The sequence below is a fragment of the Neolamprologus multifasciatus genome, chromosome 6, assembly GCF_963576455.1.
Source record: "Neolamprologus multifasciatus chromosome 6, fNeoMul1.2, whole genome shotgun sequence".
In the NCBI taxonomy this organism is placed as follows: domain Eukaryota; kingdom Metazoa; phylum Chordata; class Actinopteri; order Cichliformes; family Cichlidae; genus Neolamprologus; species Neolamprologus multifasciatus.
In genome coordinates, this window is record NC_140444.1 from 7,942,975 (window position 1) to 8,186,618 (window position 243,644).

General features: G+C 40.6%; 10 protein-coding genes, 1 long non-coding RNA gene and 1 other non-coding gene across 32 annotated transcripts in view; 7 read left to right on the forward strand and 5 right to left on the reverse strand.

Annotated features, from left to right (window-relative positions):
* The window catches only part of rgs12b (regulator of G protein signaling 12b), a 51,457-nt gene extending 380 nt beyond the window's left edge, over positions 1-51,077 (reverse strand). Inside the window, exons 1-20 of one of the 7 annotated variants that reach the window (XM_085161902.1) lie at positions 50,638-51,077; positions 48,307-49,602; positions 47,948-48,187; positions 46,727-47,701; positions 41,134-41,253; positions 21,970-21,991; positions 16,452-16,621; positions 15,786-15,878; positions 15,324-15,467; positions 14,298-14,480; positions 13,747-13,897; positions 13,320-13,414; positions 12,971-13,183; positions 11,833-11,906; positions 11,601-11,727; positions 11,424-11,520; positions 11,248-11,315; positions 9,476-9,647; positions 8,528-9,121; positions 1-3,905 (exon numbers count right to left, since the gene is read on the reverse strand). The exon at positions 1-3,905 is cut by the window's left edge and continues 380 nt beyond it. In XM_085161902.1, the coding sequence (XP_085018028.1) occupies positions 3,457-3,905; positions 8,528-9,121; positions 9,476-9,647; positions 11,248-11,315; positions 11,424-11,520; positions 11,601-11,727; positions 11,833-11,906; positions 12,971-13,183; positions 13,320-13,414; positions 13,747-13,897; positions 14,298-14,480; positions 15,324-15,467; positions 15,786-15,878; positions 16,452-16,621; positions 21,970-21,991; positions 41,134-41,253; positions 46,727-47,701; positions 47,948-48,187; positions 48,307-49,368 (5,049 nt within the window). In that variant the 5' untranslated portion in view covers positions 49,369-49,602; positions 50,638-51,077 and the 3' untranslated portion in view covers positions 1-3,456. Of the gene's footprint in view, positions 3,906-4,493; positions 9,122-9,475; positions 9,648-11,247; positions 11,319-11,423; positions 11,521-11,600; positions 11,728-11,832; positions 11,907-12,970; positions 13,184-13,319; positions 13,415-13,746; positions 13,898-14,297; positions 14,481-15,323; positions 15,468-15,785; positions 15,879-16,451; positions 16,622-21,969; positions 21,992-41,133; positions 41,254-46,726; positions 47,702-47,947; positions 48,188-48,306; positions 49,603-49,951; positions 50,589-50,637 lie in introns of those variants that run through there. The other 6 variants (XM_085161896.1, XM_085161899.1, XM_085161897.1 and 3 more) reach the window with 6 other exon arrangements.
* A 939-nt stretch (positions 51,078-52,016) lies between these two features.
* Positions 52,017-85,081, reverse strand: htt (huntingtin). Of its 9 annotated transcripts, none has more exons than XM_085161891.1 (68): positions 84,946-85,081; positions 84,124-84,207; positions 83,596-83,716; positions 83,421-83,480; positions 83,174-83,253; positions 82,851-82,989; positions 82,611-82,752; positions 82,297-82,475; positions 82,013-82,217; positions 81,612-81,659; positions 81,269-81,346; positions 80,746-81,149; positions 78,161-78,355; positions 77,097-77,223; positions 76,890-77,005; positions 76,692-76,803; positions 76,370-76,507; positions 75,380-75,538; positions 75,199-75,296; positions 74,912-75,051; positions 74,703-74,766; positions 74,493-74,593; positions 74,241-74,387; positions 73,854-73,974; positions 73,614-73,759; positions 73,333-73,514; positions 73,004-73,221; positions 72,727-72,853; positions 72,522-72,646; positions 72,321-72,431; positions 72,097-72,174; positions 71,273-71,496; positions 70,681-70,759; positions 70,415-70,576; positions 70,271-70,326; positions 70,004-70,152; positions 69,778-69,914; positions 69,561-69,677; positions 69,306-69,428; positions 68,915-69,174; positions 68,632-68,774; positions 68,292-68,514; positions 68,003-68,144; positions 67,593-67,772; positions 67,253-67,429; positions 67,000-67,076; positions 66,467-66,602; positions 66,256-66,378; positions 65,231-65,438; positions 64,918-65,063; positions 64,520-64,697; positions 64,339-64,437; positions 64,011-64,195; positions 63,769-63,895; positions 63,521-63,624; positions 62,093-62,247; positions 61,860-61,999; positions 61,684-61,766; positions 61,403-61,533; positions 61,154-61,286; positions 60,766-60,921; positions 60,461-60,651; positions 59,598-59,712; positions 58,926-59,139; positions 56,988-57,096; positions 56,578-56,740; positions 55,979-56,139; positions 52,017-55,106 (listed from the first exon to the last, which is right to left on the reverse strand). In XM_085161891.1, the coding sequence occupies exons 1-68, from the start codon at positions 85,041-85,043 to the stop codon at positions 54,893-54,895; spliced, it is 9,663 nt and encodes a 3,220-aa protein (XP_085018017.1). In that variant the 5' UTR covers positions 85,044-85,081; the 3' UTR covers positions 52,017-54,892. The 9 variants fall into 9 exon arrangements, with proteins under 9 accessions (XP_085018017.1, XP_085018014.1, XP_085018016.1 ...); XM_085161888.1 differs by having other exon boundaries at positions 56,988-57,201; XM_085161890.1 differs by having other exon boundaries at positions 61,684-61,769.
* LOC146516297 (small Cajal body-specific RNA 14) lies at positions 71,911-72,040 on the reverse strand. Its single transcript, XR_014874797.1, has one exon.
* grk4 (G protein-coupled receptor kinase 4) lies at positions 84,946-138,978 on the reverse strand. 3 transcript variants are annotated; one of them, XM_085161909.1, is made up of 16 exons: positions 138,646-138,978; positions 125,772-125,867; positions 115,632-115,744; positions 114,556-114,633; positions 113,893-113,993; positions 107,363-107,455; positions 106,828-106,891; positions 106,423-106,563; positions 102,198-102,388; positions 99,078-99,115; positions 98,471-98,560; positions 97,642-97,850; positions 94,053-94,190; positions 93,324-93,461; positions 91,940-92,071; positions 84,946-90,675 (listed from the first exon to the last, which is right to left on the reverse strand). In XM_085161909.1, the coding sequence occupies exons 1-16, from the start codon at positions 138,695-138,697 to the stop codon at positions 90,619-90,621; spliced, it is 1,731 nt and encodes a 576-aa protein (XP_085018035.1). In that variant the 5' UTR covers positions 138,698-138,978; the 3' UTR covers positions 84,946-90,618. The 3 variants fall into 3 exon arrangements, with proteins under 3 accessions (XP_085018035.1, XP_085018036.1, XP_085018037.1); XM_085161910.1 differs by having other exon boundaries at positions 91,894-92,071; XM_085161911.1 differs by lacking the exons at positions 125,772-125,867; positions 138,646-138,978 and adding an exon at positions 117,712-125,761.
* A 5,723-nt stretch (positions 138,979-144,701) lies between these two features.
* LOC146516299 (target of Myb1 membrane trafficking protein) lies at positions 144,702-158,950 on the forward strand. Its single transcript, XM_085161912.1, has 15 exons — positions 144,702-144,902; positions 147,259-147,343; positions 149,121-149,199; positions 149,483-149,632; positions 150,501-150,635; positions 150,722-150,871; positions 151,015-151,131; positions 153,412-153,545; positions 153,628-153,670; positions 153,784-153,910; positions 155,913-155,979; positions 157,933-158,023; positions 158,112-158,171; positions 158,265-158,307; positions 158,394-158,950. The coding sequence occupies exons 1-15, from the start codon at positions 144,830-144,832 to the stop codon at positions 158,537-158,539; spliced, it is 1,500 nt and encodes a 499-aa protein (XP_085018038.1). The 5' UTR covers positions 144,702-144,829; the 3' UTR covers positions 158,540-158,950.
* On the forward strand, positions 151,138-152,617 carry LOC146516300 (uncharacterized). The gene is made up of 2 exons (XR_014874423.1): positions 151,138-151,280; positions 152,334-152,617. It is a non-coding gene; the product is annotated as an uncharacterized LOC146516300 (long non-coding RNA).
* Positions 158,951-159,079: 129 nt separating the features above from the next.
* On the forward strand, positions 159,080-160,890 carry LOC146516301 (noggin-2-like). The gene has a single exon (XM_085161917.1). The coding sequence runs from the start codon at positions 159,383-159,385 to the stop codon at positions 160,232-160,234; it is 852 nt and encodes a 283-aa protein (XP_085018043.1). The 5' UTR covers positions 159,080-159,382; the 3' UTR covers positions 160,235-160,890.
* Positions 160,891-160,975: 85 nt separating this feature from the next.
* Positions 160,976-165,979, forward strand: get3 (guided entry of tail-anchored proteins factor 3, ATPase). Its single transcript, XM_085161914.1, has 7 exons — positions 160,976-161,155; positions 162,068-162,215; positions 162,651-162,799; positions 162,895-163,045; positions 163,215-163,322; positions 164,231-164,428; positions 164,519-165,979. Exons 1-7 carry the CDS (start codon positions 161,013-161,015, stop codon positions 164,645-164,647), a joined length of 1,026 nt encoding a protein of 341 aa, XP_085018040.1. The 5' UTR covers positions 160,976-161,012; the 3' UTR covers positions 164,648-165,979.
* Positions 165,980-166,095: 116 nt separating this feature from the next.
* Positions 166,096-180,485, forward strand: best2 (bestrophin 2). Of its 2 annotated transcripts, none has more exons than XM_085161907.1 (10): positions 166,096-166,948; positions 167,073-167,270; positions 167,354-167,448; positions 169,483-169,716; positions 170,054-170,208; positions 170,301-170,378; positions 171,822-171,974; positions 172,081-172,161; positions 172,455-172,609; positions 172,854-180,485. In XM_085161907.1, the coding sequence occupies exons 2-10, from the start codon at positions 167,119-167,121 to the stop codon at positions 173,632-173,634; spliced, it is 1,884 nt and encodes a 627-aa protein (XP_085018033.1). In that variant the 5' UTR covers positions 166,096-166,948; positions 167,073-167,118; the 3' UTR covers positions 173,635-180,485. The 2 variants fall into 2 exon arrangements, with proteins under 2 accessions (XP_085018033.1, XP_085018034.1); XM_085161908.1 differs by having other exon boundaries at positions 167,097-167,270.
* A 25,585-nt stretch (positions 180,486-206,070) lies between these two features.
* LOC146516304 (transcription factor JunB-like) lies at positions 206,071-209,268 on the forward strand. Of its 2 annotated transcripts, XM_085161916.1 has the most exons (2): positions 206,072-206,553; positions 206,814-209,268. In XM_085161916.1, exon 2 carries the CDS (start codon positions 206,852-206,854, stop codon positions 207,740-207,742), a length of 891 nt encoding a protein of 296 aa, XP_085018042.1. In that variant the 5' UTR covers positions 206,072-206,553; positions 206,814-206,851; the 3' UTR covers positions 207,743-209,268. The 2 variants fall into 2 exon arrangements, with proteins under 2 accessions (XP_085018041.1, XP_085018042.1); XM_085161915.1 differs by having other exon boundaries at positions 206,071-209,268.
* prdx2 (peroxiredoxin 2) lies at positions 209,111-213,654 on the reverse strand. Of its 2 annotated transcripts, none has more exons than XM_085161918.1 (6): positions 213,506-213,654; positions 212,470-212,590; positions 212,195-212,348; positions 210,099-210,221; positions 209,843-209,973; positions 209,111-209,494 (listed from the first exon to the last, which is right to left on the reverse strand). In XM_085161918.1, the coding sequence occupies exons 2-6, from the start codon at positions 212,570-212,572 to the stop codon at positions 209,412-209,414; spliced, it is 594 nt and encodes a 197-aa protein (XP_085018044.1). In that variant the 5' UTR covers positions 212,573-212,590; positions 213,506-213,654; the 3' UTR covers positions 209,111-209,411. The 2 variants fall into 2 exon arrangements, with proteins under 2 accessions (XP_085018044.1, XP_085018045.1); XM_085161919.1 differs by lacking the exon at positions 213,506-213,654 and adding an exon at positions 212,801-212,820.
* A 4,471-nt stretch (positions 213,655-218,125) lies between these two features.
* LOC146516306 (protein Wiz-like) lies at positions 218,126-226,442 on the forward strand. Of its 2 annotated transcripts, none has more exons than XM_085163701.1 (9): positions 218,126-218,207; positions 218,732-218,825; positions 218,981-219,469; positions 220,074-220,883; positions 221,055-221,411; positions 222,950-223,164; positions 223,243-223,384; positions 223,483-223,642; positions 225,334-226,442. In XM_085163701.1, the coding sequence occupies exons 2-9, from the start codon at positions 218,813-218,815 to the stop codon at positions 225,488-225,490; spliced, it is 2,343 nt and encodes a 780-aa protein (XP_085019827.1). In that variant the 5' UTR covers positions 218,126-218,207; positions 218,732-218,812; the 3' UTR covers positions 225,491-226,442. The 2 variants fall into 2 exon arrangements, with proteins under 2 accessions (XP_085019827.1, XP_085019828.1); XM_085163702.1 differs by lacking the exon at positions 218,126-218,207 and adding an exon at positions 218,232-218,568.
* Positions 226,443-243,644: the final 17,202 nt, after the last annotated feature.

Below are 243,644 nucleotides of genomic sequence, written 5' to 3' on the forward strand. Positions count from 1 at the left end.
GTTTATTACTGCCACTGATTGTATTGAAAACTGAGTAAAAGGAATAATATAGTCTCACGTTACTGATGTTACTAAATCTTATGTTACTTTGGACCTCAAAGAAGAGCTCAAACTTTCATAAAATGTTTTCTATCTTTATCACTATTCTCAGTGTTGTACTGCCTTTGTTTGTATCAGCAGCATTTAGGAAATTATACTGGGTATATTTTAGTATGCATCTAAATTTAGCACATTTAACATCTGACCCCATTTATTTATTACACATGTGCATTTTTCTCATGTCCACCCCAAAATGCATTATTTTTACAGCACTGTACATTTTTTAAAGAGTGTTTTAAAAGAACAAAGAACTAAAGTAATATATATAAAACACAATACTATTCCCTTTATAACTGCCTTGGTGGAGACTTGTTCTCTCTGAGTGCTTTTTGTGATGTTAGGGTTTTCTCTATTTTTTATTTTTTTTTAATGGCACCCAATTTATTTATTTTTTAAATTATACACATGAAGACGATTACTCACCGTGGTTAGTCTGTCATCTGTAAAGTGTTTTTTTCTCTGGAGCTCTGGAGGAGCTTGGTGAAGTCTGAGTAAATAATTGGATGATGTTATCTAAAGCTGCATTGTAGGAAATGTAGTCTGAAATGTTTGCAGACTGTGACTCACTGGGGACTAAAGGTCAGAATACATTTCAACATGTGCCGCCCTTCAGCCCTATCATGAGTTTTCTTTAGATAGCATCAAAGAAATCAGGAAGTCATCACATTAGCCAAACTCTCACTTTAGAATGTTGACTTTTTCTGAGATTTACCCACAAGTAATGGATCAGTGTGAGAGATGTCATGCCACACCATGTGACCTAGGCCATATGTTCTTTCTGTGCCCAAGACTCCATGGCTTCTGGAGTCAGTATTCAGTTATTCTTTCCAAGGCTCTTGGGACCCAAATCTGCATGGACCCTTTTCTAGCTGTTTTTGGGCTTCCAGTCAACACTGGTCTAACCGACCCTACACACTTCAAAATATTAGCCTTTACATCACTTTTGGCTAGACGTTGCATCTTACTCCTTTGGAAATCTTCAAAGCCACCTTCAGTTTCTTTTTGGTTTAGAGATGTGATGTCATTTCTTAAATTGCAAAAGATAGGCCTTGTGGCGAAGGGCAAATACAGAGAATTTTATCGTATCTGGGGCCCCTTCGTAAACTATTGCAAGTCATTAAACGCTCTACCAGCTGATTAATATCATATCCCCCCCCCCCTTTTTTTTTGTGTGTGTGTGTGTTTTGGGGTTTGTTGTTTGTGTTTGTTTTGGGTTTCTTCTTAGGTTTTGTTTTGTTTGTTTGTTTGTTTTTTCAATTTTATTTAAGCGCGTGTGTGGTTGTGCCTGTGTGTGTGTGTATTATCGTATCTGTTCATGTAAGAAAAACTAAAAAATATGTGAGGGGAACAAATGGTAAATGGCCTGTATTTGTATAGCGCTTTACTAGTCCCTAAGGACCCCAAAGCGCTTTACATATCCAGTCATCCACCCATTCACACACACAGGTGATGGTAAGCTACATTGCAGCCACAGCCACCCTGGGGCGCACTGACAGAGGCGAAGCTGCCGGACACTGGCGCCACCGGGCCCTCTGACCACCACCAGTAGGCAACGGGTGAAGTGTCTTGCCCAAGGTCACAACGACCAAGACTGTCCAAGCCGGGGCTCGAACCGGCAACCTTGCGATTACAAGGCGAACTCCCAACTCTTGAGCCACGATCGCCGAACAGATTGTATTGTCATTGTAAACTAATGTACACTTGTCTCTCAATAAAAATATGAAGAAAAAAAAAGAATGTCAACTTTTAAACTCTACGAAACAGCATATTTCTGACACTTGAATAATTATTGTTGTTGGAACGGATTCATTGCTCAGCTTTATCATTTATGTTTTTGTTTTATTTTTGTACATACAGTGTAAAACGATTGTGAAATGATCATACTAATGTTTAAAAGAAGATTTTTTGTCTATTGTTGATTTTTTTGTTTATTATCTTGTTATTCATCTGTCCTGTTGGAGAGATCCCAAAATCCTGATTATAAAAAAAGAAAGCCGTTTTTCAGCTCTTTATCAAACCAAAGTTTACCTAGCAAACTATTATGTGGCAACACAGTAAATAGATGTAGCCACTATGGAGGCTCACAATGGTTTGTTAACTTCCATTTGTATTTGGACCTGTGCCATCAGTTTTTATTTATTTTTCATTTTTTTAGGAGATGCAGTGAGCAAGTGGTTCTGACTAAGAGGCAAGGACACTGCAGTTCATATCATGAGGTAGCCTGGAGGATACTCTGCCTTAATTCTCTATTTATCTCTATTTGGAACCCCAATTTCAAGTTATTGTGTAACTAACTGTGTAAAATGTAAATAAAAACAGAATACAACGATCTGCAAATCTCATAAATCATAATTTTTTTCCACAGCAGAGCATCAAATCATTAAACTGAGAAAAAGTACAATTGTAAGAAACTCAGGTCTGTAAAGTATCAGTGCTCTTTTCATCAAATTCAAAATGAGCTAATATTTTCTGACTATAAATATAAATAAATATTGATATATTTTTATCTTCTACTGTGAATAAAATATGGGTTTATGAAATTTGCAAATCAAATCAAAAAAGTGTTTGACGCCATAAATTCAGTGAGCTATAGGATCATTTTCTGTTACATACATTATATACAACTGGGCTTCTTTTGCATCCCCCTGCTGGCCGTTAGAAAGAATGCAAATGGAAGACACATCTGCACTGGTTTCTCTTTTGAGACGCAGAAGCTAAATCCATCTTTTAAATACAGTCTGTTTGGCATAATAGCTAAATTATGACCACTGCCAATAGTAAGTGTCATCTAGAGCCTGTAGGGTGATATTAGTATCAATGTTCAGCCCATGTAGCTGTTAAGTATTCATACTTTTTTTGTACTGCACACTGAGATAACCGTGTATTAATGAGTCAGCAATAATTTTAAATTGCAACTTCTTTATATTCAACAATGCATTGTCATTAAAACGATCAAAAGCTTTATGTGAATACTTGTAATCAAACCACAACCAAAAGCTGCCAGTGGAAAGAAATATTGGCATTTGATATGTGGGGAAAAAAGTGTGAAATAAGTATTTGTGCTTTAGTACATCTGCAGTTTGAGCATATAGCCACCACTGTGCTGTAAATGCTGTGTATGAGCACACAGTATAGAATTGGGACACAGCTTTGATTAATCTCAGGCTGCCATCCACTAATAGCAGCCCTCAGTAGGGAGGTCTGAGAGCAGCTGCACAGTTGTTGACACTGGGCCCTTAGCCTCCACTTTCAAACTGAGACAATATTTCAGCTGCTGTAGAGAACATCCGCACGGTGTGAGTCACAGACAATGACCGCAGGCCAGACAGTCTGTGAACCAGCCAAACGCTGGGCTCCTTAAACAAAAGTTGCTTTCAGTTTGCTCCGGTCTATCTGCCCTTTGCCCTCACTCTGCTCCACCTGTCTCTTGGCTTTGTACATGGAGGGCAGCTCTGAAGTCTGGTACACTGCTGACCTCGTCCTGCTGCCTCGGCACCGCAGCTCTGAAGCCACACCTTCCCATTTCCTGTCTAGCTCTGAACCATGATGGCCTCGCAGGTCAAGGGACCCTCTGCAGGTTGGCCTGGTGTCTTCTGCGTCACAGCTGTGCTCAATTTTGTCCAAATCCAAGGCTCGTTTTGGAGTTTTGTGGTTAGAACGAGAGGAAGGCGATTTGGATTTGCGACGTGAACGAAGAGGTGGTCTCGGTGGAGGCGGAGGTGGAAGAGGAGGTGATGGAGCGATGGGTGGGTTGGAAGTTGTCCTTCTGTTGGGCATTTTAAAATCCCCTCCACCTCTTTCCCTTCCTCTTCCCCTATGTCTGTCTTTACCTGAGGAGGAAGAGGCTGCTTTTAAAAGACAAATGGATAGAGGGAGAGATGGAGGAGAAATGGCCAAGCACTCACTGCCACTGCAAACACTCCACGTGCAGGAAACACTCAGAGGAAACTCATAAAAGCAAAATGCCACGAGTTTCTTGGAAAGAGTGTGCAGCAGAGAGAAGGCGAGAGAGATAGAGAGAGCTGGGAGGCAATAGGAAACAAAGTGAATGTGACAAATATTCCCATGCTGGCTGTTGGCTCTGACATCATGGGAAAGATGGTTAGATGGCAAATACTCTGTGTGCATCTTTGTGAGTGTAAAGACCCCGACTTTAATGCGGGCTGCTGCCATCTACTGGCCACGAGAAGGAGGGACACACGTTCTCATTTGTTAAAGGTGGCTAATTTGATGGGTCGAACTTTCTGTTTAGCACCAGTTAGCAAAAAAAAGAATATCTAAAGACAAGCATGGGAAGTTTAAAAACTTGCTTTTGAGTCTTTAGGATTCATTTTACAACAAAAGCAGGCTGCACCTCTTTGCAACTCCACACCACCCCTTGATTTTCTTTTAAGTCAAATTACTTGAAGCATTTGATCCAGCTTCAAACATCAGCCGAGGAAACTTTTTTCACGCTGTACTCAAGAGTTTGCCGACACAGCTGATTTCACTTATTGCCTGATTAGACCCGTTCTCAGTCCCATGTGATTCATGTGACAGCCCACTCCCTCTGCTGTCAGCTTCTCTGTACTCGTTAGGGAGAAACTGCACCTTTGCCATTTTACTCCTATATGCAGCTGTGATGTATAATTCTCAAGAGCGCTGGCTGAATTAAACCTGAATAGAGTCTAATCAGTGAGAGTGACTGAAAATACCTGCGTGAAAGACCTTGATTGATTGTGGGCTGTTTTGAATACTATTCCACTGAATTACTTATTAATACCGTAATAAAGCAAATACATGAAACACTCCAGGACTCGGGAGCTCTGTAACTAGGACCAAGACCTGCATTAATATAGCAGAGTCCTTGTTGTCCCAGCTCTATTAAAAAACAACTGTTTTTCTCTCTTCATCTCGCTGCCAGTCTACATTTATTTACCTTTATTTAAACTGAAAATCCCACTGAGATCCAGTTTCCCTTACAGGGGAGACCTGACCAAGGTAGCAGCCATACAAACTCAACAAATGCAACAAAAACAACATAAAATGAAGGTTTTACAACATAATATACAACAAAAACACTACTGGGACTCTCAGAAAAATGTCCGTGTGTCCTTCACCGTGTTCCTTAAGATGCTTTTAAATTCAGGCCTAGATATAAGTGTGTTTAAGATGATTATATTCATTTAAGAAGCGGAATGAGGAGCAAATATTTTGCCATATGGACATGGACCCACCATGAGCCGTTGAATTTAAACACATTTATATACCAGCTTCTGTAACCAAACATTTCCCAGTTAGCGTGACAAAAGAGGACTCACCGGTTCCTGTGCTATGAAAACAAGAATTACAGCCACAGATTGGTTTGCTCAGAGAACTAGATTATCCCCATGTTCACAGACACAGATGCTTGTTTTTATCCCTTTCATCAACGTCTACTCTATCAGCAGAGGCCTCTGGTAACTACTTTAGAAAACCAGAACTCCTCTGCCTCATACGTCTCACTTGGACGGTAACTTGATTTAGAGTGGGCATAAAGTGAAACAGGCAATTGCAGTTCATCTCTCTGTTTCAATATAGACATGTTTTTCTAAATTACCGTGACTGGTTAAATAAAAATCAGTCTCTGCTGTCGTCACATGTTAACCCCGGAGGAAACGCGAACACAGCGAACAACAATGGAGAATTATTCTAACGATAACCACGACAGAATAAGATCCTCATGTGATGTGAGAGATGCACAGATATAGACGATCTTTCTGAGTAAGCGCATGCATGTGTGAAGTGTGTAAAATGAGCATCGGTGTGTGTGTGTGTACGAGGATGAGGAAGAAACAGGACCTGGTTTTGTTTGGTGACTACCAAATAGCCCAGCATGATAAAGCTTGCTTAACAAGGCATTGAGCAGAGGGGAACCCATGCATAGCTAATAACCCAGTCCTCCAAAAATCCTTTGTACCCCAAAACAAAAGCCCTGTCCTTTTACACACACACACACACACACACACACACACACACACACACACACACACACACACACACACACACACACACACACGGCAACAGAGAGAGGAGAGGAATATCAAGTACGATAGGAGAGAAATTATACAGATGGAGCGAAGTAGACAGAGGTCAACTAAACCAGCGGTCTCCAACCTTTTTTGCGCCACGGACCGGTTTATGCCCGACAATATTTTCATGGACCGGCCTTTAAGGTGACGCGGATAAATACAACAAAATAAAACTAGTACCGGTACCGAAAAAAAGAAAATTTATCCATAACACACGTGAAAAGACCCAGGAAAACCGAGTAAATGATAAAAACGATAACAAAATAACGCTGAAAACCGATAAAAACCCTGAAAACTACATTTCACACCTGAGCCGGTACCAAACGACTCACGGACCGGTACCGGTCCGAGGCCCGGAGGTTGGGGACCGCTGAACTAAAGGATCTGTTGTATTTTCTTAGCTGTAATAGAAAAGAATTTGAATAGAGTAGCTGTCAGCTATTTCATGAATTTAAAAACTTTAAGTCTAATAACCTGAAATACAAACAGAACTTCTTTCCTGGGCGTGGAAGAAGTGCTCAGATCTTTCACTAAAGTTAAACTATTAATTCAACTATATAAAACGCTAGTAAAAGACTAATTACAAAATTAAAATATGCTATCATTAAATGTTTCTTAACTGTGAAAATAAAGCCAGAATTGCAATAGTGAAGAGCCAATAGACGACTGAATTTGTAATAATGACTTTTCTCACCTTTACGTCACACATTAGTTCTCATGTCAGATTTAAACAAACTCAAAAGGTTGCTTGAGTTATAACACTATTTTGATGGCATTCCCAAAAATTCCCTCTTCCGGGATTTTTTTTTAACACTGTCCCAATTTTTGTGCCTTCTAGCAGGAAAACCTCCGAGGCGCACACTCGAAATACATCCAACAAATCGGATATTATTGAAACTCTGAGAAAAGAAAGGAGGTCGCTCACGTAAGAGTTCAACACAGAGTTTAACCTCTAAAACATTTATTTGATCTATTTACAGACAGTACAGTTCGCCGAACAGAACAGAGGAGAATTGATTCTTATTGTGACACAACTGAAGAAACAGTATTGCAATTCAACAATGACTACAGCAATATGGTGGCTTCACAAAGTAGACTATATACAAATTAATACTTTTAACTGATAGAAGGTCATTTTGAAGAGGAGGAGAGATGAAGTGATATACTCTCGATGATACAGAAGCCATATTAAAACCTTCGGTGGTTTTTACGGTTTTGACTCATTTGTACAATTCTACTTTCTACCACAGCCTCTGCACAGAAGCGACAGCTTAACGATCTGTTGACTGAACATGAAATGACGAAGAAGAAGAGTGAATTGTTCTACCACAGAAGCTTCTGGAGCGTTTGGTCAGAATGCAAGACTGGATGCGCGAGCACTCGCGTCCTGTTTTTATATTCGGTGAGAAATGCCTGAGGTGAGAGAATAGGTGTGGAAACCCAGAAGTTGCTGTGCTTTAAAGAGAGTCTGAGTAAATCTTACTTCTGCATACTCTACCCATAATGAGATCAGGCCTGCTGCATGCTCAAAAGCTTGTAATAAGTTCAAATATCACATGGCTCACTTGTAAATCTGAAATATGCAGCAGCTGGATCTGAATGTGGAACATCCTACTGACTCTTAATAGATATGAACGGTTTTCTGGAAAGATGGCAGTCACAGTGGCTGCTTGAAAAGTTAAAGAGAAGAAGTGAGAGTAAAATTATTTTTTAAAAAAAGTGGAGAGTCTTGTTTATAATTGGCTAAAGTGCATTGTTAGAATCTGTACATTGAGGGGCTAGAGGATGAAGTCTGGCACCGGCTATAACCATTTCATCCTCAACCTGCCCTCAAGTTTTCGTCTCCAGAAAGAAATCCACAGCAAGTCTGCTCAAAAGTTCACACAGATGCACACCATGCAGACAAAGTTCTAGGGACAAGTTCTGTTCAAGCTTAATGCATCCGTTCTTCCTCACTTTGTGTGCCTGACATATTTTATCTTAGATCTGTTGTTGACTCACGGTGGATTGCTGGACGCAAAGTAGGGATGTAGCACACACGGCACTTAATCGAGTCAACGTATTTACTTTGACTAAATGAACTAATTGTTGATCTATGCTATATTTTGTTTATATTAGTTGTGTGCATTTTTACACAGATCTGAGCGAAAATGCTGTGATGTGTAATCAACTGTAGAAAGTGATCTTTATAACTGAAAGTCACTGGATTATTTGGTTAAATGGGAGGAGCTCTAGATGCATTTTGGACTGTTCAACAACAGACAAACAGCGGTCAAGTTCATACTGACTCCGGCAGGACTCCAGTCCCGCTTACAGTCAGGTGAAAAGAAAAAGGAGGTGAAACTTTAAAGTTTAAAGAGTTCACACTGGGGGTGTACCTGAGCTAGGCCGACCATCCTGTGCTTGTGATTTGGGACGGGGGTGGGGTTTGCTGGGAAGGGAAGAGGGAGTGACGTAGTTGAGGCTGGGGCTGTTAATGTCCCCCTCGCCCACTAGAGTCAGATCGGAAAGAGTGTCCTCCTCCAGCATCTGGACTGATTCTCCCCTGCCAGAGTCCTGGAGGAGACCTTGCTGGGCTCCCTGACTTGGGTGGATGGGGGAGACTGTGCCAGGAAATGGAGGAGGTGGTCTGCTTCTCTCCCCTCTTCCACTCTCAGTGCCCATTCCAGAGTCCAAGCTCTGGGACTGATGGCTTGCATTAAGCAAGTGGGTGCCGCCTCCTCCTCCTCCCCTGTCGCCGCCATTTGCCTTATTGCCCCGGTGACCGCTCCGAGGGAAGCTGCCGTTGTTGGAGTGATGAGAATTAGGGGTGGAGCAACTTGGTTCAGAGTTGTAGGGAGCAGGTGGAGTCTGGTTTGTTGCCACTGGCGACAGGCGCAGAAAGTCTGGGAGCTGCAGGTCGTTTTTGTTTAGCAGGCCTCGCTGGTCGTCTGCTCGGTTGCTCTGAGCTTTGGATATGAGGTCGAAGAACTCTGCAGGAACACACGCACACACAGAGCACAGCGCGCGTACACACGCAAACACGTGAAAGTGTGTACAAGTGTATTCATTTACACAAATCTTACATACACACGCATACACAGATCTTCAAAAAACAGTAAACACTTTCATTTTCATTCAGTAAACATGCAGCATTGTGTGTTAATCAATTAGACAGGTCAAAGCTACATTCAGTATAAGCAGAGGTGACTGTGCTACATATAGCTAGCTTTGAAAGCATTTGGTGCTTCTGTAATATCGCAGACAGGCAAAAGGGTTAATGTAATCACAGCCACACAGCTACAGAAACAAAGGAGAGAGATAGAGGGAGGTTGTTCAGTCTTTACCTTCAGCTTCGTCTATATTAATCTTTTTCTGCTTTCTTTTCTCCGGAGCCTTATGGAGAGAGAGAGAGTGGTTGGGCAAGGGCTGGCTGCTTGTGTCAAGGCTGGGCCCAGCCCTGCCGTTTTCCCCTTGGGGATGGGCTGAACCGGCTTTCCCTGAAGGCCTGTCCTCCCCCTGGGAGCCACAAGGAGAGCGGAGCAGGGCATTAGAGCCCTGATGAATCATTGTGGAAGTATCGGAAACAGTAATGACAACAAGTGGGGACCAGTACTAGTGATGGTGAGGAGGGTGACAAGGTTTCAAAACTCTGGCTATATGAGGAAAGATCCGAGTTGTCTCTGTGTAAAGTGCTGCAACACTTCCAGCACTTCTGGTAGATCCCTCCTAAAAATTCCCCTTCTGAGTACTCGCATCTGGCTCTCTGCAACGTGCACTGGATTTTGTCAGCATTTGACACGTTTGTCTTGAATAGAGAACAAAGCTGCCAGGCACCACATTTTAGGTTTTTCCATCCAAAGTTCTCCTTTTAACACCTCAAGATATTGCAGTAGAGCATGGATGGCCTGACCCTGGGGGACACAATTTATACACCATAAACTACTGGATGTGACACAATGAGGAGCATGCTGCTTCTGACCGAATTCTTCAGGGTTACTGCGGGTCTGTTCAGTGGAAAATACTCGATGGTCTGTGGGTCAAAGCCAGAGTCTGGCATTACGTGACATGGTTGTTTGACACAGAAGTTGAGTTTTGATTTCCATTTTTGTCCGAGCTCCATGGTGATACTGTCGGCAGGCACTTGCAAGGGGTCAGAAGGGAACTTCTAGGGAGAGATCTAAAAGTAGCAGAAGAACTGCAAGTAGTGCAGCGCTTTACAACGAGCTACCCTTGAATTTGTGTTAAAAATCTTTTTTTTTTGCTTAATATTTTTAGAGTTCTGCTTCCTTGTAAAAACAATCTAATGGGCAGTGATTGACATGAGTTTCACTGATTTGGGCTGTTTTGAAAAACAATTAAATGGGATCAAAATCAAATCAATCGGCTGTTTTGCGATAAAGAATCAATGACAGGTACTGGAAAAACTTCAGACATATGCAGTTGATCAAAGACAGCTGAGATGTTCCATTCAGACAGCCATAATGTCCATTGTGTGCACTAAGCATCATCAACGTGTAGGCTAACAGTAGCATACACCACAACACAAGAGGGACCAACTATCAACTACTTAAAGCTGCACTACTAAAGATTGAAGAATCAATAAGGAAGGCGATGAATGACCACTTCAGCTGGTCATCAAACCCCACTAGCTTCAAGAAACCCAGACAGCAAGTTAAAGTTCTACTGCCACCACGAACTACAACCCTTCAAGTGCCCAGAGAGAGTTTTTGAGGTTCCAATACCCGGCAAAAGCTCTATGAACACGAGCTCACATTGCCCGGCGGGTGGGTTTGTTATGGAAATAAAGAGAACCAGAAACCAGAGAGAAAAGTTGATGATGCATTCGGCCACAGGCAGACCACAGTAATGGAACATTAGGAACCCTGACAGTGCGACGAGGCTATCTGCCCCACAGCAACAGTCCACATAGACACAGACACAGCCACATAATACACCTGCACATTTGGACCACATTGCAAACAGACATGGGTGATTGAAGACAGCAACAGAGACACTTAGTAGCGTGATATCATCAACCAGGCAGTGGAGACATTCGGTGGGTTACGGAACATTCCAGAGCAAGAAATTGGAAATAAGAAGCTGTAGGAGATCTTACTGTTGTTGATTGGTTTCTGCTTGTAGAGGCCGGGAGGTGACTCTTAGAGGGAGCTACTTTCTGTTTGTCTGCTGAACAACACCGGCGTACAGATACACATGCAAAAGGAATAAGAAATGAGACAGTTTTCACATTTGGTATTGACAGGAGAGTGTGTGTGTGTATGTGTTCCTCACCTTTTCCAGGAGAATGTTCTGCTACATCTAATACCACTCGAAGGCCGTCCAGGTTGGAAATAGGAAGACCTAAATCTAAAGGCTCAGACTCTCCACTCTGCATCACACAGACACAAATTCAATAAGAGTTTGATATCATTACCTACATACATTTCTGCAGTCTGAGGAGTGACTTACAATGCGTGCCACCAAGTCAGAAAGGTGCAGGCCATATTTGGCCACAACAGGTCTCAGGACTTCAGTCACCGGCTTCGTAGGCTTCGCTTTCAGACCCACTGATCGGTTGATGGGAACCAAGTCCAGTCTAGATTAAAGGAATACAGAGTTACCATTCTGAAATAGCAGCGTTAGTGTAAACCAAGCTTTTAAAGTCAGAATGCGCCAATGTGGAACTGTTTTTGTACTGTACCTGAACAGGGTGCGCTTTTCTAGTCTGAGGTCCCGAGAGCACAGAGTCATACAGTCTTGGTCCAAAACAAGTGGCTGAGAAACAGAAAAATAAGCACATCAATCATTAAAGAAGTCCGGCTAGTTGCATGGTCATAAAGGTTGACAGTTGTAGCTTTAGGTAAAAATCGCCATGCTCACAACAAGCTAAAAGAAGTGCCTGACATGCTTTGAACATAGGAAGTTGATGTATGGTATTTCTAACATTTTGACAAAGTGCTTCTTTGTTTGAGAGTGAATAAAAGTATTAAAGCTGTTCACCATGAAGCCAAAACATTATCTTTAAATTAGGGCTGCTCGATTATGGCAAAAATGATAATCACGTGTATTTTCACTGAAATTGAGATCTCGATTATTTGACGATATTTATTTAACAATAACAATGTATTGAATAATGACTTTAAAGATTGTCAAAAAATAATATAAAATAGTGTGCAAATACTGATAACAGTGCAAATGTTAGCAATATAAAAAATAAATGAAAAATGTAAACATCTACGTTTAGTGAACTTTGCAGTGTTGCTCTGTGGTGCAGCTACGACACTGTAGCAAAGTTTACACACTATGTCTACTTGAGCCACGTCTGACTCCGCTAACCCATAATGTTTCCACACCACTGAAGTTTTTTTTTACCTCTCTTTTCAAACAAAGGCAGTCACTCTCCTCTCCAAATAACTTCTGCTTAGCTTTCCGAGCTTCCCTCGGGTCCTCTTTGTTGTGACACGTGTTCGAAATGCAGAGAGGTGCGCTCGATTTGCCGCACAGAGCAGCGCAAGAGTAAAGCGCGAGGGAGGAGCTAATAATCGGCTCAGTCATTTTTAATGATCGTTGAAAGCCCAGATCGTAATCGAGATTAAAATTCGATTAATTGAGCAGCCCTACTTTAAATAGAGTAATATGCTAGTTTTATAAAGTGAGGATGAACTACTAGGCTGGAAGCTAATTCGTTTATCCTGAGCCCCATGTTAATTAAAAACAGACAAGAAAACCAAGCCAGACCTACTTTTGTTCGTTTGTGTCATGTGGAATTATTTTTGATTTGTATAGAAGCTTTGAACAAAAGGATCTTTAAGACTGAACCATATCTAACAGAGTTTTACCTTCTCCCCTCCAACCAGGAAGAGGTCTATAGCTGCCAGGTTGATGCAGAGCTTCTCACAGATGCCCAACAGCAGGTCTCTGATGGACACGCCTGCCCTCAGTGGCACGGAGCAACACGAGCCATCTGGCAACGTTATATTACACTGCCTGAAGGGGGCGCCGCCTCCTCCTCGCTCTGCTGACACTGACAATGCACTACGAGAAACATCACCCTGGGAGAAGAAGAAAAAGGTGAAAAGTAAAAACTCTGATTAAAAAAAAAGTTGTTATTTTAGTTCTAAAGGAGAAATTGAAGGTGAAGCTGCTCCACGCTGATACGCATCTGATCACGTTTCTTTCCAGACTGACCTCATTCCTTCCCAACCCTGACGTCCCAAGCTCCAGGCTGGCTCCTGAAGACAGCGAACCCTGAGACTCACGGCGGCCATTGCTGCCAGCAAAGTCTAATAAAAAAAACAAACCAAAAATATCATTAGTCATGTCGAGAAAAAAACAGACACAATCATTTCAAACCTAAATTGACAGCAATAATCGAGCTTATGTAGAAAAGAGGGAAAAGACAAAGTGAGTTTTATCATATCTATATGTTTAATTTAGCAAGTTCTTTAAAATGTCAAATGCAAACAGCTTTTTGGGATCTGCACACAATCAGTTTTCGGTGACCTTTATGATGAAAAAGTAACTGTACGGCAACTGACATTTTCTAGCAATATGTTTTCCTTCCTGAAAACTCTTAATCTGCAGGAATTCAATGGAATAAAAGAAAAAGACTGACTGTAGTTAAAGTCTGTCAGCTCTCGTTTCTTGGGCCCTTTGCCAAAACTCCTGTTTCGGGACCAAGAGAAAAACATCCCTTTCTTCCGATCTCCCGAATCATCTCCTCTGTCCTCATTTACAGATCGACCCGATTTGCTCTTTTTGTCCTCCTGTATGACACAAACAAAAACAAAGGAGAGCACAAACTGGTGAAAACATACATAAGTACACAAATAATCAGAAAAAAATTGTTCTTGTAATCCCATTACAGTACACAAAAGTGCAAATGCACAAGACAGCTGCTGATATTTTAGCCCACAAGTTCTTTTTCTGACGTGCTCAAGATAGTTCACATCCCCTGGCCCACAATTTCTATCAATCATTAATAATAAAAGGATCCCATTTGAATTTTACAATAAATGTGATCACAGTAGCCACAACAAACTCCCGTAACCTTCTACGTCTATCAGGTGGGTCCAAACCACACTTTTTTTTTAAAGTTAAGAACAAAGTTTTTGTTTCAAACTAACTCTGTTGCATTGCAGAGTAGAAAGCTTTGTGTTGAATTACCTTCTTGGGTGTAGAGAGGTTGGAGCGGTCAGAGCCAGTGGTGCTGTGTTTGGAGGTGGGGCTGCTTGGGATGTGGTAAGGATCAGGCAATGGTCTGCCCTCAACCTCTGCCAGCATACACTCCTGGTACAGCAGAGACTTGAGAAACCTTGTGTAACTGTCAAACTTCATCAGGTTGAAAATCTAAAGGGGTGAAGAGAAAGGAAAAGGTGATGAGTGATCAAAAGAAAAGAGCAAAGCAAAAACAAAAGAAGAACAAAAGATTGTAGTGTTTGCTTGTGGGCACAGAGTACAGAGAGAAAACAAGAGAGGAGGAGGATTGTAAAGATTAAGAAACAGCAGCAAAAACTGACAGAAGGAAAGCGAAAAAAAGACAAGAGGTTCACACAACACAAAATGATTAAACTAAAATAAGATTATATTATTAGATCAGCAAGTCTATAAACCTAATGAATATTTATTACTATTGTCTGGATAATTTTTTTGGGATGAACAGATGAAGAGGAAATGATGTAAGTATGCATGCTAGTGTTTATATGTTCAATTCAGCATTTGTATGTAAGTCTGAACCTACATCTTTCCTAAACAGTACCATGAGATCCTGGAAAAGATGTGATGTCTGATGTGCAAAAGTACAGAGGGTGCTGGTGGGGATGCCCTCCTAGCCTTGTGACTTTTATCTTAGTCTGAACATCTGAGCTGAGCTGTAGAAATCAATAGCGCTTTTCAGCAAATTCAACCCCTTCACAAAATACACATTTATGAAGCCATTCGCATCCAAGATGCTAGACAGCAATAAAAGAGAAATACTTGACCTTTTGGGCACTCAACACTGTTGCCCATTTTCAATAACAGTTTGTTTTTCATTCAGTTTTATAAGTAATGACACATTCATTCTTCTGGGAAATGCTCTTTTCACTTTGTTCTGATGGGGAAGGTCAAGTCAGTGTCACTTAAGCCTTTCAAACGTTACTGCTTATCACCTTGAGGCTTCAATAAATAGTTTTTTCTCACGTAGTATACTACCTGTAGTTGCTGCTCCTTGAACATGTCGGGTTTTGGGGCATTGAGGATGTCATCAGCAAGCTGAGCTTGACTGTCAATGTTAACTGGTGTTGTAGCTTTACTGGACAGGAAGGTGTTGTAGATCTCCCTGGCTCGTTGAGAGAGCTGGAACAAAGACCAGCAGAAATTTAGAGAGGTGATTAACACATAACTTCATCCCTCATTATTACTAAAAAAATCCTGGATGGATGTGTGTCATCGGATAATAACATGAATAGAATAGAATAGAATAGAATTCAACTTTATTGTCACTGCACATGTCACAGGTACAGGGCAACGAAATGCAGTTTGCATCCATCCAGAAGTGCTTTAGTGATATAGATATATTACAATATATATTAGCAATAATATAGATATGTAAGTATATTACAGAAATGGGTCTATTATGGTATGTTATAATGTACACGGTATGAAGTATGCTACCTGTTTGTTGTCGTTCTCAGGGACATGGCTGAAGAATTCGCACGCTTGCCAGAACAGGATATTCTCTTCACTGAACTCTTTCTTTAGGAACTCCTTTAGCAAAGGAATACAAATGGTAATGATTTAGAAAAGTTTGATCAGACAGAGATGCAGTCAGAAGACACAAGTACCTACACAACAATAAAGCAGGTTTAGAGGTAGTGCAATTATCAACTTCTGATGTGCAGCCTGTCAGCAACTGGTTATCGCCACAGATGATTCGTTTTGCTTTTAGATTTCAGAAAATGATTTGTGTGAGGCAGATTTCACAGCGATAGAAACCAAAACAATATACATATATATGTATAGACAATACATGCAACGCAGTATACAACATAAATGTGTCAGGTAATATGTTTGTACCTTTAACTTTTATTTCTGCAGGAACACGTTTAAAAAAATCCAACATTTAAATAATGCTTTAGCTGATCTTCTAGAATAAAAGGATTTTAAGCTGGTCATTACAGTGCTGTAGAGTACATTTCAGTCTTTTGACAATATATGATACTACTGACACAAAAAAAACTACCCTGCACTTTTCAGTACACCGTTAGAAAGAGTTGCTTAAAGTCATTTATCTGTCATGAGTATGCGCAGGCCAACACCAGCCAGACGTTGTTATAGTACCGAGAAGTAGCGGACCCCCACGGGGTCCTGCAGCAGTCTCTCAAAGCACACGGCCCAGCTGGCCACTCTCCTCTCAGTGTGGCGCCGGTGGCTCTGGACACTAGGCAGGCTGGCATTACTGTTGAGGCTGTTGTCACTGCTGCAGCCCTGCAGCTCCACGCTGTTCAGCTCTGTTCACACACACACACACACAAAAACACACACGCATGTCAAGTGAGTCGAGTTAATTATTATTATTGATGAAGTTCATTTAGGCTATATGGTCCAGATTATTCTAGTTATAATATACAGCTTTTCGTTTTTTTTCTCAGCCTGTTTTCTTCTGATTGCTGGGGCTTTTGAGTACCTGAAGGCAGGCCTATCAGCAGCATGGGACTTACCAGGGAAACAGTGTCCCAGGAGAAAGTCCAGTGAGACTTTCTCGTCCCACAGACATACCTGCTGTGGATTTCCATTGTTTTGTTTTTTCCTTTTTAACTCTCAAGAGTGTTATTGAGCAAACTTTCATCAGTACAGTCGCAACAAATCGGATACAAACTATGTGATTGATTATGGTACATCAGATTTTTTTTCTCCAGATGATTTGTTGTAAATAAATGTCCCTTTAACACAGTGTTTCATGAATAACCAAAACAATAAAATATAACTAGTTTGATACGGTGAAGGTCTAAGATCATATAAAACGACACTTTTACACTCAAATGTAAATTACCTTACAGCAAATATCAGCAAATTCATCACATGAACATTTTTTGTAATTTAGTTGATGAAAAATGATGCAGTCATCTAAGATTCTGTATCATGTGATACTGCGATTTACAAAGTTCACATCAAAGTGAATTTTCCACAGAAAAACAATTCATGAATACAATGAAAAAAATACACACTTCCTCTTTTCCTAAGGTCAACTCTGCATGTAGCCACGCTTCACTTGTTATCTTTGTGTAACAATTATATTTCCTTATCCAGATCATATACTTGAGAAGAACCAAACTGGAATTGAAACATTACCTTTGCATCTTTAACAGTGGAAATACTATAGCTATGGTTCACACCCTTGCTTAAAGATAAGCTGTATCACTGTATTTCAACATACCATTTACATAGATTTTTGCATTAACGCGTCATCATTCTGTTTATTTTTCCCACCGCTAGACCACCGTGCAGCCATGTCCCCAATGCTTAGACAAAATCAGGAGACAGAGAAAAAGTCACACTGAGAATAACCATAATGGAGCTTGAGGCCTGATGAACTGAAAGCGGGTTGCTAAGTTGAGATAAAACAAAACACAAGAACAGCCAGCGGGAAGACATCACCGGTCAGGTGCCCGAAACGACGCACATCCTGTAAATAAACTAAAAAGACCAGTATTGAGCCTACAGCTAAAGTCTTACATGACTTAAAACTTGGAAAGATACGAGGCTATTAACCGAAAGTCCATTGCGAATTCTGCTTCTGCACATATTTCTTGCGTTTAATGTTATCAGTGACAGTGTTCACATAAAGGTTATCTCTAATCAGTTTTTCCAAACCGCTTGGCTCATTCATTCGTCCTCAGTTCTCAGCGGCATAGTAAACAACTACAGGGACTCCTCCTAACATTAACAGCAATCTCTCACTGTGACCGAGAGGCAAACATTTATCCATGTATTGTCTAAACCAAGTATCCTGTTCCATGTCACAGGAGCTGGAGTCCATAACAACACACAGCCAGGACTAATTTTCAGTATATCAGTGAGACAGGCTTATAATAAAAGTCATGGCACAAAAGAAACAACAGGCTTAAAACGACCAAAAAAAAGAAAGAAGAAGAAGCCTCAGACACAATTTCTTGGAGGTTTTGTTATTTACTTGCTTTACATATATTTATTTCCTTACCTTGCACATTTTCCTCTGCAAATTAAAATCTTAAAAGTGAATCTTTCACATTATTCTCAGCCAGAGTTTTACTTGTCTGCAGACACAGCTAAAGGCAACACTTATTATACTTTTTCCTAGCTCCCATGAAGTCTCTGCAGTGGAGTCACAGCTGGCAAACATCTGGATCCACACACAGTCATGGGTTCACCCTCTGATGATGAAATTTACGTCATTTAGATCTAAGCAGATGCCTGTATCTCCCAGAAAGCAACTATAAATCATCCAAGCCAACAGACATACCAAACAGCAAGCTTATCCCGATCAGCAACTCCATTTCATGCACACACACACACACACACACACACACACACACACACACACACACACACACACACACACACACACACACACACACACACACACACACACACACACACACACACACACACAATTGCACTCCCTTACGGCAACAGCCTCCCATAGCACTACACTGAGCACCACCACAGTGCAAACACTACATGACAGACATCCCAAAGTGTTAACACTGCCTGTCAAGCCTCCAAGTCCCAGTTTGATCCATCACTGGCAGGCTGCACTTAAACAAGCCTGATCCAAAAAGGTGAATCTTTACACACCAAGACCCCCAAAAATCTGTAGTGCCAAACACCACAGGAAAAAAACTCCCATCCTCCGTCCACACCTCAAGGCTTCAGAGATGTTTCAATGGCAAAATTGTAATGTTGTTACTAAAAGGCATTTTACAGTGACAATTATGATAAGCAGTGAGTGAGATGAGTAAAGCAAGATTTACAAAAGGAAGTTTTTAGGATTCTGTCCAATAACAGAAATTTTAAAAAAAAACTGACACAAAGTTTCTAACTCGGTATTCCACTGAAATTCCGTTTAATTTTCAATAGATGAGAAACAGCACAGCTAACACAAAGTGAACTGCAGGAAAACCACAAGACTCAATCGTTGCCCAGACTTTACAACATTAACAGCTGCTGTACAGACAGGTTAAACTCATTTATTATCCACCTGTCAACTGATAGTTCCAAAACCATCTGTCTAACAAGCAATCTCCATCTTGTGGTATTTTTCTTTAACTCCCTTCACGGGCCTAAAAAAAACAAACACAAAAACCTGCTGTCCAACATGTTGGCCTCATTGCTTCCCTGTGAACAAAATCTGCATTTCCTTCAGTTGGGAAAAACAAGTATTCAAAGCTCCAGCTATCTCCTCACCTGGGTAAAGCTGGTAGGAGCCTGTGTGGTGCCAGCGGGGCAAGTAGCGAATCCTAAGGGGTAACCAAGTCCCTCCATCCATAATCCCCCTATCGGGGCCCCTCATGAACTCCAACACAAGAGGGCTGAACACATATCCAAGAAAGGGCCCACATACACACACTCACACACACTTTTACACCAAAAGAGAAACAGAGAGAAGGTGGGAAATGGAAAAAGAAGGAGGATATAATGAGAAAGAGAGAGAGGGAGGTTGCTGCTGGTGAGCAACCTGGATGACAACCTGAGAAAGCACAGAGAGAGTCAGGTCACAACATGCACACGCACCTGCATGTGCATTCACACAGCTCTGTGAGCTTCCAGCTAGGGTAACCGATACAAGCACACACAGGCCTCAGAAAGATGAATAATTCAAAGCCGAGAGAGAAGGGAGATAAAAATGCCGGGCATACGCGCGCGTATACATAGTGACACGGGCACACGCACACGCTGAAGTATTGATGAGGAGCTTGTTAAAGGAAGGCCACTACTGAGGCTAATGAGGCCTGCAATACAGATGCTGTGGCGCATCTGGTGGAATCCAGTGGCTACATCAGGGCTGGTATATAAGGAGATGATTTAAAGCTACATTTTACACATTCTTTCAATAAATCAGTCTAAGCATTGAAATTAGGTAATTTTAGACTGGAGCAAAGGAAATGGGCTCCTACATTATGCAGGAGGTAAGCTGGCTAAAATCTACTCGATATACATAATTTATGTATCATAACGTATAGTGATTTTACCCCAAATACAAATAGTTCACGGCTGCTCAGTGAAAACATTCTAATGAGCGGCGCGTGTGTGCACAGAGTTACATTTCTCTCACTTGATCCTGGTGACAGTGATCTAACACAAGACAAAACGAGAACATCGTTGCAAAATGAGGAACCACATTAGTCCCTTAGTTGTCATGTTCTCTATCTCATGCAAGAAAAAATATTAAAGGAGAGAAGTCTCACAAAACAACACATTCTATCTTCCAGAGACATGCATTGTGGAAAAAGTGACGACAAACACTTCTACATTCGAGCTCACAGTAAACACGTCCACCATAAAATTCAGAGCTTCCCATCCCCCGTCTTGTTTCTCACCTCCTCTGCATTCTTTTATCTCCCATCTGCCACAAAATTTATCTTTCATATACATTTATGGGGTGTTAAAGCACAGTTTATCACAAATTAGATCCAGTCTAACAAATCATGAAAATACACTGTGTGAATGGTCTGTGATCCTGATTAAAACAACAGCACCAAGACAACTGAAAAACAACAACGACAAAAAACTAGAAAAGCAGCAGCTTTCCAACAAGTCTCATGGAACTGGAACTGTTAGTTTTTGCATCTTTCTGGCACAGACGTTAAAAAATGCCTATTATATAGCCCCGCCATGGGAAGATATGTAAAGTGAGTTATACAACCACTGACGAATGATCAAACAGCGTCTGTAACGCCTTCCCTTTGCAACACCTTCCCAGCCTGGAAACTGGCAGCCTAAATCTGATCAAGGCTTCTTCACAGATATTTGCAAGCCGTGATGACAAAAGGTGAAGTTCTATCTCGTCACCTGGGAGGAGACTTTGTCTGAAAGTTTGTATTAGTACAACTGTTGCAGTGTTATTACATATATATTACACTGTGGTAATATGTGAACCATTATATCTAATCTACATCTCTGTATCATAAATACACTTATAAGGATTACAGAAGCAGGAAAAAAACCTACCAGTTGCTTCGTTATTATATTTACAAATTTGGCTTTATATTTAGCTTGCAGCCAGCCACCAGCAGCAGAATAAGCACAGGTGTGGCAGAAAAGCAGGCCAAACTAGCTCGCCTGTTGCTAGAGAAGTTACTGAAAGCAGACCAATGTTAGCTGGGTGCTACTGTGAGCATGGCCACGATGAAACGCAAGACCTAAACTGATAAAATACTCGATACACGTTAAATGACCCGCATCCTAACAACTCAAGAATGCAAGGTATTGTACAATTATGGTAAAACTCACAATCAAGTTTTCTTTTCCATTATCGTGCACTTGAAAAATGTCTACTTTAATTTTACTGAACTTGCAACGTAGAAAAAAACAGCAAAACTAAACATGTCCCAGCTTGATGAGGACAGAGTCGGAGCACTGAAGGTGGTGTAAAAGCCACCTCTGCAGAGAAAGGGATGCATCAAAGTTATGATGCAAGACAAAATAAGATCACCATTTCTAAAATGATTTCAGAACCTTTATTTTAGTGCTGTTGTTTCCCCCCCTTGTGATTACTACACAAAACTTTGAATTTTCAATAAAATTCCCCAGCTCAAGTAAGAAGAAGACCTGAAAATGATACTGAAATAATACAAAAATTGAAGGCATATTTACTCACCTCCATCAGAGACTGCAGCAGACTGTAAAAAGCAGAAAGACATGAGTTAGGATCTTTCTTCATCACACAGATGACACACATTAAAATCAGCTCACACAGGGTATGAGGCCCAAGAGGCCAGAGCATGCACTTTTGGCCACATGGAGACACAGACAGACTGACTGAGTTACTAGGAATGATTCCATTATCAGCACAGTTTCACATCATGACACAGCCAGATTAGCACCCACATTCATTGTCTTCTGCGTGGGTGGAATCGTCTGTTAACTGGCTGCGCTTGCTCTACAAGAAAACTCAAAAGGGTGGGGCCTACTGTCTGGGTGTATGTGTGAAAAGGTTAAGGATGGTCCCGTCTCCTTTCAATAGGCATGTGTGAAGTTTGCCTGCTTATCTCACAATCACAAACATAGATATGAAGAAACTCATTCAATCTCCATTTTAACGGTTTTCAACAACACAAACACGCAGATGTTAATACAGACACATACTCAAGCCAAACTTACTTCAGCCTAATATCACATTTCCCTGACACAGACCCAAAACAACACTCAGAAATACACACATATGGCGTACAGCGGGTTTTTCTCTCAGACATGCTGAGCTAGGATGAGATCACTCAACGCAGACATCGGTAATGTAGATTACTGTGGAACAATACATCACAGTGTGACTCAGGCCAAAGCCGAGCAGGAGACAAAAGAGGGAAAGAAAGGAAGGAAGAAAGAGAAAAATGGTTTGAGAAAGTTGAAACCTCGAAAAAAAAGAAGTTCTAAACGGAGCCTAATTTGCAACATGTGTCTTTTTATGCTCTTAATCGAATGGCTACCCTTGCTAATGGTGAACTTTCTGTTTATTCATGTTAAGAGAACAGCCTGGTACCGAAGTGATCTGTAGGAATTTTCTACAGCGCATCTACCTTTGGGAAATTAACTTTTATTGAGCTCGTCATTACTCAGCACAGACATCAGAGTGTTCTCCAGATGAGCAGAGGTTTCTATAGGTCACACAGTCCATTCTTTAGAAACGCAACAACTTAAGTTGTGTGAAATAACATTGTTTCTTTCCCTGCTATGGTTTACTGAATAATAAAATCATTCATTAGAAAGCAAATAAATGTGTTAGAAGATCATTTTTATATTATACAATAAAGCTTTGAGCTGCAGCCTCATGTGCCTACTGTCACACTGAAAGCTTTACTAGAGAGAAAAGTGATACTATCTAAAAAAAAAAATCCCTTTTAGTTGTAGTTATTTCGTATTCACTCTAATTACCCAATTTCTACCAGCAGCCTAGATTTGGTTTTAGACACGTGTGTCTGAGGAGTTAAGATAGGGAACAGCACAAGACAAAAGGTCAACAGTAGGAGTACACCTTTGTGTTCAAAAGAGTTACTAAAACTGAAACTGGTATTAAAACAAAAACAGAAGCACCACAAAGTCTAAAAAAAGGCAGTGTCTGCAACTGAGCATTAGATTAGGTTCCAAACTATGCAAATTTTACAGTAACTACAATAGTGAAGTGGAAGTTCTGCTATTCTAATAGATCTGTTCACCTAAACACTCATTAACCAATTTACAAAAACAATAACATTCTCAGCATTAAAATTCTAAAATATCCAGACTCATATTCAATATGCAAACTGGGTACATCTAGTTCATTTGAAACCTTGGTGCTGTCTGTGTATGTGCTAACTGTTGAATTTTGGCCATTTCCGCTATTAAATCAGATCTAGTCCTGCCCAGATGGTTCTGTCAGTGTAAAGATGTTTTCATACATAAACATCAAACAATTTCAGGAGGCCTTGAATTCTCCCTAAGTTACGTAGGTTTGGGGGTTTCCCATGATGCACCAAGTGCTTCCTTATCAATCACTATGTGTTTATATAGCTCTCTGCATTTAATCATTAGTTATTACTAATCTCTGGCTCTTTTCCACAGTCTTTTGTCTTGTCTTCCTCCCATTACCCCGAACCAGTTGAGGCAGATGGCTGCCCCTCCCTGAGCCTGAGGTATCTTCCTATTAAAAGGGATTTTTTTTTTCCTACCCGCTGTCCCCAGGTACTTGCTCAAAGGGAGTCATTTGAATGTTGAGGTTTTCTTGGTATTACTGTAGAGCTGTTACCTTACAATATAAAGTGCAACGGTATATGTGATTTGGCACTATATAAATAAAACTGCATTGAGTTACAATTTTAGAAGAATCAGGATGGAACATTTTTTATAGTTGTCCTTTGTCACATGCAGCAGGAAATTGTCCTCTTAAGATATACAACTGGAAAAACCATGTGTGGTTTAGGTAAGGGAGTTGCCTGGATAGAGAGTGCAAGAGGAAGGACACGGGATGCTCATTCGCTAGTGCGTTACCAGGGAGCTGCTAGGATAAAAACGGGCTAGTGTCCAATCGAACATCCCTGCATGCTGCTCAGTTGAGTGATGTCGAGAAAAGGTCAGGGCTGCAGTACATGTGTGAAAACGGCTAAAGTTTCTCGGGGATTAACAATTCCACACTGTCCCTTGAAGTACAGAGGTTGGCTCCAGTGGATGGAAAGAGATTATTCTGAAGCAGCTGTTTGTGGTACAACCACGAGAGAGGATAACCAAAAATGACCAGAGACACAAAGTGATTACACTTATTAGAGCAAAAATCAGATTCACAACTCACACATTCCCAACAGCATTGACTGTGTCTATGTGTGTTTCTGTGGGTCAAGACATCCTGGCCTTGTTGTAGTTGTGAAGCCTACAGTATGTAAGCATATGGCCAACATCTGTCAAAGATGTGTCTTTTGTGTGTAGCATTTATGAATGTGTGTGTGTGTGTTCACCCCATCCCCAATTCAGCTCTAGCATGATCACTTCCAGACACATGCTGTGGTGGAGAGGTTTTGGCCCCCGATCGAGGCCCCTCTCCCCCGTTTTCACTTGATTCCCCCTCTAGCCTATTTTCACTCTCTCCTTCCTTTTGTTTATTCTTTTCCCAGAATGCTGTAGCCCCAGTCTTTCTTCCTTTCTCTCACTTATTCCCTTCTTCTCCTTAAATCATTCTCATATTCTTGCCCTCCGTCTCGTTTCCTCAATCATTCCAGTGGTGTTTCCCTTCCTCTTTTGGCAAGTCCTGGTCATTCCTGACAGCCCACAGAGAACGACTGGGGCTTTTCAGACATTCCCTCTTCGAGTTCCTTTCTCAAGCCTCTATCTGTAGAGATGATATGTAGATGGAAAATACTTCAATTTAAGTAGGATACTCTCAAATGTATATCCCACTGTAAGGAACAAATGTGCTGCCAGTTCATAGGTGCCACGTGTGCTGCTTTTAGCCTCCACTGGTTTCAGTTATTATCACATCTCCTATAATGTAGGCTGAGGATCGGTTTCTTACAGATATTAGTGGGCCTTTCATGTGTATTGTGGTGAACGCACTGATAAGATCAGCAGAAAATGACACAACTTCAGAGACTGGTGATCATGATTATAGTTGTGGAGAGCTTGTTTGTTGTTGTTGTTGTTGTAGGAAAAAAGCAGAAACTCTGTATGTGTAGGATGCCAATTCTGGTTAAGCAAGACAGAGCTGCAGATAATGGTTCTTTCTTATTAATAAATAACACATTACATCTCAGATTAGAATTCCTTATGATATTATATTGCATAAAAGCCCATTTCTGTGCTATTTTGGACAAAAAAAGACATTTAGATACAAATCTACCTGACTAGTATGATATCTGCATTTAGTTAACATTTTTATCTAATGTTTTCATTACAAGTGGACAAACTGAAACTACAAACTTCATCATATATATGTATACGTATAGTATAAAGCTAATCTCATCAACAACGTGTGAGAGTCAAAAACAATGGAAAATATAATTAAAAAGAAGATTAAATTATTTGCAAAACATTTATTTGAAAATGCATCTGTGTTATAAACTGTTTAACCAATTTAGGGCTGCCTATCCTAACTCTCATAGGTTGAGCGGCAGGCCAAGTCTGGACAGGTTGCCAGTCTGTACCAAGGTTTAGCACAGACAGACAACAATTCATGAAGAAATTCATGCTCATATTCACAAGTATGGTCAATTTTAGGATGACTAACAAGCAGAAAAACTGAGGTCCACACAGAAAGGCTCTAGCTGGTTGATGCATTTAAACCCACTGATATGGTGAGGTGACAGTGCTCACCACTGCGGCACTCAGAGGTTGGGATATTGGTGACTGATGACAAAACAGCCAGTTTCTTTTTTTTAAATCCTTGGTTGTCCTGTGGAGTACTAAGAGCACAAACGAAATTTAAAAAAAGGAAAGAAAAAATGTCCAGTCCAGGTGGAACACCCCCCCCCCCCAAAAAAAAACCAAAACATCTTGGTAGAGTGCCCCACACTGTTAGACACAGTTAACTTAGATAACTTAGTGAACTAGATAACAAGGTGATGGCTTCAAATTGTTGTCAAATCACTAGAAACACAAACATGTTCAATTAAAATCCTAAATTTTAAGAAGCTGAAGCTAAGAAATGTTGTTTAATGTAATTTTAACTTTTTATCATCAGTTGTTGATGTTCTTGTTGGCTCACAGATGAATTTATACTAAACAGTCTATACTGGCAAACAACCATAATGAACCACATCTCGACTTTGATCTGGAAATTCACAAGCTTATTTTGGTATTCTAGGAAGCCATGTGCACTGAATACTGACACAGTGGAAGCGTTGTAGACCGTTACACAATGATCACATCACTGTGACACCCACTTTAACAAAAGATAAAAGCTGAATCACATGATTGCGCAACATTTAGTGGCAACACGCCCTGGTCTGAACCAAAAATTCAAAGCTATGTTTTTATTAACAGTCATTTCCCATTTTTCCATTTGATGGCTTATCGGGGCCTCTTTAGAAGAGAAAAATTGGATTCATACATACATAAGACTTAATTACCTTCAGTAGGAACAGGGTGTGGTGATGTGACTCTGTCATTCAGTAGGTTACATTACACGGAGGTTGGAAAGTATTTTTTAGTCTACAGGTCAAAACTTGTGTGTTTACCCACATTATCCTGCTTTTAGCTCCTTGAACACAAATTGCCACCTTGCAGATACATGCCTGGACTTCTTATGCTGTGTGTGTGCATCTGTGGCTGTTTCTTAAAGGTGAGAATCAAAAACAGCACAAATATTTTGTTAATGTACTCAGGTATCTGTACTTGAGTATTTATTGTTCTGAAAACTTTTATTTTTACTACCTACATTTGCAAATGAATGCAAAGTATTTCCATGTACTAATATTTTATTATTACATTAATATAGCTTTAATTTGCATTGCATAAAAATAGATCATATTAGAACTGTCTTTTAAAAAGTTACTTTTTACTTTATTACATTTCAAAGTCTGTACTTTTTCACTTCACTGAGTAAAGAAAGTGAACTTCTTTACTCTTTACTTTAAACTTTTTGAACAGAAGTATCTAAACATCTGTCTAAGTAAAGAATATCTGTGCTTTTGCCACCTCTGCTGTTGGTGGTTATTGTTTGCGGAGGTCCAAATCCTTTATTAGCTGTGACTAGCGTGGAACGTATGACTTACATCATCTGTTATGAAGCCTGGACGTCGGGTTCAAGCTATGACTAAGCACACTGTACAATTTACAAACACTCACTCACAGGGTCATAATATTGAAACTTCGAATGTAATAAAAGTCTCTTTAAACAACCTCAAGTTTCCGAAACATGCCCTGTTTACGTTTGAGCGTTCAGGCAGACGGCAGAAAAGGACATTCTGTTTTAACGGATGACACACAGAGTGACCAGTAGCACTTAACAAGGTGAACAAAAATGTCTATCTGTGGGAGAAAGTGTGAGGGATAACATATGCAGTCGCACACACAAAGACCAGACTGTAAGACAGGAACCTGTTCCTGGCTCAAACACTGGAACTTAAACGGCCACCCTTGGAAAGGAAAGAGATTCTACTCTTAGAGTAAAAGATGAGTGCTGATCATGTCTTGTGATTTTACATCACTACAGGAGACCACACCCATAACTGAACAAATGAAACATACACACACACACACACACAGATTCTGTCCATAAAAGCTGATTTAGAATTCATAACACAGATTTTCAGACTGCACACATTCATAAACACACACATCCATCTGAGGAGGAAGCTGTTGGGCTAACAGTCTCAATGTGTGCGTGCCACTGTGTTTACTTTTAAATATGAGGTGAATAGTGGCTGCCATTTAGAAGACCAGAGTAATCCTGCCAGGACGGAGGCTGTGAGAAAGCCTAGCTTGAGCATAGCTTAACTCAGAGAGGCTGAGTGTGAACAAGCTGATTAGGTTGTAATGTTTCAAACGAAAGTCAAAGAAAGGGTGTGAAGCTGTGAACATGAGCAAGAACGTCTTCCGTGGAACCTCTGGGTTAGTATCAAATTTAACAATTTAACCAAAAAACATATACGAATCACTAAATAACACAGAGTAGCTTCTCTGAGTTGCCTATATCAACATCCCTGCAAATATGTAAAAATTCCAAATTGAAATCCTCTGGAATTCTAGGATAAATCCCTGCAGCGCACTAAGAAATCAATATCCACTCTCAATGAAAGGAAGGAATGCGGATAGTGTTTGTTTCCCTATAAAAGAGCCACACAGGAGGTGTGACTCAGAGGCTGCCCCGGTGATACATTTCTGTTTTACTTGGCTTGATGCCTTAAACGCACTACCATCACACAGACAAAGGAGGAAACACGATGTAAACACATATGTATCTGATTGAGTACCCCTGGCTTAACACCTGCAGACATGTTCTCACAGCTGCCAGTTGATGTGCTAAATTAAGCAAACTTCACAAGAAGTGAGACTTCTGACTCAGCTCACCATTCCACTGTCTTACAGCTGTTATCTCTCACTTTCTTGAAACACAAGACCAAAAGAGCCTACAAAAAGCAGATCTTTTCCAACATTTTTCACAGTCTCTGGCTTTCTCTTTCTTTCTGCCTCCTGCTCTGGCTCAAAAGACATCTGGCTTTGAGAGGAAGAGAAGCAGCCGCCTCAAATTTTTGTTAGTCTGTCTTACTTTATCTGTATATGCAAACGTACCACCACTAAACCATTTCGTTCTTGAAAGTAACAGACAGAATGACTTGTTCATTTTAACTTGTACCCTGTTCCTTTCCCAGGAGCCTTTCCTTATTTTGTCTTCATTCATATCCTGTCCCTTTGTTTTTCCTCAACTGAAGGTAATAGATTCCCTTTCCTCACCGTGTACCTTGTTCATGGTAACGGTCCCATTTTCCGTTTATCTCTCCCCGTCTCACTTGTAGCGAGCAGAACAACACTTTAATGAAGTGAATGATATTTACGCTCTCGGTTTCTCTCTCTACCTTGTTCCATCCCTTTGTAAAGTATACAAAAGACAAATCAAAACGAAGACTTGGTTATTGTTTTTTATTAGTATTATCAAAAATGGTTTTAAACATCAGGTAATGTTTGAATATTTAGTTAAGATGCTTCTATGAGCATTGATCGACAAATGAGTTAATAACAGAATTAAGACTCTCCTTCCACTCCTTTCACTTCCACTCTATTAAAAAAAAACACTGACTAGAAGAGCAGTTCCTCTGTGAATACCACCTGTAAAGCACTGTGTGTGTGAATGTGTGGATGCATTACTCACTGTATTGGAGTTCCAGACCCGCTTGAAGGAGAGCCTCTTCCTGAGGCTCATCCTGCTCTCCTCTCAAAGAGGAGGAAACCCACTGACTGTTTAATCTACATAACTGAACCACAAAAACACAATCGCTCATGTGCACTGACGGAGTTTCTTCAGGACCTATCTAGGACTTGAAATCTTTGCAGACAGCTAACTTGGATGGAGCCATAACTCAGCAAGTCTATAGCACACTCACACCTTAGAATTAGCTTCAACTGCCTGTTAAAGTCGTATTAAGACACTGTTAACGTAGCTCACCATTAACGTCCTTTTCCTCTCTCACAGCACTCTATAGCTCTCCCTCTTTTTCCCACACGCTGAGCTGACAGACTGACTAGGAAGTTCCATTCTCTCGCAAACACACGCACACACTCACACACACTCACACGGCTCAGTTTCCATAGTGACACGCCCCCATCAGGCAGCAGTTACTGAGAAGGGGAGGGAACAAAGGTCAGTCTGCCAATCATGTTGCAGCAAGGCCATTACCTCTCCACGCTTCTCCTGTTCCTCCCTGTTCAAATCAAAAACAGGCGCAGGTATGAGAAAATTCAACTTCTCATCTGGTCTCAAGTATCATGAGAAGGACAGAAGACTTTCATCTCGAGCAGCTGCTTCAAAAAGAGATGACTGGAAGTTCTGCAGGTCTGCTAAAAGGTCAAGTGAAAGCAAAGCACTTCACAGGACAGAGTGGCCTACTTCTGCGCACAAACGCACACACGCACACATAAACAAAGACTGCAATTGAACTTGTGCACATGGCCTTAGGCCTACCTCACTCCCCCTAATTTCCTGTTTTGTCAGAAAGAAAGAGCGTCTCTTAAACCTTTCCTACACATCAACATTATCTTTTTTTGGTATCACTGTCTTGATTGACTAACTGACTGATGACTCATTTCTATACTCAAACAACACATCCACTGAATGACTGTGTCATTTTAATTTGCTCGGAGTCCAGCAGACAGTAGCTGGCTCTGTCTGCTAGCAGCATTTGTGCGGTGTGTTTATATCACACGCATTGTGCAACCCATTTTCTTTTCTTCATTAAACAAAAGAGCTGAATATGAGAATGCAAATGTTACCTGTGTAGTGTGCAGTGGATTCACAGCAAAGGAAAAAGTTAATGAGACAAGCACCTTTACCTAATGATTGATTTGTAGTGCTACATTAAATCTGCAGCATAGACTAGGGATTAAATCTGTACCCTACACTGTAGCCTGACATCCAAGCACGAGTAATGGCAATGCAGACTGCAACAACTATGTTGTTTGGTAGTAATAAGCCATGTAAACACAGTATATTGACTTGCACAAGGATAATACCTCTGTCATACAATTGAATTGTGTCTAGCTTGCTCATTAGGTTAATAAAATCTTCATAGCTCTGACTACGTGCATACACTCTGTTATAGATTGGAAGTCTTCTATCCTCTCTGCTTTTCAGTAAAAGTAATTGTTCACGATTTACTAGCTCCAAGTCCAACAGTTCTGATTAAAGTACCACTAAAAGTAACATAAACCAAAATGAAACAAGCAATAAAAACTGCCAAACTTTAACAACTGTGGTCTGAACACAATTCTCCCAATACTGCACAGAGTTCACATGTTAAAACTGTTTATTTTTTAATGACAGCTCATTAAAATCTGGTTTATGAGTTCTATATTTCTTCTTTACAACTATTAATTAACTTTTTTTTAATCTCACTTTTTATTCTCTGGACTGGGTTTTAATGTTACGGAGAATCCAAATATCCTTCAAACAGTATTTTTTTTTTTGTTGTTGTCATTATTTAATATTTGTTTCGGGTTTTTGTTTATCTCAGGCTCTAAAATGATGTGACACCTCTCAAAACAGCACCAAAAAGCTTGGCTTCACCCTTAAAAATAGTAAGACGACCAGTAAACATTAGAAGCCATGTTGGGCCTTATGCCCATTACATTTCCTTCAACTTTCTATGGAAAAAAAAGTCATTTCAATGACTACTGGCCCATAACAGGACATTTTTCTCCTTTCTTTCCTACGCCACAAGCACCATTTGAGGCCATAGAGCGCAAAATGTTGTGCCATATTGTTAATGTTAACCTTACACGTCCCTGTATCATAGCAACATCAGAGATGGCTCCAGCACTCAGCGCCCCCACGACCACTCTACACACATTGACAGAGAAAGGCTGAAGGTGCTGCCAAGCACTAATTACCAGAGCTTTTAGTGCTAAAGGAGACTGCCCAGATGAAGTCTAATTTTTAAAAACGTTCAAGTTTCTCTGGTTCAGCTGATTTTATTAAATGCCCCACAAACGCTAGTAAAGCCAGACTGATTAAATCCTAGCTGTGCCATTTGAGAAAGACCTATCTGGTCAGCCACACATCTTTGACAGCAGGGAAGAACCATGAGTAATGATAAGAAACCTGTGCTCAAACAAATCTCTTAACAGAAGGGAAGAGATAGGTGGCAGGGCGCCACACAGGAAGAGCGGGATATGACAAAGTTTAGGTTGGCTAAATCCGCATCCTGGTGATAAAAGGAGAAAGAAAAAAAGAGCAGAGGCTAAGAGAACAAAAGAACAAGGAAGACGTTAGACAAAGAAATGTCGCATCTCTCACTCCTCTCTTCATCCTATTTCCTATGGTCAAGCAAGCAGCATTTTCCCTTTGTGTGTTCTCCTCCCTAGATAGACCAATGCTTATCCAACACAGAAGCGTGTGAAAAGTTCCTATTAAGCACACATTTTTGCACTTCTAGAGTAAAACAACGCTTCTTACACTGTCTTCATTTACAAACATTTACATTGTTGAAATATATAACTAATAAGGTATTATTTAAATGTGTAAACAAGTACATTTGAAGACACGCTGCAATCCATTACTTCCAAGGCTATGTTCCATCACCAGGTTTAACTGTCTCACTGACCTCTTTCAGTCTTTATAGATGCAGTATAGTGAAATACTGCTGTAAAATACTTGAAGCCTACAAAACTTACATCCAGAAATCCAGAAAGTAACTGGCATGTAAATTCAATGTTGCTGAATGTTTGGGGGAAAAGGCTCATTGGGGTGATAACGAACAGCAAACAAGAATTCAGTTGCAAACAGAATCAATCAGCTCAGTTACAAACCATCTTTATTAAAGAGAACACATTTTATTTCCTGATAAGAAGGGTTTAGTTTGGCATCTATCCATTTTTTGCCCTTTATTGCATACAATAACCCAACATTGCCCCCTGCTGTTGCCTCTTAGGTAAGACAGAGAATTCATACTCAATCTCAGATCAATCAAAGTATGGAAGCGAATCAGCTAATAATGAATAGTGACTGCCAGGATTATAAGATACAGTGGAAATAAATGAAGTTAAAATCTATTTAAAGATAGAAACGTAAAAAATATCTGCTTTATGAGACAGCTGTGCAGTATTTGTACTTGACGCACCATTAACTGTGCATCTGTTCCTTTTGCAAACTGCCTAATGTTTCCTTTGAAAGCTCACTCTTGAAACTGGTGACTTTCAGATCTTTTTTTAAGATGACACATTTTTTTCAGTTTGGTATTTGATTTAAAATGACTCATGTTGCTGTCATTAAAACTGTAAATATAGGTGGTAGTAAACTGTGATTCCACTGACTGAAACACTTGTTTAACAGAGATAAAAAAAAGTACAGGTTCAAACACGGTTTTCCTATCATTTTATCTGCATTTTTTGACAATTTAAGTTAACAAAACACAATCTACCGACTGACTTATCACATGACACAGTTTGACTGTGCTGATGTGGTAAACTGTATCTGGCACTTGTTGAAGATAAAAAAGAAACGCTTGTGTTTATTTGAAAGTGGAGCTGCGTCTAACGTGACTGCTGGCCTCCTGCGGTGTTTCATGTACAGGAGCAGTGTTGATCTTGTCTCCTTGTCTCGTCATCTGATTTTCCTTCCCTAACACACTCTGGTCTCGGGCGATATCACGAGGAACAACACACACAAACAGTCACTTTGAGAGTACGCACAGACACACACAGAAAAATGTGTGTGCAGGTTCTTATCTCTGGGTGTTCTTTTTCACTTTTTAAGATATGAATGAGTTTCTTATGCCTGAATGTGTGTGTATGTGTGTCTGTGCTGTGTGTGCCGGGTCAGAGGCCTGGCAGGCTGCTCTTTTCTCACAACTGTGTTTAGTGAAATTATGTTCTGTGCTGCTCAAAACTCCCTGACAAAAAACGTAATATGTGTACACACACTCATACACAACCACCGACCTGTTAGGGTACATAAATACAGAATCACTGACAACATAACTGACCCACTACCTTTATACTTTGCATAAGAGGTGGTTATTGCGTTGTTTTTTTGCAACACAGTGGATATTTCTTAGAAAACGGCTTTAAAACACCAATTTGATGAATGGATTCAGAGGACTCGAGAAAAGAATCAACAGGTTTTCTTTTACTTCAACAGAGCCAAAAGGAGCTTTGTGATTGGGTTGTGCATGATCACATGATCTGTCATTCCTGAGAGAGCCTTCACAACTAAACTCTGAGTGCATTAATTTTATTTTAACTTAAATAAATATGTTTTGGATGCCGATAGTGCCTAGAGGCCAACAGCAAAATAGAGAAGTGTCAGTAAACAGGAAGTTTGGAAAGGCCTTTCATAGCAATTACCAAAGAAAGATAGGATTTTATGACTCAAACTCACACAAACATCCATTTTTATTTTCTCCCGAACTTTAAGCACCTGTTCCAGCAATACTGTTCTGAAACAGTCAAGACTGTGTAACAAAGCTATGATGCTACAAATGACAAAAGCAAGAGAGACGTTACTGGGATTAAATATATAGGATGCATCTCTCACACACTTGCATAGATTCCCTAACAAACGCACGCAGCTCGTTTACTCACAGGATCAGCAGCCGTTTCAGAATCCGCGCTTGAAGTTTGCTGCTCCATGAAGGAAGAGACAAGTAATCCTCAGCACTGCATGTGAGAGCTCCCCTCCGTGCGCATCGTCATCAGCTGTTGAATGTGCGTGTCTGCGCAGAACAAGTGGCAAAGCCCGATGGCTTTGAAATGTCCAAAACGCTACAGAATGTCGCCGCCGCTAGATTCCCCGGTCCCTATGGTTCTCTCTCTTATCCCCCCTCCTCCTCTTCTTCCCTCTCTATAGTCTCCTTTGCCCTGCCTCAATGCTCTCCCCCTCCTCTGTCTCTGCTTTTGCACCCACCCTTGTATAATTTCTATTCCACCCACACTGCTGTGGGCAGAGAGGCACGCACAAACATACACTTGAGACAAGTGCGTAGGCAAGGCTGCGGAGGGAGACCCCTTGCCATTAAGGAACACACCCACACATAAAATCAGCGTTGGGATGAATGTGTTACAACACATTGTGCTCTTCTGTCAACTGTTTAGTATGCCCCACGCTTGTCTGGGGCGTGGAGAGTAAACTGACATTCACGATGGCGGAGGGGAGGGCAACAAAAAGCGAAATAGGGAGGAACACACTCAGTGTTTTGCAGCAATATTTCCATTCAGCTGACAGCTATGACTGGTGTCTGCTGCCATGATTAGGTTGTTTATGACAGTTGAAAAGTAGCTGCATTCCTCAACATGCCTTGACACACAGTGAATGTACTTGCCCTATTGCCCCACACTCATCTCTGCTGGTTTTCCTCCACTTGGCCCAGGGGTGAAGACTGAGAATAAAGCGGCAACTCGCTCACACTGATCACTAATAAAAAAGTCAAATGCATTCAGATTCAGTCTACTGCAGAACAGCACAATGTTTTCTCATTTAAAATCTATACATAAAGTGTTCTGTCAAAAACACATTCTGGTGCAATTTGAATAGAAAGATAAAGTTAGATTTTTGGACAACTACATGAAGTTCATTTTACAGTTCAGAGCTTTTATGTTTGGAAACTCCACCTGTACTCAACCATACACATAAAGTACACCAACTTCATGTGTTAGTACAGGAGACGAGGCATGTGGCCCTTTTACTGATACAAATTTGAGATGGGTAACTGATTCTTTACACTTACTTAAACGTGTGTAGTGTCAATAGCAACCTTGTAACTAACTGATCATCAGAAACTCTGACCACCTGTATAAAAGCAGAGATTTTGATAGTCTAGTTCAGCGATCCCCAACCCCCGGGCCTTGTACCGGTACCGGTCCGTGAGTCGTTTGGTACCGGGCCGCAAGAGTTGAGGCTCAGGTGTGAAATGTATGGGTTTCAGGGTTTTTATCGGTTTTCAGCGTTATTTTGTTATCGTTTTTATCGTTAACTCGGCTTTCCTGGGTCTTTTCACGTGTGTTATGAATAAATCTTCTTTTATTGTACTAGTTTGATTTTGTTGTATTTACCCGCGACACTTTAAAGGCCGGTCCGTGAAAATATTGTCGGGCATAAACCGGTCTGTGGCGCAAAAAAGGTTGGGGACCGCTGGTCTAGGGCATTCAGATGTGTGTTAACATAATACCACAGTCACCTAACACCTGTAACACCTAAAGCTTGGTCAACAAACAGCAAAATAATCTCCAACACATCAGCAAATCTATAACAGAATGGATGAAAATTAAGAACCAAGGTGCTGCAGTTGCCCATTTAAAGTCCAGACCTCAACCTCACTGAAATGCTCGGATGGGCCTTTAAAAGAGCTGTGCATAAACAAATGCCTGCAACCTCAAAGAAATGAAGCACTTATAAAGGAGAGTGGGCCAAAACTCTCCCACACTGACTTGAAAGTCTGATACAAACATACAGAATACAATTAGCTACACACAAAAAGTTATTGCCACTAAAGGTGGCTCTACATGCCACTGGGTGTATTTTACAGAGAATAGTATTGAGTCCTTTGACCGCTATTTTTTTCATAACAAGCATGTTTTGTGGCTCCATACAGATTTTTTCAAAAACGGCTCTTTTGATAAACATTAGTAAATGCTGCTGTCAAACCCTGAAGCTTCTGAAAACAGCTGTATAATATACTCTGTAGGGATAAAGGAAGCTTTCCAAAATGTGATACATTAATCCTAATCATGTCACCAAGGGTGAGTCTTGTTTCAACAGATAACCTGCATTACAAACAGGGCGAGTTTGAAAGTAGTGGGAAAGAAAAAAGTGGAGAAGGTCTAATGAAAAATGGTAGTTGCGTTTTTTACATTCCAGTATAAAATTGTTAAACAAATACAGGTCACTTCTTATTCCTAGCTTTGATTAATTTTGATGTTTTTATGAAGCATTTTGTTTTAATTATAATTTTGTGTTCATCAGCCAGATGTTATAGACACAAAAACAACATCTAAAAGGATGATAAATTAAAGTAACTAACATGTTTGGTCATAAAAGGCATTTCAAGTCTAGACCAATAATAAATGTTAATACATTTTGAGCACTAAGTCTTTGCTACGACAAGTAAATCACGCTCTATGTAAGCTAAGGTTTTAATTCATCTATGTCATAGTTAAGCACAAGGATAAAACCAAAAGCAAGACTTGATGATGCCTTATCCTTATAAAGATAAAGTTAATATGTGGCTTTATTCTAACTATGCTTAATATTAAATTTAATAGCAATAGCACTTTCTTCTGCTTCATTCTTCTGGGCGATCGTGGCTCAAGAGTTGGGAGTTGGGAGTTGGAAGTTCGCAATTGGAAGGTTGCCGGTTTACCATTTACCATTGGCTATGTAAGCTAAGATTTTAATTCATCTATGTCATAGTTAAGCACAAGGATGTGGCTACAATGTAGCTTGCCATCACCAGTGTGTGAATGTGTGCGTGAATGGGTGGATGACTGGATATGTAAAGCGCTTTGGGGTCCTTAGGGACTAGTAAAGCGCTATACAAATACAGGCCATTTACCATTGGTGATCATTTGCTGAAACAAATATAGATAATGCTAATGTCTTAAATGTAATAGAACACTAAAAAAGACAAAAACCACATACATTAAACTGAAATAGCCATCTGTCAAGAAATGTCCATCTATTAAATGCCCAGTGTTCAGAATTGCATATATGATATAAAGTTTTAAAAGAAACACTGTACTCTGTAAAATTGCATTCTAACTTCAGTTAGAGTTATATTGAGATTTCAGGAGACTTGCATGCATTCTACTTAAATGACCAAGTCTACAAATTAAATAAATTGTAAGTAATACAGAAAAATGCTGACAAAACAAATAGAAGACATTTCCATATTTTGCTATGTACACTTGATGATACATACTTGTCATTTGAAATACCCTAATTTTACAATACCTTTATAATATGCATTAAAAACTGGCCTGAGCTTACAGATAATAAAGCTCTTTATTTTATTTTATTAGGAAGCATCAAAATGATTTAATATTACAGCACCACTTACTTCTTAGATTTAATAACACTCCCTGTTTTTGTGCCACTGGGATTTTGCTGGACCTGTCTTCAAGCTCAACACTGCAAAGTGGAGAAAAATCTCACCTTCTTCCAACTATAGTTTTCTTTCAGCTCATTGTGCAAACAGCCACAAACGGCCCATTGTGAGAATTGGTCGGTGTTTGTGCATTTATTCTGAAACATTTCTTGTGACCGTTGTTAACTAAGTTCAATCGAGTACACTGCAGATTTCAAACCTCCAGAACCAGTTGAGAATGATGTGTTTGCTTTGAAATGGTTGATTCAGTTAGAGTTAGGCTTTTCTTTTTTTCTCGGTTGGTGATGGTCTCTAAAATAGCTCTCTGTGGTTTTAAACATTAGTATTCTGAAGCAAAGTTCTGTGTGTACTATTTAACACGTTCTTTAGCGTCTGTATGTGTGCGAGCGTATCTGTATATGTCTAAGAAGACAAAGAAGTTAAATGCCTAACTAAAGTCCAACTAGGAGCCTGACACACTGAAGTGTGCAATTTGTGTGTGGGTGCTGCGCGACTGCGTAATAGTTAGGCTCTAGAATCAGATCTGTCACAAGACAAGAAGGGAACTAAGAGGCAGACTGCAGGTTTCCACCAATATCAGTTCTCCCAATGTTAAAGAAGGTGATCCAGAGCTGCACCAAAACTGTTCGTCTTTCATCCACCTCTCTGCCAAGCTTAATCACATTCTTTACTGGCAGACAAACAAATGGACAAATGACACTAGTAAAATCATATTTCTCCCCCTGACAGATGAATACGAAACGAGCCTCAAACTCTGTCTTTTATTTCTGCTAAACGAGCCACAAACGCGCCTGCTCACACAGTCTGAAAGCAGCTTGAGCAGCACATCTAACAAGATGTCTGACAGTTGTGTGTGTGTGTGTAAATATGCTTGTGTGTCACCGATTTAAAGCTGGCATTTGTTTGTGTATTTTCATGCACAGCTCTTCCTGCATGTGTGTATATACACTGTGCATTTGTGTGTGCATTTGTGTGTGTGTGTGCTTTTGTGTTGAGGCCGCACTAACGAGGGGAATGTCAGCTTGTTGCTCATCAGAGCTCGTTAGAAGTGCAGGCTAACACTTAGAACCCCATTACCCCCCACCATCGTCACCACACAAACACACACATACACACACACACACACTCCAATCTCTCTCTCTCCTTCCCCCTCGACACAACACAAAGCCCTCTCTGTTTGTGGACATTACTGCATGTGCAGCGAGTGAAAAAGGCCTAACGACCGGAAGAAAAAGGTGGAATAGAGAGAGTGGGAGGATGAAGGGGTGAAGAAGAAAAAGAAGAAAAAGAAGAAGAGAGGAGCCCTGCCATTGGAAGCTCTGGCAATGGGGCATCTACCCCTGTGAAGCTCATACAACAGTTGCCAACTCAAGTAGCAGAAATTCTACACTGCTTCCAATATCATCCTTGATCATGTATGGTTTTTACATCGTAATCTGCTCTCAAGAGCCTGTAGGTGACGTTTGGACTTTCCATTTCGAATGCAAATTAAATATAGTTTGAAATGAACCTGAATAATAAAAGTGTGAAGTTAATTTGAAGGCTCCAAGTGTCTACTAATAGACTTTCGCTTTGAGGAATTCGATTCATTCAAAAGATTTTTCTCATTAAAAAAAAAAAAACAAAAAAAACAAAAACAAAAACACAGCAGCTTTAATTTAGCTAAATAATGGTCTCACTGTTTAAAATACAACTCCTCCACCTTAACTGCAGGCCCGGGACCTCTGCGGTATTTAACTCCCAGTTGTTTTCCCTCTTTCTCCCATGCTTCCTGTTGCCATCTACTGTGCTGTCCAATAAAGGGAAAAAAGCCAAAAATGTATGTTTAAAAAAAAACTATCACCACTGATGCAACAGTGTGGGATTTTCTTATCTGCTCCCACGGTACCCCAGTCACCACTAAACGGCGGAAACATTAAGCTGTCCTCTGATCTCTATCTTAGAGCCAAAGCTACTGTTAAGAATTTTGGTGGAGGCAGCAGGACTCGACCGTGGTCTTGGCAACCTTCACACAGACACACGTAGAGACAAGTCATGATGACAGCAACACTCTTTTACACTGTTATCACCAGGACAGTTTTATGATTTGCTTCCAGAAATGGAATTTCATAATAAAATCCCACCTTAAGTTACACAAACACAACCTAATACAAATAATAATAAGTCTTTGTATCTTTCCCATCTAAGTACCAAAATAGCAATTGCTGATTTTCTCTGTATTAAATCCTGTAAAGCAGAACTAAATAGGGATATTGTTGGGCAAAACTCATGGCTCTCAAATGACTGGATACTAGGTCATTTCTTGAAGCTAAAAGAAGCGCAAAAGGCTAATTCTTGCAACAGTGTAGCAGTGCTGCTATTTGCACAGTTTATATTTAAGAAAACAAAGAAAAGAAAATCATTAACTTGTCCCAATGACAGAACAGAAGCTTGATTTCTTTTTCTTGGAGAAATGTCTTCTTCTTCTTCTGTTGCTTACTGGCCATCAGAGCTTTCAGTGTCAACAATTTAAAAAAAAAAAAAGCATATACAATCAAAATTTGATGGGGTCTAAGTGTCCTTACTTACACTCCTTGTGAACTTGGTGAAGCTCTGGAAACTTTTAGGTGGTAAAAAGCTAGAGATTGCTGGTGTGTGTGTCATTTTGACTCTTTTTTATGTAATGTAATGGAACCAGGCTCTTATTTTCTCTTAGGGAGGGGAACAAATTAATGTTTCTGCTTTATCTTGCTTGTATATTTATTTGAAATATACCGATTCATCTTTGTGGTGTTTTAAAAATTAATAAAAACAAGTGAGTACAAAAGATTGCTCTGTTCTTTACTGTCGTTGCCATGGTGATATGAGAAGATGTATCAGCTTGATGCATCATGTGGGCATGTATGGAGTGCATGAACTACTCTTACTAGAGACAGAGGCAACACCTGAGGCTCAAACATGACAGCAACACAGTAGCCAGTCTGACCTTAAATATTGCAGTAATGTGCATTACTTGTTGGTATACTTGTGTTGGAAGGTCCACGCATATAGATTGTGTGTATATATGCTACCTCAAGATCATCCAGGGAGCGGGCCAAGCTGAGACGTTTGGAGCGTCCAAAGGAGCGCCTAGCTGAGGAGCGCTGCTGGAGAGGTGGGAATCCCATGGTCAAACCTCGGAAACGACCGCCCTGGATAGAAAAGAAATACACCATCAGTTTACATGCATATTGTTGACATTTTATTAACTAAAAAAATCTTTTTTTAGCATGTCCATCTGTTCTTGCCCCATCTCAACAACTGTTTATTAGATCTACTTAAAACGTGGCAGGTCTATTGCTGGCACTCAAGAGTAATTGCAGTGCAAAATACGAGTTTATTTGGATGACTGACTCTCATATTTTTGACAAAAGCTGCTCTTTGTTTTACTCTTTCAACAGTAACTGCTGCCTGCTCCACTCTGTGTGTAGGACGAGCTTAAGGTGGAGATGTTAAGGGTTAGAGCTAACCCTAACCCTTAACAACAACCGAGGCCTAACTTTATTTAAATATTCTATTCTGCTTCCTGCTTTATTTAATGTTTAGATTTGCTTTGTGCATTCTTACTGTACTTGCTTTGAGTTTTTTTGAGTTTCAGTGTTCCATCACCCTGTGTCCTTTGTATTTAAGTTCATGTGTCTGTATTCCCCATTTAGGTTTTGCACTTCCTGCTTTATTTCCTGCGTTAGTTGTTCCTTGTGCTTTGCTTTTAGATTGCGTCTTTGTCTCATCTCTTGTGATTCAGTTAAACCGTTTCTCGTTCTCCCAGCTGTCTGCACTTCCCCTAATCGCCCTTATGTGTATATGTAGTTGCTGTATTCCCTTTGTCAGAGTGTCCGTTCCTGTTCCCCTAGTGTTTCTCAGTCCCAGTGTGTGTTTCTTTATAGTTTATAGTGTTCCTCTTTTGGACTTTTGTTTGCCTTTTGGATTATTGCTAACATGCTTATAATAAACAGCTCACTTTAAGTTTATCATTGCCTACCTCCACATATTTGCACTTGGGTCCTCTACACGACAATCAGTCTGCATTTCCTTTAGAGTATGAGAGTACCAGTGGCTAAAGCAGCACACAAAGTGGCTTTCTTCACAGCCTCATTGTGAACTGGCACAATCACAAGCGCACGTACACATTCAAGGAAACTATCTTCATAGTTGTCACCTGTAAACTATTCAGCAAAAGTCCTGAATCACCTCTTTTTTCTTTATATGTTGTTACAGAGGAGCCAGACTTTCTGGTATTTGGTCTAGTCAAGGGCTTATATGCATATGAAAATAAAGTGTCTGTGTCTGCCACCACATTCTGCAACTACTTCACATTCACTGTCGAGTTTCTGGAGCTCTATTGATGTAAATGAACGCCATTCTTCAGAAAAAGATGCTCCCTCAACTCTTTTTATGTTTTGTTTTTTGTTAAATCAGTGGGTTGAAATTTGGTGACTACAAAGATCAAAGCATGATTTACTATTTTTTAACTCAAACTATTTAGTAACCCCTCACATTTTGGGGGGGATGAGGGCAATCTCATCCTGCATGAGACCATCCCATTAAGATTGTAGATGTAGGGTAAAGGTGATCAAGCGGAACAACCTTGTATCAGTGTGCAGTGACCCTTTCCTTTGAAAAGAACACGTGGACACTAACTAGGCCAACAAAATACCTCCTATAGAATAACAGAGCTCATATAGTGACTAACCATTCAGGTTTTTACCCTAACACGACACACAAATAATGGTGAAATATTAGCACTAGTGTCCTTTTCTTATTCGTGAGGAATTTCACCACAGTTGATAGATGGTAAATATACTTTGTAGGTGACTGAAGGACAGTTTAAAAAAAAAAAAGATCATCATTATTATTATCACAGATTACTACTGTATGTAATCATTATCATCTGTTATTAACCAACTATGATATGTATTCTGTCAAAGATAAAAGGGAAATAATGTTAGTTTATCTATAGTTTACATCAAATAATAATATTAGATTTCCTTTGTTTTTTGGCTAAACTTTAATTGGGTTAATCAGAAAATTTCACTGAAATTCCTTCCATGATGTGACCTGAGGCATAAGTGGGCAGGCTGCATACCACATGGGAACTAATGGTCTAAGCACCAAATCTCCAGGTCAGATTGCAGCTAGTTGGCCTACTCATTGCATCTCAGTCTTCTACATTTTCTTTCTATAGTTCCTGACTCTTACTATCTTTAACAATAGAAACTTTAAAATAAAATGTAAAAAAAAAAAAAAAAGCATGTACATATACAATATGCAGCACTCTAGATTTCATTCATCCAGTAAAAATATATCTCTGATTTCAGCTGTCATAACGGACTAAACCTTCCTAAGGAGCTCAGCACTACTAATGATAACTATAAGAGGGCACAAAAACATTTGTATTACCAAAGTACATCATATTCGAAACTGCCATATTACACACAGTAATAAAAAGTGTTTTTTTGGCTCCCTAAATCGGCACTCAGTCATTGAACGTTTAAGAAACCCAACCGTGTCTACACATGCACACTGTGTCTGTACATGTGTCTGCACTGCATTAAATGCCTAAACGCCACAGCATTATACATTCCCATGCTGTGCAGCTTTGCACTTGCCTCTGTTATTGCCGTGTCTGCTCTACACGGGTTGCCGTTTTTGAACTAAATGTTAAATTCCACATGTTACACGGAGGCGTGTGCAATCCTGTGATTTTGCATGCAATACCAGAGTGCACGTGAGTCAAATGCACAGCCACAGAGGTAATACAGAGACACGCAGGTACACACAAACAGTACTAGCAGAACTCCTCTTGAGCAGCATGATGTGCTTTTGCAGTTTACTGTAGCAAATTTCACTGACATCCCTACTAAGTGTAGTTCCATGTAGTATTTATTATACCAAGGATACTTAAAATTGTATAGTGTTCATAGGAGCACTACATTGGAAACCCACCAATTAGTGGAATAAAGTTAAAACAGCCAAGCTGTTGCACTATGCCATAAACTGCCGCCTAAAAATAACCACATCAGGGTCGTGAACATTTATTATCCAAAGCCATTAAACAATAACGTAACCACTCTGAGTGCTGTTAAAGAGGAGAGGAAATTAGTGCTGTTTTGCCTTCACAAGTGTACAATTAACCTATTAACAACTGTTGCTCTTTAATCCTTTGAGAACAACAATATTCTGCCTTCTTTCTCTTCTCTTACAAATTGCATCCGTCTACTTTTCTAGTATTATGAGAGGACGCACACAATCAGTGGCCCTGTGTTGATTAATGAGTAATTAGCCAGTGCTGACAGGCTTCAAATGCAGGTAGAATCTGACTGGCTGCTTAGGAGCAGGTCTCCTCTGCATTTCATCATGCGATGACCAGTGGTGTTGCCTGGATACTGAGTCACTTCTGCATTTGTGTGTGTGTGCGCGCGCATGTGTGTCAGACAATGCAGATTTGAACACTTAATGGCATATGCAGACACAATCATTCTCACACGACCTCTGTATAACCCAGTGAGATTAATCCAAGTTTCACTTGTAACTGCAAGAGAGCTTAAAGCCAATAAAAAAGGGGGATTTTTGGAGAAGCTGAGATTTAGGTTGGAAGGGAAATGATAAAGTGTCGATCTGACTCACTGGTGCTGTGGTTGTTTTGGGCGTGGTTGCACCAGAGCTTTTCCAGAGAGAAGAGAATGTGAAAGGACTAAATTTTAGTGGAAAATCCACAGCCTTTATCGGAGTAGCTGATCTTGACGCCCTCTCCCTCATACGCGCACTCAGAAATAAACAGATGCGCTTCATGTTTACAACAGCACTGCTATCAACATAAAAATAACAAAAGCAAAACCAGACACATGTCCTGTAAAAACAATAACAATGTGAACAAGTATAACTTGAGCTTAAAATAAAAACCTAAAACACCCCAAAATATAGATTGTTTTGTTTATGAATTATAGTAAACAGAAAGCTTTTCATTTAAGCTCCAATTCGTGTACACTCACTAGGTCACATTTATCAAGAGTCAACTGTTTGTTTTTAAATCTAACAATCCAACACAAACTTATTGTAGTAGTATTTTCTGTTACTGAGTCAATAATAATCATAGATGAACAGATTTTTATCAAAAGTCATGAAAGACTTTAAAAAGAACAGATTTTTCTTTTTTTTCGTTTTTAGCTGAAATAAGTCTGCAGAGGTTTAGTTAGTGAAACAGTGCCACCATGTGTCAAATATTAAGAGCCAATTAATGTTAACGCCTTACTATGTTACATGCAATAGTTAACAAGAAAAATGAAAACAACAACAGTCTTACACAACTGAATCTGTTTTGTTTTTTTGTTTTTTTTGTCTTACCATAATCACCACAGTATCCAAAACTCTGCTTCTCCAGTCCGAGGACATGGTTCACTATCCACCTTCCTGCCTCTGTCCTAAACACTTACTCTGGTTGTCCTTTTGAGTCCCTGGGACACTGCTTTCTAAGATATCTGTTGGAGGAAGCCCCAGCCTCCTTTAGTATCAAAACAACTATCTTCTGTACGTTAATATAATAATACGCAACATGTAGATGTAGGCAGGCATAAGCGGCTGTTTTCTATATACGTGCATGAGCATTTCTATTCACAAGCTGATTAATACTTATGGAATCTAGTCAGGCTGGATATGCAGTATTGTACCTTTTCCTCTTTGCATTCCTTGTCATTTTCTGAAAACAATAATCAGCCCATCTACTATATATATCTATATCTCTCTCTCTCTCTATCTATCTATATCTATATATATATATATATATATATATATATATATAGCTATTTAAAAATAGCTTGGTTGCATTGTTGTATGAAAATACACTTCCTGTATTTTAGATAGATAGATAGATAGATAGATAGATAGATAGATAGATAGATAGATAGATAGATAGATAGATAGATAGATAGATAGATAGATATCATAAAAACAGGAAGTGTATTTTCATACAACAATGCAACCAACCTATTTTTAAAATTATGCCAAATAGATAAGAGGATACTACACAATTACTTCACTAAACCTTAAACCTGCTCTGCTGTTATGCTGTTAATGCCATTAGAGTGGAAAACAGGTGGTTTTCAGGTGAAGGCAGCTATCTGGCTAATGCATAATAAATGATCTGATACTGGAGCAGTGAGGGATAAATAACATATTAATCCACTGGCACTAAGTCTAGGGATAGAGCCAGCCGGGTGCTGTAATTATCCAGTGACTTTCAAAACAAGATAAAAGTTTTGTATCAAAGTGAAATGATACTTTGATCACAGAAGGAGTGAAATTCTAGGCCTTGAGAAGACGAAGCCCACGTGGATTTATAGCCTCAATAAACTGTCGTTTTGAACAGACTCTACACAGAATAAATTTCAACAACAGAGATGTGCGATGGGGGATGCCAGCTGCATACTGGGCTTCTCATCTCGCGGTCAGTTTTAACACAACTCTCCCAAAACCTACAAACTGACACTGCACAGCACTTCAGGGAATATCAAAAAGTTATATGATGGATTTGGTTATGTAAATGAAATGAATAAACTTACACAAAATAACTCTGTTAATCCAGAATTTTACTAAATGTAATACTTTTAAAACTTTCTTAAAGCATACCTTTTTCTCTCCCTCCTTGACATTCCCTCCTCGTTTCTTCTCTTTTTCACTTCTCTCTGCTCCTGTCCGCTCCCTGTCTCCTGTACCAAATAACTTCTTAGCCCACTCATCTTTCTGAACAGCCAGCCGGTGGGTGTGGGGCTGTGACAGAGGTGGAGGCTGGCTCCCTCCAGGTGGTGGCAGGTGGTCTCCGGGCACCAGCGGGGCGCGATAGCGGTCGGCTGGGATCTTATTCATCGGTGGGGGCAGGGTGCTGCAGTTGGCAGATGACCATCCGTCAGTGGATTCTGTGTAGGATTCCTGATCGCTGCTGAGGCCCTGGAGGTGGCTGTGGTGGTGCTGCTGACGCCAGTCTCTCAACACATGGACTGGTAGCCACCTCTGCGGTTCCACCCCTACTGCTCCTCCAGCCCCTCTCCATTCTCCTCCCCCAACAGCTCCTCCCCGCTTCCCTGATGAGTAGTGGTGTGGGTTGACCCCTCGTGAGTGCCTGACAGGGACATCAGGGTGAGATAAGGGGAGAGGGTGAGGAAGATCAGCCAGGTGGGGGTCATTGCGATAGTGGCCATTTCTCAGCGTTGGAGGAGGTGGATGAGAAGCTGCTGCTCCCAGAGTGGGACTCCAAGCCTGCTGTGATGACGGTGGGCTGTCCCAGTGGCGCGGCCCAGAGACGTGGTTGTGATTTGGAGGACCTCCAAGGTCAACTAAAAGCACTCTGTTGCTCTTTTCCTCTGGTAAAAAGTTGCCAATCCCACTATCGCTGTTGCTACTGGTGCTGTGGTTTTGCTGGGCATCGTTGTCCGGGTCATGGAAAGCACGGGCGCGAACCCCTTCGATGTTGTCTCCCATGTCCCGGTAAAGGACAGAAACAAACTGGAGGAGAGGCTGAGAGCTGGGTGGGAATTCCAAGCAGCCACCTGTGTCTGGGTCAGGGGTACACTCAAAGCCAAACCTCCTGGCAACACCCAGATGGACCTGAGGAAGTAACAGTTACTGAGAGTTTGTCCTACTGTAATGCAATACAGAAAAAGTAGCTGCTAATAAATCTTTGGCTTACAACCATTGCTTCGACTAGAACAAATTACCCTAAGGTTCACCAGTAACTTATTGAGTACTTGATCACTGTGTTGTAATATTACCCATGCCATTAAAAAACAAAACAAAAAAAAACAGACATTCTGCAGATATTTCCTTCCCATCAGTTTAAATTGTAACGCTTACTTGGTGGTGACACAGATCTGGGTCCACAATAAACACATGACAAGAAGTCCTTAAACTCCCCTCGTCATCTCGTGCAATGCTGAAGTGCCTATCATCATGGTCGTCTGTAGCTTGCATCGTTACCAGTCCGAAGAATCGCCGGTCATCGGGACAACATGCACTGAAGGCTAGTTTTTCTGCAGGATAGGTGGCCAGGACCTGACCTCTGTCACTGCACAGACGCACACTGTCATGCATAACCTGGTAGGATATAATTAATGCATGTTACCAAACTTGATACCAGGGAAAATATGGTTAACAATAATAACACAATCACATTAAAATTAACACAAGGGGAAAAAAAAAGAAGAAACCTTCACCTTCATGAGGACCAATGAATGAATCTTTTGCTCAGCCCGGAGGCGCCTCATGCTCCCTCTGATGGCCTGCAGACTGTCACTTTCTAGATTTGTGCCTGTGGAGGCGAGCTCAATGGAGCCCAGATAGCCGACAATCATTCCCACATTGAGGATACCCTCACTGGGCTCTAGGCCCAAGTCGCCACCATCTCCATCATCAACATCCTGCTCTTCATGGTGTTGAAGGTGGAGGTGCTGAAAGTCTGATTCTAGGAAGACCGAATCATCATTCAGAACTTGGGCCATCTCCTCTTCAGAGAGCAGGTTTGGGTTGCTCTGGGAACGTGAGGAATTCCGATATGCTGGGAATTCGGAATCAGACAGCGGACGTGGCTTTGACGAGGACGTACTTACTCCAGGTCTCTCTTTGTCTGAGCTGCTGGAGGAGTGGCTGGAGTTCTCAAAGATCATGTTAAAAATTCCTCCAGACTGCAGCTCTGCCACCACCTTCTCTGCCCGGTTGATGCCCAGCTGCTTAGTGTCCAGTTTGGGTTTGTACCAGCCTCCACGGGCTCCACAGCCTGACCTGCTGTTGTTGTTATTGTTAACACTGTTATCGTATAAACCATCCAACTCATCATCACTGGAGCATGAGTCCAGGTAGGATGCCGCCATTGTGTTGCTGCTATGGTGACGACCGCCGGCAGAGCGTTGGTGGTGTCGCCTGTGACGTTCTCCCTCAGCGATTACTAGTTTCAAAACACCAGAGCAGCGTCCGATCAGTTTGACCACATCTTCGTGTGACGCCTTGGAGACGTTGATGTCATTTACAGAGAGGATGTAGTCCCCGGAGCGCAACCCCATATAGTCAGCAGGGCTCCCTTTCAGGATGCAGCTAAGGACACAAGGGCTTTGGCCTGACAGCGTAAAGCCATACCCTGTTCTCCCTCTTGCTACCTCCACAGCCCGTATACAACCCTGCTGAGACTGAGGGAAGTTCAAACCACTGCCACCGATGGGGCGCCTTTTGCATGACACATCCATTTGCCTGGACATTGTGCCAGGAAATTTTCTCTTGTCCATTTATTCAGTGAGTTTCAATTTACATTTGTCATTGTAGGTCCCTAATCTCTACTAAAGCAAGAACGCAGCGTGCCTCCAACGTCTTCTCGTCAAGCAGCTCTGGCGTCAGATTGCTACGAAAAATGAGCAGCAGTTCAAAATGCAGCAGGTGGGTGAGAATCCAAGCCTCAGCTTTGGCACCACCTTGCTAGGCCTCCCATCTTGGTGTCACTATCTTTTCTCCAGGCAGGTTACCTAAAGTACAAAAGAACAGAACCAAATCAATCATGGCCGATTTCTTAACCCTAACATGCTTAACATGTTCTTAACATGTGGGCTTCTACACCAAATGCTCTTGGGCCCATGTAAAGTGTTCTATCAGATCACTGGAGGTTGGGAGGACACAGCCACACCTATAAAGGCTGCAGTCACCAGTTCTGTCAGGTCTACAGAGACCCAGCCCAGCACACCTGTGCTGTGCAAAAACTTCACAGCTTTCTCCTTTTTCCCCCCAAACAACTTTCGCTTTTGTTTACGTTAAATAAAAGCTCAGTGTGATAAATGTGAGCACATATGTTTTAACTCTTGTTAGAAGGACACTGACATTAGCTGGGACTAGCTGACGCGTTACCGTTAGTTTAGTTAGCTGTGCATGCTAGCAGAGTTATCCCTGCTTGAACAGTGCTGTGAGTTAACACCCCAAACAGCGCGTTTATTACTTTACGCTGAGAAACGCATGCTTCTTCTCAGCTTATGGAGTTACTGTAAGTTTTCTTTTTTTTTCTTGCCGTGACTCGCTGTTCAAAAGCGCATCCACCCGTGCTTAAACTGTAGTCCCGCCCCTCGATTTCCAGATCTTTGGAATGTCGGTGCGTAACCGTGGCAACGGCAGCGTACACAAACTTTCCCATCTTGTCATTGGCTACCCCAGTTGTCAATCGGATAGCGAACAGTTATGCGGACAAATTGACAAAAGTTAGATAGAGAAATCACAAATAATAAAAAAAAAGTACTAACGGTAGACGATTCCACAGGTGTCAGAAACGCAGCGGGAGAGCGAACTCTGCAGCTGCTAGCTTGTTTAATCACGGGGAGTTTTATTGGAAGCACAGCAAATTATCTATGTCTTTATAAGCAGAAAACAGCACGAAGCGAAAACAGCTGGCTGAAGTGGTTGTTAAAAAAAAGTAGGGATGGCTAAGTAAGAGGTGGATGCAGGTCTTTTTCATGTTCCGACAAAGATGTTTGGAGCAGACGGTTCACTCAACACGAGATTAAAATCTGACTTACTTGTCGGTGTCCGGCGGTGATGCTCCCCGAGAAGTTTCCATAGTTGCGTAGCTAAGGTTAGTTGGGTAAACTCAGGAGCGATGGGTAAACAAAAGAAAAGGCTGCACCATCTGGCGAAGTAGCCTTAAGAGGAGGAGGACTGGAGGAGAGGGAGGTGTGTTTAGAGTGGGCAGCGGAGGAGGGTGTACAGATGATTGGAGGGGGGACTTTAACAGCCGAAATGATACAGAATTAAAGTTCACCAACTTCATAGCCATGTCATTTCATGTAGCAGTGCGATCCAGTTGATTGAACTTAACCAAAACCCGCAATATTGTGCAATTTGAACTAAACCAGCCAAAAATCTGCCAAAGTGTGGAGAAGTGTGCAAAAAGCTAAAGTATAACATCCAAATGCGTTCTAAACTGGAACAAGTTATAGTTCACTAAACTTAAAAAATAAAAGCTAAGGGTGTGTGTGGAGCGTGGTGCACTCAGGATGTCTACATTACTGAATCAATTTTTCTTTTTTAACCCAGAATTTATTAAATATTTAGCCTAAAAAGTATCCTGCTTATTAGTAATTCAATTTGAAGTTTAACAATGAATCCACCAATTTAAAAAAAAAAAAGAAAAACATGATTACACATATAAAATTATAACAGCTCTGACTGGAACAACTGGTTATAGCACACCAGACTTGCTGCTTTAATACTTTAGGCTTCATCACATCTCAATGTGGCTCCACTGATGTGCAAAAAGAAATGCTACAAGAAACTCCATCAGTTGTCAGCTACTACTCTTTCAGATGATGTGATGTAAACTTCAGCTATAAGAAGCATCTACAGTTGCTTAACACCTGTGCCATCCTGATTTCAGTGCTTCACAAACCATATGGCAGCTGCCTAGTAATCCTGCTAATATCTTTTAATCAGGAACACCCATCTTAATGATGCTGTAAAATAAGAGCCTGCTTTCATACAGTGTGGTCTATAAAAAGGAATTTTACTGCCTGGCTGAGAAAAGGAAATTGTACAAAATGTGATAACTTGACCGTGTAATCGGTCAGTTAGTTTTACGGTGTGGACCTTCACATGAGCACATCTCTCAGTTACTTGTGTCCCCAGATTGGCTTGACCGCTTTCTGGTTAATTGAAGTTGGCTGGCAACAGCTTGTTCTTTCTGGATAAGACGAGGACGAGGCAGAACATTTTAAACGTCTGTCACCCGACAGGTTGATCGTGTTAGAGACAGATGCACAAGGGGTCCTGTGGGTACAAAGCAGCCATGATTGTAATACTGTTATTTGCAAACACATAGAGCACCTTTAGCTGGTTTACAGTCAGAGTTGTTATCTGTGACTTATAACTCTCACTCAGCAAATCAAATCTCAGAGCAGGGTTACATGTTTAAATAATTTATTTCTACAACAGATCATATGCAGTGATTAATCTCTTTGAAATATTAAAATTAACAAATACACAATCTCTTCCAGTCATATTTTTACAGGCAAATGTAAATAAAAGAGGGGGGAAAAAAGATGTGGACACTTCAGGTTCTTTCAAAGATCCCGCCTGAAGAAAATGTAAAGAAAAGCATTTCATTTTCAGTCTACCACCTTTAGAATCAGGATTATGGGAAGTCGTTGCCAAATTAAGCCAAGTGTCAACATACAGATCACAATAAAGACCTTGGCAGAGGTTTCGAACCACGATTCTCAGCTTTATCCGAGAACAGTGACTACATTATTTTCTGAACGATTTATTCCTAATGTGGAACAAAATAAAGCCTTCACTGGAAGCGTTAAATCAGAGTAACGGGAACTTTGTTGACAGCCCCAAAGCCCATCTCCCCAAATCACAAAAGACCTCTGCATAATCGCATTATCCCCAGCAGGGGTCCCCTGCTCTTTTCCTTCCAGAAACTAGCTGAAAAATCTACATTTTATCAACCGCATTTTTGAGTTTTCCTTAAACGTCGAAAGTAGTGTGTAGATTAGAAAAAGACTTTTCCCATCATCTTTAATTTCTTTCTCCCCACCCCAAGAATTCGAAATGACTTTGAAAGCAGGACTCATTTAGGCTCCTTTAATCTGCTTCAGCGAGGCCTCACATTGGAATTTCAACAGCTGCAGAGGACTCTGTCATTCATTGTGTGAATACATTATTTTCTCATGATCAAAGGAAACCAGTCGCCAGCTTTAAGACTGGTGAGCGGTTACACATTTAGCATACAAATCACTGTGATGTTTACTTTTAATGTACTGCAGCACTCATTGCGTATAAAGAGAGCGTCTAACATCAACATCAAAAGAACTTTCTTTTTTCTCTTAGTTTTTTTGTTTTTTTTAAGTGCCGTGTGTATTTAATATTCTGCACAAAGACAATGAATAATGAAGTATTTACTGCTCTAACTGAGACGAAACAATATTTTAAAGCTCAACAAAAAACAGACAAAGAACTCCTGCTGTGACGTGGCACCGCTATGCTACACTTCCTCATCTGTTGATTTGTCAAAGCTGCTGTTGGTCGCTAAGGTTACAAGGCTCCCTTTGGATTGTGTTGCATCTCTTCCACACAAGTCAACCGTACCCATGGAAATACAGTATTAAAGACGGAAAGAAAATAGCCGTAATGCTAAGCATGCTTTCAAGCTTTCAGTGTATAAGACAAACATATTCAGTCTTTTATCTAAGGCAAGTGTATGTACAGAGTAACAAAGCCCAGCACACTCCCAGGCAGCTCGAGGTCAAGTCTTTAATAAAACACTAGAAGCTTGCAGCTTTCCGCATTCTGACGATTATTCGCTAATTTTTCATTTTCTTCTGTGCTCGTGCGCGTTAGGACAAAAGAAAATGGCATCACATTATCTTACCGTCTAAGTCCTATGGTTTTTACAGTTCTCATTTCATCATGCACCATGGCTTTTATGTTGCTATACAATTACTTTTTACAAGATATGAAGGTGACTATTTTACGAGGACTGTAAAATCACTTCCAGTCTTATTACAACAATAATATAGTCACATCTTACATCCTGAGAATTAACAAAGGTACAAGAAAAAGACAGGTGGAATCATTCAGGTGCACTGAGGAGCAAACAAGACTGCAATGAAAACCAACAAAACAACAACAACAACAAAAAGACTAGACAGACGTAAGCAAGGTAATATAAATCAAAAGGGAATCTTTTGCTCCCTCTGCTACTAGTTAAAAAAAAGGAAAGAAATGAAGACAACATCACTGCAATTTTGATAATTTTGGTATTTTTCCATGCTTGACAGTTTCCGCTGTTATGTCAGTGCAGATATATGGAAATGTGGCAGAGCGCTGGTTATAAGTTAGGTACGTTTTTTTCCCCTCCCTTACAAACAAAATCCATAAACACCTTCTGCTGGGACAAATTAAACTGCAAAACCAATCCCCTGGGAGAAAAAAAAAGACCCCCCAAAAAATAAACAGACGCACACACACACACACAAAAAAAAAAACTATGGCTATTGGTGCTCATTCTTCCACCTAAAATATTTTTCTATTTAACTAAAATGTGTGAATGACCACAAATAACTTAAACACATAAAGAAATGTACTCATCGACTTTAAGCAGGTGTTTCTGACTTTTACGTGTCAGCCCATTGTCAACATCCTAACCAGACCTTAAGCACACGACTCACTGAAAAATAGATGCACTGAAACTTTAAATACTTTTCTATTTTTGTTTACTTTACTAACATCACAATATTCAATCCCCACAAGTTCCCACAGGAAAATAAACTCATCCAATTCTTTATTTGATGATCGTCATCTTCATGGGCTTTTTTTTTTACTAAATATCTCAAAAGGTGCCGAGAGGGAAGTGTTGAAGGTGCAGTCATGTCTCAAGGAATCATCTGAGGGGAGTGGGTGGGGTCGGGTGGGTGCAATCTCCACAGAGATACAGAAGCTTGCTGTTCCTCGTCAGAGAATGCTCCTTTTACATTTAAACACAGCCTAATATTGAATTCACGTTGGGGTTTTTTGTTTTTTTCCTCCTCCTTTTAATACTCGCTCCACTGAATTTGTTGCCGTGGGTTCAGTAGTTCTACTTATCTCATTATCATTGAAAGGGCAAAAAGGGATGAAGCTATAGTAGTTTTTTCCTAATAAAACATTCTGTTCTTACCCTTAGTCACAATTCATCCAGGAATTATAAATAGAGATCTAATTTCCCACCCTACCACACCTCACTTGAAACCACTTTTCTCCCTGCGCTTCCATGCCCTTCTCTGTCTGTTGCCCTCAGAGTGATGTATCCTGATGGACTGACTGCAGACAGCCCAGCAGCTGGTAATAAGGGCTGCCTGGCGAGGCCACAGTCTCAAATACTGACTGGAAAGCTCTGCGGTCCAGCTCCTCGTCAATCTGATGCCGGTAGAAATCCATGGCCACCAGGCAGAACAGGTTAACATCCACCACCTCACTGGAGCCCATTCGGCTGATCACGTGTGGCAGTCTGGTTAAAAGCGGGTGGGTTAAGGACAACAGATCACACTGTCTGCAAGCATCAGTTAAGTTGTGCTGCATTCACGCGTGTGTGTGTAAAATTTAGAAACATTTAACAGGTTTGTCTTGTAAGACAGTGTCAATGGGGCTACTTGTATAAGTAAAGGTAAAAATATAAATAAATAAACACTTAAATAATTCTAGTGCTATAGTTAAATGTTTATTACACAAAATGTGTATTTAGTAAATCTCTTCCAGTGTTTGCAAAGATGTGATTTTTGTAAATGACCAAAAAAACAAAGTCAGCTTCAGAGTCACCACACTTCACTGACCAAAACAATTTGATCTTCACGATCTTTTTGCAGAAAACTGGAGCTGGAGCTCACGTTGAGATTTTTGTTTGCATGCATTAGTCTGGACAGGACCTCACCACTTCAAATACTACTGTAACAAAACACAAAGTAATCAATCGTGGCAGCAGTAGGCAAACAACTCCTGTGTTTTGTCAGGTAAAATGACTGAGTATATCAGAGTTTCTGATGGTAGTGAAAATGTTGTAAATATAATTATACAATGATTATTTTATGAGGCTTAAATCTATTAAACTGCTGATCATGCTGTCATTTCTCCTATCTCCTGCCCCCAATGCAGGTAACACAACGACTGTGGATCAGACGCTCACAAAAAGAAGCTAAACTATAATTATTTGATCACAGTTCACAGAGTAAACTGTTTTACTAAAACATTAGAAATAATTAAAGTAAAGCGTTGTTACAAATCACTGCAACACTGAGACATCAGCTGCTGCTGCTTCTACCACCACCCAGCCACTCCGGTCCAGTCTCCTGCTTGTGAGATCTTTTACGTGGTATGTAAGGATACAGTGCTGAGATCCACTGGGAGGTGGAAGCAGACACAAAGAAGCAGGAGAGGCTCCACATGGCCATGGCCACTGGTGTCCTCTGAGTGAAGTTGGACAATGACAGGAGCACCCAGTCTCGCACCATAGAAGACTGGCCTGTAGCGTGGAGTGTCTGGAAAACCTGCATATGAGAGCACAGGATAGGAAATTTTTAGAAAGTTGGTGTTCTGTTACATTTCCAGCATGAAGTGGTTTTTGAAATCTGTGTCTGTAAATTACAAAGATCTGAAATAAAGAATGAGTATGCAAGATTTATACTTTATAATGAAAGGTTAACTTTTAAATATAATGCATCCTTGACTCATTGCTCTCACTTGAATTCAAGTGTTACTAACTGTGCTGAAATGTACCTTGATTTACATTTTTGGGAAAATAACAAGAACTGACTGTATTTGTTCCAGTGTGATGTTGTAAACAGGACAGTTATAGTGCAGCACTTGTGTGACCAAAGAAATAAATTAAACAACTAAAAGCCTGATGTACAAGATTTTCGTTTTTTAAAAATGTAAACGTTTTGCTTGTTTTGTTGATGTGAATGTACTCGTGTTCTGCTGCTGACCTTGTAGACGACTGTCGCCATGAATTGCGGATAAGGCTGCTGATTAGACAGGAACTCTCCTATGACCTTGTTCATGACGTCCTGTGGCGGAAAGAAGTCATCCAGAAACTGTGGCAGAATCCTGGACACCACACGAGCCTCACTGGGTAAACCCTTCCTAATCCTACAAACAGGAAACACCAGAAGAAGAGCAAATCAAGACTGGAAACAAAATAAGTTACAAAAGAAAGTCAATCTGTTGCGACAATCTGATCATTTTTTAAAGTAATAAACTAACAAAAGATTTTTTTTTAAAGTTTCATCTTTCCAACTACAAAAGCTATTTGTATGATGGCAGATGTGTGTGTGTGTGTGTGTGTGTGTGTGTGTGTGTGTGTGTGTGTGTGTGTCAGAGTGTAGCAGCAGTGTACCTGTCAAAGAGCACAGAGACCCTCTCCATGGCAACAATGATTGACTCGCTGTCTGGGGCCTGAGGGTCAGAATGGGCGGGGCGGCTGGCAGGACTGGCTTTCTCCTTGCCTGAAGAGAAACCAACATGACCCGCCGTGACGCCCACCGCCTCCGATACAGCAGAGTCAACCTGACCTCTAACCCCTGTCACGTCTGAACCCGACGTAAGCACAGCTGAGAAGACGAGAAGGGGGGTGGCACCGGTTGAACCAGTGGGGTAAAGGTTAGAGCGGAAGTCGGGAAACTCATATCACAAGATTCAGATCAGAATTTTGTTCATCTCAAACAGAAAATTTGTTAATTTATGGGAGCTACTTTAAGTCAAATTACATTCTTAGGTTTTTTTCTGTAAGTGACTGGTGTTTAAAGGATTTGAGGGAATTTAAATGCCATGCTTCCTGGGTACTCACTGCTGTGGCCCAAATGTGCTTCAGTTTGTACATACAGCACAGAGAGATATACAAAAATTTATTGAACCAGTTTGCATTTAAAAGAGCTGGGGTTTTGTCAAGGAATTTGCTGGCTAGCCTAAGCAACAGAACTTCATATTAGTGTATTAGCATAAAGACGAGGGCACGCTAAGAGCTGGTAGAGTTAGTAAGGTCCAGCGTAAGGGTTAGAGGTAGGTATACCAGAAGTACAGTATGTATAACATCTATTACATGCAGGAAGCAAGCAGGTGTACAGGCGTTATGTTCAAAATGAAGTACTGCCAAGTTTTAAAATGCAGTTATGCTGTAATAGAGACATAATGAATGAAATCACTAACAAAAGGTATGCTGTGATTCTTAGTGAGAATGTGTTAGTAGTGGTAGCAAGTGTAAAGAGGCCACAGGAAAAGAGCACAATGCAAAACTGCTGGTGTATTTGTAATGATTCGGTTTCAGATAAGGGATGAAGTGAACCCAGTAAACATTTTAATTGCAGAATTAGCGCTGCTGTTTTGGACACTAGAAACACGTTTTCTTTCACTCTACCTGAGCTCACTATCTCAGTAATAGCACCGCCTCTTTGCTCTTTATAGTGTTAAACAGACTCTGGCTCAACGTTACACTGTGCTAGCTTCATAATCACTGCTGCTGTGTTATCAGTGCTTTTGTTTAAAACTGGGGCCTGCGTGGGCTTAATGTTGTCGGACTCTTTATTCATACGCTGCTCCTAAATACATTTGTATCACGTTATCAACGTTTACATCATTTAACACATCAGCATGCTACTATGCCGTGCTTTAAATGAAGCATCGAAGCACAAAAGGAATTTGTGTCAGGAATTTTTTATAAACGAATTATTCAAATTACTTGATGAATTGTTGCTGCCCTATTATATACATATACACAGACCACCAACAACAATACGAGGTGCTTGCTAAAGCAGCGTGCACAGTCATTCATAAGTTTGTCAGTTAGCCATTTACTAGGCTTAGACAGCTATGCATTCCTCTCCACTTTTAGCCTATAGATTATTAATACTTGATCAATTAGATCCCTCTATATTCTTGTTTTCTAACTGACTATCGCAAAGGCAAATCATTTGTATGTGGGGTATGGGGTCTGACTCTTTGAGGGGGACAGTACACATTACATAATGTTAGTAAGAAGAGGGTCAAGGATTAGTCCGGAGGGATTAAATGGGGGGAAAAAAGCTCACTGTGGCAAAGCATTTAAGTAGGAAACTTAAAGACCTGCAAGTTTATCTGTTTCTTTGAAAAGATCTGATGCAAAGTATTACATCAGAGTTAGCCAGCTAGCTTGATGCTATAGCAGGTTTGGAGTTGCCTGGGAATGCAGCAGCACTAACACCAGTCCTAATTGTGCATACCAGTGATTAAGCCAGGATGCCAGCAACACATTTTTGATTTTTGACGTTAAAGTTAGCAGTCATGTTAAAGCCTTGCTTACCAGTATACATGCAGGTAAGCATGAGGCCCAGAGCAGCCATGGCTCTGTGTGGAGATGGCATGTTGACTCTATCCACGCTGAGTTTGACCAGCGCTTCACCGTCCATCCGTGACAACTGCTCTGACAGAAGGAGGCGCTCAAGACCACGAAGCACGCAGTGATAGATGATGGAGGGAGTGGAGTCCTCGCTGGCTGACACCATCACGCCACATAACTAGAAGACGAAGATGAGGAAGAAGACGTTATTAGAAAGTGCAAAAGATAAAGGGCATATGGCACTAAATCAAAATACTTCTACTTCTTCAAGATACTTAAATATATATATTTTATGTTTTTGCTTTCATTTTATTGTGCAACATGTGAGCTTCCTGCAGCCATTTTCACTTCTGAACTCTGGACAGCATCAGGAGAATCAGATCAGGACACAGGAAGGAGGTCTGCTTCTTGTTCTCACTACAGGAAATACTCTGGTTTAAGCAAGGATGCTGCCTGGAGAGAGCGTGCAGGTGGCAGAATACATGACATCCTGTCGACAGAGGTCAATGTGCCACACAATTTCCTCCATGCTCACATGTGCACAGTCAGACATCAGTCAGACTTTGTACTTTAAGCTAGCAGGGTAAACATCATTTACTGCCCAGCTGTCAGATAATTTGATTTATTTTACTTTACCTGTATTATTCCAGCCATAAATTCAGCTCCCACATCTAAAGGGTAGTTCTCCATCATGTAGAAAGCCACTGCACACATCACCAACACATGCTGCTGGTTATGCAGGTTCACACAGCTGCAGAATAGAGATGGGCGACACACAGCAAGTAGAAAAAAATCATTATAATTAAACAGAAAAATATACATTCCAGTGGCTACAGATGAAAGTAAATGACAGCATAAAGTGTTAATAAGATGCTGGGCTAGTACAGCTTCAGTAACAATAATCTCTGTAACTCCAGAAGTGTTTCCGCAATGGTGAGAGTTCTAGCTAAAACGCAGGTCCAAAACATCCCATAGTTGGAAGATCTGCTGGCAGCAAATGCTACAGCATGTGATTCATACCATTTCTATACTCCAACCTGTCAGTGATCCTAGAATGCCCCATTGTCATTCTGGAAGACAACACACACGTTATCCCATGAAGCATTTCTATCTTAAAGGTGATCACTTAGTATTAATCTCCTTTCGGTCTACAGATGGATTTAACCCTGCAAGCAACTTGGTGCATTTAGCAAAACAGATACCCTCCCAGTAGGAGGTCAAGAGTTCTGGTTTTCCTCTTAATCCGCCACTGTCTGTATTTATCTGAAATGTAAAAAGCAGCATCTAAGGGCCAACAGTTGCACTGCACTCTTGGTTCCATCGCTGTATTAAGCTGGATGAAAACTAATTAATTCACAGATCCTCTTACAGAGGAGGAAGGTGGGGTGGTCACACACACTGACATTAGACACATTAGTTCCCAAGGCTCTTTCATCACTTAAGCTCATTAGAAGATGAGTTAAGGCCAACGTCTGCACAGGCATGACATTTATACTCACTGAGCAACAGCCTTGAGGTTGGATAGAAGGTACTCGGAGACTGTGGGGATGAGCTGTTTAGCTGTGTCATCCAGAAGGTCACATTCCAACACGTACAGCACCCCGTGCAGGGCTCCCATGCGGCTGGGAAGGTGAGTGCTGCGCAGGGTCGTCTCCAAAAGGCGACACACGGGCTCGGCTATTACCTTGTCCTATAAATGTAAAGTTAAAAGTTTTATATAGTGGGAGCAGTGGCGTGCTGCTATATTGATAACTCAAACACATCTTGAACCATCTCAGGTCCCGTCACACACAGCTCCTCTCACCATGCCCAAAACAGCTGCTGCCTTGCAGATGGCCGGCACAAGGTACTGATTCAAGATCTCATCCTCGGGTGGATGGTGCTTCTGCAGCTCCATCAGGGTGGAGAACATCATATCAAATTGATTCCTTTCCGTGAACAGATCTGACACTGCCAGCAGCTACAGGGAATGACAAGAGTGTACAATCAGCTGACAGAGTAAGCATGGCTCTGGTCTCGGGCTCATTTCGAGCTGCCAGAACAGACAAGGCAGCATAAATTTGAATATGTCTAAATTAAAGAGTAAAGTTTTCAAGTGTATTCTGTCACATCAGTGAAGGACAATCTACTGGTCTTTAAGATCAGCTATTTAGGTGAATGAGTTTTAACTAAGCAAATGCATCATATCTCACCGATCGGACCACTTCACTGACGAGGATGGTTGGGGTTCTCCTGTTACTTGGAGAGCTGGGGATCAGCCACTGGCTGTAGAGCTCCAGGAGAAACTGAGAACATGAATGAATATCCACGCCTGCACGGTGTTTTCTGAAAGAAACACAAACAGTCAATTAGAGCGTCTCATCTTAACTTACAACATGATGCCTCCTGTGCACTGAAGGAATGTGTACACATATGTATAATGTTGTGTTTATTTGACTAACCTAGAGTTTATAGGAGATAAAGGTGGGGAGGTGGGCGCCGGAGTGTCTGCCTCATCTTCTTCATCCTCACCCCACTCTTCCTCCCTGAGAGGCGTGATGTTGTTACCCAACCACACTGAATGGATGGAGACCTGGAGAGTGACATGCCAAGTAAAAAAAGCAAAACAAACACATTTGTTCATAATGTTAAAAAAAAAAAAGAATAATTGTTGCCCTGCTGACAACACATACATTGTTCCTAAAAAGCTCCATTACAGTTTACTCTTTCCTATGTTTCCCACCTGCCCCAGTTTGTATTCCATGTTGCCCATCTCCCTCTCTGTGTTGATCTGAAGGAGCAGTTTCTCATGGCTGATCAGCGTACCTGCTGAAACAAATAAGTCAAGCAGTTACTTTACAAATACATTTTAAGAAGTGGTTGAGGCTAATGAGAGTGTGACTGCACTTTTTCTATTACCTGCAGAAGCTGCTGATAGTGAGGGCACAGGATCCCAGGCATGGTATGGGTGGTATGTATGGACGTTGTCCCTTTTTGACACAAGCGCTTGAATCTCTCTCTCCACCTCACCTCTAATCACTGCAAGTTTCCTTCCAAACCTGAGCGTAAACATTAGCAAAAGGGTAAAAAAAATCTGTCACTTGCTCATTTTAGGCAGCTGCACAGTACACAAATATTACATCCATAACTACCGTGTTTCCAGGGCTTTTAGGCTCTTGTTGCGAGGCTGCTGTTCCAGACAGCTAACTGCTGGGTTGCCAGGAGTGGGAAGGGTCATGGCACTCAGCACCAGGCTGGTGATGGCTTGCACTGCTAACACATTCAACTGGGTACGCTCCAAGTCCTCCTAGAGAAAAACAAATAAGAAAGACATACAATAAGAGGGTGTTAGGAACAGATGTATTGTCTTTTTGCAAGGCATCATAATATTTAGAGCATGTGCTAAATGACACATGACAAAAATATAGACTATTAAATACTCCAATATAAACAAATACTGTAATTGTCGGGCTATAAGCCGCTACTTTTTGCACAAACTTTGAACCCTGCGGCTTTTAGTCAGGTGCGGCTTTTCTATGGATTGTCCATGATTTTTGTCATATCGTAAGACGATTTGTTTTGTTTGTTCCGCTGTTGTACGGCACTACGTTGCCTGGCGGAAGGACATGTGATCAGATACACAGTATCGGGGTTCAAGAGTGGTATGTTGGTCACATGTCCATCCGCCAGGCAACATAGTGCCGCACAAGTAGCGCGAAAAACAAACTTCAAAGTAGCGCTACGCGTTCAGCGGGAGGCGTGGATGACGAGCGGCGATAAACTTGCGAAAAGCAAGTTATGCTCAACTCCACCGGTGGAATCTGACAGCGTGGAAAAGTGTGAAAACATCCATGATCACCAACGGATTTCGAAGGGCTGGACCCCTTCAGAGGGTGTTCGACTCTGACACTGACAACGAGGATTTGTTTGGTTTTGAAAGTGACAACAAAGGAAAGAAGCTGAGAGTGGAGGACGTAGCCATCCTGAGCCTGTTCGTATCCGACACTGGAGAAGAGGACTTTGGTGGTTTTAGTGTGCAGGAAGATGGTGGTGAATGACTGACTTTTCTTCTTGTTAAAGCCGTGTCACTGCACCTGAGCCTAAAAGGTAGTCCGAATCTATTTTTCTGGTGTGCTGTAGGTTATTGTTATGTACTACATTTGTTACTCGTTTATGAAGCACAGTACATGTTTGGTACTTGTAATTACCGCTACTTGTGCATATACCTAAAAAGTTATGCAAATATGTACCCATAACTTGTTTTTCAAAATATTAATAAAAGGGGTGTGTCTCCAAACAGCCATCTCTTTCCTGACAATTCCCTTTTTAAGCATATTCTCTTACATATGATAAGTCAACATTGAAACACCTGCGGCTTTTAGTCAGGTGCGGCTAATGTATGTACAAAACAGGATTTTTCCCTGATTTTAGCTTGTGCGGCTAATATTCAGGTGCGCTTTGTAGTCCGGGAAATACGGTAGTTCAGTTCATATTCAGTTCATATGAGCATGCTGCAAAGTTTGTACTTCCATAAATCTTCCTTCCCAGTAACATTTCTAGAGTTTAAGTTGTGTGCATACCTCCTGTTGCGGGTCCTCCTCCTGGTCTTTAGTGATGGGTTGGGTGACCAGCACCCCTAGTAGAGTAGCCCAGGTCTCCTCAAATTGAGTCCTGCTGCTCCAGCCTGAACAACCAAAAACCCACACAGATGCTTAATGCATAGGGTTTTTAAAAAAACCAAAAATGTATACTTAAAAAAAAAAAGTCATTTAAAAAAATGAAAGCATCATCGATGTGTTAAGAATGGACTGATTGTATGTTTCTGTACCCAATGTATTGATACGGTAAAGAAACTCTCTGAAGACATCCTTTTCCTGAAGGAAGTCCACAGGGATCTCAGGCAGCGTTGTGCCGAACTCTCCTCCTGGCTGAGGGGACCAGCCCAGTTTCCAAACCTAAACCACAAAGACAGAGCATATAAACAGATTTTTTTTAAAAAGAAGAAGAAATAGATTTTAATTATGTGTTAAATTCAGTTACCTACTGGCACAACCTCTTTCAAAAACTCACCAGTGGAGGTACTCGGGTGTAGCTGTTGACCAGAGGAAGCCGAGACAGACTGATAACAATGTTGCGCAATGTTGGTGTGAGAAAAGTGGGTAAAATGGAGTTTCTACGATGACCAAGGGAAAGGATGCTCGGCAGACCCTCCACCAGCTCAGCCATGATCTCACATGCTTGCCACTCACACATGTCTGTAACACAAAGACTTAAATGTTACCCTAAGGCTTTCATCTGAGAAGAATTACTCACAACAACAACAAAAAAAGATGACTGCAATAATAAAACTACATGAAACAACCCTGAACTTTAACTCAGTGTCTAATTCGATTCTTACGGTCAGCATGTGCTGCATCCACTTGGTCTCCATCATCTTTTTCTCCTTTTGCCATTTTCTTCTCTTGATGCAGCAGCTGGTCACCAGGACTCACAGCCACTGCGAGGGAAAGGCGAAAGTCTTTTAATTAGCAAAGATATTACAAAAAAAGTGCAAAAATGCATCTTTCTGCCTTGATTACCTGCAACAATAATAAGGCGAAGGCAGTAAATGAGGGAGCAGGTATGGGTGGTGTACTCTGGGGTGGAGAGCTTGTTCCAGACGCAGGGCTGCTGCAACGCCAGACACAGGCAAGAAAGTGCCCACTGCAAGTCCACGCTCAGGGGCAGCCGGTCCTGGAGCAGACGCCACACTACAACCTGTGTAACCATGATGTCACATTCACATAGGTTTAAGACAGTTGTAAAGAAATCAAAGGTTGTGCAAAGCAGTCATATCATACTAATTTGATATGCTCTTCAAGCTTTAATTTTCTGAAATCAAATCAAAAGATACATTTAATTAATTTTAATCTAAAGCATCAACAAACATCATCCAACGAACTCTGTGGGCTACAAAACAATTTGCTTAGTCGTTTACCTCAGTGGCAGTGCAGGTGAAGGTGGTGATGAGGTGCTCCTTGTCTGAGGGAATATGTAGTGAAGAAGGGAGCTGGCTCACACTGAGCAGGTATTGAGATAGTGCTCTACAGAGTGACAAAACTCTGGGGTAGAACCCTGGTTCATCTGAAACATACGGTAAAAAATTTAGGAAAATAATGAATCAAAACTTTATTTTGAATTAAATTTAATTAAAAGACTCCAGTGAACAAAAACCCAGACAGAACAGATACTTGTGGGGTTTTTTTGATAACTTTTTTCTGATCCATTTTTCCCCTCCTTCCCAGTCTCACCATACACATCACCCAGCTGGTCCCAGTAGGGCTGGGGTTGGGACGGTGGCAGAAAGGACTGGTGAGGTGCAGGAAGTGACCCAGTGACCCCTGCTAGTTGTTCGAGGGTCACCTGCAGCGCTGTCTCCAACAAAAGTGACCCCTGACCGCGTGCTAACCGCTGCATTCCCATACTCAAGCACGGACAGAGAAGGCTTAGATTGAACTCCTGGGGAAACAAATGACAGAATTCCAGGTTCATATGTGAAATCCTAAAAAGAAGCCCTAATATACAGGAATTAACATATTTAAGATTTTTTTATCATCACTGTGGGCTAATGTTTGCGCACTGCACCAATGTGTCTGGATGCTTCTATTATCCATAGAGATTGACAGACCACGTGACTTTCGCGCATTGCATGCCGGGAACTCGTAGCAAAACAATCCAAGTACCGCATCAAATGCAAGCATTTGCAGCACCGTAAAACGTTCATTCTCCGGTTCCAATACCTTCTTGCTTGTTCTTTGTCCCCCAAAAAAGTTATGTACAAAACGAAGGATATAACCTATATCACCAATTATGTTATGAAAAATGACGTATTAACTACTACAAAACACTGACCTTTGTGGGAATGCTTGGAGCAGACTAACATGTGAGCTGGAGTATTCTGGGACGTTATATTTGGTCTTCGAATGGCTGCAATCCAGGCCATCCGTCAGCTCTTTGTTACTTCGGAAACATGGCCCGAACAATTTCTCTTCAACGACGTAATCCGATAACAACCGATCTCTTTACCCGTCAGCTTCCCGTGGCTGTCATGCGACCGACTATTGCAGTTAATAATACAACAGCTTCTTGCCATTTTTTGTGTTTCTTTTTATCGCTGTGTAACTGATTTCAATTGAAAGCCCGGGTGCGCTAGTACCTCTTGCCACGAGTTCCCAGAATTCTTTGCGGTTTTACCCCTGAATGACGTCACATTTTCAATCTCTATTGATTACGATAAAATTTAAGTGCATAATAAGACAGTGTGTACGTTCTTTACCTTGCAGCTCATGACACTGAAGAGATCAGCAGGAGGTAGTTTGGTAAGAAGTTCTGTCGTCTCCAACAGGCAAACATCTCCACGGAGACAGCACTGAGACTTCACCAGAGCCACATACCACTCCTAAAATCAAACAAACAAACGGGTAAACAGATGGTCTGCGCAGTCTGACAAACCTGGATTATTAGATTCATCAAGTCTAGTTCCTCACCTTGTCTGCAATGACCAACTCAGGAGCGGGCGGAGGATCCCCGTCCAAAGGATGTGATGTCACTGGGGGAGTGGGACTGCTTGTGTCAACAACAGTGGCTCTGAACCTGTCCAGCAGGGAGTAGAACCTCTGATGTCTGGGACAGAAATAACCAAACAAAAAAATTTACAATTTAAAAAATAAATAAATAAATCAATTGAAATTTGTTTTTAGTTAACATATGGATATAAGAACCTGCAGATTCAGTACAGCCCTCTCAATAACCTACTGGGTAAATTAACTCAACACGAGATATCACATTTTAGTTTGTGTGCATTATTTGGGAAATCCAAACAACATCCAATTCCTCAGTCTATCCTTTCAATGTGGTCTGAACAGGTGACTAATCCAAGGGCAAAACTAATTTCAACAGGCACAAAAAATAAATAAAATTAAAAAAAAAAAATAAAAAAAAAAAAAAAAAAAATCACACTTAAAACAAAAATACAAACTGTGGGGTAGCTCTCAAAATGGCTGCAGTACACAAGGTTTACCTCTGAGCTAAACCACTGTTCTGGAGATATTCTTGGATCCTATCCAGTTCCTCCACAGGAAGCTGTGCTATGCTGTTCTGAAGGGTGAAAGAATGAAAACAATCAGGGTTTTTAAACATACAAAAAGTTTGACTTTAACAGTTCTTCCCATCTGATCACTTTAAAATTCGAGAACAGGTCCCAAATTGGACCTGGAAAAACATAAGAAACATGTTCAGCTTTTAGATGCACTTCCAATGAAATACACACGTACCTGTAAGGTCTCAGCCAGCAACATCTCTACCCTGCGACACGCCAGTGTGTCCACCATGCGAGCCAAAACTCGAAAGGGTGTATTAAGAAGCTTGTCAACATATAGCATCAGTAGAGATCCAGACTGACTAAGGTGGATGCCTTCCAAACACTGTAAGGTCTTTTTCAACATGGTAGGCTACAAAGACGAAGAGAACGAGATAGTAAGGGAGGGCAGTGGGGCATGAAATGAGTAAGATGCAGGGACAGGGAAGAAAGATAAATTGAGAATTTAAAAAACAAAATAAAAATTTCAACCAGGTAGTCAAGAGATTAGAAAGATGAATAGGATGTTATCTTACAGTAGTGAGGTTGTCACAGCGGGACTGGATGGCCTGGATGAAGAGGCCACTGGCAGCAGAGTTGCGGTGGACAGCACTGATGAAGTCCTGCACTGGCGGCTCATGGGAAAGGCTGATGAGGTCACGAACATGATTGACAATCAGCCAGGTGAGATGCTCCGAGTCATGGAGATTCTGACACTACAAAGGTAAGAAAAAAACAAACAATACTTTTATTATGTAAAGCACTTACAAATCTAATTTACTTTTGCTCATTAGTGTTTTGAGATTTAAATATTGTTCTTTATAGATAGTAAAGAGCAAATATATCCAAATGTAATTTTCAACATCTTTTTTAGCTGAGAATAGTATATCGTGATCTTTGTATAATTTATCCCAACAGTATGATCCCATATTCTTAGTAATCTTACCACATAGTCACAGAAGAGGATTACAGCTCCCCTGCGTACAATCTCTCTGTTAACCATTGCTAACTGGGACTCCGGCTTGTCCTCTTCACCTTCCCCTGAGGAATGAGGGCTCAGCAGCTTTGTGGATGAGAGACTGTGTCGTCTGATAGAAAGAAAACAAGGTACAGTTTTAAAAAGGAGACGGTGCAGCGTTTTTCCTCATTTTATATCCTCATTGACTCATTTATAATAATTAAAAAGTGCACACAAATACACCTGACCCCAGTTAATCCCCTCGCACTGTTCCTACCTGGGTGTCTGATGAACCTCAGCCCACCAAGAGTAGTTGGTGTAGTTAATGATGAGAAGAACTTGGCACCAGAGGAGCACAAGGGATGGGTGGGTGGTGATGAGGCACTGTACCATGCTGTTCAGACCTTCTAAGGGGTAGAAGAGGTTGGCCTCTGTGGCTGTCTGTCCATTCTCACCCTTCAGGAGACGGCTGGCTGCAGCTGTGATCCTGCGAAACATTCCTAGGAGGAAACAAAAACGAAAAATAGGTAAAAGAACTTAATCTGAATTATATTTGATATATTATTTTAAAATATCATACAGAGAGTTTGTGCATTTCCCAGATTTCACATGCTTACCACTTTTGAAGACGTGTATGAGACACATGAGCAGCGTGCCCAGCTGCTGGCAGTAGAAGGTGTGCTGCTGCTCAGTGATCTCCACTTTAACCTGCCTGGTTGAAATGTCATCCAACAACACACCTACAAGCTGGAGAAGGAATCTAGATGGGAGGTGGAAAAGAGAGAAGTGAAAGAAGGTAAAAAGGCAAGAAGAGTTAGACCCTTGGAGGCAATCTGGTAGCTGAGAAAACAGAGCAGAGTAGAAACCTTTCTCAGCCTGTTAAAGATAGTAAATAATAACCTGGCAAATGTTTCCTCAGGTTGAGCCTTTTGCATTTCACCATTAGTTTCCTGTTTGCAGATTGTGTCAGCAGCAGGCGGGTCGTTTGGGGAGGGGCTATGCTGATGCAGGCGGCGGATAGCGTGGCAAGAGAGGAGATTTGGAGAGAGTGCCAGCTCATGGACACGAGAAAGCACAATGTCTTCAGTGGACTGCGAGACCAGTACCCTAAGCACTGCCAGGATACCAGATACCCACAGCTGGACTGTAGCTACAGATGCCTGCAAGAACCAATGTCAGATTTCACATCAAATCTTACCTTTTCCTGTTTTTTTGTTTTTTTGAATAAATCAGTCACTTAAAAACGAGAGAAATTGTGAAAAAGTGCACGCTATCTGATGAGATGTCTCACCATGGTGGCTGGGATGGTGAACATACTCTTGAGCAGCATGTCAACAGGTCTGAGAGAGGAGGGTGCCACCGTCTCAAACAGAGTGTTTAATACTCCTAATGCCTCTGGAGAGTCCAGATGCATCTGTGGAGACCAAACATACAAATATGCTTACTGAAACAAACAGAAATTGCCTGATCACGCATCTGTATAAATTACTGCAAAAATTAGTTGGCTTTAACCATCAAGGTTAATCCAACATAAACAATTTCCTACCTGCTGCTTGGCAATCATGGGAAGTATGACGTCTGCAATCTGTCTGGATAATCTCTTCCACTTGTCTTCATTCTCTTTGTGACACTGCTGCAGTACAAGAATGAACATCTCCAACACCTGCAGCGGACACATGGAAGCATGAGCAAGGCAGAGAACAAGTGGGTTGAATATCTGATGATGTAGCATGCTGTGTCTCTGCATCTACTTGTAAACATACCTGATGGTACTGCACAAGTCTTAGCAGCATGGAGACCACAACTTCTTTCTGTGTATCCAGCTCCTTGCCTGCATCAGCTTTGTTTGAGCCCCTCAAGACAAACAGATCGTGAACTATAGGCTGCAAGGCTGGGATGGCTGTAGACGAAGCAGAAAAGTGTAAATGTAACCATCAACAAGAAAAAAGAGGAATTAAAAATTATATAAGTCATATGCATTCCTCTCACCATGTGTGACAGCTTTTCTGCCACTTGCCATAATGCCATCACACAGCTGGATGATCTTGGGAATGCTGATAATCTGCTTGGAGTGGTAGCGTTCATAAGACAGCAGCACCAGGAAGAAAAAGATGTTGGGAATGATGGCCTCTGAATCTCTGTAAGTGATGCAAACAGTTATTTTATTACCCAGGAAACATATGTGACAAGCTTTAATAGTTCATATATACACACACACAGGAGAAATCTGAAATTTTTTACTGACTCAAAACATACCTGAACTGCCCCACTTCAATGTACTCAAACTGTTTCAGGACAAAGCCAATAAACACCTAAAACATAAATTTCTGAATGAGCCATACTATAAAATTTGAAGTTGGAGATGACCAAAAAAGAAAAAAGTGCATGTGTTTGTTTTACCTGGTCTGAGTCTAGCAGGCAGTAGTTGACTCTGAGCTGCACAAGCTGAGCGAGCAGGTCCAGTACTTGTCTTTGCAGCGCCACAGATGTGCTGGTGGTATACTGCTTCAAAGCTTTGATCACCAACGGCTCAAACAGTCGAATGTGGTTATGAATGGCATTCTGAGAAAACACAAGATGCAACTCTCAAAACAGCAGCAGACCACATAAGCGACTCTTAGCGCATAATATCAGTATGGAACAGCAGCAAGACAATGAAAGCGTACCTTGTCTCCTCTGTGGCGCGCTGCATTTGTGATGCTGGATCTCAGTTGATTGGATGCTTTTTGCATTACATCGAACCATCTTAAATTAAAGAAAAAAAGAAGAAGAAGAAAAAGCACAGACTTATTATCGCACTTAGTTCATACATTTTATATTACTTACACACACACACACACAAGCCCGTTCAGCTATCTTAGTGAGTACGTTCATTGACATAATGCTTTCCCTAGCCCCTTACCCTAACCCTAACCATTAAAAATGAATGCCTAACCCTAAACATAACCTAATTGTAACCCTGACACCAAAACCACATTTTGAGCCTCAAAAAGGCCTTCAAACTTGTGTGTCCTCACAAGTGACTGTTGGTTCTCACAAGTATAGTAGAATGCAGATTTCGGTCCTCACAAAGATAGCTAGACAGGAACACACAAGCCACACATACCCCTATAAAACAACTGAATACACACTATAAGCATGTGCAGGGGTGGAGAATAAATATGTGCAGAAAGTCACAGAAAAAAAAGGAGAGTTTGCTATTTCCTAAATAAGGACATCTATGCATACGTATGGGAGACGTGTGTTACTACAACTCACCCAGAGGTATCCTGCTCCTGTTCAGCCTGCACCATGTTACGGAGGCTTGCATCAGCAAGAGCCTGGGTAAAGTGAGTGTATGGAGCCATGAAGCAGTAGTGGTAGAGTCCTGGCCGCAAGCTGGAAGAGCCAAGACGTAGAGCTTTGCCCTGGGACCGGCTGGGTCCACTCAACACGCCCTCATACTGGGAGGCCAGGTTGGTCCCAAATAGTGTCTTCAACAGCTGGAGAATAAGTCAACTTATTACCACAAGAACTCTTTTGCAAATATATATAAACATAAATATATACAAAAACACTATACTTTTCAACTTTACATAAAATTTGAGAATCCAGTTGATATATTTGAAGTATTCCCTTCTTTTTTTTCCCAAAACACAGCAATAATTAAGCTCCAGTGAAACCTCTTTTCTTTAGGAGCTCCTCCACCTGTAGGATTAATAGTTATATAACCAAAATCACTTCACCATTTAATTCTGCTTTTATTCATAATTGACATGCTGTGAATAACCCCTTAAACACTGACTTCCTACGCTCCCTTAAAGTCCCTTTAGTATGTCTGTGGACTTATCAAAGAAACTGAAAACTAGATTACCACTGAGACAGAATACTAATGTGTGTTGTTCTATAAATACATGAATGTATGGAACCATCGCACAGGGGAACCAATGCCTTTACAGGCCCTGTCGGCAGGAACCAGCCTCACTCTGTGTGGAGTCACACCGGCTGCAGCACACTGCTCAGTGCTAGAACCACAAAGACTGCCACACATTCAAAAGGATATACATCTAAAATTCACAGGCAATAACACATAACATACTAACCTGTTGCACACAAACTGTGGCCATGGTTGGTTCTCTGGAGAAGCAGGACTTGAGGTAGCCCAAAATTTCCTCCACACACTAAAAGAAAAGAAAAAAAGGTTACTTCTTCTATTGATAAAGAAGAAGATTATCAATAAATTGGTTGTTAACAAGAAATGAACAAGAGCCCTTGTTAAGGGATCGCACCAAACTTAACACTGAAAGACGATGAAATTCATCTTTACCTTCCCGATGTCATGAAGTGTGGCTAACTCCAGCAGCTGAGAAAGAACATCTAATGTAGCGCGCAGGAAACCTCCAAACTTTTCTTGGCTACTGTGAAGGTCCAACGTAACCTAAAAAACATTAGACCATCCATAAACCACCATACAGGCAGCAAAAATCTATTAAAATCATTTTAAGTTTAAACAAAGAAGTGTTCTGACCTTATAGTTGGCATGCGTAGCTTTGAGCACATCATAGAGCTTGAGGTAGGGAGGCAGGTGGTAGAAGTTGCCAAGGGTGGTCGATTTGTTTACAGTTGTTGAGCCTGTACTGTCTGTTGGCCTACCTGCTTAGAAAAACTCCACTTAATATTCTGAGACTCACAGAGATGATCTGTACCCTTTTTAAGCACGGTGAGGCATTTACCTGTGTTGGCCTCGCTGCCTTTCTTTGGGCTCATAGGGGTGGCACTGGGCTCGGCAACCTCCTTCTCCTTGCCTTTCCTACGAATGGGACTGAGGGAGGGGGTGTTGCTCAGGGAGGGGAGAGTGGCCTATAAAGTTGGTATAGAATGCAACAACAGAACACAATACATCAGACATCCTGTGGATCAAACTTGTGGTAAAATGCACCTGAATGCATGGTGCCAAATATTTTCTTTCATGAGTCTGTTAAACCAAATAACTCTCCTTATCAAACGCACCTTCATTGCTGGTCCTGGTGGTGTATCATCCAACACATGGGCACAGATGTTGAGGACCTTCAGCAGATGGGAAAAGAGTTGCTCCACCATGACCACCAGGGAGCGTTCTGATAGCGCGGCCCAGGGTTCCTCCAACTTACTTGGGCCTCCACTACTGGTCCCACTGCTGCCTTCTTCCTCCCCAACCCAGGGATTACGCATACATTTAGGAGCCACAGCTGAGAACATCATTAGGGTAGTGATGAATCAACAAATGTCAGAGTAAAACATGTTCATGTCAGATTAAATTATATGTAAAATACCTGAAACTCTTAAAGTAAATTACCCACCAGCTATGAGGTTTCCAGAAAGTAACAGTGCATCCTGATGCGCAGAGAGATCCAGTGGAAACCAGGCAGAAGACAATAAGGAGAGCACTGTGTTGGCAATTCCTACAGTCAGACTCCTCCGCTCTGCATCTGGTGCAGATGAGTTGGTTGAAGAGGCTGGAGCACTGCTAGGCTGTGATAAACTGCAGAAAGGAGTGAACAGACAGAAGGTAAGGGGAGTCTAGAGAAAGAGTTGAAACGATTATGTAAAAAAAATGTATTAATCGGTGCAGCATACAAACCTGAGGGTTCTGCCCCTACTGCGGTTAAGACTAGAACGGGATGAAAAGTTGCTATTGGAGCTAACATAGCCACAGTGCCAGCCTGTGCTCCAATTGCCCACTGGAAAATTTGAAGCTAGAAGGCACAAGGCCTCACAGCAGCCAAACTGCAGAGAAGACAGCATGATAAATATTTAGATGTTATGAAACAAATGCCATAAACTTGCTTTAGAGCAGGCAAACAATGAGCTGAAAACCTACAGTTAGAGCTCTGGAGGTAGACGAGGTCAAAGCATGCGAGACGGCAGCAACTACTCTGGACAAGTTGTTCTCCAACGTGACATCAGAGATAGCGTTGGACATGTTGTAGCCTCGGTATGTCCTGGCGACAAAATTTTAAGTAATTATTCCAAGGTTCCCTCAGGAATTGTGTATTTAACTGCAAAATCTTCTAAAAGCTTGTGGCTCAAAGCATTTCTTATCACAAGAAAAATAGGTCTGGGGTTGAAAATAGCTCTTATAATGAGTACAATAAGACACATTGTACTAAAAAAAACAAAGTTGAGAACTTCTTCATAGTAATATAGGCTAAGCTGACCTTTGATGAGGCACGAGATATACTGGAAGTGTGTGTGCGCGCGTGTGTACCTTGTGATTGTGCTAACTGTGAACTGGGATGGGGGTTGTGTCTCATGCATAAGCAGCTGCAGATAGACTGAACTCTGGTCTCGGGCGATTGCTACCACTGGGTCAACCTGGCCCTGGTCACAGTCATAGAACAACCTGGAAACTAGTCTGTAAAGAGACAGGAAGAGAAATATGACGAAAGTCAAAAAGGGCTTATTTACAGTCCACTACATAAAGGACATAGCACGTGCTATATGTGAAGAGGCATTTTACCTTCTGACCGCAGAGGCAGCCACGTGCCGTACTCTTGGATCGTCATCTCCCAACAGATGTATGACCACATCATTCAGGACTCTATCTTGCAGCCGCAGACGCTAGAGAAATGTAAACAAACAACACCAGTCAACAGCTGAATGCAGAAACCCAGAAAGGATATTTCAAAGAAAAGATCATTAAAAAAAAATAATCAGAAAATAACCTTACCCCAGTGTAGTGATGATCTCCTTTATGTAAAGTCTCAGTTTTCCTCTCCAAAAAATTAACTAATCTAAAACACGGGAAAAAGTAAAAAAAAATTATAAAATAATAGGTAATACAAAGTAAAGGCGAGCTTAAGTTTAAAGTTGAGTTATTATAATTTTTAGAAAACGGAGACTGTATACAACAGGCATCAGGATACAAAAGTATCCTACCGGAAGTCTAATTCTGCCAGAGTTTCCAAGAGCTCAGTGCGAACAAGCCAATAGGAAGAGTCCTTCAGTGCAAAGAGGTCAATCACCAACTGCAGGCCAAGCTCACTCAGAGTACTGCTGCAAATAGTCGTGATGCAGTGCTGAAACAAAACACACACACACACAAAAAAAATAACAATGGGTCAGACTCACAAACAAAAGCACAGACACAAAAAAAGAACTTGAGGGACAAAGCAAGACAGAGATAGAGTAGAGGTTACCAACACACTCACACAAAACCATCTTACCCTCACTGCAGAGCAAGCCATCTTGCAGGTGACAGAGGATTCATCTTTTAAAGTCTTCTGAAGCAAAGGCACCAAGTCCACCAGGGACAGTGGGTTACCTAGAGTACAGACAGACAGGTATGATAGGCATCTTTAAATACTCTTTGCAAAATGCAAGTAAGACAAAGACCAACACACAAACCTGTTGCACTCTGCACACTGGCCAGCCAAGTGTGTATGTTGAAACGTGTTTTGGTGAGCGCAGCCTGTATGATGGCTGCACATAGGATAGCTGTAGCTCCTCTAATCTGGGGGTCTCCATGGTCAATGAGGCCCAGGACATCACTAATATATTGTTGCTCTGAAAAGGTAAAAAAAATAATAATAATAATAATTATGCCAAAAAGTGTTAAAAGGCACACAAATACAGTTGTACAAATAAGTTACTATTCTGTAAATGAAAAATGCTTTCACTGTAACAAATGTTGTGCAGAGCGCTTTCAAACAAGACATTTCTTTCTGGCTATGTCCACACGTACCCGGGTATTTTTGAAAACGCAGATTTTTCTATGCGTTTGCACCTTTCGTCCACACGTAAACGGCGTTTTCGGTCACTAAAAACAGAGATTTCTAAAAACTCCGGCTAGGGTGAATATTGCCACATTGCGCCACGTTATTGTTTCGGTGAAATGAATTTCTACAATACTGTTACTGTTAATTGTACCCTCTGCAGTGTTTAAATGCTTACATATACACACACAGTTACTGTCCCTCCACACATACGACTCGGTTCTGCTTCTATGCCCCAGCTTTGTTTACTATTTCCCACCGAGGCTTCTAGACTTCTGATTGGCCAACATTTCTACACGGTTAGGAATATAGCGCCACCTGCTGCTTTGGCATGTTCCTAGCAGCGTTTTCCTTCATTTCTGCCTTTACGTGTGGACGGGATTATTTTTTAAAACGAAAACGGAAAATCTCCATTTTCAAAAATACCCGTGTACGTGTGGACATAGCCCAATGTCCACATGTACACGGAGTATGAAACGCACATGTCAAAATGCAAGTAACAACAGCTGGATTCTATTTAGCTTCTTAGTGTCAGTACTGGGAGCATACACACTGGTTTACTGTTGCACGTTACTTAGACATCTACTAGATAGGAGCAGTTTTTTTTTTCTTCAGTTCTTACCTACTACTGGAACGCCGTCCAGCGGCTCCAAATAGAGGGAGTTAAAGAAGGCTTCAGGATGCAGCGCTGCCGCTGCTCCAACACAGCTGAGAGCCAAAGCTTTCACACTTACTCGCACCTCTTTGTCAGGAATCAAGCCTGAAGAAACACAAAGCAAATAATAGCACACATAGATGTCAAAAAGTCACAGGAACAAGCACAACGCCGAGAGGGCTGAGAGTAGAAGTTGTACTTTGCTGTTAGATATATTTTGACAATCAGATCAAGGAGTCAAATTTCAAAACGAAAAAAAATTTTGGTATTGAGCAGAACACCCACTCACCATTTTTTTGTCCTGTTAGTAGGAAGGAAGCAGCAAGAAGCCGGACACAGTGCACTAGTGGCTCCGCACTCTGGTCTGTATAGTGCCCAATTGGACCTTTTATGCGTGATGGCTGACAGAAAAGCAGACAAGTGACATAATGTTAACCTTTCACTTCAACCATATATGACAAGCACGGAGAGTTTTAGGTCACTTTACCTTATTATCGGGCTCGGGTTCAGCCGGTTCATCCTTTGGTATGAAACGGTCCACGCTGCTGTCTGAACCCTGCCGGTTGTGACCGCGGCCGTCGAAGAGATGAGGCTTGCTAAGAGCTATACACAGAAACAATAACCACCATTAAAGCTTTCTAATAGGCAGAGCCCATCTGCATTTATGTGTGCATAGCTGTGTACACAAACGCACCAAGTGCTGACTGCAGGAATGGTTCTTGGGGTTCTTCTTGGGAGGAAGGTGCTGTTCCTTCATCTTCTTCATCCTGTAGTGTTCCAATCTGCATTCCAGAGTACTGACTCTCACTGCCATCCAGTACCTTATGCACACACAAACACACACACACACAAATAAATTAAAAAGAAACCATCTTCAGAAGGGAAAACTCAAATTCATAAATGTATTAGAACCGGCAGTTTGCCAAAGTTTGAAATGTAACTGCATGCACATGATACCTAATAGTTTCGACTCACCGAGTTAGTTACTGGACAGAGAAAAAACATAACAAATGACTAAAACTACAAATTAAATTAAAAAAATTCCCCCATTAAACAGGTCAACTGAATCATGCTTGGGTCAACACAATTCACAGCAAATCAACTGCATACAGGAAAAAGCACAAGCTTAAAAAGTCAACGATCCAGAGGAAGACCAAGCTTTTGCTCCAACCTGACCCTGAAATGCTAACAATATTTTTTTATTAAGCAGAACTACAGCTCTTCTAAAGTGCATGTTATTCTCTTGGTTTTGGTTTGCATGACTTCTGACAGTAAAGCAGCTTGGTAAGAACAACTCTCCCTCGCAAGATAAACCAATTTAATGGTACAATAAAAAAGAAGAGAGAGGAAAATGTGAATATTGTCTTATTCTCCAAGTTTGGCTGGAACAAAAGCCCGTCACAGCCTCTTCAAATGGTAGAGAGAACCAAATCTGAAGAATTACAACAACAACAAAAAAAACAGTTGGCCTTCATGCCTCTCCTTTTGAACTTCACTCCAGGCCAGTCACACGGGATGTCAAAGCTGCTTGCTTTTATCAAAACGCATCTGATTTTCAGGAGGGAATACCTCAAAATGAGGGGGGGAAAGAAAGGTGCATAATCTACTGTCGGTGACAACAGGAGGGGAAAAGAGGCAACAAGCTAGGAAAAGTCTTTGCATGGGTTGAGCCAACCAAAGGAGAAAGAATGAAGAAAGCCAAATGTATTGAAACAAGCAAGCCCATCCCAGTCTGTTCACTGTGTCCTGCAGGCTGACCTTGTCACTACTGCTAGAGGAGGTGGTGGTGGCATAGAAGGAGGAAGAGGAGGTGAAAGAAAATGAAGAAGACGAAGAGGAGGCAGTGTAGACAGATGAGTCGCTGTCTGCGGCATCGGGACCCTCAGTGGAAGCTGGCGAGGGTGGGGAAGGCTCAATCACCCGTGGCAATGAAGTGTGACTGGTACGAAGTGACTGGTACGAAGGATATAGGAAAGGGGGGGGCAAGACCACAGAGGTAGAATTATTATGTAACAAAAGTTCTGTAGTTGGGGCCAGAAAGGCAGATTAACCTGACACTCCAGGTACAGCTGCAAAATTCTGCAAATTAAACTTTTTCTTAAGTAACATTTGAAAGAGTTGGTTTTATTAAATGAGTGGATGACAGAGTTAAAAATCTAAGATAAAGTTTTTTTTGTTTTATTTTGCTTTGTTTTTATATGTACTAGATTTTAAAGAAAGTGTTGCATTATGCATATGCAGCCTTTATTGTTTCAAGTCCTGAATGCATCATCTAGGAATGATGCTCGTGATTTTTTTAACCTTAGGAACATGTTTTGCTGCTGATAAGAAAACTGGTTTCAGAAGAGTGAAAAAGCATCCCCCAAAATAATCCTAACAGGAGAAACAGACCGTGAACTTAATCCACAACCAAGTCCAACAGTCAAAATTACTGTGTCATTATTAGGAGCATGATCAAAAGACAAAAAAGTAATGACATAGAAAACAAGTCCAACTGCTTCTAAAAGCATAACAGGGGGAAATAAGACTTATCCGCTTCTCAGTCTGACGTCATTAGCTGTTTTCAGGTCCAAATTCCTCTTCAGTTCCCAAACTCAAAGAAACACTGGGGCATCATTGACAGTTAGAAACTGTCTAAATCCTTTCATCTTTAATAAAATGATCAGTGTGGCTGCTCTACCGGTTTAACATCCAGGCATTCATGAAAAAACAGAATTTCTGAAGTTTAACAGAGTTAGAAGTAGGCTGGGAGTTAGCTCGTTGGTTTCCATCTGAAGATAATGTACAATGTTCTGACTGAGGGATTTATGAAAAACTAAAAACGCACAGCTCTGCTATCACGTCAGACATGAATGAAGACAGAAAACTGAACAGCGGCGACTTTTGTAGGGTTACTGAAGTTGGACTAGCTGGTATATAATAATGTGCTACGTTGTGGCTAGCTACAGAGCTATGGTTAGGATAATATAGAAACACATTAGCATAGTGAAGCTGAAGGATAGACGCTGTCTTATTTTCCCCTCAGTAAATGTTAACGTGAGGTTCAGGGATGGGCAGAGACAAATGCAATCGCATGGCAGGAAAAAATGCTGAAAGCGAGCCAAACTTCAGTCAGAAGTGATGATCCATCTCCATCACGAGGTAAGTCATTAATATACTGCTGCATGGTTTGGATTACTTGCTGTGACAAATTCCTCATCCTCAGCTTCATGTACCTGTTCAAATCTGTATTAGCCTCAGGGTGACCTGATTCAAATATTTGGTGTCCAGCAAATCGTGAGCCAATAGGCTGTAGTTACATCGCAAGGTTTTAAAAACTGAGCTTTAAAACGTGCTGCAGATGAACACTAGCAATAAAAATCCAGAGAAGCCGAAAGTGATCACTGACTATTTTTAGGGGCTTCTTCAGATTAAATTTAAAAAGATTCAAAGCAAGCATTAAAACACCATAAAAAGACAACAGCCTTAATAAACGCAGGGTAGTTTGTAAGCAGGGTTCATACATAATCACTTAACCAGATTGTGACTTATTAATGTTAGCATTATGGTTGAACACTTAAGGATTTTATGTTTCTTTTTTCCTGCACAAAAGATTTAAGGATAAAAACTGATCTTCTTCTTGAATCATCTCAGGAAAATATTTCTAGCTGCTACTCTGATTAGCTGCTTTTTATCTTTTAAAAAGTCTTCAGAAAGAAATGCTAGTGTAAAGGAAGTTGTTTTGTAATCACTTCCTGTTAATATGCTATTCAATATCACTACTGGAAGAAATATTTATTCTCAGGGACAAAGATATATATTTGACCCCAAAATCTTTTACAATCAATTTGATTGATTTTAAAAGTAATGTTATTTTTAGCACCAGTTCATAACAATCTCATGGACTGTTATAGAATATTACAGGAGCATTCCCACCTCTGAAGAACTCAGTGGTAGTGGTGGTGAAGAGAGGAACACCATCTACCACAAGTCTTCAGGAAATCAAGGGGGATAATAAAGTTGTGTAATCACCAATATTACCAATATTCCACTAATGTTGAAGAAAATAAGATGTTTTCAGTGGGATAGAGGTTTCGTCAATCATCCAAGTGACTCAATAAACTACATCTAGATCAACAGAATCAACGTTCTGGGAAGTGAAGCATCATCTTCAAACCAAGAAAAATGCCATCAGAGACATAAAGGTTCAGAGGTAATTAATGGATTGCATGGTAATTAACTCCATCATTGTCTAGGGAAGCACACTGTTCATTGTATTCAACAGAAACCCACACAATTACTGGATGTACAAGCTGTAGTCTCCAATAAAATTAGCCATGTGCAGTCCTACCCAGTCAACTTACCAGTTCTGCTACATCCGAAGGGGTGACAGCTGAGTCCGGTCCCTCTGTGGTGGTTTGGGAGGAGTCGCTGGGTGGTAGTGAGCGATCATTAGTGCCTAGCAGTGTCCCACTTTCTCCTAGAGGCCCTCCCTCTGGAGTCGCATTCTCTGGGGTGGTGTAGTCAGCAGTCTCTGGGGTAACATTTGCTCCACCACTGGAGCTCCGACTCAGCATTTCCTCCTCGTTGTCATTGGGCGACTCTGGAGTGCCTGATGTAGATGTCCCACCTCCGCCACCGCCCTGTTCTGAGGAAGCACTGAGGTCCACAGAATCACCAGGCTGCAGAGCATGCTGGGAAGACCGAGGCTGTTCAGTGATGATGTCCACCTGGGCTGCAGAGGAGCCGTCTGCACCAACAACTGATGCTAAAGTAAGAAACACACAGAAGCTTTATTTTTGCTCCACATACTTACACTGTGAAATTAGGAACACAGTCAAAGTTGACATAAACTTGACAATTTGCTTGCTGGTGTTTGTATCTCACCTGTGAAAGCACCAGTAGTGACCTCAGTCCTCTCAGGGTCATCCTCCAACCCATCCTCCTCTCCAGAGAGCATTTTACCTGGAAATAACAGGTTTATTGTCAATATGAATCTGTAAGATTAACAGCAGTTTAAAAAAAAGGAAAGGCACTCAAACCTAAGAGTGGTGATTTACTTTAAATTGAGCACAAGAATAAAATTTAGATATACAGGGATAATAATATGTAATTTTAGGCAAGTCCACGGCCTTTAGTGCCTCACAGTTGAAGGTAAACTTGTTCAAGCCCTCATTGGCACATCTGAGAGAGGAAAGAGGTGAACAGAGGAGATAAACAGACTAGTCACCTCTCTGTTTCCTGAGAAGGAGTGGACTGCAGGAAGACCCTCCCCCCGCTGCAAAAGGCATGAAAACAGGAAGCAGAAATAGAAGTTGAGGAGTAGGAAAGTAGTACAGGCTCAGAGAAGCTTATAAGAAACAGAAACTATTATTTAAGGATGTCAGAAAATTAGTTAAAATGCAAAGAAAAAGGCCATGAACAAAAGAAGAGGCTAGAGTGGAACCCCAACACAGTTTGTCCATGCGGTGCCCTGGCGAGGTCAGCATAAGTGAATGAATTATAAACTAGTTGAAACAGATAAAAATCGTGCCTCTAGAGCTGGATAACTGTGTAAATATTTCTAGGCACATATCTAAAGGGATAATAAAAAGCACTGTTTAGATAGTATTAGTCAATTCATGTGATTACCAATGAATTCAAGGATGCTGCCAGAACGTGAGCGGTTCTCAGTGTCCTGACGAAAAACGGTGGCATGTGGGATGCTACCAGCAGTAATGAGCATGTGCAGAAGCTCTGGTGGGGGAGTCCTGAAGACCTGCTGCAGCAGCTCCAGAGCAGCTGTGACCACATTGTGATCCCAGTGCTGTGTGTAGTGTAGGGTTAGCTCATACACCTTTAAAAGACATGCATACAGAATTATTGCATATCCAATTATACAAGTGTATACAAACTCTTTTTTCTTCTTTTTTCACCTGCAGCAGTTGTTCGGGTGTTGGTTGTACATCAGCTTCCTTTCTCATGACACCAAAGCTTCCTTTAAGACTAGTGGAGTTGACATGCTGCTGCAGCAGAGGCATCAGGTAACGAAGGGTTAGCAGCACCCCCAGTATTAGATGGCTGGGGTGTTCATCATCCACCGGAACCAACAGACCTGGAAAAAGGCGAAAAGGGCAAAAATTCTAAATTAGCTCACATATTTTAACATAAATGAGCTTAGTAAAATGTAAAAGGGTAGAAAAGACATGTCCACAGTCTGTGCTTGACAGTGAGCCTGTGTGCGACCTACCCAGAAGCACATTAAGGAGCCAGGTGTAGAAGTAGCTGGTGCGTCTGGAGTGCTGGCAAATACTAACAGCTGAACTGGCTGCTGTCCGTCTAATGGTCGGGGAGCTGGACTTCAGATTAGCCACAAATGCCTTCAGCAGCACCTAAAACAGAAATAGTTGGATGATGTTAAAAAAAAAAGACGTTTCCACTGGCCTATGATTTTTTTTTCTACTTTAGCACACAATCAGCAGGTGAATACCTTGATTTCACCATCATTGGCAAAGTGTCCCAGGGCAGACATGATCTTGGGCATTGCTGTAGCAAGTGTCTCCTGCACAGTCTCTTCCTGCCGCTTTGTGATTCTGGTGAGGCACGGCAACAGGTTGACCAGGTAAGGTCTGCGCCATAAGGGAGAGACAAGAAGTATACATGAAGTAAAAGCAAAACAAAAATATACATATGCAAGTAAAAAAGCACAGATGATACTTTGATGTTGTCCCCACAAAAGCAGCAGACTATAAAATAAGACATGTTGTGGATAATGGTTTAAAAAAAATGTAAAAATATTATAAGTTTGCATACCTGCATTTCTGCGGTCTGATGAGGTGGGCAAGCTCAGCAAACCTCCATAAAGCTGCCCTCAGACTCCGAGAGGCACCATTCTATTGAGCCACACAAGCAATGATATTACCATGTCTAATATCTGACCGTACTTTCTCTAAAGAAACATCAAACAATTTCTTTTCACATCTAACACTGGCCTATAGTCTGAGAGAACAGACATATAAGGTGTATTACAAAATGCTCACTTTACAACCCCATGCCTTACCTTTTTAATTTCTTTGTACAACTCCAGCTGCAGTCTAGGCAAGTTGGAGTCCATCAGTGCCTGAAAATTATCAAAATGAATGATTAACACTACCACCAACAACACCAAACTTATTTTGACAATTTTTGTCATTAATATTCTTATTCATTTTTCCCATCTTGCAGATTTTGCTCACTTTGATTATTTTGTTCAGGCACTCATCGGCTACCATCCGAACATCTGATTCACTGTCATCGCTGCAGAGCAGGAACATCTCCATGGCGATGCCAAGCAGTTTCTGAAACTCTGGAGATGTTCTATTCCAGGGACAAGAGAGAGGAAAAGGCAAAAATACATTATTTTTTTCCCTTTCTCAAACTGTTAACCCCCTAGCATAAACTCACAAAACTGAGGAGCAATAAGTTTTTTCCAAAAAGGACATTACAGAAAAGAAAAAAACCTATATGTAAAGACGAACATGTCCCCACTTCATTCCCAAAATACAAAAGTGAAACCAAATATCACAGAAATCAGTGAAATCAGGTGTAAAATCACTACTGAAGCAGCTCTGGTTGCAAATGACATCACCCTGTACCTCAGACATTCTTTACAGAAAAGCTATCTTACCGTTTATACAGTCAGTGAAGGTGATAGGAAACCCTAAAAGAATATAAAAAGATATGACTCACACCGACACATATTTAGATCAAATAACAAGGAATACCTCAGTGACTGAGCCACAATGTTTTCACATATTGTCAGACAGTGGGTCACCCTGTCCTTCTTTGTGGCAGCTTGCTCCTTTTTTCTGTGGAAGATAAGACAAAATGCAAAAGATGAGCGTGCGTGTGTGTGTGTGCACAAAGAAAGACTGAATTTAGGTATCTTGCTCATAGCCAAGGAATGCAGTGATTAAAATAATAACTATAAGTCAGAGCCATCCCCTAAAACTGTATTCCTTACGCACCGATCCCATCAATTCATTTCTTTACAAGCTATATAAATGAATTCCTATCCCTGTGTTTCAACCAACAACGGACTAGATCTGTAAAACTTCTTGGAGATGACGCAAGTGCAGGAAGCCCCCCTATGTTGATCATTCCATTCATAACCATTTGCATAAGCAGTTTAAATATTATTATGAAACTCAACATCCTCTGCTACTGAATACACAAAATTACGTCCTTGAAATTGATCCTCCTGACCCTTTCACGTGTTCTTGGCATCAGCCTTCTGTGTTAGCCATCATTCAGCTGTTCTGATCCTAAAATCAGGCTAGCAAACAATCAGATCGCGTTAGGATAGCGAGCATCGCTAAGCAGCGATCTAAAGCATGGCAACAAGTGGACCTAAATGGGCTGAGAAGTATGAATAACACCTTAGCCTAATTTCCAGTTTACGTTTTAGTGCAGCTGACTTAAAGCCATCTATTAAACGTTGGTTATCTACCCAAAATGGACTAACGCTGCTAGCACGATAAGCTAAGGGTCTAGCCTAACGGCTCCTCGCCTCCTATTCTGTCACCGCTGGACAAAAATCAACTTACTGCCTCTGAGCGAGCTCCTCGGCGGTCGGTGGTCCCTGCTGCTGCTGGAATGACTTCAGAGACTCAAAGGCCTTCATCAATTTCTCCATGGTGGCCATTTTAGCAATCTACAATAAGCAAGCTTGCTTGACGAGCTAATATTTACTATGTGAGCTAACTAGCTAGCAGAGTAGAGGCAAGTTAACGTTTGCGCACGTAGAGAGCAAGAGGTGCGTAGTGCGGCGAGAGTGCTAACACTGCTCGCTACAGCTACCACCAGCTCCCCGCCTTGTCTTCTCGCAGAGCGCCACTTATTCTTTCACACTACTATTCCTAAATAAATCAAATGCAGGTTGATAATAAGCCATCTTTGATGCAGCATTGCGTTTTCCCACCAATCACACCAGGAAGTAGCTTGTGTGACAGGTTTACTGAGAGGGGAAGGGTGCAACGTCAGCAGCCAATCAGAGTCCGGATTTTTGTTGAGTGGCTTTAGAAAGAACCAATACGACACTGTGATTTTTTTTCTTTTGTTGTTATTGTTGCAGTCACGAGACCGCTGAAATCTGGAGTGCAGGACAGATTTGTTCAAGTGTAATTTACAAGTATTGACTTTAGTATGTGCGCTGATAACAGTGGGTGTCAACTGATACGAGAGCGTAGGAAGGAAAAACAAGTGCACAGAAACCAGCCCCTCCTGACACAATTATTCGATCATTTATTCATTTGTTAGTGCTATGATCTCTGACAAATTGGAAGACGCAGGTAATGAATGGAGCAAAGGTAGGTCTAACGGCATAAACTTTAAGGATTTCGTTTCTTTATTATTATTTTTTTTTTCAGATCAAACTAATTGCAATATTAGACAAACATAACCCAAATGAATACAAAATACTGTTTAAATGATTATTTCATTTATTAAGGGAGGAAAAGCCACCCAAATCTACCTGCTCCCTAAACCTAATAACTGGTTGTGCCGCATCAACTACAGTCAAGCATTTATTGGGATAATTGCTAATGCGTCTTTCACAGTGCTATGGAGGAATTATGGCCCACTCTTCTTTGCAGAATTGTTTTAATTCAGCCACATTGAAGGGTTTTTTGTTTTGTTTTGTTTTTTAGCGTGAGCGACCTGCTTAAGGTCATGCCAAAGCATTTCAATTGGATTTGAGTCCAGACTTTGACTAGGCTGTCCAAAACTCCCTCTTTTTTTTTGTAGATGTGGACTTGTTGGTGTGTGTAGAATCATAGTCCTGTTGACCTAAGTGTGCTTGACTTTCAGGGTTTGAGTTAGTGGCCAGATTCTCTAATTCAGGATGTTGTTGGATAATGTTGGATAATACCTCCCACCCACTCCATGACATGCTGGTCAGTCACAGGAGCACTTTCAGTGAGAGACTGAGATTACCAAAAAGCGCCACTGAACGACACAGGAAATCATTTCTGCCTGTGGCCATCTCCCTGTACAACTCCTCCACTTAACACACTGTATACTGCAATAGTTGATCTGATATCCTCGAGTCGGTGTTGTTCCCACATCATCATAATAAATGTTTTTGCACACGCTCTTCTTTCTTATTCAGATATTTATCAATAAGTGACTCATGTGTGTGTGTGTATATGTATATATATATATAGATAGATAGATAGATAGATAGATAGATAGATAGATATGGAGATGGATAAGTTGTCAATGAGTTCATGGAGTAATTTTGGTAGTCGCATCACTACTGGGAATGTTCACCACTCTTCTAAGTTTTCTCCATTTGTGGATAATGGCTCTCACCTTGGTTAGAAATGGTTATGTAACCCTTTCCAGACTGACAGATGTCAGTGACTTTGCTCCTTAATTGTTCTTGAGTTCCTTTAGATTGAAGCACAATGTGTTGCTTTTTGCAATCTTTCTGTCTACTTCAGATTAGTTTCTATTTACATGATTTCCTGATTAAGAAGGCTGTGATTTAGCAAGGGTAGCATTACCTTTCCACATATGGAGCGTGATGGCAAAATGCAAACTGCATCTAGGACAGAAACAACTCAGTTTTGTTGCTAACACAATTTCGGCTCTTTGCAAGCATCTCAGCAGACAGCATTCTAACGCTTAGATAGCCAACAACCCAGAGTGATGTTAAAGCTGATTGAATACTGACCACAGCCCCAGATATGCTGCTTAGTGATGGTGATGACTTTCAAAGCAGAGCCAATGAGAATCGATAAGGATTTTTAATCCATAAGTGATATCGATAATGGAATTGCTAAATTCTTATGAATTCCCATCCCTAGCTTCATCATGCCTTTAAAATGAAATCATTTAAAAATTGATTTTGTAATTACCCGGGTTATCTTTGTCTTACATTAAAATTTGATGAATGCTGAAACATCTGGGTGACAAATATGCAAAAAATAAGAAAAGAGGAAAGGGGGGGGGGGGTACTTTTTTTCCCCCAGCACTAGATCATTACATTTTATACTCTTCCAATCGATGGCCTTTTATTCACAGTAATAAAACAGAAAACACAGATCAAATAAGTCAAGACACAAGTATTTTTATACAAATGGCAGTGTATTATTTCATAATTACAAATGTCAGATATGGTACAACAACCAGTGATACAACTTGTACAAGAATTAACAATGACTGCAGTGGTTGAACGACATGACTGTACAGATACAAAATAAAGAAGAAAAATCAAGAAGTCCCAGGCCGAGTTTGAAAACCCATAATCCATCCATCATTTCTCCCTTTCTCGAAAATATTACTTAACTGACAAATCTGGACAAAAGAACGTGAAACCCCATAAAACCTCCCAGCCCGTGTCGGTGGTCATCCCAAAGCTAGACTTGAGTAAACTAAATAACTTGCGCTTCGAAACGTCGCTGGTGAGCGCCATCCCAGTGTTTGGGAAGTGGCTTGACTCACCATCAGAGTCTTGGAGGAAAGGCAGAAGAGAAGGAATGCGCTTTATGAATTCAAAGACTCAGCTGGTCGCCTTGCGATTCATAAAGATGTCCTCAGATACCAGTGAGATATGTTGGCACTAGAAGGTCATAATTTACATATACAAGGAACCTGAAGTATTACAAACTGATACATGCTTGAGTAATAAAACATATGCATTTTTCTAAACAGGCATTACAATGCACTTAGTGCGGACATTCAAAACTGTTGAGCTGTTTAAAGTTCCTTTACGCAAAGGAACTTCTCTAAGAATGGACGGAAGGATAAAGAGGCTGAAAAAAAGGCAGGATGTCAAAAATTAACTTGGTTATTGGCACATTTAATAAAGGCTGTCAGTCTTTCTCTACTAAATTCTTCAGATAACAAAGAAATTCTAATTTAGTTTATGTTGCTTTTGGTATCACTGGCAAAAAAACCCAACAAAATAAAAACAAACCAACAAAAGGTTAAAGACACTTTTCCCATAGTCATTGTCAAAACACACCATTAGTGCAATGGAACGAAAAACAGAATTTCTTCACTGCTATATGGAAGGTGTAAGAGTAAAGATGGTCAAAACAATGATAGAGTCATGGGTGGTGAACACAGTTTAGTTTCCTTGTGAGAATGAGTGAATCAGTTACATGTTAGAAATACATAATTTACAAGGTTTTTGAGGCTAAAGAGCTAAAAGGCTAAAATCTACAGAGGCAAGCAAAATCAGCTTCAAATGTGCCTGAGAGCAACAACAAACGAAATAAAGACACTAAGAAACTCAATGACAAGAAGCCAGCGACAGCTAGATGCACCCATCTGATTCCTGATAATGGAATGTGCAACAGGGGACAAACTCTTAGAATAAGCCACTTCTCCAAATTAGGTAATTACATAGGGGACCCTATATGTGTGCCACTTTAAATGTATACAGTTTCAAAAGTGTTAGGAATTGAATCAAGCTCCTACATGATTCTGAAGCGCTGTATTGACAAAATGCAGACTTTGCTTTTCTGTAGAAAAAAAATCGATTAATCATTTAGGTTATACACATAAAACTAACATGTGCAGGTGGGGTATTCACAGCATTAAAAACACAAGGTGGAAGTAAACAGCAACTGCCTCCAAAGCTAAATTCATAAAATGGGTCTGAAATGCCTCAGAAAAAAACAAATGGTGAACATGTTTTTTTTTATATATATATAAATGGGGAAAGTAAAGAAAATGTATTTGCTCTTGGCTGATTAACTTGGAAGGAAACGGGGCTGTGGGAAAATGTAAAACAATCTTGTTTCTGCAATTCAGAACTCAACTGATTGTTAATTTCTCAGCATCTGCGCACATGAGCAACTGTCTCAGGTCATTCCTGAGAGAGCAACATCCAAGCTCTGAATATAGTAGTCAAAGGTGCCCATCATCAGTAACTAATTCTACATTATCTCAAACAGTTATAGCTAGGGAGGATAAATGGAGGCCAACTAGCGATCAGCCAAGCACAAAGGCCAAAGACGGCTGACATCTGAACCAGCGGATCAGGCGCAAGAGTTTTTGTTGTTGTTTCTTTTTTAAAGAAGCAGTTGTCAGCTGCAGGCCAGGTCTATGTTACATTTCCAACATCGCCTCCTTTATCATCTGTCTTCCTGTTCCAACTCAGTCAAATGTGTCCAAACACCCAGAGGCTTTCTGGTCTGCTTAAAACAATATGCATGCTAAACAATTCAAAACAACTGGACACAGTCAGAAAAGGAAATAAAAGCCAGAGAACACAGCAAAGAAAAAAAGACGAGAAAAAGAGATAAATCACCCCAAAAATATTCAACCTAAGTGAATAATGTAACAGACTTTTACTCAATAGCTGTGCATCTAAAAATTAATGTTCTGAGCTTTTGCAGCTCATGAAAAAAAGATTTCTAGAGAGGTCCAGTAATGATGGGGATCAGGCTTCATGTTACTGCAAATGGCCTCCACCATATCATATTTACTATTTAACTCTTACACGTGCTAAATTAACCACAATTAGGAGTAAACTCGCCACCTCTGCTAGAACTGGGTCGGTACAGGCACCTAGAAGACAGTTCACTACACGGCCACCTGCATAAGTGGGCTGAAGAGAGGGATCAGATTACCTAAACCAATTTAAATACACAGGGGCAGTAAGTCCTTGAAACAGACAGGAAAAGTTAAGCAGTGTGGCATTAACACAGCGACGGTAGTCTAGATTCATTTTAACCCCGTTTCATTAGAATCTACACACTTCATTTAGAACTACCTGAGCCTTGAGGCATTTGGAGGCTAGGGTTAGTTTGAAACCAGGCAGAGCTGATGTACTAAAAACATGTCACGCTGGCCAAATCAAAGACAAAATTACAGCTCACAAGAAAACAAAAAGGCCTTATGCTACATTGAGAAAATAAAAAGACTACTGGTACTGTGCTTCTTAAAAACAAAAGCTCCCCAACACACTTTATCCATACTCATTCCAAAAGAAAATAAAAAAGGAAATAAAAATGTAAATGTATGCATTCAAGTGGTACTTTTATGGCTTTTTGTACAATACAACCTTTAGTGAAAATATACATCTAGACATAAATTCAAGTACAAATGTACAAAATCTTTAAACTCATACTTTTTTCTTTAATTATAATACACTTTTAATACAGCTCATAAATACAGGTCAACATTCACTGAGTTCCTAAGATTTGCGCTCGGTTGGAGTTTGTGGAGAAGTTCTGCGGCGGAAGGGTGCAGGTGAAGGGAGTGGTTTAAAGTCGCGAGGGCCCTTCAGTCTCGTCATCGCTGTAACTGCCCTCAAAACAGATCTGAGAAGGAGTAAAAGTGAGGATATATCACTAACATTGGAAACCTGCATCGCTGCACCAGCTCACATGTGCAAGATGATGTCACCCTTGCCTGTAACCCTCACTTAACCACATTAGATGTGGTTTTTCGGTAGGGCCAAAGCTGGAATTAGTAAAATAATCAACTGCAAGCGAGTTAGAAGATGACACACTGAAAGACATGCAATTCAACGTATCCATAATAACCAGAATAGCAAGTGGGACTGCTATGTAAACGTGTGCTGTTAAAGCACAAGCTCTCTCTAAAGATGTGAAATTTCCTTGACAGAGATCCGTGAGCAGGCATGTTTTACTGCAAAGAGATGGTTGATCTTTGACTGATGTTCATTTTCTGAATCCAAGAGGGACCAGAGAACAGTGTCTGCAGTCTTCATCTCAGTCTTCTATGATTCTGACAGCTTCCACTAATAAGATAAGTTGGCCTGGAAGTAACCTGAAAGTCTAAAACAGGTCAGGAAGGAAAATAAATCTGTAACTCTTATTCTCCTTATTATCGCTCATGTTGAGTGCAGCTACTTTTCCACATAGGGCCAGGCATATTTGGATGACTTTTTTCCCTATGATTTAAAACCAGAATTTTTGTATTTACTCTTGTTAAAATTTGTTTGATAACCTGAAACACCCAAGTGTGATGAATATACAAAAAAAAAAAAAAAAACCCAGAAGACATCAGGAAGGGCACAAATACTTTTTCATGACATGATACACTATATACACACAATACTACCCCACCTAAACCATGGAACCCTAAAGGGCAGTAAGGGCTCACGTATCTTCTTATTCAAATCTCTGGGATCAAACAGAAGTTGTGACAAAAAAGGTATGAATCTGTGTGAAATTACAAGAATTCAAGGGAAGTTTAAAGCACAATAATAATAATCCAGTAATAACAAACAGGAGGGACATAGTGAAAATACCCTGTACGCTGAACAATCCTGCAAACAAACATGCTGTTAGAATCATTTATCATCACTGAATTTACATCACTATTAGCACATCCCCTAAGCACAAATCACCCCTTAAGAATATGCAAAGCGTTTAGTGAGGAAGGGTTACACAGAGAAGACGGGCCTTATTCAAACAAAGTTTCACAGCTTAGAGATAATATTTCAACATGCTGAGTTTGGATAAGGCCTTGGGAAAAAAAAGAAGCAAGGAAAGTAGGAAGAAAGGAAGTACCTTAGCCCCCACCCCCTCGCACAGTTGCCGGAGCACTAGCACTTGCCTCTCTTCTGAACAGGCGGTAGAAGAAGCCTCTCTTTGGTGGAGGGTTAGGCCGGTTCATGTCCAGGTCTGGGCACAGTGTCCCGTCTGTCTCGTAAACGTTGATTTCTTTGAAGCACTCCATCTCGATCATCTACACACACAAAGGGAGTGTGAGTAATTAAACCTCAAACAGGTGAAAATTAGTTAGTAGTCAAATCTGCTGCAAGGAATCTTTTGTCTTTTGAGATGCCCCTTGCTAATAAACACACACATAAAAATAAATATGTTGAACATTTTGAAAATAAAGTCTAAATTTCAAGGTTGAAGCCAAAAATGTATTTTGAAAAAAGGGGAAATGTGGAGATTATTGTTGTTGTTTCAAGACAAACTGCCATGTTTGCTATACCCTCTACAAAATGCAATGTTTAGATCACCCAGTTAAACAAATTGATCGGCCGTCTCGTGATATAAAATACATCCGCTTTATTGCACGAAGGTGTAACCATCGATAACCTTGCATCTGTAAATTGCCAGCCCTTTCCTTTTGTCCGCTCTTTTCGTTGTGTGTTTGTCCGTCTGACCAGATGCAGCTTTTTGCACCATCTTTTCATCGTCCTCATATTTATCACCACACTTTATGTGCTAAAAGAGAAATCATTTCTTTCTTGGTTACAAGAAAGGGCGATCATGGCTCAGGAGTTGGGAGTTCATCTTGTAATAGGAAGGTTGCCAGTTCGAGAAACGGCTCGGACAGTCTCGGTCGTTGTGTCCTTGGGCAAGACACTTCACCTACCGCCTACTGGTGTTGGCCAGAAGGGCCGATGGCGTGATATGGCAGCCTCAGGGCAGCTGTGGCTACAACTGTAGCTTGCCTCCACCAGTGTGTGAATGTGTGTGTGAATGGGTGGATGAGTGGATGTATAAAGCGCTTTGGGGTCCCTAGGGGCGACTAGTAAAAGCGCTATACAAATACAGGCCATTTACAAAAAACAATTCTTGAGTATGATTTCACTAACTCAGAGAGTATAGCAACTGTGGCAGTTTGCCTTGAAACAAAGACTGTAATCTCCACATTTCAACTTTTTTCTCAAAATAAAATTACAACTTTAATCTTGAAATTTCAGCTTTATCCTCAAATTGGTCGTTAATATTTTTTCTTATCGTGGCCTTAATACTCCTTCATAGGAGTGACTTTCAATCCTTCTCCATTCATGTTGGACATTTAGGACATAACTGAACACCTGCACTTACACACATGCGCCAACTTCACATGCAATCTACACTTATTATTACTCTGTCTTCCAAATTCATCTTAAAGCAGAGTGCACATCATTTATGCAGGTGTTTCTATGTGCTGTGGGTGTAAACAATGACATCATCTCAACAGCCTGAGCTCGCAGTACCTCGTTCTGCCAAGGGATGGAGACACTGCCTGTGACAAACTTGGAATAAAAGTCGTCATCTGTGGGGTCAAGGTTCACGCCTTTGACAGTGGAGAACTGCTCAATGTCCAGGACATCTTTACAGTACACAGCTCGAGGCTAACAGAGAAAAAAAAGAAGGAGAGCATTGGAATGACTCAGTGATGTCTGAATGATAAGGGAAACACTAAACCACACATATGTGAAATCAGATGGATTCTTGATTAACATGAACTCTTCACATGCTTAAGATTTCCACAGTGCTCTGTTTTTCCTCAACGTGGCCTACTCTTGTGTATAACCCAAAATAGAACCACAGATAACACTATCTACTTTCAACTATTGATTTAACCCCTTAGGTCAGTACTCTCCCTCCCTCATTCCATTTACGGCACTGAAAATGCAATGACTTTCACTTTTTTTTTCTTTTTTTTTTTATATCTTTAAATCCCAGTTAAAGAAAACATAAACCCAACACAAAATTACAGTGCTACAGAGTTTCTGGTTAAACTAAATTTATCTGGGAACATCATTGCCATTAAAGAAGGGCAGCTAACATAACGACAGTGAAATTACACACCCACTTCTCACCATGATAACAAGCTGCTTATGTGCGTTTGTTTACTGTGACAGTGGCATTTCCTGCAGAGTTTTTCCAAGCTCTGAAATGTTCCTGTGTGTACTGTGAATTTAGAGATGTGAGGCTCTTACATCTGGGATGAAGGGAGGGTCCAACATGTTGGCCTCCAGTCGTTTAAAGTTGATATTTCTGAAGATGGGGTGCTGCTTGACCTCTATGGCCCCGCCACCCTGACAGCCCAGTCTCTCCTTGGGGTCCTTGGCCAGGAGCTAAGACACAGCAAAAGAAGAGGAAGAAGGAAGACACTTATAAACACTGCAACCTTCAAGAGTGATCTGCATTTGGCTCAATTGACCGAGGTAGATAATTTTATTGCCTTATACATTTGTCACTAGAAAGGACATCAAATTAAAAAAACCCATTTAATAAATCACACACAAAGAAGAGGGAGGAGGTTTCCTGTGATGCAGGCTTTTATGACTAATCCCTCCAGTTCAGTGTATACAAAACACACATAGCTGAGTTGCATGTAATCCTCTTGACTGTTTGTTTCCGACCCCACATAATCTAATAAAGACTACGCAAATCCATATGCTCAAAGGTTAATGCAGCTCTATTATGGCTAGAATTAGAGAGCGTCACTGTAAGGACTTCTGGGTAATATTACCAGCACACCACCTACAGTGCAGCAGGCTGACGGTGCGGATTGAGGGCTGTTGAGTGGTTTGATACTAGCAGACACTCTCACTGGCCCCGTTGTCACCCTGATGCCGATCGCTTTCACAACCAACAACCCAGCGGCGTCTCACTTTTCACCACATTTTTACGCTCTCTCTCTCTCTGGTTGTCCTTCGTTTCCCTTGTCCTTGTGCAACTCTCGTCCAATTTACACCAGGATTCAAAGCAGATTTTCACTCTCGCTTTCTCCTCTTGAAAACTCACATCACTTGTCTATTTTGGGATGTGGTAATAGCCATCTCTTTGGCACAGCAGATATGGTCCCCCACCACCCCCACCCCTCTCCTTTGCTGGATTCTCTCCTCTTCCTTATTATCTTTCTCCCATTTCTTGCTGAACCCTTTCGTCTCCCTGCTCCCCCAACTCCTCCTCTCCCTGGGGAGTCTTTAAATCTGCTGAACCGTGGGTCACAATGTTCCACGGCGTCACACAAAAAAAAGTACCAATGCTGCTTATAAGCAGAGCAGCTCAGTGGCTCCATCATGGAGATTGTGTCAGACAGAGGAGGGGGGGGGGGGAGATAAGCTAAGTGAGCTGAAAGAAGCAGCTCATCTCCTTAAACAAACTGAGACACAGGGTGAAATGACCATGTATCATGTGAATTAGGTAAACAAAGCTTTTCAGCCTTTTTCAGCTCACTGTTTTGTCTTTACAGTGAATTCCAGCCAGTAAAACTGAGGGTGCTCGCCCAAGCCAGTGGTGTGATTCCACGAGATGCAACTCCTCTGAAAGTCTATTTTTGACAGGAGCCGCGTTGAGGCGCACAGAGCAGAAAAGAAAGGCAGGGAATGCAGGAACATCATATAGCACACAGCTTAAACATACCATCCAAAAGCTGACTGTCACAATCCGCAATGACACAAAAGGAAAAAATAAAAACAACATCCAACCAAAAGCATCCATGGCTACCCATAAAACAACATGCATGACCTTGACCTGGAGGCACAAGATAAAATAGGTGATCACTGTTTGCAAGCTGAATTCTGACCAATACTACAGCATTAATTGTGATTCCTGTGAATTGGGATCGATAGATAGACTAAGAATACCTAGGCATGGCAATTTCTTCTGACGATGCTGTCTGTGTTGAGAGCTCAGTGGATCTGCGTTCGACTACTCCGCCTAGGCTGCACTGTCGAGCGCAGCGCAAGCTAGCAAGACAGAAGCTAAGCTCGTTGCAACATGGCAACTGCATCAAGCTACCCGAAATTGAACTTCCCCCACCCTCATTCAGATCTGGCGTTTGGAACTATCTTGGTTTTCATGTGACGTATGACCCTGATGGTAAGTGCGTCATGGACAAAAGTAAAACAGTATGTTGGATGTGCCACGCAATGCTCAATTGGTGGGAGCGTTAGCACAGTTAGCTTGTTAACGTGTTGACGCCGTCCAGCCCCACGCACGGGGCAATCCGCGGTATCTCGTTAACAGAGATTTTCCGCGTTATGACGTTAAAGTCATTTTAACGAGATTAACGGTGATGGACATTTACGCCGACATCATCCTAGTGCAAAGACAAGTGGAAGCAGACAAAAACAACAAGCACGCATGCTACAAACTTTACCGGAGTCATTTACTCAGCCGTTAGCACATGATTATCCTTATGGGGACCTGCTATGTTTAATATGTTGCTGAGAATATAGCCCAGAAGAAGCGTATAGTATAGCTTTTATTTTCTCTGTAATAAACTCTCTTTTCCAAAGATAAGGGATTTCTCGATCAGATAGATTTATTTACTTTTTTTTATTTTTTTATTTTGTTGTTTTAGCAACATTACATTTAAAAACTGTACTTTTGAGTTAAAATATATATTTATAATTTTAATAAATGACAAATTAAAAAGGCATGAACATTTTTTGGTATCGAAAAAATATCAAACAGTGACACCAAAGTATCAAACCGAAACCTGAATTTTGAGTATCGTTGCACCCCTAATAAAATATATATATATATATATATATATATATATATATATATATATATATATATATAACTAAACTGAAAAATATCATTGTTTCCAGGATCAGCAGCTATGTCAGCTAAAATAAAGGTAAAACTGATAAACCCTCCACCAACTCAACCCCAGTTTCTCCAGGTCACTGCTCTGGATACTGATGGGAGACATTGCAAAGCTTCCTATGACAGCAGATACATAGGTGTCATTCTGGAACAGCTGGACTAACTGTGGAACATGAATGGGCTACAGGTACAGTTACAGGTCTCATACTAACAGCAGTGACAAGGACATTAGCAAAAAGCAAAACCAGTCACAGGGCTACCGAGATAGCAATAGTCTCTGCAATCCCTTTCCCTTTTTGAGGGGTTTTGTGGTTGCTGCCTCTCCAGTGCACCTGTTGCCACCAAAGCAGGTGACAGATTCAGAACTTTTGAATACTTCCTAACTTGACAGAAAGATGAAGTTTAACTTACTTCAAATCAAATGTTCCCTTAAGTTTATGAGCAGTGTAGTCGTCTACCTCAGTGTAAACAGTGTAGCTTTTTCACAAACAGAGAACTAGGCACACACTGACAGAAAAAATGTGCAGTACAGTAATCTTGGCTTGCCTCTCACCCACTAATTTTCTCCTTCCTACCTGAACTGAATGAATGAATATAGTTAAAAACTAATGTGTAGAATTTGGTCCAAGTTAACTCAATATATAAAATAAAAACACCTCTTTAAAGATCTTATAGTAATTTAGAAATTAAGAATTTGTAGTAACATAACTTTACTGTAAAATTCAGCAAACAAGTTTTGCTTTAAACCAAATAAAAGCGAATAAATGAACAAAGAAAGAAATCATGCTACTCAGAACATAAAAGTTGCTACATATGACAATAATGACACGTTATTTAAAAAGACCTCAATATATTAACTCGTTGCTGCCACCACATCACTTTGTATCTTCATTTGCAGTTGGTTCCCGTCCCTCCACCTTTCACCTATTCTCAAAACTCTCGCTGTCATTTCTTCAGCCTCACCTGTCTGCAGATGTCTTTCGCCTCCTCAGAGAACTTATCGGAATATTCCTCCTGGTCCTCCCGCACTCGTCTGTCCACCTCCTCACGCTTGACACGTTCCTTGCGCTTGCGGAAAGGTGACTGGCCCTGGATCATCTCAAAGATCAGACAGCCCAGCCCCCACCAGTCTGGACTGAAGGTGTAGCTCTCATTCTGGATCACCTCGGGTGCTGAAACGGGAAGGAATCATGAAGGGTGAGGAAAACTGACAGACAGCTGTAAAATCGGAACTTGAAGTGTTGGCTTAACGTCAAATCGCTTTTTTCCAGAAATTTCAGCGTTGCCAAAAAACGACCATACACACGGCCCGTTTTACTGACAGTGTCACAAAATGAGAGGACGTGGTGTGCTCATCATTAGGTCTCAGGTGGCCATAAAATTCAAGAGCTGCCAGTATGTCCAATACAATAAAACAGAATAATATTATCACAGGTTGTTCTGTCTCGACTCTAACATATGGCACATTCAGTTCAATTTAATTTATGTAGCACGACTTCACAATAACAACAATCACCTCAACATACTTGCACATTGTTTTTAGATGTGAGAATGTGCCAGACTTTGCTCTTTTACAAGTCTTGTCAAACTCTTCCAGTGTATCGGAGGCATAACGAGAACTGAGACAGATGCTGAAGTTTAAATAAGGAAACCCAATACATGTGAAGAGAAGTTAGCAGAACAGTGCTGTGATTTTGCTAAATCAGTGCACTGAGCAAAGACTTGAGAATAAAAAGGAGGAAGAAGATCGACATCACTGGGCACAATGCAATGAAAAGGAACCAGTTCTTACCCATGTATCCAACGGTGCCTACTCTCCCTCGTATCGTCTCCCCTTCAGGGATTTGCACAGCAAGGCCCAAGTCTGAAATTCGAATATGTCCTAAACGATACCCACAGATAAATCGCAAAATGAGAGAGTGTTCAATTTATGTTTCAGATTTAAATGCATGCTTTCCTAACAATAATTTTCAAGTTATAACTTACAAGGCACACGACAACATGCACACAAGACATCCACAGTGCCGTGGAAATGGCCGCGTTACACTGACTTTAAACAGAAGCGGGGAGAAGGAGAACGAGGGGGAAAGAGCAGTGCTAAAAATGAGCACATTCCTCAATTTCAAGATATGCCCAATTTGGAGAATAAATGATCTAAGAGTTAGTCAGAGGAAAGAGCGTGATGTGAGAAACTTGAGATGACTTTTCAGCCCCAAAAGATGGGGAGACGTTCTGCTGCTGTGCTTGAGCTTGAACATTACGAACACGACAAGTTACAAAGTGCGTGTTTGTTTTGGACATCATGAGCCACAAGTTACAGAAAAAAAAATAACGCCGAAACAAAAAAAATGGCCCTGGCACACACATGAAGTAAATGTGAAAAAAGAGCTAGGACATACCACGGTCATCCAGAAGGATGTTTTCAGGTTTCAGATCCCTGTAAAGAGAAAAAAAAATTACACATTAGAGATGAATTCTGATTTTGTGATCATTTTAACAACAGGGAGAGAACATTAAAGCCTTGGATAAATATTTGTATTATTTATGAATTTACTATTCTGTTTTCTTTAGTCGCCTCTTCTCTTCTTGAGCTACTACAGCCTTTCATGTATCATATATCTTTATTTGCTTCATTTATTGCACCGGCCTGTAATCTCCTGGCTGAAGCTTTAAAACTTAAGCCTTTTTTAATTAAGCCCAGTCTATTCTATTCTATTATATTTAACTTGCACACCAACATGTTATTTTACTCTTTTGTAATCAAATCTATCGGACTGCTGCCAACTTAAAACCACAATGCCAACTGTGAAGGTTACTGTAACACATGCTGAGATCAAGACGCACGGCATGTTGTTATAACTACACCGGCCATGTGCATGTGGGTCTTTTAAGAACATCAGTGTTTATGTTAACATTACTCTCAGGCCCCATTGAGTTTGACATGTGAATTACACCTCACTGAAATCAGTACACCATTAATCTGGTCACACTTCATCATTCAAGATTTCCTTCTGCACCCTTCCCACTGTTACCCTCCGGTGGAATAAATCGCTTCATAACACCAGAGCTGGAATAAATGGTTGGAAATAGTGCTGGGGTTTTTTGTTGTTGTTTTTTTCAGCCATCTTGAGCACTGAAGTTTGCCACTTAGGTCTTTTTCCTCAATGTATCCATATTATATTACTCTGCTGGGTTAAATTTGTTTTCAAAACGCACATTATTATTATTCTCTTACTGTACATCGTTGCACTGCCTCTTATCACCCCTGGCCTGTTATGCACTATTATAGTTCCTGTTTCTTTAAGGTCAGACTGAACTCATACAAAGCCCAGTTTGCTTTGACTGGTCTGTTGGAATGACAAAAATGAGGCACAGCTGGTTACATAATGGCGTAAGGTTAAACTATAGCTCCAACCACAGTATAGAGCCACTGAGACTTTTGATGGCTGTGATGACTTGGAAATCCCAAGTTAGACTTTTATGTTTATATATGTCATCTATTTTTAATCTAAATGTGACTTTTTTCTTTATAAAAAGGAACATCCTAATGCAGCTACAGAAAATTAAGATGGTACACAAGCCTAGGCCAGAAGGTTACGCCCTCACAGTAGCTGAAAAATATAGCTAACATTGCAGCACAGACATAAATTTGTCACACGGCATAATTAGTACAATTTCAGGATTTTAACACTTAATAGCTGCAGATTGAAGAATAGCTTTATAATACTGCCTGGTTTACATTAGTCTTTATGAGCTTCTGTCACTATTTTACAGTTGTTCCCTTGTCTGATTAGACAAACAGAAAAGCGTGTCAGGGAGAATGGGTTTATTAGGAATTCTGCTGTTTTAAAATACAGTTTATAGAAGTACACAGAGTGGAGAAGAATAAACAGGCGGTAATATTAGTCCAATTTACCCTTAGCCACACTCTAATGTATCTCCAAATATATATCATGTTTGGATATTGTATATTTCCTACATATTAATTTCATTGGACGCGTGCTTGCTTTTGCAGCCGGTAACAGAAAATTTGGTGTGCTGTAGCTCAGACATTTCACAGTTAAAAGTGATGAAAACCAGCTCTATCAAGGAAACAATGGCAGGCTATCCAGGTGCAGATGGGTGCATCTGGATTTAGCTGGGGCAGCTCTTCATTCTTTGTTTAACTGCATTTTAAAGTATACTCTTAGTGGGTATTACAGTTACATAGATACAAGAAAGGTTTGGACTACAAACAAACTTTTTTGCAGCTTAACTGCAGTGTTTTCTGATGTTGAAAATAACCACATTTCATCTAAGACCACTATAGGCAAAAACAATTTCTATTCCATCTGCAGTAATTCATATTTGGCAGAAGGCTTCACCTTTCCATTCACATACTTGGAAAGGCAGAGGCAGGGGAGCAGCAACATGACAGTCAGCCACAATCAAATATGGAAACATGACATGAAATATGGAGCTGGGTTCCAAGCAGCTTGCAGATCTATACTGAAGGTAGGATAAGGCAGCTTAAAGCATGCCTTATGTGAGATTTACTAGTTAGATTTGTACAAGGATCTTAGCTGAGCCACTGGGTGATGTGGGTTAGCACTGAGATCAGGTGATTTATCAGGATCTTGAACTTGAGAGAACTGAACTACCAGAAGTAATGTTGGGCATGGACTTTAGCCTTTGTAACTTTCCAAAGGTTTTACAAGCACTTTAAAATAGTATCCTAAGAATTTGCAATATACTTCGGTAAAGTTGGCAGAGTTTAATCCGAGATATCCTTTAGTGAGAACCAAATCAAAAAGTGCAAAATCTTAAAATTTGAGTCAAAACCATTCCCTCTCAAACTTTACGTCCAGCCTGTTAGGCGTCGTGTTACCGGTAACTTTGATGGCATCACTGTGAAAACATCACGGTTATTTCTGACTTTAGAGAGTTCCTTTCAGAACCCCAAAAGACATAATCTATTTTTTTTTTCCTTTTACTGGTAACGATTCACATGAGAGTAAGCTGAACTTTAAATGCCAGGGCATTTAGCCAGCTGTAAGCAAATACTCTTGTACCACAACATGCTTACATAACGTGGTTCTAGGGCTTTAAACCTCACAATATCGTCCACAGAGACACAGATCCTTAAATATCTGTGAACAATTCCCAGCTCCTAAGCTCAGTGCAGCAAATATGATGTCAAATCCATCCATCCATGTGGAGCATATCCACAAGAGGTGGGGTACAGCCTGCACAGGTCAAACCTTCACACTTACAGGCAATTTTGAATTACCAATTAACCTAATAAGCACATTTCTGAACTTAGGGAGAAAGCCACGGTATCAGGAGAGAGCCGCAGTCATGAGCAGCACATGCAAACTCCACCCAGAAAGGCCAAAAGCCAGCCCGTGAAATCGAACCTAGGATAAACATCCTGTGAGGCGGCAGTGTTAACCAGCATGGCACCCATAATATGGGGCTACTGTTTAATTTACTATCTACACCTATTCCAAACTTTTTTCTGATACCATGTGTGAGCTTACCTGTAAACTATCCTCTCACGGTGCAGGTCCTCAAGGCCACAGCAAATCTCAGCAGCGTAGAAGATGGCTCTTTGCTCATCAAAGCCTGAGTTCCCCATGTTGTAAATGTGAAACTTTAAGTCACCGCCATTCATTATGGTCAGCACCAGGCACAGCGCATCCTTGGTCTCATAGGCGTATGCTAGACTAACCTAGGGGAGGGAGGCAAATTTGGGGAAGAGGTAATAATGGGAGGAGGCAAGAAGAAAGGAGAAAATGTTGAAGAAGGCATGAGTGTGCTGGAGGAAGAGGGAAGAGAAGTGCTAAGAGACTAGTGAGTGGCTAGAAGAGCATAATTGCTTTATTTGGTTTGCTTAATGTCCCAAATAATCATCCATTATCCAGAATGGAACGTCAAGAATGTACACAAAAGAAACAAGGAGATATATAACAGATACAGAAAATCATCCTCTCTCTAATCCCACCATCCATCTCTTTTCTTCCCTCATTCCCACCAGCCTCCCTTCATTTCCCCTCCCTGTGGGTCAGTGACACACAGGGTACAGAGTGCGCATACGTTGTTGTGTACAAGCAGGATGTTGCTGCCATCAGGAGGATTTCCATCTGCTAGAGCATGTAGTCAGAAACAAACCACAAAAGGAGATGGGAAATATTCTCATGGGCCAAGTGAACAAAACACACACACTCATATACAAAATGTACCTAAACAAACACACAAATATGTGCTCCAAACCAAAGTAAATAATCTTTCTAAATTCTTGTTTATGTGCTGGCAAAATACATCGATTTATTGTGGCACCACAAAAGCCTTTTAGTTTGCTTAGTGATTCATTAAAATGTATGAATCACTATGAGCAGACGTCCAAAAACTCTCCCAAATATCGAAGACGTTCAAGTGTGTAATCAAATGTTCAGTAATTGCTACTCTAGTATTATCAGTTCAGCTTTTGTCTTGCTGTATTTATGGTTTACACGCATGCAGCAAGACCCTTAACGTTCTGAGCTCTACTCCTTTGCCTAAAAGTTAAGCATTTTCGTAGAAGTGTGGTTTATTTCATTTATTCTTATGCATTTTACTGTGAAAAGGGAAAAATCCTGTTTCAAAGAATATGAATAAAAAATGTCAGCAAAAATAATAGAAATATTCAGATAATTCTCATATTTATCTTTGTATTTTCATGCTGTTCTTCTATGGAAAAACATGAAATTACAAGTCTGACTTATCTGCAGGGGAAAAAATATATATTATATAATAATTTCATCATATTGGTACCGGTATCAAAAAAAAATTCAATATGATATGATAGTGAGTCAAATCTGCATCGCAGTGAGGCAGCTCTACCTCATCCTCACCTGCTGGAAATTTTAAAGCAGGGTCACCCTGCTCCGTGTCTCACACCCACACACAAAGAATATGCGGATGGGTTATTGGTTAAAACATACAGCAAACTAACAGTATGCACTGACTAATACCATGCAGTGATCACAAAAAGGTAAAGAAGAATAGCGAGAGAGAGAGAGAAATGAGGGGTTTGAGAGAGCACTTGACTCTTCTGCTTGCTACTGCTGTTTGGTCAGTGTTGCTAGGCAACAGAGCTGCTCTCGTAGGTAGAGAGGCACATGAAGAGTCATCAGTTCTGCCTGCAGCACCGCGAACAAACACGCACACACACAAACACGCACACACACAGAATCATGTGCCAATCCCAGGTGACAAGAGCTGCAAGTCTGAGGTTCTGTAACAAGCCCACTCTAGCCTGTGTGTGTGCGTGTGTATGTGTGTGCACATGCATGCTCGTACACATGCTTGTGCCATGACTCACTCAAACAAGGACAGGCTACATAGCTCATGCTGCATCACAAACCAGCAAATCCAGCGTGTAGTACAACTCAAACGGCAGCCAGTACATTCAAACAGTGAACATGGACAGGCTTTGAGGCTGAGCTGCAGGACAGCCAGGTTACTGTACTACAGATAAATATCACTGTTAAGTCAAAGTCACACAGTATTTTTCCTTTATGCACAAAGTACACACTGCATACAGACCAGACATTTACATGAGTATTAGCCACTCCTTACCATGTTCCAAGAATGTTAAATGAGGACTTGGTGTAATTTTGTTGTCTTTGGAACAATCAGTTTTGAAATAAGAAGCAACACTGAGCCAAAGCTAAGCTTTCTTTTCCGGCCTGAGCACCTGAGATGTGTTTGTGCATGCAGCTGGACGAAATGGAAAGAGAGGCACACATCCCCGGTTTTCCAGTGGGATCGGAGTCTTGATGGGAATATGTAGTATTTAAGCTGGATCAAAAAATTCAAGCATTTCATTTTTTATATTCATGACATGTTGAAAGGGGAATAAAGAAAATCAGAGCGCAATACAAGACGAAGCAGTGCACTGCTAGACAGGTATGCACAGTCAGACAGAAAAGGGGGGCAAGAGAAGTCAACTCAGTTATTCCACAAAACTATCGCTTAGTAAAGTCCTACTTTAAACATGAGCCATGACTAATACGATATCTCTTTTAGTAGTAGACTTCTCCTTTTGGTATAGCACTGAAATTAAAAGATTTAACAATAACCTCTACAGCAAGGGAATCTGGTGGTTCTGTTACATTGTGCTAGCATGCTTTCATAGATGCAAGAGTGACTGTAGTGTTACTGCGGTTATACAATGAAGAAACATTTTTATCCTGATGTGAATGGTCTCTTTTTTTTTGTCCTAAAGACACGAGGGTTTACTAAATGGTTTAACGAATCTAAAAGTGATTCAAGTCATATGTTATGGCCTTAACATATTTTGGAACAAAGTGTTATATAGCACACTTCAAATCATGCAGTGAGGGAGTATCTCAAAAGAATTGTGTTCCATCCATCCAGCAGACCTCTACAGACTTGGAGAGTCAGTTCAAAGGCACAGTGAAGCTGTTCTGTTAGCATGTGGCAATCCAATACCACACCACGACACTCTATGTTGTTTTTTCCTTTAATTTGTCACCTGTCGGTAGGTGACTCCCTAAAAAGGTTTCCGATGCGCTGCTAGCCAAAAACCACTGCTTACTCATGCCTATGGTTCAATTTATAGAAATCCTCCATAGGAAAATCAGCCAAGAGCAATGGCATCACTAAGAGCCGGAGGCACAGTGGCAGGCTAATGATTTTTCTTTTCCTTAGGCTGGCACACATGCTCAGAGAAAGGATACTGTACCATTTCATTCTGCAAGCAGCTGCTCTGCTAAAATGTGACTTGTGTCTGCAACTCAGATACCGCGGGTTCTCTTTTTAAAAACAATTCAACATTTCTAACGGCCTTTGTTTTAGGTGGTGCGGTTGGACAACAAGGAAGAACAATTTTGATGCCATTTCCTGATGAAGGTGGCACCAATACTATTGTGGCGTTCTCTGGAGATCGTTTTAGCTTGTTCCTCAGATTGATGCTTCCTCAGAATTTTCAGTTCCTTAAATATCACATTTGGGTTACACACTTTAACATGCTGCTTTTACTTGATGACAGATTTGTTTTGGTGAAATGAATTCCAGTCACATATGGCAGGAATGTCTGAGAAACTTAAGAGTGTCTGTGACATAATGCTGAGATGTCACAGAGTGGCAATCTTAAAGTAAACCATCACAGAATTCTGGGGGGAGCATTATTTTAACACCTCTGCCCCAAGAAGGCAAAAAAATAAAAAGAAATTAATTTAAAAATACACAGGAACAAAACAGATTTCAGTCAAATTCAGTAATGCATTGACAGATGATTGAGGGCTGACAGTATGCTCCAAATGAAATCAAATCTGGCGTGTTTGCAGAATAGCAGGTTTCTTATGAAAATAACCAAGCTGGCTTCGATTGCTGCAGCACAATCAGCGAGCGCAGCTGAACTTGTCAACGTGTTTCCACATCCTCCCTAAACGCCCCGCAGAATGCTCTCACCTGCCACTGTTCAATAAGATCATGCGTCTTTTCCCCCCTTTTGTAGTTTTATCTCATCAAGTCTTTTTCCACTGTGGCTCACAACCTCACTAAACAAACAGAGCTCGAGTTGTGGCGTCTATCTTTAAGAGCTGATCGACAGCCTTTGCAAACACGCCATTCCGTTTCATTTGCAGGATCCTGCAGCCGACAGTGCTCTTACATTCACGCATGCACGGTCTCGCACATAGACGGGCAAAACAGGTAAAATTCGGTTGAAAGGTTGAATAAGAAAAAAGTAGTACTTACTACAAAACTACTGTTAACTTTTTCTAAAATGCGTTTTTCGTTTAGTGCCATTGCTTCACCTTTTCTTTTCTTCACTCGCTTCTTTTCCAGCTTTTTACAGGCGTACATCTTACCGGTGGCACGTACTTGGCAGGCACAAACCTGGAAAACAAGCAGCGAAAAAAAACGTGATCGCACTCACATGCGCATTAAAAATAAAACACACGCCCCTAAAATATAACTAATGGAAGTTAATAGGTCACACTGCAGATTTTCCCACCCAGCATCACTGGAGTGGCGACAAACGCTGGTGCATTAACTGACAGTTAACGGTTACTTGTAGCCAATTAACTCATTAAAGTTTAACTATAACTTTAGTCACTATAATTCCACCTTATAAAACATTATTTATTCCTCATTTCTTACCTCGCCAAATCCACCTTTTCCTAGTACTCTGTAATGTCTGAAGGTATTTTTGGTTACTGGTTGCCTGCAGAGGTGCAATGAGGAATAAGAAAGGGATAAAGACAGAGAGACAAAACACAGAGGAGACATTAAATAGGAGTTTATTTCATTTTCACAGACCATGTGATGTTGCAGACAGAGTAATGGTCTAATATATTATTAATCCACCCTGATGACTGCTGTTTCCACCCTGCTTTGGTTTCAAAGCCATTATGCAAAGCATCATCAATTATTAACCACTCACACAGAATCACCGATTGGCACCACCACCTGTTTTAGTGCAAAAACCGTTCCTGCTGCTATACTTTAATATTTACTTTTTCGTTATATATCTCTTTTACTGCTTTAGCGACAGACAAAGACAGTAATTGTTCAGCCTTAGTAGACCTGAACAGGGAATGTTTAGTATGTGCATGTCACGTTTTTGATGTAAATCTTAATGTACATGCTTTGCATGTTTGCTTTTCCAAGTGTGTAATACGCTGTGACTACCCACCTCTCCAACCATTTCCACTGCAGGAAGCGAGAGAAGTACATGGACTCCTGGTAGGAGGAAAATGGAGCTCCACTCAGATAATCACGAACTATTCTGGAGCAAAGGAGAGACAGAGAAGGGGGAGTGGTGACCATTTTAATAACATATCAAATATAACAATAACATCTTACATGTCAGAGTAAACCAGGAAAAAACCCAGATTTCATGTTACCCCTAAACGCTTCCTTTTTTTTAAAACCTTGGCAGTGACTACAAACAGACACATCCTTTGACTGAATACCCACTGGATTACATACGGCCACATCTGTATATATCTGTGAACTTTTGTGTGTGCCATGGACATTGCAGAGTTCAAAAGTCACTCTCAGTGGAAAGATGGAAAACACTGAATGTCAATATGCCACCATGAAAAACGAAAAATGCCTTTGAGCAGGGAAGTTCCACTCAGTTCAACCAGGAAACGGGATTTATGGAAACCGGTTTTTATTGAGTCTGAGGTTCAGCGGAACATCTAATCTCATTTTACCTGCCACGTGAATGTGGGTGTAAGTCTGGAAACACACACACACAAAAAGGACTGCATTTTTCTTAAAATCTTAGCAAAAGACGGAAGCCACTAACACCCAGCAAAAATATAACTCTCTGCAGGGTCACGAAGGGTGACAGTCTCACCGTCTCCTAGCCGTGCATAAACTGGCACTCCGCTGGGAGTTGTTAGGACACGACTCTTTGACATCCGTGCGTCATCCTCGTAGATCAGTGTCTGTTTTCAATGGTCTCACCACAGATGTTTGACTTAAACACCATCTCTTGACACTAAAGCGGTGAGCTAAACAGGCTGAGTTATCAGCCTGTCAAGGCTGAGCTATCTACTGTGCTTGCGTTGAGTGTTGGCAGATTACATATTTTAAAAAGTAGACTGACATAACCACCAGGACGTCACCCAGTGGCTTTGGATTCTGCATTTTGAAGCTTCAGCGTTGCTGCTCTTTAAAAAAAACCCAGAAGTAACTGTTATGGATGAAAGGGTGGAGTGCTGAACAATCAGTTAACGTTAGCTAGCTTAGTTAGCAAACTGCATTCTTAATCTGTACAGATGCAGCATACAGACACACATATTCAATTCAATTTTATTTATATAGCGCCAAATCACCAACAATCATATGACCTCCTATGAGCAAGTGACAGTGGGAAGGAAAAACACCCTCAACAGGAAGAAACCTCCGGCAGAACCAGGCTCAGGAAGGGGCGGCCATCTGCTGCGACCGGTTAGAGTCGCATATCAACTATTTAGTGCTAAATAACAGACTAATGAAATAGTAACAGAAGCACAAACATCTTAGATAATCTATACTACACAGCAAGTCATATTATTAGCTTTGTCATCTATAAAAAAATGTCTCAAAGAGCCTTTTTCAAACCAGCCTCAAATAACCAGCCTGACACAATGAGGAAATGCAGTTTTTAACTACTTTTTTTTAGATCCAGGGGTTGCCCCTTGATTTAAATGAAAGGTCAGTTTCTATTGCTAAAGTCTCTACCAACATAGAAAATGGCAAAACTGCAATTCGGCTGAGTCAGTCATCATTGAAAAGTTATCAAGATAAAAAGGTCACTGTTAGCCTGGTACAAACATTTATAAATATTTTAAAAAGGGTTTCGTCCCTATGGGCAGCTTCCCCTTCAATAATAATCATAGGATGGGAGCATTTTTTCTAACTCATCTTTAAATGCCGGTAGGGCTTAAACTTTATCGGCAGCTACAGTCGATAGCTGTCTGGCGTCACCTCAACTAGCTGAACTGGACCTCTTAACCATATTTGTGGTTTTGGAGTCTTTGGGTTCATTTTTAATGGATTTTGACTTGCTGTTTGATGCAGACTCTTCAAGGACTTTATGCTTCAGTTCTGGTGAGAAATTGAAATATTTTAATAGTCTGTCACAAATTAGAAGGTATTTGTGTTTGTGCACAGATGGAGCTTTTTAACCATTCTTCATCTCATCCAAATACGGATTAATAATTTAAACAGAGAGAGGAGTCATATGCAGATACTAAATTAACTAAACTTTCCATGAAAGATGGACCTTAGCAATCCAAACCCCCAGGACGCAATGCAAACATCAGCTTAAAAAATAACAATTTAATTATTAAACAATAAAACAGACTCCCAAAGACTCCTTACAGTACCCCTCTGAGCCATTTAACAGTCAACTATAATAGTCAACATGATGCAAAATTATCAAAGTTTCTTCAAAGCAAGCAGTAATCATCTTCATTACATTTATCCTTGTGACACAAGCTGCACTATTCCCAAACTACAAAAACCCCACATGAAATAACAAATACTCTGGGACAGTCATGACAACCACTGCCCGGTGTGATCACAACCTCCTCTACCAGCCAACAACACATGACTAAAAACCAGAGTTACAGCACACATTCTCCTCAGCCACCCAAATGTCAAAGATATACTCATATTTATCCTGCAGATTTTCCTTGACCATATTTTAAAATTACTTCATCACTAAGGAGGACAAGGATAGCTGCCTGTGGTTACCAACAGTGCTGGAGTAGCTGTTCTTGGCAAAAAGACTTGAGAGTAGAGAGTTTCCATCGGGGAAGCACCCTCGGCTGTGTGAAAGAAAACTGAGTTATGTCATTATGGAACTCAGTTGCTCTGTAAATTAAGTGAACATCCATTTGAATTGTTTGCAGGAGTAGAGTGTCGACAGGATTTTATCAATCTACCCTTTGTTGTTTCTCAGCCTACAAGGGGTTTGTGGACATAAAATCTTTCTCCTAAACACGTGCATTAGCATGTTTCTTGTTCCTTGTGTATCAAACTTCAGTTTCCACTCTGTCACTGAAGAAATCAAGAAACAAAAACGATTTCCTCCCAGATTCTGTTCGCTTATCGGTTTGACAGGCCTGAAAGGGGCTCCAGAAAGGAAAGAGCTGAGCAGAGCTGCAGACAGCCATCACTGGGAGTAGAAATAAACACAGCTACAATATGGCTTTTGTTAAACAAAGGGAGCGGGAGAAGACAAGAAGAGGGAAGAAAAATCAGCAGCGAGACCTTTGTCAACACAGCGGATACACAAAACATCCCGATACACACGAGATGGGCCACACACACACTACTCTCAGTATGACATAACAATATGTTCCACTGCACCAAGAAAATAAAAAAATAAAAATCCACAAGTGAGCTAATATATTTCTGTTAGTGGGAGTGCAGCTCTGCCAAAAGTCACGTTCACACGTGCAGCACCATGCTTTCCTACAGGTTTTCCCTTTGAGAGGAAAAAAAACAAACAACGGAGCAAACGCTGGTTCAGAATTACACATCGGAATAAAATATGAAGTTACACAACGGAATAATACAAATAATGATAGTGAAAGGAAGAAGTGATGACCAGAGTTGGACGGGAATCCCATTCAAAAACATCTGAGCTGCTGCTGCACGGCTTCAACACGTGCCTGTGCTGTTCTCCTCGCCGTTTTGCCCCGCTCTCCTTCACACTCTCTTTCCATTTCTCCTCACTTTTCCCCTAATTCTCCCTTTCGTCCTCCTTTCCTTACTCTGTGTAGGTTTTCTAACGATGCGTCCTCATGCTCCGCATTTCTTCAGACTTATCACTTCATCGCCTGCTGAGTTTTGAATCCAGTCAAGAAATGGAGCAGATGCTGTGCTTCTCACATCAACAAAAGCGCAGTATTCTGGTTATCCTCTTTCTCACGCCGTTTCCCTGCTCTCCCTGATGCCCTTTGGACAACTTGGAGGAAGACATTTATGCAGGAAGAAGGAAACTTGCCTAACTGAACATGACATGAGATGAGAGGCTCTGTGGAGGTTTTTCTGGGTTTTGCTCATCTTAAACATAACCAATAAAGGTCCCAGTTTTAGTCCGGCACAAACCACATCACCTCACTTCTTCATGCATTTGCCAACTTTTTCCTTCACACACCACCTCCTGCTGTGTGTCTGCATTGCTCACTCAGCCTCTAAACCCTCAAGCAAATCTCCCCAACACAGAGAAAATTAAGATATGTGAATAAGCTTTAGATAAACTAAACAAAACTTCATACTCAATTAAAATCATCGGGTCGAGGAAACTTTTTGGGAAAAATTAATCACTGCCTCAAAACATTCTGGCAACCGCACGCTTGTCCCTGTCAGCCACTTTGACTAGCTAACTTTGCATTCCTGTCTTCATGGGTCTGTGAAAGTGGCCGCGCTCTGTCAATCAGACATTTTCATAAAGGTTCCCTATACCTGAGGGAGGGAGATAATATCTGACTGTACGCAAGAGTGCATGCTGATGTCATAGCTGGGTGTTTTCTCAGCAATGATCCCCACTTCTCTTGAGCTCCTGTTTGGTGAAGCTTAAGTGAATCAAAGGTTAGTGACAGCATTTCCAATCCAAATCCATTTGCCCTTGTGGTTATGAGCTCAGACTTCACAGAAATTTTGATTTTGCCAGCAATGACAACACATGGCTCCATCAGCCCGCTGATTTAATGGATGCTGTACATGTTACATGTAAACCTGATACATTTGAGTTGTTAATCTTCTGTTGTTTTAGAGTAAGATTTATATTTTATGTGCTATGTGCATAAACTAAATTAATCCAGTTAAAGAAAACGTGGTTTTCTTGGTTTTCGCACCATCTTCCCAGAAAGGAAGCCCACGGATCGAATTAATTTGCATATTGCCCAGAAGCTTCCTGAAGATGACCTCATAGATCTTATCATCAGGAAGCTTGAATCTATTTAACACTACAGTTAATAATGTCTTCTTCTGCGATGTGATCAAGTGATTTATCAACCAGAGACTGATAACAGCAACATTTCTGGTGGTGTTAAATGCTAAAAAGAAAGGTTGGGTTTTTTTGTTTGTTTTTTGGTAACCAACCAATTGATTCCATGGCAATGCTGTTTCATGTACCAAAAGAAAAATATATGAATTATAGTTCCAGGCACTGATTACAATTATTTCAGTAAACTGGTAAAAATAAAATAAAATACAGGAATAGACCCCAATGTGTGTTAAGCAGACCTGGGTCACCGAGGGGGTTTGGTCAGTTCACCGTTAAATGTCAAACAATCGGAAAACATCACCTTTGAGATTTACCAATACATCATATTACTTTTACAAACTCGGGATAAAATAAGAATTGCAAAGCTGCTTTAGTAGAATTACAGAATCACAATGTGCACCAGGAGATTTGGCAGAATAATCTCTCTTTAATAGTAGACTTGTCGTGGTCCTGGGTCTTTGACTTCGTGTTCTGAGTCCTATATCCTTGGTTTTGTTTTTTGGATCTTTAGTTGCGATTACCTTTGTGCTATGGGTTCTTGTTTACATTTTAGTATAGACGTGCATTTACTTCTTTGTGTGTTTCAGGTTAACCTAGCTTCCCTAGTGTTCCATTGTATTTTGTTGTCAAGTTTTTGTCTCAGAGTTAGGTATTTCGCTGTTTACTCGTTTCCTGTTTTATTTTGACAGTCATGCATCTTTGGATCTTTTGGAGATTCTATGTTAGCTTCTGAATTTTGGACTTTGCAATTTTCTGGACCAAGAAGCATGTTGTTTCAGGTCCATGAAGCTTTTTCCTCCACATAGCGTTTCTTAAGAGCCTGGTTAGAGTCTGGTTATCGTTTTCCAAACATCTTGCCAAACTAAATTCACTCAGTTGGAATCTAACTAAAACAAATCCAACAACAAATGCAATCAGCTAACCAATCGGCACACAGTGCAATCATCTTAGGGATTAGGAATAAGTCACTAAAACGACTGTAAGTAATAACAACAGAGTATAGCATATGCTGTTAAAAATATGTAATATGCCTTTTATGTGTGAAATGATTACCGTTGCACTTACCACTGTAATATAATTAAGAAACCAAAACACAAACTGAGATGATACTACAAATATGAGCGCATACCCGAGTATCGCTGAGGTGTACGTGTGTCACTGTATGTTCAATAAGAAGTACATGTGTGGGTAATAGTCCCCAGTCTGTTTGCTTCTCCTGGCTCACAGAGCAGGAAGGAGAAACACCTGCAAGTGTGTTTGTGTGTGTGTTTGTAAACCTGTTTGTGTGTGTGTATGTGGCGAACACTGAGGTGGCTGTTGTTTTCATGCCAGCCATCCGGATGCTCTCTCTGCCCACTGCTCTTTTTCATTTGGCTCAACTATGCGTACGTATTTGCGAGTGTGTGTGTCTGTGTGTAGTACGGCATTCCAGGTGCCCGCTGCCTCATCATCAGCAGTGACAGGGAGTAATGGTCCATACACACACACACACACACTCTTTCTCTCTCTAAAGATTCTGCTAGTGCCCCTGCACTTAGATGCCCAGACGCAACCATGGCAAAAAAAATAATCATAATAATTATATTTAAAATAAATAAATAAATAAATGTATAAAATTCCATTTGAATTTTCCCTCCACAGCCTGTCTGCATGAGGGCTGAACAAATAAAAGAACAAATAAAAGCAGCAAGTTAGATTTAAAAACATACTTGGTGCAGTCATTGAAGAGCTCCTTACACGGACTCTGCTCCAACCTCTCCCGGCACCCAGCGACGACATCCTGGGGTATGTCAGGCAGATGGGCTGCCGACTTGAGGGTTTAAAGAGACAGAAAAACAGCAGGTGAGGCAAACAGATGCAGAGAGACAGAAGAGAACATGCTCAGTGTAACGTGGTCACAGATTGTTGAAGATGTGAAAATAGATTTTATACCAGAATTGTGCTTGAATCTTTCTGTTAGTGAAAAAAACAAAACAAATTGAAGTTCCCCTGTCTGTTTGCTCCGACTCATTTCAGTCAGTGAGAACATTAGCATTTATGTGAATCAGCTTAAAAATAACTGCCTTGTGCAGCTGTAGTGAAAACACAAAAGAAGACCTAATGGGACAGTGAAGTACACATTCACACATGTAAGAGCCAGAATTAAATGCATGACTTGACCATTTTATCTCCAGCTTACTTTATTTACCGATAGCTGAGCATATTTCCAGTTAACAAACAATTAAATAGACCCTAAGCAGTTTTATTACACTGAATAAAATTCAATGAGACGATCATCTGGAAGTGGATGTATTAACTTAAACTAATATATAAATAATTTATGGCCATATCATGCAGCCCTGGAAATAAATGAGCAGGTTGGTGCATCTTACCCCATTATTAAAGTATGTGTCTAAAACATTCAGTCCACAGTCCCTCCGTTTCTCATCAGGAGCTAGCTGATACATAGCCTGTCACAGAAAAACAGAAGTTGTAGGAACCACAGCAAGCCATGCTCATTCAGCCATCTTTAAAACTTCTCCAAATAAGGTCAAAGTCACAGAGAAGAAAGCAAAGAAGGCTGAAGCAAAGAGGGAAAGATGCTGCGTTAATGGACAGAGGAAATCAGGGACAGCTGACTAATGGTGAAGAGTTAGCAAAGACAAAACATCTCGTTTTAGTCAAGGCAGCAAACTGGGAACTATTTTCTTCTTTGCACCATCACAGATTGTGTCTTTGGTCAAATATGGCTGTAGGCAGGGACACAGTCTGGAGTTTGACTGCTTTGCGCCGTGTGTTTTGTTTGAAAATACGCTCCGCAGAGACGAATGGGACTGAGCGGCACTACTACGCATCAGCCAAGACACAAAATCCTCGGGGAGACTCGTGGCACATGTTGACGACTATAAAGTTGCTCATTAAATTTCAAGCATTTGTCAGTTAGTGTGTATATATATGTGTCTGCCTACCTTAAAAAAAACCTAAAACTAAAAGAAACAAAAACAACACAAATCTAGGACCCCATTAAATTCCTCGCCTGTTTTCCCTTCTTGCATACCATCAGGGGCCTAGACACAAGCTTGGGCCTGTGTTTGCCTGCTCACCCAGGGGACCTGCCTCTGACGTTGGCTTGACCTCATGGAGGAGTGCATGGAGGAAGGGGAGGAGTCTGCTCCCTGACAGCTTCTCTAAGTCGCTAATCACCCACTACGCCCACCCCACCCACCTCCCTATGTGACTGCCAAGAACAGGCAAGGGGACTGACTTTCCTTTCCTGTCCTGTCCATTGCTCTGCGGGCCCTGATCCAGGAAGGTCTCGTGGGAGAAATCATAGACATATGAAGGTAAAAAAGACGGAGAAAGTGAAAGACTGGCAAGAAGGTGACAAAGGGGGTTCTGTAAGACACAAGAACACTTATAAGGATATCGGAGAATATGCAGAGTAGTTGTAATGGACTCAAAGTCTTACCACAGCATCCATAAATTCCATGCAGCGCTTCAGCTCTGGCCTTGTGTCACAGTACTGACGGAATAACAGCCGACCAATGGGCTGCTTCTCACATAGACTAGTGTAGTCCCTCTCTGAGAAGAAGACAGGGGAAGGAAAAAAGATGAGGGGGAGGGAGATAGAAGGAGAAATGTAATACAACACACACTGGACATTGCGCTACACCAGCGAGTCCATGAGATGATTACGCTAGGAGGAAATGATAACCCTGCGGCATGAAACTGTAAGTAACTGTATATTTTTTGCCCAGCGAAACAAAAAATTATTTCTCTTTGATTTCGGGAGTTGGAAACCATTGAGCTATATCACTATATTAGTGGGCTTAAGGGATAAATTGTTTTCATTTGAATTAACTTTGCGTTGTGAGCCAAAGTGAGAAATTAACTGGTGGATGCCTTTTATAATTCTCACAGTTAAACTCGAAATAGTAGCAAAAGGGCAATTAAAGGGCAGGAGCTGTCACGTTTCCTGGTGACAGCAAAACGGTAAGCATTTTTTTCTGCTTCTGTTTTGAAACACATCTCCATCCACATGAAATACAAAAAAAAAATGCATTTAAAGAAACATACATTTCAAAATACAGGACAGGCTTAATGTCTGAAAATTTGTTTTGAGGAGCACAAAGAAACACTAACAATTAAGTGTAGAAACACGAACTGTCAATTTTGATCACCCCATTCGCTTGTGAGCGACCTTTTAAACATTTTAAACCTCAGCATGAGCATTTTCACAGCTGACATCTTAGTGTTTTGACGTGGAATGTGACAAGAAGGGGCAGGTCTGTGTGTAAAACCGCACACTTACTACAACAACAACCTGACTGTCAGTCACAAAATCATAAGTCAACGAGCATACCGCAGATAATCCACCATTTTGAAACATAATACGTATGTCGAACATAGTTTGACCTAAAACAAGTGACGGAGTCCACAAGCTCAGAAAAACAAATGTCTCCAGAGTTCAAGACAGAAACAATCTTTTTGCAAACACACTGGCTGTGTCCCATTTCAGGGTCTGCACGCTTGAAGTACGCGCACTACGCGTACTACGTACGGTGCGTACTATAAGTACGAGAAGTGCGGAAGTGAGAGGCTTGTGAAATGGGACGGTATATGCTTCGTCGCGCTGTTCAGGTTGCCTAGCAACTATGATACTAACCGCGAGACACGTTTCATACAGCTTTGTTTGACAGAAATGAAGGACTTAATTGTTTTGTTGGCCATTCATTTTTGTTCTGACATCACTTTGATTAGGTGAGTATCTGAGGCTGAGACCACGGGACTGTAAAACATGATTGTTGGGCTTCATTTCTGTACTGAACAGTCATTTAAGATTAGCTAGTAAATAATAATTAGTTAATGTTGTTCATGAGACTAAAGTCATCTCACTATGGTAATGTAAATATAATATGGCCAATATTATAGTATTGTCAGATTATTATGATATATATATATATATATATATATATATATATATATATATATATATATATATATATATATATATATATATCACTGACTTTCAGCTTGTTGTGTTTGTGGATATATGACTGACTTTAATTATCCATAAAATCATCAGATTCTCTGTAAGATTAAGGTCGACTATATGTATATTTAGAAGTAGAGGCTTTAAAACCAAGTTAATGCTGGAAGTACAAACATCACTAGTGTCACATAACTTTGCCGACATGTGGCCAACAGCAATGTTTTAATGTTCTTTGTTATTAAACATTCGCACATGAATAAGTGACGTCATATTCAGTACTTACTTTTGACAGTTCACTTTTCGGCCTCTCCCTTCTGCCGTATTTTGCGGCACAATTATCCACACCCACCGCCGCGCTATGAATTGTGGGATATATGGGACCACGAAGCGTGCACCGGACCACGCTTGATATTTGGGGAAATCGACGGCGCATTTGGAGTATGCATTTCAAGTACACTTTGAATTGGGACAGCCGTCGTCGCGTGGCGGTGACGTAACCGCACTTAAAATGCGTACTTCAAGCGTGCGGACCCTGAAATGGGACACAGCAACTTACTGTCATCTGGTGGCCTACAAATAAGAAGCTTCGTTTTTCACACCTGAAAGCGACGTCCATGTTTTACCATGACAACGTACCAGTCCTCTCGTCCTTTGTTAGCTAACAACAAGCTAGCACTAACTAGCTGCTTTACAAAAAATACAATAAATAAATTAAAAAAATTAAACTTTTTCCCCAGCGTATATTTTGGTTTTTTTTTTTAATTATACAGGGTGAAAGATTTGTATTTGTATTGCTTGGCATGTTTAACCAAAGAAAAGCAGTACTTGCTATAATCAATACATTAGGATAATGGACACTGAAGTTGCTTAAAAGAAAATCTTAAAAACTGTGAATCTGAGAAGCCATTATCTACAGTACTCTGCAGAGGTTTTCAGCCACCTGACATTTTTTATATTTTTCTAGAAAAATGTAAAATGTATGCAGTGATTTTTTGAAACGTGCAAACCTAGATGGAAATATCGTATACAAAGCAAAAACAGGGTTTTTTTTCCCTTCTGAAAATACAGATGGAGGTACTTTGAGCAGACTGAAATGTAGAATGCAGAATGGAAGTAAAATATAAACAAATAGGGAGTGGGTCAGGACTTTTCCTCATTATTTTACATCCAATACGTCTTAGCTAAAACAAGGTTTTTCCTACAAATAAACACACTTTTTCCCCCAGACAGATCTAGCTATTAATTTTACACAAAGTAATGGGGATCTACACAAAAATTTAAAAAATAAAATAAAATGTAAGGGTCAAGTTAAAAGAAATTCGGCCTACATCTCACGGAAAAAATGAATTCTACCTTTAAAAAAAAGAAGAAAAAAAAAAAGAGACGTATTCTTTTCTGGAAAAAAAAAGAAAAGAAAAACACCACATGATGTCACATATCTGTTTTTTCTGTACATATCTTAGCATTTTTGCCCCTATTAGCACTAATGGTGTCCATTTGAGTCATATTTCCTCTTGTACCAGGACACTTTCCATCATTGGTTCATCACGCTAAGGATGCGCAGGCACACATGCAAGATGAACATACAAACAAAAACAGGCCACACACATTCATATACACAGAGGAAGAGAGATGCTAGGTATGAAAATTTGGGAGTGCTGACAGCTACAGGCAAACCTCCAACAGTAAATGAAATCTTCACAACAGCCCTCTCTTCTGCACTGTTTATTACACAGGATTTACTTCTGCAGCTCAGCGTTTCCTATTCAAACTTGCCACTTACATGACCACAGCACCTAACTTATCAGGTTGGTCAGCAAACAGAATAGAGATAGGATTTTTTTTTTATTACTTCCCTTCACACAGAGGCTGCTGTATTTAAAATCTGACCAACAGAAGCTCTTTCACAAAACTTTATACTGTACTTTGTTACACTTGCTTTCAGACATTATCTTTCATCTTTGATCACCAAGATTTCAGAGGCCTGCTTTGGTGTTTCCCCGTCAGCTCTGTGCGGGAGCGAGGAAAGCCCTTTACACTCATAGCTGATGAAGGCAATTTCAGAGCGTTTGAACAGTATTTGGAGCAGTTTATTTGAACTCTGGAGTGGAGTGGTCTGGCCGGAGGAGAACAATGGTGTAGCTGTGTATGACATCTGTATCCCCAAATGTGGCTCGCGCGCTACTCTTGACAATCATTGAAGAGGTTGACAGCGTACGATTAAGAGAGCACAAGTGGCTTTTATTTAACAGGGGACAATAGGCGATGCGAACCACAGGAAGTTGGTAAAAAAGAGACAGGGCAAGATACTCGTCCCGTATTCATTAGCAGGCACAGAGAAATCAAAATATGAAATGCAAATTAATTAATCATCCACTTGGTTTAAATAAACCATTAGATCATCGGCATTGTAAAAAGCTGTACTGTGAAGTGGTGTTGGTAGAGGTGGTGACAGAGGAGAACCAGCTCAGGCTGTCTTCTCTATGTCAAGATATTTCATGTGAATTGGAAATCTTGAAGAGGCCATGGTGGTGCAGTGGTTAGCACAGTCACCTCACATTAAGAAGATTCCTGGTCCAAACCTCCTTTCTGTGAGGATTCTGCATATTTTCCACATGGTCTCCAGGGACCCCAGCTTCCTCCCCCAGAGTCCAAAAGGCATGCATGGCGGGCAAACCGGTGATTCTAAATTGCCCATAGGCTTTAGTGTGAGCATGAATGGTTGTCTCTGTCTCTGCATTGGCTCTGTGATGGACTGGCATCTTGTGCACAGTGTACCCTGCCTGTGTTCCTGTGATAGCTGACAATTTAGGAAAATAGGTAGAGAACACCCAAACTAATAACTGGCCAAAGCACAACATCAACATTGGCTTAGTCTGATAGTAATTTTCAAGCAACAAACCACCAGTGCTAGAAAATTTACCAGTGAAGTGCTGAAGAACTGCTGGACTAAGTGTGAGAATGGATTTTTACTTACTGTTGCACTCTGCTCAACCAAGACTGGCTCCAAATATGAGCACATTCTCTAACTGCTCTAACTTTGTCCTCTTTTAAAAAACAAAAGCCAAAGAAGACAACTGATCTTTATATATTTCTTGTTCTTAGACAACTGAATGCATTAACACCCCTCACAGTGGCCGTGAAGACAGCCTCCCAGAATATAAAGTACTGAATATAAAGTGTGTGAAACCGACCCAGAGGCAGAACTCAACACATTTTATATTTTCATTGTTTTAGTGGTTTTTGTTTTTTACTTTCAAAAGCATAAGAGTGTAACATTTCTGCTATAGCACACAGGGTGCTGCACCGCACCTCGCATAACTCAAAGGCCTCAACAATCAGAAACAGCTCAGGCTGTGCTTTACAATATCGTCCGTGATAAAAGCAGAATACATTTTTCTGTATAATAAAAATGTCGTAGTGTGATATAACGGTCTATAACAATACCATGAATTGAAATTCCCTATGTGCTCAACAACGAGACAGGCCCAGGCATATCTGAAAGCAAGAGCACATGTCAGTGTCCGATTGAGACTAAGTATCTAAAAAGACTTCAAAAACATGCAACAAAACAGTACTATGCAAAATACGTGAGAAAAATGTTCCCGCTAAATGTACAGTATTGTCGAAAACAAGGGCTTTAAGCAGTTATTTTACACTTTTACCTGAACATCCTAGGCTACTGTTGCATAACAAATTTCCCATGCGTGGGACTAATAAAGGTTATCTTATCTTATTTCGCCTCCATTTCCTACACTTCTAAATGCTGCTGCCTGCAAGCTGTAAGCATCAAGAACATTTTTCCAATCTTTTTTCTGTATCATCAGAAATGTCATTATTATTATTCATTTGTAATTATTACTATTCGTTATCCATTACAACAAATTATCGGATAGTTTTGAGGCTAACCTACCCGTCCTGACAAACAGGTATAGATCAACTTTCTAAGCCATTTTTTCACCATTTAATTTCTCACTGAGCATTAGTTCAGCCAGCTGACCAAACCATGAAACTTTGGGTTGGCGTCACGTCGGCCGTTCTGAAAATTAAACAAACATTTCTTTTGTTCATAGAAAATGACACATACAGCAGTTTCAGTCATTAGTTGCTTGTCTTTTACCACCAAATATCCTGTTTCTTTACTCTGTTATATCATTATAAAGACGGGCGAAATCTGTTTACAAAGGCCCTCTGACGAGGTTTCAGTCTAGCATGAGAAGTCTTTCAAGTATTTCAGGGCATTTTAATCCTAATGATGAGTTTTGCTTGTTGCTCCAGTGGTGGCAGTTCCCTGCTGAATCACAACACAACTGGCTGACTCTTTAAGGTGACAACATCTAATTTGCGTAAGAAAGAAGCCACAGAAACTATTGTGAAATTGTCTAGAAAGCATTTTTTCCCCACTAATTGCAAAAATATCCCTGTTTCTCAGTAGGACTGTCAAAATTAAGAAAAGTATCTGTGTTACATTTCATTTTTACTCAGTAAGTTTCTCAGAATTCTTTAAATAAAAAGTACATTTACACCAGTTGTTAGTGTTTGATTATTGCTGTACCCATTCACAGGTTTGCAACACACAACAAATCTTTGTATGAATAAACACTGGAGATATTTTTCTTTATTTTTTAACAAAGCGTTTCTATGACACTGCAGATCCACTTCACTGTTATTGATGTTTTGCCTTCTCTCTCCAGTAGATTTTTCGTCCTATTTGTTGTACATGGTTTTCCATCCCAACCAGTCGAGGCAGATAGTTGCCCCTTCCTGATACTGGTTCTGTCCAGGGTTTCTTTCACAGTTGTGCTTCCTCAAAGGTGACTGCCTGAATGTTGGGGTAATCTCTCAAATGTTGTAGGATCTTTACCTTACAATTTAAAGGATCTAGAGATGATTGTTATTGTGAACTGATGCGATATAAAATTTAATCGGACTAATGCTTTTGACTTTTTGACTGTCATTTGTGTAGAAGGGAGTAGTTTAAGCAATTTGAAGCACATACATTTTTTTTTCTTTTATTGCATACTGTTTATCTACATTTAGATTTCTATGAGGATGTTTGCTCATACTTTTTGTGTTCCCCAACTGCAAACCCCCCCCCCCCCCCCCCCCAATTTCTCAATAATGTCTTCCTTGCTTATGAGGAACCTATCCAATTTCCTAAATATGAACAAATATGAAAGGAGATTGGGAAAGAGGGAACGCACACAAGGCAACAAGGTGTCAGAGAAAAATGGAACTGGTAAATAAGGGGATTAAAAAGAGAGGAGGGAGCACTGTATCTAACTGTCTAACACTAACTGTCTGAGCCAGTGAATGCAGCTGTAATTACAACTCAATCAAAACTCCAATTTAGACCAAGACAGAGTAGATTAGTGAGACAGTGAACAGTCAGCTAAATGCTCACAAGCGTGCAATAGGTGCAGGAGTGCATGCCCGTGTTTGTGTGCAAACAGACACCTGCACGGCCAATGCTCACTGCTGCTATGCAACAAGCATTTAGTCTCCATCCAAAATACCTATGCTTTCAGGACCATGTTAACAGGCTAACGTGTTTGCAGTGATCAAAAGTAAGAGGTGCCCATATAATATATGTATTAAATATGCCAAAAAAAAATTAGAATGGTAAGAAAGAGATGGACAAAAAAGAAAGAAAGATGGAGAGAGAGGTCTAAGGCTGGCAGACAAAGTGCCTGCAGCCCACATAATGTAATCTAAGCTTCCTAGCATTACCGTTCACTTGTCAAGGCTAAGGTCAAATGCCTGACATTATCAAGACACAACAAAGACTCTGCTATCAGTCGCTACACTGTATTCTGTCCACTGTGCCCGCACTCTGAACGGGCAAGTGTGAGTGTTTCTGCACGTGTGTATGTGTGCACGCACATAACTACACGCCTGTGTGTTTAAGCACACCAGGAGGATTATTTTGATCTTGTACTCAGTGTGATAGGGAAATTACGCAATAGCATCTATGTAATAGTGACGTACATAAACCTTAACAGCTGCTGTATGCGCGCATGCACACACACAAGGACAAACACACACACGGGCAGGCACTTATTGCCTGTTTTTAGAATCCTGTGCACATATTTATGTGCTGGGTACCATCCTCCTTAATAATAATAATAATAATAATAATAATAATAGATGGATTGATTTCAGGTTACACAAAGAGATTTTACATTAAATAACCAGAATTGCTGCTTTGCTGTTCTAGGCCTGTGCCTACCAGTTAAGCCAGCAGCCCACAACCCCCAGGCCACGGACTGGTACTGGTCCGTGAGTCGTTTGGTACCGGGCCGCGAGAGTTGAGGCTCGGGTGTGAAATTTATGGTTTTCAGGGTTTTTATCGGTTTTATTTTGTTGTATTTATCCACGACACCTTAAAGGCCAGTCCGTGAAAATACTGTCGGACATAAACTGGTCAGTGACACAAAAGAGGTTGAGTTAAACTACAGCTTACGAACACGTCTGTCCAGACAAAGGCAGTGGAGGCTGTGAAAAAAGCAAAAATGATCATAGAAACTAACAGATTCAAACAAATAACGGATAAACATCGTGAGTTTTGAGTAGTGATCTGAACATCAGTGCTGGCTTGGAGATAATGATCCAGGAGGAGAGAGCTTTAAAGAATTCTTTCGCTTGGTCCTGATTGGTGTTGACAAGAATTTGGCATTAAATGAGTAGAGGCTGATGGAAGGTGTGTGGTGATGAACAGAAGGACTCTGAAATGGATTCTGGTGTGGGACAGGAGCCCAGTTTTGAAGGGACGGGAGTAATAGTGGTTGCAGGACTACAGCATTTAGCAGAGTTGTACAGGAGTTTGATTACTTGTACTGTAAAGAATGCAGTTGCAGTAGTAACATCTGGATGTGCTGGAGCGATGGATAAAAGTTTTGGAAGCAAAGCAAAAATAATTTCCTGGGGAAAAAAAAAATGTTCTTTGCTGCGACACACTGAGGGTAAAGGAGAGAAGTACCAATAATTACTCAGACGCAGAGTGGAGTTGCTGATGGTGAGGCACATTTGGGGGTTTGGGACCAATCATGTCCTGATTTATCATTTAAGTTTGAGCCAGTAAACTTTCATCTGTGATTTAATGGTGGTGGTGTCCAACCACATCATGTCGAAGTATGACGCTATCAAAGGGAGAGGATCCAGAGGATGAATAGAAGAGGGACAAGCATTAAACACAGGGGATATCCTGTGATAGAGGTGTGCCTGGGCTTAAGTTCATGAACTGTTGCTTTGTTGTTTGAAATACATGACTGAGAGGCTGTGGCAGGGTTATTAATGGTGGGACAAAAGAACAGTGTGGTTGTTGGTATCAAAACTTGTTCGAGGAAGATGAGGACGCAGTGTTAACCAGAGGCTGAATGAGGAAGGGAGAATGGTGAGAAGAGATAAGTACACACTGGGGAATTCCCCAAGGAACTACATACCTAACAAGCATGTAAAGAAATGTGTGTGTGTGTGTTGGGGGGTGAGGGGGGGTGTAAGGATGTCCATATCCATTGTGATTGTTAGCTGGTGTATTGCAACTCCTAGACACAACCATGACTGTGAATATGGAAGTTGGTCTCCTGTATGAAACTGAAGCCCTGTAGTGGTTCCAGAAACTGTACAGCCACTTACAGTTATTATTATCATTAATGCGGACATGAAAATCACCTGGGATAGGAACAAAAAGGTGAGAAGGCACACAACTGGACCAGAGATGGAGATCGATTTTTTTTTTCAAGATTTGGATAATTAGTTCTATGAGTGACGACTTGCGATCTGAAATCAACACGACGACGAGTGCAATCAACACCGAGTGTGAGACATGTCCTCCGCGAATATGTGCATCTACATCTTTGACTCTGCCTTCTTCCTATCCTCTCCTGTCCTCGAAAGATCTTTTCTCTCGTTGTAAAAAGCCTCTCTTTCCCTCTGTGTTTCTGTTTTCCACTCGTGCTCTCTGTAACTCTCCTGTTCTGCCACTCTTATGTTTCTCTGAAGTGGCTGAAAGAGTGAGAGAGAGGGAAAGAGCTGCAGATAGTGGGAGGGAAAGGCATGGAGATAGAAAAGAGGGAGGGTATGCGAGTATGTGGGGGAGGGTAGCACTGCAATCTCTGGCAAAGATAGCTGTGACGCACTATTACACAGACACACACACACACACACACACTTGTGCTGTGGCATTCAGGGAACCATGGTGGGTGGGGGCTGGGGGGGTGAGAAGATAATGAAGCCCAAGAGTAGAACTCTTGTCGGGGGCCACAAAGAGAAAATCCTGCCAGTACTTTCAGGTTAGACCTGGAGGTTGAGAAAAGGAAGGAAGCTGGGGTGAGCATGCTTTCATTTGATGTGTGAACAAGCACAGCAGATATGTTAAAGGAGAGCTTGAGATTCAGAAACAGCAGTGCAAACAGATTCCCTGTCTCAGTCACACGCACACAAGCACACACAGGGTTTCCTGTCCCTTGCTTGTAACTACGGGTGGAGACGGGTAGAAACAGGAAGGAAGTCCAATCTGAACTTCCTCACACAGTCAGGCCCACCCCAACGACACAGCGTGGCAAGTTATCTTTTTGTCTCACACCCACATACCCACACGCACTACCAGTTTCTTACCGATGGTGCGACGTAGCTCCTCACACTGGCTGATGTGCGGGAGTTTTAGCATCTCTTTCCATTTCTTGCTGCGGCCATTCCTCTTTCCTCCTCCACCTGAGACACAAAAAAAGGAGAGTTTCCTCGTCAGCCCATCTATGCTTTTATATTGCATTTGGAGTCTTTAACAGTTTCCATCCATTGGCATTTTCAACACAAACATATGAATAGGGATGCTGTGAGGACATAAGCCCCACCCACCTGCTGTTCAAACCTACTGTGTGAAAGAATCAGCCAATCAGAATAAAGAAAGGGAGAGGAGCTAAAACAGCTTGTTTTTATTTAGTTATCCTTTACTTCATCCAATAAGGATTATTTTTTAATTATGGAAAACAATTCTAGTACAGTCAAAAAACATAAAGGTAGAAATATGGAAATGAGCACAATAGGTTCACTTCAAGTGTTAGGAAAAGTCTCAGTTATAACCACATGTCTAAATTAAAACCTCTCACGAGAGAAAAGAAGATTTTAAGACATTTCATGACTATCAAAATGAAACGAAATACGACAGACTTTTTAAGACTCATGGGAACCGTGTGTGTGTGCGCGTCTGTGCATGTGTGTGTGTGTGTGTGGGTGCGCACAAGCTTGTTCATGTTGACCTTGCTTTGACCAGAGGCCAAAGCAGGTGGTTCATCTCACCAGTCGCCTCCATGCATCAAGGCAGGGCATGTGGTGAAGAATGTTGACAGCTTCAAAGATCATGGGGCACACACATATTGTGTCTCTCTCTCTCTCTCGTAAATGTGCGTGCGCGCACACTCACACACACATACACTCGCACGCACACACAGTAATGTTGGGCAGTCGTCTTGGCAGATCAGATGACCCTGATATGAGTGGTAAACGATCTCAAGGCCCAACAGCGCTCTTCAGAGGACCCCAGTCACTCCGTATATTTCACAAGGAATCTCATTCCAATAGCAGCAGGGGTGGGTGTGTGTGTGTGTGTCCAGAGAAATGGGGAAGAAAAGAAGTCAGAAATGGGAAACAATCCAACTGAGGAGGTTTGCCTGCAGACTGTCTCATCTGGAAATCCCTTGCATTTCCGCTCGATGACCTTCTCATCGCAAACTCTTGCCTCAAGCTCAGCTACACCGGCTATGCTGCAGACATTACATAGTCCACACCCAGCCAGATCCTTTACACAAAATCTACGCAATGTCCAACTGAGCCAATGTAAGAATATAGCAGAAAGCTAGCCATGTAATTCATAGTGGGCAACCAGTAATCGTGTCCTGCCTGTAGCACTGTAGCACACTCATGCTATGTAAGTTGTAAGTACAAATCCAAAGTGGATGGTTTCCTGATATTTGCTAGATGTGAGCATGTGTGGATACTGTTCCAACCTTATTCCGTGGACATCATCCACAGGTCATCATTCCATCATTACTGGATAACACACACACACACACTTGAAGAGAGAATCTGATATTTTATAACATCTGTCTGCAAACTCAGCCATTATTAAAATTGGTGATCAACATTTCAAAATGTAGCGTGACAAACATTTGCTGATTACAACATCATTTGATTAGGATTGGTATTTTATGGTCTTCTGAAAATGTTATTCCTTTGATATTGTGCCTGTGGACCTCTGCCGTTACTATTTTTGCTCAAATTTACTTCAAACTTGAAAGCTTGATGAAAATTACACAATGCCAGTAAAGTTCCTCTGTGCTATCTCACAGCTTTCCTGTCTTCTCTTCACTATCCTTTCTTAATAAAAGCTACAAAGTGTACATAAAAATACATAAAAACAATGATCCTTGGAGGACCATCCTGACAAAGCACATGGTTCAACACAAATTCACAATTACCCATTTTCCACTATTATGATGACCTAGTTGTGCATCCCAAATCATTGCTAACAAAGGCTGGGGGAATTATACAAGGAAGACGAAAAAATAAATAAATAAATGAAAATATGACAGTTGTATCTGTGAATAATCTATGAATATTCCCTCCCACAGCCGCTTGCGTCAGAGGTTCCTACTTTAGAGCCCAGCTATTTTGTGGTGCCAGCTTTTAGGGACTAGGAGCAGTCCTTTTTTTCTAGTAGGAATACAAAGACCTGGTTCTAGATTAATCTCCATCATTAGGGCTGTTCGATATAACGATATATGTCGGATGACAATTTAAAAACGTCTATCGTTTAATTTTATCGTTTGTTTCGTGGTGTCGCAAAATAAACAGTTTACGGCAATATTTTTTTCATCGTTTTGATGGTCACTGTAGTGGCTATATTCATTTCTTAAAGTTCTCTCTTTCTCTTATATTTAATATAACCACACTACGGACAAGCGACTGTTTTTATGCGTTGTCGTGAGCAACAACGACGGTAAAAACCATCGCGTCACGTGTCCGCCTATTTATTTTCCACATAAACCTTTCACAATAAAGCTCAAGATCCTGTTGAGACTTTTCAAAATAAACTGAATCATGTGAAAGAGTATTCAGAGTGTTTACGGATGAGAAGCAAAAAAGAGCCGCCAGGTGCTAAAAAAATAAACCTTAGACTCAAACGTTAGAACAGGCTTTTCCCCGCAGCACGCCGTGTAATAAATACTCACAAAGAAAACGGCGGCTGTTACAACTCATGTCTAAAAATGTATAGTTTCATGCATCGGTTAAAACACTCGACTCCAGGTACATGACGCCCAGCTGGAAACACTTCACGCAAGTCGAGCTGCCCGAGATTCACAGAATTTACAGAAAATGTTACATTTTTGTGATTTATATTGTTATCGGACGATAGATGTCTTATATTGGGATATGAGATTTTGGTCATGTCGCACAGCCCTATCCATCATCAGTGAAAAGGGGACAATAAAAAAAAAAAAATAGCTAAATGTCTTTAGCCAATTCTCATCTCTAATCATTTCATATCTGCCTCTGGACTGTCTATTATACAAAAAGGATGCAAATACAAGGCAGTCTACCTTCCTGAAAACCTCCTCCCTTCAGACAGGCTTGCGTGTTTGCTTATGCTGCAGACAAATAGATGATCAACACTCTTGTGACTATGTCTGAAGATCTCTGAATATCAAGATCCTATGTGTTTAAAAGTAAAATATGCAGACATGTCAAAATCTGTTAAGAATCCTGGAATAGATAAAGTTTTTTTGTTTGGAAAAAAAAGCGGAAGAAAATGGATGAATGGATGGATAATTGCGGACTTTTTGTGGATAAATGTTTGAAGCTTGTGTTAAATTTATGAAAGTGGTTACCTGATTTTAAAACTCTGACAGTCAACAAGGAGAATAGGGGCCAGTATTAATGTTTGATAAGTCTGTGCATTTCTAATTCTTAAAATCTTTTCTTTTAAAAATTTAAAAGTAGATGCATTTATGCATGTTTTAATAATTTAAAGAAAACATTAGTATTTATATGTGACAAAAAAAATTCTATCAGGGGGAAGAGAGCAACCTATCTTCTTGTTTCACAGTCAGTGAATTTAAAATGATTAATGTTGGTTTTTCTCGATTACTATGTTACATCAGTACATCAGCCAGCCTAAGTGTGAGTGAGCAACATAGACAGAGAGGGAAATCCTCTGCCCCAAAGTTCACTAGATACCAGCTGGCCTGGCAGAGACATGTGACAGCTTCAGCACAAAATCTCACAGGAGGCCATGACGGTCAAACACCTGCAGAACGAACAGTGTGCACGCTCAGAACACTACAAAAACAACATCCTCATCCATCTTCTTCTGCATCAAACTACTTTAAAAAATAAAATGAGTTCAACTTTCTGACTTTGCTGTCTGTTGCTTGTTGATTTTCACCCTGAACAAACTGCCTGAATTTGTTTTACATGCAAGATGCAACAGTAGTACACACATTACCAAAAAAAAATTTTTTTTTTCCTTTTAACCGTGAGAAAACTTAAACTGTTTAACTGGAACTGCTTGTTGATATATGAAGCTTTTAAAATCATGTGGTATCAAGTTGTTGAAGATAGGTATGCTGACAGACCTGTTGTGAGGCTCCAGGGCACACACACACACACACACACACACACACACACACACACACACACACACACACAGCTATGTTTCCTTGTTGCAGGAAAACTGAATACACAAACAAAAGAGGCCAACGAAGAAAAATGTTGAAGCCAAATGTTGGATTGGCTGTTGCACACGCTGCGTGACGATGGCCAGTTGCAGGAAAAGTCTGCAAATATATTGAGCCAAAAACACTGCAAGATTGATGAATACAATCAAACTTGCTCTGCAGAAAGTAAGAAATAGACAGAGAGTTACTTCTCTCGTGTTGCCTTCTTATACAGTGAGTAGGAAATGCGAGTGTTTCAGCTAATGGGCTCTATACTGTAAAATTAGACGAGACTAAAATTTCCGATGGAAAGAAAGAGAAGGAAACAGGAAAGAACTGACAAAAAACACCAGCTAGACAAAGATATTGAAAAGAAAGAAGATTTTAATAGCAAGCTTTTGAAGAATGTGTGTATGCGCGAGTGTGCTCATGCTTGTCAGAGCCGGCTGGGCCACCCCACCCTGTTTAATGTCACTCTGACGTCAAAGCCATGTGTGCAGGCCCTTAATGCAGACAGGATGGAGCAAGTATTTATTTAACTTTGGTTCTCCCCTTCGAGAAAACGGGGCCCTCCATAAACACTGACTTCAGAGAAGTTTTGCTCATTCATAGCCGAGCTACAGCCAGTGCTGAGATCACCAAGCAAGATCTGCAAAAGTCCGACGCATGTACTGCAGTGACGAGACAAAAAAACCTAAGACGGACTGAGGAAGACTGACATCGAAAACAAGACATGCAGCTTAAGGATATGCGAGAATGCACGTTCCTTTCCTGAAAGAAAAAAAGTTATAGAAAGCGGGGTCATCCCGGTCGAACATCAGTAAGATGTAGTAACATGTCACCAGCTTTTCTGGTTTGAGTTAGACTGGCCACAGTTGCCTCACATCACTCCCCTCTCCATTTGCCCTTGTTTCCTGTCACTCGGTACTGTCACCCATCCAACCAAAACGAAATGCCACAAAAAAGGCCAGAAAAACTGCTTTGGCAACAGCTGAATAGATGACCCAACATAACACTCAGCTTGTTTAAAGTAACTTTATGTAACCACGTCTTTCTTTTTGATAACAGCCAACAGTCTGTCATTTGTTAAAGGGGACACAAGTGCCATTTGTGCAAATGTGAATAGAGAAATTATATACGAACAAATATATATAAATAAATAAATACAAATTACAGCAGACAAAGTCACTAGCAGTGTTGTTTACCTTCCTGAAGTGTATTTTAGTGTGTTTTCTGAAGTTTCAAGTCTAACCGGTTAGACACGTATAAAACTGAGACTGCAGAAAAAATAAAAAGAGCACATGTGTACACTAAGTATCTTCATGGAGCTACTGTTTGCAGTTCTGTCTGAGGTGAGTTATGGCTGCTTTAATGAATGTACATTCGTTGTCCTTTTTTGAGTCTGCTTTTTCTCCTACTCTGTGTGCTTGTAGCTCACGTGCAAGACAAATTCAGTCCGGTGACATCCCTATATCACTGCCTTTACTTCTTTCATCTCTCTTTCATCTCAAGCGAAAGAAGAAGCCAGACTGGAGGTTGCACATTCGACTGTAGCAGTATCGTAGTATCGTTTCAGCGCAGCTCCCCCTGCCCAGCCACATCCTAATTCCCGCAGCAGTTACAAATCCACACTTCAGATTTGCCTTTTATTAATACCAGTTCAAACAGAGTTCACTAGTTATTTCACAGAATGTGTAATAGTAAAATTAGGCCTTACAAGTGAGACAAAAACAGTTTCTGCCTGGAAACAGGTGAGACAAAACAGAGACGCAAATCAGTCAGACGATTAGTGCATCGAGGATGCATCTAAATCCAAAACAGCTCTGCACTCCATGGACTCCACAAGACGTCTGAAGGCTTTAGGCACCAAACAGCAGAAAGTTCAGTAAGGTACAAGGTGAAGCCTCCGTGGATCGAACCTGTTTTTCTAACAACTTCTAGAGATCAGTTGAGGTGAGATATGGCGAAACCTTTGTCATGTTTTTCAAAAACATTACATGTTTTCTTTAGTGAATCAGATTCTATTATCCCACCATCGCCATGAAGGGTCATAGCAAACTAAAACTGCAATAACATTTAGGCAGGTGGTACATCTCAAAGTAATAAGCACATAGACCCCAAGTTTGCTGGCCTTGATATGGCCCTTGTGTGGCTGGTGCCACTGACATCAAGAGGAGGGCAACTTTTTATCTCTGTGTGCCACAAGTGATCATTTTAATAACAAAAAAGCGTTATGTAAAAATAAGAAAAAGTCTTATTTGCTCTGATATTGGGAACTAGAAAACAACAGTTCTAAAACACTTAAACGACAAAACACCATCACCGAGTATTTTCTCTGCTGTGATTCCCAGCTTCTTCAGATGTTACCGTGAACATAGAGCAGCGCTGCTGTCATCACAACTCGTTTTGATTTTGAATCACCATATGGCGGAAGACGCTCGGCCATCTGATGAACACATGTCACATGCTGACACTCGGAATAACAGCCACAAGGCCAGAAAATCCAACTCGTCTGTGACAGTCACAGCCTGACCGTGGCAGTAAGCAGCCCGTATTCACACAATATGATTCAGCCAGTTAGGCTACACACTTACGCAGAGTGACTTCTAATGAGTACGTGAAGGTTTACTTCTTTGAACTCTGACATAATAAGCTGCGTGAAGGTCAAAGATGGGGGACGCCATGTACTTTTGGCATAGAGAGAGGTAATAATCCAAAAACATTGTTGAGTAAATCAACTACATTGCACATGAGAAACATTTTTCTAACTTTCAAAACACTGATAATAATGTTTACCAGGATATTCTCAGTCAGTACAATCACATCCTGAATATTCGGCGCTTCTTCTGATTTGAAGCCTGTCCAACAGCCGCAGCATAGGTGGAGGTTTGTATTGGACTGCCGCAGCCGTCTCCCAAAAACACGACTTAAATAGTAGGAAATGAGAGAGGGTCACACATAGTTTAGGCCCATTGTAATACGAGCATGCACACGCACATAGGCACAATGGAGCCTGGCCATGATAAATGAATGGTCTGTTGCTTTCCCAGTCACTCTCTCATACAGTGTGTGATTGGCTGGTGCAGCCCCTGATAAGGAAAATATTAGCTGTGAGTATCTGTGTTGCCTATTGAGAGCAAAGGCCCAGTGTTTGCGTAAGGTAATCCATCTGTATACTTGCACTGAAAGACACACATCAGCTGAGAGAGAGGAAAAGAGAAACATGTGAATATCAGCCAGCTCTGCTCTGCTCTACTCCTCACCTCGCTCACATGTTCTGATTCAGCCTCCTGCTGCCCTCCATATATAAACAGTTTTCTTCTCCCGTTATGCCTTCATTAATTCTTTATAACCAGACTTTCCTCCTCCTCCATATGGCCCTGAGAGAAAGAGTGGCTCGCGTGCAAAACTGCGAGGGACGCTGCAACATCACAGTAAATTCCAGTGACAACAAACGAAGAAGTCGGCAGTGCGTGGGGGGGGGGGGGGGGGGCGCAGCGGATCTCACATGAGGTAGGACAAGTAATTTCTCACATGAGCAAAATGACAAGCACGAGCACACACACACAGAGCACAGCGCTTTGCACATAAACAAGCTCCCGTGCTCATTCCAGCAGCGTGCTATGGTGTTTTGCAAGATCTTTTCTTCCTCATGTCTCTGTGCTTGAGGTATTCCATTAAACCGAGCCGAGGCGTGCTTGAAAACTGACCCTTGTTTTCACAGTGTCTTAGGGGAGAAGGGGGAGGGAAGGGCAGTACGGGAACATGGTCAGACTAAACTTGAGCAAGATACCGACAGACTTCATGTGGGTTTAAGAGAACAAACTGAAAGGTTAATCATCTGGGAGTTATCTACAGCTGTCTCTTCGATGAAGGGTGGAATGGTTAATTTCACAGCCTGGCAGGGAAAACTGAAACACAGAAAAGAGGCCTTCCCAGAACGGGGCCCTTGAGCACAGGACACATAGAAGAGATTACACCTTGAAAATGAGCTTTAACAGGACAACACATCGAGTCATATTTGAAGGCAGGACTCACGTGAAATTTACTGCGACTTTATTAATGTTATAAAAAGAAAAATGTATAAAGCATGAAAAATCTTTAGCAGCATTTAATACACTTCCTACAACTTCTAAAAAACCTCTTTAGAGAAACAAAGCATAAGTCACCACAACACTCCGAATCCGCTCTTACACATAACCTACACATTGTTAAAAGCAGACTGACAGCTGGGTTGTCGTAGGAAGAATGCCCATTTAACATTTAATAGATGTTCATAAAGTGCTTCAGAAGTGCCTCTTCATGTTTACTCAGCTTGCCAAGAAGACATGTTAATGAACATCCCAGCAGCCACCCAGCTAAGCATCCCTGCTAGAGGTATGCAGCAGAGCCGAGTACGCAACACAGTGCATCTCGTTCTCCGCACAGCCCATTTGTGGGTGTAATAACTGTAAAATGAGTCCCACATCAAGGGACAGTCACAAAGCAATGTGTTTTATGAGCCTCAGCTGGAGGAAACACCCCAGAGTGATGACAACGAGTGTTAGCCCAGCTACAACCACAAAACTAATAAAGCTACGCTGGCTAACGTCACAGAAAAACCCTCACAAGTGGTCTGAGAGGAGTGACGGGATTCAAGCTTGAAGGGTGGTAAGGAGAGGGCAGCGCACGCACAGAGGTTAGTGACACCAACACCAACGCAGCCATATCTGCTTATACCTGTATTGTTCTATTGCAAAAGAAATTTGAGGAAACAAAAATATCAAAGCTCATGTGGACAATCCACATTCCTTCCGTTTTAGGTCTGTGATTACATTTAATTCCAGAAAGTCCGAGACTGAAATGCCACGTAGGTTCAGTCTCTTTAGCGTAACTCTTGGTGATTACATGTCGAGGTCTCCAGTGGAGTTATCTAACCCTTTACCATAGTCTTCTGTAGATAATTCACATTACTACTTAGCGATTACACTGCGTTTGCGTCCCAAGAGATGAGTGTAAAGTTGGTGACAGCTGAAACAAATTAAGATTTCTGCTTTAATAGGATACAAGAGCATATTTCTATTTATCAAATGCATAATACTTATATTGCAGGACAGTCAGATCAGTGCATTTCCAGTCTCTCAATATTTAAGAATAGTTGCTGATGTTTTTTATTGTTTTGTGATTTTTTTTTTTAAAGCTACATCAGATTTCTGTGACAGCATCGCAGATCTGCTGTTCTACAGAAACAAACAGAAAACACCCATCAAATGACATGAAACAAAACAAACTAAATATCATTCAGTCAAAGACAAAATGTTCTGATTGCAGAGATAAATATTTTTTTCCTCTTTGCCCCCATCATGTCATCACCAATCCTCTTACAGCAATTATGTTTATAACACACAGCTGAATACAACAAGTCAATGCAGGCTCTCAAAGAGCACTCTGGGAAACGCAGTTCAATTAAAACAAAGGCAACTAATTTATAATACCAGCACCAAAGACTCGCCAACAGTAACACACTGTGTTAGCAGTTTCAAGTCAAGCTTCACCAAAAGGCCCGAGAGCTAGCTGAGAAAAAAGTACTACAACACCCATGATCCTCAGCAGTTTAAACTTGTAAAGTGCAGCTTTATTACAGATGGTATTACCATTTAAGGCATTTTGTTTTGTTTTAAGATATAAATTAAGCCTGAGATGTTAAAGTGCTGTCATCTGTCAGCATTACTGGATACATGTCTGGATTTTTCTAGGAACCTTTTCCATTTTTAACTGTTTACAACACCACTGCTAATATTAAGCGTCAGCATTAGTTTATTTTTCCAGGTGTACAAAGGGAAGACGTGTCTCATAAAGTTTCTGGCTTCCTTCATAATCTCCTAATTAAGACACAGCTGTACTGTTTGCTTAAAATCAATATACCAGTGTGTGCCTAAACATCTTTCCCATTTCACTTAAACCACTGTTATATTGAAACTGATCGCCAAAAGGTCTCTGCAATGCAGCCATTAAAAACACTCTGACATACAAGTGCAATGGGAGGAGAACTTTTTACAGCAGAAGAGTAAACATAATTTTTCCTCAGCACTCTTCACGCCACCATCTGCTCCTCTGTGATAGGGTGCTCTGCCAACTCAGGTGCCTGCAAAGTATTGTAAACAGTGGAGTCTGCAAGACAAACTATGATAACAGTTCTTTTTGGGGTTTTTTTTTAATGATCTCAAGTGCCCGTGTTTAAATGTCATGTATTAAATATTTTCTGTGAACACGAACCACCAAAACCACACATCAAATATGTAGTGGTCAGGTTTGTTTATTTACAGTTAAATATTGAACATGGTTGCTTAACACAATGATTAATACACTTCATCGCGGGATGCTTAATGAAACTATGCTGCGTTAGGAGGAACTCGTCGTTTTCTTCTTGGTCTTCCCGCAAACGTCTTCAAACTTCGGGACTTTCTGTGTAACTTCTCGTCACAGTTTAAGACCGCCGCCCCATCAATTAAATACCGTTATTGTTACGCTTTTCCTTTTAGATTTCTATAACAAATGCATGTGTGAAATTCGCATAGGCAGGGGTGTGGAGCATCAGGAGCAGTGTCATCTCAAACCACTTCCTTTGACGCATGTCATTTGAACTGTGCCAGACTGAACACACCCTATTATAACACTTCTCACTGTGGCCACCCAGTTTCACATGCACAGGTGTATAAAGAATGACTGTATAAAGTGACACGCAACAGTTTTCTGGACACCAACAAATGTGTAGCGGTAATTCAGAGAAGACGAAAACTGTCAACAGAACCCGAGTTGGTTTGCACAGCTTAAGACTAATAATCTGTAATTTTCTCTCTCCACAGTGAGGTCAGAGAGCTACAGAGCAAGTGTTTAAATGTCTTGCTGAAGGACACATCAGCAGGGTCACGCAAACGCTGTTATGTACAGTATGGCATGAAGGTAACCAAAGAGAGACTCTTGGATAGAAGGCCACTGAAATGTGATGCATAGAAGCTGCTTTCTGTCTGGATTTGTGTGCTTTTAAAGGTGCTGTTCGCTCTGCAACTAGTTACTCTGCCATTGCTGACAACTGTTACTGTGGCATTGTGAAAGACTTTGCCAGCTGAGAACACCCACCTATGGAAAGATGATTTAACATCCAACTAGTCTCCAGTGCACCTTCCAGACATAAACTGAGGGGCTGTTTTAGGCTTAATGATAATTAAGACAATGAATGGTGAATAGCATAGCAGGGAGAAATATAAAAACGCAACTCTAACTATACGGAGGATGCTTGTGGTGCTGGTGATTTCACTTTCCACCCTTTCCAACCAAATAAAAACAGTGTAAAGGTGTAATAGGCTAGAGCTTTGTATTTTCGCTCAATAAACTGATGTGATCAACTGCCTGTTAAATGACTATCCGGTTAATCAATAAATCTTTCCGTTTCCAATGCTTTAATTATGTATAACATTGTGAAATTGTTGACAGATGTGCTCTTCCCACTATCTTTGTGCTCCGAGGGCCTCCGAGGGGGGTGATAAGAGAAGATGAATTCCGGCAGGTATTGAGCCTGTAGATCCGACTCTTGTGCAGTAACATCGGGACGTTCGTGGGAAGCCTTTGCCGAGCACCATTTAAAGGCAGCGAAAGGAGAGCCTGGTGCTTGGTCTCGTACGGAGCAACTGCTGCTATGAAATGGATTCACAGCTGCCGTGAACAATCCATTTCACGGCAGTGTTGGCGTTCAGTCTCCGACTGAAACGCATTCTGAATATAATGTAAACCATAAGCAGGGAAGGCCTCTGCACACCGAGGCGCGACCCCCCACTTCGGGCTTGTGAGTGAATTTGCTTTCGAGAAAAATGCATCAGCTTGCGTAATATCATCTGAAATCACAAAGCCTCCTGCTCGATTTTGTTTGGAAGGGGAAGAAAGAGATAAAAAACACGAGTGGAAATCGTTGAGCAGTAATTACACTTCTTCTCTTCCCCCCCGCCCCTCCTCTGGCTGCTGATACAGTGTTGCACACCCACCCAGCGCCCACTCACTGGCTACAAAAGTGGCCTCGCTGCTCTGCCATCTCATGGAAAACAGATGGATACTCGCCTCTTTTCCACCTCCAGGTGAGCTGCCTCTGTGGGATCCCCGGCCCACTGAGCAGTGTGCACGATCGAGGCTGTGGAGCCTGGGCCGCCGGGGCTACCTTCTAGTCTCCAGAAGCCCCTCGCTATCACACAACCCCCTTCCCGTCTAATCAACAGCCAATGCAGCCGCATACTTCTGCGTCAAAACACCACACGCCGACTTTACCTGCCTAATTAGGCTTTAAACACACCGAAACCTACAATGACAGGTAAGAAGGCACCGGCGCAAAGAGCCCCGCTGCGCAGCCAAATTTCGCTCCACAGTCAATAACGTGGATATCATTAAATGTCTGTTATGTCATCGTAAATATCCACCAAACCACTGCCGCCTGTGTGAAAAAATTCGCTCGACAGCCTTCAATTTAACGCAGCCATCTAAGCACGATGCTGCAAACACTCCCTGCCTTGTTCATCTCCAGCCTTCGGGGCCTTACGTTAAGGTGCCCCGGTGAATCTGCGTGCAGTTCTTGTGCGAGCAGCAGATTTCGGCAGAACATGTTTGGGTTCTGCCCGGAGACAAAGCACTGCGCAGGGATGCGAGACAGAGAAGGCATAAATCCCGAGAAGGACAGGCGGAAAGCTACGGGCAAGTCGCCGAAGAGGGGGGAAAAAGACGATTCATTCTTGAAGCCATTAGGCTGAACTTACCTTCCCGTGCCTTCAGGAGAACCGTGTTGGCCACGATATTTTCAATCTCCATTGTCAGAATGTGAATCCCGAGCAGTCGCGATACATTTCACTCAGAGGAAAAAAGACGGTTTTTCTGATCAAACGTGCCGACGACTGTGAGGCTGCTGCACGCGCGCAAGGCGGACTCTGCGCTGGCGCATAGTAGGACTTTTAATAGTGGTCGTCGTTCCTCTCCATTGCAAGATGTGTTATCAAACCCTACCTACACAGCTATACGGTTACGACAGGGCTTGTTAGCATTCACAGCCTCCCTCCCGTCCCTCTCCGCCTGCTTTCCTTCCTGTTTCAGCTCCCTCCTCCTCCTTTTCTTCCTCCTCCTCCTCCTCGCCCCTTCTCTGCACAACGAACCAGCAAGAGCAGTAGGGATCAATTTACAAGCGGCACAACTACACACAGATCCACACACAAGTGCATTCATGTATACATGCATGCATGTCCAATACTTAACCTCCTGAAACTGCCTATGGTTATGTCATTTATTTGGGATTAAAACGTGTTTATGTGTGAGGTTTTCTCCAAGTTTCTCCCGGGAAGACAAACATAACGTGATACATTGAGAGCTTACTGGAAAGATCTAGGAAAGGAGACCCCCCCCATTTTTTTTTTAAATGAACCCAAAAAGCCTTTCTAAACATGAATGACTGTGTTAATTGGTAAAGTTTCCCTCGCCAGAATTTCCTGCTCAGCTGTTGCATGAGCCGCTGCTTGCTCAGGAAACACGGATGTCACAGAGGCCTAAAGTTGTGTGAACAATGGTATCGGGGTTTAAGCTGCTGCAAGTCGAAGCCTGACGTACAGCGATAACAAGTTGGTTTTCCGCCTATCATGTCTCAGAAACCAACTGGGACTGTAATCTGACTCATTGATCTAGTAAACCCTTAGGGGGTGGGGGTATGCAAAAAGCACTCCGCCTCCTGAGATAATGTCGAAGAGGTAACACTTTATTAACTTTTGTTTAAAAAATGTTTGGAGTTTTGTGACTGGTTTTGTTTCTGTGCATGAGAATGAGCAACTACTACAACAACACAAAGAAATCTCTTTCGGTTTATGTTTTGCTACGAGGGTCATGCAAGAGCGCCCAGGGGTAGGCTGTGGAGAATCAAAGAGCTCAAAGGTCACTGATTCTCACTTGATTCTCACTCTCTCTCTTAGGCTTTTGTTCAAGTTACAGAATCGATCAAACGTGTTCTGCCTGGACTGGATACGCGGTGTGAAAGCAGGAAGACCGAAAGTAAATGTCAGAATAAATGTATTTGTTAATAAGGATGTGTGCTGTGTTGCATAAACAATAACTGCCAGCTTCCTCGTCCAGACCAACACAAATCATACTTGACAAACAGTGGCTCGGGTGGTGCGCATAGATTCAATGCCTCCACCTTGTGGTGATAACACAGAAATACAAAACGTGCATTACGTCATACAGAGTTGCATCGTTACAGTTTAAGTAGTATTTTGAGAAAAATAAGCTTTTATTTAGACGGATAAACGTATCATGTGTGAGTCTGACATGCAGCTTTTGCATATTTACTTATTTATTGTATTTAAAATATTTACAATGACTAATTTGGCTAATTTTAAGTCATTTAAATTAACATAATCACCATGTTGTAACAGAAGGTTACTCGGATTGTTAATCAACCATAGACAAAGAGTATTAATTCATTTGAAAACCTGAAGTTTAGCCTTGGCCACACTAGCTGGAAAACTCAAAAAACAGTTTTATTTATTGTTATCTATTGTCCACCGGGGCCTTACTCAAACTTTTGAATCTGGTTTAGTGCTCAGCTCAGATAAAATAATTATTGTGGGTGATTTTAACATCCATGTAACTACTAAACCTCATCAGGTCGTACAATCTATTATTAGACTCAATTGGCTTTATTCAAAATGTAAAAGAACCCCACCACTTTAATCACGCTCTAGATCTTGTTTGAAAATGTTACAAAAACTTGTGACAATCTCACAGATTAATTGTGTAGTGCTTGTTTTAACAGATTGTGATGTTTTCTTGAGGTTAACGATTCAAACAGATAATGGGTGGGATGAGATAAACTTTCCAGGTAACTGTCCAGGTAATGAGAGGTAAGGATGTCTTCCAGGGTAGGTAGCTGTTGTGATGTTTTGTGAGCTTTTACGACTCTCTGCAGAGCGTTTCTGTGTGCCTCAGTACCTCCTCTCTGTATGCACACTCATTGTTTTTCAGAATTCTGAGAAAATGTCTGAACTTTTGTCTTTACTTGCCTTGGAAAATAAAACCCATTTACCACAGATCATAACTGTGATTGCAAACGTTGCCAGACAAGACTAGTTAAAAAAAAAAAAAGGTTGTGAAAGCAGCCTTCAATTCTAGGTAATTCCGTTCAATTTAACAGCCATACTCATTTAAATGTATTTAAATAAAGTTAGTATATAATTTATAAATATTTATAAATATTACAACCATTAAGCACTGTGGTCACTGCTGTATCAAAAGAAAATGCCATCTATAATTATCAATATTAAGTCAACATTAATTAACCAAACACAAAAATGCTCTAGTAAACAAATTTGTTAATTCAGAGCAGAATCTTCTTGCTCTGAGGTGAGACTACTAACCACTGCAACACCATGTCTCCCTATTACAGATCTGTGTAAATGCCCCCACTAGCAAGGCACCTTTTCACCACTGTAGACCTCTGTTCTTAATGTGCACCACATACTCCCACTTTACTGTTTCACTGCTTTGAGATTCCCACAATATCCTTCAAAGTTCAGCAGGTGTCATATAGGGTTTTTTTTTATACTGCAAATGTAAAAATAGGTCAAATCTTCCTTTAAGGCAACTTGCTTCTGATTGGCTGCGTCTAACAAACCTTAGAAAGTGTTGAACAGCAGGTGGGTGTGGCTTCTGTGCTCACAGTCTGAGATTAATTATTTATGCCCTCACTAACATCATTAAGATCCAACAGCATGATTCTTTTGCTGACACGGGGCATTCAGAGCAGCCTGGAGTCTGAGCCCTTTGCTCAGAGGGATTATACAGACAGTAACCTCATTAATTGAAACTTAAAATGTGAAATGAATATCCACCATTGTAACAGTATATATAAAGAACTTGTACTTTTTTAGAATAATTTCTCTTATTCCTTGTTTTATACTCCACCACAATTTAGAGTAAAATATTGTAAAGTTTAAACTAATGAATTACTGCCTATGCAAGGTATCTTAGAGCGAGAGGCAGGGTACACCCTGGACAGGTCACCAGTCTGTTGCAGGGCTGACACTTAGAAGAGGACAACCATTCGCACCTATGGGCAATTTAAAGTTTCCAGTTAACCTATTCCCACTAACTGGATGTCTCTGGGAGGAAGCCAGAGTACCTAGGGAGAACCCGCGCAAACATGCAAAATCCATACAGGGAGACCCTGGCCTGATGGTAGAATTGAACTCAGGAACTTGCTGTGAGCCAACAGTGCTAACCACCGTGCCAACAATTCATTTTCATTTTCATTTTTTTCCCCACCCATTTCATTTTAATGCAAGCCACACTGACGACACCAGATGGTGCAGTTGGCAATAACAACTGTATGAAGATGAGGTGATGATTTTGAATCAAAGTGCTACACAGTCTCAAAACATCTGAAAACTCAACATTTGCAAGACTGACAGTAATAAAAATAAGTGAATGAATTTAATAAAGTTGTATTTCCTGTTTTACCTGTATTACCTGTTCATGGTGAGAGATTCATTAGATTAGGGCCATTTGCATTTTTTGAGAAGTGGTCAAACCAGGCTTTTCTCACTGTCCCGTATCAGGTATGATAGAGGTTACGCACATATCCACTGCATGTAGATGTGGATTACAGTTAAAAAAGAATTTGCATCTTGGTCCTGTTTTGGACCACAGAGAGCTAATGCTGAAGTGGTTTTTTTTTTTCAAGTCAAGTAAACTTAAGCAAATGGTTTACAGAATAAATTGCGGCACTAGTGGATCTTTTTTTCCCCCGCTGTCTTTACTGGCCTGGTGTGTTCATGCATGCAAGGAATTTAGTGAGTGCGTAGACACAAACATGGCAATAAAGTTGAGAAAAGATGGAAGCAACCAAATTATTAATATGATTATGACACTTAGAAATATAGTCTTTAGTCTATGTCTGCTAGCGACTTGATTTTTAAGCATATAGGACAAACAGTTTCTGTATACAGACAGTGCAAAGATCTGAATGTCAAGGTAGCTTAAATAGCACAAAGCAGTTTCCCCCTCAACCCAACCCCCCCCCCTTAAATTTTTGTGTGGTGTAAATAAGTTTTACTATGTGCTTAAGATATTCACCTTCAATTAACATTCTATTTAAAATAAATAATTAAGGCCAGTATGAGGTTTGAGAAAACAAGTGCAGGTTCAATCTTCTCAGTTTTTCCACATTCAGCCAATTTAATAACAAAGACACATTACTGTATTAAATCAGAGAAACCTGTCAGCAGGCTCATCGGACGTTGGTGTAGGATAACTGGCCATGGCTGTGATGTTTATTAATGAGAAAGCTGTAAAACTGACGAGTCAGACATAGGGCTTGGATTAAATTGCAGCTGCAACACAAAGCTTTCTGTGGAAAAGAAGTGAAAGCATAAAATGCACATGTGGTTTCTTTGCAACTTTTGCAATGTGCAAACCCATCCTGTGGGCTAAATTGAACTCTTTTGAGGGCAAGCTGTATTAGATGTGGCTTAAACATTAAATAGGTTGTAGGTAGTGTTTAAACACTGCTCTGTTGGTATTAGGGGCCAAGAAACTAGTGCCTACATCATTAAACCACCAAGGCAGGATGGAGCCATGCTTGCCATCCTATCATCTCGAAGAAGCCTCAACATTCTCCTTTGACATTTCTCAAGACATTTTTGCTGAGAATAATTACAATTAAATACTTTGTTACTGTACTTTTACAGGTATCTGACTTTACTTGAGTATTTAATTTTCTGACAAATTATTACTTTTACTTCCTACATTTTAACACAAATGTCGATGCTTTCTACGGCTCAACAAACATTAGCAAATATCACACAAACTTTTTTATGGAAAGCAGACACACACTGTGTCTAAATGTACAGCTGTTGTACTTCCCAGAATGAGAGATAAGGTCACTCAGAGAAGGGGAAAGATATAAGAAAGACAGGATCGGAGAGGAAGAAGAGCAGCTATAGTTAAAGGTAATGTCTGCCCATTGGCATTTGATAAACTGGAAATTTAAAGCTTACATGTAATGTCCTCATTTTTAATCAGGTATTGGGTGTGTATGTAATATTAGATGTATATCATATCTGTTATTTTTGTTCACATTGTTAAACAAACTGTAAGTGACTAAGGTATACTAACTTAAGTATTTAAAGGTTGAATGAAAATACTCTGCAGTTTAGTTCAGAATAAACAGATTAGTTTGCTGTACTGTGGTAAATATGCAGTAAGTAACTGTGAATGGTTAATGTTGGGTTACATCAGTTGTAGCAGAAATAATTTTGAATTTAAGTTGACAATATTATGCTTAGATTCATTCTTCTACCAACTTTATATTGTCTAACATGAAGACAGAATAAGCAGTACGCTGTCAGCGAAGGGAATGGAAATTAGCCAAGATAGCTTGTGAAATATTGGGTTACATTTTGTTGAAATCAGCTGTGTAAGTCCACAAAGAGCCCGAAACCTCAGAGCAGCACCAGCACATGTCAGCTGACCACAGCCAGTACACAAAGAAAATCTGCTGGAGCTCAAAAAAAGAAATGATTATTATGATGATTATATTTATATATTTATACATGACGTTCAGTTAGCACTGAATAAAAATAGCTGATAAGAAATGCCAGAGCCTGAACTTTTTGAGTAATCGGTACTTTTACCATCTTTCACCAGTGTATTTTTTAACACGAATATCTGAACTTCTACTTAAATGATTAAAGTCTACACTTTTTCCTCATTTAGGAAAGTGTTTGAGGTGTGAAGAAGCTTCAGCCGTCGGTCTGTACGCTGATGCCGTTTCCTGGCTGCGTGCGTTTTCACGTGACCCCACGAGCGAGTGCGCCTCAGAGCCAGCGGTTGACTCTTAAAGCAAAAGCAAACACAACAAGCAAACTGATTCACTTCGGCAGCGGACGCCTGTAATTTTCGAGGATGTTTTCACTCGGGGAGAAAATGGAGTTTCTCATAGGAAACCCATTTTCAACGCCGGTAGGACAGAGAATCGGTAAGCAGCTGCTTTTTTAAAACCGCTCAGAGTTGTGTTCAAGTCGGTTCAGTTTGCTTCCATTTGTATATTTTCCGTTTTGCTTTTAAAAACTCCGCTAACACGTGACAGTGGCGACAAACCTGTTTACTTCCGGCTTTCGCATTTTATTCTATTTATTAATCAACTCCAAATTTGCCAGGAAAAATAAGATCGTTTTTACAGTCAACGACGCAGGAGAGGCGGGATTAATTCTCTTGATTCTTCCACGTGATTGGGCGATATAAATTGAGTGGCAATTCATTTGGCGAATCCGGAAGCCGCTTGGCGTTCCTTCTCACTTCCTTAATCACTGATGTGTTACAGTTTCACACTATGCGTAAGTGTCAACAAGTGTGTGCCGTCACACATCTTATGAAGCATCTGCCATTTGCTCGTAATGGCACCGTGATAGTTCTCTTTATCCAGCCACTAAAAGCTCCCACAATCCACTGCAAGTGCAGATTCCTGGAAAGATGTGTAACATCAGGACAGTCATCGTTATTAAGAAAATGTCACACACCCATCTCATGCCTTCCTTCCTCTTATCTCATCCACTCACTTTCTCACATATAAATGTCAGCTACTTCTGAGGCAAATGAGAGCAGAATCAGCTGACAGTCACATGAAGTGGAAGGGAGCTGGGGAAAGAGAGTGGGAGGGAAGGGGTGAGGAGGGAAATGGAGTAAATGGGATTGGGGAGTGTTGGAAAGGAATGAAGGAGATTTAGAGACTTATGAAGAGCCCGTGTAGGGTGGAGTGGGGAAAAAAGCAGGCTTTGATTGCAAAATAGTTTGGAGGATGCAGGATTTTAGGGGAAACCTTTCTAATCAGCTCAATGCTACAAATAATGAGTTACTGAAACGTTTATCAAGACAGTGTTATTATATTTTAAGTTTTTTGTTGGGTTAAAAAAGGGTGGGACCTTTTGGTAAAAGAATATGACCCATATTTTAATTTTTCTGTCAGTTTATTGGAAGAATTACTTTAAAGAAAACACAACTTTTTTTTTTTATCTTACCCTGGAATTTAAAGTGGTCAGTCTGTCAGACATTGTGTATTGCTTTGTAAGAACTATTCTTCACTTTTCATATTTAATGCTGCACCTGCTTAGTCAACACACAAACAAACGCACAGCTCTCTCGTGTTTGCATCATTACATCCACTGATGAGGATGTCTTCAGTGGATGTAATGTCTTTTTTTCAGGCTACTTTTGTGTCTTTTGTGGTTAACCAGCTTTAATATGCACGTGGCAGCTGTTTACCTTAGAGTTAAATTAATTAATTTGAATGATAAACCCTGACGTTTAGCTTTCTTATAATGGGTAGCTGGATGGGCGGATACGTGTTTTGGCAAGACTCCTGCCCGTGTTGTAAAACTGACTGTCATGCATGTCTGACTTTTAAGAATCATGTGCAGCTCAACTACAACATTACACTGAGGATTTTTATCTGAAAGCAGTTACATATTTTGAGGTTCTCACCAGAGTTGTCTTCGTTAATGGCTTGAGAAGGCAAAGAGTTAGAGAAGCATAACTAAATAAGCTGTCAGGGGTTATTTTTAAAACAGACAAAAAGTTCTCATATCTCTGTGCAGCTTTTAGTATTTTTTTTTAGTATTCTCATGAAGTTCCATATTTTTATTCAGCTTCTGTTACTATTATTGTCCTTAATAAATGGTACTAATCAGTAATTTTATGTGAACAGTGAATGGGATGTCTCTGTGGCATGCACATAGTGTCTCATGTAGGATTTTATCTGTCACATCTTCACTTTTTTGCGTTTTTTTCTACTAAAAGCTCCAAAACCGACTGGACCTAGTCAGCACTAAACAACAGACAGACACACACTTGGTAATTACCTGGTATACACAGAGGTATATTTAGCATGTGTATTTATGAAGTGTTAATAAGTGTGTTAATAAGGTATTAGTCTGCTAAAACGATATCGATTTTACTGTATGTTTCCCAAAACATAAAAAATCAGTTAACCCTGGTTTAATCTGTGCTGTTGCTATTTAATTCCTAGCATAATGAACACTATGGTATGCAAATGTGTAAACTGTTTCCCATTGTAACTGATAATTTTTTTTAAACCCTCCTCGTGAAAGCAGAGCATAAAATGATCACATGGTGACCTTTCTTTTATAAATATAGACCATTGGTTCACATTTTTGTCTTTTGCATTACAACAGAATATTGAACCCTTAAATGTGTTGTGTTATGTCGATGTCATGAAAGAAGGGGGAAGTCTTCTGTTTACTGTAATTTTCCAGATATTCCAATTTCAGTATTATCATATTAAATGTAGTTTGATCTCATTCCCTTACTTTTGACAGAGCGAGCGACCAGTGGATCGCTACAGTCGGAAGACTGGGGGCTCAACATGGAGATCTGTGACATCATCAATGAGACAGACGAAGGGTAGGGATGATGTTATTTGTTATGTTGGGGTGTTTTTGGTCTGTCAGTGAAACACACATGCAGGAAGAGACAACAGTTGTTCTATTAATTCCTTATTTCTGGTTTTCTCTGCACAAGTCACATCGAAGTCAAACTTGTTATTACACATGATGACTATATAAAATTTTAGCTTTGTTTATAATAGTATTAGTAATAATAAATGACACAAACTAATAAAAAGTTTAAATTTGTTTTTTTTTTAATAACTTTAAGAGATAAATAGTTATGTAAGCATGTCTCCATGTTTTGCTTTTGCATTACTGTGTCACTTCCTTTATGGGTTTGTTGCTACTTTCGGTGCTGGTTGTCACCATTGACCTACTTACGTCTAACACTGTCTTCTAGTTAATTACGCATGTTTTCTGCTGAGAAAGCCTCTCTTGACACATGTTTTTCTGAGGGTTTCCTGTTATAAGGGACTTTTTCCTCCCCACTGCCACGAGGTACTCACGGTGGATAGTTTAATTGTTGTATTATAGACTCTTCACCTTCCAATGTCAAACACCTTAAGAAGACTGGGCCATAGAAATAAAATTAATGAAACTGAATTGAAAGTAGTTATTTCAGAAGAGACAGAACAGGTGAATAGGGTTAAAAGTGTAGGTTACCTGTCCCAGTTAAGACAGTTATATTTTTTGTTTTGCTAGTTTTTACACCTCAGCTGTAAAAGGCTAATGGAGTATTGTTGAGCTCATCCCAGCTGTCATGTGGCATGAGGCGGGGCACACCCTAAACAACAATGAACCTAACATACACGTTTTAAAGCTTCCGTGAGGATTTTAAAGGAGGAAAGTTTTTAACATTTTATGTTGTCAGTGTGGGCAGCACGGTGGCATCGTGGTTAGCACTGTTGCCGCACAGCAAGAAGGTCCTGAGTTCAATTCCAACATCAGGCCGGGGTCTTTCTGTGTGGAGTTTGCATGTTCTCCCCGTGTTTGCGTGGGTTCCCTCCGGGCACTCCGGCTTCCTCCCACCGTCCAAAGACATGCAGCTTGTGGGGATAGGTTAATTGGATAATCCAAATTGTCACTAGGTGTGAATGTGCGAATGAATGTGAGTGCGAATGGTTGTCTGTCCCTGTGTGTTGGCCCTGCGACAGACTGGCGACCTGTCCAGGGTGTACCCCGCCTCTCACCCTATGACAGCTGGGATAGGCTCCAGCGACCCCCGCGACCCTGAAAAGGATAAGCAGAAGCGAATGGATGGATGGATGGATGGATGTTGTCAGTGTTAAAGGTTTTTGTCGCTGCATAAATACTTGTGGTAGCAGATAGTCAGAAAAAAATCAGTTTTCACCATGTCAATGGAAGTACAAATTTCAATTAATGTAAGTGCGACTGAACTGAAGATTTACAGTTTACAGATTAAAAAATTAGCTAACAGATATGACCATGAAACTGTGAAATTATGCGTAAATATGCAAGTAATTTTCAAACATGTACTTATTTCATATATTTAGTTATTTGTCCACTATAAATAACTATATATATATAGTTATGTCCACTAGATAAACTGTGGAGAAGTAAACACTAGCATGTTGAAAAAACAGGTTAAAGCAGTAAAAGAAAATATCTAAATTCTCCATTACAAAATAAGTTGTTATGTATAGTTTTGCCAGAGAAAACCCATTTTTAATTTAATAATCTACAGTCTTTTGTTAATGACTTATGTTGCATATTTTAATTTTTAAACTTTAGTATGGATAAGTAAACAAACATCATGTGATGCTTTTCCCCAGGCCGAGAGATGCCGTTAAAGCCATTAAGAAGAGAATAGTAGGAAACAAGAACTTCAGAGAGATTATGTTTGCTCTCACTGTGAGTAATTGTCTGTCAAAGATTGTATGTTTTTCTTTTTGTGTTATTTGTTCTGTCAGATGTGAGAGGAATATTTTGAAGGTCAAAATGATCTTTGTCCTGGTTGGCTGTTATCCAAGAGGAGATGATTTCTGTGTTTACTTGTGCAAGTAGCTCAGTTAACTCGGGTCTTTGTTAACCCATTGATGTCATGCTAGAGAGAGAGAGACTTTCATTTCGGTGCAGCTAAAATCAAATTTTTTTAATATGTTACGTGTTGTGTTGATTTTTCACTCTCATATAGGTTCTGGAGACGTGTGTGAAGAACTGTGGCCATCGTTTCCACGTTTTGGTTGCCTCACAGGAGTTTGTTGAGGGGGTTTTGGTTCGTTCTATTCTGCCCAAAAATAACCCGCCCACTATCCTCCATGACAGGGTCCTCAGCCTCATACAGGTATGTACATGACCGAGTGTTTGTGCACAAGTGCAGTGGTGTCAAACCCTACAGCCTGGGGGGCAGAATCGGCCCAGCAAAGACTCAAATCCGGCCTGCTGGATGGCTTTGGAAAATTTAAAGGAGGGCATCAGTTTTTTGACTTTTTTGAAGCTTTACAACCCCACCACCCTCACAACCACTTATACTACACCAAAGTATTTAATCAGAATCAGGATACTTTAATATTCCCAACAGACTGAACTAATTAAATAATACAATATATTGCAAAGTTTAAAAATTTAAGGAATAGCACTATAATATATAAAAAAAGCTCAATTATAAATGTTAAAGATATTACACAGGATATTACTCAAGATCAAAATGGGCTGTATGTGGTCCTCGATGTAAAATGAGTTTGACATCCTGGCACTAGAGCTTTAGCTTGAGATGATTTGTATAACAAATCAATTGCCACTGTTTAATTTATTAGTCAATTCAAATTAGACAACCTAACAGAATTGCTTTTTGCTTACATCGACTTCAAGTTAACTTAAAGAGGTCCATTTATTTACATTGTGAGGTTGGAATCAGTCTCACAGACTCCGTTATGTCTATGGAAATGTGCACCAGTGTTATCTTTAATGCTCACAATCCAGGTGTCTACATTGATATGTACATTCCTCTGCTACATGGTCAGAGTTCTTGTGGGTAATCATAAACAAAGACCGCTAACATTAACATAGTCTCAGGCTTAGAAATGCTGTAGGACAGTACGCTTCTGTTCTCTGCACGTTGCCTTTTATGTGTTGTTCTATGTGTCACTGGATGCAGATTTAGGGGTCAGTCATCTCTTTACAATCTGTTACATGCTCTCTTTCATCTTCAGTCATGGGCTGATGCATTTCGAAGCTCTTCCTCCCTGGCGGGGGTGGTACATGTATACGATGACCTAAGAAGACGAGGTCTGGAGTTCCCCATGACAGACCTGGATGCTCTGTCCCCCATCTACACTCCAAATAGGGTGAGACTATCTTCCAGTGAAAAAACAAAAGACCACTTGAATGTTTGGATAGTTATTGTACCGTACCTCTCTGACAAATCTTGCAGAGCACCCCAGAAAATGGAACCGCTGAGATGCCCCCTGTCACTGCTCCTACAAATGAGTCACAACTGGAAGCTGCTTCAAGTATTTCCAGTCAGAATACATCACCTTCCTTTCAGCCCAGCGAAGGACCAGTCTCACTTACTGCAGAACAGGTTCCACTGACCAAAAACACCTCATTGTATATAGACTGTTTCTGTATCTGAAAATGGCTTATCTTATTTTCATGTAACATTAATGCATCACTGTGGCCTTTCTAGCAGTGTTTGACTGCTTTTTGTATTTTTCTCTAATCTAGGAGCAGAAGCTGCGAAGTGAGCTCGATTTGGTGAGAGGAAATCTCAAAGTGATGTCTGAAATGCTAAATGAGCTACTCCCTGGACAGAGCCAGCCAGATGATACACAGCTGCTACAGGTCTGTGTGTGTGTGTGTCAGAAGTGCCTTTAGGAGCTGTGGACTGTGAATATAGTGTATTTGCTGTTGCCAGTTTAAGGACCTAAATTGTGTTCTAAAATCAATGCACCATGTAGTTTCCTTAAATGTTCTATTGTTGTACATTTGTGGTATTTCATCCATCCATTTATTTTCGAATTGCAGTGTCAAAAAGCTAAGAAGGAAATTGCAAAATATCCTATTCCTTAGGAACATTTTCTAGTCCCTCCTGGGAATAAGTTCTCAGTCTGCACTACCTGGTGAGACTGAAAAACCTCTAAAGGGGAGTGTTCAGGAAGCATCCTTATCATATGCTGAACCACACAATTCCTTTTTGACACAAAGAATTGTTACCTTAATGTGGTTGAGGGGTTTCTCTGCTACTGTCATCCTAGGAGCATAACTTGGGCTACGTTCATACTGCAGGCGAAAGCGCATCAAATCCGCTTTCGCCTGCATCGGATCGGATATGGGACCCTATGCGACCCATATCCGATCATGGTGTGACAGTGTGAACGGCGCAAATCCGATATTTTCAAATCCGATCTGGGTCACTTTCGTATGTGGTCCCGAATCCGATACATATCCGATGTTTTAGAAAGCAACTGCTGTTTGAACGGTCAGGTCGCATTAAATCCGTCTTTTACGTCACAGACACAAGACAGACGCCAATTATCAGCGCCGGAGAAGCGCTCGAGAAGACATCGTGATCGCTTCCTGGCCATCCAGTGTAGATGTTAGTGAAACTGTTGGGAAGACAACGTTGGAGAAACGTGAACATTTTATTTGTACTGTATAATCTGCCGATTCTGACAGAAATCTGCAACTATCCTTTGAAGCACCGCTCCTCTAAAACAGCAATAAGGATAATTATTAGGTTATTTACATTATTATGTAAATAACAAAATAACTTAAAGCAAAAATTAGGAAACGTAAAGTCCGAAGTCTTTATATTAACGACCATCTGTCAAACAATACTGTTTGCTCTGGATCTAAACAGAGCGCATTGTGTGGGACGTCTTCTTTTGCGCATGCGGACCGCTTTGAGTGTTCACACGGGAGAGCGTTTGCTGTCGCATTGTATTTGTAGTGTGAACGAGCAGACAAAAAAATCGGATCTGATCAAAAAATCGGAATTGAGCATTAAGACCTGCAGTGTGAACGTAGCCTTGGACACATCTGAGCTCCAACAGTTTAACGTTGTAATGATGTATACTTTATTGATTCCTGTGGGGAAATTCCTCTCTGTGTTTAACCCATTCACTCAGTGAAGCAGTGGGCAGCCACCAATCTAGCGCCCGGGGAGCAGTGTGTAGGGACAGTACCTTGCTCAGGGGTACCTCGGGGGGATCCAAACCACCGACCTTCCGATCATGGGGCCACCACTCTACCTACTGAGCTATAACTTTGGCTACTCCTTGAGCCAAATTGGATGGGAAGCTCACTGCTGAGTGTCCAGTGGCCTAGCCTTAAGCCGTGGGGCCCAGCCATTCACAGCTCAAATGGGCCCACAGAGATTGGCTTTGAGGTTGGATGCATTTTGAAATGTGTGGGGGACAAAGGCAAGGACCTGGGCACCAGGACCCCCGCATTATAGACTCTGGTGACATTGCTAATTGCTGAAAGGCAGTTGCACTACTCAAAAGCTTATGGTGATGACGAACTGGGTGTTCCTCCAAGAGGCAGTCAAGTGTGTGTTGAGTGGCCGGGGAGGTGTTGGAGCTCCCCACTTTTATGCCCCTTTTCTACATTTACTTTTAGGTCACAGATAACAGTATCCACATTTCAATCAGTCCTGTCCACTGTAAGACATTATTTGTGAAAAAAGACAAACATAAAATGTTTTTGTATATTATTTCACATAGTTTAGTTTCTGTTGTGACGAGACCACATTAGATTACCAACACTGACTGAAAGGTTTCAGAGGTGTTTCAGGTTTTAGAGTGATTGTTTTCCATCCTTTAACGTCACCAGTATGAATCTAAATTAATGTTTATCTTTATTATTTTGTTTTTACTGAAGTGCACGTTTGCTTTGATGTCTCATGCCGCCTGTAAAACCGTTGCCTTTAGTGTTATCTAAGTTTAGAGCATGACTCATGTTGTTGTCGTCAATGGATTAAAATCAGGATGAAAACAAAACATGAAAGTAATTTTTGATGTAGCAGGATAATACCAATGACTGAAAATTATCTATTTAAAATGACTCCGTCATTTGGGGACAAAATAATTAGATTTTTCTTTTCCCCCTCTGTCCAAGCAGCAGCTGTTCTCTGTCTGTAAGAGCATGCAGACTCGGGTGGTGGAGCTCATCCCTCAGCTGCTGGATGAAGGATTTATTGAAGAGCTGCTCGTGGTCAATGATGACCTCAACAACGCCTTCATTCGCTATGAAAGGTGCATGTTTCAGATTTTATTTGTAAGGCAGTGTTGGGATACAACCACAGTGCGCTCAAAAGTGTGCTGCATTGTTTTTTAGGTTTGACAGATTGAACAAGGCACAGATTGCTAACACACAACAGGTAAAAGATCCTCTTTTTTAAATTTTCTTTAACATGACATGTGCTGCACCGTGTGTCTGAAAATAGTAAGCTGTCATTGAAGCAATGAGTATAAGCTCTCGCCCACTTTTCAGAGCTCTTCAACAAACCTTATCAACCTCAGTTCTGAGCCTTCCACTGTCAGACAACCAGCTGTCATTTCAACAACCAGCCAACCAGCCGCCAGCACCAGGACCAATCAGCAGCAATCAGCCAATCACAGTCAGTAAACTTTGAGTAACTTTGAGCTTCTTTCCGGTTCAGTTCAAAAAACACCGTCTTTTCCTTATCACGTTTCTTTGAAGTTGTTGGGAAAACAACCACTTAGAAAATGGGAACTATGATACTTCGAAAATCTGATTACATTCACACATTTAGGCGCTTCTGACATAGTGAAACTACAATTCAAAAAAGGGCATTTTGGTTACTTTGCCCTGTATGTTTTTACAAAAACAACCAGTGAAAAATGTGACTTTGTTACCAAAGTTCGAATTTTAAAGAAAAGGGAGTAAATTGAGTGTAAAGTGAAATCAAATGGTTCTCACACTAGTTGCTGATCTTGTTCATATATCACTTCTCTTTCTGCTGGAGAGATGGTCCAGTATAACCCTTGTTTTACTGAGGCTTCCTGTGACTGAAGTCAATTTAATTAATTATCAATCTAAAGACTAGAAATACAGCAATGGACATTTGTCTGTGTAGTTTCTTAAACATCCAGGTCATGGCATTCCCAGGAGCTTGGAACAAAAGCAACTGGACTTTTTAAAAAACTGTAAGGATGTTTCACCTCTCATCCAAGACGCTTCTTCAGTAATAAAACCAAAAGGTGGCGAGTCCCAGGTATTGATATCCTAGTTGGGGTTGTCCCGTGGGAGGGTCGTTAACCCACTATCAACATTATCACATGAACCAAGGTGTGAAAAAAGGCGTGGGTCATTATCATCGGAGGTTTCGGGTGAAACCATTGTGAGACGTTCCCTTACGCTATCATGTGGTCTATTGACGTCACCTGACACAAGACGTGCGTGGAAGTTGAGCCATCTGGGAAGGGATTTCATGATTTCATTGTAAGTGGGTGACAGTTGGCGTCATAAACCACCCCATGCTCGTTCACAGTGGACATAGAGGGGCGTCTTTTGCTCCTCTTTCAAACCATCTGTCTTCTTGGTTCAAATGTAAACATTGGCATCTTTGAAAAAGTGAACTTGATCCTTTAGATGCAGTTGTACAGCTGAGCCTTGTCTTGTTGAAATAGCTCCTCTATGTTTCTATCCACTGAGTTGATGTGAAAAGTGAAGGGTTGGAGTAGGTGAAAGGTGGAACCTCTTTATGAAACTTAAAGTACTCCAGATTTTTTTTCCCCAAGCTCAGAAGAAATGCAATAAGCATAATTAATGCAAACTGAAATATTGCAAAATCCCTGTGATTATGATTACAATTAGTTTTAGGATCTTAATTCAAAGAGCTTCCTTTTAAATAGTGAATATAAATCTGTGTTCCTTAGGCAAGGTGTTAACTTCATAAGAAGCAGATCTTACTGCAGCAGCGTGATGCTCATACTTCCTGTGGGTTAAACATAGGCTGTTGGTGAAGTTTCATAACATATCATCAGGTTATGATATGAAATGATAAACATCCTAACAATGAACACTTACATAATATTCTGCATAATAATCTGCATTGTTATTGTTTCGGGGAACTGTTGGATAGTGTGTCGCTGAACGAATTTTGGGAGGGCATTGGCTCCTTTCCTTTCATAAAGAAAAGGAGATAATATTGAATAGAGTAATACAGGAAGTGCTGAATCACCTTTTTTAGTGTTTACAGTTTCCGAGCAGATCTTTTAATAGCAGCTCTATAGAAGCCTCTGGGTAATTGTGCTCCTTGAGCAAAATTGATTATTCAGCCGTAGCATTTGTCTTATGATTGGTAAAAACAGGATGCTGTGGCTGAACATCACATGGGCAGAGAATGTTTAAAATGCATAAGCTCCATGTTGACCGGTGTCACCTCATGTGATGAATGGCAACAACAATGGTTATAGGAACTTCTCTTCTGTAACTGCTGTAACTTCTATGCTACTTCTGCTTAACATTTTAAATATATGTTTCTGAAAACATGGTCAAATTTAATACAATTTTGTTTTTCTCTAAAGTTATACCACAATTTTAATTAACAGCAATTAGATAACAAAGTAAATAAAATGAGGACTTCTGCATTGCAGATGAAGAGGAGGAATTTGACATGTTTGCCCAAACCAGAGGCAGCTCTCTGGCTGACCAGAGGAAAAGGTGAGTGTTACTTACTTATGATGGATATAATTGATATCAAATATGCATTTTATATGTTAGGGATCTGCATGCCACTGATAACAAGTCAATTTATTAATGTTCTAGATAATGAATCACATTTATACTTATCAAAACAATACCTTAAGGCCCTGACAATTACAATCTTCCTATCAGAGCTGTGTTTCATTTCTTAACATTAAGCTAAGTTTTGAATTTTGGACAGACTGTAAGCAAATACACTTTATTAGAAACACAGAGCCTTTAACAAAGACCTTTCCAATAAGGAAACCCAGCGACCCTGTCACCATTTATATTTAACTAGTAGTATTAACTAGTAAATGATTTAGTGCAGCAGTCCCCAACCTTTTTTGCACCACGGACCAGTTTAATGTCACATCGTCACGGACCGGCCTTTAAGGTGTCGCGGATAAATACAACAAAATAAAATGAGACGAGCAGGACAAAAACTGTGGTATTTTGTAAATATAATAATAACTGCAAATTCACTGTGTAATTGTGTAACTTTATTAGCAGCGTCTTTCCTGAAATGCGCCAACAACATTGAGAGTAGCATCCTCCTCTCTGCCCCTTAATGCTCTCTGGTCGCTATGGTAACACGTAAATATTTCTTTCAAAGTAAGACACTACAACACGGGAAAAGACGCAGGGAAACCGAGTTAACAATAAAAACCCTGAAAACCATAAATTTCACACCCGAGCATCAACTCTTGCGGCACGGTACCAAACGACTCTGTGGCCTGGGGGTTGGGGACCGCTGATTTAGAGGATTGTGTGGGAAAAGCTCAGTAGATCAGCAGTTTCTGAAACACATAGAGTAGGGGTCGCAAACTTAAATTAGCTGTGGGCCACTGCTGGCACTGTCATCTCATGTGAGGGCCACTTTAGTGTTCACGTAGTACAAAACCCCCAAATAAACAAACAAGAAAACGCCCACAAATATTTACAAAAATGTAGTGTTTTTTTTTTTTTTTTAATTTCTAATATTTTATAACAAGACTAAACTGCAAATGTGAACGCAATATTTTTTTTCACCCTTAACTAACTGAAGCCATTTAGTTAATTGAACTACCAAATAATCAAATTGGTACTCTCTTTCTGGCCAGACACGTGGCAGCACTTCTGCTATAATGTAGTCTAATCTAATCTATAAAAAAATCTATACATTTTTTTTGCTGCTAGTGAAAATTGTTTTCTTTACAAATAATTCTCTCACTAACTAACACAGCCAATCCCTCAACATGTTTGTAGTTTCTGTTCATAATGCCTTCATATTAAATATTTTTTTGCTTTTAAAAAACAACTTATTTTAACATTACTCCCTAACAAAAAAGTAATTTCAACGGCAAAATTCCATTATATTTCGTCATGTCAATGTACAGGCCATAAGCAGGGGTGACATGGGCCACAAGTGGCCCCTGGGCCGTGAGTTTGAAACCCTTGACTTAGAGCAGGGGTGGGCAACTCCAGGCCTCGAGGGCCAGTGTCCTGCAGGTTTTAGATGTGTCCTTGATCCAGGACAGCTGATTCAAATGGCTAAATGACCTCCTCAACATGTCTCGCAGTTCTCCAGAAGCCTGGTAATGAACTAATCATGTGATTCAGGTGTGCTGACCCAGAGTGAGATCTAAAACCTGCAGGACCTTCCAGGCCCTCGAGGCCTGGAATTGCCCATCCCTGACTTAGAGGAACCCATCTGGTACCAACAGCCATGCATTGTTTAAAGTCACTTAAGTCCACTTTCTCCACCGTTCTGATGCTTGGTTGGAACTTCAGCCAACTTGTCTACACGCGTAAATGCAGTGAGTTGCTGCTATGTGATTGGCTGATTAGACATTTACAATAACGAGCAGTCGAACAGGTGTACCTAACAAAGTGTCTGAGTGTTTTTATGTGCTGTATATGCTTGATCTGTGTGTGGTTGTGTGTGTTCAGTGTTAGGTATGAAGATCCAGGAGCTGTAGAGGGCCTGGCTGGAGCTCTTGATACCAGGCTGCAGGTCACAGGAGGAGGGTGTACAGCAACAGTAAGATGCAGCTGGATTTTGTTTGGAGTAATATCCCTGTTTTAATATTACAAATAAATAAAACTCAGGGTCATTTAATTTCTTTTAGATTCCGCCAGCGACAAACTCTATGCAGAATGATATTGACAAATGGTTATCTTCTGATGTGGTAAGAGAACACATGTGTGTGGATGGATAGATAGATAGTAAAATCAGGGTGATAATAGCATGACATAATCTTTATTCTTTGTCTACGAAAAAGCCGGAAGAGCAGTCCTCAGTTTGCGAGGGAGTTTCCAGTGAAGGTATGTCTGGTCCTGTCGCTTCTTTTGAGTAATGATAATATTTTCAGACACACACAAATATTAAATTATACGTGTCACCATTTCAGAGTTTGATAAGTTCCTGGAGGATCGGGCAAAGGCGGCAGACTACAGCAGCCAGACGATTCTCAATGTGCCATCTTCCACACCCAGACGGCCACCACAATCTAGCCAGCAACGGGATAGCACACATGATCATCTGTTCTCACTCTGAGTGTGTGAATAAGCAAGACGACAGGATGGAGGTCAACACAGGAGTATCACAAACTGAAATATGGTTACATTCACACGTATAGTGTGCCAGGTCGGGTTTTTTCTAAAGGACTCACACACACACACACACACACACACACACACAGTAAACCTGACACTACAGAACTGCTAATCAATCAGCTTGTTTCATAAATGCTGTATTTCTCTGTTAATTCTGCTGTTTGTTATCTGTATGTGCGTATATACAATTTTATGTGACTGTATTTATATGTAATATTATAACATGAGAGTAAACTGGATGTTTAGTATGATGCAGAAAATATACTTGATATTACACCAAATGTGCCTTTGATCCATAATGCTGATTTTGTGTAGATGAAAATAAATGGGGGCATTTGCCCCATGAACATTTTTCATGTGGTCTCTTTTTAAAATATTTTACTCCTTAGTCCAGTGATTTACACACCAACTTTATCCAATGAATATTTCATTGATAACCCATTTAAAGTTGGCACTTTGCAAAAGTGTGAAGGGTGGAAATTTTGGTACGTGACACCTTGCATTAAACCAAATTTCAGCATAGTTGTCTTATATTCACATTGTAAGTTAGTCAAAATATCAGAGTCTTGGGAACTCAAGTGTGCCATACTCAATAGAGTGCTGCTTGTGTGATAAGACACTGAATTCAGTATGTTGTTGTTTAAGAGCCCAAGGATGTCTGGTGTTGGGTACACAGAGTCCCTGAAGCACCTAGCACCAACTGAAAGCATAACTAAAGGACTGAAGGGAAAAGCTAAAAGAGCAATTTTTTCATTCTTTGAGCTACAGTCCAGATCTGAAGACCATGTGTGGGCAGTTTGACAGTTGTCTCTGCTGGATTTTTCTATCTTTTCTCCTGGATGCATCTCTGGCCTTTATTTCCAACATTTCAACTCAAAATCAGCATCCAAATGTGACTGTTGCTCAAGACCAGGATGGCACAGGCTGGGATTCACCATTTCTTCAGCTGGGAGCCAGTCTCCCATCCTTCTCGCAGCCAATCCGTCCATACACCCTCATCACAAATGCTGACGACTACCACTACATGCCCAAAGTCAGACATCGCCGGCCTTCTCGCCTCCTGCGTCTTCTGGGATCCTCGTTTGACCCGTTTTGGATGTCCGTAGATCACCCTTCTGAGTTCCCCAAAGGAAGTCAGCCCACCCTTACCGCCTTCAAAGAGAAATTTAACCTGCGTGTGTCTCCAGAACTGAGAAAGGCTTCAGCAAAACATCAGCAGAAACTAGAGAAGGAGGCTGCAGAACTGGACCTCAGTTCTCTGCCATCAGATGCTGCCAATTCAGTCAGAGGATGGCTGGTGCGCTCAGCAACATGCAAATTACAGCACCAGTGGGTCGATCTGGGCCCAACCTTCTGGCCACGGTGGCTGCGGCAGACTGACTGTGAAGGGCCAGATGGAGGGCAAAGTTGCTCCTTTCCCAGTGGGATGAACTGCGTGCGAGCTCAAACAACACACATAAAGATTCTGGCTTGGCACTGCATTGAAATCAGAGATGGAGATGATCGCTCCAGAAAATTGAGAGGTGAAAACTCTGATGGCAGTGCTCAGATGGGGACAGGTGAAGCAAGGAAAAGATGTTTATGGAGACAAGTGCCTTATCCTGTGGTGACTGCATGCACGTGTTCATGTAAATGAATGTTTTTTTATCACTGCAGACCGGCTTTTTTCTGTGCACACTGTGTTTTTTTTTATTATTTTGTTGATTTTCAGTGTTATAGTTGAAGTGATCGAACATGGCTACTTTTAATTACTAAGACGATGCCGCTACCTGCTCTTTCATTTTCTCTGCTCTAAACTTTCAGCATTTTTATTACAAACTGGCTTAATAAATATTTAAGTAAATATTTTACGTCAGTAAACTGCAATTTCTAAGGCGCTGAGTTTTGTGTAGTTCGTGCTACATTCACGTTTATGGGAAATTTGTGGATTGTGCATGTTTCTTCCAATTTTTCTTTTTCACTCTATTTTTGCAGTTTCATATTCAAACAGTATCAAACCTTTTTTTTTTTTTTACAGAGAACATTAAAAATGAAAGTGTTTTTGGTAACTCACTGTTGTGTTTGCTTGATTGATCATACTTGACAGTATTAATTGAAGATACATACTAATCATTCTAAATAATAAAAATCTGCATAAACCTGTTTCTAGATGACTTCCTTGTAAACTATTCTAACGTACACATGCGCATGAATATAATATGAATAAAATATAATTGTCAGAACCTATGTGATTCCTTGTCTTCTTCTGTCAAAAATTGATAGTCTTCAGTATTAAAACTACCAAATGTCGTACAACCCTGCGGCAGTGTGAAGCCTTGCGTAAGTCAAAACTCCGAGGAGCAGTGAATGCATCAACTGTGGATACGTCTTTGCGTAACTCCTGAGCTGTACGTCGCTGACTGTACACATACAAGATGGCAGCTTTGGTGGAAGACGAATTTGAAGATGCGCCCGATGTGGAGCCGTTAGAACCAACTCTGAAGAATATCATCGAGCAGAAATCTTTGAAATGGATATTTGTGGGTGGGAAGGGTGGCGTTGGTAAAACGACATGTAGGTAAGTTGATTAAAATGCTAAATTGCCTCTGGATACTGACTCGGCTTAAGCGGCTGGCTAGCATTAGCCGTTACCATAAGTTGACGCGGATCATTGTCCGAAAATGAATTGCGTGGGTAATTTTCCCACGACGAGATTAGACTGGTGTTAAATTTCTATCTAAAGACGCGCTAGCATTAAAGAAAAGTGACTGTTATGTTTTAGATTTGAGTAAGGAGTCCTTTCGCCGGTCAGTTTGGTAGCTGTGAAGCGCAGTCAGCAGCTAACGTTAGCAGCTGCCACATGGATTCACGACTTTCTCAACACCTTCAGTAATCACCGTATAAGCCATCATCAATAGCCTGCTGCTAATATTATCTGTTCTTTTACTTCACCCAGAGTTAAAGGAGACTCCAGAGTTAGGCTGTCAAGCCCGTATTATCATATCTTTATTCATAACAAGAAGGAAAAAATATGAATAAATGCGATTCCAAATGAACGTGGATCTAGTCTGTCGGTAGCGGACTTATTTCAAACAAGATAACCAACAAAAATCTAATTAATGTGTCAAACAAATATGTAGATCACACCAGAGCAGCCACGATAACATTGCGAATAGATTAACCACTGTCTCATCCGCTATCCCTTAAGTTAACGTATCTACTGTGTTTTAGTTGGAATATAATTGCATGCGAAAGTTGCGTTCATCAAAGTAACTGGGGTAAGGTAATGTTCACAAAGTGGAAATGGATTCGATTTTTACTTTGTGGTTTACACGGCATGCATGCACATAAAGGATTAAGAATTCACAACATTGCGGATCTCATTGTTGGTCAGTTGCACAGCATTTCTTACATGTTTACATTGGGCACAATATACTTTTAACAGGTTCTTTAAACACAAACCTGTCCCCTTTCCATGTCCTTCTGACAGCTGTAGTTTGGCTGTCCAGCTGGCTGCTGTTCGGGAGAGTGTGCTCATCATTTCCACAGATCCTGCCCATAACATCTCTGATGCTTTTGACCAGAAGTTCTCAAAGGTACCCACTAAGGTTAAGGGCTATGACAACCTCTTTGCAATGGTGAGTATATGTGTACACATAACAGCTATTAAATGTTACAAGTGTGAGCTGCTGCTTGATGAGATTAAAAATTGAACTCAAATGTTTGCAAATATATTTTTTCTGAGATGCATGTTATTAATAATATTATTAACACTGATGAAGTCTATGAAACGACAATGAGCAAGCATCCACAGTACAAGGATTTTCTTATCCACGTTTTCATCTGTGCGTCATATTAAAGACTAACGTTTAGACAGAGTTTACAAAGCACAGAGGGTTTGTTCATTCTGTTTTTGGAAAATAAAATTTAGTCCATGAGATCACCATCTTTTCAGAGTCATGAGGCTAGCCAGTTCCACATGTGAGTCTCACAAGAACCATTGTGTAACAAACTCAATCACTGGAGGGCATAAAAACATTTGCAATCTATTTGATTTGGGCATGTGTATACAGGAGATTGACCCGAGCCTGGGTGTGGCAGAGCTGCCTGATGAGTTCTTTGAGGAGGACAACATGCTCAGCATGGGCAAGAAGATGATGCAGGAAGCGATGAGCGCCTTCCCCGGCATCGATGAGGCTATGAGCTATGCAGAGGTCATGAGGTAGTTTTGCATTTGAGTTTTCTCGCAGCATGTCTGAAGTTTTAAGGACAGTTAGTGAGTGTTATACTTACCACTGTTGTTTTCCTGTATCTCAGATTAGTGAAGGGAATGAACTTCTCAGTGGTGGTCTTTGACACTGCCCCTACTGGCCACACACTGCGACTGCTTAACTTTCCCACCATCGTGGAGCGAGGTCTAGGCCGCCTCATGCAGATCAAGAACCAGATTAGCCCTTTCATCTCTCAGGTGGGTGCTGAGACGAGCAGATCGGTTCAAACCATTTTCACGATTCTGCACATAAAACATGATTTCTGATTAAATATATGCACTTTGTTGGCCTTTTTCTTTCTCCAGTGTTTTCTCTTTCTCTCTTCTCTTGTTTTCACTCACTGTCCATCTCTTTTGCTGTTTCTAGATGTGTAATATGCTTGGTCTGGGTGACATGAACGCAGACCAGCTGGCCTCAAAGCTTGAAGAAACCCTGCCAGTCATTCGCTCAGTTAGTGAGCAGTTCAAAGACCCTGTAAGTCACATTTATATATTCTTATACAACTTTGGGATTTATATAGTAGTAGCTTACTATTGATTTGAGGATTGAGGGGAGAATTAACTGCCTTTTAACAGGAAGAGCCCTGTCTGGTGGAGATCAGGTTAAGGGAGGGTGCTCCTCTCTGATTTTATTATGTATATAAAAATGTGTTTTCTAGTACTCTCACATTTGGGATCAACTGAAAGCTTTTCAGGGAGCCTTTAGAAGAACTCGATAAAAGAAAATTACAGTCGTCTAGCCTAAAAATAATAATGATCCCTGGACTTTTTTTTTCTTTTAGCCACTTTCTAATTTTGGCAGTATTGTACAGATGAAACAGATACAACATCATTGTCAATTAAAGATATAATTGCTTGATGAATAAGCCTTTTCACACTACACTTCAGTCATATACTGTTCTAATGAGGTGCTGTGGTAGCTACATGCACACCCTCTGTAACAAGTCTTATCTGATGACAGAAGAAACTTTAGCTGGTTCGAGTGTCAATAGTGTGTGTGGATACAAAAGAGTTTTTTTGGAGTGACTCACTGTGCACAGCGGCCTGTTGCACGTGCATGTATGCCTCTTATCAAGCCCTCTTTATACTATTTTGTCATTAGGACAAAAGAAGTTTCGACAACAGTTTCACCTTTTTATTATTTTCTTTTAAAGTTGTAACTCCACCCCTGTTGAGCCCTAGTAGCTAGTCTGTTTTACTTGACTGCTTTAGTTTTGTTATTCCTTTTCATTTTGTTCTTTGATGGGAACTCATCTACCTGTTTAGACAAAACATTTAATGTAAATAACGAATTCAGTATTTGGAGCAAATTTGAGCTTCATGAAGTCATATTAATAGTTTTTATCTATGTGTGTTGTGACGCACCTTCCTCTCACCTTTCAGGAGCAGACCACCTTCATCTGTGTGTGTATTGCTGAATTTCTGTCACTTTATGAGACAGAGCGGCTGATTCAGGAACTGGCCAAGTGCCGCATCGACACGCACAACATCATTGTCAACCAGCTCGTTTTCCCTGATGCAGACCGGCCGTGTAAAATGTGTGAAGCCCGCCATAAAATTCAGTCGAAATATTTAGACCAGGTATGAATCGGGAGAAATGGGAAAGTTAATTTACAATATTTACAGTTCAAAGTCACACAACTTTATTGGTGGTTTGTCTTTTGCCCACAGATGGAAGATCTTTACGAGGATTTCCACATAGTCAAGTTACCTCTACTGCCCCATGAAGTTCGAGGTGCCGACAAGGTCAACACGTTCTCTAAGCAACTTCTGGAACCCTACAAACCCCCAAACAAGTGATGTCCTGCCCCCTCGCAGGGCCGCCTCCTCTCCCCCCCATTCTACAGACACAGCTCTGCAGTCTGAGTTATCCTCCTCTGAGCTCCATCCCCAGCAAGCCTCAAATCCTGCAGCAACAGCCTCAAGACGATCCATTCAGTCCTCAACGCAGTATCTTCACAGCACGGTTACAGCGAGACACCCGCCCGCATTGAAGGGTGCCCCACCCCCCACGGCATCACAAGTAAACCCATAGAGAAGCTGCATTATTTTTGGAGATAAGATGGTACATATGCGTGCCGCCTTACTCTCACTTCACCTTCTCTTGTCTTCATATCCACTGTGGCAGTTCCTACTTTAAGCATTTAACTTTTTCTCGACAGAAGAATTGAAAAATCGCCCCCTCCCCCCCCACACCCCGTGCAGTGTCCGGCCTCAGTTGTGAAAACAAAGTGTTTCCAGTGACAGTGCTGTGTGTTTGAGGAGAAAACAGCTTTCAGATGGTTGATGTTTATGACTTGTTTGTTCTGTGTGATTCATGGTGACTGTGTCTCTTCTTCCATTTGATTTGCAACTAAAAATTCAAACAAACTCGTGTATCACACTTTTTCCATCCAGAGTTCTATATTCAGGTTGTGGTGGTGGCAGGGAAATAAAAAAGAAAACACTAAGAAAAACAGGAAGACAGCCTGTGTGGTCTTTAGTTACAGCCTTGTTATTGCAACCGAAACAAACTGAAACAAAACAAACTTGAGTGTCTTTTACCATTTATCAGATCATTAGATGACAATAAAGAACATCAGTCAGATTTGTTGTTTTCTATCCATAAAGGACACTGTAGTTGCTTTGGTTGGTATGTGGGGGAAGGTTGCAGTTTTATTTGATGTGACTGGTGATGTTTGAGCTGGAAGCTAAAGCTGTTGGGCACTGCTGATCTCCCTGTTCATGTTCCTATACAGCGCTCATAAACTCATCCAGTGTGTTTCTGTCAAACCTGTGTCCATCCTGTTGACTGAGAACTATATGGGAACACAATTGAAAGATATTAGTAGCCTTATTCAGTGCTTTGTTAATTAAAATACATATTGAATGTCACTTGATCAAATGTTAAATGAATGGTGAGGTGAAGGAAATTTAAAGCATCTTTTCCCTTTTGATTGAATATGAGATTCCTGGCTGCCTTGATTGGTGCGTCCCAAGTGAAACGTAAATAAATGACAGGATAGTGCACTCTCAGTTAAAAGCTCCATTTCCCCTCTCTGTCACGGGCAGTTTTTGAGTTGGTAAGAATCTGTTTTCTATAGATTTTCCTTAAATTATAATGTCAGTGTTGATTAAAACAAACTTGCCTCAGCTGAAAGTCTTTCATGGTCATTTCTTTTTCATCTGCGTGCCAGTTGAATTAATCGTTTAATTGGAGGGGACTGAAGCAAATTCTTGCGTGCGCACAGACCACCAAACTGAGCAGTGTGCAGATCGGCTCCGACAGAGCATGAAGCCCCATTTAACCTTCCAACAAAGCAGTTCAGGAGCAACATAAAAGCCTCCCACTGAAAAGAACGCAAAAGTGGGAGGAAAAAAATGACACAAAATGACTATTGTATCAATGAACGTTAAGAAGTGTCTCAGTTTAAAGTGTGGTCGATGGGTCGTGTTGGGTACTTTGGAGACATCATTAAAAAAGGTCTCAGAAACTATATCCTGGTGGAGAGCTCCACTCCACTGATATCTCCTTATTACAGTACAACTAAGTTTAAGAAAAGTGGAGGAAGCTTTGACGTAAAATGCTCCTTTAAGATGGTACGAGTATCTTCAGATGTTTGTTATTTAAGCTGCAGCCCGCAGTAATTACTGATCTGTAACTGGAAAATTGGGTGATTTTCTTTCGTATCACTTAACACGAAACTTTGCCATGGTTCACTTGCTATTGTTGCATAATTTTCTACTGTACTGCACGGTCCTGTGCGCTCCTGGTGCCCCGGCGCTGCGGCCTGTCGCTTGTGTTCCATCACCTAGCCCCGCTCTCCCGGTCGGGGGTCGCCTTAACGAGCTCCTCCTTCTCGATTTGGGGATTTACCCCGGGGCGCACTGACCACTGGACGCACTGAGGAGGCACGTAGGATTACTGCCACGCAGCCGAATGAGCTTCAACTTAACGGAGCCACTTGATCACAGGCTTCCGAGCTCATTGAAAAAACAGCACGGAACAAGGCAAATGGAAGACGGTACTACTAAATGAAAATATGAATTCACTTATCCACAGGTGCCAATTACGCACAAGGGATGCGCTGAACATTTCAGCAAGCTAAATCACAACAAAAGGTAAGTAGATGGGTTTTTTTTTTTAAATAACTACAATCAATAACTAGAAATAAAAACTGTTTTTTGTGAGATCATGTTCTCATTGTCTCTGGCTCACCTGAGTTTAGCTGTTTCTTCCAAACAGCTGTTTTTTTTTTAAATTCTGGAGACTTGTAGATCTTCTGTCACTGATGACGGTCACATACACGGCTAGAGTTGCAAACGCCCGATTCTGTGGCTTCTCCAAGCTGCTCTGGGCCTGGAAAGGGAGCATCTACAAGGTGTTATATAAAGAATTCCTGGCTTTCTTTGCCATGTATACCGCCATCAGTATTACTTACAGGTGAGAAAGGAGGACTGCTTTATCAGTGCTTTGATCCATTCATCATTCTAAACTCTAGAAAACTTGTATTCTTTTGTTTTTAGATTTTTCCTGTATGATGACCAGAAAAGGTATTTCGAAAAGCTGGCAATTTACTGCAATCACTATGCCAGTCTCATCCCCATGTCTTTTGTACTGGGTAAGCTAATGATCACCTTTTTGCTGTCTCCCAGGTCTGGATCTTTTTCACTTTTATGATTTACTCCTGATGTTTGCAGAAAATGGGAATAGTTTGCTAAATAGGACAAGGCTCATGTTTTATAGATTTTTTTGTCAGGGATCCTCAGCTGTAGACATCGAGACCCTTGTTTCATGGGTTTGTAGCTTCTAGAGTTCCATATCTGCTGTTTGTAATTGAAGGTTTGATTATGCAATTATTAGAATAGTGTTTTTAAAAAGAGATCTACACATGTTTAACAGTGATAATAGCAGATTTTTGATTTTAAACATATTGCGTAACATTTATATAGATTTGAATAAATAGTTTCCTCAAAGAAAATATTGATGTGTGGGTCTTAAAACCCCTTTAGTCCATTTACTACATGAGGGATTTTCAGTTTACAGACTCAGCTTTTGTTGAAGTTCACTGTTTGCATGTTTCGTTGGTTTTACTTTGTGGATGTAAATCACCTAATTATTCTTATGCATCCTGTGATTCATTAGTCAAGGTTACTGGTTCTCTATTGGGATCCATCGGGCTTAACAAGACATTATGTTCATTGCTGTGAAAAAGTATTTGCCTCTAATGTTTAGTTTTTTGGATATTTGTCACATCATCAAACAAATTGTATCATTAGACAAAGATGACCTGAGTAGATGGAATTGCTGCTGTTTCCGATCATTGTCCTGGTGCATAATCTGAGTGTGTTTGATCTTCAGGACATGAACTGATGGCTGAGCATTCTCCTTCAGGATTTTCTAGTAGATATCAGAATTCATGGTACCGCAAGTAATGGCAACTATGACTACTATGTTTGACTGTTGATAAGTGCTGTGTTAGTTTTACATCATTAAACCTTCCAAAAAGTTCAACTTTTGTCTCATCAGTCTACAGAATATTTTCTAAAAGTCCTGTTTTTTTTTTCTTTTTTGGCAAATGTGTTTGTTGTTTTTGGTCAGCAGAGAATTTCTCTTTGAAACTTCCATTGAGGCCATTTTTTGCCAGTCATTTTTTATTTTAATTCACTGGCTTCCCATTTCTTTTAGGATTCATTTTAAAATTATTTTATTTACATTTAAAGCCTCCATGGCCTAGCCCCATCTTATCTCTCTGAGTTGCTACAGCATTATACACTCACCCTCACTCGCTTAGGTCAGCTGATCAGCTGCGCCTGAATGTACCCAGGACTGAGCGTAAGCTTAGAGGAGATCGTGCTTTTGCCGTAGCAGCTCCAAAACTGTGGAACAATCTGCTTTTAGAGATTAGACAGGCCTCTTCTCTGCCTGTTTTTAAAACACTTCTGAAAACCCACCTCTTCACTCTGACCTTTGACTCCTTGTGAGATGTTGTTTTTTTCTTTTATTTTTATTTAAGTTGTTGTTCTTTACATGTCATTTTGAGCTCTTTGGTGATCCTGGTTGAGTCGTCAGTGCACTTTAGGAATAATTTTGGTAGGATGGCCACTCCTGGGAAGGTTCACCACTGTTCCAAATGTTCTCCATTTGTGGATAATGACTCTCACTCTGGTTCACTGGAGTCCCAAAACCTGTGTAATCCTTTTCAGATTAATAGACATCAGTGACTTTGTTTCTCAGCTTTAGATTTTTAGACCACGACCTGATGTGTTTCTTTTAAGATCTTTTATCCTATTTCACTTTGTTGGGTAGATTATATTATGTGATTTCTTGATTTAGCAGGTCTAGCGGTAATCAGACCTGGGTGTGGGTAGTGAAAGTGAACTCAGTGTTTCAAAAACGTGGTTAATCGCAGTTAATTCATGATTTAACATGAGTTGGGTTACTTTTTTACACAGGGCTGGATAGGTTTGGATTAGCCACTCAGGAAGGGGGCAAATACTTTTTCTCAGCACTGTAACAGTAAACTCAAACCACTTGACATCCCTTAGGCCCCTTTATGGACCTCACAAGATAGCATATGATCTCATGTTTTTTAAAAGTTCCAGTTTGTAACTTAGATCTACAGTAGTAATCATCTGTCCACTGCTGTTTGCAGGTTTCTATGTGACCCTGGTGGTGAACAGGTGGTGGAACCAGTACACCAGCATCCCACTCCCTGACAGACTCATGTGCGTCCTGTCAGGCGGCCTCCAGGGGAGCGACGAGCGAGGCCGTCTGCTGAGACGCACCATGATGCGCTACGCCAGTCTGTCAGCCCTGCTTATCCTCCGCTCTGTCAGCACTGCTGTCTTCAAACGTTTCCCCACCATGGACCACGTGGTAGAGGCTGGTAAGAAGGATGGTGAAGGAGGGAAGATGGTGATGGGAGTGGTGTGGGTCTATTCTTAGCTGTTAATGTAAAATAGCCATTTACTCGCTGATGCTGATGATGCTGATGATGAGTATCAGTGATCAGATGTTTCCCAGGCTGTAGTCAAGAAGTGACACACAAATGACTCTCCTTGCTTTGATTTGCAATGTGAAGTTATTTCACGGAGTCACAAACAATTCTCAGAGATTTGAACAGCGTCAGAAGACTGTTTGTATATGACCCCTCATCCCAGTTTCTTGCTGTTATTTAAACTGAAGTCTTACATAATAAACAAGTCCGGTTTTGGTCCATGCAGGATTCATGACAAGAGATGAGCGAAAGAAGTTTGAGGGTCTCCACTCTCCATATAACAAGTACTGGATCCCCTGTGTTTGGTTCACCAACTTGGCTGCTATGGCTCGCTGCGAGGGCAGAATCAAAGACAATCACACTCTCAAACTACTGCTGGAGGTACAGCAGAATTAAAGTTGTGTTTTGGTAGATATGCAGGTTTTGATATGCATTCACACAGACAGCTAGTTTCTTTATTTGTGTGTGAACAGGAACTGAATGCATTCAGAGGGAAGTGTAGCATGCTGTTTCATTATGACATGATCAGTGTTCCTCTGGTCTACACTCAGGTAAGTGCTCACTATTTTTGCACTGCTATCACACATCTTTAATTAAACTATGATTTTTTTACATTAGGCTTTTGTATATTATCTGTTTCAATTTTATTCACTGATGTCAAAGAAATGACTGCGATTGCTTCCAGCTGAAGTGACAAAACCTTACAGGTGAAAGACTGCATCTCTCAAATTGTAATTGTTCAAATATAAATAATAAATTAGTCCCTAGTGACAAGTCACGTACATTCATTTGAAACAAAAAGTTTTCACAGCACTCTATGCAGTCTCGTGAAAAACTAAGTACATCCTGTGATGTAGATCGACCTTTTAGCAGCAGTAACTCAAAGTAATTATTTTCTGTATGACTTTATCAGTCTTTCAATGTTCATTGCTTCAGTTGTTTTAGATAGATGACTTCACATTTGACTCTATAACATTTGGTGAACTCAATGATTAGAAGGTGCCCACGTCCTGTGGCTGGAAAATAAGCCCAAAACACCAATGTGCTTCACAGCTGGTATGAGGCGCTCATGCTAATATGCTGTGCTTGGTTTTCATTAAATGTGGTACTGTGTGTAATGTCCACCGGACATTGTTCTGGGAGTCTTATGGTTTCTTTCAGGTGTAACTTAAGTCATGTTGCCATGTTCGTTAGAGAGGAGAGGCTTTCTGAAGGGGAAGCTTCCAAACAAACCATACTTGTTCAGTCTTCTTCTAATTGTACTACCACGAACTTGAACACTGAGCGCTAACTGAGTTCTGTAGAGTCTGAGATGTTGTTCAGAGTCTAATTCTTGCAATTTGTCTGAGCACTGCACACTCTAACCATGGGAAGAATTTGCTGGGATGCCCACTCCTGGAATGATTGCGGCATTGTGTTAACACTTACCTGAATGCTTCAGACTATCAAACTGCTAAAACCTCTGCTTGTACAGAGGTGGTCACACTTGTTGATTATCATTTCATTAAGTGCATTTGATTAGCAACACCTAGCTGCTACTTATCCTCTTATTTCCAATGGAAACAGTAAGGACGTACTCAGCTTTTACAGTGATTTTTATAAAAAGTAATCATTTTAACTAATAAAACAAATCTATAACTACAGCTGCATTCTAGAGCTTCATGATATATAGGATCAAAAATGCAACAGTCAAAAATGAGCAACCAAAAAGACTTCTCTACTTTGTTAGTGTTTATAAGTACATAACTTAATTAAGGAATATGCCTCAGTGTATTTGTATGCAGCTATTAAACAAGTTTTTGATTAGTCAGATTGCATTTGTTGATGTTCACATAAACTGTCTTTAATAAACACTTAATCTGTTGTAAATGTAAAATAAAATAAGTGTATTTTAGTGCTTCTTTTTGATCATTCTAGTATTGTAATGATAAAAAGAGGTTAAAGAAAAGCTGCAGAGTAAATCATAAAACCACCTAAATCCATCTGTCCCTCAGGTGGTGACTTTGGCCGTGTACAGTTTTTTCCTGGTGTGTCTAATTGGTCGCCAGTTCCTGGACCCCAGTCAAGGTTATCCAGGTCATGACCTTGACCTCTATGTGCCCATCTTCACTCTACTGCAGTTCTTCTTTTATGCAGGCTGGCTCAAGGTCAGATTTAGGCTTACAGCACATTTATTCCCTGTTTGATTCTAAAAAAAAACAAACACATGGAGAGTTATTGTGGTTTTTTCATATTTTATGTTTTGTTCTGAAGGTTGCTGAGCAGCTGATCAACCCTTTTGGAGAAGATGATGACGACTTTGAGACCAACTGGCTGATAGACCGAAACTTCCAGGTTTCTTAATGCTCTTTTTCTGATCTTGAAACAATCAACTTCTCAGGGAGGAACTTTGTGGCCTCATTATCAAATGCAGCTTCTTCATTGTTTTGTTTTTTAAATTTCTCCTCCATATCTCTGGCCTGCTATAATGACACTGTGGCAGTTATTGTAATCTGTTTTAAATGTTTGCAGAGAGCGACCATCAGGTAAAATTTATGTTTCTGTTGTGCTTGCTTGATTTTAATTAGACTTTTTCTCTTATTGTGGATACTTCTTATATGTGCATCTCTTTGCATTTCATTCTGTAGGTTTCCATGATGGCTGTGGATGAGATGTATGGAGATTTGCCGATGATGGAGAGAGACCGTTACTGGAATGACTCCAATCCCCGTCCACCCTACACCGCAGCCACTCTCTTCGTCCTGCGTAAGCCCTCGTTCCAGGGGTCCACTTTTGACATGGCGTAAGTTTTACATTACCTTCTCATTGTTTGTGTACTTCCTTTGTGACTTTGACACCTTCAACTGGATTCCCCCCTCATGGTGGGAAAATTTCAGTTGTGAAAATGAAAGTAATGCACCTAAATTAAATCAAGTACTTTGACGTAGTTAGGGCTGAGAAATGGTAAAACCTGTTCCCCAGAGGAAGGCTGAAAACGCAAAACACAACTCTGAACATGGAACATAAATTGCTGTCTCACTTGACAGGATTCCTAAAGAGGAGATGCACTTCCAGCCTCTGGAAGATATTGCTGAGAACTTGGAGGAGTCAGGAACTCGCCATCCTAACATGGCGCTCTTCAACCGCCTTCTCAACTCAGCCCCATCACCGACTGGCCTAATGGGAGGGGCCTTTCGACGCACCTCAGCACAGCTCCAGAGACTGCACCACTCGCCCGGCATTGACCAGTACAACAGCGATGATGAAGACGAGGACAGCTGTAAAATAGGTAAAGCGGGGTCTCTGCCATCAGGGCTCGGGCAGGAGACACAGAGCACTGTGTGCAGTTTTAGGGATGAGAAGAGTGCCAGAACGCCTTTGCTGGAGATTCAGTTTGGGTCTGAGCAGGACTGGCCAGGAGAGCAACCTGCCATCAAGGAGAGGAAAGAGCTGAGTAGAGTGGAGAGTAAGTACAACGAAGAGCACCAGATTGGGGAAGAAGAAGGGAAAGGAGAGAGTGGAGAGACAACCAGAGCTCCAGTGTCTCTGCTTCCTCCCCCACCTAAGTCCTCCAGAGAGAAGTCTTCTCGACCATCCTCCTCCATTCCCATCACCTCGAGTCACCTCTCTGCTCTGCTCTTTCACCCAGCTGCCCACTCTAGTCTGGAGCTCTGCAGCTCTCAGCCAGCTATCAGTCACAACAAAGCTGTGTCCACCCCCAAACCTCCCTTGGGAGGAAACAAAATGTCCTTCCTCACTGTGCCGTCCCTCAGTGAACCTCAGCGTTTTCGCAGTGTGAGCATGGGGTCAGAGCTCACAGGGTCTTAGGTGGACAGTTGGTAGGTTCACATGAACTTGCGATGGTTTGAAAATATAAGGCTTGATGCAGTGCATGCTTTCAGAAGTGAAGTTAGTCACTGAAGTGGGACTTTCAGTCTTACTAGTTAGTAGCACCTTCGTGGCCACAGTTTTTGGAAATTAGTTTAGTACATAAAGCACTCTGATTTTGTCATGCAACTTCTGAAGTTTGGCTTTCAACAATGATCTGTAATTAGTTTCAAAAATCAACAGGAAGAGAGGGATAGGAAATATGGATAACACTATGTTTTGATATGTTTAAAGGAATACGATGACCTTTGGAAATCCATGTTTTTACTCTCATGTCTGAGATAGAAAAAATCTATTTAAGGTGATCATTTTGAATTACTGTAACCAGAAGCAGGTGTAAAATTATTGTTATTTCTATCGTTTTTAAAAGGGAAGAGCTCAGAGTAATCTGCATGCTGCATCTTGGTAGCTGATGAGAGATATTAGATTTTAATTTAGTTGTAAAACGTAAAACTTTTAACATTAACCAAAGTTTATTCTGAAAAGAAAGCAAAATGCATGCGTGACACAGTTTTCTATGTTCATCTAATTCATCTTGATTATTTAAAAAAGTAAATACATACACATTTATGACTTATTGTTTTCATTTTCTACTACTTATTATAATATATTCATAATAATAATATTGGCTTAAATTAATTAACACAATAATTCAACAAAAAATTATACATTTGATACACTGTTTCAACAGACCAATGAATGAGTATTTAAAAACGCATTTATAGTTATAATATAGCTACAACACTGTTATCTGCAAGTGCCAAATGTACATTCTGTACCAACAGTGACCAGCAGGGGGCGATAGCAGCAAACAAAAAACAGCACAGGCACAGAAGGCAGTTAAAAGAAAAGTCAAAGTACTTAAGCAAGCCCGATCTTAGCCTCACACAGGCTTTGCTCCTACAAGAGGATACAATAATTTTCACATTTCAAACTAAGGGATGTTAACTACAGTTTCTCCCGTCACGAATCACCATTTCGATCATGCCTAACAGTTGCCTCAGGGCTATATCGGCTCTTTGGATTAATAAACTACATTTTTAACATCTAATAAAATGGAACTGATTTGGGTGCATGGGTTGCCCAGAGCCAAAACAAGACTAAGGCGCAATCAATTTAGGTGGCTTGGTTGATTTATAGGCAGTGAAAGACTTATTACGGGTCGAAAAGAGGAGTGCAAAAGGTCACCTCAGTAAAGTGGGAAGTGGGAGTTGTTTGGTCGCTCATATTTTTAGATTTGTATTGATGCTGGCTCAGTCTGATCTTCTTAGAAGCAAAGGAGATGGGTAAATAACGAAAACAAGAAACAAACAGTGATATTGTTTAATCCATGCAATCACTTGTGGACTTGTTTTTAAGTTAGTGTTATCCTCAAAGCCATTCTTCTTAACTTTTATGTGTGCTTTCTGAACAGTACTGCAGTACTCGTAATGCTTTGCCAGGCTGCCAGGATCCATTTCCCCTCATCTTCCTGTCTGGACCTTGTTTAATAAATCTGTGACACTTAAAATCAATTTAGAGAAACAAGCAGATACGAGCTCACCTCTGAGATAGATGCTTTTGTGCAGTCCTGCCTCTGCGTTGCTGCTCATTATTTCAGACGAATCAAAGACAAATATGAGCAGAATATAACCAAAATACAACTGCATGACTGACCCAATGACACAGCAGAAGGCTCATGACCTACCCTCATCACGGCTCAGTGCCGCTCTCGGCTGTTTTGGAGCAGAAGACCTCCTTTGGAGAGGTGCTCCGAAGTGTTCTGCCTCCTCTCCAAAGTCAAGGATCCCATCCTGCTGATCTGGGGACATTCACTCAGTCCCTCGGGAGGGGATTAGTGCAGTGACACACGTGGAAATAAATAGGGTATAAAGCTGCGTGTCGTAAAGTGTTATCGGCACAACAATTACAACCTGGAAAACAATGCTAATAAATTGATGTTAGAGATTGAGACTGAATCTTTTTATGAGCTGCATCATGTCGCAACAATCTGATGTTTCTACAAAGAGCTGGCACTTACTACGCATGTTTGTTTGTCTGTCTGTGTAACTGAATCATTACCAGTTTCAGTGACCCAAAAATTCTGTAATTCCCCTCATTATCACTTGACCAGCATCAAAGGCCAGCAGTATCTGCATATCAGGGAACATCAAGAAACACAGAAACTGTCCGGCCACACGTGGCTATACTTTTGTACTGAAGCCCTCTTTTGTCAGTCTCCCAGAGTCAGTTTTTACAAAGGTCAACCCATTCCAGTCTTTGTGCTGGCTTCAGGGGAAATGTGGTTGATGCTTCTGTCATTAAGTGTGAAAACATGAGTGTGGGGGAGGATTTCAAAGAAGTGTGCATTTCTCTGGAACCAGGAGAACTGAGGTCAGCAAGCAGGCTTACTGAAACTATCTCAGTAAGCCTAAGACTCAGAGCTGCTCTGCCGTCCAACAATCAGCCCATATTTACCACATAGCAGTGTGTGTTTGCACACTTCAGTACTCACACTGTTTATATGTGTTTGCCACTGTGTAGTTTCAGTTTATGGACTTTGTGGAAAAAGAAGCGCGTTCCTGAAACAGAAAAAAGCAAAAAATGTGGGAAGAAAGGAAACTTTCACAAGATAAGCTTCTTGGAATATGAAACCTGTGAATGTTTACTTTGTTATGACAGATGTGGATCACAAGACCACAACAGACACAAGAAATGCTGCAGATTCCTGTTAGTTAGCATTGCTTGAACATCAGTTGTGAAAGCTTCCTCCTACTTACTTCAATTTCTGCTTCATCACAGTCAGTTTCCTCGCATCAGCTTACCCATACCAAAACCTATAAATATAAAAACACTCCAGTTAAAGGAAATTCTTATTTATTCCATCTATATTTATAGCTTTCACTATAACTCGGTCGGGAATGATACACCGATACACTTTAGTCCTGGGAACACAACACACAAGTCCAGCAGGTGTATTAAAATATGAGTGGGTGGGTGATCAGTGAGGCCAACCACAAGAAGACGGAGCTCCTAAACCGCTTTATTTCAAACTAAAACTGAAAGTGAGCACGCCCAAAATGTCAGTAATACGTTTACATTGCTCAGGAAAACGGTGTGTGTGAGCAAATATACTGTAAGCACAGTAGAACAACTCTGGATCAGGAAGATGGGTTTTGAAATGTGGCAGCTTACAACAGACACTCATTGTCTGTGTTTTGTTTTCAAATACTTGGGAAACCTGTCTGTCCACTGGACTGCTTGTGTTTCCTGTCCTGTTAGACTTTCCTGTAATTTTGGCAAAATCTCGGGGAGGAAATCGCTTTTGTGTTAAATGAAAACAACACAAGACGACACTAATAAAAAAAACTGTTTAAATACAAAGAGAATATTAAATACACGTTATTGCCACTTAAAGAACTTAGAGCTGCAGTGTCTTCGTGATTATAATAGATAGTAAAACACACACACAGACACGTGAATGCATGCGCACATTAAAAACAAGTCGTTGATATGGCAGCGACAATATTTTTATTGATTTGATTTTCCAGTGAAGTGTGCAGACGTTTACTACCTCAGCAAAGTCTAACGTCCTCTCTCAACTGCGTAAACACACATGTGACTGCAGTCAGTGTTTGTTGTACCGTTTCTACCCTGTACTTTCACATTTGTTTTTGTCTGGTGTGCGTGTGTGTGTGTGTGTTTCGGGGCACTCCCTGTCCTACACGCCCTGCCTCGTGAAGCGGTAGCTTCTGTGCTTAAGGACTCGTCTGTCTCGTTCTCCCTGTGTGTGTCTGCCTATCAGCCCTGTCTGTTACAGACTGGTTGTCTCTCTCGTATCAACTTTGTTTAAACAGAACCGCTCTATCAGTATCGTCTGTCAGAACAGAATGAACCTACTGTTTCTGAATGGTCTGCTTGACAGTGTGATGTTATCAAGATGAATGGCAGAACAAAGACTTGTTTTAGAGATTTAAGACAAAGACTTAAAGCTTTGCTAAGTGTGTCTAAAGGAATCTTAAGTGTGTATTTAACCCAGCATGTAGCTTACTTCCTTATTGCGCTTTTTTCAGCTGGTCAACAGTCTTCTTATCTTTCAAAGGTAATATCTGATGCAACGTATTAATCAAAGTGCCTCGCTCGTGGGTGGATCTTGTTACCTACAGACATAATCAAGCTTCTCGTTTCCAATATTTATGCAAAGCTAAGCAAACCAGCTTAGCTCCTGTTTGAAAACATACACTGATTATCTGGTCACCCACATACGCTGACAAATATCTCATCACAGCGGGGTGCAGGAGACCCCAGGGGGCCCAGGGGTTGAATATCAGGATTCCAGATTCAATATAAGCATGTCTTATTGCCTAAGCAAAATATGTAAATATGTGGACTATTCTCTTCTTTAGTCTGCTGGCATCAGATGACAGTTATATAATTCTCTGCCAATTTATATTTAACAACAACAACAACCTTCTCAGATGTACTTCCAAAGGATCATTTTTAAAAAATCTAATTAAACAGGGTCCATGGTATAATCCGAATCGTTTTTTTTCCCCCTTTTGGCAAAGGGTGAGCTGTGGGTGGAGGTGAAGAGACTTTGATATGAAAAGGTTTGAAATCCCTACACCCAGTGTGCTCGCTACAGATTCACTTTTCAAGCGTTGGCATGACAAATGACAGCTCCCCAACAAAGTGACTCTGTTTCCAGTGCGCGTTTTAAACTTGGTGAGTTTGCACCTGAGTGTCACAGCGCTGCAGACATGTTGGTCACTGTCTCCGTCTGGCTGCCAACCTTCATCCGCAGCAGCAGCGGCGGCCTCAGAGCTTCCTCTGCCCGGCCACGTCGATGTTTATGTCTGGGCTGCAGCCCTTCAGAAGTGGCCAGAAGCAACAAAACATGTTTTTTCCCCTTTAGGGTCTGAAAATTGGGCAGACAATGTCTCCACAGTCAGACTGCAGCTTATTATCCAAGTCAACCTGAGCATGTTATTATTGAGAGTGAGGTGGAGTCGATTTTAGAAAGGGGAGGGATTCAAAGTAGAATGGAAAGGATAATTTTTCTTGCGACACTGCAGGGTGGCATGGCGATGCAGTGGAGAGCACGGATACCTCACAGGCACACAGTTGCTGCTTTGAATCCAGAGTTGGATGGCTGCATGGGTTCTCTCCGGGAACTCCTGCTTCCTCCCACAGCCCAAAGACATGCATGTTAGACTAGCTGATGATCCTAAATTGATCACAAGTGTGAATGCGAGCATGTCTCTTCGTATTAACCCTGCTGTACACTGACCTGTCCAGAGTGTACGCCACCCCTTGCTCTATGGCAGCTAGGACAGGCTGCAGTTCTCCTGCAACCCTTAATTGGATAAGCAGTTAAGAAAGTCAGAGGATTAAGATTGCACCTGACATTAAATAACCAGGAAACCAGGGTTTCCCTTTAAAATCTACTGGTGGCAGTTCTTAAAAATATTCCATTTTATAAAAGTACTTTGCTTTTTTCTCAAAAAAACTGACAGTACTGGTTTTAACTCCCCAAAAATAACTAACAGAGCTTAATTTGAGGTAGAATTTAACCTGAAGACTTTGAGGAAATTAGGTTTAGAAACTGGCAGTTTAAACTTTAAAAAAATCACCTAAAAGTCTGCTGACTGCTGTCAACAGTAAAAAAACAAGACAAGACAAAAAACTTTCCTTAAACACTCCATCATCAAGTACAGCTGTCCAAATCACAGACAAGAGTTTATTCTATTTTTAAAGAAGTGATACCAAAAACTGGTGTCCATTCAATGGTCTATTAATCATGTAGTGACAGCATATCTTTATCAGGACTGGTTTAAATAGCTTATCTTTTGTTGTCACTGGTGAATACCTTTCTAAATCAGCCCTCTGAGCCGTTATGCACCTGAAGGGCTTATGCTGAGTCCTCTGTTTTCACTACACATATTGCTTCTTCCGTCTATTTTTAAAACACACAACATTTCTCTGACGACACTCATGTTTGCCGAATCCGGCCACTTGCTCTCACTTTTTGTCCGTTTTCTAGCATTTAAGCTGATCACGGTTCTGTGAGGTAGTATTGCAGAAATCATGGAAGGGGTCTAGTCGTTCTTTCTTCTATTCTGTTTAAAATGAAAATGAAATCTATTCTTAACTGTTTGTCAGGCACATAAAGCCAATCAGGCTTTCTCCCTGTGAGCCCTGAGAGTTTGAAATAACCTTCAGATCAGGCTTCATTACTATTAATTAGTTTTAATTTCTGAACTGAATAGCCTAAGTTGTGTTGTTTTTTAAAAAAATGTGCATCACTGTATTTGTTGTGTGTTACATGTAAGTGCTTTATCTAGATAATATTACTAGTAAGACTGATCTGATTTGTTTAGTGGGCTTGTTAAATATTTACCGTCACAATATTTGAGTCATAAAGTGACCAACAGATAATGTCTTCTTTAATCTATATTAATGAGCGGTTAATACAAATATGCTTATCTCACTGACACTTGCATGAGAAAGTTGATACCATGGGAGACTGAAAAAATCCTTAAATAAGGGAGAAATCTTCAGCAGCAAAGATGGTGGTGCAAATATAACTTCTATAGGGGGAAAAGATCACGTGATCTCAAAACAATCTGAAAACAATGATTGCTGGAATATTTGGCGCAGATAGTGTTAAAAATCAGTCTGGTTTTTATACTCATTAAGCAATCAGCCCAGCTATCGCATGTCTCCCACAAAATCGTCTGAATTGGTTGCTTTATTTCTCATTTATTCCGATTTTCTACTCTCCCAACTATAAATGGTATGTTGCCAGTTAACATCAGTAGCGTGTCTGAATTATTTCCAGTTAAATACATTTGGATGCGAAACAAAACAACTATCATGGCCCTGTGAAGAATATCTTGATAAATCCAGCAGCTGGAGGGCTGCACATCTGCACTGTGAACAGATGGTGAGGGCAGAACAAACAAGGCTGCTCCGAGAGCTGAGGGATGACTAGTCGAAGGCCGACTCCCTGCCCCGACCTCTACCCCCCCCCTCCCCCGTTTATTCTTCCTCTTTTGCCTGCTCCCATGTCACCCCTGGGCTCCCTGATGGATGCTGACAGTAACGGCTGTCCTCCGTTCCCTAACCCATCACCCCAACCCTTCCGCTCCCATCTCTCCCACCCCCTTTCCTCATCCCTCCTTCACTCTTCCCTTTTTCCTCTTGCCCATTCTGGTCTGACCATGGTGACCTCGCTTTTTGAAGATGTCATCCCGTGGCTTGGCTTTGAGCTTCTCGAGGGACAATAATGCCTGAGCTCGGCTGTCAAAAGCACATCGAGAGCAGGATGTGCCGCCCATCCATGACTATTAATCTCTGGTGTTCAGTTAGATTTGCTAAGACTGCAAGCAAATCACTGCATGTGTCTCTGAAATAGCAAAAATGTAGTTTTACAGCAGGTATCAATACTTGTCTCAACTCAAATGAAACACAGAAATATTTTTTTAGGTGAGTCATTTTGACATCTGTGTTAAGACGAAACGGTTACTCAACGTGTCACAAGCGAGCTGATCACCATATGTCAATTGTTTCTTAAAACTAGGGTGTGGCATAGCCTTAAAAAAAAAAAACCTCGCACTCAGTCAGACACATGCACGCGTTCTTCTTCACTTCCTGTTGTGCAATTTCATAAACCTCCGACAGCAAACTTGTTGAACTGGATAGAAGATGGCAGATGATGGGCATAGAAGCTCGAAATAAAAGTGGGGCAAACTTACACACAAACACTCCACATTTCACGCTGACATGGGTCAGTAATGATGAAGTAAACTTTATGAAACAACACATGAGAGGGAGGGGAAAGTGGGAGATGTCATCTTTCGGTGAGGACATGCATTATTCATGCTGTCAGAGGAGACGTTGGTGAAATCACAAGAGTGTAAGTAATAGCGTGTGTCACATATATCAACAGCAATGATGACCTCATTTTTAGCGCATAACTATGCCCGCCCACACAATCTTTAAGGAGCCCCAGATGCACGAGGATGCACACACCTTAAAAACACGTGTGTGCTGTTTTTTACTTTTCTTTTTTTAATCATTCAATTATAATAAGTCTAAAATAATAACATTAACTTGTGTTGATAACAGGGAGTAGACATTCTGAAGACTTTCTTAAAATGTAATTACTCTGAAGCATCTTTATCTTTCTCTCGCCTGCATATAGACACACACTTTTATAGGCACAGCCAGTGGTGCAAGAAGAACCCTTACTCTTTGCAGCACCACAACTACATAAAATAGCACTCTTTTATTTAGTATGCCAGTTAATATGTCCCAATACTTATGGTATGATAACAGTAACCTGTCACATTTTGCAGGATGAAAGCCAGCACGCTTTTCTGCCTAATCTGACCTCCTGTGCAGGAAACTACAAGACATACATCAAGAGGGAGCACAGATGCTTTAAGTTATATATCACATGGTCATGTTGCCTACCTTTTATTTCAGTTATTATGCTATATTATATTTAACATAATATTTAGGCAGACAAATGTATACCCACACTCATTTAAGGGTCACAGCTGGAGCGTTTCCTCCATTGGGACATAAGTTTTCTATCGCTGCATACCAGGCAGCATATGACTTACAGCTGTGCAGAAAAAATGCACATATACTTTATAAGTAAAGTCATGTGAAAATAAAGTACTCTCTTATTTCTTCAGTGGGAAATAAGAGAGTAAGTAGCAGCCAGGTGCTGATAATCAAATCCATTTGATCAACTGATCATCGACAAGTGTGAAAAGCTCTATAAAAGCAGTTTGCTGGTCTAGAGGATTCAGGTGTGTGTTAACACAATGCCACAGGCTCAGGACTGGGGTGAAAAAAAAAACAACCCTCAAGCGCTACATCTCAGAGTCTAAGTTAAATCTTAAAGTTCATGACAGTTGGAAAAAGTGAAGCCGGGCGCGGCAGCAAATCTGCAACACAATGACAGAAAAAGAAAAGAAACAAGGTGTTGCAATGATACAGTCAAAGTTTAGACCTCAGCTTAGTAGTGTGGTGAGATATTATGACTTTTGCATAAACAAATGACTGCAAACCTCAATGAAGTGAAGCAACATTATAAAGAAGAGTGAGCCTAAATTACTCCCCAATGATGTGGGAGACTGATAAAGTCATACAGAAAACAGTTACTTTGAGCTATTGCTGCTGAAGGTGCAGCAACTGAATCTTGGAGTGTACTTTGGTTTTTCTGCTCATAAATTGGTGGCTCATGATGATAAATGAACTTCTGAACTGGTTTAACCATAAGTGCAGTGGCTGGTACATTCTTTAATGTATATGTCAAAGTTCAAAGTAATTAAGACGGTCGCATTGGTACAATTCAATTTTATAAAGAAATCCTTGTCTCATTCTGCGCTTTCATAGTATGACATGCACTTTCTTTCTTTGCCACACTCGTGGGCGTATTAAATGCGATAATCTTCCCAGGAGTGGACCATTGTGGGCGCAGCCACACTTAGGGAGTCCATGATTTAGAGCCACCAATTAACTGAGCAAACATGGAGAAAATACACCCTTTGTTTAGAGGCCAACAGAAAAAATATCTGAGAGTAATTACATGATTAAGAAAGGAAAGAAAATGGAGAACTCCTCTATCACTTGGTACTTTCCTTGGTCTGCGACATAATAATGTCTTCTTTCTTTTTACTAGAGAAAGTGGGCAGCTTTCTAGAATCTTTTGTAATGTAATGTAATGAAAACACACACACACACAAACAAAACTGTGTTCAGCTGTTTTTGTCCACATAGGTGTAGTACCTGGCAGCAAAGCTAAACACCCGTCCGTCTACAGCCACACCTGGCTGGAACCGCAGACAACCACTTTGCAATAAACTCTCTTTCATACAAGCAGACATGAGTGTACATAACAACACACACCCACTCACCACAACACTCTCATTTGTAGCCATGATGAGATGATATCTGGGGCACAAGTCATTGCCATTGTCACAACACAGACATGCTCACAGACAGACAGACAGACAGACAGACAGACAGTGAGGCCACACGAAACATTTCTGCAAACATGAAGCAGACTTCAGTACACTCCCACCTTCTCAAGGGGAAAGAAACTCCTCTAAAGTAGTGAGCATTATTTTCCCATGGCCTCAAAGCCACACACACACACAAACTACTCACATAACAAAATATAGTCATCAGCTTTGTGGTAAAGACCTTAAAATATTGTCCACACCTATCAAACACATCTCCCTCTCTTTAGTTTCACAAAGCAATATGTTCAGTGATTGCAAATACTTCTTCAATGACTTCTTCAGTGAGGAGACTGCGGGGCAGATTCTTTCCCAATTCCTCACCTCAGGCAAACCTGAAGCCAGGAGTAGATGTCAATAATTTCCCAAGCCTTCATTTTCCACTTCTGTTCTTGTCTTGTCTTGCTGCCTGTTGTTTTGCTGTTCAGGAGTCTTAAGAGGTGATCTCATCTGTGCCATGCTCCTCAGCCCCTGCTCCCAAAACAACAGTGTATTTATCTGACCAAAATAGCCACCTCAGGCTGGAAAAACCCTAGACAAACAGAAATAGTCCAAGAGTTTCCAAGGAAGCTGGTCTGGACTGGAGGTGATGCTTTTGACTGACAGCAGCCACGGGGCAACAGAACAAGACTCTACATTTCCAACACTTAAAGTGATGTTTAAACGCAGATAAATAAAAGCTCCTATCATTACAACCACTTCTTAGAACCACAACAGCTCTAAAGTGCAGTACAAGGGAGGAAAAACAGAGCAATTTAAGCTCATTTATATGAATTATTATTATATGAATGGTTCTTTTATTACATGCAACTCTTATTATGAGTCCCTTAGAAGCAATTTTATTCAACGTACTAAAGGCTAAACATTAAACAATCCAAACTATGATAGATTTATCTGTATTTATGTAGTATTCATATCTGCAGCTTAAAGCATTGGATTGGAGGTACCTACCGAGAAACAGCTGCTCCATTTTGTACCTGCATTTTTGATTTAATGAACACTAATGAGTCTATTCATGAATTCTATCAAATGTACTTAATAACCAAGAAGTTCTTAAACTGTGGGTCATGGGGCCACTGCAGGTGAGGTGTGGTGGACCAGGGGAAAAACTCTGAGTGTAACTAAACTGAACAACGGAAGTACAAGACTTTGTTGATGTTACATTGCTGACTTTGGAGGGTTTTTCCTTCATTTTCTATGACTGATAAAAATTGCGGGGTGCTGAGTGTGAAGTTTTTCAGTCTGAAGTAGGGTAGGGCAAACAAAAGTCTGCGAACCACTGACCTAGCTCAACTGAACAACTTCCCCCGTATATCTGTAGACCTTTGAAGAAGTTGTTTACAGCAGCATGTTTAGACTGTCTTGTGTTTGAATCCAGGTGAGGCCCCCGCATGTTCTTCCCATGCTTGAGTAGGTTTTTTCCCAGAGCTCTGGTTAATCCCATCATGTTGTAAAAGACACTCGCGAGAGTGTTTCTTAACCTGTGGAGTTTCACTTCCAGATTGACAAAAAAAACTTTCTAGAAAAGTCACATAGGTAGCAACAGTTAGTAAATTGTTCCAAATATTAGCCTTTTGTAATAATTTTGAGGCACGTGTAAGACAATTATAATATTTTCCATCATATTCATCAGTTTAGAAAGTTCAGATTACTCTGAAAAATGCAATGGAAAATACTGGTGTATTTTAGGTTATTTTAAACCTCTGAGAGGAAAATTAACAAAACAACCAAAAATCTTCTGGGACTGAAAAGGTTAACAGGAAAAAAGGAGACAAACCTCATGATTTTCACTTCTGTTTTTAACTTGTGCTGTGGTTTTAAACCTGTGTTCACCCCCCGGTATTGCCTTGAAGAAATTGTTTGACCTATCTTCTTGTCGTTATAAGGTTATAAGACACGAAACCAGCGAAAACTTCAGGAAGTCACTGCATCCAGCCAAGAAATAATGGCATCAATAGAAACCAAGCTGCAACTTCCTTGCTGTAAAATAAAGTCAACATGACGTGGTAAAAACTGCAGTTAATGAAGTTGCTGCTTGAGTCTGTCTTCCAAGTTATGATGCCCAACTTTCCATTAGAAATAAACATGTTTATGGCTTTTTTGCATGACAGGTTGGTAGCTGTCCGCTAGGCTTTACCTTAACTAATTCAAGTCACTGAATCAATGTTGATGCCTCCAAAAATTAGTCAAAATTGGTTTGCTGTGTGTTGGTATTTAAACTCACTTTATCCAATACATTTCTGTTCCAGTTTCAGTGAGAGAAATTCTAGTATTTCATATGTGTCACTTAGTAGTAATTAGCAGGTATCTATGTCTATGCAAGGCACCCATGCAGTCTATGGATACACCTTGCAAACCAAGATTTCTAGTTAAGCCTCTATTACACAAGTCTAGAGACTTGTTACCCAACCCCTGGCAACCTCTTGGTCTCTAGAGAAAAATGTGTAATTGGTGTAGCTGAAAACCTCTTTGCTATTTTTTTGTTTGCTAGAGGTTGCCTTGGTCACTAGTGGTTTTAGTTTAGTTCAATTCAATTCATTTTAGCTGTATGTATATAGCACTGAATGCCAACAACACGGATGATCTGAGATCGTCGTGTTGGTGTTGATCAACATTGCAAGTGACCAATTACATTGTTGTGATGTTATTCTTTGGCGCGCCAAGCCATTCGTGCATTTATGAAATTCGAAAGTTGCAAGGACAATATCAATTCTGCTTAGCGTTTATTAAAGGGTTAGGGTCAGGGTCAGGGTCCGTTGATCGGCGGACAGAGGCGGTTTCTCGCAGCTTAAGTACAGTTCTTTGTTTTACGGCGGTTTTTCCTGAAGTCGCAAAAGTATGACGTCACAACATTCTGATTGGTCACTTGCAATGTTGATCCTGGAACAACATTTACTATGTTGATCTGGGAACAACACCAATACGACGATATCAGATCGTGCCCAACAACATATTGTAAGGTAAAGACTACAATGATACAGAAAAAAGCACAACAAATAGACAATACCCTATGAGCAAGCACTCGGTGACAGTGGGAAGGAAGAACTCCCTTTAAACAGGAAGAACCCTCCAGCAGGAGCAAGCTCCTATCGCCAAGTGCTTGCTCAAAGGGGGTTTGTTGTTGGATTGTTGTTTTTTTTCTGTATTATTGTAGGGTCTTTACTATAAAAAACCTTCCGGTGACTATAAATAAAATTGAAATTGAAGGGAATTAACTTGAAGTGAAATGTTCTCTGCTTCTGGTTTGCATCACACTTTTTAAACTTTTGCTACCACTTAGCATATAGCTAAGTGGTAGTGTTTGCAGACAACTGAGTATCTTCCATGCAACTTGCTAGCTACCAGAGCGATCACAAAAAGGTTTTCACCACACACCGCTTTGTGATGAGTTTCACTTAGCAACAACCAGCAAGCACTTACAACTGTGAAATTACAACCAGTGGGGAATTTTGTGTTTTTCGCTACCGACCGGTGGTCCCTGAACAGGCCTTGGCCAGTAACTTAGCAATTGTCTAAATAATAATAATTGTCTAAAATTATGTCACTTATGGCTCCACAAAACCAATAGCTGGTCACATAGTGGCTGTGGCTTTTAAACGTCATAATAGAAACATGACAGCTAGTGAGAGTAACCTAACACGTCAGTTTTACATTTCAGTATTTGTACAAAATAAACTAAAAAGATGTTCGTGTAATTGGTGAAGCTCACAGATGTTGGCAAGTCTATTAAAATTACTACGAAAGAGGTAAGCTAGTTTCTTCCGCATATTCTCATTGGTAAGCTAAGCTGTACCCAGTATGACATTTAAATGTTTTCATTTCAGTTTCAGTTTGACAGTTTAACAATGTATTGTTTTTGTTATTTTTTTGTTACTTTCAATTTTAGCTGGGAATATTTTTCAAGGGAACTAATATGGGATTCGATGTTATAGGTTATATTACAAACAACAATTTCAGAGGAAAGTTGACTCAATGTTACCTTCAAGTCCTAAGTTCAATAACACCCCCCTCGTGTTTACCATGTAAAACATTTAACCTAACTAACAGAAACTAAAACTCAGTAATCTACTCTATAGATTTATTTTTAGTTTAGTTTCTTGTTTTGGTTTTAATTTAAGCTGATCAGAATAGCTATACGTACTTATGATTTGTGCTTTAACTTCAATTATTTACTTGATTCCAAAGCAGGTCTTATTCTCCCACAGAAGCACTTTCAGCATTTCAACTTTCTCTAGACACCTGTGAAACAATTTGGGTTATCTGCCCTGAGCTATAGACTTGAGACACACAGACGAACAAGCAGACACACCACAGCATTCACACAGACAGACAAACATTAAACCACAGTCTGACCCTCCTCTGCTCCACCTGAGCATGCAGCAGGAAAAAAAAAAAGGCGAAGAATTAAAAACACATCCTGTTCCCGTAAAGCCGGGAGAATGAGCAGTGAGTCACTGGAGCAGTTAGAAACTGGCCCTTTTTTTTGTCTTTGAACATCTCCACAAGGCGCTTTCAACCTCCGTGGGTCGTCTCAGACGGATGTTGTTGATTTTGTCGCTCCTTCCATCGTCACGCCTCCTGCCATTTGTCCAGTCTGCACTGAAACAACTCATTTGCTGACTGCGGTTCCTTACAGCTGAAAGTTATCGTTGATCTCATCTACTCAGTTCATCTGGGGGTCATAAAGGTACCGCATATTCTGGGAAGAGCTATTTAACTCTAAAAAAGCTACACTTTCATCACAGTTTAATATGTTTTTAATCTTTCAGAAGACCTAAACATCTAACACACATATACAACCACAAAATTACACACATAAGCACACATGATGTAAACTCCCAGCAAGAAAACCGCACGTTTAATCACAGCTGAGTGTTTGTAAGAGGCTACTGTTTTTTTTCCACCCTTGATGATGCCAGGAAAAAGAGTTTTACAGTAAAGTCATACTACAATCGTGAGAATATACCCTCCCCTTTTCTCTCTTTTCATCTTTTACATCTATTCCCCCAGTTCAGACAGAGACACCCCCTAAAAACAGACAAAACCCCAAAATAATTCTGGTTTTCCATTTGGTTCACAGGCATCATCCTGAGTCACAGACTGCTGGTCCAGCTACAATCACACACATGCTGACAGCTTAATTGACTCCACTAAGGAGGAGCCCATGGTATCTGTTCTCTACCAGCTCTCCTGCTGGTGGGACTGACTCAGACCCTGAAGCTCAGGTGGAGCAGCTCTCAGCCGAATCTGTTCGCTCTTAACAGGCGGTCTGATTAATGACCAATCACACGATTGAGACCAGCTGGATGAGGGCTTCTTGCTGTCGTTAAGTCATCATCGTGTCCATGCTGTTCTCCAAATTTTCAATTCTTGCTATAATGACTTACTATCTCACATACTTGCTATCATTGTGAATTCAAAAAGGAATGAGAAAATGGCAATCACATCAAGTTTATTCTTTCAATAAGACATAAATCTTTATCTTTATCTTTTATGGACTGAGAGTTCACTGGTGATTTTGGACTATTAATATGATTTCTTACTGCTAAAGTAAGACTACTATTTATACCTCACTATTCTTATTTTATTCACATCATTTGTGATTCAAAAACAATTCTACTCATCCTACTCAGTGTTGGGGCAGTTTTAGCTACTTTTTCCTTTACTTTAAGAACACTTTCTCCTGATTCGCTGCCCCCCACGAGCAGAAACTTTTAACACCAAGTGGGTGGAGTTTCTGTGCTCACAGCCCCGGCTTTGTGCCTGAGATGACCGTATTAGGAATATCTGCTCTCTATGACATCATGCAGTGACAAGAGCTGAAAAAATCTCAAGCTTCAGCTTTTGTCTCATACATCTTGGTTTGATAATCTCATTTCCTGAACCTTTGGTCGTGTTTGATATGAACACCACTGTGACATTATGACAGATAATGTATTAAATCACTTGAAGAAACCTAAAAACTTTAAAATGATGAACTTTAATGTGAACTGTGTGTGGGAGAAACTTAAACCAAGCAGGCTCTTGAAAGAATATAGATTTGAACAGATTCAGGACTGGATGCACTCAGTCTTGACTCATCCGAGGAGAGTGCTCAGGTCTGGGCAGCTCCACAGGACAAATAAACACACAAACACACCAATATATGGATGCTATTATCCACACATGTGCATACAAACATGTGCACTCTCCTCACTCTCACTAACCCACACTCGCACATAAACCCGTGTTCATTGCCCTGGCTGTGCACCCAGAGGGGCAGCGGTGACTCAGAGCGAGTCATATGCACACACACGCAGCACAAACTTGCACATACACGCAAACAAAATGCCAAACTGCTACAAACTTTATTGGTTGTGGTCCTCTGAGCTCCCGTAGATGCGAGCTGATTATGACGAGTGACGTTATATTTAGTCTGGGAGTTAAATAAGCTGGACTCATATAAGTTGAAACAAAGAGTTTCCTAACCTCACTTCGAACAGAAAGGTGGAAGATCCGATGGCATATGACTATATGATGTGTCATCACATGTGCTCACTTCTGTTTGTGATTATAAATGCAGCTCAGAAGCTATAAAAGTGTGAACACAAACATTTAAGTTACTTATCAGTAGTGAAGGATGGATTTGATGGTGGATTAAGGATTAGTCTTTAAAAATAGCTATTGTTGTCATGTCAGAATTAATCCATATTAGGTGGCACAGCCTTAAAAAATGCCAAAAGTGTTATACAAGATCTTGGAGCTGCTCAGATTTCTTATTTACAGGGATAATTATTAGATCAGCAACAATAAAATCCATGTCATGTGGAAAGTGACAGCTGGGCAGCCTTTCACTCAACAGTCAGATATGAAAATAAGATTTATGTTTGCCACCAGATCATCGTCGTTGTTGTATAAATGTAGGTTGTAGATGCCTTGAAGGGACAGAGGAGAAGGGATTCTGGCTGAGCTTTCCATCCTCCCCCCATCCTCATGTCGAACCATTAATCAGAGACAATATGAAGTCATCACTCCCTCATGGGATTTTACTGCCTGTAAAAATAAACCTTACATGGCTCATAAGCAGAGTTGCTAACACTGATCTCACGAACTAACAAGCTTTGGCAGCCTGTGGTGCATTCTTCTCTTTTCCTGGTGAAATATTCTGGTTTTTATAAACTTTTTTTCAACACACATTAGACTCGGATTGATCAGTAGTGTTTCTGCTGAGCCAATAAGATGTTATGACTGAAAAGAACAGTAATCGATCAAGGAGATAAAGAGAGCGTTGGATACGATGAAAGGAAAGGAAAGGAGGAAAGACAGATGAGAAGGAAGAGACCACCAGAGCGAGAAGGAGAAAAGAGAGAAAGACTGAAGCATGAAGAGGAGAAAGAAAAGAAATGGAAAAGGAAAAGATCAGAGGACAGATGGATGTATGTTGTAACAGAATGGGGAGGTGAAAGAGGGCGGTTAGCTGGCATGGTGCGAGCAAATGTATGCGTCACTGAAGCTATTCCAAGATTTACTAATGTGCACACACACACACGCAAACACAAACACACACACAGAATAAGCTTTGGCAGTTTCCTTGACAACAGTATAGTATTTTCAGGGATCAGAAGTAGCAGCTCTGTGTGTGTGTGTGTGCGCGCGCGTGTGTGTGTGTGTGTGTGTGTTGCGCTCCATGCACCTTGTTAGTCAAGAGGGATGTGGCCGCAACTGCAAAACAAGGTCATGTATTCTGGTGAATTCGACTGTTTACATCACTAACAGACGGACTACATCTCCATCTTAAAGTCATTACAGGTGTAAAAGTTTATCAAACACAAGTCGATAAAATGTAAGAAAAGTGCGACGTATATGTGAAGGGCCTCAGGCAACAGGTTTGAGTTTTTATTTAGCAGCACAGACACCTAATCTTATCAGTGCGTCAAATCTCTTATGTCAGATGACCTAATTTCTTAGAAATTTACTGACATCATTTAAGGCAATAAGAAAACAAAGTAATGACAACATAGCCGGATTGATTCTACAGTATCAGGTGCTCTTGATTAAATGACTGATGGTGATAAGAAAGATTTTCACACTTAAGTGATGCTAATGCATCTATGGCAATCTAATAATTACCCAAAAAGAGCCCTGCCCTTATCCCATGTTTTAATGTTTGAATGTGTTTATCAAGTTGCCTTTCTAAGAGGATCTTTCTAAAAAAAAAAAAAAAAAGAAAGAAAGAAAAAAAGATAGTGGGTGACAGATTTCCAGATAAAATGTAGATTCTAACAGATAATCACACACTCTAATGTGTCAAATATACACAGCGAGCAAATATGTAATAGCCCCCACCTACACTTCACTACAGGAAATTAAGCATTTCCTGCTGCTTTTACACAGGATGTGAGGTTAGTGCCTTGCCGTGTTTCAGTCTCTTATGAATGAGAGCTACTCTCACTGTGTACCACAGTCTCACTCACAGTACTTTTGAAGTACTATAATCAGTGGTAATCATATTTATACGAGATCCTCGTTCCCACATGTTTAATGAATGAAGATCTGTGTCTTTTAAAATGCCACAATGGTATGAGTGTGAGAGATGGTAAATTAAAAACAAGATGCATGCTGAGAGAACCAACTGAGTATTTTCAAAGACAGGAATTAGATTTAGCTCATTACATCAATTTATTTCAAAGATTTTTCAAAGGTTTTTTTCATGCAGGGCTGCAGTTGTTTTCTTGAAATAAGCCCCAAATCCCTCCTTATGTGTAGTTCTTTTAGAGTAGAGTGTAAATGCAATTTAAAACTAAATTATGCACAGTAGGTCACCATGATTTAGTACTTTACTTCATCAAACTGTCTGTGAGAAGCATCGTCCTTCATTTAGGAAAGTAAAAGTCTGTAAAATAACACCCAAGATGGTGAGCTTCATTCGACAAAGAGGTGCTGCACATCTGAAGTGTTCAGCCAGGTCATTACTGATTATAATTAGTTAGATTAACAGGTTCTCATTGTGGCTTTGTTCATTAACACTTATCATTGTGGGCAGCTAATTAGCATAGCTGGCTAATTAGCTGTCAGCTAATTAGCATAGCTGGCTAATTAGCTGTCAGCTAATTAGCATAGCTGGCTAATTAGCTGACCACATACAGAAGCAAACTAATCCTGGCTTTTAATGAACTTATTCACCACATGTTACACTTTTATTACTCACCATTTAAAACGTGTTTTTAAAGCTCAGCCTGTAAAGTGGAGTATACCTACATTATAATCCAACACAACACTGGTATATGAACAGTGGTAGCTAGCTACACATTTCTACATTTTAACTCTTTTCTTTTAAAACAGTGTTTTAGGAAAAACTGGGGTAAATCCCAGCTTCTTTATTTTCATTTCATCTCATGTAGTATGAACTGATTACTACTTTGTTTTCTTTTAATTCTGGGGCAATCAGATTTAGCATCAGTGTCTCAGGTTTGGGCTATGGGCATGTCAATGGTAATCCATCCGCCTGGCTGCAGACTTAACTTTTTGTCATGCAGATAGCTTATAAAATAAGATTACGTTATTGTCTACAATAGAGAAGAAAATCTTCTTGGATTAGGCAACTGCTGCACAGCAAACCAGACAATATCAAAACCATTAAAAAGGCACACTGAGGGAAGAACGTAGCAAGTAACAAATTCAATCGTCAACTTGAGATCTCATTTTCAGTCAAGGTACAAAGTCAGTGCAGTAAAACAGATTTTTTTTTAATTTTTTCAAATAAAAAGCATATGTTTTTGTACAAACTTAAAGGCTTGCTTTATCCACACTATAATGATCTCTGTGCCATGCTGGGGCAGAAGGCGAGGCGTCAGTTAGTTGAGCGTCTGCATGTGCACACTTGCAATCCTGTTTAGTTTTATAAAGTTAAGTAACAACATGACAAGAAGACTTAATATCATCATTATTGTGGATGCACCTGTGCTGTAAACAAGGGTCAAGTGATGCCCTGGGCAGAATTTTAAGTACTATGCTTGTTCCAAGAATGTCTGCATTAAAAAAAACACCCAAAGGGCACACACCATGCTCAGCAAAGCACGCATAATGTATGCATGTGCACAAGAAGGAAGAGGAAGACAAACAGGTAGAAGTATGGATAGATAAGAAGAGAAGACAGACAGCAAGAAACAAAGGGAAACAGTTTTCCCGAGAAAAATCTCTAAGACAGTTTTTTCACGCATTGCCTAATGGTTACTATCATACCCATCTGATTGATAACACCCTCCACCTCATTTCTGGGCATCAGGCTCCACCAGTAATACCAGACAGCTGGGAGGCAGAAAAAGCAAAAGTGCAGTTTAACCGTTTCACTGCCAGACAGAATTGAGCTGGCTGTGGTTATCTGACTAAAAGCTTTCTCTCTCAGTCTCTCTATATTAGTAGTTTCATTCTAGTGAGTATTGATGAAAGTGTCCCTAGCCCTCTCCCAGTCACGCCCGTCTCTACTGCTACCTGACACCCAGCTGAACGCTATGAGGACGCATTTTTAAGCCTTGCGCCTCATCGCTAACGGCTGGGTGTTTGCTCTATAATTTGCACCTTTCTGAAATGAATCCAAATGTTTTGATAAACTCAAGAGTTCTCGAGGCAAGCGCATTTCCTTCACATCTTGAGAGATGCTGATAAAGTGTTCACCACTTATGTATTTCAGTGCTAGTGCAGGAGGGTGTTTTTTTTATGACTACAAATGACTCTGCATTTCCCCCTTGCTCTATTTCTGTTTCCCTTTGCTCTCATGGGAGTCTAAGGGGGTAAATATGAGGGGTGAAACTATGTAATGAAAAACAGATGAGGATAGAGAGTAGACAAATGAGTTTTGCTAGCGTTTACAAATAAATGTGAATAAGGAATAAGCAAATTGGTACATTAACTGGCATGTACATTGCACTTTCCTTGAAGCACTCTAACTCTTCAAACCACATTCAAACAGTCATACAGCTCGTATTTTACATGTACACCACATTAACTGTCACATTCACACTCATACACTGATCGATGCATCAGGTGCAGTCTGAAGTTCAGTACCTTGCTCAAATGCACTTGGACTCCTTTTTTCTTTTAATTTGTGGAGCAAACTGTGCTAACCAATTAATTCAATGTCGTGCTATCTGAATAAGAAGGCTTGATTTCACAAAATCTTTGCTATACTGAACATTTTTGCCCGTGCACTGGCCAATGGAATCAGGAAATCATGCTATCAACACTGCTCGGTTTTGCAATAGTTGTGCAAACTGGAATTATAACACCAAACAGAGTCGTGGTTAATGATGAAGAGGTTTATGAAATCAAAGTTAATGCAGGCTTTCGGTAAGTTCTGCCTTACTTCTGTTTTAAAGTGAGTCCCTGGAACTTTGGCTAACAACCACAGTATGTGGTCAGAAGTGACATTTCTGAGGAATTCTGAGCTGTTAGAAAAGAGCAGATCAGCAACACGGTGAACTTACTCAGTAACAGCAGTCAACGACAGAATCCCACTCACGGTTCACCATAAACTACTTGTCATAACAGAAAAAGTGGGTTTGTGAGGGTGATTTACTTGAAAAAAGAAAGATATGGTGGAGTTTTTAAAAAAAATTATTTCTAGGATGAGCATGCTAATTAGCGCTAACTTGCTCATTCATAATATGCAGAAGATTGTTTAAAAAGTAATCAGACCGCAGAAAGCTAACCACAGTGGAATCCACAAAAACTGAAAACAAGTAAAACCAAAACACTTCACACCTATGTAGTTGCACATGTATTTTTTTTGAGGTGATGCAGCTGAAAGAGTTTTACAATCCCACGGCCTTGAAAACCAAGTTTAAATTCCAAGTGTAAAGTTACATGCAAATGCAGATTCAATCTACATTTGCTCGGTTTAACAAATCTGCTGCACAGGGATAAAAAGTTTTCATTCACATTAACACTTGTTTCCAATTGTAGACCACTTCTGCACAATCAATGAAACTACTTTTTCTCTTGACTCTCTTTATCTTGACTCTATAAATGACAAAGGTTTCCTTATGTCTGTTTTGCAGAACTTGTTTCAAAACTGTAGTGCTTCAGAATCAGTGCAATGAGTTGGCAGCTATTAACTGAAAAAAGACAACACGATCACCTTTGCTTTTCCCACTTATGGTATATTAACAGTTACTTTAAAAAACAGACTCTTAGTTATTCGGAAAATGTTTTAACTTTTCCCCCATAAGACAGCATGTGACCTTCTGTGTACCCTTGATGACGAATTTTGACATCACAGTATATACATCAATAAAGATGTGGTTTGACAACCATTAGAATAGGTTCTGGGTTTTTCCAAGGGTAGCCCTAGTACGCTGTATAGGCAGAGATCACCCTTACTAACTTCTGATGCACACCCAGCCGCTTTGTTCTGAAAGCAGGCCTGAAATATGACAGAAACTTCTCATTTCAGAAAAGAGAAACAAGGCATTCAAGGGGGAAAGAGTTAGCGTCACGTTATCAATAGCAGCCTACCCTGGAGAGCCGTCCGCTCTGTCATATTGCAAAACCTGGTCAGAAATGGTTCAACAAGCCTAAGGAAGCTTCCACCTCCTCTGAAACCCAAAAGAGCTTCTGCGGGATGTGCTGGAACAAACTCGAATCACGTGGGTCTGCAACCCACAGAACCCAAAGGATCAGCTGCAGACGTCATACGCAAACGCCCACAGTGGACTCATACCCACGCCCCAAAAGGGTTGGGGTCGTTTAAGTGGAACAGGGGCAATCCACGGAAGATTAGGCAGGTGGTTTTAATGTTGTGGCTGGTCAGTGTTCCTTGTGGCTAGGCAGAATTTTACAGCGGTACAAATATGTCTTAGATTTGGTTAAATACTGGGCGCTAAAATGGCTTTCTGATATGTGTCACATGATAATTAGCATATCTTTCCCTGCACACTGTGTGGCGGATCAAGGCAGCCACCTATACACCTTTACATATGTATTACACTACAAGATCTGTAGGCTGCAATATGATGGTGAGTAATTTATCAGGAAATTCTTTTTACATCAGAGAGCTGTCAGATAACAGGCATCCCAGTACAAAAGGCTGACAGAATTATCTCACACACACACACACACACACACACACACACACACACACAGATTCACACTCACACACACACAAACGTCAGTAAAAAGACTTGAAAACAGCAGATCCAGTAAATGATGGAGCAGGCTGCTCATTTAAGGACTGAAATGCCTCTTTTCACAGTTTGATTCGTTTACAGGTTGGCCCAAATTATTGCGGAAGCCAGTTATAGCGCTGCGTGAAGGCATTCAGTGCATGTAGATATAAAAAGCAATCCCCTTTGACCGCCTTTGTACTCTCTCACTTGGCTTTCTTAGTATGAGAACAACTATCCTTTGACAGGAAAGTTCCTGTCGGCGTGTGTGAGCGTGTGTGCATGTGTGTGTGAGTGCGCGCACATATATGCGACTGTGTGTGAAAACCCAAGCTGGTGAACCACTTCTGGTAAGTTAAATAGAAGTGGGCTTCACTTGCTGGTGTCATCGCTACATTGCTGTGAAACAGACAGTAAATAATGAGGTTGAGTGAAACGCTTCTTACTCCTGAATTCAGATGAAAGTTTGAGGGGCTTGAATGACTAATTAGGAGATTAACTTAGCATGTATTATGACTGTAACCCCTCTCAATGTAAGAAATTTGAATACGAAAATAATATTATCTTAGTTTTGTGTTAAGTATTTGATATTGTTGGTTGGTACGCTGTAATGAAATTGCTTTAGAAATCGAAACAGTAACTTCGAAGTTGCACGTGCTTATTTAAAAGTTTAACAACATCGATAATCTGATTTTCAGTCTCTTTAAGAAGCGGTCATGTGGAACAGAGTGGCCATCAGGATTCAGCACTGTTATCAAAATGTACATGGCTGCATTGAGTACAGCATGATGAACTTGCTGTTCTGATGAATGAATCAATGGGTGGGGAAGCACCGTTGAACCACTGAACCCACTGAACGTAAATTAGCAAGTCGTCTAGATTCCCTCTCTCTGTATATATATATATATAGCTCCCGTTTGCTGGTGCACAACACTCAGACTTTGATGATAATGGCAACAGCTATATTATTATACCATGGCATCTGTTTCTATGCACGTCTCTTTCTTTTCCAGGAAGCAATGGAGTTCAGAAGTGCTGAGTTCAATGATCATCAGTGACAGCGAGTGCATCAAAAATGCGCTTTTGGCGCCTACACAGTTTCACCAAGACTCGCAACATTGATCTCTAGTAAACACGCAATTAGATAGACCTGTCCTCCCCCTTTGTGTGTCTCTGTAAACATTTCTCATAATGAAGGTGCTCTCGGTTGCATGGCAGTTAACCCTCTGAGGTCTAAGTCATCATCGGTGATGACCCCAAGCCTTTACTCTAACCCTAACTCTCACCACTACTCAGAATATTTCATTTTTGTTTTTATTAAATTGTTCCCTCACGTTTTAGAAATCAGGCGACAATGAAAATTACACACAAATCAAAAACTTTTAAAATTGCATTTATGTAAATACAACACAGGAACAGATTTCCAAGATATCCTGGAAATCGGTTTCCTGGTTATGCTGTTTGGGTTTCAAACTTTTTTCTATATCAGTAACATAATCTAACATTAGCAACACTAACTCTGCCCTGAAACATAAACATAGCTACCATTTCTCATTTAAATTACCTGCTGGGAAATTGTGTAGGCTGAAGTGAGGCTCTCACCTCAAACCAATACCACAGCTTCTCATTTGACATCCCGAGAGTAAATAACCAAGTCATTTACTCGCTACTGTGATTAATGTTATGATCAACCATCATGTGAATGAGTTCTCTTTCTCACAGGTCAACATATATTTTAGCTCTTTCTTAATTTCACAGGAGCAAATCGCTCCTGTGAAATCGCATGCGCACAAATCCATAAGGCACAGATAAATTCATGCCCACAGATGAAGCCTTAACATGATGAAGATAAATCACAGCCCTGCTCCTGCTCTCAATAATAATGTTAATTACAGTAATCTAAAATCCAAGATAGACGTGCAACATACTGTGTCACAAGTACATGAAGTAAGTTACTCACTACAAAGGAAAGCTATGTAAGAGCTTATTGATGGAAAGACATACCGTCTGCATTGAAACATTTTTGGAAATGGTTAATTTTCTGCCAGAAGCTGTGACTGTATTCCCAGATATGCAACAGAGCTTTTAAATGGAAAACACAGATATGTAGCTTTCCTTAGTCTTCTGGTCATCTTGGAGGTTTGTGTCTGCAGAGAGACAAATTATTCCTCTCCCAAATTATTATATAATTATTATTATATTATAATAGAGCTATTGCATGAATTGTCAGACAGGCTGTCCAGATGCTTGTAGTGATGGGCTGTTTTTGCACAGATTCACTTCCTTTTTTGAGTTTTAGGTGGGTTCCCTTGCAATTAAAATAAAACACTCTCTCAGCAAAGACGTTTACGTCACTCAGATCCTGTTGGATAAAAAACAATCAATAGTAAGCCTGCCTTAGCATAAAGACTGAAAACAGGAGGGAAAACCGCCATGCAACTACACTGAGTTGCAGTAAGACATCATATATATATATATAAGGACTACTGCGTTATGACTTTGTTTATGACTTTTGAAAGTCATTTGTGACTTTTAAAGGTCAATAAAGTCCATAAAGCACCTAAAGTTTCTCATTGAATCATTAATATTTGTTCTCAAATGTGTTTTGGGCTTGTGCGTCCTTTTGCTTGATTCCTGACCTGAACCCTTCCTTCAAAGCTTGCTGTTGCCACACTGGCACCACAGCTGACCCATTACTGCAACTTACTGGGGAAATGAAAATGTGGTGTACCCAAATCCTCCACACCCTGGCCCCCTGCCAGCTCACATTCACTTCTCCAAATTTCACACAAAGAGGAACTCTCGGTTGGTGTCAGACAGGAATCAAACATCCGCAATACACAGCATCTCTTCTCCCTGATCCAGCAGTTTAAAGAAAGCCTGAATCCCACTATAATCTCAGTTCAGATTTTATCTGACGATTGTATTGCCTTGTATTCACAATGACATGGGCGTATGTACTAAAGGTTAAGCCACTCTTTATGTCACAACAGTCTGAGTCTTTTAGTCATTTACAGTATGTCAGCCCTCCCTCATAGTTTCACAGCAAAAGGTTTGACGTGTCTTGTTTGGATGAGTTTGCGGAAAATGGAGTGTTTGACTTTTTTCTCACCTTTTTCATTTTAGCACTATTTTTAAGAAATCATTAATACAAGTCACGGACCATTTTGAGACAGTTTGTGTGTTTTGTTTTAATTGTTGCCATGTTTACTGCAGGAACAGGAACAGGGGTTATAAAGTCAGAGTTTTGTAATTAATCAAAAAGTCACAATTTTCCTTTAATGTTTGAGTCAATAACAGGGGAAATTTGCAGCTTTGCAAACAGAACCATGTTTGCAAAGCTGCTGAAGGACTGAAAATGATTAGATAAATTAGACATTTGTGATCATTATAGGATGTGTTTTATTGATTGACAAACTCCCAAAATCGGGCGATCGTGGCTCAAGAGTTGTGTGTTCGTCTTGTAATCGGAAGGTTGCCGGTTCGAGCCCCGGCTCGGACAGTCTCGGTCATGGTGTCCATGGGCAAGACACTTCACCTACCGCCTACTGGTGTTGGCCAGAGGGGCCGATGGCGCGATATGGCAGCCTCGCTTCTGTCAGTCTGCCCCAGGGTAGCTGTGGCTACAACTGTAGCTGCCTCCACCAGTGTGTGAATGTGAGAGTGAATCAATAGTGGGATTGTAAAGTGCTTTGAGGGGTCCTGAAAAGTGCTATATAAATGCAATCCATTATTATTAAATTCCAGTACAAAGCTGATATTTGTGGTTTTGAATAAAATTTCTTTTAAATTGTTGAAGGAGTTTTCATGTTAAAAAAAAGAAGAAAAAGAGCTGTTTGTGTTTCCTTTCACACTTGTGGCACAAAACAAAGAAATGGACTTTATATTATGAAACTAGAGCGTTAAAACATTTTGATAACTGATCCACTGATTGTGCCAGACATTCGTCCTCTCACTACACCTCAATCAGAAAATCTCTAGAAAACTTCAAAGCTGCAGTCCGAAAACGACTTTTGGTTTATCTCTCTCTTTGTGACAAAACTCCTGAACTTTGTGTTAGAGCTAATTAGAAAACATTAGCATGGGATCCTCAGCCCTTCCCATGAAGGTGGCACGGATGCCCCTCCGGTGGTCCTCCTTGGGCTCTCGCACTCTGGGTCCTCTGGATGTCTGGGGCCTGGATCTCCTCCATGCCTGCTTCATGCCCTGGGGGACAGGGCTATGGCTCTCTACATCCTCTTACAGACCATTACATGGGGAAACCATTTGAATACAAGCGCGCCGATCCACACAGGTGTGCACACGGGTGTTCACTGTTCGTAGACTTAAATCACACCTTTCTTGGCTGCTACTTCAAAGCACATTTTGCGCTGTCTGTGCTGCACAACAACATTCAATATTTAGTATTTACTGCTGTTTACACTTAGCTAGATTAATGCGATGGTGTTGTGTTTAGTATGTTGCTTTGGTTTTTTTTGTTGCTTGTTTTCTATTCTTTTTCTCTCAACAGGTGATCCAGGAGTTTTTTTTTTCCCTTTCTCACTGTCCCTCTCCCCTTCTGTTTTTCTTTTCCTTCCTCTTTCTTTCTCCCTTTCCTATCCCTCACTCATGTCTGTCCCGTCTGTAACAACTGAAAATAAAATAAAATAAATAATAAAAACAAAGGTCGATCAAATGGACCAATACGGCAAGGCCGTGATGATCCATTTGGCAAAATAAATCCATGGGTATCCTTGTCGGTCTTCAGACAACAATTCTGACGGCTAAAGAACCAAATGGGACAGGCAAAAAAAGAAAAGAAAAAGAAAACATTAGCATGTTCCCACTAAAAGTTAGATTGTGAACATTAACGAGTTAATACGTAACACTGTCATTGTTCATGTTGTTATGTAGCATTTAGGACACACTCCGCATAGCGCCTCAAGAAGCTGCCAGCAAGGCAATATACTCAAGTTCTGGTGTTAGGTAACAGATCTGTAAGCAATCATTAATAATGGATTGACATTGATATTGCAGTCTCTACCTGCTTTGATTGAAAAGTGGCGCGTCAAACGATTCTGAAGTTCGTGGTTAACGTCACTGCACTCACAGTTCTCCTCTTACTGATGATAATTATGATATTTTCATCTTTTTGAAACAAAAAAGCAACAAGGAGCCAGCTCAATTAATAACCAAATGAGCATGTAAAATCAAATTATATCTAATTGCCCCACTTCCTGCTGTTTGCCTTTTTTCGTTGAGACTGGCAGAGTGACATGGAGTTAAAGCATCCGTGTAGATGGAAAGGAAGTAGGAAAGACAGCTCCATATGTGTTACGTCAGCCTGCGGGGACAGCTGGGTCTGACTGTCTTTTCCTGCCATGCTCATTTGGCCCCAGCAGTCATCATGCCTTGTGCTAAAGGTCTCTCGTTGCTACAAGGCTACTTGGCACTATCTGGGAGCTAAAGATGAAAAATATGCTGATTAAACATGCATTCATTAAAGCGATTACATGCACAGGGCGGCTCAATTTCCCACAGGCAGCCAAATAATAATGATGGGGAGGAAGAAGGAAAGTAAAGGGCTGTTGGTGTATGGAGGGGTTTAGTGCGGAGGGGAGGGTAGGGGGGTGGAAGAGAAATTGATTTAAAATGCGTTGATTTAAAATGACCCTCACAGTCTTTAAGGACTGACTAACAATCCTTTGACTTATTATGCTGCGCGGGGCAGTGAGCTGTCCACTCCTTAAGGGGACAGCCAGCTTTTTTGCCCTGACGAACACCCCCACCTTACTCACCACACCTACAGGCCCCTTCCAGGTCATTGAGCTTCCAGCATGGAGGACCTTGCCAAAAACACAGGAGAGATGTTAGTTCTGGTTCATTTACTTAAGCCGGGAAGTGTTTTAGTGCCTGAATAAGCTGTGTAGGAGAGAAGGACAGGAGGGAGTTAAAGTTGAGATCAAGGCCAAATGAACATCAGCAGCTTACAGGCATTTTTTCACTTTTGTCCTTTTTAAAGTTTTGTTTAAAGTCAAACAGACGCATAAAAGAAAATGGTTGGAAAAGACGCAATCAAACAGCATTTTCCTTCTGGCGAGAGAACATTTACACAAAAGAAAGGAATTCAAGCCATCACTTCTCCTGTTAATTCTTCCAAACGACCTGCATTTTGCAAATCAGACTCTCTAATTTCCTGTAAACTCATATTGGTTCTAATGCTTCAATTATTGCACTTCATCTCATACTGTGGTTAAACGTCAGCAGTGCAGGCAATATCCAGACCGCTCAATTCTCAGTAAAAAAAAAATGTTTTGGAAGTCTGACTCAGAATTAAACTAATACAGGTGTCTCACTGACATTAATAGACTTTCTTCTAAATGACACACTTTACAGCTGTGACAAATTTAATTACTTTCTCTTATGTGCTGTTAAGGACTCCTACCTCACTTCAGTGTCTCTGCTGGGTTCAGTCAGTGATGTGCTAATAGCCACTGACAAACCAAACAATCAGAAAAACCAGAAACTATCTTTATACAGTTTAGCCACAGCTTCTGTCGACGCTGATGTGGTTTATATCACCTATATGCTTCTGGGATGCTTTCATCCTTTACTGTTCTTATTTTTTGTGGCTGCTGCTTTTGTTCTTTGCTGTCCTATCTGTCAACCTGAATCACACCAGTGTTCAAAGAAAGTGACAGAATTGCATGTATGAGGTGTTTGCTCAGTAATTCTGTGAATTTCTGTCTATTGCCGTACATAATCATGTGCACGGGAGCAAGAAATGGTTCAGAACAGAACAACGATGCCAATTAGGGATGCCAAGTAAGAAGCCTTATACGCTGTAAATATCCCAGCCAGAGAAAGCATTTTCATTTCCTTGATTAGATCAGGTATGAGATTCTCAGTCTCCTAATCTGACAAAAAAAAGAAACGACAAAAAAAACTCAACACAATAATATACATTAGAATATATCATGTACAAAAATATTACCAGAAATAATCACACTATTTACCATCTTATCTGAGGCAAACAGCTGTCAGTATCAAGCCATGAGTGAGAAAAGGTCACAATTTTGTGCTATCTCAAAGCAGTGACTATCGTGACTTTTAGTAAGTGGATGAGATCACTCTGAAAGTGGAACTGACCACTGACTGATACCTTGCCCTGTTTCCCTGAACTACTTCTGTTTCTCTGTTTCCCTGGTGTTGTCCGCACTGACAGGGTGACCGCTGCATGACAGCTGACCAAACTTCAACTTAGACTCACATCATTTAAAAAAAAAGCAGGTGTAAAGTATTGAGGATAATAAAACAGTAAAAGTAACAGCACCACCTAGAATGTGGTAAGAGGCACAGCTGAATCAAGGTAACTTAGAGCTGTTTTCAAGTAACTACTGCAATTTCCAACTGAGCCTGTCGCTGATGTGGACGCCGCATTCAGTGAATGCAATCTCATGAAATTTGTGTGGCCACTAATCAGTACCAGGCATCCTTCAATCAGGAGGTGTGTGTTTTGGGTCCATTTAAAAAACAGAATCGGTAGCATTTTTGGATGGCTACAAACTTAGATCTTGAAATGAAACATTAAAATGGATATATTGTTTATTTTCCTTAATTTCTGCAGCAGTTTTAGGTCTTAAAACAGCCTCAGTAATATCAGTGTCTCTGTAGTCTGTAATTTGGCTTCGATCAAGTGGAAATAAAAATGCAAGTGTACTCTGGAGTTTTTCCAGTCTTCCACTGGCCTCGTAATGGGGACTGGGAGGTTTATTTATTGTATTTATTGTATCCAAATTCCCCAAAGAGTCTCTCAGCCATGGAGATCAAGATTGTTCATTTTATTGGTGTGGAGATATTTCAGACTGAATTTGAGTATGTTCATTTTTCTTCCTGGAGGGTTTAAGGTTCACTAAACCAATTTTCCACATGAAGATCGTTTTTTTTTTCACCAGTATCTTCATGCATTGCTGTATTTGTGTATTTTGAGGAGCTCACAAAAGTCTGACAAATAACTGCGATAACATCAGGTTATCTCACAAGAGACTTACAATAATAATCAGGTATTTTCAAACATGATGTGTGTGGCTTGAATCGCAGAGGCAAAGAAAGATGTAGAAAATGTAGGATTCAGAAGTAGAGTTGTTCAGATTTATGGAGTTCTGTGAATTTCATTTCCAATAATTCCATTCTTGGAAATAAAAGTCAAAATATCTCACCTTGTGTTTTCTGTGCTTTCTACATTGAGTTTTCTTATTTAATCTGCCTTTTGTGATCAAATTACAGCACTAAAATGCTGAAGTAATTCTTTGAAGCCACAAACGCAGACAAAATTGCTCAAATTGCCATCCAAAAGACCTGCAATTACCCAGCTATCAGCCACATTTTCCTTACTCACGTGGCGCAGCCTGGCAGAAGTCTCTAATATTATACAAGATACCGAAAAAAAAGTTTTAAACGATTAAAGAATGCAGCTAGACTTCTTCTGGTTCCGCCATAACGGAAACACATGTACACTCATGATCAAAACAGAATGTGACCTAAGGACAAGTGTAAGCAGAAGACAGGAAAAATTGAAGAAAAAATATGGATGTGCGTGTGCGCATGGCCTTCTGGGTCGTGATTCAGAAGTCATTACCATACGGGGGAGACAAAGACGTCTTTCTATCAAACAGGTGTTGGGGGCACGTGACGTGTATTTAGACTGAAATACCTGAGAGGTTGTGTCATGTTTTTATGTTGCCATAGGAACACAGTAGGTTCAGAAGGCTACACTTACACTGTTAATTAAACATAAATAACATATGAGCAAGTAAACAGGGTAAATTCAAAGTACCGAGCACTGAATTCAAGTTGGCTGACTATTAACTCCCTCAATCTTATGAGTGTAAGCCTTAAAGGTTGTTTATTACATTTTTTTGTTTGTTTTTTTAAATGCACTAATAGTTTGCTCTGATTCACCGAACATGTCCTCCCTTGCCAGACACCCGTTAGGCTTCGTGCGTTTTTGAAGACATCTCGCCCAAGAGTTACCCATCCTCTCCCTGCCTGCGGGGTAAAGCGGGGCAGCGACGAACCTCCTCCCCCTTCTCCTCCCACATCCCGTAGAGATGGAGCTGGAAGTGCGCCAGGATGGGATTGGCTTCCTGCTCCTGTCATTGAGGAACCGGTGCGCCAGGATAGCCAAATATGGACTGGCTGATATCAGTTTGTAGCACATGACTCAGCACCAGATTATATATCTTCACTGGTGGGATTACTGTTAAGGATGAAAGGCAAAGTGGCAGCGGTTTAGGTGTCCGAACAGAGCTGGGAAGCGCTCGTTGCCGTTTGTGGTTGGCTTTGAGTCGCTTTTGGGCTGTTGGTAACATTTCAAGTGACTTGTTAAAAATGACTATGAGTGTGAATGCTTGAGGGAGCCTATTTTATGTGTTTATGCCTACCTGGACTCAGTTTCCCCCGCGCCGAATACGTCTTGTCGTGTTTACAGTCCATTTTTCCTGGAAGCTGCGTCAAGTCAAGATCGGACGGAGACAATACAGAAACAGCCAATCAGAGCGTCTTCTGGAGGGCTTATATAAATACAGCAGAGCGCGTCATCCGCCTGTCATTAACAAGGAAACACAAGTGGAGCGCACACTTGTAGAAGAACAGACTCTCCTTCTCACGAGTGGAATGAAAACATCTGAGTTAGTCACTGGACTCCGCTTTGATTCCAACTAAAGGTACAAATCGACGACTTGGTACAGTACAGTTCCACTATTTGGAAGTTTTGCTCTGTTTTGATAGCTTTGGTCTTCAGTATAGTAATACAGCGGGACTTTTGTGCTGGAGATTGACTCATTTTGGGACACTGAAGCCTCGGTGTCCGAGCAACATCTTTTGCAGCGCACTCTTGTATTTGACTGTCTGATTTGAAATATGTCCACAATAATGGAACAGCCTTTTTATGACGACTCGTTTCTCTCTGCTTATGGCCATCCAGGCGCAGCCCTGCAGGACTACAAGCTGCTTAAGCAGAATATGAACTTGAACTTCTCCGATACATATCGGAACTCAAACTTCAAGTCACAGCACCTGCGCGCCGACAGTGATTTCTATCCAGCGGGGACGGCAGAAGTGGGCTCTCTGAAGCTCGCCTCTCCTGAATTAGAGCGACTGATCGTCCAGAGCAGCAACGGGGTCATCACTACGCCGACACCTGCTCAGTACCTGTACAATCGCGGGATCACGGAGGAGCAGGAGGGCTTTGCCGAAGGTTTTGTTAAAGCGTTGGACGACCTACACAAGATGAACCAGATGGCTCCTCCAAACGTGTCCATCGGCACAGGCGGGGTTGCCTGCTCGGCTCCAGCCTCGGTGTTCGGCTCATCCATGCAACCGGAGCCGCTTGAGTATACAACCCTGAGCAGCTGCACCACGAACCCCAGCCTGACCTCTGCTGCCAGCTATCCCTCCACCACCATCAGCTACCTGCCTCATCACCAGTACCACCAGCATCCCCAAGCCGTTGCGCACGGATCACACCACTTCCAGCACTCACTGGCCGGGGCCGGCATCCACCCTCAGCGGTACGGAGGGATGAAAGAGGAGCCCCAGACAGTCCCCGACATGCAGAGCAGCGACAACAGCTCTCCGCCCATGTCCCCTGTCGATATGGAGAATCAGGAGCGGATAAAAGCGGAGCGCAAGCGGCTGAGGAACCGGCTCGCAGCCTCAAAGTGTCGGAGGCGCAAATTGGAGCGCATCGCCCGTCTCGAAGACAAGGTTAAAGTGTTGAAAAATGACAACGCTGGACTGTCAAGCACGGCTTCTCTACTGCGGGAACAGGTGGCCCAACTCAAACAGAAAGTCATGACGCATGTGAGCAGTGGCTGCCAGCTCATGCTAGCACCCAAAGTAAAGTCTTATTGAAGAAATAATGCACTTATTAAAACACTGGACAGTACCTGGACTGACAACCCAACCTGGTCTTTATACGTTTTTAGTATGAAAACTGGATTATTGTGATTTCTGCCATCTAAAGAAACATCACCCATACACAGAAATAATACAAGACTAAAACACTTAGGGCATTTTTGAATAAGTTTTTGAAAGTGTCGTCTTGGCGTTTCCTGTTTACATTTTCTTTAATTGCTATTTGTGATGCTTTTTATGTAAGTTATTTGTGTTAGAGTTACCCTCATGGACCATTCTTGTTGTTTTTTTTTTTTTTTTTTACCTGTATAGTAAATATTTAAGTAAATGACATTATGAAACTAAGAAATGTGTTGCTTTGTTTTTGAGGTCGTGTATTTATTTTTTTTTAAGTGCTACTTCAAAAATTATTGTATTTCTCGTGAACATTAAACCCCACCGCTGTCTCTGATCAGCAGTGCAGTTTACAACACCAAAAGTTGGTTGACGTTGGAGACGTCCCAGCGTAGGATTTTTCCTTACTGACGCACAAGCGTCAGTCCATATATGGTGCATGTTGCTGTCAAACGTCACATCACGATAGGTTTCCGGGAACTCCCTCCCACATTGCCCGTCAGAAGGGCTGCGCGCTCCCCTTTACACCACAGTGTGTGTGTAATTGAAAAGGTTTGTCAATGAGTGGTTTATTCGCGTTAAGGGAGTTTCCCCATTCTGCTTTCATTTTCCCAAAACAAGCCGTGAGAACACTAGGTGAGGAAAAATGGTTAAAAAAAAGTTCCAGATAAACATGTTAGACTGATTACTGAGAGCTAGTTTGAGTTACAAGAATCGGCTCGCGTAAAACTGAGAAAATGTTCCAGTAAGCCGAGAACATTTGGTAAAACAAGCGGGATTGTGTACTGGAGCGTTGTTCTCTGAATTAGTAAATAAGACAAACGTTATCAGGAAATCGGAAATATTAAAACAGTGAGATATGAAAAATTTTAGTGGAACTGAAATGCAGGTTGTGGTTAGGACGGTCATTATCATATAATCATATCCAGTAATCTTTCCCAATGCGCTTCAGTACCATTTGGCAATAACAGGCTGTTGTGCTGAGTCAAACACAGCAACTCCAATATTAACCAACTCTTGGCAGCTTCGTGACGCACGCAGATCTTCTGCCAGGTACAGGAGCCAAGAATGATACACCCCAATAAAAAACACAAATAAAAGGTTTATTCCAAAAACGTTAAGTTCTCAGTCACCAAGAAAAAGAGCCAAGAGTAGCTTTAGAAGAGTTCTGCCGCCACCTTGTGGTTGCAAGTGGACAGGCATTCACATTTTATTTTAAAACAAAACCAAAAATAAGCCACACACACTTGATAACTTTCCTCCATGTTTTAATAAAGATGGTAGCAAATTATTATCAACAGCCAGGAAACAAATTTCAGTGCTTTCTTTGAAAAAGGAACAACAAAACTATACTTTCAGTGATAAGACGATGAGGTTACCCAAAAGTTTGTACACTGGACATGAAGAAACAAACATTTCCTCCCCCCTACAAGAAGCTGAGGTGTATTTTAACAGGTTAGTCTGGACGTGATGATACTGCTTTATAGGCATCCCTCTCATCTGAGGTCAAGTGCTATGTTGAGGAAAACAGCTGGGTACGAGACGTTCACATTTACTGCTTGGAGAAGAATGCTTTGCTCTTCTCGACGTCGGGGACGATCGTGTCGCTCCCGGGTTTCCAGCCAGCAGGACACACTGCGTGAAGTGGCAGGAGGGACAAAGTTTACTTTAAGCTGACATTTATACACACCGAACTTGGTATAATCTAAAGGACAAAGTACATATGTGACTGGTTGGGAAACACAGGAAGGATTAAACCGCCAAATCTAGCCACAGCTACACAGTCAATTTTACCAATCAACTATTTCCATTTTAAGTGTGTGACGTGCAGTTTAGAGCATCTGAAGTTACAGATAAAATCAATGACATGTATTTGGGTTATTTTTATGACGAATGATTAATAAGTTATACCACTAAACCTGAGCACCAGTGTATGCTGAGTAAACACAGATGAACTGAGGGAAGGTACGGCAGTTTACTCACCCTCTCCATATTTGTCTGTGTGCTTGAAGGCTTGAACTAGGCGCAGAGTCTCGTCCACAGAACGACCCACAGGCAAGTCGTTAATGGTGATCTGCCTCAAGACGCCCTTGTCGTCAATCACAAAGAGACCCCTGAAATTCACAAGATGATGTTGCAGTTTTTACAAATACTTTAATCAATAGACCAAGCTGCTTTTTAACAATAAACTGTGGGTTTTTATTAAAATAATTTTATATTGAAAGGGCATTTAACTGACCTAAATGAGATGCCCTCCTCTTCCTTCAGCACACCATACTCTTTGGAGATTGACTTGCTGAGGTCCGATACCAGGGGGATTTTCATGTTACCCAGACCTCCCTGTTTTCTTGGTGTGTTGACCCTGAAGAGAGAGAGGAAAAAAAAACTTTTTTTTTTCATTATAAACAAGTGCAAAACACTTCATGTCCACAGGGAAGGTCTCCTGGTTGATAAACCTTGCGTTCGCCCCGCCACCCCTTCGACCTTGTAGTTCTCTGAAATGGGAGAGTCATTTAACACGCCGTTAGAGATGAGATAAGATACAGGTGGTGTCCGAGAAGATAACATATCAGTTGTTCAACTTTATGAGGACACACTGCATTCAGAGATTCTCCACAAATGCTTCAAAAGACAGTCTGACAAAACACCAAGTAGCAAAATAATAATGTGTACTCATACTGCAGTTTACAGGTGTCTCACTTCTGGTCTCTGCTGCCCGTTGTGAGATTCAAGACTGAGGTTAACTAAACCATCTTCAGCGAAGATACCACTTTCCTCTGCTACCGGTTAGCTTTGACCCTGAAATATCTTTCTAACCTAAACTAGCCAATCAAACAGTAGCACAGGGCCTAATAGAGCACGCAAAGATGACGGTGAGGAGTCAGGTTGGGTTTAAATTCAATATCACCTAAAGCTTTGAAATGCAAAACAATATTTGTCAGTCTGTATATATCCACTATGTAATATTAGTTGGCTACACCAATTCCTTACAGGTAGTAATACAGCTTTTCGCGCACGTGCTCTGGTTACGTCCCAGATTACCTATTGTAATTTTATCCTCTCTGGTATACAGCAAACTTCTCCAGACTTCATCTTGTTCATGCAGCTGCCAGAACATGCTCCAACACATTACTCCCATACTATAACAACTTCATTGGCTTTCTGTACAATGCCACATTATTTCAAGATTCTGCTTCTCTCCATAACCTTATACATCCATTTGTCTCTGATCTACCTACGTTCCCATACTCAGTTCTTCCTTCTTCATTGCTCTCACCACCTGCTTGAGACCTTTCACCCAAATTGCTTCTCATTTTTAGAACTTGCCTGCACCACAGTCACAATATCGATTCTCCCCATCTTTAAAAGACATTTTTATTAAAGCCTGTCCATTGTTGACTTTTTAAAAATCTATGACACATTGATTTTAAAGTCTTGAAAGGCATCTACGGTATTAAATTCAATAAAATGATAAAGTGTCTGACAGACTGACAAAACTAATTGTTCAGTATATTTAATAGCAAATATGTTGTGTAGAATTTTAACTATGAGCTTAGCAGTTAACTGTTGGTTATAATATCAACTCATTTTGCTTCAGATTGATGAATGGAGGTTTTACAGCTTATTCAATGTCTTCTCATTGAAAAAACAAAACACTAAAATAAGTGTATATAATATATTTAAAGTAATGAATCTGATCAGGTGAGTGAGGAAACATACTGACTGATCTTCCTAATCAAATATAATGCATTTAAACTTTAACACAACATTCCAAATGAAGACTTGTGCAGGTTGTGTAATGCCGCAAGTCTTCTTATGCCTTCTAGAAGCTGCTGTATGCTGCCCTTATCAACACGTTGCAGATAAACTGGGCTGGGCACTCCTTCACAGCAGCCAAAATCTTTCACCCTTAACTGTCTAAACAGAAACAGCCAACCGAGGACAGTTTGATGGACCTTGTATAAACGTCTGATAAGTTCAGCCTAAGACGGCCTCGCTATAAAAACAGCAAGACAGTCAAGTGCACAGAACAGCTTTCACTTAACTGTTTTGTTAAGTAGATTTTCCAAAGTTTTTGTTGTTGTTTTTTCAAATGCACATGTGAAGATTCACTAAGGTCACCTCTTTCCAGTTAGTATAAAATTACAAGAGTCAGCAATACAGTTCACCTGCGAAGATAATCACTGTAATAAAGGTAAAAAGCCTTTTGTTGAAGTTCTGCTTAATCCACCTGCTAACATGTGAGCAGTGTGGATGTTATTATTGGTAAAGAGCTCAGGAAGTAGTCAAATTCCCACAAATGCTCATTATGTTCCATTATCCGTGAGTTCTTACCATGCCAAGTGAGAGAAGTGAGAGTCCACGGAGCAGCCAACAACCTCACAGCCGATGTTGCGGAACTCCTCTGCCCTGTCGCTGAAGGCCACAATTTCAGTGGGGCACACAAATGTAAAATCCAGGGGGTAGAAAAAGAAAACTACATATTTCCCTGCAGCACAACAGGAGGAAATAAAAACAAAGTATTAATTCTAGTCGAATAAGCTGTTAGTGTAGGAATATAGGCTTATAAAAGCCAGAATGAGCCAATTAGAACAGATGTAGCTACAAACCTTTGTAGTCTGACAGCTGGATGTCCTTGAACTGTCCATCAACTACGGCTGTGGCTTTGAAGTTTGGGGCAGGGAAGCCAATCTTAGCGTTTCCAGCAGACATGGTGTTTGAGACAAATGACTGAAAGAAAAACAGCACAAACAGTTACCAGAAAACTCCTAATGCTTGCAGACCACCACAGATAAATTCAGCTGGGTGGTGCCTGAGATAAAGCTCTGATAAACAAAAAATACGAGATTTAGACTGGAAAAAGAAAAATAAATGCGGTGAGGTTCAATCCAAGAGCCAGGTTTTACAGCTCTTAGGAGGCCCAGAGGTTCAAAGACTTACTTAAGCAGACCCAGATAGTGTCACATGCAAGTCATGTTCAGCCTGCAGGGAACAATGGCCTATTAGCAAGGTTGCATAACCATGATACGCACAAACCAACAGCAGGGTTCTCGCTGTGCCTATACAGACGATTTCTGAGGATTATTGCGCGGTCAGCTACTTTGGATAGTTATTGCCTGTATGCAAAATTAATGTGCAAATAAACGATAAACTTGCAAATAAGATACGCTGTACTGCAACAAATAGCAGTCGGTATTAATCCAAAGGCCTATGCTTTTCAGTGATCTATGAATAAATCTGGATTATTTCTCCCTCGTCACAATTTATACGAAGAACCGCTAACAATCGTCAAGGAACTGTGCTTGGTTTTAAAGAGATAAATGCACGTAATGGTTCAAAGTTCAGTCATAAAAGTTAAGCTTTTAATATTTAAATTTCGTTTTCGAAATGAAACAGAAAAAGCTGTAGTCGAACAGAGCGGAGAGGAAGTGAGTAGTGCATCCTGCAAGTTGCAGCACAGGGACAAAGAAAGAAAACATGGCCAAACACTTCATGAAGGAGCCAGCCGCTCACCCAGGCTAGCTTAATGTTAGCTTTACGTACGAAACTGCTTTCTTTAGTTTCGGTTTGTTTCAGAGGAAATACAAAGTCGAGTTTACAGACACGCTGTAAACTTCTGACGAATCCCATAAACATCCCACTCACCTGTCTTGACGTAAAGCACGAAAGAAGTTGGAAGCAGAAGTCTGCAGGCTGCAAGAGAATAGAGGAGTCAAAGTGGAAAAGCGAGCGTGCAATAAGTACGCAGAGAGGCTGAGGCCACCCGGAAGTAAAAATCACTCCCTTCAGAGTAAAAGTTAAGATTAAAAACGAAAAAAAGATATTAGATATAGCTATTTCTAAATATGTATATCTCTGATATAAGATGATATTTTCTAAGTACACCGTGTAAACACTGTCACATGAACAAAAATGCAGGGATTTCGTAGTGGGGGAAAAGTGGGACTGGCTTCTTGGGGCTCCAGTGTCAATGTCTGGGTCAATGGCAATGTCAGTTTTATATATAGAGCTCAATTATTACTTGTAAATTCAATGTTCTTAAAATAAAGATAAAAAAACAAACAAAAACGATGTATGTCTATGACACCTTAGGGCCGGAGTGTCAAGGCTTTGGAAAATGTGAAGATTGAAAAACATTTGGTTTTTTAACTGTATTTTCACAAGTTTTACAGCTTTTTCTATTTCATGGCCATTTTTACTTGAGACATTAAATATAGACTTATGAATTATAAACTTTTTAAAAAATATTCAATATAAATAACAAAGATCACAATGGTTTTTTAGCCTAACTACCGACCTGCAATACTGTTTTGATTAAAAAGTCAGAGAAACTAACAATAATTCAGACTTCTGGCTTGGATGAAAATAATCCATTCGTAAAACCAAAACTAAAAGTCCAAAACAATCCTTGTTTACAAGATTCACTTTGCAAAGTAATCCAGTACCCTTTAGCAAGCTAGTTCTGGCACCTCTAGATTAGACTGATGTAAGATAAGATAAGATAACTCTTTATTGTCATTGCACAGTCATACATAGTACAGTAGTACAATGAAATTGGAAAACTGTCCTACGTCGGCATTACATATAACACAACATGACACGATATGACACATCACAACGCAACACAAACAACACAACACAGTATATTAACTTAGTAATAAAAAGAAGAAGAAGAAGTGTATGTGTATTGCACACTGTTATTATTGCACATTAATTATTATTGCACCTTGTTATAAATATAAATATAAATATTATTAATGTTATTGTTTTAAACATTGTTACCTCCCCCCTAAAAAAGTCCAGGGAGGTAGCCAGTCAGGTCAGCTGTTTGCATTGATCAGGGCTATTGCCCTGTTGTAAAAGCTGTCCTTGAGTCTATTGTGCATGTATATGCGCATGTAAGTACATGTAATTTAGGAATTAAGAAAATGTTAAATATTTAAAATCATTTTTAGCTCCTTGGCTACCAAAATACTTTCTGTGTAGTCACATTTTTTTTTAAATTGAATTAGATTTTTGTTTCCCTTTTTCTAATAAAACGTATTCATTTGAATTATAATGAAAGTCAGTGGAAGATGTCCGTGTAGCAACTGTTCTATATTGTATTAATGGCTGCCTGATCCAAAAAGAACTCCTACCTTCTTCAAGGCCTCTAAAGAAGTGAGACAAATAAATCTGGTGTCGCTATGGTGGTGCCCAGTTTCTGTGGAAAAGTCTATAAAGAAGTAGTGGTTAAGTTAGACAAGTTAGTTGTAGGTAGGTAGGCAGGCAGGAAAGGAGGTAGGGACCTTTAATCTCCAAGTCTCCTGGTTACATCTGTTTTCAAGGTGAATGAACCTTATGCTTTTTTGTCCACAGTTCAACAGATTTCCCACATGAGGGACTAATAAAGGTTATCTTATCTTAACTGATAATCTGGTGGCTGACTCAGACTGTCCACAATGAACCTCATCTGGAAAAAGCATAAAGATTTGATTTAGTAGCGCTTAATTCCCTTCTGTGCAGAAGATATCTACTACAGCATATTCATTGTTCCCAGGAAAAAGCGGGAAACCACTGAGTTCTCTTACACATATCTAGAACTGTAAATAGGTTTTAATGTATCGAAGAGGTAGAAGTGAAGAACAATATCTCAAATCCACTGTTTTAAATTCACTTTGCAAAGTGAAGCAGTTGCATATGAGGGCAGTTCATTTTTTAAAACTTAAAAATGCAGTTTTCAGCTTTCAGTGCATATTTTTAACATTATTTGTTAGGTTAACGAGGTTGCATGTACCACATGGACTGCACACATGATCTTTGCACAACATCGGAGACATGGTGAGCCAGGCCAAAATCAATGAGCATGACTTGCAGTGGCTGTTGTCTGCGATCCAAAACCATAATATTTTGAGGCTTTATATAAGCATGGATGATTTTCAGGGTCTCGAGCAGGAACAGCGCTGTGGTCAGCTGGAATCACACAAATGTGTTCTAACTAAACACATCTGTGCAAATTAGTATTTTTTTCTTTAAAGTTTGTATTTACACAGTGGAATAGGTAAAGATGGCAAACCTGATTCGAAACTGGGTGTCTCTCTCTCCTTGATCTTACTCCTTCAGACTAAGATCAAGGAGCTCAAATTCAAGACAAATGAATCCTTCATGGAAGAATGATCTATTCCACCTTACAAAATCACGGGGCTTGAGATCACGGGCTTGTCTTCAATTTTTTTGATAGGAACCTCTGTGTTGGATACAGTGTGGACACACCTGACGACTTTTCCAAAGCTTCCTTCCCCGAGAAAGTTTTGCACCTCATTGCTGGAACTCAGTAGGTTTAATTGAGAGTCTGAGAAACAAACTGTTACAAAGAGCATGTCAAAGCCAACATATAATTATATTGTCAACACATAAATCCACATACACAAATTCCCCAGGGAATAATAAAGTTTTCAGATTCTGATACATAGATTGATAGAAACATACATTCTGATACATATATATGATTTCAATTTCATATGTCAAAATTATGTTAATTGCTTGCAGCAAACTGATCACACTTTGGCATTCTCAGTTTTCAACAGAAACATTACAAGATGCTAAATCATGTTTCCATTTCTGATAGAATAGACCGGAAATCACAAAATTCTGTGTTTGTTGAGATGATTATCTGCCACAGAACCTAATCCTTATTTCATAACCATCTAGACTCGAGCTTTGTTCAGTACTATATTTTAGTTTTCCAAGTTTACTGTTCAAAAATGTTATTTTTTTTTGCTTAGCTGATAGGCTAGTTGATGCCATGTTTGAAGACAAATGTTGAAACATGGATGAAAAAGATGACAGAAAAGTGTCTGCGTGGGTTTTCAGCTGCTGTGAGGACTGATGGCTTTTCTCAGTACTGTCTGTGATTCCATCATGTCACCCTGTTCTACATCTTTCAGGTCACATAATGTCCCCACTGGTCAGAATTGAGTTCTCCACCTTTTACACCAATTTAAAAAAAAGTACAAATACTGAATGTTTATTCAATTGTGAGACATACGCCTCAGATTTAGCATTTTATTTTTTTAAAAAAAAGAAGAAATATATATTTTACATAACAATTAGTAATCTTGTAACATTTAGGCAAAAATGACACGAAACATAAGTACAAAAGCCATTAACTCTAGGCATGTTCATTTTAATTTACCTGAATGATTGACTGCATTCATATTATCAACCTAAAATTATCATCATTTAATTATGTGAACACAAAAACCATATATTCCTTATAGATGTCAAGAGTATTACACCGTACTTCCCATCTTAAAGCTTATTTTGAACACAGGTCGTCTTCACTATATCTATATACCACAATGGAGTTGTGGTTGTGCAGTTGGAAATTTTTTGGTTGTCTAGACTGTATTCTGAACAGCCACGTTAAAAAAAAACCTAGCCTACCAAAAAATGTCTGATGTGTGCTGATGCTGATGAGAAAGTCAAATGTTAAAAATAGACCTTAAATGTGATGCTAGCAACTTAACAGACTGCAATTTACCGTCACAGACACACAAGTTTCTTCTCTTCTTGTGATATATTTGGGTCAAAACTAGTTTGATTTATTTCTTTAAATTTACTTTACTGGAGCATTTAAATAAATACATAAATACATTCAACCAAACTATAAAAAAGTTGTGAAATTAAAGTTAACCCTTTAACTTGCAAAATCTGCCTAAAAGGTGAAAGTTAAAGGGATGAACACTTTGCAGTAAATCGGATCCACCACTAGATGGTGACAAAAATTGTGACATTCTAACTGAACTTAAAGGTACAGGCAACACCCTGCTAGCAACAAAGTGTCTGAAGACACTACTTAAAGTTGGTTCTTTGGTAAGCTGTCGTGTGTAGACACAACGCTGGTTCATTGGTTGATTTAGGTCTCTTTTTGTGCTTTGATAATTTATAAGTCAATATCTGAAAATGGTCAGGTACAAAAACTAGTCTGACAATGAATGAAAAAGCAGCCAATGAACAAAGTAAATGAAACTTTGAAAGACCTCCAGAAAGGCTGGGGAACTATTTCTTAAGACCACTTTACCTGAAAGTTTAGCTGCTTATAAACAAAATGTAAAGAATGCACGTGACATATTCGGCTTAAAAATGTTCAATCAAATCATAAGGGGAGGATTAAAATCACATTTTTATTCAAATATGTTCATATGTCTGTCAGTTTGTATTGTATTTGTTTGACATGACAAATACCACCCATATAATTCAAAATACATTATTCCACCACTTTTATTTTGAAAAAATATACAGCCAGGAATGTGTGGAACACTACTTCCGCTGAGCTTATTACTATAAGGAAAACAGATGCACACAGGTAGTATATTGGGGTTTTTGGCAAAATTTGCTATATTTTAAAGAGAGGATTTATGATTTGTTTCCATTTAAGGCCTTGGCATTTGTAGCTTGTCTTCTCTAAGCTTGAATAAGATTATTTTAAGGCTAGCACAACAGCTAAAGTTAGCATTATAGAGCAAAACAAAGGCTGTAACAGGGTTAGCCCGAGTTAGCTTAAAGTTACAATGTCTTTCAACTGCTTACAGATGGTTTTGTTAAAGTGTGTACAGGGACATTTATAGTAGACGATTTTATTTAACTGTAAGCTGTGTTAAGAGATGCAGTCCGGTTTTCATCCACGGCTGTGAAGACGTTTGTGAACAGGGCTTTCTTCATGCTAGGTGTCAGTCGAATCGTGTTGTTTAAGCAGCTAGTTTGGATGTTTTTGTTATAAACTGTAGGATTTCAGGGAAATTGCATTGCACGTTTATTTAATGAGCTATAAAAATGACCTGCAAATTGTTGTCAACACTAATACAGCTCCTCTGCCTTTAAAATTTTCAGCTTTCATTCAGTATTAACAGGATCCAGAGGAAGACGACACTTCCATCTCTCAGAATAAACCAGCAGCATTTTTCAGCATCAATGGATTCACAAGGTAAAAAGACAAAGGATGCTTTTAGGTGAATTACCAAAAATTGCATTATTCCAGGTAATTGGATTTAGAGTGTCATTTAGAGTCTGCTTGTGCGGTTTCTGCCCATTGTTAATTTCATTTCACTGGTCATCATTAACTTCTAACTCCCCCCACAGCAACCCCACAGCCAGTAATGTGTGAAGTCTGCGGAACGTACTTTGAGACACGGCGAGGACTTTCCAGCCATGCCCGACTCCATCTGCGCCAGCTTGGTGTGACGTTGTCAGAAAGCAGCGGGGCTCCCATAGAGCTCCTCTACCAGATCATCCAGGAGAGAGATGGCTGCCTTCCAGATTTCAAATCAAACTCATCTGCCCCTGGGCCAGTGCCTCAAAAAAATACAATGCAGCAGGAATCAAAGACCCCTTCAGAAGAAGAAGACGCTAATACCTCTTACAAGGCCGGGGTTAGACTCACGACAACCCCACAAAAGGTAGATCATCAGGGATCTCCAGCAAAACTGAATGAATCTTCAACAACTGTACCCCCATCATCTCCTTCTCCTGTTAAGCCAGCTGAAGGCGGCAGCTCATCTTCCTCAGAGCACACAGCCCCAGCAAAGCCACTGTGGGCACCACGGGAAACTGATGCTCCTATCACATTAGGTATGGCTGAACAGAGCTGTTTTCTTTAACGTAATATAGAGATTTTTTTTTTATTTTTTTTACAAAATATCTAAACTCATACATACAAGATATGTGTGTGTCAGTGTATTTATCGGCAAAGACCGTGCCCTGTACTTTGAATCTCTTTCTTTCTTCTTATTTTAATGTGTTTCGGAGAATCCACAGATATGCAAACATAAGACAGGAACTTCACGCTTACAAACCTGTGTTTCCTGTAATCTATCTCCCAGTCCTTCTGCCCATGTGAGACTGTTCAAATTAATAGTCGTGATAGCAGGCTTCCAGGTTATCACCAACTCACTTCTCAAAAATGACAAACTGAAAATGATTCTCATACTGTACTGAAATGAAACCAGGACACACAAACTGGGTAAACAAAAATTAAATATTGACTTGGTTGACCCTCAAGACGGTTGTAAGGGAAGCCATGCAACAATTTTTAAGAAACATAAAATTTTGAAGGAGAGTAGCTGCAGGTTCACGGCACAACTTAATAAAGGGTATTTAAATTTGTAATGTTGATCTCACATTAGTCTCCTGCTAACTTTGTGTATTTCTCTCACCAATTTCCTCCTCCTTTTAGCTTCAGCCCCCCACGATGAGGTCTACGTTTGTGAACTTTGTGGCTGCTGGTATGAGACACGCAAGGGCTTGGCTAGTCATGCTCGGGCACATTTGCGGCAGATTGGAATCTCTGACAGTGACATCAAGGGTAGTCCTATTGATCTTCTTTATCAGGTCATGGAAGAGGAGGACCTCAAGCCTATTGATTTAGAGAAAAATGAAGAGTTTACTTCAAATAGTCCATCTAGAACTTCATCCAAACGCCTTTCTACTCCACCCGAGTCATCCTCAAGCAAACGGCCTAAAGTATCTGAGGAGTGCATCTGCATTCTCTGTGGGGAGGAATTTGAGAATAGAAAAGGCCTGGCAAGCCATGCACGCTCTCACCTGCGTCACATAGGGATGAGTGAATTAGTGGGGAAAAACTCTGCAATCAATGCCGTTGAGGATCTGGTATCCAGTGGCATGCTAGAAGCTGTACACCCCGCCAAAACAAACAATACAGCCAGCTCATCTGCAGCACCATCTCCAGCCCCACCCTCTCCTGCAGCTCAGTCTTCAGGTCCAAGCCAGTCTTGGACCTCTCTTTCCTCTACACCCCTGTCCACAACCCCTGAAAAGATCTCTCAGGCTTCTCACCCTCCCGTTAACAGGGCACCAAAAGCTAAGAAAGGTTTTCGTCTAGCAGTGGACCCCCTTCATAGAAAACCCAAGCCTGAGCCTATAGAGACGGAGGTCTCTGTTCAGCTGAAGACATCCACCAATGAGAGCAGCTCCCCTGTGCAGAATTTGTCTGCTGGTGCTATTTCTGCAAAACCTTCTGAGTCAGGTAAAGCTAAAAACTTTTAATAAAATGCTTTATGTTTGGTACCATGTTATACTATAACAGGCTTAATTTGTTATTTTCTTAATCACACTCTTTGCTTTAGCATTTTTTAATCTGTTTGTGTGTGTACAGTGATATCAGATGTATAATGTTGTAATATATAATTTTCCCCAGCTTGTACAGATGTGCAGTCCCCACCAACAGTCCTTTGTGATTTCTGTGGCCAGCTATTTGACACCCGCAAAGCCCTGTCTTGCCACGCCCGTGCCCATCTACGGCAGCTCGGTCTCTCTTGGTCTATTAAAACATCACCAATTGATCTTCTAAATCAAGTCATGATGCATGGTGAAGAAGGCAGGAAAGAGTTGGGGCCCAGTGGGTCTGCAGCATTGGGCAAAGTCTCATGGGGTTCTCAAAGCTCCAGAAGGTCCCTAGACAGCCTCACATCTGGGGAGACAGCTTCGAACTCGCCTCTTGATTATTCCATGAAAGAGAAATCTCCATCTAGCAAGGGTGGAGTCATACACCTTGGTAAGTAAAGTTTGTTACTTTACTTACCAATATTTTGTCATTTGTTATCATAGCATTCTTCCCAGAAGCTTTAGTGAATTATTGAAATTATCTAATTATTGAAACTTTTTGGTGAAACTATTTCCTTGTGTCACTTTTATGTACTCAACATTTGAATAGTGTATAGTGTTGACCTATTACTGCTTTCAAATATGAAGTGTGGTTAGAATAATGTCCTGACTGGACCCTTACTTGGGTCTTAACTTCCAGAAAAAAGTAGAACAGCGTGTTTTAACTAAGTACAGAACTTAACCACCTTCATAAAAGGAAACATTTTGGGTGTTTACTGATCTGGAGCATTGAGATCAGACTGTACAGACCTCAGTTAACGATAAAAGATAAAGTTGATAACAGTAAAGTTAGAAAGCAAAAACAAGTATGGCTTGTTTGGAAGGTTCATCAGGAGAAAGGCTCTTCTTTCTTAAAAGAACATAATGGGGTTGGGCGATTGGACAAATATATCGACTATTGATAGTTTTTACAAGGGCGATTTATTTCTTTATTTCCCCATGAGTAAGTTTGTTAATAATGATGAGCTAATTGAAGCAGTCAACAGAAAATAAATAAATAAGTAATAGCGCTGTTTTAACAGCACCCTCTTTCATCTGCGAACAAATGCACCCTTCTCAGAGTGCGCCCAAATGCCTGTTGATGGAGCTGCAGAAGCTGGTGATAGCCCAGCATATTCAGTCGGATGGTAGACACGTACATGCTCTTGCAAGTTAGTAGTGTTTGAGTACTTTGCTCGCATTATATGTCTGTGCAGGTGGCACACCCCTTTGGTTACATCCATAGGTTTACCTCTTTCGTCTGGTTTAAAGCCAAAGAAATCCCAAATTTTGCGCCATCATCACAACTAACGCGATTACAAATGAACCCATCTGGAGCGCAGACTGAGTCAAAATCCCTGAAATGTCTCTGTCAACGCATTTCGGGCAGTTTGTTCATTCTGCGCTTCAGATGGGTTGAGCGCATTAAAAATTGTAACCGCATTAATCGTAATGACTGCGTTAACGCTGCATTAACGCTGACAGCCCTAATTTTTTTTGTAAATTAGTTTGTCCATGTTTGGACTTCTTCTGTGTTGTAAACACGCAAATCAGTCCATGTGTGATTACATTGCTCCGCCCATCAAAAAGTCTGTGCATGCGCGAATATACTGACGATTGTCAGTTGGAAACTTAGCTTTGCATCGTTGCATCTGAACAAATCACAAGACTTCTGGAGCAATGCCCTCCTCTTTCCTCTGAAATGTGAACTCCTCTGCATACCAGAGTATTCTAGAGTCAAATGTGAAGCCTCCCCGTGACCTAAAGCTTTGCCAAAATTGGCTCATGCAACAGGACAATGATCCCAAGCACAACAGTTAGTCTCCAAGAGAGTGCCTGAAAGATAAAATAAGTAGGGTATCGCAGTGGCTCAGATCTATTTCACACCTCAACTTGATTGAAATAGTGTGGCAGCAGAAGTTTACATGTATGCCATCTCGTTTGTGTCAGACACATCCTGTGAGCTTTGTGGGTTCGACTTTGAGAACCGTAAGGCCTTGGCCAGTCACGCGAGGGCCCACCTCCGACAGCTGGGCATCATCGAATGGAAGGCAGATGGAGCGACTTCACCAATTGAACTCCTTAGTGAGCTGATCAGGAGAGATCCGGCCAAGGTGTCGGAAATTACCAAGCGTTATCGCATGGGAGACCTTTACATCAAGAAGGTTGGCTGTGCTCTGAGATATTCAGATAAACATCAGTGTATTACATTCATTCTAATTTACTGTAATTTTCTTTTTCAGTCCCACAAAACTCCTACATCCCCATCGCCATCCACAGAATCTGAGTGTGTGGCTGGCGGTAGTCTGAAGTCTTCCATGCAGCGCTATGAATACAAAATAAACAGGAAGGACTACAGCAACCACAGCGTGCGCTCCTCAAGAGGTGAAGTAACGGGACTAAAGGGCTGTGGAAGATAGCTGGATACAGATGCAGTGTAATAGATTAAAAAGCAATACTAAAACCTCTCTGTGGGATTTCAGGGGTACATTCACAAAAGCACGGGGCCTCTGCAGGTAGAGAAAATCAGAACGGCAACTCCCAGCAACCACCGCGGTCTGGCAATATCCCTGCTCTGGTGCCAAAGCCCCCACTAACTCCACTGGTCAAACTCGTGGGTAAAATGTATTCCCTCAAATGCAGGTGAGTCTCTATTTGACAGCTGTAGAAATGCTTTATAAAATTTTAGGTTGTCTAAATCTTAAATTTGATGGAGAGGTAAGCTACATTTGAACAATATTTAAACATATTGTCAAAATGTCTGAATGTCGGATGCATTATTATACATTTACTAGCCCCTTAATGAGATACACCTTTGTTCTACTGGATTGGATTCCTTTTGCCTTTCCAGTGGCACACATTCATCTCCGATGGAATCATTCTTTAGACATTTTTGTCCAATGTGACATGATGTCAATCTCCTGTGTCAACACATCCCTGTTGGATTGAGATCTGGTGACTGTGGAGGCCATTTGATTACAGTGGAATCATTGTCATGCTCAAGAATTCAGTTTGAGAGGACTTTCGCTTTAAAACATGGAGTATTATCCAGCTGGAAGCAGGCATCACAACAAGGATAGGGAGCAGCAATACCCAAATAGGCTGTGGCATTTAAATGATGCTAATTTGGAACCAAGAAAATACACTACACTGTATTCACTTACCCATCCAAATAACTGAATTTAAGTGCTCAGTCAGTTCCACGGACACGTGTATAAAATCAAGCATCTGGGCATGCAGACTGCTTCTACAAACATTTGGCAAAGAATTGGTCGCTCTCAAGAGCCCAGTGAATTCCAGCATGGTATCGTAATAGGATACCACCAAATCCAGTTGTAAAACTTCCTCCCTTCTAAATATTTCCAGTCTACAGTGGTGTTATAACAATGCATTAAGCGTTCAAGTGAAAGGAACTCATAAGGCTTCAGCATACCAAGACATTTTGGACAATTTCATGCTCCCAACTTTGTGGGAACAGTTTGGGGATAGCCCCTTCCTGTTCCAACATAACTGCACACCAGTGCATGAAGCAAAGTGCATAAAGACGTGGACGAGTGATTTTGGTCTGGATGAACTTGACTGGTCCTGCATAGAGTCCTGAACTCAGCCTAACAGAACACCTTTGTTCAGAAATTCCCATAAACACTCAAACTTTGTGGAAAGCCTTCCTAGAAGAGTTGACGCAAAAATTAAAAAAAAAAAAAAAATCATGTTAAAGCCTCTGGATTAAGAATGGGATGTCACTTGGACTCGTATGCATGTGAAGGCAGACAAGCAAATTCTTTAAGCACTGTAGTGTGTCTCACACCATTACACCACCATCACCTCGAACCATCGATACTGAATGGATCATTTTTCTAATAATTAGTTATCCAATTTCGGCGAGCCTGTGTGAACTGTAGCTTCAGTTTCCTGTTCGTTGCTGGAAAAGCGTTGCACCCGCTGTGGTCTTCTGCTGCAACTCATCTGCTTCAAGGTTAAACATGTTGTGCATTTGGAGAGGTTTAAATGCAGTGAGTTACTGTTGCCTTCTCATCAGCTCAAAGCAGTCTGGCCATTTTTCTCTGATCTCTGGTAGCCCATTGGATATTTTCTGCATAAATGCTGGTTGTGCTGGTAGAACAGCACACATGCCACACTTCAACTTCAGCAGGTTGTGTTGACCATGTCGACATGGTTAAATGCATTGGCCTAACGAGGAGCTGTACAAGTGTCTCTAATGAAGTGGCCAGTGAGTGTAGACTGAGTTAATATCAATGTTTGTTTTTGTGGGGAGTTTCCTTTTTCAGCTTCATATGATGCAGTTAATAAAACTTCTCTATCCTGCTGTTCAGGTTCTGTGAGGAAGTATTTCATGGACCTCTGTCTGTTCAGGAGCAGTGGATCACACACCTGCAGAAACACATTCTGTCGCTGGGCTATAAAGACAAAGCGTCTCCTCCTGCTACACCTGTGACAACTCCAGCGCTGGTCCATCCAGTAGCTGTCTAGACGTGTATTTATTCAGTTTTTCTTCTCAGTCTTTTAAATGTCAAAGTCCAAGAAGTTAGGAAAAATTAGTTCCTTTCTTGTCCTAAAGAGGGCAACCATGAGCCATATGAGAAACACAGCACAACCTAATACACTCAGGTTAAATCCATTAGATATCGTAGATCAAAGTAATGATCTGTGGATGTGTTTTTTTTTTGACAGACAGAGCTTTTCTCCGCAGGCTCTAAAATTCCTTCCATTTGAACAGATGTTAAATGTATTTTAATGGTATTCAGCCTTTGATGTTAAGAAACTAGAGAGACTGACATGAATTTCACTTTTTTTTTCTTCTTCTTTTTTACAGTGTATGTAAACTGCTGTGGTGGTCATTTCATTTCAAAATAGATTTTTTCTTTTAATACCTTTGAACTTTGTTTTATACATAAATGTTTACGGCATTTTACCTTAAATATGTAGGGCCAATGTTTTTCATTGTGTGTTTTGTACACAACAACACTGTTACCACAAAGCTTAATGCCATTGTTGTAGAAGGTAGTTAAGTGTTTCCATTCTTTTTCTTTACAAAATGCAAAACAAGCTGACAGTGGATGGAGATTTTACATTTTTTTTAACACTTGTATAAAATAAATTATATCTTGTATATAATTAATATCGTGTGTGATATGCTTTTTTCTAATCTCTATAGGAATGAACTTCAGGAACATCGTCTTAACCAGATATTCTGAATGGTATTTCCTCCGTTTCCAGTACTACAACAAGAAAAGTGAATATATTTTAAAATTAGGATTTAGCATTTAATCCATACTCTAAACCAGGGATCACCAACCTTTCAGTCAAAACAGCCATTTGTGCGCAAACCAAAAACATTTGAACCGTATGAGTGTCTCACGGCACATAGTCATTATTTTCTACTTTAACTTTGCACTTTTCATTATAATAATATTTTCTGGGTTGTTTTTTTTTTTGTTGTTGTTGTTGTATTTATGAACTTTTAAAAGTAACATAAATGGCTTACTCATTTTTATTACCAACACAAAAAACTGTAAAACTGTAGAGGTTACTTTTTCATACTCTTTTTGTATGATATAAAACATAAACCGCCTGAGAGTTTTAAAAACTAGTTTCAGTTTAACTCTAAAAGTTCAGCAGGTTTTGCTGTAAAGGACCACACAAATATATCCCCACACAATTTAATTTTCTATTTCCTACTGCAACTTTTATTTATTTCAATTTTTGATTTGGAGAGAAATCCAAAAGCCCAGTACTGAGGCTTATCAAAATTAAGAGTATAAGAAACTATATTTGATAAAATATTCTTTTGTTTTAGTTGGTTGTGTAAGCTAAAACTGTTAACAGCTGGAGAATGTTGCAATATCATTTTTTTAAACTTTTGGACTGGAATAATTTAATCCCTTTCTATCATGTTGTCCCAAAAACTCTTTGAAAAGTCTTCTGTAGATCCAAAATGAAGCAGATTTTATACAGTGGCCTTTAAAATCCAGAATTGATTGATTTAGAAATTACTGCCATGTGCAAAACTGACAGTAAGAGCCTCATGCTATCAGATCCCTTTTCTGGCTGGAAAGAAACTGGAAAAACTAGCTTCTAGTTTGGGTTCAGCCACCTTCTCTACTTTTGAGATTGAGCTTCAAACTTTCCTTTTTGATAATACCTAGAGTTCTCTCCGGCTGCTGGGTGATTCCTCGTGATGCTTCTTCTCCATTCCCCTCATTCCCTGTACTTTCATAAGTCACTACTGCACACGATTAACGTTCTCTTCTTTCTCTCACATAGTTTGCACTTGGTTCTGTGTTGATATCTCTTTTTTTGTCTCTTTCAGTTAGCATAGAAAGATGCTGCATTTTTTTTAGAGCCATGTGATTGCTCATAGAGGATGGTTGACTCACTGGATTTCTATCTATGACTTTGTGGTTTCTTTACGTTATAATATAAAGTGCCTTGAGATCACTTGTGATGTGGTGATATATCACTGCTTCTCCTCCTTTTGTTGTGTTAGCTTGCCGGTATTGATAGTTACTGTATTTAAAAGAGCTGTTTGGGAACTCACTTCAGCTGATTTTGCTTTATCTACTAATTAATCACATCTTTGTTTAATGATAATTTTCAAGGCATTTTTAGTGCTTATTACAGACTATGGGAATGACGTGAGTCTCCTGCTGGATATAAACCTGGGTCACCACAGGTAATGAACACCTAACAAGGGTTTCCTGTCATACTGTGGTTTTGAGGTCTTGTTGCCCTTGCAGTTGCATGTGTTTCAGCATTAATCATCACCCCAGCATAATCAAACTAATTTATAAGAAGATGTTAATTTAACTTATGAGGACATGAAAAAAGTGCATCTTCATCCAAGCTCCTCTAAACTCCCATTCCCTGTGACCAAACTGTTCCAAACATGGCTTTATATTTAATTTCCTCCACTTTCCAGGCTTGTAGCCACCATTGTCTTGATGATGGGGTTTATTAATCTTACTACCTTTACAACCTCTGCAGTAGTAATTCATCCTTTAGTGATGAACTGTGGATGAAACTCGACACTGTCCCAAAGTAATAACAGTAATCGTCCGCCCTCTTTATCTGCTCAAATTCACCTAAACTGTGGCAGATATTTTTTTCCATCAACATAAGCTGAGAATGAATTTTAAATAAATATAATTATTTAATTGTGCTTGTGTTCAGAGAGGAAAATTTGTTTTTTAATTGAAAAAAAGTATTGAATAGTTGATGATGGGACTCTCTTCTGTGCAGTGATTGAACTGAGAGGAAGATCCATTAGAAGTTTCCAGGCAGCATAATATTACTCCTGTTTTCTGCTGGTGCAATAGACGGCATATGATCATCACTCTCCGCTGTCTCTCTGTTTCTGTCTCTGTTATATTTTTTGCTTTACAGCAATGGTCCCTGGAGTGTCATTTTCTGTGATTTACTACAACCAAAAATCTGCCTCCAACCACAGATGGATTAATCTGATCTGCACTCCTCTGCTGCTGTGCCAACCTTTAAGGCGTTTACAAAGCGAGCAAGTCACCCTACCTGACAGGAACTAACCAGGCTGTTGCTCACAGCTGTCAACACCTGATGGTTCAAAGGCAGGCATAAGCATCTCACTTTCAAGGGACAGAAGTTTCAAAGTGCTTACTGAATTGGGAGCCTAAATTAGGAGCACATCTGTCTTCCATGGGCTGTGGGATTTGGAAGACGTGGGCAACAATTTTAGGTTTCCTGACTGTGGTTCAAGGGTTTTAAAACCAACATTGCTTCAGTATGGCTGCTTTTCGCAATGAAGCTGGTCAGTACAGTTCGATCAATTACTTCTTACTTTTGTCAGGCATAATCCTTATGAGGCTTTCCTAACAAATGTACACCCGAATATGGACTAGTAATACAGGAGTAATCATCAAAACAAAATCCTTGTTTTTTTTATATCCCTATAAGAGCAATAATTCATTAATAATGATTTTATTAAGTTAAAGATAACAGGCTTTCAATGGACTTTTAAATTAACGTTGCATTCAAGGCAGCTGTTGCGGTCTTTGGAGCTTAAATTCAGCAGTATTCTGTCATCTTAAATTTAGCAGTGAGTTTAAATTAGATTATCAGCTACATATGATCAGCTGCAGGCAATACAAGTCATGATGCCTCTAACATCATCTGGGCTAACTTTAACATGACATGCATTTTGAAAAATTAAATTATATATATTTTAACCTCACTGTGCATTATGGCATTTGTCAACCTAAAGATACAATATTTTTCGCAGTGATTTATTGAAGTAAACCTGCTGTGAGACTAAATGGGTGCCAAAACATGGCTCCATATTAATGCGAAAAATGTTGGTTCTTCAATATAACAATAGCCAGAGCATCTATGTCCCCTCTTTGCATTCAGTGCAGACATGCTCGTTCCTCTCTGTTTCTTCTCTCCCCTCCCTCGTTCTCTGTCGGTTTGTCTGCATACTTGTACAATAGGTTTGGTTACTCATCAGTTCCTGTTAAATACTGGCCGGTACAGCTGTCTGTAGAATCAATTAACCACCCACTGAAAATCTTCTGGGCTGAAAAATGAAGCTAACGCTGAAGTGCCAAATACTTCTTTTATTCCAATGGCCACTTGAGGACCCAAAAGATAAAAATGAAATAAAATCCACAAATAGAAAGGGAACCAATCAATATAGCAAACAATGTAAAAGACAGGAATAAAAAAGAAAAATGCCTGAAACCATACACCAGAAAATCTAACCAAAACCAGAAAAACATAAGAACAAAGTAACTTAAAAAGAGAACAAATGTGAAGGGGGAGTGGTTGGAAAGCTTCACTGGAAGTTTCAAGAGAAAGATGCAAGCCTGCTAACCAAACTAGCTTGCTTTTGCTAATAAGTTAGCATTTCAAGTTCTCTAGTTGTGTTGATTTGTAGCTCCAAAACAACAACAAAAAACCCTTTTCCGTGGCTACATCTTTATTTTGAATACAGTCAGTGTTAAAGAATGTCGTGTTTACCCATTTCTCAAAATTTGCCTCACCTGCTCACTCTCCCAACTTCTTGTACAGACTTCCAAGTTTTTGTTCAACTTTAGTATTCTAAGGTTATGTAAAGATGTGAGGGTTTCAGAGTCAGTCAAAGCACTATAACTGCAACATTATTTCTGTAGTGTTGTACTGTCACTTCTGAATACTAATGAAGAAGACTTCATTCCATTAGGGAGTGCATGCTATACACAGAAACTAGAGTCATAAACTTCACCACCACCATAACCACCAGTGACAACATGCAGTCCTGCACTTTGACCACAGCTTGGCATCTTCTTTGACCAGAATTTGCCTACTTAAATTTGAGATAGCTGCAGAGTGTCTGTACATTCACCAGATAGCTTGTGTTCCTCACACCAGCAGTAAGTCTGGTGAAACACAGTGGTAAGAAATTTTTTTAAGTGGTTCTTAAGTTTCAATTTTCATAATTTAACCATCTTTTGCGAATTTTTTTAATGGTTTTATCACTTGCTGTGTAAAAGGTGTTTTGCACACTTTACAAATATCCAGAGATAAAGCGTACTAGCAGCTACACGGTAAATCATTTTATGTTTTTGTTCTAAAACTAGGAAGAAAGGGAGTGGATCGGGAGGGCATAAGGCTTTCTTTCCTTTCTCGAGTCTGTCTGTGAGTCATGTTTCTGGAAGTAAATTATTTCAGCATCTCTAGTATGATTTATAGTTTGCTTTGGGGGCTTGGCAGAAGATGGAGTTTTATCACACAACTTGTGGCTTTGCAGTCATCTTTCCAAGAGGACAGATTCTGGCACCTTATCTGTACTTTTCCATTTAGTTGTTTCCAGTTTTTGTAGCACATACATTGCAACACTGGTCTGTGTTCAAGGACAACTCACACACGCATACACACACACAGATGGACGGTTTTCAGCACGTATACATATTTGTATATAAACGTGTCTGATTAGAATTAATGATTTGTGATGAAAAAAAAAAGGTAAATGATTTTTTTCCCTCCAAAGGAAATCACATGACCTCATTTGTCAGTTTACTGCAAGGTCATTTTCGTGCAGGAAGCTTTTAAGATGGTCGTGAGTGTACTTGGCTGTGTTGCTGCTGGTGCCATAACAGTGCTCCTCTAGCTTGTCAGGTGATCTTGGATGACTCCTGCATTAAGGTCACTTCAGATCACGAATTGGCGACGAGAATCTGAAACCTATTTGCCACCAACAACTAATTACTACAGTGATTTTCAGTGGAACAACTGGATGGCTTTCTGCCAAAACACTTTTTGGAAATGCAGCCCAGATTCATATTTGTGTAACACAACTTGGCTACACAAGAAATTAACAAGCGAAAGTTGTGCAGCACCAGAGAGCAAAAACAAAGTACCAGATCATCAAGTGAACAGATGCAACAGATGCAGGGCAGGCCTAATGCAACTTTACCCCAATCCTCCCTTTGTAAAGGGACAAAACAAACTTTTGTATATTTTCACCCTCTGTGAAAGTTTTTCATCATTATTATGTTCATTATAGAAACATTTTGTTTTTGCCAAAATGTCAAAGAATTCATATCCCCAAGTTACAAATTGAGCACAGAGCTTCTTTATTTTCATCCCTGTTATTTATTTTCGGAAGAGTGATGTGTGATAATGATTACTTGAATGTTTTAGATTTATTATCCCCCCCCCCCAAGACAAACCTGACCATAAATCTCTAACCACTGTAAATATTCAGAACAGACAACGGTCACACTGCATTGTTTCTACAACCAAAGATTTGAGCCCCATCTTAGCCTGGGTGCATACACAGTCAAACACACATCTGGTTTGTGTATGCACAGATGTGTCTGTCTCCTGTGTGCAGTAGTAGCCTTTGGCTGTAGAGTGGTGTGCACACATTGCACACAAGTGAGGTAAGTAGGTAAGAAGTCCTATTTATCAGTTGCAATCATCCAAAGTAGTGTTAATAGGATAAAAATAAACACAAGTAATATGTCATGTAACTACTACTTGTCGTTAAATCAGCACAAATGTGCACTTTTTTCAAGCTAATTGGGAGCTAGGTTGTTCCAAGCACCTTGGAAAACTTGGAAGGATGATTGTGTAACTCTTAACACCAAAATCGCCTCTGGTATGGAATACCGTACATACAAAGAAGTGACTGTGTTTGAAGCTCATTTGGAGCTTTTTCTCATGTTTTGGTAACTCAACAAAAAAAGTTTCCACAAGTAGCTACAGATTAACAGGTGTTTTGTCTGGTTTTTACTCTCTTGAGACCCATACATGTTGTATACGACCCCTGAGTAAAGCATAATGTCTCTGGTTACGCTCTAGTTTTCTATCAGTGACAGAAAAAAGGACTCAAATGCAGAGTGAAGAAAGAGGTAGGCAAAAGTCAAGTTTATTCAAGATAAGTCTGCTTATAAAACAGATTAGTGATTCTTACTCAGTTTCCAGCTTTAGCCGAGGCACGGCTTTATCAGGCTATACAAAGACTGGAAAGCTCTATGAAGCATTAAAGGACAATCTGGCAAAAGCATGACTGATTGGCTAATATGTGCACTGATGGCATTTATGGTTGAAGCCTATTTCAGTTGTCATTTGGTAAGAGTCAGTCGGTCACACAACACAATTCATTCACACTGACTTGCACACCAAAATTAAGAATCACTAATTAACCAAATAAGCACGTCTTTAGGTTGTGGGAGGAGATTGGAATATCTGCAGAGAGCCCACACAGGCACAGGGAGAACGAAAGACTCCAGCCAGCAGGACCTTCATGCACTTAAGGAAGTTAGTGATTGATGTGTAGCTACTATGTGTAGCCATGTGCAGTGGTTGTGCCATAAGTTTTTTTGGCTATGCTGCCTGCTGCAGTAGGTATAGGCTGCTGGGGTGATACCCATAATGCACTGACGTGTTTTGTGTCCTTCCCGAATAGAGTAACAACACCCATCCCTGACAAAAAGCAGCAACAACTTACCAGGCTTGTCAACCATGTCACATTCAACGTGCTCACCACACTCCATGTCCAAATCTAAAGCAATAGTATTCACCTTTTTAGGCCCAGTAAAGCGCCCTTTAGCCCAGAGTACTGGGCAATTCATCTTCCATTGAATTGACACCTGACATCTACACACACTCTCTGCTCTTGCTTGGAACTGCCCTGGACCCCTTACCTGGAAATTACACCGATCACAACCCCCTCGTGTGTTTGACTAGGATGCAAAATTCTAACCAAAGGCTCATGACATGGTCCCTCTTAGTGCAGGATTTCAATCTGGAGATCCATCACAAAAAAGGGACAGAGAATGTAATGGCAGATGCGCTGTTGCGTGGTTTTCTGAACTCCTAAGTGCCAAACATCTATAGGGGAGATGTTTGGTCTTGGGAAGGGGGGTGTTATGGCCCTGGACATAATCTGTTTTGCTGGCTGTTTCTTTGTCTGTGTCTTTAAGTCTTTGCAGGTCCCTGAGTGGATGAGCTGACAGCTGCTGATTGGTCCCCTGGTCATGTGGTCTCATTCAAAATCCCTCACCAGCAGTTGTCCCGGGGCAGCCACTGACAGCAGCAGCAGACCTGACCCTGGCCTTCAAAACCTGTGACATTTGTGACTTTCTGAGTTCTGTATATAGCGTGTACATTAGTTTTCATTGTAAATAGCACTGGAACAGAAGGGGTGAGCTGCCATATTGTTTTCCTTTGCACTGTTTTCTCCTGTTTATCTCAGTTAGGGAGTTAGGTGTAGCGCTTGTCTTTTGTTTGATTTTTGATTTCACATAGGGTTTTAGATAGCACCTCCTCCTGACTTAGCTTGTTTCGTTTGTTATTTTGGCCTTTGTTCGCCCCGGAGCTTCACTTTGCAGTGTAGAAAAATAAACCACCGTTCACTAAGAAATTGGTTTTCCCTCTGTATATGGTTTTGGGGACCAGGGCGGGGCAATGGTGGTGTGTGTAGTCAGTATAATCAGTGGTGCAGATGAGTGCACGGGTGGAAGAATGCGAGGTGCTGCAACCAAAATCCAAAGAGATGTCTCAGGGGAAAGCACCAGCAAGCAACTGAGATCTGAAAGCTTTTGTAGAGCGCTGGCACACTGGGCCCAGGTGTTGTCATTATTTTTTTATCACACAATATTGTTGTTTACAACACTGTATTTTTATAAAGCTATGTGACAGTGCAGCTATTTTCAACACTGGATCCTTTGAATTGGTTCATATTTCCTCCAGAGAGTTATTATGGTTGCACACTCATTATTGGTCAGCCTTATTATTTTTCCTCCATGGCTGCATTAATTTGTATTGACTGTAGTCCAATAAGTGTTACCTGCGGTCAAGAATTAAATGAGCAATATCACTCATAGTGCCAATTCCACAGACGATCAACCGGGCAAGCAGTCGCAGTTGTTTTATTTATCAGGGACAGGTTTACACAGTTAAAGCACTGGTTGCGTTATTTACCCCACATAAGATAATACTGAATTACTAGAGGAGTTAACAAAATAATGTGTTTTAAATAAACTTTGTACCAACATGTCGCTTTTAAAGTTATCTGGCCTGCAGAATATTTCTTCTAAGTCAGGTCTGGCCAAAGTTGAGACTGACATTTTAACTAATGGGACAGTGCCAAGGCAGTGTGGCTAACAAAGACTGAAAGATAGAATATGACTCAGAATTATATTCATACACACAGGGGATCCAAAGCATTAAAGGGGTCTTATGTGGTGGAGCGTAAAATGCCTTATTTCAGGAATTTGAGACAGGCAATCCTGTGGCACATTATGCTGTAGAGTTTCTGGATTCTACCAGTATGCCACTTTAACTGTTTCAAACTCTATTTGTAACACTTCAAAGAAATATGAAGCGCAGCCTACTGCAAAAATGCACATACACAAATATGTTTATGTATAAACATATTTATGTATAAATATAAATATGTTCCCCCTGCAGCTTTAACTAATGAACTCCTGATTTAATCATCGTTTTCCTCCCTAACAGTCGCCCTTCATATCAACCACAAAGTGTAAATCCACCCAGGGATAAATCTCATTTCAGATGAATGAGCTGAAAAATCTTTGAGCGAAAGCAAATCATCAAAGTGGCTGAATTTAAAACCACCAGCAATAGTTCACTGAAAATCCATGTCTCCCCTGTGAACACTGTATAACCTTACATGAACCATTTTTAACTTGCTAGGATAGTGTGACAGGACACAGGCAGACACTCTAGCTGTGCTCATTACAGAGGAGCTTCTAGCCAAACGCACTCTGTTCCAAACCACTGTGGTTCCTGTAATGTAGGAGGCAATGAATTATCAGGTGTAAACCGTGGAAAATGGATATTAGACCTCCAGTCACAAGAGCTGCGAACTTACCGTGTCTGTTGAAGAAGAGGATTTGTATTATCGTCCTAAGTATTAACATTTGTGTTTTGTTGATCTTGGGTTTTCTTCCTATACTTTGGTACCCGACAGACAGACGCCATACTTGCATGTGCAAAAACAAGGGAAAGCGATAAATCAGTCGCTATTATTTTTTAAATATACATTTTTTTACCCCTCGAAACGTTTGAAACTATTGAAGTGATGCAGTTGAGAACCTTCACAGACATATTGAAGTGATCTTCTCCCCTTTTGTTACAAAGTTGGTTTGCATGTTGGAAAAAAGGTACAGTTTTTTTGGAGTTTTTTCGCTTCCTGTATTGTAATCCCAGTGTTAACTGCTAAATGCAGATATATTTCATCCATCCATCCATTCGCTTCCGCATATCCTTTTCAGGGTCGCGGGGGGCGCTGGAGCCTATCTCAGCTGTCATAGGGCGAGAGGCAGGGTACACCCTGGACAGGTCGCCAGTCTGTCGCAGGGCCAACACACAGGGACAGACAACCATTTGCACTCACATTCACTCGCACATTCACACCTAATGGCAATTTGGATTTTCCAATTAACCTATCCCCAACCTATCTTTGGACGGTGGGAGGAAGCCGGAGTACCCGGAGAGAACCCACGCAAACACGGGGAGAACATGCAAACGCCACACAGAAAGACCCCGGCCTGATGTTGGAATTGAACTCAGGACCTTCTTGCTGTGCGGCAACAATGCTAACCACCGTGCCACCGTGCTGCCTGGATCTATATTATTTTCATCAGACTGTTATATCCATTTGTTTAATAAAAATGTATTAACGCCACAGAGTATTTAAAAAATCAATGCAATTTCCGATTCTGAACAGTGAAGTGAATGCAGAGTGAACCAGGATAAGCCGGTTCCTTAAACCTGCATTTATTTCTCAAAACCAGCATCGGGGGAAATCCTGTGCTTGCAAAAAAGTAGTCTGATTGTATAAAAGTCATTGGGAAAATGGAGACCAACTTTTTAATTTATGACCTCAATAAAGACTTCATTTAGTAAATTATTGTTCCCATTAGATTCAGAAATAACAAAGCTGAGTATGCTTTACAACAGGCCTACATTGTAATTTGCAAGTCACAACCTAATAACAGTGCAGTCCACAATCAAGTTGTCATTCAGATCAACCCCATACTCTTAAAAACACTCAACTCGGGGCTTCTTAATGCGACCTCACTGTTGATGTTGGTACCTAAGGACAAAACCAATCTCAAAAGCCAGGATCTCTTGCCCTGTATGAGTGGTAGGAAGGATAATGCTGCTATTATCTTGTTTCTCCTTCTCCTCTTCACCTCACAACCATGATAAAATGCTGAAATGACCACACATTAACACATCAAATAGCTCAATATTCAATTATTTCATAGATTACATTTTGCTATGCAATGACGGAGTCAAAACATATCTCCATATGTTAATTTTAACCCCCCAAAAAACCCGACTCCTAAATGTGCCCTGCGATATCAAATGCAAAGACATGAGTGCTGCAAAGATCCTTGTAAGTCCAGCAAGGTCAAAGTGTCACGGTGGTGGATGGACTCAGGCACAGACTGAGGTAGCACGGTTCAACAACACTTTATTAATCACTCCGGTGCGCTATGTACACGTGAAGAGGGGGGGAGGGGAGAGGGGGGGGGGGACACCAGGGTCCCGGGGATCAATAGGCCGGGGAAACACACTTCTTCACACTTGCTCCGCTCCTTGTCCAAACACTCCTCATATGAGCAACCCACTCACACTCACGGGGTCCAGGAGTCAAAATGGGCGGGTCCAGATAAACCTATAAACATAGACGAGGGTAAGTCGGCGGCAAGCACGGGAACAACTGATTCACAATGAAGCCAGGCAATACTGACGAGGGTTACTCAATATTCCAGCGACGAATAGCTCAGAGCCCCAGCCTTAAGAAGAGCCAGAGATCAACTGCAATTCACTCGAGATCAGCTGCAAGTGCGTGGGCCAAGGGCGGGAGCCCAATCAGAGCTCCGCCCAGGCAAACAGGCAGGAGAGAGAGAGGGAGAGAGAGAAAAACAACAAACACTTGTGGCCACACTGGGCTGGCAGGGGAGGCACAGGGACCATGACACAAAGAGGTTCAAACATGTTCCAGCAACTTGGGTCAAGATTTGTCCTTCCTTGTTACTCACTCTATAAACCACACATTTTGAAGATGAACTAAATTGTTTGGACATTATAACATTTAGTCATTTTCCCTGCATCCAACAGAAACTGGATGTTCTCTTACCTTCAAATGTATTCAAGACGTTGTCATGCAGCGTTGTCACACAGTGAAAAACATAATGTCATCAGGCGGCTTTATCTCACTGGTTTATATCTAGGTTGTGATGTTTTTGTTTTTTTTTTTCTTCTTTTGCTGCGGGGAACTTTACATACTGACTCATCAAGTAAATATATTCCAGGAAATGTATACAGTGAGAGTTTGTCTTCTTTTTATACTTGTTATTGGTTACTATGGTTCATTTGAAAGTCTGCAGATGACAGACACATTCAGACAATCAACAAGGTCCAGACTCAGCCAATCCAGGCACTAAACATGGAGCATACTCATTAGAGGGTAACCTGAGGTAAGGTCCCTGCCCACACGTAACAGGTGTCTGACTGTTTAAGTTGGAAAGTAAACATCTTAATATATTACCTGTGACTATTTAAAGTCCAAAACCTGCTTTGGTCAAATACATAACTGGCTTCACTCACAATCCCAGAGTCATCTCACTTACTATGCACCTAACGGACACTAAAAATAAGTTCAGCACTATTTGTAATAAATAGTCATTAGTAAAAGGAAGAATAAAAGTAGGTAGGTCTCACATCATTTGATGGGCAGAGTGGAAAAAGTATACATTGGATGTTATTGTGAAGGTTCTCAGTCATCCAGGTCATCGTAGTCAAAGGAGCTTGCAAAGAAAAGCGTCTGGACTTCTTTACGTTGCTTAAAGACGTTTCAGCTCTCATCCGAGAAGCTTCTTCAGTTCTAAGGTCAAATGGTGGAGAGTCCCAGATTTTAACCTAGTGGGAGTGTCCCCCCAAAGAGGGACAAAAGGACCCCCTGATGATCCTCTAATCGCCTGAGCCAAGGTGTGAAACTGGGTGTGGGTCCCAATCAGCCAGGGTTTCGGGTGAGCTCATTGTGAAACCTGGCCCCGCATTATCATGCAAATTCCTGATGTCAGATGGCCCAGGGTGTGAGTGGGCGTTTAGGCGTCTGGGAAGGGAACTCAAAACTGGGTTATAGATGGCAGAGAGTTGGTGTCGTAAACCACCGCCTCTGTTCAAAGATGGTCGCTCACAGTGGACATAGATGGCTTCTTTCACTCCTCTTTCAAACCCTCTGTCCCCTCTGTCCAAAATGTGAACATTGGCATCCTCGAAAGAGTGTCCTTTATCCTTAAGATGCAGATGGACAGCTGAGTCTTGTCCTGTGGAGGTGGCTCTTCTTTGTTGTGCCATGCGCTTGTGAAGTGGCTGTTTGGTCTCTCCAATGTAGAGGTCTGGGCATTCCTCGCTGCACTGTACAGCATACACCACATTGTTAAGTCTGTGTTTTGGAGTTTTGTCTTTCGGGTGAACCAGTTTTTGTCTGAGTGTGTTGCTGGGTCTGAAATGCACCGGGATATCATGCTTGGAGAAAACTCTCCTGAGTTTTTCTGATACATAGGGGATGACAATGTTGTTGCGTCTGGACAGAGAGGACAGATGGTTTGAAAGAGGAGTGAAAGTAGAATCTATGTCCACTGTGAGCGACCATCTTTGAACAGAGGCGGTGGTTTACGACACCAACTGTCTGCCATCTATAATCCAGTTTTGAGTTCCCTCCCCAGACGCCTTAACGCCCACTTACATCCTGGGCCATCTGACCTCAGGAATTCGCATGATAAGGTGGGGCCAGGTTTCACAATGTGCTCACCCGAAACCCTGGCTGATTGGGACCCACACCCAGCTTCACACCTTGGTTCAGGCGATTAGAGGATCATCAGGGGGTCCTTTTGTCCCTCTTTGGGGGGGACACTCCCACTAGGTTTAAATCTGGGACTCTCCACCATTTGACCTTAGAACTGAAGAAGCTTCTCGGATGAGAGGTGAAACGTCTTCAAGCAACCTAAATAAGTCCAGACGCTTTTCTTTGCAAGCTCCTTTGATTGGATGTTATATACAAGCTCCAAGTGACTCTTCATTGTGTCACATAAACAGAAGCCTCCTACATAGTGCAGTGATGCTCTGCAGGGCTGCACAAACTCCAAATATGGAACCAAAATTATTGGGAAGTGACCAAATTCTTTCAAAGCTCACTGTTGTATTTTATTACAGGGGGCTGTTTATAATGATGCCTCATTCAGCAGCAAGTACAGGCTAATATAGCCGCCCGCCCCATCTTAATCCCGCTGAGGGGAAAAGTTTGGCTGATGAACAAACGTTGACTCATGTAGTTTCATAACTGATTGTTCACTCTCTCCCCTTGGACTCATCATGTTCCTCTTTCACTCTCTGTGGAGGTTCAGGTAAGCAGCAGTTCTTTTCAAACATGAAAACACCATCTAAATTAACCTTCGAAACACACATTTTAGTGATAGTAAAAAATATGAACTAAATAAAACAAAATGTATGTTAATTTTTTCCAATTTCAAAGCTCACTTTCTTATAAGTGGCAAACAAACTCATTGTGTACCATTGTTAAATCCACACTTAGAGAGACAGAGTACAAAGATTGTATATAAAAAATGGAAAAAGTTGCTGTGATGTCACCCACAATTTCAAAAGACTGTGTAGTTTTTTTTAACACTTTGCATAATGTGAAAGGACAGTTCTTACCCACTTTAAAGCCTGGGTATAGAGGCCATTCATGAATCTATTATTTATTCGTGTATTTTTTGTACATTGCTGTAAACATATTTATTCAGTTGTGCATTTTAACATGGGAAAAAATTGCTATCAACCTCTAGTAAAGGAACTGCATTTTTAAATTTTTACCCGGAGGCCTTGGAGGTTCCTGCTTGCTAGGGACCAACACACAGAGGCACAATAATTCATTAAGGTGATAAGGCACCGTCTACAAGCAACTGCAAGATAAATCATTTTTAGGCCCACTGGGGTTGCAAACAAACACTAATGACCTTTTCATGATGAATCTTGCTGATATTATATTGGCAGACCTGTTGATGGAGTTTAATGGTGTGTTTCTGTGGCAATAAGTAAGACATACATCTGCCTGGTTGGATTCAAAGCAGGACTTTGTACTAAGTGTGCAAACGAAATGGTGACTATAGTCAAACCAAACAAGGTGACTAATCATAGTTTTATCAGTCTCTGCCTCTTAGTGTTTCTGCTTCCACACAAACACCTCTGTCTCTCTGCATATCATCTGTTACCCTTTTTATTCTCTCGAGAGCTGGCTTTAGATGTTTGTGGAAGTTGGCCAGCAGGCTCCACCTGGTCCCTTTGTGGATAGAGGATAGCAGTCCAGTAACCCAGTGTCCTCTCCACCCACAGTACACAGAAGCCAGTCAACAGTTTTTCACCAAGGGATTTTTACATCATATACTCTGGAGCTATAAATTTTAAATTTCCCATAAATTCACACAAAGACCACTTCAGGTCATGATGAAAGTTAAACTGCAAAGTTTTAAAATATTATTGTGCAATGACTTACAAAACGCAATCCACCCAGACTCCACAGAGAAATAGGCAAACATGAGATCTGCATAGTACAAATCTCATGCGAACAAAAATGGAATAAAAAGTTCAGCCAGCCGGTTGCACAAACTGCCAAAAAGAATGTACTTTACTAAAATCTGTGAAATTACAGGATTTCCAGCTTCACACCCATTGGATTAAGTCGCTATGTAGTTTCATTTTTCATCGCTTCTTATAATTGTGCTTCTTTTCCCATTCTCCTCTTTTCTGTTGGGATTAGTGTTTCATGAGTTGAAACATTCCAGAATGCCGTGGAGATCTGAGGTCATACATGGATAGCAGTGCTGGTACCTTTGGTGAAAATTAGGGACTGCTCACAGTAAGAAGGAGCAAAGAGGAAAGATTGTACATTCCACTCTTGCTGCACCTGTTCCATATTTCATATCCGTTTAACTGGTGGTGCCAAGTTGCCAAAGTGGATTCAAAAATTAATTTCACAGTTTAATAAGGCTATTTGAAAACACAGACCAAAATGCAGAGACGCAGGGAGTCAGTGTTCAGAATCCAAACAGAACCATTTATTAAGGCTGGTTACAGGACACAGGATAAAGCAGGAAACAAACAGACGGCAATACAACAAAAAACAGAAATAAACGGAGAGCTTAAAGACATGAGAGGTAATGAAAGAAGCAGAAACAAGTGGAGAACTAAACACAGCTGAAACTAACCAAGGATGACAAGACAAGGAAGGTAAAACTAGGAACGAGACGTGGAAGATAACAGCTTCCAGAACAGAACAAGGAGTGACCCAGACTTAACAGGATGCAATGGGACACAGGTTAAACTGAAGCACAAGGACACCCCCCCCCCCCCCCCAAAAAAAAAGGTTAATTCTGTTCATCTGGAGGTTTTCAGTGGGAGAAACATTTCGTCACTCATCCAAGTGACTTCTTCAGTCTCAGGTGACTGCAGCTTTCCCCAACCTTAAACATACACATTGCATTTGCATTTACATTACTGAGGAACAATGGGCTGTGACGTCAGTTTCTTGATTATTAATGTGCAAATTGCCATGACCATTGATCAACAACCACTGATCAAAGCCCATTAATCCATGATCAATGACCATTGAGCCATGGCTATGAGTACCATTTACAGAGAGTTAGGGAATGGCTGCAATCACAGCAAGATGGCGATGTACCCTTAGGCCCCCTCCTTGATTCAGAGATGGTCTTTCCCATTTCACGTAAATGGCCTCCTTGACTCATCTGGACAGTTGATTCTGTCCAGATGCACAGAAACAACTTTTTAAGATTTCCTTAGCATTATGATTGAGCATGCATCATGAAACTCAAGCCTTTAAATATAAACTCTAACAATAAAATAGAAACGTCACTGTAAAACACAACAAAAATGAAAATAAGAAAATCTAAACCGAGAAAATAACCAATCAGACAATCTGTAACATAATAATAACACAAAATTCAAAAAGAACTCAAAATTACAAAGGACAGATGTTTAAAAATCGGATGAGTCAAGTGGAGGATACCAAAAACAAAAAGGTAAAAGTTCAAGAAGGTGACAAAAGAGCTCAGGAAGAGCTCATCACCAAAGGAAACAGGCAGGTTCAAAATCCAGAGTCAAGCAGCAAGCTGGAACATTCAGTTCCAGTTCAGTTCAGTTGCTTAACATCTGGCATAAAGACGCTCTAAGAAGGAATGAAAAAGGTCTAATCACAATGCAGCCTGTAACCGTGTTTGCTTCATTAGTGTATTGGTGTTAAACAGTCCCCTACACTGGATGCTGTTCTATATTAAAAAGTGTTAAGTGGATGTGTTAAGTCCTCCAATGTGTTGGTGCAGTACCTGTTCTGTGTCCAATATAAAGGAAAGTCCACACAGTAAAAGATACAAGTCCCATGTGTTTCTTTCAGAATCCTTCGTCTGTTTGAGAAAGACAAAGGTATCCTAAAGCTTGCTGTTCTTTTTTCCTCCCCTACATGTTAATTAAGTAGTAAAATAATCCAACACCGCATCAGCTGCAGTGTTGACTCTACACTGAGTTACACTTGTCACAGAGTGGGAGGGTGTATGGTATGGACCGGAATTGGGCCGCAGACTATAAACACACAGAGGGATGAAAATTAGGCACGTGTGCAACACATTAGAAAAGGAGAAAGCAATCTTCCTGTTGGTAAACACAAGAGGACAAAAACTGAAACCAGAGGAGTGGGGCGGTGTTGGGTAATAATAGAAATAAAAGAAAAGAACTGTAATTTACGATGGAGTGTCTGACTCAGAGACAGACAGACAGAAACAGATATAGCTGATTAGTTTAACTTCACAGGTGCAGCTGACATGTGTCTAGTAGACTTTTTAAATACAGCATTGTGCTAAAAGTCTGTGACTAAAACAAAATATCCCACAATGATAATTTGGTAGCCTTGCCAGCTGAAGATCTTAAAAACAGCATTGTTCTTGTAAGTAATATATACGTAGCAATCACATATCATCACATCATGATGCTGCCTCACATAACTGTTCAGTTAGTTCATGGCTCCTGTGAAACTACTTATGATAGGTTGAAACTA

Excerpts from the sequence above, each read along its gene's own strand:
- htt (XM_085161887.1), bottom strand. The coding sequence starts at position 85,043 with ATGGCCACCATGGAGAAATTGATGAAGGCCTTTGAGTCTCTGAAGTCA. Across the intron at positions 72,175-72,320 it reads CACTTCATGACATCGGGAAG|TGTGTGGAGGAAATTTTGGG; the intron begins GTAAAGATGAAT and ends CTTTTCTTTTAG. Across the intron at positions 61,287-61,402 it reads TTATCTCCTATAAACTCTAG|AAAACACCGTGCAGGCGTGG; the intron begins GTTAGTCAAATA and ends TGTTTCTTTCAG.
- grk4 (XM_085161909.1), bottom strand. The coding sequence starts at position 138,697 with ATGGAGATTGAAAATATCGTGGCCAACACGGTTCTCCTGAAGGCACGG. Across the intron at positions 113,994-114,555 it reads ACACATACTTTAATAATGGG|TCGGCAGCCCATCTGCCTGA; the intron begins GTAAGATGCACC and ends TAAACCCTCAAG. Across the intron at positions 92,072-93,323 it reads CCATCCCTTGGCAGAACGAG|ATGATCGAGATGGAGTGCTT; the intron begins GTACTGCGAGCT and ends TTGTGTGTGTAG.
- LOC146516299 (XM_085161912.1), top strand. The coding sequence starts at position 144,830 with ATGTTTTCACTCGGGGAGAAAATGGAGTTTCTCATAGGAAACCCATTT. Across the intron at positions 147,344-149,120 it reads ATCAATGAGACAGACGAAGG|GCCGAGAGATGCCGTTAAAG; the intron begins GTAGGGATGATG and ends GCTTTTCCCCAG. Across the intron at positions 153,911-155,912 it reads GCAGCAATCAGCCAATCACA|ATGAAGAGGAGGAATTTGAC; the intron begins GTCAGTAAACTT and ends TCTGCATTGCAG.
- LOC146516301 (XM_085161917.1), top strand. The coding sequence starts at position 159,383 with ATGTGTGGGCAGTTTGACAGTTGTCTCTGCTGGATTTTTCTATCTTTT.
- get3 (XM_085161914.1), top strand. The coding sequence starts at position 161,013 with ATGGCAGCTTTGGTGGAAGACGAATTTGAAGATGCGCCCGATGTGGAG. Across the intron at positions 162,800-162,894 it reads AGCTATGCAGAGGTCATGAG|ATTAGTGAAGGGAATGAACT; the intron begins GTAGTTTTGCAT and ends CCTGTATCTCAG. Across the intron at positions 163,046-163,214 it reads TTAGCCCTTTCATCTCTCAG|ATGTGTAATATGCTTGGTCT; the intron begins GTGGGTGCTGAG and ends TGCTGTTTCTAG.
- best2 (XM_085161907.1), top strand. The coding sequence starts at position 167,119 with ATGACGGTCACATACACGGCTAGAGTTGCAAACGCCCGATTCTGTGGC. Across the intron at positions 169,717-170,053 it reads GGACCACGTGGTAGAGGCTG|GATTCATGACAAGAGATGAG; the intron begins GTAAGAAGGATG and ends TGGTCCATGCAG. Across the intron at positions 172,610-172,853 it reads GGGTCCACTTTTGACATGGC|GATTCCTAAAGAGGAGATGC; the intron begins GTAAGTTTTACA and ends CTCACTTGACAG.
- LOC146516304 (XM_085161915.1), top strand. The coding sequence starts at position 206,750 with ATGTCCACAATAATGGAACAGCCTTTTTATGACGACTCGTTTCTCTCT.
- prdx2 (XM_085161918.1), bottom strand. The coding sequence starts at position 212,572 with ATGTCTGCTGGAAACGCTAAGATTGGCTTCCCTGCCCCAAACTTCAAA. Across the intron at positions 209,974-210,098 it reads GAGGAGGGCATCTCATTTAG|GGGTCTCTTTGTGATTGACG; the intron begins GTCAGTTAAATG and ends TGTGAATTTCAG. Across the intron at positions 209,495-209,842 it reads CACAGACAAATATGGAGAGG|TGTGTCCTGCTGGCTGGAAA; the intron begins GTGAGTAAACTG and ends CACTTCACGCAG.
- LOC146516306 (XM_085163701.1), top strand. Across the intron at positions 219,470-220,073 it reads TGATGCTCCTATCACATTAG|CTTCAGCCCCCCACGATGAG; the intron begins GTATGGCTGAAC and ends TCCTCCTTTTAG. Across the intron at positions 223,385-223,482 it reads CAGCGTGCGCTCCTCAAGAG|GGGTACATTCACAAAAGCAC; the intron begins GTGAAGTAACGG and ends GTGGGATTTCAG.